Source organism: Siniperca chuatsi, linkage group LG5 (assembly GCF_020085105.1).
Source record: "Siniperca chuatsi isolate FFG_IHB_CAS linkage group LG5, ASM2008510v1, whole genome shotgun sequence".
NCBI classification, from domain to species: domain Eukaryota; kingdom Metazoa; phylum Chordata; class Actinopteri; order Centrarchiformes; family Sinipercidae; genus Siniperca; species Siniperca chuatsi.
In genome coordinates this window covers 17,352,061-17,619,443 of record NC_058046.1, presented here as the reverse complement: position 1 = coordinate 17,619,443, position 267,383 = coordinate 17,352,061, and the positions used below count along the sequence as shown (strand labels likewise).

At 40.0% G+C, this 267,383-nt stretch overlaps 19 protein-coding genes, 1 long non-coding RNA gene and 3 other non-coding genes across 61 annotated transcripts; 14 read left to right on the top strand and 9 right to left on the bottom strand.

Moving 5' to 3' along the window:
• Positions 1-8,298: 8,298 nt before the first annotated feature.
• cdk7 (cyclin-dependent kinase 7) lies at positions 8,299-14,068 on the top strand. Its single transcript, XM_044196760.1, has 12 exons — positions 8,299-8,439; positions 8,681-8,740; positions 8,824-8,857; positions 8,956-9,023; positions 9,176-9,244; positions 10,750-10,860; positions 10,945-11,063; positions 11,473-11,572; positions 11,672-11,758; positions 11,848-11,997; positions 12,721-12,859; positions 13,582-14,068. Exons 1-12 carry the CDS (start codon positions 8,374-8,376, stop codon positions 13,608-13,610), a joined length of 1,032 nt encoding a protein of 343 aa, XP_044052695.1. The 5' UTR covers positions 8,299-8,373; the 3' UTR covers positions 13,611-14,068.
• Positions 14,069-18,050: 3,982 nt separating this feature from the next.
• serinc5 (serine incorporator 5) lies at positions 18,051-39,764 on the top strand. The gene is given in 13 exon segments (XM_044196750.1): positions 18,051-18,261; positions 18,263-18,308; positions 27,028-27,195; positions 30,445-30,623; positions 31,541-31,623; positions 31,982-32,075; positions 32,748-32,959; positions 33,261-33,353; positions 34,457-34,583; positions 35,130-35,199; positions 35,410-35,446; positions 35,994-36,138; positions 37,897-39,764. Coding segments are annotated over 13 exon segments (1,584 nt in total). The 5' UTR covers positions 18,051-18,076; the 3' UTR covers positions 38,042-39,764.
• An 85-nt stretch (positions 39,765-39,849) lies between these two features.
• On the bottom strand, positions 39,850-50,931 carry thbs4a (thrombospondin 4a). Its single transcript, XM_044196744.1, has 24 exons — positions 50,802-50,931; positions 48,364-49,558; positions 47,237-47,434; positions 46,822-47,069; positions 46,559-46,661; positions 46,350-46,441; positions 45,574-45,625; positions 45,259-45,461; positions 45,014-45,151; positions 44,814-44,894; positions 44,573-44,725; positions 44,322-44,426; positions 44,129-44,236; positions 43,831-43,990; positions 42,683-42,801; positions 42,547-42,599; positions 42,368-42,452; positions 41,982-42,078; positions 41,705-41,883; positions 41,433-41,481; positions 41,092-41,288; positions 40,618-40,790; positions 40,385-40,524; positions 39,850-40,296 (listed from the first exon to the last, which is right to left on the bottom strand). Exons 2-24 carry the CDS (start codon positions 48,443-48,445, stop codon positions 40,247-40,249), a joined length of 2,865 nt encoding a protein of 954 aa, XP_044052679.1. The 5' UTR covers positions 48,446-49,558; positions 50,802-50,931; the 3' UTR covers positions 39,850-40,246.
• mtx3 (metaxin 3) lies at positions 50,837-56,448 on the top strand. Of its 6 annotated transcripts, XM_044196763.1 has the most exons (10): positions 50,837-50,958; positions 52,284-52,353; positions 52,823-52,899; positions 53,020-53,112; positions 53,201-53,383; positions 53,479-53,555; positions 54,010-54,167; positions 54,431-54,519; positions 54,694-54,814; positions 54,857-56,448. In XM_044196763.1, exons 1-9 carry the CDS (start codon positions 50,845-50,847, stop codon positions 54,787-54,789), a joined length of 957 nt encoding a protein of 318 aa, XP_044052698.1. In that variant the 5' UTR covers positions 50,837-50,844; the 3' UTR covers positions 54,790-54,814; positions 54,857-56,448. The 6 variants fall into 6 exon arrangements, with proteins under 6 accessions (XP_044052698.1, XP_044052697.1, XP_044052699.1 ...); XM_044196762.1 differs by having other exon boundaries at positions 54,694-56,448; XM_044196764.1 differs by having other exon boundaries at positions 54,431-54,574; positions 54,694-56,448.
• A 1,675-nt stretch (positions 56,449-58,123) lies between these two features.
• Positions 58,124-70,705, bottom strand: cmya5 (cardiomyopathy associated 5). 3 transcript variants are annotated; one of them, XM_044196741.1, is made up of 14 exons: positions 70,535-70,705; positions 68,946-69,591; positions 65,785-68,760; positions 62,304-62,399; positions 61,887-62,105; positions 61,762-61,784; positions 61,378-61,502; positions 61,128-61,262; positions 60,692-60,838; positions 60,307-60,454; positions 59,820-59,953; positions 59,591-59,708; positions 59,332-59,508; positions 58,124-59,238 (listed from the first exon to the last, which is right to left on the bottom strand). In XM_044196741.1, the coding sequence occupies exons 1-14, from the start codon at positions 70,648-70,650 to the stop codon at positions 58,962-58,964; spliced, it is 5,337 nt and encodes a 1,778-aa protein (XP_044052676.1). In that variant the 5' UTR covers positions 70,651-70,705; the 3' UTR covers positions 58,124-58,961. The 3 variants fall into 3 exon arrangements, with proteins under 3 accessions (XP_044052676.1, XP_044052677.1, XP_044052678.1); XM_044196742.1 differs by lacking the exon at positions 62,304-62,399; XM_044196743.1 differs by lacking the exons at positions 58,124-59,238; positions 59,332-59,508; positions 59,591-59,708; positions 59,820-59,953; positions 60,307-60,454 and having other exon boundaries at positions 60,697-60,838; positions 61,378-61,528.
• Positions 70,706-71,805: 1,100 nt separating this feature from the next.
• On the bottom strand, positions 71,806-77,993 carry tent2 (terminal nucleotidyltransferase 2). 2 transcript variants are annotated; one of them, XM_044196752.1, is made up of 15 exons: positions 77,883-77,993; positions 77,464-77,626; positions 77,255-77,362; positions 76,860-77,109; positions 76,635-76,749; positions 76,469-76,557; positions 76,284-76,341; positions 75,882-75,948; positions 75,709-75,785; positions 75,401-75,529; positions 75,258-75,301; positions 74,813-74,949; positions 73,663-73,754; positions 73,456-73,535; positions 71,806-73,335 (listed from the first exon to the last, which is right to left on the bottom strand). In XM_044196752.1, the coding sequence occupies exons 2-15, from the start codon at positions 77,580-77,582 to the stop codon at positions 73,249-73,251; spliced, it is 1,452 nt and encodes a 483-aa protein (XP_044052687.1). In that variant the 5' UTR covers positions 77,583-77,626; positions 77,883-77,993; the 3' UTR covers positions 71,806-73,248. The 2 variants fall into 2 exon arrangements, with proteins under 2 accessions (XP_044052687.1, XP_044052688.1); XM_044196753.1 differs by having other exon boundaries at positions 77,753-77,893.
• On the top strand, positions 77,409-103,185 carry homer1b (homer scaffold protein 1b). Of its 4 annotated transcripts, none has more exons than XM_044196756.1 (10): positions 77,409-77,425; positions 80,297-80,696; positions 86,141-86,297; positions 88,560-88,691; positions 91,060-91,152; positions 94,509-94,657; positions 99,636-99,792; positions 100,047-100,157; positions 100,271-100,351; positions 100,445-103,185. In XM_044196756.1, the coding sequence occupies exons 2-10, from the start codon at positions 80,677-80,679 to the stop codon at positions 100,634-100,636; spliced, it is 1,092 nt and encodes a 363-aa protein (XP_044052691.1). In that variant the 5' UTR covers positions 77,409-77,425; positions 80,297-80,676; the 3' UTR covers positions 100,637-103,185. The 4 variants fall into 4 exon arrangements, with proteins under 4 accessions (XP_044052691.1, XP_044052690.1, XP_044052692.1 ...); XM_044196755.1 differs by lacking the exon at positions 77,409-77,425 and adding an exon at positions 80,008-80,122; XM_044196754.1 differs by lacking the exons at positions 77,409-77,425; positions 80,297-80,696 and having other exon boundaries at positions 85,757-86,297.
• An 88-nt stretch (positions 103,186-103,273) lies between these two features.
• Positions 103,274-121,115, bottom strand: LOC122876416 (junction-mediating and -regulatory protein-like). The gene is made up of 10 exons (XM_044196745.1): positions 119,249-121,115; positions 114,584-114,757; positions 109,411-109,561; positions 108,635-108,804; positions 108,382-108,547; positions 107,971-108,140; positions 107,248-107,331; positions 107,070-107,159; positions 106,432-106,975; positions 103,274-106,330 (listed from the first exon to the last, which is right to left on the bottom strand). Exons 1-10 carry the CDS (start codon positions 120,080-120,082, stop codon positions 106,023-106,025), a joined length of 2,691 nt encoding a protein of 896 aa, XP_044052680.1. The 5' UTR covers positions 120,083-121,115; the 3' UTR covers positions 103,274-106,022.
• trnaq-cug lies at positions 112,197-112,268 on the top strand. Its single transcript has one exon. It is a non-coding gene; the product is annotated as a tRNA-Gln (tRNA).
• Positions 121,116-122,778: 1,663 nt separating the features above from the next.
• On the top strand, positions 122,779-122,850 carry trnaq-uug. The gene has a single exon. It is a non-coding gene; the product is annotated as a tRNA-Gln (tRNA).
• Positions 122,851-123,555: 705 nt separating this feature from the next.
• Positions 123,556-123,627, top strand: trnaq-cug. The gene has a single exon. It is a non-coding gene; the product is annotated as a tRNA-Gln (tRNA).
• Positions 123,628-124,302: 675 nt separating this feature from the next.
• On the bottom strand, positions 124,303-128,340 carry LOC122876422 (betaine--homocysteine S-methyltransferase 1-like). Of its 2 annotated transcripts, XM_044196758.1 has the most exons (8): positions 127,921-128,317; positions 126,885-127,017; positions 126,429-126,541; positions 126,109-126,300; positions 125,847-125,994; positions 125,567-125,749; positions 124,865-125,093; positions 124,303-124,684 (listed from the first exon to the last, which is right to left on the bottom strand). In XM_044196758.1, the coding sequence occupies exons 1-8, from the start codon at positions 127,939-127,941 to the stop codon at positions 124,600-124,602; spliced, it is 1,104 nt and encodes a 367-aa protein (XP_044052693.1). In that variant the 5' UTR covers positions 127,942-128,317; the 3' UTR covers positions 124,303-124,599. The 2 variants fall into 2 exon arrangements, with proteins under 2 accessions (XP_044052693.1, XP_044052694.1); XM_044196759.1 differs by lacking the exon at positions 124,303-124,684 and having other exon boundaries at positions 125,018-125,151; positions 127,921-128,340.
• Positions 128,341-130,581: 2,241 nt separating this feature from the next.
• cenph (centromere protein H) lies at positions 130,582-135,142 on the top strand. Of its 3 annotated transcripts, none has more exons than XM_044196772.1 (10): positions 130,582-130,697; positions 132,444-132,584; positions 132,795-132,850; positions 132,934-132,979; positions 133,094-133,162; positions 133,304-133,360; positions 133,461-133,524; positions 134,554-134,605; positions 134,694-134,854; positions 134,979-135,142. In XM_044196772.1, the coding sequence occupies exons 2-10, from the start codon at positions 132,463-132,465 to the stop codon at positions 135,069-135,071; spliced, it is 720 nt and encodes a 239-aa protein (XP_044052707.1). In that variant the 5' UTR covers positions 130,582-130,697; positions 132,444-132,462; the 3' UTR covers positions 135,072-135,142. The 3 variants fall into 3 exon arrangements, with proteins under 3 accessions (XP_044052707.1, XP_044052704.1, XP_044052706.1); XM_044196769.1 differs by lacking the exon at positions 130,582-130,697 and adding an exon at positions 131,071-131,383; XM_044196771.1 differs by lacking the exon at positions 130,582-130,697 and adding an exon at positions 131,402-131,552.
• A 77-nt stretch (positions 135,143-135,219) lies between these two features.
• Positions 135,220-139,046, top strand: dimt1l (DIM1 dimethyladenosine transferase 1-like (S. cerevisiae)). Its single transcript, XM_044196768.1, has 12 exons — positions 135,220-135,414; positions 136,090-136,163; positions 136,304-136,390; positions 136,942-137,003; positions 137,108-137,201; positions 137,290-137,339; positions 137,440-137,563; positions 137,687-137,779; positions 137,890-137,954; positions 138,059-138,122; positions 138,269-138,375; positions 138,486-139,046. Exons 1-12 carry the CDS (start codon positions 135,357-135,359, stop codon positions 138,526-138,528), a joined length of 921 nt encoding a protein of 306 aa, XP_044052703.1. The 5' UTR covers positions 135,220-135,356; the 3' UTR covers positions 138,529-139,046.
• Positions 139,047-141,374: 2,328 nt separating this feature from the next.
• Positions 141,375-160,377, bottom strand: kif2a (kinesin family member 2A). 4 transcript variants are annotated; one of them, XM_044196746.1, is made up of 22 exons: positions 160,158-160,377; positions 153,793-153,887; positions 151,337-151,459; positions 150,263-150,317; positions 149,297-149,413; positions 148,926-148,970; positions 147,487-147,587; positions 147,251-147,346; positions 147,099-147,153; positions 146,839-147,001; positions 146,580-146,670; positions 146,370-146,433; positions 146,161-146,252; positions 145,931-146,073; positions 145,437-145,641; positions 145,165-145,275; positions 145,009-145,076; positions 144,624-144,749; positions 143,557-143,704; positions 142,843-142,944; positions 142,416-142,551; positions 141,375-142,316 (listed from the first exon to the last, which is right to left on the bottom strand). In XM_044196746.1, exons 1-22 carry the CDS (start codon positions 160,216-160,218, stop codon positions 142,231-142,233), a joined length of 2,283 nt encoding a protein of 760 aa, XP_044052681.1. In that variant the 5' UTR covers positions 160,219-160,377; the 3' UTR covers positions 141,375-142,230. The 4 variants fall into 4 exon arrangements, with proteins under 4 accessions (XP_044052681.1, XP_044052683.1, XP_044052682.1 ...); XM_044196748.1 differs by lacking the exon at positions 144,624-144,749 and having other exon boundaries at positions 160,158-160,376; XM_044196747.1 differs by lacking the exon at positions 148,926-148,970 and having other exon boundaries at positions 160,158-160,376.
• A 3,032-nt stretch (positions 160,378-163,409) lies between these two features.
• Positions 163,410-172,142, top strand: unc45b (unc-45 myosin chaperone B). 2 transcript variants are annotated; one of them, XM_044197135.1, is made up of 20 exons: positions 163,410-163,564; positions 164,303-164,464; positions 164,576-164,612; positions 164,757-164,932; positions 165,238-165,327; positions 165,441-165,608; positions 165,826-165,991; positions 166,186-166,356; positions 166,467-166,638; positions 166,773-167,073; positions 167,338-167,432; positions 167,729-167,870; positions 167,956-168,096; positions 168,227-168,354; positions 168,710-168,776; positions 168,946-169,059; positions 169,332-169,447; positions 169,583-169,700; positions 169,824-169,979; positions 171,465-172,142. In XM_044197135.1, the coding sequence occupies exons 2-20, from the start codon at positions 164,303-164,305 to the stop codon at positions 171,735-171,737; spliced, it is 2,793 nt and encodes a 930-aa protein (XP_044053070.1). In that variant the 5' UTR covers positions 163,410-163,564; the 3' UTR covers positions 171,738-172,142. The 2 variants fall into 2 exon arrangements, with proteins under 2 accessions (XP_044053070.1, XP_044053069.1); XM_044197134.1 differs by lacking the exon at positions 163,410-163,564 and adding an exon at positions 163,692-163,837.
• A 4,695-nt stretch (positions 172,143-176,837) lies between these two features.
• LOC122876718 lies at positions 176,838-178,828 on the bottom strand. The gene is made up of 3 exons (XR_006378122.1): positions 178,609-178,828; positions 178,243-178,364; positions 176,838-177,884 (listed from the first exon to the last, which is right to left on the bottom strand). It is a non-coding gene; the product is annotated as an uncharacterized LOC122876718 (long non-coding RNA).
• Positions 178,829-179,031: 203 nt separating this feature from the next.
• Positions 179,032-183,192, top strand: LOC122876716. 8 transcript variants are annotated; one of them, XR_006378119.1, is made up of 10 exons: positions 179,032-179,653; positions 180,778-180,872; positions 180,964-181,032; positions 181,117-181,356; positions 182,202-182,231; positions 182,320-182,397; positions 182,624-182,659; positions 182,741-182,812; positions 182,921-182,978; positions 183,073-183,192. XR_006378119.1 is itself a non-coding variant. In XM_044197358.1 (9 exons), exons 2-9 carry the CDS (start codon positions 180,866-180,868, stop codon positions 183,173-183,175), a joined length of 657 nt encoding a protein of 218 aa, XP_044053293.1. In that variant the 5' UTR covers positions 179,032-179,653; positions 180,778-180,865; the 3' UTR covers positions 183,176-183,192. The 8 variants fall into 8 exon arrangements, 4 of the variants coding, with proteins under 4 accessions (XP_044053293.1, XP_044053294.1, XP_044053295.1 ...); XR_006378121.1 differs by having other exon boundaries at positions 182,320-182,489; XR_006378120.1 differs by lacking the exon at positions 181,117-181,356.
• Positions 183,193-183,540: 348 nt separating this feature from the next.
• pip5k1bb (phosphatidylinositol-4-phosphate 5-kinase, type I, beta b) lies at positions 183,541-217,848 on the top strand. 2 transcript variants are annotated; one of them, XM_044195009.1, is made up of 15 exons: positions 183,541-183,753; positions 195,368-195,471; positions 195,585-195,653; positions 196,338-196,468; positions 199,397-199,514; positions 202,328-202,480; positions 203,185-203,484; positions 209,459-209,661; positions 210,038-210,121; positions 210,955-211,003; positions 211,108-211,192; positions 212,299-212,457; positions 213,850-213,982; positions 216,213-216,336; positions 216,523-217,848. In XM_044195009.1, the coding sequence occupies exons 3-15, from the start codon at positions 195,585-195,587 to the stop codon at positions 216,523-216,525; spliced, it is 1,611 nt and encodes a 536-aa protein (XP_044050944.1). In that variant the 5' UTR covers positions 183,541-183,753; positions 195,368-195,471; the 3' UTR covers positions 216,526-217,848. The 2 variants fall into 2 exon arrangements, with proteins under 2 accessions (XP_044050944.1, XP_044050945.1); XM_044195010.1 differs by lacking the exon at positions 183,541-183,753 and adding an exon at positions 192,543-192,694.
• A 168-nt stretch (positions 217,849-218,016) lies between these two features.
• On the bottom strand, positions 218,017-237,568 carry LOC122875659 (ceramide transfer protein-like). 7 transcript variants are annotated; one of them, XR_006377872.1, is made up of 18 exons: positions 236,852-237,567; positions 236,522-236,656; positions 233,867-233,983; positions 228,247-228,354; positions 227,796-227,934; positions 227,092-227,178; positions 226,746-226,903; positions 224,499-224,591; positions 224,231-224,317; positions 223,387-223,479; positions 222,902-222,979; positions 222,036-222,131; positions 221,416-221,548; positions 221,251-221,321; positions 221,031-221,159; positions 220,526-220,655; positions 219,867-220,062; positions 219,580-219,705 (listed from the first exon to the last, which is right to left on the bottom strand). XR_006377872.1 is itself a non-coding variant. In XM_044194994.1 (18 exons), exons 1-17 carry the CDS (start codon positions 236,939-236,941, stop codon positions 219,935-219,937), a joined length of 1,872 nt encoding a protein of 623 aa, XP_044050929.1. In that variant the 5' UTR covers positions 236,942-237,567; the 3' UTR covers positions 219,580-219,697; positions 219,925-219,934. The 7 variants fall into 7 exon arrangements, 6 of the variants coding, with proteins under 6 accessions (XP_044050932.1, XP_044050929.1, XP_044050928.1 ...); XM_044194994.1 differs by having other exon boundaries at positions 219,580-219,697; positions 219,925-220,062; XM_044194993.1 differs by having other exon boundaries at positions 219,655-219,705; positions 219,925-220,062.
• A 1,006-nt stretch (positions 237,569-238,574) lies between these two features.
• On the top strand, positions 238,575-246,329 carry polk (polymerase (DNA directed) kappa). 2 transcript variants are annotated; one of them, XM_044194991.1, is made up of 15 exons: positions 238,575-238,781; positions 238,967-239,096; positions 239,446-239,565; positions 239,718-239,870; positions 240,418-240,549; positions 240,683-240,833; positions 241,026-241,247; positions 241,578-241,702; positions 241,923-242,089; positions 242,188-242,220; positions 242,349-242,445; positions 243,205-243,376; positions 243,530-244,540; positions 245,467-245,515; positions 245,677-246,329. In XM_044194991.1, coding segments are annotated over exons 1-15 (2,646 nt in total). In that variant the 5' UTR covers positions 238,575-238,779; the 3' UTR covers positions 245,759-246,329. The 2 variants fall into 2 exon arrangements, with proteins under 2 accessions (XP_044050926.1, XP_044050927.1); XM_044194992.1 differs by having other exon boundaries at positions 238,575-239,096.
• A 124-nt stretch (positions 246,330-246,453) lies between these two features.
• On the top strand, positions 246,454-252,172 carry ankdd1b (ankyrin repeat and death domain containing 1B). The gene is made up of 15 exons (XM_044195008.1): positions 246,454-247,069; positions 247,499-247,599; positions 247,716-247,814; positions 247,914-248,012; positions 248,363-248,467; positions 248,582-248,683; positions 248,856-248,954; positions 249,527-249,625; positions 249,775-249,873; positions 250,068-250,166; positions 250,297-250,395; positions 250,633-250,728; positions 251,128-251,329; positions 251,548-251,679; positions 251,771-252,172. The coding sequence occupies exons 1-15, from the start codon at positions 246,895-246,897 to the stop codon at positions 251,824-251,826; spliced, it is 1,662 nt and encodes a 553-aa protein (XP_044050943.1). The 5' UTR covers positions 246,454-246,894; the 3' UTR covers positions 251,827-252,172.
• Positions 251,724-262,061, bottom strand: poc5 (POC5 centriolar protein homolog (Chlamydomonas)). Of its 6 annotated transcripts, none has more exons than XM_044195003.1 (13): positions 261,948-262,061; positions 260,493-260,576; positions 259,615-259,768; positions 258,796-258,903; positions 258,420-258,619; positions 257,169-257,345; positions 256,770-256,874; positions 256,052-256,231; positions 255,444-255,627; positions 254,111-254,244; positions 253,619-253,720; positions 253,020-253,190; positions 251,724-252,574 (listed from the first exon to the last, which is right to left on the bottom strand). In XM_044195003.1, the coding sequence occupies exons 2-13, from the start codon at positions 260,574-260,576 to the stop codon at positions 252,440-252,442; spliced, it is 1,734 nt and encodes a 577-aa protein (XP_044050938.1). In that variant the 5' UTR covers positions 261,948-262,061; the 3' UTR covers positions 251,724-252,439. The 6 variants fall into 6 exon arrangements, with proteins under 6 accessions (XP_044050938.1, XP_044050939.1, XP_044050940.1 ...); XM_044195004.1 differs by having other exon boundaries at positions 261,926-262,058; XM_044195005.1 differs by having other exon boundaries at positions 261,828-261,966.
• Positions 262,062-267,383: the final 5,322 nt, after the last annotated feature.

Below are 267,383 nucleotides of genomic sequence, written 5' to 3'. Positions count from 1 at the left end.
AGGTTCAGATACATGCCTGCAAATAGAACTTTTATTGAGTGTGACACTGAAATAGTTATTTTAACATAGGCTAAATATTTATTGGATAAAAGTGTCATTATAAATATTTAATCTTGGTTTAAAATAAGGCGTGAAATAACGAAAATGAAATATCTGATTGCCTTACAGACATTATATTAAACTTTGTCAACAGATGTTGAGCTTGTCAACTCAGGCTTGAGCCCTGGTCAGTCTGGTTTGGGTCAGTCTCTAAGCCACTTTGCAGCCAATTTGACCAGATAATGGTCTAATACCAGAGAGTATAGCCTACCAGACTCCAAGTGAACACCCATGGCCCTTCTTATTAAAGTTCCAGGCACCTCCCAGAAAATGAGGAAAAATTCAATTTTACTGTTTTATTTAACCAGGAAAGGGCCTCACTTAATTTCGGATTATACATTCTGTTACAGATTTACAATGAATTAGATCAAATATGAATAGAATAATTAAGCTTCACAAAACAAGATCAAAAGGAGTAAGTATGATTGCTAAAATATTAATATAAATAATATTGAATCTAACAGATTCACAGTAGATTAAAATTCTTCAAAATAAATAAATAAAATGGATGAATAAAATCTAAAACAGCTTCTCTTATTGCAGATTATTCTGATAAATAGGTTATAAACACTTACAGCTATATCAGCTTTCCTCCAATTCAAAGAGAATGGATTTAAAATATAAGAAAGAAAATGATCAGTGGTTCCACTCTCCTCATCTGCAATAGACAGCCATGTAAATGTCTGCTGAGTTATAACTAAATACATAAATCTTATCAGATGTTCTTTTGCACATCCTCGAGGGAGTTATGACACGAAACATTTTGCAAAGCTGTGGGCTAACCTATAAATAAAGTTTAACACCTTTGTCTTAATAGGAAATGGTTTGCCCATAAACCACAACTTCTTGACTTGAGTTGATGTTGTTTGACAGGCACAGTATAATTAAGTCCAATTTAACGTGTGTTCAGTGAAACAAAAGTTGCCACAACACACTCCGCCAACATATTAGCTTCAAATGAAGACAAGGAGGGTGTGTGAGTGGATGAATAAAGGTGGATTAAACTGTGGATCTGTGTGTGTGTGTGTGTGTGTGTGTGTGTGTGTGTGTGTGTGCTGGTGCTTTCCCCTTAATATGTCAAATTACAGCACAGTGGAAAACCCACATCAACCAACCTTGAACAAGCCACAGTTGTTCCATTAATTCATCATTGTCAGAAGTAATGTTTATATCGTGTCTCCATGCAAACCTTGACCTTCCTTGTATGGAAAACATCCTTTAACATTAACAAGCAATGCAAATTAGGTCAGATGACCTTTCTCTCGTGGTGCCCCACTGTTACTAGCTGTTACTCATCTCTGGCGTGTGTATGTGGATGTGTGTGCGCCCACTTGGAGGTATTTCATTAGTCGGGGCGGTATTTGTGATTATGTGCTTAGTAGCATGTACACACTCAGCACAGTTTCAAACTTGTAGTTAAAGATCAGTGGCTTGGGTGTTGTTGCGTTTCTCTTCCCCTGCTGTGGCACATTGACTAGATTTACAAACGTGTTATGTTTATACGTGTGTATGTATGTGTGTTTATGCACGCGGGTATAAGTGTGTGTGTATTTTATTTAGAGTCTCTGTTTCTTCGGGAGTGTTTTCATAACAATGCCACAGCAACTCTTTATTGCCTATTTGCTCATTTCTCCACCTATGGGCATTGGGCCAGTATTGTATTACATTGCATGTGTGTGTCTGTGTGCATTTTACTTCTATCTTTATGAGGACCAAATGTCTTGACAATGATAGTAAGTTGAGAAAAAAACTTACAAAATGATAATAACGTTATTATTGGTCCTTGCTTTTAAGTTATTTCTGGGTTATTTCACTGAGGTTCAATAAAGTACTAGAGTTACAACTGGGTTTAGGGTTAAGCTGAGCTCTACATGGGCGTTAAAATTAAGCTCAGGTTTGAGGTTTTAAGTTAAGGCTACATTTAAATTTGGGTTAATTTGGGGGTTGACTTTAGGGTTTTGGTGAAGAGAAATATAATTTGACTCTAAAAGAAATTTTAAGACCCCACAACTACAGAATAACAAAATTGTGTGTGTGTGTGTTCACATTCATGTGTGTCTATTGATTTAAGATGTGTGCAAGAATACAAAGAGACCCATGAGAGTGAGAGGTCAACAGCTGCTCCCCAACAACCCATCAATTGCAGTGTATCAGTAAACATTACACACAGGCACACATGCACACACATACACACACACACACGGACACATACAGACGGCACTCTGTTCTCGAATCTGTTGCCATGGATACCAGATACAGGCAGCCAAGAGGGAGCAGTTTCCCAGCTTAAACTGTAAATATTGAATTATGATGGGGAGGAAAGAGACAGCAGTACAGGGCAACGTTCCTGCCTGAATGATCTGAATATCTAGATAATCCTTTCATCTCTATTCACCGCTACAGGAAATCTGGTGCATCATTCATGTTCATCAAGTTCAACACAAAAAGATCAATCAGCCATTTATCTAACTCTCTCTTACAGACTGAGAACTGCCCCCATTCCTTCATCTCTCCCTGCCTTTTTGTCTGGAAGATCTTCATTCCCTCAAGTGGGACGCAAAGTAAATGCTTCCCTGTGCCTGATTTGCAATACATAAAAGTGAATCTCATTCAAACCACTTTACCAAATGCTAAAGCTTTTATGTGGCAACAGTTCCTTTGTGGTTTCATCGATAGGAAGAAAAGAGATTGAGAGATTGAGATGAAGAGGTGAAGGAGAGAAAATTATTTAACAATTAATAAATGCTTTGGCAAATGTTTTAAGTGGGGCCACTGGAGGGAAAGACTGAGAGAGGAAGAAAAGACTCTGAAGGTGAATGTCAATAATTGGTTTGTTGTCTCTATGAATAATATAAGCAGTGGAGTCAGCAGAGCTAGAATAATAATGACACACTGATATTCATAACAAAGCTACAGCACTTGACTGCGCCGGGAAAGAGAGCGGTGAGAGTCAACGTGCTAACCTTGAGCTGACATTGTGAGCAGGAGAGACTCACGTTCAATCAATGAAGGGCTTTTCTCAGGGAGTCCACTAATCTCATAGGGCAGCAGAGGGTTCATCAGAGCTGAGAGACCCCTGGGACTGTCAGAGGTAATGGGGTTAGCTGAGAGAGAGTGTGTATGTGTGCGTGCAGGAGAAAAGGTCTTTGCTGTGAGTAAAACAGTGAAAGCACGCAAGGAACATGCAATTGTGTGTGTGATAACGTGCACTTGTGTGTTGCAGATACAGATGTGCGTAACAAAAGTGCATCTGTGTACATTTGTGTGTGTCGGTAGGAGCAAGGGCCATGCTGATAGAGTGAGAAGTTAATGGGACGTGTGACAAGGTTGATTACTGAGGCCTCAGTGATGGCTGGGTTAATGAAGTAAATGACTTCTTGGATAACACACCACTGGGGCTATCTCCAGCTCCTGATACACTCAGATAAACCAGAATGGCCTTCTCTTCTTCCTCATTTACCTTCCAAAGACGACTGATTTGAACACCCTGCTGCCCTTGGTTGCATAAGACACATTCAGTGTATCTGTGGCATCAGAGGGTTTGAATGGGACGCTTTTCTCACATCCTCTACTTGTAATCTCCAAATGCTTTTGTATTTCCCATACCATAGATTATGAGACAAAAAACTGAACGTATAGGCTACATACAGCAATTTACCAAAACAGAGCGGCTGAGCACACAGTGTCTTTCTGAAGTGGCCACCTGCCGTTTGCACATGCAGTCATACTTGCATATACACTCCTAGACACACACACACACACACACACACACACACACACACACACAAATAAACAAACAAAGGGAAAGAAAGAGTTATTGCAAGACTTTGTTCTCCATTTGGGGCTGAGATAGAGATTCTTCTAATGAGAGCGATAATGATGTCTGAGAGGAGATGCAAACCAGAACAAAACAACAACGCAGATGGGAGCTAAGACAACAACAAAGACAGCCCTAAATGCAGTTGACTGTGGACTCGCTGCTGGCTCTGTCTATGTGAAGAGATGACACTGCGCCCATCCCCCTGCTACTTATAGGGACATTATCATAATGTTGTCGCTGTATGAGCCGAGTTATCAAGTGAGCTCATCTTGAAGTCCTCCACAAGCCCCGCTGAATGCTGATGCCTCAGATGCTGGAGGAAGACAGTGGTGAACAAAAAAAATGATGCCCTAATATTTATTCAAACTGACAGTTCTGGCATCTAATAATGCAGCCCAGGACTGACAGCCCCAATTTGATGAATCTCTGCGTTGGTTGTAAACAAACGGCAGCAAGGAAGATAATGATTGTCCTTCTGTTTGTCCTTCTGCTTTCTTATTGTCTTTTCACCACAGACATCTGCAAAGAATAAACGTGAAATGGGCAAAGTGAATCGTGTTGTGGACTGTGAGTGGTTGATGTCTTTTAGTAACTGTCAGAAGTTTGATAAATTTGCGTTCAAATCATGGTTTATATGCTATACTAAGAAAAGAGACAAAATTAAAACAAGAAACAGATTAAGAGTGGCAACATCTATTAGACACATGAATAATTAGTTCTCAGAAACAGATATTGTTTCTCACGACTTGTGTGAACCTTCACACTTCAAACATCCACCCTACAACATCCTGTTGTGTTGTAACTGTGCATGTGGTCAGATACAGCTGCATTTGTGTGTGGGCCTATGTGAGAGAGTCAGAGACAAAGAGGAAAACTCCCTAGATGACAAAATGCTGCCACTTCCCCTGAGTAAAACGACGACAGAAACATACAGCAGGTGTATGATACAGCACTGACTACAATAGTGCTGATTCATTCTTCTCTTACACATTCAGTTAGTGTATCAAAGTTCCTTTTAAACCTCATCTTTCCAATGTATTGACCTAATAGAGGGAATATAACATGACTAAAATGTCAAATGGAGTCATACATGACCAACTAAAGCAGAAAGATAAGGTTTACTGCACAATAGCCAAAAATATAGGACATCTTTTTTGAACAAATTTTTAGATATTGTTTTCTGCATTTTAACATGATATGCATGGATTGTGGGTGGTGGTAGTGGTTTAGACAAATCTGATTGCCAGTTAGCGTATGCAACAGAATGTGTGTTAGGCAGGGAAATGCAAAGAGGAAATTAACTGTAAAAATTAAAAAAAATGTAAAAAACATCTTCATGGACCACCTGAATGGCCTCCTCTGCACTCTCTTTTAAAGACAACTGGCCAGATTATCCTAGCTTTGCAATCAGTGTACAGTGTCTCAGAGGAAGAATGAAGTTGCCACATACCACACACACACACATACACAAAAAAAGACACCTGGCCTGCATTTGTTGTTTACTGTACATTGTGTGAACACTGCCCCGTCTGAAGCAGCAGGATGTGGTGGTGCGACACATCCTCGCTCAACAACACCCACTTCCTTTGAGTTTGATAAACAGCCCTGCGGTTTCACTCTCCTCCTGCCCGTCAAACAGAGGTACACACACACACCAGCTCAACAGCATCACCATCTGCTAATGTGACATATAACCAGAGTGAGTTATCGTGCTTAATGTTACCCATGCTATCATGAGATTTACTATGACAAACTGTATAAACGCCACCAGAATCATTTATATATCCATAACTCAACTGCTGCTCTCCTCATCCACAGCCTCAGAGAGAGACTGAGGAGAATGAGCACGAGAATGCCCTCAAATCATATCAGAATTAGAGGAGGACATCAATATGTCACATTTGTTTTAGAGCGAGTGATGTAAGTGGGTCTGAGTTATGTCCGCCACTGGACAGTTATGTTCCGCATTAAGCGGTGTGTCCCTAAAGGGTGATTATACAATGCCAGTAAAGACTTAGACTGCTGCTAGTCTCTTCTCTTCTCCTCTCTTCTCTTCTCTTCTCTTCTCTTCTCTTCTCTTCTCTTCTCTTCTCTTCTCTTCTCTTCTCTTCTCTTCTCTTCTCTGCATGGTTGCATGGGCACATACGGTCCTGTCAGTCACATCTGTGAGCTGTCAGGGTATGAATGTGCATGCATCTGGGGGAAGAATGAGGGGTGTATTAGGCTTGCTGATCCTTCACACTCCTCTTGTCAAACTTAACATGAAAATGAAAGTCAGTGGAGAGAGAGAAAGTGTGTGTGTGTGTGTGTGTGTGTGTGTGTGTGTGTGTGTGTGTGTGTGTGTGTGTGTGTGTGTGTGTGTGTGTGTGCAAGGCAGGGAGGGTCAAAGGAGAGGAGCCATGCTTAATCCTGTGGGATGTGAGGGTATCTACTGTGTATGGAGATGGGATGTAGAGATGTGTTCAGCGGTGCATGGATCACAAAACCTTCCTAACTGACAGAAGAGACTCCCAAGAGACCGATGTCAAACTGCTAACTGCTAAAAAAAAACTGAAAAAAGGAAAACTGTCTCTCTCTTAACAGTATTGCATATTGCATCATAACTGTGAAATGTTACAGGAATTTGAGAACAGATTAGACCTGAGTTGAGATTTGGTTTTCTTTCATTGATTAAGAAATCATACAAAGTGCAGTATGAAAAACTGTTACTGTATTATTATTACAGTATTATTATTACTATTCTTATTATTATTATTAGTAGTAGTCATAATAGTAGAAAGAAACTCTATAAAATGTATAATATAATAGGATATAATATAATATATAAAATATATTGTAAAACAAAAGGTATAAAAACAAAGGTACGAGGTAAGAGCAAGTCCCTTTGCACCTAAAATCAAGTGAAATAAATAAAAAATAGCATCAAAATTCAGTATAAGTTGTTGTTTAAACCTGCTGAATAAGTTGATCTATTTGTTAATAATTTGATAACAGATCAGATTTGAGCTGAAATTCTTTAATCGTTTAAGAAATCATACTAAATGTAATATGTCAAATATTTCATTATAATCATCACTATTAGTAGTATTAGTGTCGTAGTTATAGTAGTATTAGAAGTAGTAGTTCCATGTAACTGTACTAAAGTGCTTAATGAGGGAAAACTGACACAAATTATATAGTAAAACAATTGTAAAAAGTAGTATAAAAACAATTCCCTCTAAACCTAAAAATAACATAAAATAAATCATATTAAGTTGTTTATATTAGCTAGACTTTACAAGTTGATTTAGACAAGATGGCACATGGACAATCACCTCAGGAATCCCATCTGTCAAACTGCTGAGGTTTCACTCCTGGCCTCATCCAGGACGGTGACAAGTCTGCATTCAGACAGGAGGTTGAACAGCTGGCCCTCTGGTGAACAACCAGGAGCTGAACCCGCTCAAGACTGTGGAGATGACAGTTGACTTCAGGAGGAGCCACCCAACACTGCCCCCCATCACCATATACAACAACACAGTGTCTGCTGTAGAAGCCTTCAGGTTTCTGAGATTCACAATCTCACATTGACCAAAAGTGGGCGTCCAACATCGACACCAACATCAAAAAGGCCCAGCAAAGGATGACCTTCCTGCACCAGCTCAGGAAGTTCAACCTGCTGCAGGAGCTGCTGATCCAGTTCTACTCTGCAATAATCCAGTCTGTTCTCTGCACATCCATCACTGTCTGGTTTGGATCAGCCACCAACCAGGACAGGAACAGACTACAACGGAAAGTCAGGACTGCAGAAAAGATCATTGGTGCCAACCTACCCTGCATTCAGGACTTTTACATCTGCAGAGTCAGGAAACGGGCAGGAAGCATCCCTGCAGATCCATCACACCCAGGACACAACCTGTTCCAACGTAGGCACTACAGAGCTCTGTACACCAAAACAACCAGCCACAAACAGTTTCTACCCACAGACCATCACTCTGAACAGTTAACGCCAGTCACATAGTGTCAGGAACAATCCCTGTGCAATAACCCTGTGACACAAACATCCACTGTACCTGTAAATTGTTACATTGTTTATGTAAGTATTATCACTTTTTAAATCTACACACGTTGTGCATACTGTATAGCCTGTACTGGGATATCCACCTCCTCATGTATATAAAGCAACCTGTTACATGAATCATGTGTATTTCAGCACCATTTGCACTAATTATCTTACTGCTTAACAATTTTATTGTTTATTGTTTTTGTACTTTTAAATATAAATTATTGGCCAGATATGTGTACATATACCTTGCCATTAAAGCTGATTCTGATTAGTGTTCTCAGTGATGGAAAAATTTAACCGGTAGGTGGCGGTGTTGGTCAATACAAAACCTCCTTTAACCCGGAAAAGGTACTTGCGGACCTTTAACAAGGCAGGAAGTGTCTCCTGATTAAACTGACAGTTAGCTAACATGGCGCTTGATGTAAAATCCAGATCTAAACGATACGAGAAACTGGATTTCCTCGGAGAGGGTCAGGTAGGTAGAGACAAATATCAGTGATTTCGGTCTTTATATTTGCCTTCGTTCTTCCCTCGCAGGTTGTGACTAGTGTGTAGAGATCATGATAGCAAGCTAACAAGCGTTAGCTGGTTGTAAATGTCAACAAAGCCTTGCTGGCTCATGCTGTTGTGCTTACAGCAGCAGTGATGGTGATTTAAAAAATATTTATATAAATTGGGCTCTTTGTTTCTTTACTTATTGATCTCTGTTTCTCCAGTTTGCCACAGTATACAAAGCCAGGGACAAAACGACGGATACCATAGTTGCCATTAAAAAGGTACAATAAATTAGCTTAATTTTGGACTTTTGTTAGCATTTGTATGCTATTCTGACACCAAACTGTTGTCTTTTTTCTGGCAGATTAAGGTTGGCCACAGAACTGAGGCTAAAGATGGTAAATGCTGACTGCCTGATAGCACACATGTTTTTACCACACAGTGCAGTCCGTTGTCATCCACCTGTTAATGACTATCATTTCATTATTATCAATAGGTATTAATAGGACTGCTCTTCGAGAGATCAAACTGCTGCAGGAACTGCATCATCCAAATATCATTGGGGTGGGTAAACATTCATTATGTCGGAATATGTTTGTATTTTTATATTCATATGTTACTGGTATTTGTCGGGGGGAAAGAATTGGCTTCCTATATTGTAAATAGTCTCCTAATTTGAACTGAGCATTAACATTTAATGTGCTTTGTGTTTTTAGCTGCTGGATGCCTTCGGACACAAATCTAACATCAGCCTGGTGTTTGACTTCATGGAAACAGATCTGGAGGTGAGAAAGTTCCTCAGTTTCTGTCTGTGTCTTTCCAGGGATTGACAAAATAACATGATGCAATATTATACAGTCCCATTCAACAGCCCATTGAGAAGCTCTAGTTTGTTCTCATTTTGATTTAACTAAATTGCCAATTATAATGTTTTTTGGTCAGTTCACATTTCCTTATTAATTTCTCTCAACAGGAATTTAATGTGTTGTTTCCTAGAACTTTCAATGTCTCAAGTAGCTTTAATTGTATTTCCTAAATGCGTCCTAAATAACTTAACAAAACTTAACTAACTAGATAATTTTTTCAGGAAAAAATATTAGCAAATTATACTTAAAATAAAGTTCTACTGGTTTGCCAATTATTTTATTCTTAACATCTTCCTATATATTGTTTTTCAATAGAACAATATTATGTAATTTAGTAGACTGATACTGTAAACTGCAGCCTCAAGGATTGAGTTGAATTAAGACCTCTTGAATTGGATCACATCATATTGTACAGATGTTTGTTATTATCATTATACATATAACTGCCTCTGTATGGGGATTCACATCACTTATTCATGGTAATCAAATGCATTGTAAAAGAACGTTACGTTGCATTTCATTAGTGGGCCACCAGATGGAAATTGTATTACTTCCCTCTTACTAGAGATCAGGGAGAGAGCATTTATAAGTTGGGTTTTATCTTAGTCATTTTTTACTATCTACTTTAGGTGTGTGGCAACTGTGGTAGTAATTTGTTTACTGTTATGTTCAGCTTCCAATACTGTGAATGGCAGAGCAGGCCAAAGAATGAGCGAATCGATGAAAACAGATGACATACAGAGTAGCACATAAAATATGAGCAGGATGACGAAGATAGCAGTGTGAGTGCTCTCATCTAACTGTTAAGTGGTTCTACAAGGTCACTAAGGCTTTTATATTTTTGCCCACCTCCTCCTCTGGTTTGTTTTAGCATACAAGGCTCTAGATGGGTGCCCACCACCAAAACATCAGACTCGAGTAGAACAATGCAAAACAAGATAAACACGCTTCAAATCAATATCACTCTGCTCTTGGCTCTCGCAATAAATTGATGCCATTAGCGGCTCACAGGCAACAGACAGACAGGACAGATGTGAGGATGAAATACGATGCTCATCTTATTACCGGTGCTGAAAGACTATTTTTAGGCCACATGCTTAGATTTGGCTGTATGAGTTTATCAACTACAGATGTTCGATGCTTTTTTTGCCAATAACATTACGTAGAAGGATACTGAAGCCAGTGTTTTTGGAGCTAGTGGAACAATGGAGGTTCTGGGTGAGAGGTTGAATTTGAACTGTGCTGTCTAGCTTGGCTCCAGCTGTGTCTACTTCTTCACAGAGATATATCCCAGTTATCTTTAATTCTCTTATCTGCTTCTGAAATGTGTAATTTCATTTTGATACAGCTGTAAGTAATGGATGAAGATTATTAGTTGGCAGATATCCGGCTTTACTTAAGCCTCTTTGTTTTGTTTTTTTAAGGTGATCATCAAAGACACCAGTCTAGTCCTGACTCCAGCCAACATCAAAGCCTACATCCTCATGACTCTACAGGGACTGGAGTATATGCACCAACACTGGGTTCTACACAGGGTAAGAGCACTTATACTCCACACACACATGCACATATGCACACACACAGTCAGTAATGTACGTTTTGCTACTTCGTATGTCCAGGATCTGAAGCCCAATAATCTGCTGTTAGACGGCAACGGAGTGTTGAAGTTGGCTGATTTTGGTTTGGCCAAATCATTTGGCAGCCCCAACAGAGTCTACACACATCAAGTTGTTACGAGGTTTGTGCTTTTTGTCCATCGTATTGTATTAATGATACAGAATTAACTTTCTGTACATTCCCCTGTGTTTTTGTTACTCATTGGAAATCTGTTTCAACAGCTTATCTAAATCCATTTAGATAAATAAATCCTCATGGGCTTAATTTTATTAAGTTAAATGTATCTCATGAGGTGATAAATTTGCCACTGGTTAAGATGTGTGACAGCACATATTATTGAAAATAAATTAGTTAGACCCATAGATAGCAGCAAATCTCGTCTTCTCTTGGTTAAAGAGTCTCAAGGCTTCCTAAGTGTTGGAGGCTCCATTCTAGTTTAACAGAATTAATCTTCTTACTAGAAGAGTAGTGTTCTGTATGTCTGTTTAAGAATTGTAAAATTTAACTGTCTCTGTGTTTATTGATCCTAGGTGGTACCGCTCCCCTGAGCTCCTGTTTGGTGCCAGGATGTACGGTGTGGGTGTTGACATGTGGGCAGTGGGATGCATCTTGGCAGAGTTACTCCTTCGGGTACACAAACCTCACTTCAAAGAGATATTCATACAGTAACAGGGGATGCTGTTATTTTTGTAACTATGCTAATGTATCTGTACGTCTCCATTGCTGTAGATACCATTCCTAGCTGGAGACTCAGATCTTGACCAGCTGACTAAGATCTTTGAGGCTCTTGGGACGCCCACAGAAGAGACATGGCCTGTTGGTATCTGTTTTTCCCCCCAGTGCTTTTTGTTTTTACTTAAATGTGAGGATCCTTGTATACATTTGTTTGTCAAATATCTTTGCAGGGAGTGAGTAGTCTACCAGACTACGTGTCCTTCAAAATATTTCCTGGCACACCTCTGGAACATATATTTAGCGCAGCTGGAGACGACTTACTAGAGCTGCTACAGGGTCTCTTCACCTTTAATCCCTTGACAAGGACCACAGCTACACAGGTAATAAACCACTAAAGCGCAGGGTAATTGTATGCAGAAATTGAAGACCACAGCTAGCCTAAAGGTCTTTGGACCATTTAACATTTTTATTTGAGAGATAAATCTGAATTGCATTTAATTTTCTAAAAACTATGTTTTACTGTTGTGTACTTGCATTTAATGATTTATATTTTTTTAAAGTCTGTTAAAATACATATTTTATATTTAAATGTACATGTTTTGAGGGATACATTTTCTATTATCAATAGCAGTTTCTAAGTGAATATGTTACAAGAAAATCATACAATCAAAAGTTAAACATTTCAATAAACCATTTCCCTAATGGTGACTTTGATCAATATGACGTTTAGGAAACATATCCAGCTGTCTTTAATCTACAAATTGTCCTCTAGAGTAATCAACATAATGTTCTTTTGTAGAGCACTTTTGAAAACAAAAGTTTCTTTACAGTATATAAGCAAAATTAAAATAAAGGAACAATAAAGAGTAAGATTAAACAATGAATCACATGTTTTAAATGTCTTGGAAACAGTTGTTTCCTACAGCCTTTTGTATTTTTGAAAACATCAGACTTGATCCACAGACTAAGGTGACAAAGATAGACATACAAGATTATACTCTATGTACACACTGTACATACAAGCAGTATAATAGTAGACAATTCTGCTTAAGGAATGATTGCCCATCCGCAGGTGATGACATGTTTATAATGTTGTTGTCCAGGCTCTGAAGATGAGGTACTTCAGTACTCGACCTGGTCCCACTCCTGGTCCACAACTCCCCCGACCCAATTGTTCAGTTGAGGCTCTGAGGGAGAAGGAAACAGTCGGGCTCAAGAGGAAAATCGAGGGCCTGGAGACAAGTAATCAGCACATATTAGCTCATAGTTGCTATATGTATCCATTATCCACAAAGTATATTTTCTATATATACCCACCAAGTACCACCTTGACCTTGATATACCCTTAGTCAAATAAAGCTGGTCAATATTATTATGGTAAAACTGTTTAAATTAGGGTTTAAACAGTTTGAGCAGCAAAAAGGGAAAGTGTCAGCAACTAAATGTTTGAGGCCAACTTTGAAAGGAAATTTTAGAACATCCCACTCAGACCAAACTTACATATAGCATGTTAGTCTAGTGAACCGTTTGGTTATGCACACTACGGTCATAAATCTAAAATACCACTTGATTGAACCTAGCAATTCAAAGGGTGTTGGCTGCACATTTAGCTGCAGTTAGAAATTTAGAATATAGTGAAGCAGAACACACACACACACACACACTAGTGGAATGTGGCAGGGTATGTTTTACTGAAGGAGGACCTTGGTGTTACTGGGAGATTCAAAGCTTTTCCAGCTCCTCCTGTGGTTTTGAAAATATCTGGGTTGACTATACGCTATGCTACAATATATTACAGAGAGAATTTCCAAATACTTACAATAGATGGAAACTTTAGTGGTTAGCAGATTGCTCATTATAGGCTTGTTTTACTTGCACGTGTAGTGTAGATACAGTATGTGGCTGTGTTGTTCTGAAGTGCTTTTTTCTAATGTTTGTAACAACTGTGTTTGTATTATTTTCAGCTGTGATGAAGAAGAAGCTAATTTTTTGACCAGATGGGACCTGGTAAATCAGATGATCACCATTTTCACATTATTGCGTGGCTCAACTTTCCCGCATTGCTCAGGATTGTCCACTGGAATACAAAAAAAAGAAGTCCAAAACCAGCAGAGGGAAAAAGACTCAGATGTGGTTGACTTTAGGACATTTTAGAGGTTGTAGCTGTTACATCAGTTGAGAATTGTGCCTAAGTTAGCTCAAAGTATCCAAGGTGCTTCTGTGTTCAGCATTCCATCGATTGTTGTAGATAAAAAATACTACCTGTGGTCAATAATGTTGGCTCTGGTCTTTCTTCATTGTAACAATGATGCCTAAGCTCTGAGAGCCTGTTGGAATATGTCTATTTATGTGACTGAAAAGGAGAAGAACCACACTAGCAAACCTGATTTATTTCATTTATGTGTATTTTTATTTTTTGTATGTAAGACCAATAAATGGTGCAAGTGCATATATGGGACTCTAAGCTGTCTACTTTAACTCACCATGAAACATTTTAATATATGATTCATTAAGAAGTATTTGTCCTCAGCGGTAGTCAGGCATGATTGTGAGAATGTTTCTGCTAGTTTACAAATTCACACCAACACCTGTACAGTGCACAGAATACAAACTGATTTCATGTTAGAAGTATTCACACAGTCTACTTTCTCACAATATGTGTGGACAGAAATGTACTTGTGGTTTATTTACTCAGCATGTTAGTGAGTCAGAGGGGAAAAGGTGGGGGGGCTAAGCCTTGTCTTCAGGGCAGACATGGTGACGCTTGGCTTGACAGTGTCATCAATGTGCCACTAGACATATCTTTCCCTCCCTGTCCTTTCTCTTCGACATTACTGTGATCCAAAGCAGTCTGACATGTCAGAGGCCTGATGTTCTGGCAGGTGTTCTGCTGCCCTTTTGGTTTTCTGTCAAACAGGATCAGATTAGAGAAGAAGATGGGAAGAGGAAGAGATTAGAGTATGCCTGCTGAAAAATTCAGCCTTCATATTTAATCAAATTTACGTTCTATTCTCAAACAAAAGCCTGTGCAGATTTGCATTTTCTGTGTAATGTTAAATACTGCTTAAACTTCCCTTACAGCAGGTAAAATAAGTATTGAACACGTCACCATTTTTCTCAGTAAATATATTTCTAAAGGTGCTATTGAAATTAAATTTTCACCAGATGTTGGTAACAACTCATGAAATCCACACATGCAGAGAAATCAAGCCATAGATGATAAGTCCATCATAAATCCATAAGATCCATAAATTAAGTTATGTGTTATAATGTTAAATGTCACAGGGGAAAAAGTATTGAACATATGAAGAAAGGGAGGTGCAAAAAGGCATGGAAAGCCAAGACAATCAGTAATTAGAAAGCAATCCTGCGCCTTGTCAGTGCAAATTAATATCAGCTGGTTCAGGCCCAACTGATGGCCTATAAAAAGGTGTCTCATGATCACGGTATCACAGAAGAAACATCTCATGTTGGGTATAGGCAAAGAGCTTGTGCAAGACCGTCGCAACCTTATTGTTGCAAAACACACCGATTGTATTGGTTACAGAAGGATTTCAAAACTTCTGAATGTTCCAGTGAGCACTGTTTGAGCCATAATCTGGCAAGTGAAAAGAACATAATTTCACCATAAACCGGCCATGACCAGGTGCTGCTTGTAAGTTTTCTGACAGTGGAGTGAAAAGAATTATCAGAAGAGTTGTTCAAGAGCCAAGGACCACTTGTGGACAGCTTCAGAAGGACCTGGAATTAGCAGGTACAATTGTTTCAAAGAAAACGATAAGTAATGCACTCATCCGCCATGGCCTGTATGCATGCTCACCATGCAAGACTCCATTACTGAAGAAAAAGCATGTTGAAGCTCGTTTAAAGTTTGCTATACAACATTTGGACAAGCCTGTGACATACTGGGAGAATATAGTCTGGTCAGATGAGACCAAAATTGAACTCTTTAGATGCCATAATACACACCAAAATGTACAGAGACATTCTTGATTTAAAAATCTGCTGACATCTACCAGGATTATGAAGATGAAACAAGGGTGTACATTTCAGCAAGACAATGATCCCAAACACACAGCCAAGGAAACTCTCAATTGGTTTCAGAGAAAGAAAATAAAGCTGCTAGAATGGCCCAGCCCATCACCTGACTTGAATCCATTTGAAAATCTATGGAAAGAACTAAAGATCAGAGTTCATAGAAGAGGTCCATGGAACGGTCAAGATTTTAAGACTGTGTGGGAGAATGGGCCAAAATCACACTTCTGCAATGCGTTTCTCTATACAGGAGGCGTCTTGAAGCAGTCAATACCAACAAAGGCATTAAATGATTCAGATACACAGTAATTAAAAGTATTAAATGAATTTCAGTAAGCGTGTTTAATACTTTTTTTTCTCTATCATCTAACATTATTATACATAACTTAATTTATGGATATCTATGGTTAAAGTTCTTTGCATGTGTGGATTGCATGGGTTGTTACCAACATGTCAATAGCACTTTTAGAAATATATTTACTGAGGAAAAATGGTGACATGTTCAATACTTATTTTACCTGCTGTAAGCTGTCTGGGTTCTAAAAAAAAATTTTTAAACAAGAAATCCCAACGATAAATGCACAAGTTTTACCATCCACTTGTTTAGTGTAACCACGTTTTGGAGCAGATAGGGTCATGGTCCCATGAGTTCAGAAAGAAGGCATCCTGTGTGATTTGTGCCTATTTATAAATGTCCACAATACAGCACTGAGAGAGGACACAATGACTTTGTGTGGCGGCGGTTAGTGACTACAGTGTGTGTGCGTGTGTGTGTGTGTTGAGTTACTGGGTCAGATGACAGTTTTGACAAATAGCAGCACGGTAGTAGCCTTAACAACTCAGGCTCATATACAGGTCATTTCGTTGGCCAGGAAAGCCACTGTTGGAACCAACACACTGTTACCCACATGCTGTTGCACAACATGAGCACAGGGTTTGTGGGAGAAAGTAAGACTTGCTCATATGTCTGAATCAGCAAAATATGCATGTGGGTTGAACTGCAGTGGGACGATTAAGACCTTAGCATGAATAATACAATACTATAGAGACTTATCTAAGGAGGAATTGAACCAAAAGTAAAAGATCTGTGTGCACAATTACTGTACATTAAGGTTAGCTATAGAAACAGGCAGGTTTACTGAGAAAATACTTTATTTGAGATTGAAGATGAAGGCCATTTCATGTTTTATGCTCATTATATTATGATTTAAGGACTACACTTTTTAGTAAAATGTTCTTCATTTCTGAATGATTATAAAAAAAAAAAAAAACTTGAGCTGTGTTTTAGTGGCAGATTGTATTTGTAGAGCCTAGGACAGAAGACAAAGTTCTTTGTTTGCAATGTAATGGAAGAAGTTATGTTCATGCCTGACTAACATTTCACCACTGCAACAGTATTTTGTGGTGTCTTACAAGTCTATGTGGGCTGCGCACGTGTATGTGCATGACACAATAACATAATATAATGCCAAACATGATATTCCTCATCAAGCTACAAAAAAAGGATTTTGGGGTAAGTTGGGTAATTTTGGTCTCACCATTTGTCTGCTTGGAAATATGACAGAATTATATCTTATAGGATAACATTACCAATTATCTTTCATAATGGCGGTTATTACAACTGTTTTACACCACTGAAAAAAATACAACTGCTCCACAAATAAGAGTGGATGACTCTAATGACAGCCAATATGAATGTAGGCTACTGTATGTTAGCCAGGATTAAAGGTGGCTATGAGAATTTTAACGCCTATTATCAATAGGTGTGAATTAATTAACATTATGTGGGGCATTAATATTATGATTTAAAGCTGATCACTACTATGTAGATCTTCTCGATGTAGCTGTTGTTTCCCCTTTCTATTGTGTCTCCTTCTCATTTCATAGACCCATGAGCCTTTATGATTGATATAAATGTATTGTTTCACATATTGTGCTGTATCTGAATATTTATTTTGCATTGATGAGCTGATGCTTTTTTTCCTTTCCCTGCTGTGTCAAATAAAATTGAGGCTACAATGAAAATGCAATAAAATATTTAAAATCACAAAAAAGGACAAACTATAACCTTTAACTGTCCTAATAATAGTGTAAAATACATCTCATAAAATTGTTCTACATTCCCTCAATATTCCTGTTATTGCATATTTATCCTGTGTATCACGCTGTGATTTTACATAACATCCTTCTAAAATTCATAATATGAATAGGATAACTATTTTTCATAAGGAAGTGCTATTTAAAGGTCTTAATTTGTGTGACATCTGGCTTTGTGAGAGGCTTTGATCTGTAATGAAAGGATACTGTAACCCAAGAGTGTGTCATAGCATTTATTTTTTTAAATAGACTTTCATAGCCTGTTTAATCATCTGGTTTCAACCACGTGTTCCATGTGGCAGCGGCAGTGTCGGTTTTTTGTTGGTGATGTGCAGTGGGAGGAGAGACAGCGGCGGCCTGGCAGGAAGGGAGGGAGGACGGACGGAGCAGTTTGAGGAGGACAGGCGCGTCGTTCACCGTGTGGTGGTGGTGGTGGTGGTGATTTCATGTGGAAGAAGAAGAAAGCGCGACAGACAGCAGCGAGCTCGTTTTACTCTGAAACGGATTTTATTTATTATCTCCCCGCAAAATGTGTAGTACTCCGTGTTGGATCACGCAGGTGAGGAACAATACTCCGACTTATTGCTGTTTTTTTATTGTTATTCAACGATGCACGGTTGTAAACGTTACAGTGAAGCGTTAAGCTAGGTCGAACGTCGACTGTTTCTGTTTTGTTTACGGTTTGTATGAATATCTGTAGCCACTCACCGTCAGCTAACGAGAGTCAGTGGGGTTTTTATGTCGTGGTGATTCCCGAGACCCCTGTCAGCTACCGTAATTCATTAACAATGTGAAAATATTCTAATCCCCTCGCTGAAATGATTGAATAACTTCACTGTAATATCGTTATAACCGTTGGAAGACAAAGAGAGACGAGGTAACTAACGTTAGCTAAAACGTCAGCCACAGCACAGCGAGTAGCCAACGTACAGTAACTTACCTGCTATCAAAAGTAAAGTCATCTTTGAAAGTCTTTACAGATGTGTTGGACGGAAACAGCAAAACATGTTGTGGTTTGGCAGTGCTCAGGCGTGCCTTGTCAGCATAACTAGGGTGTGACAAATCTTCGCTTTGGTTTTCTTGTTTTCTGTTCAGTAATGCACCGCTGCACTTTTCCAACCACTAAGGGACATCTTGCTCCTCAGCTAAAAAACATCAGGCCAATCCGATTTCTAGCTAGTGCTTCTACGAGTCACATACACCCTTGTAGAAATGTTATGGTTTAATTTTTTGGTGTTTCTGAATTGGTTGAGGACACTAAGTTATATTTTAAAGTTGCAGAATTACTTGTAAATGGCAGACTGCTAGTGGCTCACTTGAAATGAACTGCATTATACAGTATACCCCCTGTAGAAATAATATGGTTAGGCCTGCTATTTTGGTTTGTTGTTGAGGTCAGTTTTGATATCCAGTGCGTTATTTGGAAATACATGACATTATATACCTCCTATATTAATACATTTACTTATGATAAACCATGTTATATACAATTCTGATAATTGATTAAAGCGTAGGTAATTGATTGATTTATCATTTATAAATAATTGTTAAAATAAATATGCTCAAAATTCACTAGTTCCAGCTTGTCGATTACAAATATTTGCTGGTCTTCTTTGACCTCCATGATAGTAAATTTAATTTCTTTAGCTTTTGGACTGTTGATTGGATAAAAAGCTATTTGAATATGTCAACATGGACCTTTGTGATTGGTGTTTTGTTAACATTTTCTGACATTTTTTCGAAGGATTAATCAACCAGGAAAATAATCAGCAAATTAGTCAATAATGAAAATGATTAGTGGTTACAATGCTTGTGTATCTGAATTATTTGAGGGCTGTGACTAATATGAAGTTGCAGAATTACTTTGAAAAGACAGGCAGCTAGTGGTTTATATGTAAGGTTAGTTTGAGAGGGTTTTCTTCAGTGCTGAGAGTCTTTTTTTCAACTAACAGATTGTTTTTGACCGCAGTGTCACCACCGCTGAGATGGTCTGGTCAGGAATTTAATTACACAGATACATCCCTCATCTAAGGGGAGCTCACTTCTATTTCCTGTTCTTTTTAAAGACAGGAAATGATGGAAACATGGAAGGATTAAGAGAAAATGAAGGAAAAACAATAAGATCAGTTTTGTGTTGCTGTACTGGTGGTGTGCTAATCCCTGTCACAGACTCTCCATTTAGTTTTGTCGCCATCTCTATTTATGTGTATACTTGTAATTACCTTTTTTTGTGTGTTCATATACATGCCCCTCTTGAGGTTTAGAGTAGCCCAAATTGATGTGTGGTCTGTTAATTTCCTCTTTGGCTCCGAGGTGGACAATAAGGGAGGGTGGGTGTTGTTTGGATTAGATTTCGAGTGAGGAGCAGGCATGCTGTGGGAGCAGCTCACTTGTAATTTCTCAGTGGGATCAGGGATGTATGCCATGTTGTGTGATGGGATAGGGGGTAGGCTTTAGCTCAGTTTTGAGTTTTGTCCAAAGCGCTGCAAGCATTGGCTGTGAGTGTGGGACAGGACTGAAACCATGTGGGTGTTTCAAGCAGCATATGTTATGGCGCAGGCAACTTTGGCAGGGTCATGAGTCAGGAGGACCTAGAGGATACTAGAGACTGTCGTTCAGCAAGCATCCTTCCTAATAAAGTATCCTTGAGTAAGACATCAAGCATCAACTGAGCTTACACCCTGGCCTCTGTGGATGTGCAACCAAAAAGTGTGTTTTCACATTGCACAACTCTTCTCCAGTACACCATGCTCTATTCACCAAACATTTGTGGCTATCTTGCCTTCATCAGGGTGGTGCAAGATAACCAAAAGCTTTTGGTGATAAATGGGGATTTTTAGGCAGTGTATCATTATTTATTGTTTGTGGGTTTTTTGAAAATGTATTTCATGATTGACGCAGGTTAGTCTAAGTGTAATGTTGTATTTCTCATAAAAAGGTTTCTGCAATCTTAAGAATGCCAACTTACAGGAAAGTGATTTCCCATATAAACAAATATTGTGAAGTCCTGAACTATCACTAAATGTTCACCTACAGCCTGGCAACACTCACACAAACACAGCTATCACCATCAGATGGCGGTTAGACTGCTTGTTGCCGAGGTCATGGCACAGAGGCTGTTATGTCACGATGGGGCAGGTGATCCTAAAAACAGGTGTTGATGAGCTGTAAAATTACTTGACTTGTAAAAAATAGCAAAAAAGTGAATACGGCCACCAAGCATCTGTAGCAGTCCCCTCCAACATACATTTCTGGGTCAGTCATACAATTATAATTATTGGCCAACTGTGTCCATGTGAGACGTGTCTGCTATTTTCAGCTTCCCCTCAGGAATCTTGCTGTGGTCAGCAGCCGCAGGAGTTTGTTTTCCCACAGGGACATCATTGGCAATCTTTCATCTGTTTTGTCTCCCTCTGAACTGTCATATGGCAGCAATAATGTCTTCCTGAGCCTCCTTTTCACATATTCCCATGTCTTTCTTTGTAATTTATTTATTTTTTCTGCAGGTTGACGGTGCTGATGTAACCATGTGAAATGCCAGCTAGCTATCACATGATATTGTGTGCAATTCTGTTTAACTGAAGCCTCACACTAGTGAACAATACATCTTGGGAAGTGAAACAGGCCTCTAGGTAAATACAGCATGAGGTTGGATTAGCTTGTTGATCTGCTATTGCTTTGTATTTTGACCGTCTTCCGTTTGTTGTTTGGTCTGTTTCCTTTGGTTATTTTTGTGATGGACTCCTTTGTCTGTATGGGATTGTTTCACTTCTGCCCCATTTTTTAGCTCTTCACTGTACCTCAGTTCTTCTTTTGTCTTTCTTTTCTGTCCATTGGACTTAAGTTTCTCTCTATTGGTTGTAGCTAGGAGCTGTATTTGCCAAGAGAGAAGCAAAGACCTCCCTTTGTGTATGAGAAACAGCAGTGATACAGTTTTGCTGTGTATATACAGCTGCCTAGCTATATAGACAATAGTCGAGCTGTCAGTTACAACATAAGGGGAAATGGAGTAGGTCTTGGTCTGGAGTTTGGGCCAACTTAACTTGTGTGTGAGAAAGATTCTGCCTCGGATCTTATTGTTTTAAAAGGTTTTTTGTTTCGCCTTTCCCTCTTTTTTCATATTGTTCACTGCTGGTTTCTCCTCACTGCGTTCAACACTAAGCATTGTTGTAATATAAGATAAGAGGGTGTGTCTACAGTTCCGTCTGAGCCATTGGTCTGTCATGATTCATTGCGGTCAACTTTATCCACTGGTCACCATCATTAAGCTCTAACTAACAGAGAGTTCTGTCAGTTTTAAAACAACCAGCTACAGCATAGTGTAAATATGAAAGGCAGAATGTACTAAAGTAAAATAGGACAGGGAATGAAGATGAATGTATTAGAAGTAATTAATTCATGAACAACCACACTGATGGTTTGAATCAACCTGAAGTTTGTACTCGCACAGATGCAGCCTTTGAAATTGTTGCCACATTCTCCTAGTCAAGTTTTTTTGTCAGTGCTCATCTCAGTTGTGAGTCATGTCTGTCTGTGCTTCTTTTTTCCACTGAAAATGGTTTATTGTTGGGTCTGCATCTGGTGGTGTTTTCTTTTTTTCACTACTGATAAAAGATCTCAAATCAGCAGATGAAAGTTTGTCCCTATGTTCAAACAGCCACAGCAGGAACTGATTGTTTCTGTAGCCTGGTGCCAAACAATCCTGTCACAAATGCCACATGTAGTACCAATAGTACTTTAAATTTTATAGTTTTTTCTCTAGGTATTCCATACACTTCCTAACCTGCGGAAGCATTGTTGACACATCTGCTTGGCTGGTTGACTTGTTGGAAGAGAAAACCCTTAACTGACTTCGATCCATCTACCTCCTCCTGATTCTCCTTTGCTCTAGCGAGTGACCTATTTTTTGTCTGTTTGTATTGTGTAAGCAGTTGTGTCTGCGTGGCTATGTGCTCCAGAGTTTACCTCTGTGTGTTTGGTTTAGGCTACCCTTGCCATTTCCTGTTTTTTACTGCAATTATACTGCTATTCCTTTCATCGCTGCTGGGTAGAGGAAAAAAAGGCGGTAGAAATTGGAGGAAGTGAAAAACATGGTTATTATCATCAATACGATAAAAAGCTCACAGTCTAATCACAGATTTTGTCTAATAATAGATGTTGTGTTAGGATTGTCTACATGTGGAACTGTCTCACATTTGTTGATTAAGCATCCAGCTGTTGGTCAGAGTCCTTGTTGAACACTCAGGTCAACAGACTAAAGCTGTCTCTGCAGTTGCTTGCTTCATTTTGAACAGCATTTGGGTTTCATATCCTGTCCATCCTCTCTACGTAAAGCTGATTCCTATATATGTGTGTGTGTGTGTGTTTTGAGTAGTATCGTCTTTCTCCTGACCCCTAGAACAGCTGGAAGGTAGCCGAGCTTTGAGGAATGAATGATTTAGGGTAAAGGGCAGCTGAAGATAACAAAGAAAGGGTGAAGAGGAGGAAAAAAGACAAGAGATGACAACAATAAGCCTCTAAGTAACAGGGTGGGGGAGGATGGAGGAAATGAGATGTGAAACAGAGCTTCAGGCTGAGTGAGAAAGAGACAAGTCTTTGTCTCTTGAGAGTCCCACAATCACAGTGTAGTGAGGCTTGGTGCCTTCAGTGGAGGGTTGTGAGAGTCTTGGCTTATTTTTAAGTCTGGTAAAGCTAGACCAAGGTATACCTAGCAAGTGGCTAAAGTGCCACGTTTGCTGTAGCATGGGTTGATGATCTTTGGATGGCTAGAGCAATATGACAAGCTAGTGGGGGGTTGCTGTTGATATTGTAGTAGGGGTGTACACTGCAGACATGCCGACCACCTGTCGACATGCAGACGGGCAGTGGAGTAGGGGGTGGATGGCCCATTAAGTGGGTAGGGTCAGCGTTGGTTACCATGGATACTCTTTTTGTATCTGCGTATGGTGGAATTCCCCAAGACATTCCCATCTCCTGCCTCCCCCTCCCTCCATCAGTTCTGCTGCAGTTTGCTGTTGGCCCCCTCACTGTGTGCAGTCCGCTGGTGAAACACCCCCTAACTAATGAAATCTAAATACCCTCACGACTTAAATCATCCTTTTTTTCCCTGCTTACTTTCAGTCTGTTGTGGTTAATTAATCGCCCATTGAGAAAGACATGTGGGTGCAGCAAAGACAAAGGAAAAGGCTTATCCTGTTAAGCTGTGTATAATCAAATGGAGACCAGGGGCCACATACATAAAACTTGCTTTAGATTTAAGACTAGAAGTCTGTGTATGCACATACAAGAAGAAATATGCACATGCAGCCTTGGAGGCAGAATTTCAAAACACTTCATTCACACTCTTCCGTTGTATCTCAAGCATTGGTAAATTGTGTGCACGTGTATGAACTTAATGCCCACTTCCACATTTATCCATGAATGGATATTAACACACCCTTCCTCATTGGGAATAAACTGGTATCCTTCTTTGTTTGATCTGGCAACAAAGCATCAAAGAAGTCTTTGTGTTTGTTGCCCGCAACCATTAACCAACTAGCACGAGGAGGTCAAATTTATGATTTGACCTGTTTTTCTTCTGTTCTTATTTCTTCATTACAATATAGGTAAAGGAATTAAATGTGAACCTTGTATGTTGACCTATTTACTCATGCTTGAATAAACTCATGGAGGTGGGAGGGATTCACTGTCAAGGACACTACAGCAAAACAGACATACAGGCCTACTATCACAAGGGCTTGAACCCAGAGTTTCAGATGAAGGATGGATTCCTTACTTACTATGCCACCCTGGCACCCCACTCCGTTTATTTCTGATCCGAAAGGTGTATTTAGTGTTTTGTTCTTTATTTCATAAAGGTTTAATTAATGATTTTGCACTTCACAATTTCTAAAAAATCTAAATCTACCTTATGTAAGAAGAGCAACAGACAGCAATGTTTTTCTCAGCTCTTCTAGAGAACTGTGTGGAAACATAATTGAGTTTGGTTTCACATGGGGAATCTGTTTAGAGAACTATCAAACAAATGCCACACAGCTTGTATCAAAAAGGAAGGCTATTAGTAACCAATCTTCATCTTGAGGCAAAAAACAATTAAGTTTGGCCATATAGAAAATATTGGCAGGGAAACCTCTGGTCAGAGAGAGCAGAGAGGCAGAGCCATGTGGGCAGAGGAGTAGCTTGATCCTGATCATGTGCCTGTGTGGATCCACGAGCCTGCAGCATACCACACATTTCTGGCATCTGGAGCGGAACGCAACACATCAGACAATGTTGCACACTGGCTTTACTACATCAGTACACCCTGGCCATACCCCAGCTTAGACACACACTCGCAGACAAGGGCTAAGATTACTGTTATGACTGAAAGGCAAATGAAACTGATCTTGCTAGGGTGCATTAACACGTCTAGAGAGATAAAATGTATTAATCACCAGAGGAATCCCACATTGTCAGGATACATTTGAGCTACAAGGCAGGGTGTCCTGGTGGGCTTGGGGTTTATGACTCTGACAATCTAATTGCTACATCACCAGTTTGAGTGTGGCTTCATTGCATGTCATACAGGGGGTATCCTATTTAATAAAGGCAAAAAAATGCCCCAAAATATAAAAAAAAAAATGTTATGTGAGCTACAAGGTGCATGCAGGAAATATACAGTGAAGAAATGGATAGTGTATGAGTATGGCAGAGACTTGGATTAACTAAATACACCCACAGTAGAAGAACCATTTTGTTGACATATTGATGTGATACATTTAAAAAAAAAAAAAACAATTTGTTTGTGGCATACACCAGTTGGTGCTCCCTTTTATTAAAGGATGAGGTAACTTTGGCCTTTAGTCAGACGCAGATGTTATTAGACAGTACACAACTTTCATAAGATGTTTCTGTCCAGAGCCATGATACCCTCCAGCTGACGGGTCAGCAGTTGCTGGCAAGTCATTTCCCATCTGCCCATAATTTCCTACTTCTCACCTAATGCTATAATGACAGTACTTAGAGACAAATTTTGCTTGTGGCTCAGAAAGACTTATGGTCAGACTAGCCTTGGCGTGTAACCCACAGTAGCACCTTTCCCTTATCGTTAGCAAAGTCTGTGTCGCATCCCATAAGGGGAGAACATACAAAGGAAAATGGTGTGTGTAAACCCTCCAGCAGTGGAGCACCAATATAGCTTTACAGTGTACCACACCTCAGCTGTAGACCACATCAGAAGTTCACCTCTCACCACAGCAGTGTGTGTTCTGCAGGCTGAGGGGTAGAAGGCTTACACTAGCAGGGTGGGGTAGCTACAGAAAGACATTATACTGTATAATTATAGAGCCCCCTCTTTCCTAAATAGAACACGGGTTGTCTTTACGAGACTGTCCTCTGGTATGAGGGCCTGTCAGAAGAAACAGAGTAAGCCTCTGTGTGAGTATTTGTGTGTGTTTCCGGACAAGACTTCACTGTCTACATTGACCAAGAGTTGCCACTGTGAAGGAGAGGGAGGGATTTGTCCCTCGTGATAGAAACCACGAATTAGCAAAGAGACAGATGTGTGTTTTCTATTTGTCCCTAGTCCAGTAAGTTGCCATAATTTTGTCTTCTGGCTCAGACCTGCAGTAAGTAGTAACTGTTGCAAGACTGTGAAAACTGTACCTTATCTGGATAGATAACATTTTGTCTGTTTTTATTTTTTTTCCTCTTTTTTTTTTTGTTTGCCTCAACTGAAGAGAGGTTTAAGGTGGGTTGTTGTTCAGATTGTGATTTTGGGCCTGTATAGATACAATATGACTTGACTCCTGTAGGACTGTTGAACATCACACAACCCTGTGTATAATCTTCAATATTTGAGTATCTTGACTTCCAAGCTCAAACCAATTGTCTAACTACTATTCTCTTATCTTGAATTCTGACCAAAAGGACCTTTTTTCTGTCTCTGTATTTCTGTTTTTATTTTTTGTCCACTGCTTTCTTTCTCTATAATTTTACTGTTAGAAAAATGTTTGTTCAGTCTGTGACAAAATGCATTTTGGTCTTATCACTTTTGTGATCTTTGGGAATTTTTGTTTGCTGCGTTCCCTTTCCTTCCAGGAAGATAAAAGTGCAGCCTCTGTAGCTGAAAGAGATGGTTGCAAAATACACACTTAAATCCTGGTCCTCCTTTATCCAAGTGCCCCGTAAATACATTATGTCTGGATCAGATGGCTTATAATGGTGTGGAAAATTCTGAAAGTGAAATGGTAATGTTTTCCCCATCCCTCCCTCTTTTCTCCATTGTTCTCTGTGTGCAGCTGGCCTGCTGCTGTGGCTCAGCAGCCTGCTCGTGCTGCTGTAACTGCTGCCCCAAGATCAAACAGTCCACAGGGACCCGAGTCATGTATGCCCTCTACTTCCTGCTGGTCACCATCATCTGTGCCATCATGATGTCCCCCACTGTGGAGCAGGAGTTCAGAAACCATGTAAGTACATAAATCACACACAGCAAAGTATCGCTCTCCCACAATACATACATGTACAGACTTGTTTTAACTGTGTAAATTACAGGTACAGTATATACAAATATGTAATTGAAGAGTTTTGAGGTTTATATGTTTGAAAGTTAATTGTAAGAAGGTAGGAAGGAATAAACAGCACAGAGAGAAAATTAAAGCTATCATCTGTGCTCCATAACAGCTTAAATTTAAATGGAGAGTGAGTGGAGTGGTTTTGAAACTCTGTCCTAAAAGCCTCTAATAGATAAGTGCTTCCGTCGTACACTGATGATAGACTGGTGAAAAGTTATGATGAGATCTACTCAGATCAACTCAGATTAGAGGTTGTGATTTCCTGGTTGCAGTTGTGTAGGTAGCAACATGGCTGCTGACACACAGTACAGTTATTGGGCTGATTATAGTTATGATTGTTATAGTTGTCAGCTTGTTGTTCTTATCAAGATTATTTTATACATTTTTGATTTTCACAAGTGAAATCAGGCTTGTCGATGTCACAGGTGTAAGCAGGAAATATATTTTTAAATAACTGTCCAAAAACAAACAAAATAAATCTTTTGGGGTGCTGTGAATGAGAGCGTATTACTTTATAATTCAGTTCATCCAGGTGTCAGAGCAGAGCCACGGCTCAGCTGGAGTCCTCCTCGCCCTTACAAAGTACACTAATTTCCAGTGCTCCCTGAGGATTTGGCAGGCATTCAGCACATGCCCCCCACCATCCATCATTTCACCCAAATTTGGCTTTTTCATCTATGTTTTTAAAGCATTTTTTGCAAACTGATGTATATGTGAGCACGGCACATTGATTCTTGATGGATGTTAATTTCTGTTTTTGTACAGTAACGCATTATAATTTGTGCTCTATTTGGATTTGAGGAATGGGATTGCCTTGGCAGACACAACACTTGTTAAATATCTGCTGCTTTCTGATTGTCAAGACTAAAAAAATTGTGTATTTTTCTCAGAAATAAGTTATGACTGAATTGTCTAGTCTTTGTAAGTTTAAATAATTTTTTAGGTCTGCTCCCTAAAAGTCTTAATTCTGTCGTTGTTTTGTGAATAGCCTAGTTTACTAAATAGAAGAGTGGGGGTCGGCTCAGAGGTTCTAGTAACCAAGCCAACAGTAGCCTCAATACTGTGACCGTTTACATTGTTTGGCCTACCGCTACTTCTATACTTTTTCCCCAGGCTTCACTTCTCTTCTCTTCTCTTCACTTCACTTAGCAACTGTACATAAAATGAGGTCTGAATGTCATTAGACAGTAGAGTGCTGTGATAGAAACACATACTGACATGGAGCAGAACTGAAAAGGAAAGAGAAAGTATTTGTAGGTTACACACTCTGCACACATTGAGTGTTCTCTTGTCAGGTGAGACAACTTTTGTGTTTAGCTCTCTGCTGTAAACAGAATAATATTTCAGAGAATGTACTAGTATTACTAGTTTATTAAGATTTATAACATTGCTATAGGCAAACAGACATCCTTCTATTTTACCAGGAGATCTTCATAGTAGTAAGGCCATAGTCGAGGAGGCAGGAGTTCAGGCTGCTAGCTTTTTGTTTTTAACTGCCCACCTAATCTCTGAAGAAGATACACAGGAGGCCTGCTGCGGTCTCTTTTTATCTTTAAGGCTTTCGTGTGTTTTCTTCCCCTGTGTTACCTCTTTGAATCGTCATAATGCAGGATTATTATCAGACTGACTCTTTCTGTGATTGTTTCTGAGAAATTCCCACTCAACTGGACGGCTTCTGTGGGTGCTGTTACTGCTACAATATAGTTATCCTTGTCATCTGGGTGAGTCAGACTGTGGTCACAGTCAGGCACAAGGTGTCAGATATGATGTCATCTCCTTCTCAGCCTTTTGTCCACGTTAATATTGAAAGCTGAATATCTGAGCTTGAGAAGTGATTTACAGTGCGTATCAGCATACACTAGACTAGAAGACGGAGTAAACAGTGAATACTGATGTTTCTGGGAAGAATACCCTCAGCTGACTGTGTTACTATGGTAATGACCGCAAGCTTCCTCAACTGATAGCACTGTTTGAAGACCGTAATATTTTCCCCCCAATCTTCTTTTGCTGTTTTTTCTTCTCTCTTTCTTCGCCACTGTCTACTGTACAGTATTAAAACGACACCTTACAGTGTGTCTCCTTGTGAGAGAAGAACCCCGTAAAAGGCCCATCCAGGCACGAAATGGCCTCTAATGGCACCACACGGAGCCTGCTGAGTTACACGCACATATATACATGCCACACTGTCAGTCACACACTGAGCTCAGTGGGAAGTCCCAGCTAAGAGCAGCCATTGTGCATATGAGAGTGCTGGTCTTTTCTCAAGAGATTTACAGCTGTCTGAAACAGCCGGCCCCTTTCCCTCTTAATCACTACACCATGGACATGCTAATATGGCCCTCAACATGAGACAAAAGCTCTAAAATGGGCTTTTTACTCTATGTTGTGATCTGGCTCTGGACCGTGCTAAACACAGAGGTGCTGACAACTCAATCCACTGGCATCTCACCCATGTGAACTTCAAGGACCAAAATACTCTCTCAAAAATTTACTTGTGTTTGAAAAGCAGCTCTTGTATTTGACTTTGATTCACATCGCTACAGTCGTGGGGCATCAGAGAAGGGAACAGATATTTGAGCCTCCATTCAGTGGTTATCATTTCAAAGACCGTCTCTTCTTCTGTTGGCACTGAGCCACTGAAGCACTTCCAATTTCCTTTGAAGGCCACAGCAAAGTCCTAATCAACTTTACTGATTCCGGATTTACTCTCTTCTTTTTTTATGCAGCTCACTGTAGGTTGAAATACATTTTGGAAAATTATTTTAAAACGTATTTCCCAATCTTTCTCTCTTGCTCGTGCGCTCTGTGCTTTTCACTCTTCCAAATCCCTCTGACTTGCTGACAAAAGGGCGGTTAATTTATTCATCTGTGTCTTTTGTTTTTGTACACTGACAGTTAGTTGTAAGGCCCCTTTAACAGCCTGTAGAGAACATGGGATGAAAGAGGGCTTCATGAAGAGAAAGAGGGGTTGTTGTTGCTGCCTGTTCTCTCTTTCTGCTCCTTTAGAGGCGTGACGCTCAGAATAAATGCCATTGGGCCTTTTCTCTGAGGCCATTTACTAGACAAACATGAGCAGAGGTGGGGGGTTTTCAACACCATAATGATCTAATCTAAGTGTCTTCGGTTTGTGATTTTGTCAATCAGATCCCCTTCTACAGTGACTTGTGTGAGAAGATGAATGCAGGGGAGAACTGCAAAATTCTGGTTGGCTACTCTGCTGTCTACAAGGTGTGCTTCGGCATGGCCTGCTTCTTCTTATTCTTCGCTGTCTTCACCATACGAGTCAACAACAGCACAGGCTGGAGGGCGGCTGTACATAATGGGTAACAAGGCCTTGTTCCTCTTTCTGTTCACCTTTTGCCCTGTCAGTCATTAAACAGTTTACATTCATCTGTAATATCTAGCAGTAATCCTACATTTGTAGTGCTTGTCTGTATTAATTTATTACTCTAAATACTACAATTACATTACTACTATTTAAAAAAAATTCTAGGTGGTATTTGCATTGTGCCTCCCTCTCCCCCCACCCCCCTCACCCAAAATCTCTCTCTCTCTCTCTCTCTCTCTCTCTCTCTCTCTCTCTCTCTCTCTCTCTCTCTCTCTCTCTCTCTCTCAAAACCTAACGACGGATGGCCGCCCACCATTGAGTCTGGTTCTGTCCAAGGTTTCTGCCCTCTTAAAGGAAGTTTTTCCTTGCCACTGTCGCCAAATGCTTGCTCATGGTGGGATTTGTTGGGTCTCTGTAATTAATTATTAATTATAAAGAGTACGGTCTAGACCTGCTCTATAGGAAAAGTGCAATGAGACTTAACTTAGACATAACTTCTGTTATGAATTGGCGCTATATAAATAAAATTGAATATAAACAGTAAAAATCACACAATATTGTGAGCAAACAGCCATATCTTGCAATTAAGCATCTTTCATGTGCCTTAGCCATCATGACAAGTGATCTCTGAATAGTTTTCCTGAACAGAAGTATGACATAAACATAAACACCTATTATTTGAACACCAGATCTTATCCTGCCAAAATATTTTTGGATTCGTTATACTATATATTCTGTATTGACACATGTATTTCTTGCATTTCTCTTTTTAACACTATCAAAATTCTGACTGTCATGCTGAGGCTGTTCTGTCAGGAGTCATTGTTTTGTATGTTATTTCGTTTTTTGACATTTTATGTTTAACTTATTTCATGTACATCCTTTTAATGTTATCACTGCTTTGAATGTCAGGTTCTGGTTGCTGAAGTTTATTGTGCTGGTGGCGTGCTGCGCTGGAGGCTTCTTCCTCCCAGAAGAGGAAACCTTTCTGGAAGGTAAAGAGAAGACACTTAACACTAGAGCTGCAGTGCTATAATCTGAGCTGGTATTTGTAATATATTTTGCTAGATAACATATCATCAGTATCCACCTGGCAAAAAGTTGGAGACACAGCAAGTGAAAACTATGGAAGTAACAAGTATTGCAATTTTTCTTTATTAGCTGCATAATTTTCCAAGCTCACCTAAAAAAAAAAACAGCAGCCCTCCACCCCATCTTCCAAAATGGGCCTTCCATCTTTTCTGTAGTTTGAATATAATGTCTCAGCATGAAAGTGCAACATCTTGCAGTAAGTCACAGATGCCTGCTGTATGGTCTTCTCATCTGTCTCTCTCTGTCTGTTCAATTCAACAGTGTGGCGTTACGTAGGAGCCGTTTGCGGTTTCATTTTCCTGCTGATCCAGCTCATGCTGTTGGTAGAGTTTGCACACAGATGGAACACAAACTGGTGAGACAAACATGTCTTCTCTCTGCTCCTGTCTCTTTTTTGTCCCAGTAACTCTGAGTCTGGCTCACTTCTGTAAGCATGGACACCCTGTAAATAGGAAGAGTACAGTGCTTGAAAAAAAGTTTGGAAAGAGGGAGTCATGGAGCTTTGTGTTTTTGTGGGTGGAGTGGAGGCTTGGCAGCAGGCCGGCCTTGTGCAGATTCACAGGATGCATATGGTTTGTAGTATGCACTCAGTTTCCCCTTTCCTTCCCAAACAGAAACACACATACCACAGCAGATTGTTTAAATCTTTTGTAATGTTTAGGTAACCAATGCAGTAAACTTAAACCATTCAATATATATTGGTATGTGCACTTGTACTCACGTTATTTAGTTTTTTAGTAAAACCTTAAATTTTCAGACCAAGTAAAACTGATGTGAAAGCACTTATGCAGCCATAAACCCGTCTTCTTGTCTCCGCAGGGTGCAGTAATAACAAACATAACTTTCTCTTTCTTTGAATTTTTCTTTAGGCCAGTCTTTCCTGTGTCTGTTTTCTTTGCCCTTTTCCCCCCCCTGTTCACTTGATCTTTTTTTTACCCTTTTTAATTTGCTTTACCCTTGTTCATGTTGTGTTTTTCCTTTCTGCTGTCTGTTTTCTCCCTCTCCCTCTCTCTCTTTCTGTCTGCAGGAGTTCAGGAGTGAATTCTAATAGTCTGTGGTACGCGGCTTTGGCCTTTGTGACTCTGGTGCTGTTCAGTCTTGCGGTAGGAGCCGTAGTCTTCATGGGTGTGTTCTATACCGACCCTGAGGCCTGTTTACTTAACAAGATCTTCCTGGGCATCAATGGCAGCCTGTGCCTCATCGTCTCCCTGTTGGCCATCTCCCCATGCATACAGAAATGTGAGGACCTGTACTCACAAGCACATTATCTCATTTGACTGAGTAATACAAATGAAAATACAAGCATTTGCATTTAGGTGGTGTGTATAGAAAGCTACTTGGCTTACCACATCGAGGAAATACACACAAATAGCAATTCACAAATAGCAACACATTTGAGACATAATATATTGACAGATAAGTAAGACTGTTGGCTGTAATAATTACAGTATTTATTAAAATACATTTGCACCAACTCAGGAATCTCTGTCAGTATAGCCAGTTACAATTAAATCCTGTATTCACCTTTCTGTCCCTGCAGTGCAGCCCACATCAGGCCTGCTGCAGCCAGGAGTCATCAGTGTGTACGTCATGTACCTCACCTTCTCAGCCTTTTCCAGCAAACCAAAAGAAAGTGAGTATGAACAGACACCCATCTTCATCGAGTAGTCACAGCTGTTGTAGAGAAATTCTATCTAGTTTAGGTTTTTTGATATGAGATTTTTGGAGAGAGGACTCTTAAATGATAACCACAGCAAAGTGAGCAGTATATGGGTAGTCTCTGTCTAACAGGAATTTCTATTTGTCTTTTATACTGAGTAACAACTTCCATGCCTTGTGGAGTAGCTTGATTCTCACACACCAAACTCTCCCTAACTGTTTGCTGCATACACACACATAGTCTTCACTCTGTACCTAGTTCAAGATTGAAGATAACAGTACCTACTCCCTGTCTTCTCACAGCAGGGCAAACATGTTTCCCATCTGACAAGCACTCAGTAAAAGTCTACTTTTTAAAGCAAGCTGTTAGTGCTTTTGATTAACTGTTACAATATTAATCTAAGTCACAATTCATTCCCTACACAGCCATTGTTGTGTATCAGCTTGGATCAGCAGGTGTTATTTATGTTGAGTCATTGGTTAGGCTTATTAATGCTGCAGCAAACACCACCAGGGATGGCATTCACACAGTTGCTCCTCTTATAACTCTTGCAGTGGCACACTGTCAGGCTTAGGAATGGGACAATAATCAATATAAATATATATTGTGATTGAAAACTAGGGTTAGGTTTTATTGGTATTGCAACATCCAACCATGACCAGAAGGACACTGTGGACTGGACACAGTGGCATGGCACTAAACAGACACTAAGAAAAGGGGAACTCCTCTTGCTCAGAATCCACAAAAAAACCCAATATTTTGATGGTTAATTTATCATTAAATTATGTATACTTAAAAATAAAATAAGCTGATAATAATCTCACCATAAATATTTAAAATCAGCACATGCCGCCTAAGTAACGTTCAAGTATACTACATACTGTTATTGAGGCTGTCGGTGCTTTTGTTGTACTATCTCTCCATTTTCCCCTCCCCTCCTTCTCTCGCCGCTTCTAACACTGTGCCAAAATACACACACTCGCTGCATCTCCTCGCAATCTCCCTACTCCTTACAATACTCCCTCTACTTCGTCTTTCCCCTCATCCATCTCTGTCTGCACATTCTTTCTGTTTAGTGGTGGAGAGAGATGGTGTGAACACAACCGTGTGTGTGTTTCCCTTCAACTCTGGGATCGAGGGTGACAAGAAGATTGTCACTGCTCTGGGAACCGTTATCCTGTTTGGCTGCATCCTTTACTCTTGGTAAAACACACACACACACACACACACACACACACACACACACACACACACACACTCCTGCATCACCTTTTCCTAATCTCGGTGTCTATATAAACCAAGTTTCCCTGTAATATATCTGTTTTTATTGTTATATCATTGAATTTATAGAGTTGAGAGATTATGCAAAGGCTACAATCCAAATCCATTAACAGCAGTTCTGTTACAGGCAGTGTGGAATAAAAGTAATGTATTTTATGGCAGGCTGTAGAGACAGAGACAGGGTAGTTTTGATTGGCTGTGACGCGGGAGAGGCAGTGCATGATTGGCTGTGGCTAAGCTAAGGGTGTGAGAGGCGGCGAGAACTATGGCTTTTTGCGTTTGTTCACATGTGTTTTCCATCAAGTGGAGGCATCCTGTCTCTTGTGGTCGTTGCCTGAAGAACAGGGAATTAGACTGCAGCAATCTGAAACTGCAAATTATTGGAAAAATACATAGTGACGGAATTACAACCTTTCCCTCCCTCCATCTGTCTTTAAATCTCTTTCTCTATCCCCACCCTCCCTCTAGCTTGACATCCACCACCAGGCGAAGCTCTGCAGCGCTCAGAGTGTGTAGGAACAGTGAGCCAGAGACTGAGGTAAAAGCACAAATATTCAGAACCCACTAGGTGTGTGGGTTAATGAAATATACACACTGGTTAAACAGATTAACAGGACCTGAAAACCCCACTGACCAGGCACTCCCGATTAGATGTTCTTATCAAATTAAACAGATTAGACCCAAGAGACATAATGTGTGTCTATTCCAGTTATGTGGTAACCTTTTTATATCTTTCTTTTTCCTGCAGAGAGCTCGCTGCTGTTTCTGTTTTGGAAATGACACAGGTGAGGAAAGTCAAATAAGTCCCCCTCACTATCACATCTTTTTTTCTTCCTCCCCCTCTCTCCCCACTGCCTCTCCAGTCTGTTCATTGTGTACGCTTATGTCTCCAGCAGTAGTGTTTGCACACAGAGGGGCTATGCTCATTGCTATTCCTCAACCAGATTGAGGATGGTGAAAAAGTATTGGTCAGCAAACATAGATGATGTCACTGTTACTAGGAGGTTAGTATGACACAGTGAAGCAAGACCAGCGGCTAAGTGGAATTGTGGGTAGGCTGACGCTGCCCCCTGCTGGAAATACAACACTGTTATATGTTGGAAGATATAAGCATCAGAAATATATCACCAATAGTACACATCTTCTATTTGGATGTTACATGTAATTTAAATGAATCAATCCAGAATGACATTGGACTTTCTTTTTTCTCCTGGCTCACGTCTCTTGAGTGTCACGTCACCTCAACTGAAGTCAGTGTTTCAGGCATTTTTCCACATTAAAAGTGTCTCACCCACATCCTCTCCTTTGCATTATTTAATGTGTGCTTTTCAGATGACTATGATGAGGAGAATACTGGTTCAGGTCAGAACGTGGTGTATGATGAGAGAGAGGGAACCATCTACAGCTACGCCTACTTCCATTTTGTCTTCTTCCTGGGATCCCTCTACGTCATGATGACCATCACCAACTGGTTCCAGTAAGTGACACAGTGTGATGCACTTTTTTATTGTGGTACAATGCTTGGGCATATATGTGTATGCTTATACCAGGCATCCATATCCAGGCAACAGTTTGTATACAGTAAGCAATAGAAATGTCCTGTCCCCACAAAATATCCTAGGACTAAAAGTAACTCTTAACTGGCCAAGTTGAGAGTGAAACTCGTAAAAAATAAGGGGCATGTCAATAGGAGTGATTCACAAAGCATTTTGGCGCTAAAACTGGCTTCTAAGACTGAGATAAATTAGAGGCAGTCCAGAAGACTTGTAAGTCACTCACTCACCTTTTCACACATTGGTCATGTGCTGCTAGTAATGTGTCTTGTTGCATCAGTATTTGGGAAAAATATAGCAATAATGAACTTCTAAAAGTACATTTTGATGGCAGGTTGGTTAATAAGGATGCAGTCAGCTACCAAACAAGTTGAAACAATCCAATAACACTGATAATGATGGTTTGCAACTCTCCATGACTGTGACACTAGAAAAATGCAGTTTGCAGTGCTCATGAACATAGAAAATCTCAACTATCTATCAGAATTACTCATCAAAGGAAAAATGCGCTCTTCAGTGCAGGTTAAATAATTACCAACTTGAAATAAATAAATAAAGCTGATTTCATAGCCAATGCCAGATTTGTTCTGTCAACTGAAAAATATCACAGTAACAGTATCAACATGCAGGTGGTGTTTGATGCCAGATACAATATACTTGATAAGTCAATATTTCACTTTGATTTATGTATGAAATAGCTAAAATAATAGTAAATTAAATCTATTTATCCTTTCACCAATATACTTTTTTCACAGCACACATTTTGACATGTCATTGCATGACAAGCACAGGTGTAACTGATAATAATATTAATAATGACTGCTTTCCATTTTGATAAGCCTTTAGCTTATACAAGTCAAGACAAGTCGTGGCTTTCTGGAGCCACCATTAATTATATTATATATTAGTTACACCTGTGCTTTTCCTGGTATGACAACGTAAAAAGTCTGACATGAAAAATATCTGTAGGGACCTTATTCTAATTAAGATAATTAGTTTAAAGTTACAGGTCGTTAGTATTGCCTTAATTGGGTTAAAGCAGCTATAATCAATATTTTTATACTAACAATGGATCAAATGACTATTTAAAAGGCGTAACTCATAGTGAAGAACCCCACAGGGAATCAGCCGACTGCAATTCCCCTCAGGTTTATGGAGCTTTATAGCGTATTTCAGCTTATTGGTTATTTTTTATGGCCAGCAGATCTACTGTTTTGGTTCACTCTCATAACGTTGTTTTTGGCTGCAGCAGGCAACTGTTTTCAGAGGAAAAAGAAGCCATTGCTACCTGCCGAGTATCAAAAAGTAGACAGACTGAAGTTAGCATCTAGCTATACATAGTGTAGCATTTAGCTGCTAATGAGTCAGATATTTCCTTCAGGAGTTGGTGGAGAAAAAAAGAGAGCTAAAAGGAGTGTTAATATTGGACTTAGATTCATTAAGTGGCCAGAGACACAACTCTCAATGAATGCTAATGTTGCTTTATATCTTCTGGTTGTGTAAATCTCTTTGCAAACAAGTTCGATAACTGTTAGTGTTTTCAGCTTGTTTCCGCTGCCCCATGTGGTCAAAGAAGTTATTGCAGGTTTAAGATTGCTCTGTTGTTAATTGAGGTTAAGATTAAAAATCAGTCCTTCTCTGTGTCTGTGCTAAGTTCTCTTAATGTGTGCTTCCTTTTGCAGTTATGATAACCATAAGATTGAGAAACTGTTGGAGGGGAGCTGGTCTGCGTTCTGGATCAAGATGGCCTCCTGCTGGGTCTGTCTCATCCTCTACATGTGGACCCTCATTGCCCCCATGGTCTGCCCAAAGCGCTTTGAGGCCTAGGGCAATCATTACTAGAATAGAGCCTACTCTGATTCTTGGGGTGTGGCCAGGCAGAAGCTCTCACGCTGAACCAAGGGACCACCACACACACACACACCCCCTCCCCGTACTTTAAAACACAACCCTACACTACCCTCAGCGTTCAAAATGGAGGATTATCTGTTGCCTTTTGTTTTGTATGCTAGTGTTTACTTTGTTTTACAATGTTACGCTGTTAATACCTTGATGGTAATTTTTGTTATTTTTACTACCACTTACTTCTGGAGTTTTGTTACTTAGAGGTTTTAGATTACATAAAGAATCATGGGAGTTAAGTTACATTGTGAAACATGAGAAGCATCAAGCCCCCATAGATTCCTTGATCATTTCAGATTTGACAGTATATTTTGTAAGGATTTCCTGTGTGTCAGTTTTTCTTGGATTCTCGCTTTTACTCTCAGCCAGGCATTTCAGTTCTGTACAGTTGAACCATAAAGTTGCAGCAAAGTTTTGGGACGAATTTATTTCAGGTTAGAAATGTTACGAGAGAAATTGTATTTATTTAGGTATGTCTTAAGTAATGAGAAATCATTTTGTGAAGGAATGTGGTGTAAATTGAATTAGATTTGTCTCAGACTTTGTTGAAAAACTCATCTCTCAGGCTCAGATGTCAGCTGTATATGTTTATGCTTTGTTATGTTGCGCCCTTTTGTAGAATTTTTCTATGCAACGGAACAAGCTCTTTTTGATATTATAGATACTCAGTGTTGTGAAGTTTCCACTTAGATCACAAGGATAATGTTTCAGATTTTATTAATGTCAGTGCTCCCTTTGAGCCAGATCTTTTCTTAGGAAAATCCCTGTCATTTGTACAACATTTTGAGATATCATCATTGTTGTACAGGGCAAATCAACCTGCCTTATGTAACAGTGATGTTAGTGAAAAGCCACCTCTCTGGAAGAGCTGCAGTGACAGATGAGGAACGTTTGCCAAAGGTAGATGTCAAAACAACAAACTACTCTATCAGATTGTTTGGTCAGTTACAGAGAAAAATATAACTGAGAACATTATGTATTTGCATGCACACACAGACACTTAAAACAGCTGTTTTCTGTACAGTTATAAAGGCTTTTTGCCTTGTCTTTGTTACATGTCAGCTCATAATGGTGGTCAGAATAAGGTAGCAATGAGTGCTTTTATTAGTGAGTTATTCAACACTGGATGTTGAGTTTACTGCCGAATTAAGAGTCACACAAAGACCTTCACCTGTTTGTTACCTGTGTAACAGATGTGTTTTTTTTTATATTACACATTGTCAACTGCAAGTCATTTGTTTCTCATTCATCATCAATAAATCAGTATGTTCTTCGTTTGTCTGATGGTATTCCTGATATGTTTTATAATAACTTAAATGTACATTTTGGCTAAAGTTCTGTGGAAAGTTTCATTTGAATTATTCTTTACATACCTGCAAATGTCATGTGACTTTTTTGGAAACATTTCTGCATTTTAACTATTGGTACGAATGTAGAAATTAAATGGTGCTCTGCAGCTTTAATATAGTACCAAGCTACAAAAAAAGATCCTAAATCAGATAGCAGGACCCATTGTGAAGGGTGTGTACTACCATAAGATAAAAGGGGGAAAAACTTTGTCCAAGTAGTATGTTTGAAATACAGAGATGTGGGTGCCATGCAGTTCACATTGTTCAAACTCTTTCAATAAAACATCCATAGAACACCATGTGGTGTGTCTGTTTTCCTTCACATAGATAAATAACATACAATGATATCATGTAAAAATTTTAAAAAAAGATAGAACCTGTTAATTTTGTTAAATGCTCAGGATTTTATTGCACTTACAATATATTTAAAAACAGCATTACATTGTTAACAGTATTCATAAAATACTGATAAAACCGTAGGTGATATTGCATCAACATACCCAGAACCTGCTGATGATTTATACAAGAATGTACTGCCTTCAGTTACACTGAATTAAAGTTTATAATGCCCAATGTTATGCTTTCCTAAGACCCTCTCACTCGAATGACAAAGTTAAAATACCAAAAAAAACTCACATTCCCTCTCACATTCATCTTTCTTTATCTAACTTATGTCCTCTACCTCTTTGTTCTCAATAGCGTAGCTCTGCCTGCACCTTTCATCCACATCTTCAACAGGGTTCAAGTTGTGTCCTTGATGGATCATTCCCCTTCTCTGGTTTCACTGTGTGTTCTGGCCATTGAGATCCTGGTAGTCAGAAGGAATAGTGTCTGTGGGGATCAGAAAGAAAAAGAAACTCATAAGTATACTTACAGTTTATGTAGCTGACAGGACTGCCTTTAACTTGCAGACACTCACCGTTGCAACGGTACTTCAGATTGGACCAGATTATATTTTCCTGAGAGAAGCAGAACACGCCCAGTCTCCCACCTCTCATACTGGTGTCAATTATCACCCCTGTGTCCGCCACCAGTTCCGAACCCTCAAAAAAGCGCGCCCTGGTTCACACACAAGGTGAAACTAGTTAGTCAGTTCACACAGTATGAGTGTGTATGTCTCGTGTGTAAGGGTTGGTGTGTGTCTCTTTGTACCTGATATATCCAACCTGTGGTCTGTGCTGGAGGAACCAGCGGTAGGAAACCTTGTCCTTCCAGCCAACATTCCTGGGGTCCTTCCACAGGAGACGGACCTGATCGGCGGTGTCTCCTGTGTGCCAGAGGGAGTTCCTCAGATACTCACCAGGACCCGTCTTTGACTTCACAACCTAGTGGTAAAGAGCCAGATAGCATAAGAGAGGGAAAAACTAGTACTGTCAACAGATGATGAAAGTAAATACACTTCCCCCAGCTGTGGCTCAGAAGGTAGAGTGGTTCGTCCATTAATCACAGGGTGGGCGGTTTGATCCCAAAATCCTGCTGACCACCTGTCAAAGATTCCTTGGGCAAGACATTGAACCCTAAATTGCCCCTGATAGTAGCTTGCTGCCATTGGTGAGTGAGTCTGTGAATGAGCAGCAAATTGTAAAGCACTTTAGATAAAAGTGCTATATAAATGCAGCCTTTTACCTTGAGCTGTATTCCCGGCTCAGCAACGGCTCTGAAGGGCGCAGCCTGCCAGTAGGTTTGCTCTGTCTGTTTCCACATCACCACATAGAAGGAGGAGGAGTCCTGGTAGCCGAAGATGAAGCCAGCATAGTCATCATCTGTCACTGTGTTCACATGGAACGTTCCCTCAAAGTCAACTCCACTGAAAGCTTTGTAGCCTACAGATGTGGACAGAGGAGAAGAAATACACAACATATGAGGCTAAGGCTGACAAAAAACACAGAAGAAAATGGTAAATATTATTGTAAATATATTGTTCAAACAGATGGGGATGAGACAGTATGAAGGTATTCTGTACTTACCTACAGCAAGGCCAGGGTCAGAGTTCATGGTCTGAACTATCTCCATGCCCTGTCAGAACAAAAGAGAGTAGTGTCATATGCTGTTGTTGAATTTATAACTTATAATTACATTCATTTTGCACACCGTACTGCAATTTGCACACATGCATGCATCTATCTATCTGTCAACGAAAATCATTGTAGTTTTATCTTGTTGAGATGAGATGATCACATTTTGCTATCCAGTACAACAACAAAAAACTGAGAGAATATACTGTAACAGTATTGTTTACCTGATTGAGGACCATCCAGTTGGGGTCAATCTGAGAGTCCCCCTCTGGGTCCAGCACTACAGTCTGATAGGCTCTGAAGTCAGTCAGGGTGACCTCAGCATTCTCTGGGCAGTGGTCGATTACGTCAATGACATTGTCTTTGTCAAAGTCTCCTTCGCATGCATCTCCAACTCTGTTCTCTGAAATAGAAGGATACAGCTTAGGAAACCACAAAGCAGAAACACATACTGTACACATGCATGTGCACAGCCAGGAACAAACAAGAAGTAATACTCACTGTCTGTGTCCTTTTGGTCTGGGTTGGCAACTAGTCTGCAGTTGTCATCATTGTCCAGTATTCCGTCGTTATCGTCGTCATCGTCACATTCATCTCCCTATCAAGATAATCAGAATCAGAATCAGAAATACTTTATTGATCCCCGAGGGGAAACTCTTTTGTTGCAGCAGTTTGCCTTTACATCAGTGCACACAGGAATAGAAGTACTAGCAAAAAATACTTCTGTTCCTGTGTGCACTGATGTAAAGGCCAGCTGCTGTAACAAGATAAAATAGCACATTTGTAGTGTAAACACAGAGCCATCTGTATGTCAGCATACATGAGATGAATTAATGAAATATGAAGCTTTAAATAAATAAAGGATGAAGGAAGAGATAGTTTAAAACCATTCCATCCTTGTCAGTGTCCAGCTGAGAGGAGTTGATGACTGTGGGACAGTTGTCCTTTGTGTTCTGGTGGCCGTCACCATCACTGACAAAGAGGAGATAGGGCAGGTAAAATAAATGGCAAAACTTTATACATCTTTATATACATTCATACAGCAGGTCATGACAGTGGGCTCTACCTGTCTATGTTGTCGTCACAGGTATCGCCTACAAGATCATCATCTGAGTCAGACTGTGGGGTTGACAACACAAACACTGTTGGTCAAAATTATGGGAGCAGATGAATATTTTTCAGGTTGTTGTTTGGTTTGTTACCTGGTTAGGGTTGACCATATCAGGACAGCTGTCACAGACATCTCCCACCCCATCGTTGTCTCTGTCTTTCTGGTCTGGGTTGGGGACTCGCTGGCAGTTGTCCAGGATATTCTTCAAGCCTGAGAACATAAACACCTCAGCACTTTAATTTTTGCGTCATGTGTAAAAGCATTGACAGGAAAATAAAAGAGCATGACAGAACATAGCCTACAGACACAGTCTGTCAAATGCATCACCAGATGGCAGTGTTTGTTTAAGGCGAAGGTGAAATAGTTTCCAGTGGCCTTCAACGCCTGGCGGAGGCTTACCGTGGAAAAATGCTTTTAGAGAGGAGACAGACATGACCAAGTGCTTAGCAATCCAGCCTTGCGGACTGGAGTTACAGACATAACAAAATGATCAAGAGGTTGGAGCTCTGCCAAAATGAATGAACAGGGGTCACTATACAGAGTCTAAACATGCAACATGTGTAAGCATATAAAGGTAAACATGCGGGCACACACAAAGGCAAGAAGCTAAAACTGTGTTTCCAGTGGAACAAATGAGAGGTGCTCTAAAAGGGCAATCAAGTAAAGTATGTGAGAAAAGTTTGTGAGACAACACTTACGATTCCAGTTGGAACATTTTAACATATAACACTGTTTTCTACTGGGGTTTTAAAGGTTGTTTTTTTTAATGACGCTTGAGTTGTTTCCCTAAAAAACAGTGATCTAACTGGTAGAGGATGTGGGTTGGAAATAGACACAAAAACGACGAGGAGGATGTTTTGAACAGATAAAGTGCTGCATGTCCAGTGAAAGCAACAAAAATGTCCACACTTTCCACCAAACAGGATTGTAAAGGTTGTATTCTTGTCTAGACAGTCTGGTCCAGACAGTCTGTGGTTTGGATAACCCTCACAGACACGGTAGTCTTTAAATGCAATTATCAGCCATTTGGTTTCACAATGTGTACCTAAATTTATTACCTCTAATTGATGCAACAAAAGTAGTAATGGTCCAGTTACTACACCTCAAACAGTAATGACCATCCAACCTTTTCAGCCACTGTGACCATTATGTCCCTCTAATTACACCATGTGATGTTCAGCAATCACAAAACTATGCGACTATAAGAATTATTTGACTGTTAAATAATAACAGACTCACCATCCCCATCCATATCATCATCACATTCATCTCCCAGCCCGTCCTGATCGGTATCCCTCTGTGTGGGATTTTCAACTGTTCTGCAGTTGTCACAGGCGTCGCCATGGACGTCCTTATCACTGTTCCTTTGGTCCACATTAGGAACAAGCCAGCAGTTGTCCTGGGACAGACAAATGAGGTTTACTGTATAGTGCGCAGGCTCAGTGAGAGAGTTAAATTCCTGATCATAAAATGTTAGAGCCCACCAAAATGTGTGAGAGTTCATTGTATGCTGGTCCTGTGGAGCTAAGTTACCTACATCTATGTTAATAATGCCATCACTGTCTGCATCGTCATCACAGGAGTCACCCATCCCATCCCTGTCTGCATCCTCTTGGCCAGAGTTTGGCACAAACACACAGTTATCCTGGAAACAACACACAAACACCATTAATTTTTAATTCTAGTGTGAATTAAATGCAAGAGATTGTAGGGGGTGTAGACATGAGTACCTGCTTACAGTTGTTGTCCCTGCACTGAAGCTTATTGTCAGGATATGCGTCAATATCTGTGTCCTTTCCACACACGTAGCCATTACCTGCCCAACCAACGCCACACTAACACACACAAGAAGGAAAAGGCATGGCATGACATTTTATGTAAATTATGTAATGTAGAACAGCACAACAGTTAGTGATTCACATTCATGACCCAGGGGTATACATAAAGCTGAATATGACGTCAGTATTTTTTAAATTCTTACCACACAGCTAATGCTGCCGTCTCTCTCCACGACACACTCAGCATTGGTGTCACAAGGGTTGGGTTGACCATTGGGGCAAAGCCTAGTACCATGGCAGCCTCTCACCTGGTCACCTATGAAGCCAGTTTTACACTCTCCGCAGCGGAAGGAGCCCTGGTGAGGACAGTACAGAGTCAAAAACCAGGGCTTTCTGCTATAAGAGAGCATGATAATAACCAAACACCAGTTCCAGTGGTCTTACTATAGTGTTGAAGCAGTGCGAGTTGGCAGTGCAACCTCCATTCTCAGGCGGGGCCAGACACTCATCGATATCGTCACACACCTGGGAGGAACAGATTAAAGTGAGTATATAAAGAAAAAGATTCATATTCTTTCAACATGCCCAGATGAATCAAACATAAAGAATATACCTAACATAATGTATTCATTTTTTTGTTGTACCTGTTTGTGTGACTTAGCATAGGACACTCCCACTCCATTTATCTCTGGTCCGGTGTATCCCAGAGGGCATTTCCCACAGCGAAAACCAGGAGCAGTGTTCACACACTGGACACCAGGAAAACACGGGCTAAACTGGCACTAAAGTACACACAAAAAACAGAAGATGGTCAAATGCTAACTAGTGCTACTTTCACCAACTGGTTGCAGAGACACATTAGACACACTAAGAAACATATAATCCATACCTCATCCACGTCGTCACAGTGCACTCCGTCTCCTGTATATCCATCTGGACAGGGGGTACACTGGAAACCCCCTGACTCCGTACGGATACACATGTTCTGTCTGAAACAGGTCCCGGGTGAGCACTGAGTCAGAGGCTGAGGCTGCATGAAAAACTGGCCAGGACTTGGAGCTGGACCTGTGTTGGTTGGACTGCCCCCGAGACCTGTGGGCACACACAGACAGATATGAAAGCACCTTGTTGAAATGTCACTTTGTCAGTAGTGTCTAAATACTGCATAAATGAAAAGTCTGATCATTGTTTTTGTACTGCTTACCACAGGCAAGACACTCTGCGATGGTATTCCTCAGTAAAGTTGTCTCCTTAATCTTAACCAGAAAGAAACAGTGTAGAACTGTTAGTCAGGATGAACTGTGTTTCTTGGGTAATTTTGTTATCACTTTACAGCTTATATCAATAGAGGCAGATCAGAATTTTATCTTTTTGAATAACTACTGAAAATCTAAATGAGACTAAGAAGTTTTGAAAGCTATGAAATGTGTCTGCTAAGGTAAGCTCCAGTCTGTGATCTGTGTTCTTAAATAAAAGATTCTCTCAGTGTGTCTGACAAATCTGAGATGCTGAACTACATAACGAGCATTTTATTGCCTCAGGCTCCCTGTTTGATGCCCTTTCTCCGAACAAATCCTCTGCTTTAAATGATCATCTGAAATCATCCACTTCATCTGCTGCAGGTTACATAAAGTCTTGAAACAAGAGAGCTCCAGATCCTCACAGTCTGGATTCTCACTTTTCACAACAAATTTTATTGCAATCTCACCCTGAGGAAAAAAGAAATTCCAAATGGTTGTGAATCAGCCCACATTCTTCCACTTTTGAAAGTAGGTAACTCTTCTAAACAACCAGGGACCTCTCCACACTTTCTGCTACCCAAGGGTCTCCAAAAAACCTTTCTTCCATTTTATCCATTTAATTTCATCAACCTGGTTTTAAAAAGCAACCATAAAGGTGGCAAACTATGTTGAAATACTGTGGTGCTCTTTTATTGATTTTTCAAATCATTGTGAACAATTTCCATTTTCCATTTTTTACCTGCTGGTTGAGCAGCTCCTTCATCTCAGATAACATGCTCCTCAGCTCCAGCATGGTGGCCTGGTCGTGTACCGTCCTGCCTCCCTGGATACCTGAGGGAATTTCACAAATCAGAATTAGAGAATCAAATACACAACACATCTACCAGGTTGAACTTTGCATGTGTTTGTCAGGTGATGTTAGATAGTCAGCTTCAAATTTGTTCTCACCCAGCAGCTGCAGAGATTCACCCTGATCCATGCTACAGTCCTGCAGAGTGGCCACATTGTCTATGGTGTCCTCTATCACCAGCTTCAAATCTGTCAGTTCATCCTTATAAAGGAATAGAAGACAGAGAGAAATTAAACAATTATAAACAGCATGTGGCATATGACTATCACGTTAGTGCACTGCTCAAACAGTATTTGTTTCTATGCAGTATATCTCTGAAGTCAAAAGTATAATTACTCTCAACTGTAAACCTCTTATTTACCTGTCCACTCGACTGCAGGGTCCTAAGTGCCACCTTGTTGGGACCAGGTGGGAGTGACCCAAACGCAGCCGGCAGATCTTCCAAAGTGTGCGCCAGTCTGCAGTCTATATAGATGTTGAGGCGAGGTGGACCGCGCTGTAGGCCGCTGGCATGTAGCATGACATGGTGAGCTTGGCCATCTGCCAGGGAAGCGTGGTTGAAACTGGTTGTGCCAAATCTGCCGTCACTCTTCTGGTAACGAAGGGTCACTAGAGATGGAGACAAGCGAGAAAGAAAGACAGCAGAGAGGAAAGAGAAAGTGGGCAGAGAGACAGAGACAGGCAGCCAGGAGAACAGGAGTTTTTTTTAAAAAAAAGGTGATAATGTAGTCTGTTTAAGTAGTTAGTCTATTACATGTGTCAGTATAATAATTCACCCTTGCTCAGTTTGGCCTGCACGCTGAGCTCCAGGTACTTGGTGTTGTCTTTGGGGTTGATGACACTGTAGAGAGAGGTGGGGGCCTTGTTGTGGAGTCTGAAGGAAGAGAGGAGGAAAGCCTCATCTCGCCCTTTGTTCTTCAGGCTTCCTTGGAGCAAGTCTGGCAGGCAGTCTGGAGAGTCCAGCAGGTCATAGACTAACACAGGAGAGGATTGTTAAAAACCTGCATTATACTGCCATAGATGCATTGTACCATAATTGTAAAAAAAATAGTCGAGAGAAAAGGCATAGATTAACACAGACAGTATGGGATCAGTCAATAGTGTACAAGGAGCTTAGGAAATATTCACCACACCAAATGAAAGCACTCCATCTGGTACACTATAAGTGGTGATGACTTCACTATTAATGGAGAGTTTTCTCAGTTTGTGTCTTGATGAATATGTGTACTATGGATTGCTACTGCTGAGTCAGTGCACTATAGTACTTTATTATGTGTGACAGTGTAGCTGTATGTGTGTGCATGTCCGTGTGTGTGTAAGTGCAGGTTCATGTTTGTATCCTGCTGTGTTTTATAGAGTGCTAGACTGGAGCTGCAGAAAGGAGCAGCGGTAAACTCTTTCCACTGGAACAAATCCACTGCCTCACACCCACATACACGGTCACATACACACATATACACAAAAACACTTTCACACAGCCATTAGCTGCATTCAAGAATAATATGAAGTGACAGGAAATTGTATGGAAACATTTGCGTGTAGATTCCAGGCAAATCAAAGTTTTACACATACACTTTCTCAGATGGCAGTTAGTGATGATTTACCATCTAAAACTGACATTATTTAGGTCAGACTGTTACTAGATCCCAAATGTCAAATTCTATAAGCCACAAAAAAAGCCAGCTTCATGCCAACCAAATCAAGGAATTACCCTTGTTATTTGCATCTTGCTGCAGATTATAATTTGTAACATCAGACAGATTGTTAGGAATACATAAATGGAAAAGACAGTTAGTGAAACAGACTTATTTGATAGTAATGTAAAAAGGTTTGTAACATGTGCTGTTCTACAGACACATATGTGATGTTTTCCAGAAGGGCATGGATGGTGAAGAGTACTTACCAATACCTTGAGCTGTGACAGCGAGCACCAGCTGTTGCAGCAACAGAGACAGAGCCGCTGCTCTGGCCCACGCACCCATCATCAGTGCTTCAGTATGGGACACAGTTCAGGAGAAGCTATGCTCCTGAAGAAAGAACTGAGTTTCCTCTTGTGGATCAATAAGAGTATCACAGATTAATCCCCTATTTTAATGATGGACAAATCCAGATGTTGAAGCAAAATCTCAACAGAGGTGAGATGGTTTTGTGGCCACAGGCACAGCTTTTAAAGCAAAGGGGAGTGTCCTTGTACTCTTCTGTTGCGAAAGTGGCACAGTGTAGGGACTATTTTAATAGTTTGTGGGTGTGTCCCCTGGCTGCTAATACTTTGATCAAATGATAAGTTGTATATTGTCTCTGTAAAGCTGAAGTAGTACTACTACATGCTAGAAACAGTGTAAAGAAAGAAATAACTCCAACATTTAAAACAAAACAAATAAGGCATTATACAAAGCATTTCATTCTAAAAATGTAAAAAGAGCTAAATGTATTTTAAAATGTTTTTATGTATTTATGACCCTATTTTATTTAGAAGCAAGATAAAGCTTTTATTCCTTGAGTCTTTGTGTCTAATGTCTTCTGGGGATTTGTGATATAATACCATAAAAACTACTCTAAATCAGCCTGTATACAGTCAGCCAACTCTAAAAAATGTCTGAAATGGATTGTGCCTGGGTCTTAAGGGAGGAACACTTGATTCCAGCTGGCCACTGTTTTTCACAAACATCATGAACCTGTGTCATAGATGTGGATTTGATCTCCTAGCTCATCCCCAGTAAGCCAGTTGAATTGTATAACTGTATGCCAGATGTTTTTAATTTAATTTTATTTAACTTGTTCTACATGCTTCTGCTGCTTCTTTTTTTAATTCCCTCTGTTGGAGAATGTTGGAAAGTAAGGACAAAGAGGGCTGGACTTGGGATCCTGGAAACATTTCATGATAGATGTCTGGTACTCGTCTTAAAGCTTTCTCTACTTACCTCAAGTACATTTCAACATCTCAGCTGCTGGTCCAAGCCAAAGAGAGACATTTACCATCCCTCACTGCATTATCACCATGCATCCGTCTGTGTCTGGCTGTCTGGTCTCTGACCAAACACCTGGCAGTCTTTAATAGTTGGACTATCAGCCCAGGGACAGACATCATGCTATTGTTGCTGAAAATAAGTGAAATGCCACAAAAATGGAAATTACTATTTGGCATGGAAATCAAAATATGAAATGGTCAATTGTTCCAGTCTTGCTATATAGTGAGTCAGTCTCTATATACATGGACACATACAGTGTATCACTGTTCCCTACAAGAAAGGTCTTGCTGTTTACTGCTTGTTTAAAAACAAGAGCAACTGAGTTCATGTTATCATGTTATCTCTGGTCTCATGTAGCCTTTAAACAATTGGCATAATAGTGACATACAAACAACCAAATGACTTGGTTAATACAGATGAAAGAATAGTAGAGTTTAATTCTTGTAATTAAAATATGATTCACCAAGCATTTGTTTTCTTGGCAACATTTTACAATAGGTACACATATTTCTATCCGTAACCAAGGAAGGAGGTAAGGAACAAGTAAGGGACAAATCTGGACCTAACTGCTAATTAATATATAGCTACCACATGGTCCCTGAATAAGTGTTTAGAAAGATACTTAACAAGAGATTACTTGATATTAAATTTAAAGTATTTATAGGATATGTTGGGTTTTTCCTTATCCAAATGGAGGGTCTAAGGATAGAGGGTGTTGTATGTTGTACATATTGTAAAGCCCTTTGTGATTTGCCACATAGATAATATTGACTTGACTATATTAATGAGAGTTCATTCTTGACCTTGTAACCAGCACTTGGCAAAACAGTCTCACCACAAGGTCCAGTAGTAGCTGTTCTGGAGTTTTCGATCGAATCACATAGTCTTTCTCAGCAGATAGTGCTGCATAATTGTCATGGATTTGTAGATGTTCAAATTTAAATTTCTTTCAAACACTTTAAGGATTCCCACTGATGTTGTTGTGTTCTCATCCATGTTGTTGTATATTAATATTTTTGCACCCCTTCTCATAAAAGTGCATCATGCTGAGTTGTTGCTAGGATGGCTTCTTGGATGGATGGATTCCTTTATGATTACCTCACCATTACTTAACAATTTTATGACCCAGTGATGTAAAGCATCATCCGAACAGAGCTAATGAGTTTTTCCTGGAAATAAACCATTATATTTCAATGACATAATCGAGAGACTGAATTCTCAAAAAGTGGTCATATTCAAAACACATTTACATTAATATTAACGTCCATATGTCACATTATTATTCTTCCATACAGTCCAAATGTGCGTAGCACGCCATGTTAGCACTTGACACAAAACATTTGAACATTTTTCATTTGATTAATGGTCTCACCTGATTTTTTCACCTCTGCATGTTCTAATATGACAGGTACCTCATGACGTCAGCAGCTCCTTCCATGAGTCAAAACATGGCGGCTGCCATGGAGCTGAGATGCTGGGGAGGAGACTGGGGTCTGCCTTCAGTCCACACCGAGTCTCTCATAGTTCTGGTAACGTTATCGTCTGCTTGTAAAAATACGGTCATTATATCCAGCCTTACTTTTAAGACGAAAGGTTTCTTCTCCCGTTTTTTCTTTGCGTCTTCTCTGTGTATCTCTAGCTAGCTTGCATGCTAACTTACCTACTGCAGGTTTGCTTGTTAGCTGCTCATGCTCACCTCGATGTGCAGGATAGAAAATAGTATTTCCAATTGAATTTCATGTTTGCCCAGCTGCAACATAACAACTGTGTCTGCATGCTCTGTCCTTCATGTATGGCTGGTTGTCAGAAGTCACTCTCATAGCTAACAAAAATGTGTTCCTTCAAGGTCAGCTTATTGAGGCTCCGATTTGAATTTATTTGGGTATATTCCTCACTCTCTCGCTAGATAGCTATCGACGGTGGCCAAGATAGTAACAACCTTGTCAGAAAATTAACATTGAGTTGTTTGCTGGCTGCTTATCATGTCGTTGTGTCAGTGAATCCATGCAGTTACAACTCTTGCCACAAGGTGACACTTTGGCTAATAGTCTGACAAAGATGACATGTATGCCACCTTTTAAAACATTTGATACTAATGCGTGTTGTTTTGGTTTGTGTTGATTTATCGACAGCATTCTAATATATTTATTATCTAAGACGTGTCAGAGTTAGTCAGATGGTCCTGGGCTTATTTCCATCGTTGTCACTGGTGTGTTTACCATCCGAAAACAGACATTTAGTGTAAAACATTATGATTAATCGATTAGTTGATAGACTAAAATATTCAATTTATTGTTTCACTTATTTTTCATGCCAAATATTCTCTGGTTCAAATTATTCGATAATAAAAAAACTTATTTTTCATGCCAAATATTCTCTGGTTCAAATTATTCGATAATAAAAAAAAAACATTAGTTGCAGCCCTAATTGATTTAGTTATACATCTATGTTTCTTCATTGTGGTGCTTTTTTATTTTCTGGCTTGTGGTTTTGCTTGTTTTTCCTCTTTCTGTAAATGAAGCTGTTTCTGGTCAGTAGTGTAATCAAAGTGTTCCCTTGTGCCAAATCTGCATTTAGAGTCAGTGCCAAAATCCTACTGAGAGTACTTTGATTGCAGCAAGCATTCAGCTTTATTACAACATTGGTATCATACAAAACCTAGCCTTGATTGAAGTATTACAGTCCTGCATTGGGGCTGTATACAGCTCAGGAAATATTACCATGAAAGTTGTATGCTGGACTACTTTTGCATTTGGATCAATAGTTCCAGCATAACATCAATGACAGACTTTTAAATTATAAATGCGTTAACTTTTTTTCATCTGTCCTGATTCAAGTGTGGGTTTTCTTTCAGGCATATGCCAAGTTTTCTGGGGCAAAAGTCACAGTTTCTCCTATAGACTGGACATGGAAAACTCTAACAGGTGGGCTGCAGCTTCCTATAAACCAGAATTTCATCTCTCTCTCTCTCTCTCTCTCTCTCTCTCTCTCTCTCACTCTATCTATCTATCTATCTATCTATCTAGCTATCTATCTATCTATCGTATAAGTTTAATATAATATATAGTATAAGTTTGGAAAATATATCTGTATAATCCATTTGGAGATTCCTTCATGCTCTTGAAAATAAAACAACACTACAGTATGCATGCTTGACAACTCTAATACTCTTAATTGCCGCAGTCATGAAAAGGTTGAAAAATACAGATTTAAAGCATGGGCTTTTATGGGTTTTTTTATGCGTCTGATTGGGTTCCAAAATGGCGTGAATTACTTTAAATTGTAGGTACACAATACACTGTACATTACAATGTTAACATTACATGTTAATGCAGATGCAATGCCACCTTTGTCTTGAATTGTAATATCTTCTTCCTGTTGTTCAACCTGCAGCGACAGTCCCAGAGTTGCTTTGTGGAGACTCTGCAGTTCAAGGACCTACACAGATTCTCAACTTCCTGAGGAAACAGGTCAGAATGAATGCCAAGGCTGCTCACTGTCCATCACCTCGTCATTACATGTATGTCCCCAAACCCATTTAGCAGAATCAGTAGATCTATTGTAATATTTGTGATTTTTCTGTTTTTCAGAGGTTTAATGCAGACTATGAGCTGACAGCCAGACAAGGAGCAGACACCATGGCATACATCGCTCTGCTTGAAGAGAAACTACGACCAGCTCTGGTAACACCATCTCTCTTCTGCTTGTTCCCTGACAAGAACTAATCTGTGAGTACTGTTAATATTTAGAGTGATGCTTTGTGTCCTACAGTTGCACACTTTCTGGGTGGATGCAGAAAACTACGCCAATTTGACACGACCGTGGTTTGCTTCACGCTCGCCGTTCCCTCTTAACTTTCTTGTCCCTAGTTGCCATGCCAACACCGCCCTCTCCCGCATCCTTCTAACCAAAGGAGAGGCACCGCTACACAGAATCACTGAGGTGGAGGGAAAGGTAAATATGTTGTGTCATCACTGTCAACATGTCAACTCTATGTAGTTGTGAGTGCAAAGTTCTCTTTTTCATGACTTTCTCACTGTCTACCTCAGATCTACAGTGATGCTAAAGAGGGTCTGAATCTCCTCTCCTACAGACTGGGAACAGCAAACTACTTCTTTGGCAACTCGTGAGTTCTTTAATGTTTGCTGACTTTTGTTGATTTGAAGGACCATATGTGTACATCACATTTAGGTGCAAAGGTACTAGAAAACAGTGTAGATGAAAAAACTTAAAAATTGGGATAGAAATATTTTCTATTAATTGAACAGGAAAAAAATAGCATGGTAACCAAGAACTATCACAATAAGCAATAGGCCTCATTTTGATATATAGATTGGGATTCTTTTACAGTATGGAAAATCACATGTCAGGTTGTCCAGTTGAGGTTCATCACATTAGACTGTGAGGGAATTAATCATTCTGGGAGAAATCGGACTTTGCTGTGTTCATTTAGACCAAATTATTAATTGTGATTAGGATTTATAAAAGTAGTGAGTAATACTACTTTTGATGTTTCATAGCCCTATATTGCTTGTGTGTGCCTAAAATGTATTTTTGTATACATGTGTTTGTGTTTGTAGGCCAACCAGTCTGGACGCCTTTGTGTTTGGTTTTGTGGCTCCACTTTACAAAGCCAGTCTCCCCAGCAGCCCTCTGCAGAGCCACCTTAGACAGCTGGATAACCTCACACGTTTCTGTGACGACATCCTCGCAGTCTACTTCAGCTTGGACCACCCTTGTAAGATTGCTGTGCACACTGGAAATACTCACACTCTTGGGGCTTTAGGTTGGTGTAATCTACACTCAAATATGCAGGGGAAGTTTTACATTTGCAAGCACACAAAACAACTAACATCATCTGCATTTTCTTTCTTCTCACATCTTTGTTTCACTGCATGCTTGCTCTTTGTATCTTATTTTTGGGCGCTCATTGACCTAACAACTAACACTCTCTGCTATCTCCTTCTTCTGTGGGTGTCCCCTTACTTCATCTCTCTCCAGGTCCTCCTCCACCTGTTCAGGAAACAATGGATGCCAACCTCCAGAAACTAACTCAGCTTGTAAATAAAGAGTCCAACTTGATAGAGAAGGTGCTTCTGCTTTCCTTTTATCTTCTTTGCATGGGTTCATGGTTGCATTTGGCAGGTACAATCTCCGCTGTACTAAAAGTATATATATATATATTGTCTCTTAGTGAATCATTGTAATATTAGTTTCTGCTTGTGCATTTGTGCTCTAACTAAACTGGACATCCTGTACTGTAGATGGATGACAACCTTCGCAGCAGCCCTCAGCACAAACCCCACAGACCAGACCCCAAACCCAGTCTGGCCAGTGAGAAGAGCTCTACCCCTGCCTAACTCCTGACCTGTCAAACATAATCCAGCCTTATAAATGGAGGAGGAACAGCCTGTAGATGAAAGGTGCAATTCTGAATCTGACTCAACATCCTGAAATCAAAAAATTGTCATCCAGCTGAACTATGACTTGAATGGCAAATAACCTAATAATTAATGGACATATGACTAAATAATTATAAAACAGACTATTTTACAGCAATATAATTATGATAGATTTCAAAGATGTTAGTCTGAAGGAGAAGGGAAAATGCATGTGTGAGGTTTTTTAAAAAGGTTGAGTGCATTTACGTGGTTAAGGATGGAATGCTATGAAGTGGTGCTTGATGAGAAAGACACAGAAAGTTAAAAGGAAAGCCAAAATGAAATGAAAAGGCAGGGAAAAGGAGTGGCATTGTTTGACCTCTGAGTGGGCCAATACAGGACACCAAAGGAAACGGACATGTCCTCACCTGCCTCATGAGGATATTGAAATTACTGAGTTAAAGGTACATTGGTCACTAAAGTAGAACAGTGTTGGGCTAGAGCACCATATGGTAAGATTCGTTTAGTTATCCCATGTTACTCCAGTTTATAAATCCATGTTTTATCATGGAGGATCTCAGATCCTTTAGCACCCCTCTGAGCACACATCCTTACTCATATCTACTGAAAACATCTAATAACCTTTAGTACAATGTACAGTATGTATGCAGTCATGACTATAGGCATAAGTAATTACTTATTTTGCTTTGCTCTCACTCACTCTGCTTTGTATAGCTTGTATAGTTGTAAAAAGTTTCATGATTAACATCAATGCAATTTACTTGTCATTTCCTCTAATAGGGCTGATCAGCTTATTCACAATCTTTGCTAGATACACTGAGGTAATGGTAGGGCCTTACACACTGTATTAACTTATTCATGCAAAATGTGTGTGTGTGTGAGAGAGAGAGAGAGTTTTCCCAAGGACTATCATAAACCAATGTGTCTTTCATTACTGTTTTTGTTGTGCGAGATATTCTGTATCATTATTAACAATCCACTCACTTCTGTTGTTGCCATGGTTTTCCACAGCCATTTTTGTACAGCATTTATTTTGTTTAGATTTTTCTGCTTTGGTAACAATTTGCTGTGCCTATTTAACGGTCACCTTGTTAAAACTGAAGTGTCTGTCATATTTGGGAATGTCTTATTAGCTGCCTGTTTTTTTGCTTTATTTTTTCTGTCTGAATTTCTAAAAATGAAATTGGACTGTGAACTTGTTTTTACTGCCATGTTCCCTAATATCTTCACAGTTCATAAATAACGGAAATGTGTCTACTCCATATGATTTCTCTGTGTCTCAGTCTAGATACTTGGGCTCTTGCAACTTCCAAAAAATAATTTCATGGTTACATTCCCTTTAAAGCAACATATACTGAAACAAAAGCGTGCGTCTGTGCGTGTGTGTGTGTGTTTTGCTAGTTACAAAAAGTTGTTAGACAGCTTTTGAGGACCATATGGGTACAGTGTGCCTTCATGACTGCTGGTGTCTTTGTACAATTGTCAAAATGTTCAGTGTCCTTCATAATTTTAATACATAGTCATAAATTATCATTGTCTTTTCTGTTACTGTTCATTCTCTGTAGATGGTTGGTAACAACTGTCTTCATATTATTGAAATACAAATACGATAATCTACCCACGGCCACTGTCTTTTTTTCAAGCAAAATAAACATCTTAATATCATTTCAGTAAACAGTCAACTAGAGCCTAGATTAAAATTGTATGAGAGCTATTTGCCTCCTATTTTGTGCTTTAAAGAGGTTGTAGATGTTTTCTCCATCCTCTAAGCCGATGCAGCAAGGCGTGCTATTGGGTGAGGTGAGTTTTTCCAGTAATAATTGCAGAAGATTTCACCCTTGCCCACCAGGCCTCTCTGATTGTGTGATTGGTTGTTTAGATGCTGGGAGGATAGAGAGCTCTTTGTTTGGTTTTGGCTTTGGACATGGAAAGAATGAGAGTAATTAAGCTGAAAGGATATGATGCATACTTGATATCAGATATTGTCGGAGTCATCGGTCATGTGAGGGAGAGACCCCTGCTGAGGCTTCTCTTGGCTGGCTATTTAATAGGTGTGGTAAAGGGAAATAAATAGCACATTTGGATCTGTTGTCAATTTTGTGCTAAAAAAATAGCTTTTCAATTGTAGTAATTTTATGACACTACTGTCATCCTTTTATAGTTTTCTGGGTTAGAAAAATATATGTTTGTCAAATAAATCGTATCAAATAGTGCGAAAGAACTCTGGTGTTGAGATGAGGTTCAAAAATAGTCCCCAGTCTGCAGCAGTGATGCTGGGTCTTAACTTTCCACTGTAACAGAAACAGAACCTTCCTGAGTTCAGCTACAATAAAAATTGTTCCAACTTCCAGACCCAGTGTTATCCACTGCAGAAAGGCAGAGAAGAGTCAGTCCTAGTAAAATGAGGCTGACACTTTTCAAAGAACTTTCCTTCAGGTTCCAGCTGAGCAATCCAACCCAGCACATGGAAGCCAGCAGCTGTTCCCTGATGGTCTGCATGTGTTTGCCCCACACTCCTCCTCTTCCTTTCACTCTCTTCCTCTCTCCGTTTTCTCAGAAATGAGGAAAGGTGTGATGGGAAAAGGTATAAGTGCCTGGAAAAATAGTAACGTAGTAAATGTGAAATTACATGTTCTCTGGAGAACCATGTAGCTTTGTCAGTGAGTTGTTGGCTCCTAAATCTACAGTAGCTGTAAGTCATAAAAAGTAATCTGGAAGTCTGAGTGTATGCTAGAAGTTTTTAGGATTGGTAGCAGAAATGCATTTTATTGATTTCGGCCTGAAGTCCCTATCAATTGTAATAGAGGGTAACCATTCAACTCGCATTTTTGCCCACAATTAATTTGTGTATCAAAGTTTACACATCTTTATGTTTATAATCATGTACATTAAATTACATTGCAGTAAGTGTAGGGGAAATGAAAAATACATGTCAATAGTTTAATTGACATGTATTATATAGTTCGAATAGACCAATTAACAAAAATATATTTGATTACTGTTTGTCTCAGTGGTTGTTTGGTTTATCATGACTTACTGAATAGTTATAGTTCAGGATCCTGACTGCATCACTGCTTTAGAGTTGTAGAGAGTATAATGTATATCTCAGTTCAGCTGATTTCCTGAAAAAAATTTGTTGTTTGATTGTCCATATTATAGAGGACAGAGAATAAATACATTTTTGGATGATTTTGAAACAATATTACAGCTAATGGAATACTGAGGCCCTCTGTTGGTAAATGTATGTTAGAAAGAAAGCTAATGAGCTGAGTCAAAACAAACCGTCCACTTGTGCAAATAGAAAAATAAACATGTTCATTAAGCTCAGACGTGAAAATCAGTTTACAAGACAGGGAAAGGAAAACAATCAATCTCCACTTGCTATGAGTCGCACATAACAAAATATGGGAGTGATCACATCTGTTTACAAAGGTTATTTACACAAATTCACAATATGAAACACAGTTCAAGTTCTACAATATGTTTCTTGGAGCTATAAACTAAGAACTTTGTGTCGACAAAAGGCCTTAACTATTGTTTATCTCAGTAATGATACAGTGTGTGTTTGACTTCAATATGCAGTCAGACCCTTTACTCACAGTAGCTAGCAGTGAGGGCTTAAAGAGGAGAAAACTGAAAATGAGTAAATCATAGAACATTTACAAAACTATCACATCAGTGTATGTTATGGTCAAATTTACAAAATGATCCACAACATTTCACTTTCACAAAACAAAATACAAGACACTCACCTGTGACAAAAGTTCAAGGCACTAAATTTCAATCCAGTTGTATTTCACACCGTCAATCATTTTCACTTTCCCATGTTTTTTATATTTACAATTTAATTTCCGTTACCAAAAGATTAAATGTTAAATTGAACCCCTGTTCAATCAGAAAAAAACTTGCAATGAAGCAGTACATTGATTAGGTTTGATCTCACTAAAAAAACACAAACCCATCAATGAGGCCTCTTTAGAAGAATGGGAGCCAGTATGTCCTCTGTATTCCCTGTGGATATCAGTATATTTTATGTCCTTTATGTCCTGTCATATCTGCAGTTTTCTCGCAATAATGGTCATTTTAAGATCATTCAAATCAATATATGTCCAACATGAACAGTAAACTCCTCAGTGTGTGTGAGGCAGATAGAGCTTGCTGTCTTTGCTAAACTCCGGCACCTCCAGCACCATGCTGACCTCCAGGCTGCCCGGCATCTCCATGGCCAGAGCAGGGTGGCATGGCTGGGTGAAATGCTGGCAGAAAGTGCCTAACAACTGACCACTTTGGGCATTGTAGAACGATAGACGACCAAGCTGGTAATCCAGGAGAGTACCCACTCGCTCAGGTATCTCAATCACAAACACACTGGACTGAACGTCATTGTGGAGCAACTGATACCTGCAGCTGGACAGTCAGAGAAACGAGCAAAGAAAGGAGGGTTTAGACCAAAACAGTGATGGGAAGTACAGTAAATAAGGGAAAATACTTTATGCATACCCTGATGGTGTAGGGATACACTGCAAACACCATGACAGGCTATTTTCCCCCAGTGGGCTGTTTCTATTGGCTGTGCTGTATGCCACTCCAAGCCTGTAAGCTGTGCTTCCTGACACAATGGTCTCCCAGTAGTAATGTCCTTGTGCTGGCAACAACTCACCCAAGATGGATGGACACCTAAAAAACACACAAACTCTGGCTTACACATATTCCTTAAAAGTTAACAAAAGAGGGTCCAAATGAACTGATGAAAACTCACTGTTTATCTGTAGATGGTGTGTTTTCATGTGTTTCCTGAGAGTAGTGCAGGGTGGTGTGGTCCACTGACAGCTCCAGAGCTGGGTGAGCTGAGGCTTTCAGCAGGTGGAACCTTGTCCCTGAAAACAGTAAAAGGTAAGAGAAAAGAACATAAGAAACAAAAACATGTAAAGGAAACTACTACTTTGTTACATGCAAACAGAAGTACAAAGAGAGTTTAATTTTGTTACCTTTGGTGGAAATGAGTGCAGCCTCGCTTTGTTCGCTGGCTCCAGCCTCATTCACAGCTTTGATGTAAAACAGATAATTCACATTGGGCTGCAGGAGAACCCTCTGTTCACAGCTTTTGATACCTGAGATGGACCTAGGAGTATATCACACACACACACACACACACACACACACACACACACACACATATATATATATATATATATATATATATATAAATTAAGGGAATAAACTTCAGGTACCTCAAAATGTGTCAGTGTATAAAATATTTTACCCTAGATTTTTGTCAAGCTAGTTTAGGCAAGAAGTGTAATTATGTCTTTACATTTTTATGTCAGCGGCATGTACAGTTTATTATTTGTTTGTTTTGAACCAAACTGACTGGCTTTCCTAATCTGTGTCAGACATTACAAACACAGTTAAATGACATTTCTGTCATTCCCACACATCTATTCAGGTACCTATCTGGTGAAAACAAACACCCACCTGAGCCCCTCTCCCTCCAGTTCATACTGGTGGCAGTACTCCAAGGTGTAACTCTGTTCTGAAGTCTGTTTTGTTGAGCTCCACCGCAGCGTGGCTGAATCCCACATGACAGTACAGCGCTCTGTATCAATCATTGGCACTGATGGAGCTGCCAGAAAGAGAACAAGATATCAATACTAGTGTGAAGTCCGCTTTGAAGGGCAGTCTTTCTGGACCCCCCAAAAATGTAGATACTGTAATATAACAGAAATTACTATAGAACACTCACAATCAAACCAATCTAAACTCCCTTCACAATGCCAGGAGAAAATAAATTGATGCTTTCCAGTTTTATTAGACAAAGTTGTTGTGTTGTTGTAATTTTAACTCCAGTGTGTGGACTGACCAGTTCTGAAGGCGAGCCTCTCGCTGGGCAGAGAGCAGCCTGTATAGTTGACAGCCATCACCCACACCTTGTAGGTCTTGTCGGGCTCCAGCTCCTCCAGGACACAATAACTCTCCTTCACTGTCACACGGTACTCCTCTGACACAGCTGTGGACAAAAGCAGCCACAACAAATGCACTATGTTTGTATGTAGGTATTTAGTAACTCAGAAAGTCACAGTTGTACCAGAAAATTTGGGATACATAATCTCTTCTATAATCTCAAAGACAGGATTTAGATTTCATATCAACAAAATCTATACCCATTAATATAAAATGTGGATTTCTGAAAAAGGACCTATTTTAAATTAACAAAAGTAAGAATTAGTTGCATTTTCAAAAAAATAAAATGGGGGCTCTTTGGCTACCATTTTAAACACCACCCTGAAAGAATTTACCTCCTTGTGGATCCTCCATGCAGTAGACCTGGAAGCAGTCTATGATATCTCCAGGGTTGACTTTCCAGTAAACAGTGACACTGGTGCTGGTGGCTGAGCCTGGCTCCTGAGGCTGCAGCTTAGGCCTCTGAGGCACTGAGCACAGACCAGGAGACATACAAGATTGATAACTGCTACATATAGGCACATGACAAAAGACTTCTTGTAGCTGTCAGGTATGTCTGCAAAGATATGTTTATATCGGACCTACCTGGGATTCCCTTGCGCTGTGCAGGGTGAGAGCTGGAAGTGTTGCCCTTGGCATAGTCCTCGAACACCAGCAGTCCCTTGGGACCCAGCTCCAGTGACATGGCTGAGTCCAGAGCTGCTTTGAGCCTGACCACACAACCACAGCATTTAGCCTTTGGTCACAACCACAAGTCAGTGTCAAACCTTCTTTTCTGTATACTGAGCTTGAATCTACCCCTACAGTTAAATATTCAGCATATTGGCATACTACATAGGTTGTAGCTCTGCAGGTCAAGCAGCAAACTGTATTGGTTGTCACTATCTAGTAACATTTTAGTATTTAGCAGTAGTATAATCAGTTAGAAAACCACACTAGCTCACACTGCATTCACTGAAAGCACATTACCTTGCATGAATGTCTTCGGGTGACTAGTGGGAGAACAGAATGAAGAAGGATTTATCAGAAATTTGATATAAACCCAAATCATTGGCCGAACATGATACCACTTATCAATACGCCTCAGCACTCACCCGTGCTTCAGTCTCAGCCTCTCTGGCCGTGGTCTCCAGTGTGGCCTTGGTGGAGTCGATGCTCTCCTGGAAGGAGACAATCTGGTCATATAGCTGCTCCAGCTTGGTCTTCTTCTCCTCTTCCATGCTGACAGACATGTTGTTGTACTGCTCCATCACCAGAGCCATCATCTCCTCATTCTGCACCTGCATCGCTGCCTCGCTCTCCACACACTGGTCCTGGTCGAGAGGACACGGACGGAAAACAGAGATATTATATTCACAAATATTTACAAATGAAATGAAATATTATGGTGTGTATCATTTCATTTAAAGACAGTGTTATGTATGTACTGATGTGTACTAATGGCAAAAATTAAAAAGAGGTATAGTCCCATTTGTATTAAATGTGAATCACACAAAGTCAGCTTGTTTTACCTCTACAGAGTTGTAGGCTAATTCAAGCTCAGAGACCAAGTCCTCAATGTTCTCTGACCTCCCCTGAAGCTCTGAGATCCACTCACTCAGCTTCTCCTGATAAAAAAAAACACACCTATAGGTAAAATGTCACATTTATATCCCAGAGCCACTGACAGCAAGATACGACTGGAATTGAAAGGTAGGTTCACATTGTTTCAAGTCTATTTCAAAAGAATACTCACACTGCCCATATGTTTATTGAAAGAGCTATTAATTGTAATTATTCCTATTGTCCACGCTGGCCATGAAGAGATCCCTTCCAAACACGTGTCCAATGGAAGAGATGCAAACATTTACAGTCTTTTTAGTACAAAATTCCCCCTTTTTGTTTCCCCAGAGAGTGTTTCTTTGCTGAGCTGTGGCAGAAGGATCATAAAACAAAGGGGCTAACTCAGACTGCTGAAGCCTCATATTAGTTTCAGTTGAACTTTAGAATGCATTTTACACAAAATGAGGACTGTGGATTTTGTGACCCATCGCTTACATTAAAATCACATTCGAAAGGAATTTCTTCATGGCCTGTATAGCGAGGAGGAATAATTACAGTGCAGAATAACTCCTGAAATGTGCCAATGGGCATATGAGTATTGTTCTAAGAAAGAATTCAAACAATTTGAACCTATCTTTTAAGCAAAAGATGATTAATGCTTTGTGGATATGACATAATCGATAGAAAACAATGCCGCAGTGTTTTCTGCCCTGTTGCAACCACTGCTGAATTTGTATTCTAAGGACTTGTAACATTACATCCCTTCACTTTCTTCTTCTTCTTCTTTTTTATTGGTAGAAATAACAGACATTTCTACAGCGCATTTAGTCACGACAATGAATCTAACTTTTGAACTCTCTTTCTCTGAATTGAGTTCTTCACCTTCTCTAAAGACTCAATTCATCACTTGCTTGGTATCAAAAATTTCCCACCAGTGGCAATATCTGAAACATGAATTTTATTGAGGCAATCAGATGGATCTGTGGGGTCCCAGTTAACGGGAGATGGATGGTCCTTTCTGTTGTTAATATTTAGACTAATAAAACAGGTTAATCTTTAGGTAATGTAAATGTTGCCTTGTGCAGCTTTAAGGGGAATCTTCAGGGAGGATATTCCAGGAGGAAGAACTGTGGCAATCCCCTGTCACCACACAAACACTGGTAGCTCACATTTAACTAGGTCAAGCTGTGGCCACTTATCGCTCCCTGCTCCTTCTGAGGCTGACCGCCTCACCACTAAGAGTCAGAAAACAGGTGTGTGTGTGTTTGTGTGCATGTGAAGAATGTGTGAGCATACATGCACACATCCATGTCTGAAAAATGTAGGAGTGCATTGCACATTCTAGCTCAAAGAATTGGACTGGATACACTTTTGCCAAGTTGTTTTGGTAAACTTGTCAGGATCGATTTTCCGCTCTGGAGCATCTGAATAGACTACACTTCTTGGTGCTGAAGTCAGACTTGCAATATAGCTTTGATCTTTGTCTTATTTACAGTCCAGCTGTCAATGTTTCACATAAATACAATATCACACATGCACAAGACCTGGTTCAAATATCATCTGGAAATGACATTTGATCATTCTCAGTTTGTTCCAGCTTTCCTTTGATTTAGATGCCAGATACTTTACTCTGACTGTTTATCAAACGCATGGCGAAATATCTCACTTCACTCATGTTGTTTATCCTCACAGCTTACAGAAAAACAACTGAATATTGTCTCTCCTGGTGAATGAAGTGTCTTGTAGCAGAGTGAGGAGATTTCTCTAATTATTTTAATAAGGCAAGTTTGTCCATGAACTTATGGTTAAAAACTACACAGATGGCTTTTGGAAAACTGTAGGTAAAAGACATATATTACACAATATTTTTATATTGCTAGAAGGTGCTTTAACATTAACACAGATTCAATGACCCTGTGCTGACCCATAGGGACAGCGAGTGAGAACAGATCACATATCAGTCTCCACTTGATGATGTCACACTGGACCTTTCCACCGATCAAAGCGGAGCATTACATCACAACAATTTAATGTGCTTGGCTGCAGCCTGCCAGCAGCCTTAGAGCATGCAACCTGCCAGCATGAATGGAAAAGTTATAGCTGACTAATTTAGGACCAGTTTATTATATGATGACCCAAACTAATGCCAGTAAAGTGTGTGATGATCATAACTGTGTGTTGTAATAATGCTGGTAAAGTGTATGATGATGAGCTGCTATTTGATTACAGCATGCCATCAGACATGAAATGACGCAACAGCCTGCTAAAATGATCAAACATCTGTGAGACACTGTGAAGTCTCTGAGGCCCCAGGCAAAACAATAAGAAAAAACATGTTACCTGATCTGAAAAGGAATTATTCAACATTTTGGGAAATATGCTTATTTGCTCCCAGAAAGACAGAAAATAAGAGTATTTCCCAAAATGTTGAACTAGTCCTTTAAATCTATTTTTAACATTTTGCTACACCCTACAATACATGTCCATTGTGTAATATTAATTAATAATTGGACTAATACTGTGCATGTTAACTAAACTATAAATGTGTATAGTATTAATTTGCACATCATTTGTTAATGTCATATAGTGATTGTGGCACATTAACTTACTCAGCAGCACTTATTGCAAAACAATATGCAATTAGTACAGTTAATAGTTATAAAGGGTCTATTTGTTATTAACTAGTAGTAATAAATAATGTGATACATTAATTAATGTCTAATATCCCCTTTATGTACTGCATGTCATATATTTTTTATGATCATTTTGGAGGATGTAATCTGTGGTGCTGTACAGTTCGTATTGCATTATACATAGAGGTGTTTCTGTTATTTAGCCTACTCTTATTGATACAAATGGGGTGGACAAAATAATAGAAGCACCTCTCTGTATAAGGCAATACAATTCAACAGCACCACAAGCTACATCCTCTAAAATGACCGTACAGTTGAATCAACAGCTTTCTAAAGCAGTTTAACAAAAACTGAACATTATAACCTTCATGAAGGAAGGATTTATTACAGGACGGTTGTATTATACTGCATTAGTTTTAGCTAGATGTACCTAATAAATTGGAAACTGAGTGTATATTCCTTTTGTTTGTCAAAAAGTAATTCACACAGAAATGTGCAGTTATCCTACATAGTGACATTAATTATGTTTGGGGTGAATTAGACCACAGAGAGGTCTATCTCCTGTGTTCATCTCTTCTGAACAAACTGTTATAAAACTCCAATAACAGAAATCCAAACAGTCTGTCAACACAAATTACAGATATAGAGCAGATGAAAATCTGTTGTATTTAACTACTTTTTACAGCTGAGGTCTCTGAGACCACAAACAGAAGTGATAAGTAATTTTCTGTAGCGAACTTCTGAAACATATCATCAGTTGTAAACTTTATGTTAATGTATATATAGAAAACATATTTACATTCACATAGTACATTACCTTGATTTCCTTGTAGGCCTTGTCCACACCAGTCACCTCATGGCTGTGATGCTCTCCAGACACACAGTCGTCCTCCGACAGCAGACATCCACAGGTGAGACAGAACCAGTCCATCCCCTCTAGCTCAGCAGCCAGCCGGGCTTGCCTCTCCTCCTCTGCATCAATGATTTCATAATCAGCCTCAATTAGCTCTTCCTCTGGGGACAGATCAAATACTTTCTCCTCCTTCTCCATCTCCACCTCCATCTCCATTCTCTCTTCTCTCTCCTGACCAGGCTCAGGTTTTGGTTCCTCTGCATCTCTTTGTGTTTCAGGTTCCGGCATCTCTTTTGCGTCCTGTTTAGATATTACCTCATATTCAAGCTCCTCAGCAGTCACCTCTGGAGCCTCTGCAACTGCCTCATCTTGCTCCATCTTTTGTCCTACATCCTCTCTGTGCAGATTAATCTCTGGACTTGAATCCTCTTTAACAATGTTTGTTTCTGGGGAATCCTCCACCTTGTGCATCTCTTCCTTTTGTTCTACATCCGCTGCTTCTGACTGTATATCCTGTTTGTGTAGCCCGGACAAATCCTCCAGGGGAGTGAAGCTCCTCAGAGGGGAAAAGACGCGCTTGTCTTCCTCAAAGTCCCACTCCACCTTCTGCTCCTCTGTGTTGGCCACAGGTGGAGGAGGAGAGTACCTATTGTCTAACTCATTTCTGGGTAGTGCTTCTTCCTTTAGAACAACTTTTGGTTTTACTTCCAGTTGAGGCATTGTCATTGTTTCTTCTTTTGGTGCCTCAAGAGTCTCTGGGCATATTGTGGTGGTGTCAGGTGCTATGAGACGTTCACATGTGCTGTCAGGTTCAGAGAGAGCTACTGTGTCACTTGTAGTCTTTTCTGACCACTGACCGATCTCTATGTCCATCTCTACAGCTTGTCCTTTAGGGACAAGGAGGATTAAGTCATCATATACATTCACCATCTCCTGAACAACAGTCCCAGTGTCCTCTGTGGGTGTTTTATCTTTGGCTTCAGATATCAGCTTTGTTTTGTCTGACTCACTGCCAGTTACTGACTCCTCTTGTTGATGCTGCTTGGACTCAAGAATTTCATGCTGTTCCTTATCTGTCTCGACTACTTCTGGCATTACAGGCTTGGTTACTTCACTTGAAACCTCAATTTTAACCTCAGACGCCTGATCAGCTTCAGTAATACATCCAGGCAACTGGCTCTCAACTGCAGTATTCTCTGTTAGAGTTTCATGTTCTTCATCTCCTTCAGGAGCTGCTGTTTGAACATCTGTTGTTTCAACACTTGTTACCTCCTGAAGATCAATCTGAACTTGAGTTTGGATCTCTTTTTCATCCACTGCTTTTTCAATTACCTCCACTACTGCGTGTACTGCAGAATCACAGTCAGTGATGACCTCAACAGGTGCAACATCTTCAGGAACAACTTCTGCTGCTTCTTTTTCCTCACATAGCAACGTTTCAGCTGACGTCTCTATTTCAGTAGAGGTGAGCATTTCCTGTCTTTCAGTCTCAGGTTCATTCACTTCAGCTGAGGCCTCTGCCATGGCCTCAGTTACTACTTTCTCATCAGCAGCCACTTTCTTAGTCTCAGTAGCTGCCTCCTCAGACAAACTCCTCTCACTGGTTTCTGTCAGTAGTTCAGATTTAGTGATGATGTGAGGCACCTCACTGCTTACAGGTGCTATCACAGCTGTCGCCGCTGTCACATTTGCAACCACCTGAGCTGTTTTTTCTACCACTTCTTGTGTCTGACATGGCTGCTCAGTTTCACCAATGCTAGTTGTTTTTGCTGGCACTTCTCTCTGATGGTCCTCACTCTCCTCTGTTTTCTCTACTTTACTGTCCAGCTGTTGAGTTTCAGGAAATGTTTTTTCAGTGCTGCTCTCAGGATGCTCAGTCTGGTCTCTCTTTACCTCATGTTCCACTTCTTGATCCTCCATCTGATCCTCTCTCAGTTTAGAGTCCTGAATAGATTCCTCTGAGGCTTCTCTGACAGCCTGTTCCTCAGTCACCATGGATAGTTGTATTTCCTCCCTCTCCATTTCTGTTTCTGTAATTATTTCTCTTTTCTCTTCAAATGTTGCTTGTTTTAAATCTTCACTCCTATCTCCAATACTGACCTCCTGTGTCTGTGATTCCTCTGTCTTTGTCTTGTTCTCGTCTTCTTCTTTGACCACTCTTGTCAGACATCCTGTCATTTCAAACTTACTCTGTGACCACAGCCTCCTCCCCATCTTATCCTCCGCTGACTCTGGTTGAACCTCCACTGTGGGAGTTTCATCCTTCAAAATAAACTTCTCCAGGTACCCGTGCGCTTCCTCTGAATCTGATAAACGTCTCTTATAAGACTTTTCCGATGCCACGCTCTCTGCCTCAGAGTATTCCTCGTCGCTCTTCCTTCTCTCGCCTACAGCATCCTCATAAAGGTCTGAGTACATGAAGGACATGGCGGTGGGCTCCTCCAGCAGGATGGGGTCAATAATCTTAGGGGGTCCAGGGGAGATAAAGATGGGCGTGAGGATGGTCTCTTCACTCCCAAACAACACTGAACCACTCTCCTTCCCAGATCTCTGGCTTTCTCGTCTCATTCTCATCCCTGCTCCACCCTCCGCCTCATTATCATCCCTCCGCTGCAGTGCCTCAGCAGGAGCTCCTTCTCCATAGAAGACCTCATCCAGGTGTTCCTCGACTAGCTCCACATCTGTAACAAAGACAAAGGAGTCTTCTGATGCAGAGGGGCTGTCTGTGGCTTTCTCCTTATCAGGCTTTTGCTCCTCTACTTGGGGCTTTGCTACAGGATGTTCTGCCTCCTCCTGCAGCTCTGGAGCTTGTTCCCCAGGAACCACCTCATCAAGCAGGGTAAACTTCTCGAAGTAGTCTATGTCGCTGGTGCTCTCTTTCTGACTGGGCGTGTGTCTGAGCTCTGTGACCGCTGACAGCTGAGAGTCTTGCTCTGAGGGCTGAGGAAAGATCACAATCAGCAATTCAATCTATAGAGGCCGATTTAATGTTTAAAACAGCATTTTACTAGACAAATTAAAATATTAATTTCATGTGAATGGCAGAATAAACCCAAAACTAGAGTTAGAAATTAAGTACCCCATCATTAAAATCACTCAAATCAATCAGATAAATCAGTAAATACCTCTTGGTGATCCAGTATTACCCCCTCCTCTGGCAGGACATGATTCTTTTGCTGTGTCCAGTCATGGTGGTTTCGGGACCTGATCTTCGGAGTCTCGTCCAAATAAGACAAATTGTCCTGCAGCTCTGTACTCTCCTCCTCATCCACAGTGGGAAGTTTAGAGGGGACTCTGATGTTGAGAATCTCATAACCCTCTGAAATCAAACTAAACAGCTGCTGATCTTTGTTTTTGATTTCCTCCATGTCCGGCTCTGTTTCGGCTTTCTCCTGTTTGACATTAGGAAGAGAAACCTCCGCCATCTCCGGTCTCTCCACTCCCAGAGCTGAAGCCGATCTTGAACTACCAGGTCGGCTCAGCCTGTCCCCCAGCCTGCTGCTCCTTCCTCCAGACCTCGTCCTCCTGCGGACTATTTTCTCCTCATCAAAGACAATGGTGATCTTTCCTGCCGCTCCAGAGCCCTCCATACTGTAGGCTTCGGAGATGGAGCTGGTCTCAGAGGCCCAGGGGGTAGAGCAGCGGCTAGAGGCCGTCTCCCAAACAATACCACTATCCTCGCTCTGAACAGTTACCATGGAGAACGATGGATCCACCATCAGGCACTGGAGTTTGGGCTTCACAGAATGGTCCTGCACAACCTCTCGCAGACTGGAGGAGAGAGGATTGGGCAGAGTTAGGGGAAAGAGAGCAGGCTGTTTGTGCCGCTCACGAGAAGAGGAAGGGCATGACTAAACACTAACTGCAAGAAGAGATCCTTTTGGCACAGGTCATGGAAATGCAAGCAGAGAACAAACCAATGAATCAAATCAAAACATATCTGAGCAAGATGTGCCAGCATGGACACCACATTCACGTTTTGCACCTGAGGCAATTTAGCAAATCTAAGCTGAAAACACGATAACACTGATCTATTCTCAAGATGATTATTTGAGGAGTGTAGATCTCCAGCATTAGACCAGGTGTCTGGTGCCAGGCTGCCAATGTGAGTGATGAGCTGAAAAAATAATGATCAAATGTACTTTGAGCTGTCCCTCCTGCTATGAATACAGCTCAGCTAATGCAGGGTTACAGCAAGGTGACGTCCCAAAGCGTCATTGATGTAATATTAGAAAAGAGATGCCTGGCCTTCCCAGATACATTCAACATATCAGTGTCTTCTACTATTTATGACATGGCAAGGATAGCTAGAGCACCCAGTATGAAACATGATAAATGTAAAATATGGGATAGCGAATAATATCAAACATTAGAATAGAGCTGCCTGCAGTGCCACACTGACAATTTCTTGTATGAGCTGAAGAACAAATGACCATTTATTGTATTAAATGAAAGTAATGGAGTGCTGCTTTGTGTCACTTGGATACACTTGTCTAGTCACGCTCCCCAGACAGCAATAAGACACAACTTCTCTTTTCTCTCTTTAAAGCAAAATGTATCCAAGCTAAGAAGCCCAGAAACAAGTGGTTTCTCAGATTCCATTCAATAAAATTAATGGTAAAATCTCCCAGCAGAAAAGATACCACTTTACACAAAGATAAAAGTGAGCCACATTTGAGGTTATTCAGCTTGTATGATCCAATGTGTAAAGCACCTGTTTTGCAGTTCCTCCACCTCGTCTTCATCATCCTGGCTGATGGCCTCTGAAGCCTCACACTGAAACTCCTGTAGATCTGTCATCTCCGAGTCCAGGCTCTCACACTCCTCCATCTTGGTAGTATCCTCCAGCTCTTCCCTTTGCAGTTCCCCAATGTTGTTTTTCTGCGTATTTTAGAGTCCTCTTGATGTTTTCAGCCACTCTGATTTCGGAAGAATTGGTCTGCCTGTTTGTGTCATTCTAAGTTGGGAGCTGTCCATCTGACTCAGCGGGGGACAGAAATAGACTGAGTGGGGAATGAAAAGAGGGGAGTGGAGACAGAGAGGGGTGAAGCAGTGAGAGAGGATAGTTCTAACTGGGTCTTAGGTTAAGCACAGTAACAACAAACTCTAAGAAGAAGTTAGATTTTGACCCTATCATAAAAAGATTGTTATAGATTTGGGAAAATCATCATTATTTGTGCCAGTGGCTAACAGCTGAATGAGCCAGTGTGACTTTAAGATAAAAAACCCCCTTGCTAAGTTAAATATAGGCCATGTGCTGAAACAGTACCCCCATGGTCCCCCTGCTGCTGGTGGCAACACTAAACAGGGCCACGCACACACGTCTTGTAAGGTATCTACCCCCTAGCAGTACTGGCACTATGCAGAAGTCATAAACCTTGGTGTAATAAGGCGTCAAGCCACAGAACAAAAAACAATCAACACAGGAGCTGCCAGAGGAGGCTGCAGAGAACACGTGAACAAAAGGTGCAGATATCCAGGAGTCATCCTTTTCTAATCATTTTTACGGCCTATAGATCACAAGCACCTATAACGTACTACATGACATCAGATCTCATCAGCTGATAACGGTGGATAAACTGCATTACCTTAAAGAAACAAAACAACACCTGACTTCAAAATATCAGGTGGACTAGGTGGATTGGACCAGATCTATGGGATGGTATTATGGTCAATATCTGTTCCAGGTTAAACATAGTTTCTGTGGATAAAATCTCTTATCTTGATTTTTAACTGCAAGGTGATCAAGTATAATATTGTATGATGGGTTAGCAAGTGTTTAGTCAATTTTACAGAAATTACCTTAAAAACATAAAATTAAGGATGCAACCAAACCTCACCATGCAGTCAACTCATCTGAACATGAATGATAGCTGCAAAAAAAGAAGCAGAAGAACTGAATATGATTTTTGGCACTTATATTAGCATAGAGAAGAATTCAGTGGGCTTTATATAGAGCTAAAAAAATTAAAGTGAAAACAATCATACATCTTCAGAGATTTAATTTTTTTAAAAATAAACATTAAAAGTCAGTAATGTACAAAAAGAGCAGAGGGAAAATTTAAACCAAAAAGAAAATAAAAAACAGAAAGTCACACTCAAGTGTAAACAAATAACTTATGTATCAAGTGAACCAAAAATGAGTGAACAACACATCAGTTTTTGTCCAAATAAATCAAGTAAATACAGAACTAAAATGACATCACTGTTGGGAAAATAATACAGACACATCAGGAGAAATGACAAAGGAGTGGGAATATCCGTCCTGCCCTCTAGTGATCATCTCGGAGTAACATAAATTATAACACTAACCACAACATCACTTTACAGCTTTGAAACTTAAGGTGGGATATGCGATTCTGGAGAAATCTAATTCCACGACAAATACCATGATATAGAGCGAACAACACAGCAAGTAATATAACTAATGTTAGCTAAGTTGTGGGTTAGCAACAGTTGCTGCTGCAAAACTAACATGCAGAGAGGACAAGATGGTTTCCCAGAGCCAGCAAACCAGCTCCAGACAGTGATACTCACAACTCTCCTGCTACTATAGCAAACATCACAACAACAGCATATCTTGGCAAACTAGAAAGTAAGCTGAATGCCCGTTGGCAAGTAATTTAACATGACCTGACACACAAATCATGACTAACAATGTTGTGTGGCTCGGTCCGAGACACCTTTTTTGTTTTCCATTTACAGAGCCAGGGCTGTGTACATCATGAGGAGATTTTCACTGTTTGACAAAATGACGTGTATTGGATTAGAATCGCATACAACACCTTTAAAGATGGTGATGATGAAAAAAAGAGAGTGCCCTTAATGCAGCTGTATAAAAGGGTGTCTAAACCCGTAATAGCCTCACTACTGACCTAGAAAAATAGAAATAAGGCTTTTAGGTTACAAGTTGGTCCAGACGGGCTAAAGACAATATACTGTATATACTGTACATATATGTGGCAGAAACAAATTAAATTGTATATATATAATAAATAAAACTGAGATTAGAACTTGGTTGAGTCAAACCTAAACGCTGCTGCTTCCATTTAAGCTAGCTTGAGATATGAGCAGGTTGCAGGTATTATTTTGTCTTTTCATACTTTGTCAGTATGTATGTCACTATATGCACTGGAAAAGAGGGCCGTGTAGCAGCAATAACCATCTCTACTAACACTGACCATTATTATCCTGCTTCAACGCAGTGTCTCTCTATCACCAGTTTAACTGACAGAATTTTAATTTCAGAGCCCTCTGGTGTCACTAAACAAATATTGTATTTTTATTATCAGTTACAATAATTTGGCTAAGTCTGCAAAGCATTTTAAAGTGAGCGCAGTATTTTCCCAAAGGTCTCTCTTCATTTCTGGGGACAGGCCTGTCTTGAGGTAGAAGACTCCCGTCAGCTTGTCTAATTAGAGGAATCCCTTATCTCCTGGATGACTCCTTGTTAATGATGGCTCTGACTGGGAGGATCGAGTTCAGGTCCTTCCTCTGTTGTAGTATCCGATGTGACTGCGCAAACATAGAGAGATGAAAAGCAGGAGAATTACGAATAACTCATGGCTGGCCCACATCAGCTTGGAGGAAGAAAGAAAATATGAAGAGAATACAGTTATCACGACAGGCATGTACCTCCACAAACTGAGCTTTGATGGCATCAAACTTGATCTTCTCATGGACTGCCCTGGCGACGTTATTTCTTTCAAATGGCTCTGAAACACAACGAATTGCTGCCACTCACTAAATATGTAGCAATATGGGGGACATTTCTAACATTGGTGCACCAGTTATTGTTAAGTGGTGGTGGCAGCAACATGTCATGTCCACTGAAATGTTTACCTTCCACACATATGTATTTGTTTCTCCACACTTGAGAATTGTTCTTGGGCAAAGCTGTGGCCTCTCGAACAGAGATAACCTGCTTATCCCACCTGCAAGACACAGAAAAAACAAAAGGAAGGGAATTAATTAGTGCTTATTAGACTAAAAATAAACACAATGACCAAGGTCCTCAAGGGCCGCAGCAGTGGCTTTGCAGATTTTAGCTAATCAACTGCCAACAAACAAAGGGGAAGTTTTTCAGATAGATTCTGTACCTTCCAGGCATCAGTTGGTTTTAGTTTAATTTAGTGCAGTATTAAAAGAGACAATTGAAATGTGAATATGAAACATTCTTATTTTTGTACTTGTAATATACAAGACTGTCATGTGATAATGTGGGAATCAACAACAGTTTTGCAAACTCATTCTTACTGCACAATTAAAAGGTTTCTGAGACTTAAAGTGGACATATTAACCTTCACACTATTGTCATTCAACTCTAAAGTCTGAAATGTTGGAGCTTCATTGAATACATCAAATTCAAGGTACAAAGAATATTTTTTGCAACAAAAAAAAAGAAGAATGTGACTAAATATTCACTGTGATAGATTTCAGTCTTTGCAAGTTCAATTTTATAGTTTACATGAATTGGTTGAAACACACAGCTGTCAAGAAGGTAGGAAAAATGTGCTCATCACTGTAAAAACTTTTGCTTTTGAAAAGGTCAGTAGTAATGTAAAGCCCATACAATTTGTACATCAAAGGCATTAAAATGTAAAATCACTCAACATGTGTAACCTGTTTGAGTGTTTGATACTGTAAAATGTTAAAATCTGTGCATGTTTGCTTGGTGAGTTTTAGTTCAACCTTGCAACTGTGGCATGGCAATGTAACACACATACTGCAAACACAGGGATCATGGTATGTCATGTTAATGCTGTATAAGGCCAAAAGGTCCCACCTGCTCCTGCCCTTCACCCAGAAACATGAAACCAGAGAAGAGGATGCAGGATAGAGGGAGGAGAGGAGAGACAGGGGACTGGAGAGGGAGAGGAAGTTGGCCAGAGGAGCAGGAGATGAGGAATGGGAGCAGGAAAATGAGCAGGCAAAAGAACCATTGGTGCACCTTAAACACTAGACTCTGTAATGTGATGTCCTTGGGAGGTACCTGAAGTCTGTGGCATAGTATTTGAGAAAGCCCAGAAGCAGCTCTCCCAGAGAGGACTGGTTTCTTGAAATGTAGGGGGGGACGTGTTTGGGTCCCTCTGGAACCATGTCAATGTCCATGAAGGGATCAAAACACTCCTGAAAATCAAAGCACAGGACACAAAGACTTCAAACACCTTTTAATCATATAATAGATTCTTTCTCCATGATAGATTAAGCAAAGTTAAAGTTATGCAGAAAATGTCTTTTGCAAAAAGAGACTGAGGATATGAATGGAAAGAAGTGTCTGCAAGGCATTTATTTTTTGTATGTCCTATCATTTGCATACTATTCATACTATTTGACTTTCTATTTGAAGTTTCCAGTGGCACTTGTAATTAACCTGGATGAGAAGGGGGAAAAAAAAGCTAAACTGATAGTGGTTGCAAAACAATTGAGACACTTACTGGGTAGTCCCTCTGTAGAGAGGGAAGGACAGGATCATTAAGAGCTGCAAAAAAACAACACATATAAGATAAGATTAAAAAATACTTTAAAAATACAAATGGGAATGATAAAAGATTTTGTCTGCGTGTGTGATTGTACTGACTCTGGAGGTAGTGCAGCACCATCAGCACTAGTGTGTAGCTGCTTAACGTTCCTTTGCTGGCATCATTGATTTGATTGTGCCGTGCCCATTTCTTAACAACAAGGATCATGGGTCGTATCCTGAGATCAGCTGAGAGACCACACAAACACAGCGAGTCAAAACAAGAAACTTTTTCGTCTTCCTTTACAATAACAAATGCACTGCTTGCGGCTGGACAGCTCTCACAGTAAGAGCTGACTTAAAATTAGACAGAGGAATTTTGAAAGGTTACTGCCATAAAATGTTTTATTATTGACAGTCTCACCCACCATAGGCATAACTCCTCAGAAGGAATGTGTTTCTGATGCCCACTGTGTTGTTGATATTCAGATCAAACTCCAGATCACTAAAGTGGGTAGGAATAGTAAAAGGGTCATATTAACACTTCTTTCTGACTTAATAATGCTGTAAAAACAGGCTTCAACAACTGTTTTGCTCCTACCTGCCTTTCTCTCTGAACCTGAGGATCGGCACTTTGGCTCTGATCAGCTGAGTCCTTTCTACATATGCTATGAATCACAACAAACATCATGAGATTTGTGGTAGTTTTAGTTTCCTTTTCTGTAAACCAGAAACTCTTTTTCCACTGGGTAAATAGCTCCACCCGGTGGAGTCTGTGGAGAATATGAAATCTCTGGGGGGAAAAAATCCCACTCCAAGAATCTACTATTGATCCCAGTATTTTTATTTTGTTTAGTTAAAACTTGTTGGTTATATGCGGCAAAGCTAAGTAAGAAGTAAGTAAGCTAGAAAGTAGTAAGTTAAGTTTTTCCAACCATGTTAAGAAGACAATATATTATTCTAAATGCTTTAATATTCAAAAAAGTGGTTTATTATTACTCACACAGTGATCTGAACAACTTTTGGAGGACAGAGAGCACTTGAATAGGATCGTGTCTTTTCTGAAACAGAAAACAGAAAAACATGCAGGTGTTTAAGAGGAAGTGGTTTTATATATATGATTGTGTACACACACACACACACACACACACTTTGGATGACTCAAAACGCAGAGTCAGAGATACTCACATTTCCCTTGAGGACCAGACACAGATCAGCATCACTGCTCCGGCAGCCCAACCCATTCATAGAAGATCCAGTCAAGTAAAGTCGTGCCACTGTGAGAAACACACTTAGTGAATAAGGATCACAACAGGAAGTCAGAGCAGAGCATGACTGTGTATTTCATAAACACCTGCATAGACATGCTGTATGTCTTGCTGCAGCCGAGTTCGGCACGTCTCCTTCCGTGCCAAATCGGAAGATTGCTGCTGGCACGCCTCAAACAGCTCCACCATCTGACCACTCAACTGAGGGCACAAACACATGAGCACTGATTAAACCAACCATACCTGCATGCACACATAGTCAGACTTGATGTATATCAACTGCAGGTTAAGGCCATCTGTATATATAGTACCTTGTCCTTAGCGTAGGCCTGCAGGCTGTTGGAGCTTTCTGGGACAGCAGGCACCTGAGGGTGGGGATGGGAGCGTGGGCTGGGATAAGCGCGATCAAAATCAGCGAAGGATGATCTTGATGACCCTGCCACCCCACGGTCACGACGAGGAGGTGGTGGCCGAATTAATGCGGAGCTGATTACTGGGTGGGAAGAAGAATCAAGGCGTTGCCGCTTCACAACATGGGGGCTGTATTCATCAATCTGCCTCCTGGAAGCAACATAATGATAAGGAAACACGTGACAAGATATGTTAAAGTTGTGTTCATAATGTATGTTCATAAAATAGAGGTGAGTTTAAAGATTTTGAAGAATGAGAACGAGATTATTCAGTCATAAATGGTAAAATGACATACTTGCGCCCATTGGTCATAGTTGGTGTGCGAGGAGGAGGGACTGGACAGGTGGATGGTGTGGGCTTCCATTCATATGTAGGCAACCTCTCAAGCCCAGGAACATAGAAGCTACCAAGCAGACGTGCACATATTACTGTACAGGACATAAAAGCGCCCAACAAGCAACCATTTGTAAGTTTTAGTGCAGTGTGTTTCTTCGCCAGGCTCACCTGTTGACACCAGCCAGGCTTTGGTGGTTGTAATCGTAGTACCGGGGCACAGGGGCTGGTGGGTACAGGGCCTTACTGTAGGCTGACCGCCCCCTCGGTGCAGCACTGCGGGGGAACATGCTGCGGTTCTTCACAGAGCTCCAGCATCAACTCCGCTGATTTCCTGAAAGAAAAACAACAGAGCGACAATACAGCTGGTAGTGTCAGGAATTAAAGACGAACCGTGGTTGAACTCATCACCCAACAGTAATCGTAATGCCACGAAGTTATTGAGGAAACCGAAACTTACTAGTGATCGAGCAGCGAGCTAAGTAACAGTAACGTTAGCTCAGACCTCGTTAGACCTCAGACCACACAATTAAATCTGTTTCTCTGTAGATTCGTGACTGAACTCTTACCAAACACTTACAAACACTTACCAAATTGCATGTCACATGTAAACAAAACTGAAGGTGCTAGTTTCCTGAGTACATACTTCCGCTTTGATTCCATGACGTAATGGAACTCGATTTAAAGGGGACGTGGCCATGCTATTTTAAAAAAAGCTAATACATCAAGACTTGAACTGATGATATCTGTGACTGTCTGTGCATGTTCTTTAACATTTTGTTTGAGATACTGTACATCCAAATGAGTTTAATTTGAATGTCGAGCTTACCAGTAAAGTGTACATGGCTGTGGCCATGTTTGTCCATTATCCACTGTCTGTGGAGTAGCTTCAAGATTTATCTTTAGAAGACATCTTCACTACAGTCTGTCTCAACTGTTTTGTTGAGACTGAATTGTTCTAATCTACTAAACTGATAATTTCAATGTTGTAAATATAGCATTCATGTATTCTGTTTTAGGGTGGGTTTTCCCTTCAAAGTCCACTATGGTACATCAGTGATTAGATAAGAGTGATGAGAAAATAATAGGACTGACAGACGGTGTAGTCCCTCATTCGTCCAGGAGGTTTCAGTCGTGGTCATCTGGACACTGTTTTCAGAATCAAGACGTTTCGGCTCTCATCCAGAAGTCATTCTCAATTGTGAAAAAATGGGACGGGAACTAGAAATTTAAGCTACTCTGTGTTACATAAGCCCTGCCCTCAGGAAGGAGTCTACCTGAGTATCTGTTGATTAGCTAGTTTCACCTGAAACTGACCTAATTGTTTCCAAGATGGCCTAGTAATCAGTAATCAGGCCTATTGTTTTCTGGCTGCACCTACCTCATCACTGTTAAGTACCTGATTAGCATATGATTGGCGTGACCAAGGTGCTAATACACTGTGATAGACTTTGGGCAGATTGAATCTCAGACCACCATTTCTGTTCAAAGAGGGGTTCTCTTTTTTCACAAAAATGGCTTCCTTGACACCCCGTTCAAACCAACTCTTCTCTCTACTTAGAATCTTCACCTCGCTGTCTTCAAATGTGTGGTTTGTAGCTTTTAGATGCAAATGCACGGCGCTCTGCAATCCTGAGTTACAATTGAGAATGACTTCTGGATTGGAGTGTCCAGATGACTACGACTGAAACCTTTTCTACAATAGGACTGACAGTCATTACTATTACAAGCACTAAATCAACAGACACAATTAACATGACTGTTACGGTTGTATCTGTGAGTTATGTGACCCACTGTGACCCACCAGTCCATCATAATTTCATTAATTTGTTATGGAGTAACTCCAGATAGGCTGCCTGAGCTCCTAGATCATATATGAGTCTCCAGATTCCCTAGTATATAGCCTTGGGTTATTCTAGATATGACTGGCTTAAGCCATGATGTATCAACATTTTTAAATTGAGTGGTGCCCTCTTTAAAAGAGTTATTCCCTCACAACCAATTAGATATTAAAAAACAAAATTTCATAAAACAGCTCACAGAGACCTGTACAAGAGAATATGAAGAATACAAAAGAATCAGATAAGAAAGGACGACATGTAGGCCTACAATTATTACAAATATTCTTAAGGATGCATAAGTCAGTAATGTTAAAGCAAAATGCAGATTACATCAGATTTGTCCTATATTTTCAGGCTGCCAAAGACAATTGATTTATTGACAGACAATAGCCCAAATAACTCATGGAGCATGAACTGGGTTATTTATTGGGTTGATATTACTAAACTGTGTTATTAAAGACAGCAGTGACCTGTTCACTGGACTTAATAATACAATAATAATGCTGCTATATTCAGAAAACCTAGTGAGGGAAATTCCATATTACAGCCTTGGAATAACATCTTTGAGCATTTGGTGAGTAGGCCACTTACCAATAAACTTCTTATAAGACAACAAAGCATCAAATGGCATCAGTCCCTTGAGCACCGAGTGACGTCACTGCGGAGGACGGTGTCGTGACGTAGGCAGTTCAATACTGACTGAGTGATTTGAGTGGGAGGGAAGCGGATGCATCAGCCAGATGTGGACCGGTTTAGGGGACTGGGTGCACATAAGAGTCTGTGGATAGGATCAATAAAGCACACTAGAGCTACAACATAGAAACTGCAGGGTATTTTAATCCATGCAAATGACGCATTGATGCATGCATTTGTCACGTGAATCAGTAAAAAAGGCATAAATTGATGTTGCAGAAGCACAAGAGATGCTGTAGGGTTGGTCCTAGAGCCACATCAGAAATCGGCTTTATTATAGACATGCACTGGTAATGGTGAGTGTGTGGAATAGCTGTGAAATAGCTGTAGTCTGGGCGAGAGAGTCGGGGTGTAGCCTGTGAGCCTATGGTAATGAGAGAGAGAGAGAGAGAGAGAGAGAGAGAGAGAAAGAGAGACGCGGGTGGACAGTGTGCGTTATCTACTGGCTAAATGAGGGTTGTCTTTCCCAGTTCAGGCAACAGGACTTCTCCACCCTTCCAGCGAGGATCTGTAATTTACACGACAACAGCAGGGCGCCTGTCGGATCTCCATTGGACTCAGCGCTGCATCTCCCACAGCGCTTCTACTGCCGCTGCTGCTCCATCACCAAACCCTCAGCGTCAAAGGAGGAGAACAAGATCTGATTTCCGTGCCATGTGCAGAGCGACATGTATGTGTAATTTCATGCGGTGAAAGCGGTGGGGAATGGAGCAGTTGTCATCAAATTCCCGCAGACGTACTGACAGTGATACACTAAAGGCTGTCGTGTAGAGAGAAGACCTTCATACGCAGCAGTCAATCCAAGAGATTCGTTTTTATTGCCAGCGAAAAGGATCAGGTGTCGCCTTCCATGTCAACTATAACAATGGGGTAAGTGTGAATATTATCCCACAGGCTGACTGAGTCTTCTTTTCCTCCTTTCTGTATTCATATCAACTGCGGCTGCCTCACAGGGTATGAACTTCCCTGTCATGGAAATCACACCAAGCTTAACACAATAATGACCCGGGTGTATGTGTAAAAATGTATCTATCTGTATTACATGACGTCCAATAAACCTGATGGTGGATGGTTCAGGTAGGCTGTCTGACATGTGCGGTTGAGTGGTGATCTTCTGGCGGCCTTGATGTGCTGCACACTTAAACAACAAATTCTGAGACATATAATGAAGCATCTTAATCCTCTTAACCCTCTGAATATGCTCTGTTTGGTAAAACAGAAATACAGGTTAGGCCCAACATGCTGACACACAAATGCTGGTGCAGAAGTTGCCCCATCATCAAACTTTTGGGATCAAAATAGTGGGTTAATATGCAGTGATTCCTCAAGTGGGACTATCAGTAGGTTTTGGATGTTCTCACCAAAATGAGGCAAAGCTTAAATTCCCTATTATTGGACTAGAACAATGAGAGAGTGAGCAAAGCTGCTGGTTTTTCAAAGTCTCTGTGTTCCAATGTTTACTCTCCACCTACATTACAGACAGTTATGTAATTCTGAAAGAAGGCATGTGTAACAACAGCATTTCTTCTCAAATATTCTCAAACAGAGATCTGTGGTCTGATGTACTGTACATCCTGTTCCGGGTCCTGCTCTAGAGAAGGTTTGGGAACAGTAATGTCAGAAGCAGGGGAATGTCAGTAGCTTCAATGCTGCACAAGGCTCTAGTGACAGAAAGTGGCTTCCTGTCTCTGTGACAGCACAGTGACCGCTACCGTACAGATCCTCAACAGGCATCCATCAGTGAAATATCTGCCTAGTGCACAGCACTGCTCATTTGCATGTCCCCTAACCCTGAGCTTAGCGGCCCATTTCCCTCACCAAGCCTGCCGTCCATTAACAGCTGTCTCCCGCAGTTCATTGTGATTAATTGCGCAGCAGGAGGTTAACAATATGGCTCAGGCATGGTGCGATTTCAAGGCATCAGCCAAAACTCCTGCATTAACTATTTACAATACACTGGAGGCTTCCCAGACACCCACTCTGCCCTCCTACAGTGTGGGCAGCACATCATTCAGCGGTCTCACACTCAGCTTCAGCTCTCCACTGGGCTCTGCCATACTGGTGACTAAGTTACTGTTATGCAACTGACTCAGCTGATCCACAGTGGAATAAATTGTAAACTGTGTAGCGCTATGCTACATACAGTGTGTGTATTAAAGTCTGAATATGTGCAGGTGCAGATGAGATGAAAGCGTACATCTCAGCTCTGTTGCCTGGCTGCCTGTCTAGCAGTAATGGCACAGACAGATAGAGTCATATTTCACTTCCGGCCTCGTGGCTGAATACCAAGCCACTTACAGCTCTAATGGTAATGGCACAGAGGAGAACATTAGTGTTGGATGAGAACTGGAGATGCCTATCAACACTCTCCCTGGTGCGCTCTCACTTCCTTCGGCAAATACAATCAATGCACAGATGGACTTTCTCTCCCTGTCTTTGTCTTTGCTCGTTTGTGTGGGTGTGATAGAGTGTGTGTTTACAGGCACATCTCAGGTCATCCAAGCCACTCCCAGTAGATAGAGCAACAGGGAGCTCTCTCATTAATGACCTCTCTCTACTTTAAATAAGATCTACTTGCCTTCAAACTCTACTCTGTTGAATTAATGAAAAACTCTGGAAACAAGGACAATGTCTAGAGAGAGGTGGGGTGGAGGTGGAGGTGGCAAGGGGAAGTGAGATATCCTGAGATGGACCGTTTCTTTGTGCTTCTCTTTCACTGTCAGTGTTTGCAGAAAGAGGGACAGCTGCACAGTTAAAGGGGACACACTGAAGTAGAAAATAAAATGCAGCCTTTTGTGGTATAAAATGAGGTGTGTGTGTGTGTTAAACTGTTTGGTTACACACTGTGACTCAAAGACGGAGTGTTCACATCTGTGCATCAAACCCCTAAAGCACAAGATGCACTATAGGCAACACCTGTTGCCACTCCTGGAGCTGCAGCTGTGTATGTGTGTGTGTGTGTTCATGTGAAATGCCCTGTAGGCATTGTTACAGTGTTGTTCATCGATCAATACCTATGTTAACATGTGTAGAGTTGAGGTGTGTGCCATAGGTTCACCCTGATTACAACAGTGGTAACTAGTCATGCAGGAAGTTTTTGTTTAATATTTTATTTTACACCTTTTATACGATTCCACAAACATCACTGTCAACAGTTTTCATGGGGACTCTTTCTTTGGTAAAAAAATAGTTCCAATGAAAACTGTGCACAGTGAGGGCTGTGGATTATCAAATCTAAGGGGGACATTGTTTCTGGCAAGAGATGTTACTGTTGAAATTTTTTAGATAAAGTAAGTGAGAAAATATCTTTTTTGTAATTTGTATGTACTGACCCTTTTAATTCACAACACACCTCAGAGCAGCCACTCTGTCTCTATATCAGTCCACCCGTAGTGGCACTCTTCTGTTTCCCAAAATGTACCACTACTGAGTTAAAGAAATTACTGAAGGCGGCATCTCCATTTTAAAGGTTTGCTGTGAAAAATGAAACATTTCAAAATCTATTCCTTATCATAGCTGTCAAAAAACTGTCTTGCTCCACAGACAAATTAACTCCAAATAGGAGCTATTGGTTATGATGTCAACAGCAATATTTTTCAACCAACATTAACATTAGCAACAACAATAATTCAATACTCAGTTTTCCAGAACACATAATTTCACATAATAGTAAAAAATGTTATATATTATATTATACTATAACACAACATACTGTATATCTGCGTATTGCTTTTCTTGGTTTGGCTCTTACACCATCTATGCATCCATCATCATCGTCCTCCCACGGAAGTCAGCAAAAGTGTCTCAGGCACACAAGCTACTCGTGTAGCCGTTTGACACTTTGCCATGCATTCCCCTTAAAAAATCTCATTGAAAGTTCAGATTTGGGCAGCACACAGTCATAGTTCACATAATTGTTTATACCGCACTGTGTAGCAGTTTAGAGCTTCCCACTCCCTTCATCTTCTTCTCAGTGCTCTATCCTCACCTACATTCATCACCTCCTCCACGTTCTACTCATCCCTCCCTTCTTCTCACTTCATCACGCTCCCTCTCTCATTCTGCCTGCCTTCTCTCTCTGTTTTAACGTTCACATTCCATCACCTGCCCCTGTGTCACGCAGTACACTCTGCATGCTAACCACCTCTTCCTCCTCCTCTTCTGTGTTTTTCCTTCCTCCTCCACACTTTCTCCTTTACCACTCATTCCCATTCCCACTGAAATTACCCCCTCGTATACCCTGTTACTTTTTTCCTCTCCATTCTCCTCTTTTCTATTTTCCCTGACCTTATAGTGGGGTGGGCAACTTTTGTTTTCACATTCATAATCTTTTATGCACTTCTTTCAAGCACTGATGGAAGATAGACAGCATCTTAAGGCTTTCCCGGCTGCTTTTGTTGTGTCCCTGTTGCTAAATCTGTGTAGCTGCCATGCAGCCTACATGCTACTGTCGGAGTTCATCGCTAGAGTGCAAGAGGATCAACGTGTGCTGAATTAACCTCCATGCAATCCCATAACTGGTAACTCTGTCAGGCTATTGACTCAGACCAGAATCACTGTAGAAAAGACTGTATGATGTATGATGGATCTGATGCCTTTCGTGTTATGGATATGCCTGCTTTTGAGGAAGGAAAATGTATATAGAAATTATTGTTATGTATATTTTGTAAGAAAGCAGCATTCAACTTAAATCACAATCCATCATTTATCATGCTGTCTTTTAAAAGTTTGGTTGTAGGAGTAGGTATTGCTTTTTTTGACAACTGGTGGGTGTCATTTTGGAACTAAATTCTTTGGCAAAGGCATTCATGTAAAAACCAAAGCACAAGAATGTTTCTGTGTTTGGTACAAACACAATCAAGCAGCAAGAAGCGCAAAATTTGCCACAGCTCCATCAAATTATGCAATGAAAAACGATGCCAGTTGCCAAGCGGCTATTGCACAGATCATACGGACAGGCCGTGGTTGTGTGATGTGTGCTGGGAGAGAGTTGAAATGACTCACAGTTCCGCCACTTACACTGCTGTCGATGATTATGATAATTTGCGCACAGCACTCCACAAGCAGCTTTGTGGAGCGACATTAATCATGCCAGATTCACTCTCTGACTTCCTATACTCTCCCCATTCCCCATCTTTCTCTTTCTCTTCCTGTCTAACTTCCCTCTCTCTCACTGTCTCCATGTTTTTCTTTCTTTCCCAGTCTTGGCTAATCACCCACAGGAGGGGTGCTGCTGCTGAATTTTAATATTCATTTATACAGCAAGCCTTTGATGTCCCCCATCACCCCCTCAGTGCACTGTAAGCACTTCTCTATCTCCTGCTCTGCCAGTACTGCCAGCCCAGAATATCTCCCTCTGCACCCTGCGCTTTGAGTGTGTGTGTGTACTGACTGTAGATATTACCCAAGAAGCCCCAACAATGCAGGAATATATGAGGGCATCATAAGCGCAAACCGAGGAGGGAGGGATAAATGGACAAAGTGTGAAGGTGGCGCCTGAGTGACAGGTGAATGGATGGTCAAAAAACAAAGACAACTCTTATATAATCCCCAACATTTATAGTGGTGAATCGTGAGTCTGGTTTGAGTGTCACACAGAGGTCAATAAGGAATTAAGTCATCTAAAATCGAGCCCATCATGGAGTTTTGATCATCTCCTGATCTAAGCTACACAGGCATAAATCCACATATACACTCACACATAAATACAGATTTATAATTCCATCACGTCTGTGTCATAGTGTTTACATGTTTATATATGCACATGCATTATATGTGACTGTGTGGAAACTGCAGCTCTGTGGGGTGTGTCTTTGGTAGTTAACCATGGCCTACTGTCTATATTTAGCCTTAAACTGTCTCCTCTCCCCCCTGTGCTCCCCTGTGTGACCCTCGCTCAGTGCTGCAGGCATTCCCATATCAGAGCAGGGAGAGACGACGCTGCCTTACACAGAGAGAAAGCCAGAGAAAGTTTCTGTTGAGTAGCTGCATGCAGTTAGTGTGTTGCTTTACAAGTAGAGATAATGTATGAGAGGAAATTAGGTAGATTTAAGGTGTATGTGGGAACTCTGCTGTAGTTCGACGATTCAGTTAGCTTGTTATCCATGTATATGAGACAATGAGTAAATGTAGTAGTCCCTTGACAGCTTCTCTTTCTGTGGTTTAGCTATGGAGGATGGCGAGTTAGTAATTCGGTTGCCAGGGCGATCTGACTCCCCCGTGGGCAACAGGAGTTTCGGTGCTGGCGGTGGGTTTGGTGAGACGTTGGTGTTGCGGCACAAAGAGGTTCACAACTTCTTCTTCGTCCCCTTTAGGGAGCAGCCCATCTACAGCACACGGGCCCACGTCTTCCAGATTGACCCCAACACTAAGAAGAACTGGCTGCCCACCAGCAAGCATGCCGTCACCGTCTCCTACTTCTACGACAGCACGCGCAATGTCTACCGCATCATCAGCCTGGATGGCACCAAGGTGAACAGCTGATTCTGATTGTTACTGTACACCTTTCACACTCTGTCGCACACAAAACACAGATTTCATTATACCTCTACTACTGCATCCATTGTGTTATTATTAATTTCTGCCAACTGACATGGTTTTATTAAGATGTCAAACAGCCTTCCAGGAGAATTTGGTGGCACTGTGATCTACTGAGTGTTAATGGTGTTAATAAGCTCTTCACTGGAATCTAATGTGCAAACACATCTTAAAAGAGCTCAGAGTTGCAGCCTTTCCCAAGACTGACAGCTCACGTTTCATTGTGTGTATGCATGCAACTACTGTATTTGTGTCTGTGTGTGTCTGTCTGCACTTCAGAGTCTACACTTTATGTCTCAGGATATTCTTGTTAGAGAGGGATATATTTGCTGGACATGGTGTGATTGAGGCAGAGCTCGGCATGATTAAAGGCAGAGGAGAGTTCTTTATAGGGACGGACCAGTCACACACTGCCAGTTATGGAGAGAGGAGGGGTGAAGTTAAATGAGAGAAACAGATGACAGAGTGAGAAGAATGTGTGGTAGGAGAAATAACTAGAGCGGCAAAGACAGAAAAGTGTGAAGCCAGGTTAACAAGAAGGTCGGAAAAATGTGAATGACTGGAAGCAAAGCAAGATCACAGAGTTTGCGTTCAGTGATCACCACGTGTGCCTGAACCATTTCTGATGATCAATTTAGCAACCATCTCATATCATACAGAGCTCGATAGATATTTGATCACTAAATTCAACTGTTGTGTAACACAGACACTCATTGACTGCTACCCGTCCCCAACTCATCATTATGTATTGATGCCAACCAGAATGTCAACCATTACACAACACTGCTAATTGATCAGCCATTAATTTGTTCTCCATTTGTGTTATTTAACAAGTTGAGTTAAATGAGATTTAGAGGTAGCCTTCTATTTTGGCTCTTTTAAATTAAAGGATAACGCTGTAGATGTTCTATATATTTCTTACTGCCAACAAAAAAGACAAAAACCAACAATGTGTTAGTCCGTCTCTCAATACTTTCTGACTTGCACAACCCTGTCTGCATTAAACCGAGGCCCATTGGTTCCTACTGAATATGTAAATCTTTAAAAAGCAGTCATGAATATATACTTTCATTTTTACTACGATGTATACTATGTAGTGTATAGTTTATACAATGAACTGTATGAAATGAAGTGTGGCTCCCTGATGTGTTTTTGGACAACAATATAGATCTATGACACAGGGGAATAAACTATACTTTGGATACACAGACAACAAACTTGTTAGAAGGATCAATACATTGTTGGTTTTGTTCTTTTCATGGGTTTTGTTGAAAATAAGGAAAATAACAAATATTGCCAGACTTCACCATGGCCATCACCTCATTTTCTAGTTTCTCCCCATCAGATATTTCTATCTGCCACCCTGCCTCTCTGCCATCACTCTAAGTGTGTGCGTACATGTACATGTACATGCTCATGTTTTTGTATTGCTCTTCGTGTCTTACTGATGGTAGACCATTGACTCCGTGGCTGAAGGCTTTCAAAGTCAAACTCAGCAGCTCTCTGTTAGCTTTCCAAGCATGGATTTTATTGTGTTGTTGGGTGTGAGCCTGCGCTGCTGTAGACTGGAAGCTGTATACCGTTCTCTCAGGCGGCCCCTGACTCTCACACGTACATACAAACACATACACAAACAGTACTATTTGTTCAGATGAAGTATAGGGCTGCAACTATATGATTATTTTCATTATCAATTAATCTGTCGATTATTTTTTGGGATTAATTGATTAGTCATTTAGTCTATAAAGTGTCAGAAAACTGTGAAAAATGTTCATCACAATTACACAGAAGCCCCAGATGATGTATTAAAAGACATTGTTTTGTGCAACCAACAGCTAAGAAGCCAAAATATTCAGTTTACAATTATACAAAACAGAGAAAAGTGGAAAATCATTTGAGAAGCTGGAAGGAAAGAATGTTTGAGATATTTGCTTGATAAATATCTGAAATGAAATAGAGATGTTCCACGTACAAACAATATAATGTTTCATTGATGTTTTCATCTGTAGTCTGATTTGTGGTGTGAAAATCTTCATTCAGACATACAGAAAGCACATACTTGGGTTTAAAATCTCCTTGCCTCTTCATCTGACCCTCTCTCTCTTGTACACACACACACGCACACACACACACTAAACACACTGCAGTGATAAAGTTAATTTAATATGTATTAAGTAGGTTGTCTCTCTCCTGCAGGCCATAATCAACAGCACCATCAGTCCCAATATGACGTTCACAAAGACCTCACAGAAGTTTGGCCAATGGGCGGACAGTAGAGCTAACACTGTTTATGGCCTGGGATTCTCCACTGAGCATCATCTAGCCAAGGTACCACCCCCAACCAGCCACGCACCCACCCACCCACACACACACACACATTCACAAACCACATCTACTATAAACCTTTTAGCATCAATCACAGGGTGGCTTCTCTTTTCTTCTTCTCCCCCAGTCCCTGAGAGAGGATGGCATTTCGACTCTGTTTTTACTCTAGGTGCTATAGCTTCTCTCAAGTGTAGAATCTGCCCTAATGAGGCTTTTTTTCTGTCTGTGTCTGTGTGTTTATGAAAGTTATGTATATGTGTGTGTTCACTTGTGTATGTGTGTGTGTGTGTGTGTGTGTGTGTGTGTGTGTATGTGAGTAGGTGGTGGTTTCTCTCCTCTGCAGTATGATTAAGCTCTGTCGTGAACTGGGGAGTTTCACAGCTCCCCACTGTCAGAACAACACGCTCACACACACACACATTACAACCAAACTCAGCAGTTTAGCCACGTCCGCTGTGTCAGGAAGGCAAGGATAAAGAGACAATAACAATACCTGATATTAAAGACATTTCCTGTTTCATATCATATACTTGACATTAATAACATGTGGTCTTGTGACCTGAAGGTTGTACGGTCAGGTGCTCTCTCCTCCCACAACAACTATTTTTTAATATCTTAAACTCCCCTTTTCCAATCATATTCCCCTTTGTACACTTATGTTTCACAAGTGTACAATTCTGAAAAAAGATCCAGCAGCACAAAGATGAACCCAGTGGTGGGTGCTTCAGATTTTTAAAGGGGCACTCTACCAATTTTACATACTGTTTACAACGGTTTAGTTTAGTTTATTTGTCTTGAGAAGTACTATATAACCTGTGAAAACAGTAGTGTGGTTCTAAAGTCTGAGAAAGTAACCCAGACGATGTTACCAGAGTTGTCTCAGTTTTGGCTTGGTTTTTGAGACACGAGTCAAATAGGAGACAAAAGGTTTGCAAGAAGTAAAGGTGGCGTACACTTCGTCACCAACTGATCCCTGCTTAGTGGCCAGGTGCAAATTTGTTTAAATCTGTGACTGTAAGGCAGACAGTTACTATAGAACAGTATGTACACTCAGGTGTCTTTTCCCAGGTAAATAAATAAGTAACCAATAATGCATAATAATAGACTTTCCTCTTAGTATCCACCAAGTACAATATTTTCCTATCCATGAGTGTGACGATTGCAGATTGTCACTGAATATATAGTTTGTTCTCAGGTCTCTCTTGCAAAACATATCTCAATGAGACTTTGTAAATAAATAAAGCTTAATTATATATATTATATATTATGTATTTAAAGTTCAGACCATTACCAAGCTTACATCACGTAATCATTTGGTTTAACTGATTTACAGTGTCTGAGGTATATCAATAGGCAGCTTTAACAGACACCTACCAGCCAATTCATAATAATAATAATAATGATGATGATGATGATAATAATAATAATAATAATAATAATAATAATAATAATAATAACAACAATAATAATTTGTATAACACCTTTCATTCGAGAAATGCAGCTCAAAGTGCTGTACAACAAAGAAAACACATGCACCTAGTGCTTCACATAAAAAATGAGAAGTATTTTCTGTGGTTTAAAGTTGAAATAATCCGATTCACTTCTCAGATAACTGCAGTGCCAACACTCCTGAAGCACTTACATTGTGAACTACTGCATTTAGATCACTGTACCAGAACTATAATATTGCACTGAAGTGAAATGATATTAAGTCAACTCCACTAATGGCAGACACAAGACCGGCTCCAGCAGAGTTGTCAATTTGATTTCCTCACCACTCAGGCCTCTGCAGTACTGTATATACTAAATTACTTTGTAACACTATGGGAGTAGTGTCGGTGATGAACCACACCCTAAAGGGACATTGGGGATATGTGCTTGTGTCTGTTTGCCAGGTTGTTTATATTTGCTCAGAGCCCCTCTGCTGAGCTCACCTTACTGCTTGATGCTTGCTAGATGTATCTTTGCTCTTGACTAAAATAACCCCCAGAGATCAACTTCAGCCACTGCCACTACTTCTGATTAAAGGCAAAAACTCAACAACGAAACCCACAGCACAGTGCGTGTGTGTGCGTGTATGTGTATTTCTGTGATAGACAGGTTACTAATGGTGACCTAGTTAGCTCATATTTCTGCTGAGGCATTATGGTTAAGGGCTTTCTTTTCTAAGTTCAGTTGTGGGTCGTTATTAGCAACAGCTTCTTCCTATCCTTTCCCTGGCTTCACAGCTGATCTATTACACATGATTTGTGTGTATGTGTGTGTGTGTGTGTGTGTGTGTGTGTGTGTGCACATATGGCTTTACTGAACAGATTAAACTATTGTATTGTATGAATTACAGTCCTTACTGATGGCTGTCCTCTGTGTCCAGTTTGCAGAGAAGTTTGCAGAGTATAAAGAAGCAGCGCGGCTTGCTAAAGAGAAGAGTCAAGAAAAGATGGATATGGCCACGTCTCCTTCTCAGGTACGTTCAGCACACACTATCCTAACCCCCCATTTCTTAACCCTTTTGTCAGCCTACTAATGACCTCCTTTCACAGGCATGTTGTGTATAATGAACAGCTGGCTAACAGGTCAACCAAAGAGGGATTTTTCTTTACCTTTGGTGTTATTTAGTTTGATTAATTATCAGAGGAGGCATAGAGGCAAATTCAGGGAATAAGACAGAGGTTGATAGCAAATAGATACAAAAATACATTTAAGTAGAAAATGTTTTGAAAATGTTGACGCCAGTGGTGGAAGAAGTATTCAGATCCTTTACTTAAGCAAAAGTACCAATATATTCATGTAAAATTACTCCATTATGAGTAGTCCTGCATTCATAATCCAAAATGTAGCAAAATGTATTTAAAGTATCAAAAGTAAAAATACTGGTTATGCAGAAAAATGGCTCCTGTGACTGATTATCGTTAATTCTGATGCATCAATGTTAGAGCAGCATTTTATAGTTGTAGGTGGCTGAGGTGGAGCTAGCTTTAACAACTTTATATACAGTTAGTTATTTTAGTCCAGTTGTTTCCAACCTATGGGTCGGGCCCTTTTTGTATTTTTTTTTGTACACATATTTTACAAGTTAATCATATGTTTTTTATATATAAACTATTAAGTTAAAAAGTAACCAGTAATTATATCTGTCACATAAATGCAGTGGAGTAAAAAGCACAATATTTTCTTCTGAAATGTATAAAGTAGCATAAAATGCAAATACTCAAGTAAAGTACAAGTACCTCAAAATTATACTAAAGTACAGTACAGTACTAAAAATTATTTTTCACTACTGCATGACCCAATGGGAGGTCCTGACACTGAGGTTAAGAATTACAGTCCTTACATAATATACACCAGTATGGTACATTTTCACTCTATGTATCCACTCTGTACATTAAAATGAAAATACATTGTCTGTTGACTCACCATAAATTGGAGAACATAATTAGCCTGTATGTTAGGTATTTGTTTGTGTGGGATATCTAATAATAGAGTGTTTAGGGCATGTGTAACTGTGTCTTAGAGAAAATTAGCTTGTTTCAGAGGAGAATCCCCAGAGAAATCTGTTCTTTAATCTAAAGGCTGTTAACAGGCTTCATGTCCTCGCCCCCCACCGTACTGTGGTCTATTAATGCTGCGGCCCACATGGGCTGAAATGCTACAGTACCTTGTGCTTCCCATGGGAGGATGTTTTTTAGTGAAGCCAAGTGGACAGCTTCGCTCTCATCAGGGGTTGAAGGCTGCATGTGCACTGGCCACCACCACGCTATAGTGGTGAAACTGCAGGGATTGCTGTACCAGTAAAGGCTGCAGCCTTCCTGCTACAAGCCTGGTGGTCTACTGAAGCTGTCTGCTCAGTTTCACTACTGATTGTCACTGTATCACCCACATGCCTGCTGGCTTTCTTTCTAACCTCCAGATCCTCTTTTTTCTCTCAAAATAAACTAGAAAACATGAGAGAGAGAAATTATTCTGCTAAAACAAGACAAGAAAACACAGAGCTAAATGCTACAGTGGTGTGAAAAAGTGTTTGCCCCCTTCCTGATTTCTTATTTTTTTTCCCATATTTGTCACACTTAAATGTTTCAGATCATCAAACAAATTTAAATATTTGTCAAAGATAACACAAGTAAACACAAAATGCTGTTTTTAAATGAAGGTTGTTATTATTAAGGGAAAACAAAATCCAAACCTACACGGCCCTGTGTGAAAAAGTGATTGCCCCCTAAACCTAATAACTGGTTGGACCAACCTTAGCAGCAACAACTGCAATCAAGTGTTTGCGATAACTTGCAATGTGTCTTTTACAGCGCTGTGGAGGAATTTTGGCCCACTCATCTTTGCAGAATTGTTGTAATTCAGCCACATTGGAGGGTTTTCAAGCATGAACTGCCTTTTTAAGGTCATGCCACAGCATCTCAATAGGATTCAGGTCAGGACTTTGACTAGGCCACTCCAAAGTCTTCATTTTGTTCTTCAGCCATTCAGAGATCCCACAACAACATCCAAAGAACTGCAGGCCTCACTTGGCTCAGTTAAAGTCAGTGTTCCTGACTCCACCATAAGAAAGAGACTGGGCACTTTTTTACACAACTGTATATGCTGGTGCACCATGAACAAATATTAAATGGTATACAAATGAATGTAGAGCACAAAATGTAACGCCAGCCATAATCTTCTTCTTATCTCTCACTTCCTTCTTGTCCATTAGAGACGTACAGGCAGTGTCATTGTGCTGCTGCATTGTGCCCGAGCCCTGAGTCTTAATAGCTTTGTTTTATGTACGTGCAGCAGCTAAATGATTTGTCTCTCGTATAATTCTGTGGTTGTATGGGATATAAAGATAAGCATTAATCTGTAATTCTGCAATTTCCCAGTGCTATAGTAAGCTATTTATTGGCCTACAGGCATGTGGAACTGCTCACAAAGACTCTCAAATTTTTAGCACCACAGAAAGAGCTTTATGAGTGTGAGAGACCCCCAAAAAAAAACACACAAACTCACCCCCATAATTTCTCTCTATCAACTCCTTATAGGGGAAGGATGATCCAAATGAATGTATGAGATTCTTGTTTTATCTTGTTTCCCTCTCTGGTAATAAGAGGTCATTGAGATCACTCAAGTTAATTAAAATTTATTGAAAACCATTTAGATCATTTATCAATTCTTAAACACAAGGATTTTCTGCTTTTCTCTGTTTTTTTCATTGCAAATTAAGTTTCTTTGAGTTTTGGACTGTTGATCTGAAAATACAAGAAATTTGAAGACGTCACCTTGGGCTCTGGTGCTGAAATTTTATAGGGTAAACAATTGATTGATTAATTGTTAAAAAATCAATGATGAAAACAGTTGTTAGTTGCAGTTTTAAAGTGGTGCTCTTTTTTTCTTTGTCACTTCAGCCATGTGTCTATCTTTGCTCGTAATAAATACTACCCAGTTCTTTTTTTAATCTAAACAAATCACTTGTTTGGTAATGTTAAACGCACCATTTCCTTTACACCTAAGGCTGTGTCTTCGGAAAAAGCAACCAGACACCATTAAGAACTAAAAATGTAGCAGATGTAAAAGCTTTTGTGACCTCACTATAGGTTTAATCATTACTATTTTAAATTATTGACATTAGAGAGTATCATACAGATATTTATTTATAGGGAAATGTCACAAATACCTAAATGACTGGTTATTGAGCTTGATTGATTTCACACTTGTTTTCTGTCTTATCACAACTAACAGTGTGCAGAATAATAAAATGATGAAAATATTTCACTAATGTTTGATTATTTGATCTCCAACTGACAGTAACAGCTGAACAACTTTTCGTTTCACATATAGGAGTCTCCAGCAGGTGAGCTCTCGTCACCTTTGACCCCTGTGACTCCGCCCATGGAAAACATCAACGGCACAGATGAAATCTGTGACACGACTCCCAATTCAGACCCCCTTCCAGGGCCGGCGCAGAATGCACTGGCCTTCGCACACAGGTACATCCCACATCGTGATGTGTTCACTGTCCCATGTTGTCATGTTTACTACAGTACAGATGTTACAGTCTGACCATATACAGTACACTCACTGTCACAGTCATATTTCACATAGATAACACACAAACAATACAAAAATAGGTTAATTATTATTTCTCTGTTTTTCTGTTTGTCTGAGGCACAGAAGTATAGACCTTTCTTCTTCTATGTCTTTCTTTTTGTCTGCGTGCACCTATATATGTTGCATGTCAGCATGGCAGTGAACTCCCTATATTCACTGCTGCTCTCTCGTGTTTTTCCTCTCTAGGCAGCAGTTTAAGACTTGTCGGGTCTGCTCTTTCTGATAGGGATGTCTGACTGCTGCGACATCATAACTACGCAAAACAAAAAATGTTCAGGCACAAACTTTCCCAAAAATAACAGCCTGATTGCAGGTCAGCAACAGGGAGGGTCTTCTTTACAAAGATGCACTGCCTGTTTAGTAACTGATAACGAATAAGGTAACAACAGCACGCCATCACTCCATTCTGGAGGAATATGGGTGCAATGAATTATATCAGTGACATTCTTACACATACACTGTCACTTCACATGGACCAGCAAAAGATGTTACTTTAAGTGTTTCTCATGAATGAGGAATTATTCAAGTTATTATTTTGTCCAATCTGAGCATGCTTGGTAAGGAAACTCACATATATTTATAGTTTTATGTTTGCCTACTGCAATGCAATAATATCTTTTTAAATGCAAATTCAAATATTTGGACTTATGTTGTTGTTAGTATGTGACGCTGTCACCTCTATGCATGCACCACTACTGTTGTATACATTCCTGCTGTCTTTATCTTTGTAGTTCTGCAGACTGATCAATGAAATGGATAATTAATATTCCTTGTGATTGTCAGTACTGGTTCATATACAGTAGATTGTGTAAGATAAAGAGGTCAAAGTGCCATGTAAATATTTTTGTTGTGTATAATGGCTTTCTGAAGAGGTGTGGCTATGAGGTTCATCACCAAAAAGGTGTTGATGAAGCGTTTATGTAAGACTTATATAACATACTGTGGGTAGTGGGAGGCAGAAAAAAAGCAAGACAGATAGACACACACAGAGTGTGAGTGTGTGTGTCAGAAACTGGGAAGAGAGAGAGGTGCATTGTATAAAGTCTGTACATGAGTCACTGATACCTAAACATCAACCAACTGCACATACTCACTACAATAAATAAACTGAACAGGAGGGCATGGACAATCAGCTTGAGTCATTTGAGTGAGTGAAGTGTTTTTTTCTCAGGAGAGGAAATGTTCCTATTATCTACTGTCACCTGTAGTTGACTGTACAAACAGGTCTTTTCATTTGTAAAATCTCTGTAATCTTGTGCCACTCATTTCATTATTTCTCTGGCTGCGATTCTTATTAATTAAAGACATCAATCAATCGCTTAATGTATTATCATTCTTTTTTTACTTATATATGGGTGTTTGAGGGAAGACTTAAAACATTTTTTGATGTTTAATATATATTATATTGTAGAGATCTTTATAGACGGAGGTATTTTTATTAGTGTGTTAAAGTCTGTAAAGCTGTGACAAGCTGAAGTACAAATGCTTAGATATCCCTCCCGCTAAATCATGAACTCTGTAAGGCTACACAGATCTGAGTGTGCAGTGAGAGCGGGATGTAGAGAGGACACCCACTGCCTGCTGCAGCATTGCTGCTGATGTGTCTATTAATGCTGCATGCGTGGGAGACGGGGTCGACTTTCAGCATTCGCAATGGCAAGCATGGACGTAACAAGCAAACCTCAGTCTCACAGGCATATGCAAAGAGGGTAGATGCTAGGACCATCCATATATTTTACCACACAAACCTCTCTTTTTCTATCTTTTTTCTCCATGACTCAAACTTCCTCAGTTTAATATCTACTGTATGCGTCATCTCACATATTTGTCACCTTTTACAGTAGCTCCGGCAGCCTCTCATGTGCCTCAAACTGCAGTTAAAATGTATTTTCAATTTGCATAATGGTGTATAAGCTTGTTGTTGATTTAATAGCCAAAAGAAAAGAATAAAAATGTTTGTAGTATATTTTTAATATGTTTACTTAATGAGGGTTCAGACCAACACATAGAAACACACCAGAATACACAGATGTTTGCAGTCTTTTTGCACAAGACCTCTACAATGGTCTTGGTTTGTCTCTCTGGCATGTGTCTGGAATTAGATGATGTCTTATCTCCATAACATATACAGCACACTGCTACTTATTGGTGCTGTGTAGGCGGGCATGTGTGGGTGCAGAGGGCAGAAAAAGAGAAAGGAGGATGAGATACAGCTGTGTGCAGGGCTTTGAAAGGGTTTTTTATATTGCAGGATGTAGGCGTGTTTGGCAGGTCTGCAGTGGAGTCGTTTTGAATGGTTTTCTGAAGATTGGAAGACCTTTTGTTGGGACTGCCTTGGCTGTATGTGAATGGTCTTCTAGTGTTGGAGGATGTAGGTGTCTGTCGGTGGGTTTGTGGTAGGCTTGTGTGAATGGAGACGGTGGCACTGTCATACATCAGGGTGCCACGAGCGCATCCGTTCCTCCAGTGCTGCCATGGCAACTGCTCTGGCTCTCTGCTTCTTGAAGTGCTCTGAGAGGAGAAAGACCCTATCTGACAACGCACAGCGGTCAGGACACGGCAGAAACACAAGAGGGCTGTAGAAAAGCTTCAGTGTCATACAAGTTTATTTTACGTTTGGTAGCTTTATTGAAGCCTGGGAGGAGAATTATACTCAACATTGTGAAGTAAAACACAAAGAGAGTGTTGATTTTTTATTCAAGTCATGGTGTATTGGCAGTGTGTACAGGTTATGTCCAAACCACAGAAAACATTCAGAATGAAATCCAGGAAACACAAAATTAATTTAAAACCAATTAAAACCAAATGCGATAAAGAATTAACCTGACACCCCACAGAATCTGGTCCTGTGCTGTCTCCTGTCATGGCATAATCTGTTTTAGTTGGCAGGACATTGTTCACATGAAACAAAGATAAAAGTAAACCCTGTAACATTAATGCTATCGTCTGTACTAGATACAGAGTTTTAGAGTCTGTGAGTTTGAAAATTTGGATTACATTTATTCCAAAACAGTGCAAAAAAAAAATAGCACATCAATTTCAAGCTGATAGAAACAGGACATAATTGCTTCTTCAGTTCAACATTACACAATTGGCTCTTGCATGACTAGAAGTATAATTATAACAAAATTACATAATGATCAGCAACTGAAAAATATCCATAGCTAATAAAATCCTCATGACAAGACATCACATCATCTTTACAATCTGCAGTTCAGTGACACAGCAGCAGCTAACTTACCATCCATATGTCTCACACACCTTCAGCTCTGCTCTGCTGTCTTCAGCCAGAATTATGCTCAGGTGCCTCCTGAAACCTTTCAGCCAGACTTATTTAATGAAGACGAACACCAGTGTCAAAACTTGCATTCTTTTCTCTCCTCTAATTCTCCCTCCATTGCTCTCCCTTGCCTTCTCCGTCTGTCTCCATCTTCACATCTTGACGTCTCGCCTGCTCTCCTGCTCTCCGAGCTGGTGTGTGAGGTTTATACATTGGCGGGGCTGCGTGCCTTGGTGACAGCATAGCTCCATGTGTGTATGTGTGTGTGTGAGCGTTTGTGTGTCAGTTGATATGTGCATATGTAGGATGAAGTGTCGTCTCCCTTCTATGCGTCACACACACAGACACACTTGCACTCACAGAGGGGGTGGCTGTTGTGTAAGAACTGAAGGCGCCGTGGGAGTCCGGAGTGAATTAGATCTGGGCTTTCTCTCTTTTACACTTCACAGAGTGGGTGTTATGGCATAGTGGAGTACTGCTGCAGTGTGTGAGCATATATATGTGTGTGTGTGTGTCTGTGTGTGTGTGTGTCAGTGAGGGGGCGGAACAAAACTGAAAACAACATTGTTATGGGTCATACACAGACCCTCATCACTCCTTGAGCGAGCTAAGCTTCCTTTTGTGTTTTTCTGTGTATGTGTTTCCACCACTGTGAGAAATTACTGTGAAGTATGTGGGAGTAGGAGCTCCTTTTCAAAGGAACTTGACTCGATGTCCGTACTCAACAACGTTTAGGTCTCTCATACATTCTCCCGCCCAAGTCAGACATTATGTGAGAGACTGGGAGTGGGCATTATGTAAATCTTAGATGAATGCCTGCAGTGCTTAAATGTAACAGGGGAAATGCACAACGGAGGCATTTTCCCTCCAGAAAGTTGAGTTTATACATGTATCTAAAATTACACTTCAACTCTGAGCCATTGACTACCCAGCCCATATGCAAGTGTTTTTCTCCCACACATGCCTCTCCATCATCATCACATTCAATCATTTCTCCCTTATCTCTCATCTCATCTTCTTGTCTGTGAGTAGCTGGACCAGATTAGGCTCCAGCCAGTCTGAGGATATAATCTCAGATTACAACTCATGTGGCAGACAGCTGCTTTCACAGCTACTGGCCAGGAAGTGCCGACCTCCAATTTGAGTGCCCGCTTCAGCCTTTGTCAGTTTTCAGTGCTGGAGAAAAGATGGATGGATGGCCTAGTGAATGGGCCTACTGGGCACAGGCCCAGGGGCCCAAGGGGTCATGGGTCCTTGGGCTTCACCTGCAAAGGTCAATCAAAGAGACACAAATTGACTCAAAATGACCACAAAGAGACTCAAAATTCCTTAGACTGGATGTCTTTCTCTTATGTAGGAGGGGTGGGGGGCCTTTTACATCTGTGCCCAGGGACCAGTTAGTCTCATAATCCATCCATGGATGGATGGATGAACAGAACGATGAATGACTAGCTGCTTACAAAAAAAACTCACATTCACATCTTGATTTTTCAGATTTAAATCAGACTTATAATCATTTATAATCTTATGTTACTGTTGTGGTAATCTGACAGTATGTACGTCCCTGTGTTCTGCAGCCCCGTCATGACAAAACATTGGGAGGCTGAGCTGGAGGCACTAAAGGGGAACAATGCCAAGCTAACGGCAGCTCTGCTGGAGTCCACAGCCAACGTCAAACAGTGGAAACAACAACTGGCTGCTTACCAGGAGGAGGCCGAGAGACTACACAAACGGGTGAGGGAAGGGGCACAGGAATGCTTGCTTGTTTTCATGTGTGATTAATTGGAAGCGATCATTTGGAAGGCATTGTGTGAAGTCAAGATGAGAGGATGGAAGAAAAAAACAGAGAGGAAAGATGAGTGTTGGCATGATGGAGAGTAAAGAAGAGGTAGTCTGGAAATGAAACATAGGTTGAGATCAGGATTCTGTTGTTCCAGTCTCTCTTAGTGGATTTAAATCTACAGTATATCTCTATATTGTCCTTTTAGGTGACGGAGCTTGAGTGCCAGAGCAACCAAACCCCAGTGATCAAATCCCAGAAGACTGAACTCAACCAAACCATAGAGGAACTGGAGACTACGCTAAGGGATAAAGAAGAGGTGTGTGTGTGCATGTGTGTGTGTGATAGGGTGGAGTGCCTTGCTTGAAATGTACTGTCTCATGCAACTACATTCATGCTACACAGCCTTTTAATCTGTTTTATGTCCTCCAGGAAATGGAAAAGTTAAAAGAAGAATTGGAAAATATGAATGACCTGATGGAGCAGAAAGACACCCTTACCCAGAAACTTGAGGTGAGTGATGCAAAGAGGTATTAAACGTGCGTTAATCTGTCATTATTTACCTCCTAATGACACAAACCTGCCAACAATGCTGTCTCTGACCAGGAGACGGAGCTGCGCAGTCGGGTGCTGGAGGAGCAGCTGGCGGGGGCCGAGCAGCGGCTGGAGGAGAACCAGGAGGAGCAGGAGAATTTCAGAAAGAGCCTGCGGACGCTGCTGGAGCTGCTGGACGGCAAGATCTTTGAGCTGACAGAGCTCAGAGACACCTTGGCTCGGCTCATAGAGGAGGCCAGCTAGAGATGGAGCTGCCTAATCTTCACAGACAGAGCCATATGATAATTTACACCCTGACACCCCCAACTCTCCCACACCAATAATACACACCATGCCCCACCTTCTTCCTGCACCCCACACACATTAAAACTGCAACACTACACTGCCCCATTTTTTTGCTCAAAAAGGGCAGCTAACTCCCCATTTTTACCTTGCAGGAATTGAGCTCCAACCAACCCCGGGCACTCCTGTAGTTCAAAACAACACAGGGACTACCTCATCTTGCCTTCTGATTGGCTGGTGTAGGCATAACCTTGGTTGAATTGATCTCTCCAGTCGTAGAGATGCCTGCCCTGGTACACTGCAACTGCCCCCCAAACACTCACAAAGAGTTAACTTGAGAACTGTGCCTCAGTGACATCTGCTGTTTGACTGGGAGAGCTACACCACAGCTTGCAGCATCTCTCTTTCTCTCACACACACACACACACCCTTTTTCCTCTCTAAACTGCCCCCCCAAGGGGAATGTTGAAAGTCATGTGGAAATAATTGCTGTTAAGACTCAGAGAACTGCGCCAAAGCTGCCAAATCCCTCCAAAATATTGTCCTCTAACTAGCAGATGCTTTGATCCAAAGTGACTTACTGTACAGAGAAGTGCTGAACAGAGAAACAGAGTCCATGTTCGAGCTCGGGCTGCCAGCGGAGTGTCACTGGAAACATAGAATTAAAGGACGGTTCTCAACAAACCAGTCAGTCTTACCTATTGCCCTGGGGTGACATCAATGCTGCTCCCCAGCCTGGACACACAGGGCTGCTGGGAAATTAAGTTTGGTTTACTTCTCCATTGGAAATGAATGACTGCTATATATCCACAGCCTATTTAAAATATTACACGATAGATGAGTATCCAGAGGCAGTGTTCATGCCACACAGAAATTTTAGAGTGTGTGTGCCCGCATTAGATTTAACATGAGAATTCCTGTATCCAGACTGCTTCCACCATCACAGACAACTGACCTGTCTTCCTGCCAAACTCAGTGTGGTGTGTGTTCCCGAACAAGGCCTGACCTTCGATATAGCGTGTGCCTTCAAAGCACACATACGTGGACACATGTTTGTATATAATGTGTGTGTGTGTGTGTGTGTGTGTGTGTTTTGTGCTGTGAGAGAAAGACCCTGTTTTTGGACATCAAGGCCTACACACACACACACATACACACACACACACACACACACACACACACACACACACTGAGCAATACCAGACAGGCTCTATACAACACCTCTATCTAACTCTATCAGGTACTCTACTCAGTGGACTCATGCAGATAGGTCAAATGCAACTCAGCTGATCCCCCCCCCCCCCACCCCCACCCGTCCAACAGAAAGTGTACTACTGTTGACCGCGAACCTGTGTGGCAGCCCTGTCTGGACGTAGTAGTGCATCTTGAAGGGCTTATAGAGTGTCATCTACATGTTCGTAAATCTCCACCCTCAGTGAAACTGGCCACAGATTTTCCCTCCTCACAGGTGAATACAGAACTGTACTCAGTTTCTATTCTTTTTTTACACAGGATATAACACTGATGATATAATAACAGAACTGTATAAGACAACTTTCTACTCATGATGGCATTGAAAATGAATGGATGGATGCAGTAACACCCTGCAGTGGCTTATTGTTGTGTATTAACCCATGGAAAAGTATTGCATAGTTATTATAGAGTATCTAGTTTGTAGGTATAGAATGAAAACCTCTTCAATATATATTTAAAATGCGTAACAACACAATGTAAACACGTAGTGTTAAATGTTCTGTACCAAAACATACACTTATAAAGCAGCTCCTGTACCAGTAAAATCCAAAACTGCATCTTAAAATCGCTTCACTTTAAAATCAATGTATATCGTCACATGAAATGCTGCTTGTCTTACCTTTCAATTGAGCACCCTGTTTGCACTGTGTTATTACACTGTTGTAACTACTTTATATATCAAGAGATTTGCATTAAATACTAGCACAGCATAATTCTGTACTTAAAATATTGTAGTTAGTTACACAGGTTAATACACTGGAATAAGACCCATGTGAAGGGAAAAGTTACCCATTTTTTCTTCTTTCTGGTTTAACTTTGACAGTTGAATGACAGAGATGGAGTACCTTGATATTAATGATATTGTTAATGAATGCCTTTGTACAGTAGTGGATAAGAAGCTTTTCATTCTCCTGTTTTGTAACTTATGGTATTTAAATGTAGGTATTATTATTGTATTTAGAGGTATGAGAAGACTGGCAATATTTTTGACTATTTAAAGTAATTTTGAACTCATGATATTAAAGAGGTACCTCAGGCTAATGATGTTCGTAGATTGGTGAGACTTGTATGTTTGCAGGTGAAAGGATTTACCAAATACTGGTGAAAAATGATCAGGAGACACACCTGTTGGTGCTTCAGCCAAACTAAATCCTTTGTTGAATTCAAACAAAGACAGCCCTACCTACCAGGCTGAGAACACACCTCTGTGAATTGAGAAATGCTATGTTTTATATTCAAATACAGTGACCACAGAATTCAGTGTGTGCAAATGGCTTTTGTTCTGTTTTTAAAGAAAGACATTATTAACTAAATTGTTCAACAGTGAAAAAGACAATCTCAGAATTTGCTTCACAAGGTTTTATTCAAATGCAGGGGCAAGGCTGTAAATAAAAAAAGGTTTGAATAAATGAAAATGGTAGGACTAAAGGCAAAAAGGTATTCTTGCAACAGTATGTCTATACACTACTGTGTAAACACAACTGCAACATTTAATAAGTCAGTTGTTTTAGGCAATCCATCCTGAACTCATTATCACCCATTAACTTGTTTCATCCCTTTTCTTGTATTCCTCTATATTGATATATTGCACTTCTCAAGTGACTGACTGGCTTATTCAGACAGCGGGTCATATAGTCAGACTGTGCGGATAACAGGTCTACCTAGGAAATGTTCAAAAGCAAACACATCACATAACGATTTGGCTGGAAATGCTTTGGAAAAAACAGGATACAAACTAAGCATGAAATGCAATGTAAAATTACAGTTAGCTGACAAACAAGCTTAAGGTTATTCATAGATAAAGGTCAGTGTAAAACATATGACAATGTGTTTCTAAGGTCAGTCAGCAGATAAGATGAAGTTGATTCATGGCAAAGGTGTCACATTCTGAGCCCAGTTTCCCAAACCTTTTTAGCACATTGTTGGTCATTGTTTAGCGGAGCCTGGTCAGTTTTAGTGACATCAAGTCAGGTAAGGTCTGGGTTAGGTTTAAGTTAAGAGTCAGGTCAGGGTTAGATCTCTGACTCATGCAACATGATGAGGGTACCAGGGAAGAACATTGTGCTGACACTTACAGAAGACATGTCAAAGTGCCTCAGGTTTGCTCTGCCAGGAAAATAATAAACACTCTTTAGCACTGAGTTATTTTCATGCTGTATAATGTGACATAATGTTCTTTCTACATTAGTGTCTGCTTCATTATTAATCCGCTAAAGGCTCTCAACACAAGAACAAGAGACAAAGCACAAATCTTTGCATCAAAGCTGTTTAGTACAGTGCATGCCGAGGCTGTTCCAGACTCTGAGCTTAGTTTATGAATCCACATCTTTTTGCTTCATGTTAACATGTATGTTTGAGTGAATTCCTGTGCTGCTAAGCATCCCACTGGTCCTCTCATACTGTCCTTGCATCACACTTCTGTAGGTCCAATTGCACACATTGTTCAGTGCTTTTAAACTTACTCATCTACTACAGATATAATATTTCACCAGTGATTAAAAAGAACAAACAAAAAGTGGCTACTGTACAGATAAAATGATTAAGAATTTGTACTAACTATCATGAAAGTGCTGAAACAATTTCTGGAAAAAAAGAGGCTGTGGACTCGCTTTGCCACTAAATGTTTCTGCACATGTTGGCTGTGAGTTTAATGCATAAGTCCATGTGTGCATGAGCATGTTTTCACTTCCAGCACTGTGAGAAACAGACCTCCTACTGTGTGCTTCTGCCCACTGAGTGCAGAGAAAGAAATTAGAAAAGATGCAATAGAGGAGAGAATGTGAATAAGATGGCAGGAGAAACCACATCAATCACGACTGCCTGCTCCACATCCCACAGTGACTCCCTACAGCGCTGAGAGAATCTAGCCTCCCACAAACCATCCATCATTCAAACAAGCGCGACCAGTTTAACAGCTCTGCTGTGACTATCCCCCATAAGAAGTTCGGGAATCACCAACCAAGTCTGCCCACACTTTACAAAGAGTACTGAAGCTAACCATGACCTCCACCTCGCTAAAGAAACTCTGCAGTTCTGCCGGTGACCCTATATCTAATCCTCTCCTACTTTACTTTACCAGTTCTGCTCAGAGATGTTGTTAGATGTGATAAACCTATTGTTACTCTCCATATCTCCCACCAGCCTGGCTATATGCTGCGATCGAACAGATGGGTTGATACACATTTCCTCACTCAGAGCGGGGGTGAGAGTTGGGGGTAGTGAAGGCCAGAAGAGGACAGGAGTGGGGGAGGGGCATGAATCTGGTGTGAACTGGACTAAAGGATTTGCAATGTCAGATTAAACAAGCAGTGGTCCTGTCTGACACTACCACACCCACATGTGACAGGACAAAACCAGCTGTGCAGCATAGTGAGGCTCAGTTATAGTACACTGGCTGGGTAAAAATAAGAAGAGTGTCAGCAGAGGTGATGTTTGATGGTGTAATGGTTTACAATCTGGACCGTAAATCCAGTTCAAATCTCTTCTATTTGTTTCTCTATCTCCCATATGACCTCAAATTATCAACCATACCCATTACATATTTTTGTTACAGTTACAGTTTCTCATTTGAGTGGAAAAAAATCACACACCTCACAGTACTAATAGCTTTCTGTATTAGGTTTAAAGTTTCACAAATAGCTGTCAGTGCAGTGTGTTGGTGTAAAATGTGTTATGTGCTGTTTCTGAATGTTAATGTAGCCAACAAAGGGCCAGTGCAGAGCTATTCAAAAGCACAACTGAATTAAAAAAACAAACGTGGCATCATAACAATCTGATTACAGAAATAAAACCACAGACATAAAGTATCAATAAAACACAAATAATGTCCTTCATGATGGTGAATATAGTGTGAAAAACAAATGAATAAGTTGACCATAGACCTTTGGAGCATGTGGTGAGTTGATGATATTCGGTATGATTCAGGCCCTGGCATAGTCACTAGGCATGTGTGACCGGGCTGTGTGTGAATGACGTAACTGTGTGTACGTGTTTGTGAGTGTGTACAGTATAATGCAGTACAGTACAGTGTGTGCAGTGCCAGCGGGTGCAGGAATCTGTGTGTGTATTATTTGCTGCGTCTGAGCCTTGAACCCTAGCTGTCCCAGTCAGGGCCGGCCAGCCCGTCGTCATCTGAGTCAGACTCTGGTGAGGCCTCCTTGATGCGACGCAGTGCCTCATGGATGCTCCTGGTCAGGGGGTCGGTGGAGGCTGGGAGTTCTCCCTGGTCCTTTCTCTCTTTCCTGGGGACACGCCTCAGTTTGACCCCCTTGCGAATCTGAACCAGGATGCTGTTGGGGTCATCTTCACCCTTTGTAGGAGGCAAGGACTGCTGGTCGACCTTCCTCAGGTGGAAGCTGCCTCTCTTCAGGGAGGCTAGCACCTCGTCCATGGGCGAGCTCACTGCATACAGGAAGAGAAGAGAAAGATGGACTGTGATTGGCTACTGTAACTGGCTAATCTAAAAGAGTACTACCTACTATGGTACTAAATGGCTCCAGTACCTCTTCTGCTGTGGGAGGCAAACTCTGGAGTCTTCCTCAGCTTTTTCCGGGCGCTCACCAGTTGGCTGCTGTCAAAGAAGCGAGGGATAAATGGACCGAGTGGGGAAAGGGAGAGCTCTTCTGCTGCACTCTTCCCCTCAACCTTCTGCCCATGCCGACCCGGGCTCCCAGAAGGCGACAACTCCTCCTTTGTTGGCAAAGGTGGAGGGGGAGGGGGAGGAGGAGGGGAGATGGGGGATGCCAGTAGTGAGGACAGGGAGCAGGGAGAGCAGGAGGAGTCCGCAGGACTGGGCACAGGCAGCGGAGGAAGGGATGCTGTGAGGGCTGTGACAGGCTGAGTGGTGAGCGTGGAGCCAGGGCTGGGGTCTGTCTGCACACTGGTACTGAGACACAGCGGCTGGCCCTGCGTCTGGACACAGACAGAGTCAACACGCTCCTCCCTCTCACTCATGCTACTCATTTCCATGCTCCTTCCATGCTCTCTTCTTCTGGTGTGGGAAACGCGTAGTCGAGTTGACTTCAGAATCACCTGACCTGGGTACCGCTGATGAAAGACATAGAGAGAGACAGAAGTCAGTCAGTAAGAAAAAATTACATGAAAAATGTTAAGATATTTACATTAATAGGAGGGCACATACCTGCTTGAAAGTGCGTAGTCTATCCAGAGTTCTCTGTCTCTCCTGACTAACTCTGCTGTTCTTCCTCTCCTCGTCTTCTTCATTTTTCAGCTGAAAAATGTAGAGGTTTAGAGGAGGAGAGAGTTGCTGACAATGCTTTACAGGTATACAGTCAACTCATTATAAAAAAAGCATCTACCTGTAAGACCTGGTGGGATATAGAGCCCTTGTGGATGGTTTGATGTTTCTGCTGTTTCTGAATGTGGTTGGATACACAGATCTCCTGCAGAAAGGTGGGACATCAACACAGTGATCAACACTGCATACTACTAACAATAAGACAACTGCTGCAACAAAACCGTGTAGGTCAGTGTTATATACCATTTTTGAATATATATCAGTTTTGAACCATTTACTGCCATGTGCCTATATAATGTTTTTGTAGGAAATATTTATTTATTTATATTTTATTATTTAATAGTTATAATAACAGGTCATTACATCTTACTAGCTGCTATCATTTGAGTCATTTATATTTCTACTTGTGTAATCTCATGGCAAAATCCAGTATCGTCAAATATAATTACAGTACATAGTAACAAAACTAATGTCATTCTTTATACATAATAAAAACTATCCTATGATTTCTGAACAATATAATCAACAGCAAAGCAGGTCAAGAGGCAGCACACATGAGGACATTTAATTTCCAATGCTTATTTTTAGCGGTTTCTTGATTAAATATGTTTCTGATACAGCAGAAGAGCTAGACACAGTTTCAAGGGTCACTTATGCTTGAATATGAAGCCCAATCAAACAAAGTGCAAAATACACACACCATTCTACATGTTGAACAGTATGTAGAATCCAGGGTACACCTCGGAAATGAAAATAAGTGTGAATGTGAGTAAGGTATACACACCCTCTTGTTCCTCAGATAGGAGCGCTTGGCAGTGATGCGCCCCCTTCTTGCCTCCAGCTGTCGAGCGCTGACCTGAAGTCTGCGCAGCTCTTCCCTCTCTGCAGTATCATCCTCTGTTATATCATCTGCACTTTCAAAGGTGTCATAGTACACCACTTCATCCTGACGCTCTGAAAACACACGTACAAAAATATACAGATCATGTGTTTGACAGACACTACACACCGGTAACGCAATGAGTAATAATTCAGACTGTCTTGTAGCAGCTTCATGCACAGCCACCAGTATAGAATAGTGTGCGAACTGTAGTGTCTTGTCAAGACTCTCTTGAAAATGAGATAATGCATTTCAAGGGACTTATTCTGTATGCAAAATTTGCCCAAAAGTAGCTTGTAAATTTGGCCAAATTACCTGTCATCTGTCTGCGAATGCTGTCTAGTTGAGCGGTGAGGAGCAGCTCTTCACACTGTAGTATCTCAGCCTGGATGTCATACAGTTGGAGCTGGAGCTCATAGTATTGTGTCTCCATGTGGTCTAAGAGCACCATGGCATCTTCACTGCTACACAGACTCTGCATCTGAGGGGACGGGACAAAAAACTAAGTCACAAAACAACTGTATGTGTGTGTTTGTGTTTCATATGGTGTTGAGTGTTACTACCACACCTCCTCTCGAAGTGTGTGTTTCCTCTGCTCCAGACAGATCTCCCTAGCTCTCTGCAGCTGCAGAGTTTCCTTGGCGACAGAGTAGCGGATTCTCTCCATGCGCTCCACCGCCGCTGTCCATGAAGATTTACCAAACTTACGCTGATCCACCTTCATACGCTCATACACCCCTACACACACACACACACACACACACACACAGACACACACAAACAAAAGGAAATGTACTGGAGGCTGAGTGAAACTTACACACAGTTAAAAGTGATGTGTACTCACGTGAAAGTGAGTGACCAACACGATGAAGAACTTTTTTCTCTGGTACAGTGAGCTTTATTACAATAATGTAGAGGGAGACATCTATTGGCCACAGTTGGACATTACAACTTCTTTCATTCCAGTTTGCACTTAAAGCAACTCACTTATTTGATTTTTGATCTAATAAGTGTCAAATAATAAATGGACCAATCAGTAGTGGAGAAAAACTGGGATAAGCAGGGGCACTTTGTGGAGTAACTCTGCACAGAGACAATCTGGTGGCAGAGCTGTTTGATCAATAGGTTGTCCTTGTTTTCTCCTATTCCTGTCAAAGCATGGCCGTCTGCACTGCCTCATTAATACCAAATCAAATTAGCCCTGGCGTTCAAAACCACACACAGGTCAATAGCAGGCCTATGCTACCACTATGCGTGTGTGTCCCCTGTGTGTGATTATTCAATGTCATTCTTCTGCTGCTTTATTGACTTGACATTGGCAGTGACAGTGATGGCGTGCTTTACCTTTCTGGGCTCTAGCAGTGATCTCAAAGTATTTTACAGTAAACTCCTGGATGTTGAGGACTGCCTCCTGAGCTTTCTTCTGCCAGTCAAAGTCCTCCTTTTTTAGAGCTTCAATCCGCCTTGGGCCCAAGTAGTCATTCTCCATGGAAATCTGTTGAGAGAGGATGAACATATTTTTGTCAGCAAGACTAAGAACAACGACAGGCCTCAGTGAGAGAGTATGAAAAAGATTAATCATGTGAAAAATAAAGTCCAAAGAAAAGGTTAGGAGATAAATGCATTTTTCATATATTTAATAAAAACTCTTTAAACTATGTACAGCCTGGGATACAGTATGGGATACAGTATATAGTATGCTGATATCAAAAACTGGAGATCATGGGATACAAATGGTTTCTTCTGAGGTGATAAGATAGTACAGCCAATGCAGTGTCACTAATACCAGGCAGTTAGAGGCACATTCATAAAAGTCTGTACCCAGAAGATTAACACTGCTTCTTGCTTATTTTAGATTCAGAGGTGGTTAGAACCCCAAATGTCATACATTACTGCCACTTAGTGGCAAGAGTAAATGGGCTTAACAAAAAAGTGAGAAAAAGAAGTGATAGAAATGTTTTCCCTAATTGTACTTAGGAGTTGTTAGGTGGTGGTATTCATGACAGCACAGTAAATCTCTTCTACACATGTTGCAGAGAAAGATTGTCTGACTTAAATGGCTGCATGCTATGAGGAACAGGATAAATTAGAAATGTGCATTCTATCTCAATGGTTTCACCACAGAAAGCAGGCCTGGAGAGGGAGCTACACTCTCACACATGGAAGAACTGACAATATGCAGTATTTTGCCCATAGAGGTTACAATGTGCACATTCAAATACATATGCAGACACCTGCGCAAACACAATTTTTTCATACTAACCCATTTTCAACCAGCTTACAAAAGCATAATCACCATCTAGATAGAACATAGGGAATTAATATTGCGAAGAATTGAAAACTGTAAAATGCCTTCTGACATTTTTTTTATTCCTGAGGATAAAAGGAACACATGTACTTTATCTTTTAATTTGTGCATTGTAGAACCATTTGAAGAGAGTTAAAGACCATAATGGGAATATGGCATTCCTATGTCTCTTTTTACCACACATAGACAAAGTCTTCACTGGTCGACATGGACCAAAAATCTAAAAAATAACAACCAGATGTCCAAGAGTAAAACAAAAGGTGCCTATGCAGCACAAAGAAGGAAAGTGAGCAGCAAAGGTTACAGAGCTACATCCCTGTCTTACCCTAAGTAACCTCACTGCACTACTCAGCAGTGCACCAGTATCATTTACTACTGCAATTTCCTGCTGTCAAGTTGCCAACATGCATTCCTGTGATTTAAATTTTTTATTTTTGCATTCCTATACATTTATATGTGCAAATCGTAGTGGAGCGACCTTTTACATGAAAACCTACCATCTAAAAATTTACTTTAGTTAATTTTACTCTAAAAAACATATATCAACTATTTAGAGATACTGTATGACTTTGTTTTGTCCTTAAGAATGCAGATTAGAGGCTACATGAAGATTAGAGAGTATATTGAGACTTGAACAACTGGCTAGGCTGTTGCTGCTCTCTATCAACATGCTACCTCACTTATACAGTAACTGTGAGATTCATGATTGTTGTCAGTATGTTCAACATTTATCATATTTTCTTTGTTAATCTTTCAGTTTGTTATCAGCATTTCATCTTGTTGTCTAAATCGTGCCCCTGACAGAGGATAATCCTCTTTCTTCTTTCTTTGTATTAAATGACCATCTTAATTTGTCAATTGAAAATCATTAAATTTTTTAGACAGTGACTGTTTTCCAGCTCACACACGACAGCACTCTTTTCCCCTGTAGCCTTTCCTCTCTCCCCATATCTCGTCATACTTTTTCACTTAAACTATTGATTCGATTTTTATATTTCTTTGAAGAGACATTTTGATATAACACCACTGTAACCACAAGAAAAAAAAACAAAAACAAAAAAAACCCATCACACTGCATAAATACAGTGCAATGGACAGTACAATTGGTAACTCCCAATATGTGAACAACTGATGGTAGTTATATGGTGTAATGGTTAGCACTCTGGACTAAACACATCTTGAGACTGATGCTACATATTAAAAATGTGAAAACACACTCTCACTAAGGCTACTGCTGATTTCCTTTCAGTCAAACCAGACAACCCACAAGTCGTCTAGTCATATGTTTTTGTTAACTTGTTGACAAAATGAGAAACTGTTGAGAAATCTCTTTTGAAACGAACAATCTCTAAGATAATATGAGAGTAAAAGATAAACATACATTCTGTATAAATATTACATGGAGAGTGCAAATATATTATCTGCTCAACCTTGTTATTCTTGTCTGGATATTGTGGAGGACTAATGCTAACATGTGCACGCTTTACAGCTGATACAGTGTCTACAATTCTCCTGTTTAATCAATTTCCAATGTGCGACTGAGTAAGGAGGTTAATGGCAGATAGCAGAATATTGAGTTTAGGTCAAATTATTTAATCACATTGGATCATTTTAAATACACAAATAATGATGAATGATACAGAATTTGAAAGAAAAAAAAAGAAAAAGTGACCAGAAAAAGACTAATAAACCCACAAGTAAGGAATCTCAAATGAAGAGCTACAGAAAGTCATGCTGTGCCTGAGCTAGAGACACTGTAGGCTATAAATAGACCCGGAAGTGTGAGTTCAAGCTATCCTCCCCCATCCCCACACTTTTAGGCGGTTCCATGGTGTAATGGTTAGCACTCTGGACTCTGAATCCAGCGATCCGAGTTCAAATCTCGGTGGGACCTTCCCACTTTTCGTCCTCCTTCTGGCAAAGCCTCTCAGGGATCCCTTGTGCTGACATGTTTGTGAGCATCTTAACGTACTGCAGTGATAACCAAAGAGTGCAACAGAAAAGAAGAGAGTTTGCTCATGAGAAAACAATTGCGCACTAAAGAAGTGATTTGAGGTGAAAGCAAACACAGCTGACTTTGGATTATTACTAATGTAGTGGGTCAGAGTCGGTAATAGTTTCCTGATTTGTAAGAGGAAAGTGAGAGTTAAATGTACAGTATGCAGGTTTTCTCTCTGCAGCTTTCTGAACCGTGAAGTGAGTCTAGAATCTAAACACTACTAACTCCACATAACAGAAAGGATGTTTGAAGTACTGCAAGGTGGGAAATAAAGGACCAACTAGTGCATCCTTTCAGTAAATTAGCTAAGAAATAGGCAGTAACAATCAGTAGTTCTATATCTTATCATCAGCATAACAATAGATTTTGTTCAGTTACATAAGCCAAAGTCAAGGGAATTTTATCATCTATTAGGAATCTGTATTAATCAGTTTGATTATAGTTCCCAATGCAGTTTGATTGACAACACAAACTCGTAGTCCTGGAGTTCAGATGTTAATGTGTCAGAATTTTTTTAAAAGAATCCCCTTGTGGAGGTGGGTTTGGGTGGCTGGCAGCTGCAGAGGGAGAGGTGGAGGAGTGGCTCAGGTGAACAGCATCAGGAAGAGGTAATTGGCACAGCTGAAACCGGTGAATTAATTATGCTCTCCCTAAATACAGTAGCATGCTGGACCTGAGGAGGACAACAGCCAGCCAGGGAGGCTGGCTTTCTGGACACAGAAGAACAAGCAGAGGCGGTCAGAGTGATGGCTGATGCGGCAAGGAAAAATTGTGTGTGGAGAAAAAGACTAATGCCGGAAAATGTGGTCTCAGCGTGTGTCTCAGGGCCAAGGGAACTCATGATAGCACGATTCTGCTACACCCCTTTAACAAGAAATGTAATCTAGCACAGCCTTAAAACCATTTTCATTAAAAAAGAAGTGATGGAATTTGTCACAAATTATCCTATATATAATACAAGTTTGTTTCTACAAAATACCTTAAAATGTGAAATTACACTGGAAACAAATTGTATTATTTCCCTCTGTTGTTACAGGATTTCACAGCTTAATAAAGGACCTAATACCTTGCTTACATTCCTTTAGCACACACTGAGCGTTCTCACCTCCCCAGGGGAACTGGAATTGAGAACATTTACCCAGCCACAGCTAAACTGGAAAGTTCTCTTAGTTTCCTCTCCATCTTTCCATTTCTGATGCATGCCTGCTGATCCCAGTATGTCAACATCAACCTGTACATGCAGTAAACCTATAGGACCATACACAACATGACTTATTCATGGCTCTGTATGCGACTGCAGGAAATCGGAGATCCATGGGGCTCCATTCCAGCTCACAGCAGGTCACTCAACCCCCAACTGCCACATCTCACACGTGTTCAGATAATGTGGAAAAGAACAAAACTGACAGGAAAGTTTTCCCAATCCAAGGTTGGGAAAAGCTGTGTGTGTGTGTGTGTGTGTGTGTGTGTGTGTATATGTGTCTGTTTGCTTCTTTATTGATGGATGTTATGCAGTAATGTGATAGCGAAGTCTTTTTATTACTGATGTGCTGTGTGTGAGTCAGGGAGCTATATATAAATGTGCCATCATCACTGCAATAATTGAACAAAGCATTTCCATCATTCATCCATTCACCAGCCTCCATCTTCTTTTTGCAATTAGATACATCTCACCACCCTCCCATTGCTTTACTAACCATAAGGCATCTTATCAGAATATACAAGAGAATTCATTTTGCATTTGCATCTGCAAAGTAGACAGCTTCCCATGTATGCTAGTTAAGGATAGCATCTGAATAACACCCTGGAGTCAGAAAAAATGGTTCACATGGTCTATAATAATAGGGCCAAACTACCAGAAACAACACAAAAAACACAAACTTTTATATTTTATATTTGTCGTTTTCTCCTGGTTCAATGTCACCAATACTATACACGTTTTTTTCACTACAGAAATCAGCTGGCCCTCTGTGTGTGTGTGTGTGTGTGTGTGTGTGTGTATATATACTGTGTACTTGTCGATGGAGAATTGTGACTCAAAAAGTTGGCATGGTAGAATGCCAAAGAGGTTTTGGGACCAAACTCTGTAAGCACCTAGTTTTCTGGTTTTTATGAGACAAATCCCCCCAAAATATGGAAGACGCCTCACTATCTCCTGTGGAGCTGCCTACACGCTTAAACTGCAAACCTTAACTGATGCAAACTGTTACCTTGATCTGCTGTCTGCGTAGCATTGCTAGTTCCCTCATGTCTCTGAAGGGCTGCAGCAGGTACTGGTACAGCTGTGTGGAGGTCTCCAACAGGCCTCCATAGGCCTGATCTTCCTCCTCATATAGCTCCAACAGCTCCACCATACTGTCCATGGTCTTGTGCTTCTCCAGCAGCTGCATTACATGCACAGACAGTAAATAAGTTAATTTTATCATTGTCAACATACAAACAACTTTCAGAATATCAAAACAGATACATATAGATGTGTCTATATATCAAATGTAGTAGGAAAAGGCTTCCAAACAGAAAAACAAACAAACAAAAAAACATTAAGACAGTTGGAAGCACTTTGATTGAAAAAAAAAAAATGTATTCAAGTGTCTGCTACGCACAAATCAGAAAGTGCACATTGAGCAGAGGGCAACTATACTGTAAGTGGCTGTAATGTAATCTGCAGATGTAACTGTGTAAAAAAAAAAAACAATTGTTATCTGTATAACAGCTTGATAACAGTGTCAGAAAGTCAGTCACCCCATAAGCATACAAAAGTCAGAAGAACATACTTAAATACATCTTTTAGTGTCACTCTGCAATGAATAGAAACTTGCACCTCGCTGTGAGACTAAGAGGATGCTTTGTGTAACTGTAAATAATAGGAGCATATCTGAGTGCAGTCTCAGTGTACAGACCATGGCTGATTGAGCAGAGTCCTCTCTGCTGCTGGGAATAAGATCAATACACACACATTTTTGCCAGACTGAACAATCCTGTACACTACCAGCAAGCACTGAAATAACCATTAACTCAGCCCTCAAATGGAGTGGGAGGATCAATAGGCCAGTGTGTGTGTGTGTGTATAAGATCCTACGGCACAACAAACTGTGACTGTGTTTGAATGCACTACAGAGCATTTGCCTGAATAAGATCAGTAGCTCTTCCTACTTATTCAGGATGAATACACCATCAGACAAACGGGAAATCTCATAGAGTGACCGACATTTATTGAAACAATTGGAACAAATTAGCTTGGGCTGGTTAGCGCACATTCTGTGAGACTGATGGCTCTGCTGTTTGATGTTTTTTGCTCAGGAAGGACAGTAAGGCAAAGCTTCCTGTGTCTGGTTTTCTGTCTTTTTTATTCTGAGTGTGTGTGTTTCTGACCTGTGAAAATGGAAGTGGGTGTGGGACTGACTGGGTGGAATGACATGTGGGTAATTCGTCTATGTTACTCATAGCCTTTTTTCACTGCCAAAGGCAGAACAAAGAGGAAGTGCCTTGGACAGAAAATCATACAAACACATCAGTAAAAATGGATGTAGTCTCTTGACTCTTGCAAAGACAGTAAACATAAAAGCAGATATAAAATATATTACATTGTGACCTTGCTGTACTGCTTGAGTCATGAACAGTGTAAGCTCAAAATAAAGTATTTGTTTTACTTACCTTCTATTTTTTTAAATAATTATGAAAAATTAATATCAAGATAAAAATATAAACCTACCAAAAATTCTTTAATTTGTTTCTTTAATTGTTTTTAGTTTTTTTTAATTACATGAAGTGATCAGGTCATGCAGGACGTCAGAATGCAGCATTCACAATGCAATATGTGTGCATTAGAGAACTGGCTAAACTAAAATGGCATTTTCCTGGTCAATACTACATGTATTTGAAAGATATTTATTCCATAAATACTGGTAACACTCAAAGTTGATGTACCATCCAGTATAATGGTCAGGAGTAATGCTGTGATACTAATAATGGCACACTCTCCCTTTAATGCTCTCTCTCACTGGCTTTCTCAGAGGACTTCTTGCAATGTCTGGCTCCATAAGTCAAGGCTGCATTAATCTAACGCCATTGATTAGTAGAACAGTGTGAGAGCCGGTGAGTATCAGTGTAATGTCTGTTTATATTAAGAGCTGTTAATCAATCACTAGCTGCTGCTGGTGTGTAAGAGGAGCAGGCCTGGAGCGTGTATGGGGTCTGGATTATGTCTCCACTGTGTCAAGTCAAAGATACAATATTGGTGCTAGTGTTTGATTATATTATCAACATACACAGAAATGTTTATTAATATTATAGCTTCAAGACTTCGTAATAATATAACTATTTATAAAAATGCATGTAGAACTCATATTCACTACCACACATCGGCCATATCGATAACACCAAAAATCTACTTTTTTTTCGTCCATACACAAAAAACCAGAGGCTGGTTTGGAACCCTGCAAAATGTTGTATGGTATTTGACACAGTAACAAGTTTTAACCATAGACAGTCTATGGTTTTAATCAAATTTGCTGAAATATCGCAGTTTATGTTTTCACCACATATAAAATTCAGAAGTTTCTTGTTTTTACCCATCAAGACTAATGCTTTTTCACTCCCCTCTGGTGTGCACTAGAACTACAGGATGTGCTTTCTTGAATATTTGAATGCTGATATGTTGAATAAATATGCTGTTTTTAATGAAAAACATTATAGTAATAACAAATCTATTCATATTTATGAAACAATTCTTTCTTGATACATAGATTTGTCAAAAAAACAGTCTGTTTCTGCATTTTCTGCTACACGTTCTCACAACCACAGTACACTAAGAACAAAAGAGACAGAGAAATATATCTGATATACAGTGGTATGAAAAATGGTGGAGTCATGAACTCTGACCTTAACTGAGGCAAGTGAGGCCTGCAGTTCTTTGGATGTTGTTGTGGGATCTCTGAATGGCTGAAGAAGAACAAAATGAAGACTTTGGAGTGTCCTAGTCAAAGTCCTAACCTGAATCCTATTGAGATGCTGTGGCATGACCTTAAAAAGGCAGTTCATGGTTGAAAACCCTCCAATGTGACTGAATTACAACAATTCTGCAAAGATGAGTGGACCAAAATTCCTCCACAGCTGTAAAAGACTCATTGCAAGTTATCGCAAACGCTTGATTGCAGTTGTTGCTGCTAAGGGTGGCCCAACCAGTTATTAGGTTTAGGGGGCAATCACTTTTTCACACAGGGCCATGTAGGTTTGGATTTTGTTTTCCCTTAATTATAACAACCTTCATTCAAAAACTGCATTTTGGGTTTACTTGTTTTATCTTTGACTAATATTTAAATTTGTTTGATGATCTGAAACATTTAAGTGTGACAAACAACAAAAAAAAAAAGAAATCAGGAAGGGGGCAAAAACATTTGCACACCACTATATAACATCTGATATTACAGTAAGTGACTCGATATCATTAAAATTTTAAATGTAGTGAGTTACTCAAGTCTTTTCTATGGAATCATCCAGGACTCCCACGCACTGGATGAGACAGGGATAGGTAGCAACCTCTGAGCAGCAGTGATGATTTTGCACATTACAACAACAGGTTAATTCAGATAATTAAGTGCTTGAAATGTGTTTGTGTGTGGGTGTGCATTTGACTCTCTCAGCTGTGTAAGCAGCAGAAATAGCCATGCTGAGAGTAGAATATCCCACAGAGAATTTATTTACAGGTACAACCTAATTTTACAAATTCTTCGTTCGCTTAGCCAGTAAGATTGGTCTCTCCAACGTATTCTCATGATACTTCTTTCATAGGAATAAAAGAATGATGGAAACACTTTTCCTGTCAGTTGTCTCATCAGTATGCAATTGTTAAAGGACATGTCTGTACATTTTTTGTCTCGCCTGTGCTTATGGAGGTTAGATATGCCTTGTTTCATGCTGCAACTTCTGGTGGCCTCTTTTTCTCACAGACATGCTTTAGGTACTTAATGTATGTATCATAACATATCACCTTTTATTGTTTGGTTCATCTCATAACCGTACATACTTATCATCAACCGGTAAATCCACTTTGTACTTTACACTTATTTTAATTTTATACTTATATCCACTTTGTACTTAATTTATCTCACCTGTATTATAGTGTATTATATTTTGATTTGCTTAGAACTTGTATTCCTGTGTGCATTGATGTGATTGAGCAGCTGTAACAAAAGAGTTTCCCCTCTGGGATCAATAAAGTATTTCTGATTCTGATAAAGTCCATGTGCCGCTGATCCTACCTTATGGCTCACATATACAAATACAAAGAGGTTGATGTACACAAAGCCCAATGAAACATCCATGCCTGACAGGACAGCCACTGATTGTTATAATTGATTATGTGATACGCATCTACTGGATGGTCCACACATCTACACTCAGATTACCAGAGATTTTGTGTGAAGAAAAAAATACTTACCATTTTAGTCTAAGATTAATCCTGTTATTCAAATTTCCCAAATAAGAAAATATACATTTAAAATGATGCTTAAAATATACTTGTTTTTGTGGTTGTGTGACTTATAACGATCATCAACACATTATCATATTCACCCAATTTTTGGTGACCTTTTCTGTATACCACATTGTTTTGAACTTAACTGGATGCAATCTATTAAGTATGTCTATTAAATACCTGTCTACCTCCCTCAGATTAGACCATTTTGGTATGGCACAGCCTCAAGCAGTGCAGTTGGTCTGGTCAGTAGGCTACAGCAGAAAGACTGTGGCCTCACAGCTGTCCAGATGTGCAACTGTGTGAATGTGAGTTACAGAGAAAGACTATGCACAGACTATGTTAATACGAAGCAGATAGATTTATGGAGATACTGTGGGAGGATCACAAACACTCTCACCTCTTGCAGATGTTTTGTTGCACGGCTGAGCGCTTCTTCGTACCCGGACTGCCTCAGCTCACTCAGGCTCTCATAGTACTCATCTGGGTCGTCGTTTTCCGTGAACAGAACCTGCGAAAGGATCTTCCACCCACACGTATCGAGCGCATGGCCCAGGTACACTTGTAAACTGTAGCAAAGCTCATCCATTTCGGTCTCGCATACTTCCGCCGGGCCGAACAGCACCGTCCACATCCCGGCTGGTTCCTCCGGAAACACCGGGAGGCAGGGCTCCAGATCCGAGTTCACCGAGCACAGCTGCTGGTGGATTGCCCGGAGGTCCTGGAAGGAGAAGAGTCCGGCCCAGCTGCAGTCCTCCCTGCTCAGACTATCCAGTTCCTCCAGGTCCAAGCTGTCCAGTGAGGGGGACAGTTGGTCCTCTCTTAGTGATTTTAACACCTCGGTATCAGGACTAACGGGAGATGCTGCAGATTTAATCACAGTTTGAATTTTGACAGGACTTGGTTTTGTTGCTATCACAGACTTGGTTTTAGAGCTGCAGCCTTTAACCACAGCCTCCCTGGCTCCTTTGCTAGGGCTCCTAGATACTTTATCCCTGACGGGACTTTCGGGCCATTTTGTTTTGTCCCCATCCTGGCTGGTCGGCTCCACCAGAGGGTCCCTACCAAAGCTTCTCCTCTGCACCGTCCTGTTATGACACGTAATAGCAAATTTACCCTCCACTTCATTCCAGGCGACGATAAAAACGAACTTATGCCTTTCCTTCTCCTCAAACACATTCGGGCGAACAGCTACCCACCCCGACTCCAAATTATCCTCCATTGTGAAGGACATTTCTGCAAAGTGATGGAACAACAATAATAACGCTGCACGCGCCAACAAGACCTGCGTTGGCACTGTTTAACTGAGTCAGATGCAGCTAACGGTGTGTTAATATACGGTGATTAAACAACGTTTACCACACAATGTTTTCTCTCCGACGATATTTTGCCTGAAGGGCTATCCTCCTTCGCTCAAGCGGATGAATTTGGAGCAGCGCGGTGTCATTTCCCATCTCTGGCCCACCTGCTTTCAACTCGGATGTCTGACTAACCTCCTGCAACTTTGACATTAGCTTTCCGACCATACAAGACTCGACCCTGACACATAACATGCGAGCGTGTGTTTACCAGGTCCAGCGGTCGATCCGCCTGTCAGCTGGGATCCGTTATCCTCGATCTCTCGGCTCCAGACCTCCCTTCTCATCATAAAGCACCAGCGGGATCCAAAAACAGTGGCGTACATCGTTCAAATACAACAGACTGAGGCCATGAGGTAAAAACATATGAGTCCGAGGAGCATTTAAACGCAACATCAGAATCTCAACTTGACCAGGGCACGTAGGGACGTGCTGACGTCGTAGTTTGAGCAGTGTGGGATGGTTTGCTGCGGCATCGAGAACAATATGCGTGAAAAAAAGCTTTTAAAAAAAATCATATTAATTAAATGCATAAATAACTAAATCAATACGAGATTTCAACGATATCGTTGCACCACAGTCGCCTTACTGCAACCAAAGTAGTTTGTGAATGATTAGGAATCAGTTGACATAGTATCATTACTGTGATGTGATGGCAGGAGTTCATGTGCTTTCAGCTCATACAAAACGTATTCTACTGCCAGAAAGCCCTGAAATCATGCAATGTAAAACGATTTTACCAGTCATTATAAAAATCAATGCATTATTTACGATATGTAGTCCAAAAACAATTGTTGCCAAAAACCAATAAGGTAATCCTGAAATAAATTTTAGAAAAATGCTGTACAAATGTTCCATTTAAACTGTAAAGTATCCACAGAAAGATGCCTCAGGCCATCTGGCTGAGTTGCTGTGAGAGAAAGCTGTTGAGTTCTCATTGTTTACACATATTGCCTGGACTGTTTCAGACGACAGGAATGGAAAATATTATTCCCCTTTAATGGTCACAGCCTTGAGACAGATGAAAGTGAATCCCTCACCAGGGTGCATCACTTCTAATAATGCTAAAGGAAACACTTAATGGGTTCCAACAGAGTTTGCTTCTGCTTTGATGAGGCCCATTGCACCAGTGACCTATGGTGCAATGTGTTTGCATTCTTAAACAGATCCCCTGGTGTCCTTCTCAAACTCAATAGTTTTTTTTAACAAACTCATTCAAAATGTCTTTATAATATTTTATAAAATGCAGACATATGATCATCTGGCTAAGAATATTAAAGAGCAAAGAAAGAGGCTTGAGGACAGAGATAGGCCACAACAAGTTGAGGAGTCAAGAGGCAGGATACAAATAGCATACCCAAACCTAAAGCCTAAAGTACATTAAATTCCTTGTCGGTGTAGTCCCTCATTCGTCCAGGAGAGTTTCATCGTAGAGAAGGTTTCAGTCGTAGTCATCTGGACACTGTTTTCAGAATCAAGTTTCGGCTCCCATCCGGAAGTCAGAACAGCAGACACTCAGGAAACTCCTCCCAGAGGGTAGGGCCTAAACAACATAGAGTAGCTTAAATTTCTGAGTTCCCGGTCCATTTTTCACAATTGAGAATGACTTCCGGATGGGAGCCGACACGTCTTGATTCTGAAAACAGTGTCCAGATGACTACGACTGAAACCTTTTCTACGATTAAATTCCTTGAATTAGAGTCTACAAGAAGTGAAAACAGTGTCTGCTGAGATTCCTTGATCTTCATCTGTGACTAATAATAGGTTTAAAAATTCAGACCTATGAACTAATTGCCTGCTCAAACAGGCTAATAGGTGGTACTAGTAGCCTACCAGCTGCTGTGGTAGACATACTGTACGTGTCCCCAAAATGTGAAAATGTTAGAGTAAAGCTAGAGAGTATCTTGGTCAGCAATATAATAAATATCTTGTGGATGCTTAAAAACAAGAACACTATCCCATCTTCTATCTTCATGGATAGGCTTTTTAGCTATCCAGAGGCAGCAGCTCCTGTTTTATTTGTTTCTGGTCGATGTTGGCAGCTGGACATTGAGCCATGAGCCTACTGTTGGGTCAATTAGGCAATCATAAATTGATACATTTCTTCACAATTTTACCTGTCACCGAACCAAGGTTCAGCGTGCATTTCTAGAGCAGTGCACCAGAGTTTCTGCTTCTCTGAAATGGTGAGTATATGTAGCTCTGATATGGCCAGACTCAAATCCACAGCAGCCATGTCTGTCTCAAGTCCTACCCATCCTTTATCTCTAATGCTTGAAAAAGATGGATACTTCTCAGCAGCCATAAATCCATGTTGCTGTTGCTGATATATCAACAACTGGTTTACAAGTACATCTACAACACACATGGCTGGATATGAGTTTTTTTAATCTAGCACAGAATTCGTCTCATTATGCAACTAAGGATTGCATAATGATCAAATTAAGAACATATGCCTTCAGGAAAACACCTTGAAAATGAAAGTGACTGCAACAAAAGTTTTAAGCACATGATCACGTCAAGGGAAAATAATTTATTCAGTGATTTTCTTGCGCAGTCTGACGTTGTGTGTGGTTCCATGGTGTAATGGTTAGCACTCTGGACTTTGAATCCAGCGATCCGAGTTCAAATCTCGGTGGAACCTCACGGTTTTGAAAGGTGACAACAATCCTCAGTTCGAGTGAAAGCAATTAAGTACCTTGAGTGAGCAAATGAAATAAGACAATTGACATAACAATGAATAGAGTTGAGGTAGGATAACATATCACATAATCCTTAGTTTGAGTAAGTGAAGTAGTACTTGCATAAATAAATAATCACCACCATAAATCCTGATGGAATAATGTTCTTTAGCTTTTGTCTCTAGTTTTTATTTATGTATTTGATTTCTACATACATGTATCCATGTATTTTGCATCTGGAATCAAGAGCAACAAGAGTGCATGATGCAGTTTTGCATCGCTTGGTGATGAGAAAAAAAAAGTAAATTATTTGCTAATTGGCGACACTCTGAGCTGATGAAGCATGTTGAAATACACAAACTCCATCCGCCTCATGATGCGTACGTAATTAATGTTAAATCGCATTTAATTCCTAGCTATTACCAATTCAAAGAGAACGAACCATATCATATTACTGTAATTGATTGGTATTGATGTTTGTAATAAGGTTTGGTCGTTTTTTCCTTTTGGGGAGGAGGATGGGTGTGTATGCTGTCTATTGTAGTTTACCATTTGAAGAACTTCTAACTCATACTCCGTGTTGTTTATAGGGAATACAGAGTACAGGCACGCTGAAGTCCTTAGTTCAGCTTACCAACATAACAGCTGGGTGCGGAGGCAGGGCACATGGTTCCATGGTGTAATGGTTAGCACTCTGGACTCTGAATCCAGCGATCCGAGTTCAAATCTCGGTGGGACCTGCGTTTTTAAATTGTGGGGACATTCTCTTACAAAAATTGCCAACAGTAACAGATTAAATCGTGTGAAGACTACTAGATATTAAGCACGGTGGTATGCAGTCTTATTGTTTTAGGCCTTTATATGAATCTCGCAGCATTTTTCTTTCTTAAGTTATAGATTTTGGGAATTTGTTAACTCAGATGACTTAGCCTCATATATATATATGTATTTATTTGCATGCTCACTGTAACTCTCCAACATCTTCTTGGAGAAGGCTTCTGCTTTAATATGCTTCTTAGCTGATGAACACAGAGGGGAAAGAGTGAGGAAGGAGTTGCAAATGAACTAGCCTATTATGCCTACAATATACTGTGGCAAAATGTATACATTTGTACGTAATCACCACTTTTATTACCTTACTATGGCCTTAACCTTTTTCCTCACTTAACCTGACTGTTACCCTGATTCAGGTTAATAAGTGACAGACTGATTATGGTAAGGCATGAGAAATGTTGAGCCGTGTGTGAGGCACAGTTTGAAAGAAGACTTTGCCCCAATTCTTTCACATAGGCTCAAATGTTACTGTCTTGCATTCAGTCATTCCAGTTAACAACAGAAACATATTTGCTACAGCTGATGCAGTACATATACAAACACAAATCAACATTGTTATTTGTAAGAATTGGATTGGAAAATGTTTTTTTATTCAATTTTATTTGAGTTTTTTCATTAACAATTTGAAAAAATATGATAAGCTTGTGAGGATGTTTAACAACTAATAAATGTAGTGATGGGTAAGAATATGGCTTTGTTTTTATCTCAAATTTGTTATTAATTTCAGTGATAGTACACAGTTTAGAGACAAAAATATATAATCTGATCAGACATATAAGGAATACAGCATAGTGGTATTCTACTAAACAGAATATTGTTCAGTAGAGACAGGTGATGGTGTTGGTATGTTCCATTCCAGCTATTAATGATTCTCCCTCTTATTCAATAGCTGGTGTGGCCATGGAAGGACATTTGGGACGTCCAGAAGCAGGCAAAAGGTTTTCCCAGTACTCTCGATGAGCCCTAAGAAACATTTTGGTAGATTAGTTGTAAATCAACACTTCTGCAGAGCTCAAACACACACTATCCCGTTATTGTGCCACCTTCATTATATTAAATTATTCTGTACTACTGTTTGCAGTCTTTTGTCAAAATGATGCCTAATTTGAAAAGAGCCGCAACTGTGTTTCTGCTCAGTCTTACCTGGCTCTGACCCAGGGTTTAGTGTGCATCTCCAGAGCAGCTCCCCAGAGTCCGTGCTTCTCTGAAGCTGGTGGGAGGAATCCTCTCTCTGCAGCCACCTCTTCTGCTATAGCTCTGATATGGTAAGGCTCAAATCCACAGCAGCCACCAATGTAGCGAATTCCAGCATTGTAAGCCTCTCTGGCGTATTTATGGATGTCCCAGCGAGTAATTGCTCTGGTCTCCAGTGCTGAGGAGGGTCAAGTATATAAGTCTGGGCAATTTGTTATATCGATGTTCTCATCAAACTGCGTACATGGGGAGTTAAAAAAGGTAGCAATACATGACATGACCTTACGTGTTTATACTTACATTAAATATACAAAAATACAGTTTGCAAACTAAAAATCACACCGTTTCTACCAAAGGTTTGGAGTGCATGGTAGGGTTATTTGAGCAGGACCATTTAATTTCAGACCCTGTTTGGTCAACTTAGTGCAGATCCCTGCCCTTTTTGACAGTTATGTGATTATTTAATGTTGTGATCTCTTTAAACCTTAGGGAAAGTGTTGCTTTTTGTACCATCTGCATTTTTTTGTTTGCTGTGTAGTGCAAAAACAAACACAGAGTACATTACATTAATGTGCAGGAATAATAATAATGTAATTGAATATGAAACAGTTTTTTCTTTACTCTGCACAAAAGAAATATACAAATGCTGACCAAAGGGGTATTCAGGTAGGCTGGTGTATCCACTGAAGTTGCACTCAGGTGTGTGAAAGCCCAGTGGCTGGATCATGAGATGGGCTTTGAGACCAGCTTTCTCTAATCCCTCTTTCATCAACTTTACTGTACGAACACACGTCAGAGGGTCCAAGTGGCAATTTACTCCAACAATGTCAGCTCCTGCACATGAACACAGAAAACATATTCAGGTTGTGCAGCTAAAACATGATGTCAGACTACCAGACTTGAAGCACCACATCACAGAAGGTCAGTGTACCAGCTTTGACCAGCCTGACAGCACACTCTCCAGGTGGGACTCTGTGCATGTCTCCGTGAGGGGAGATGCACAGCGTTGCAGCCACTGGTTTACCGCTGGTCTTCAGCACCTCCACTGCCCACACTGCCTCTTCCACATGATCAACAAACTGCAGGAGAAAATGTGCACTGAATTATTAAACCTAAACAAGAAGCAGTAAAAAACTGAACTTATGTATATTACCATCTGTTGTACGGTTATTCCTCTTGGGTGCTGCTCATACCTCCACTATAAAGAAATCAATGTCCTTCTTGAGGAAGTCATCCATCTGTTTCTTAAAGATGGCCTTGACCTCAGTCTCACTGTGACTCTTCACATAACATGGAGTCTTAGACACGCACCCAGCGACCAATGCATCCCCCTCATTGGCTACCTCCCTGGCCAGGTCACAGGCTGCTTCATTGATCTGGGCCCCCTGGATCAGATGAGAGCAGAATGGAGTGATTCCAGACTGATGCGAGGATCATTTTCATCATGTACAGTAGGCCAAACAGGATGAGGGTGTTATTAGAATTTGTCTGATCGGGTTTTTTCCCCACTGACAGTGATGTTGGTGACATTGCCACTGATCTCCAGCTTATCCTCACTGCAGTAGAAGGTGAATGTCTGAAGCACAGTGGCTCCTGCTCTCAGGAACTCCCTGTGCAGCTGCCGCACTGACAGAGAGAAACAGAAAGAGGGGCTTTTTGCGGAAAACACAAAAAATGCATATAATATAATTATATTAGTATTATTTAAAAAGGTGCTTTATAAGAATTGACTTATGTCATGTTACTAGATTAGTAGGTAGTTTTACTTTGAGAGCACACACACAGCAAGGTGCAGATCAATGTGAGCTTCAATGCAAGTCCATTAAAATTAAAACACGTCACACAACTCACACCACCCAATGAAGGCAAGATTGACGAAAATGTTTCTGTGAATAAAGCATGGTGTACTGGCGAAGAGTTGTGTGACGTGTTTTAATTTTAATGTACTAAATGAGTAGGTAACACGTACCGGCTTCAGGATGTTCAACAGCAGCTTCAGGTGTCCAGTGTCCCGCCTTCACATAGCCACGTCGCTCTAGCTGCATCACATAACCTCCATCACCTACAACCACCTCCCCGGCATTCAGGCGCTCCAAGATACCCTGAGTGTGCGTGTACACACACACACACACAGAGGTATGTTACATACAGAGATCACATGATCACTTAATACACCAGTAGCTCAGGAATGAGATACCTCATGTCAGGTGCACTCACTTGAAATGTGGCTTTGTCAGGTTTCCTGTAAATGGCTTTATTCTCTCACAATGTTGAGCAGAATACTTAAAAAGTATTTAGTGCCTGAATTCCTCATCTCACACGTAATCAGTAATATATTTGGTTACAATAATAAAACAAGTGATGTATTTAGAAAACATTGACAACACAGGCCAACATGTAAAACACGCTCTGTTGTCAATATAATTTATTATATTGTTTAGTATTTCTTACTGCTTGTGATTTCCAGGCAAGGAATAAGCCATGTCTCTTTATTCTGTTACATAATTATGCTAAGATAAATTTAAGGTTCAAGGTTAATTTATGACAGAACAAACTGTTTTAAAAGTCTGATAAATATCCACAGCTAACATACTCTTGTCTATTATTAAACACTGTGTGTGAGGACATCCTGATTTATGTTTGATAAACAGGTCTATTAGAATGGAGAAGAGCACACACAGTATACACAACGTGCATGGTGTATACAGTAGTGCTTGTTCACTTGGAGGCAGTAAACAGTGTCTGCACTGAACTTCCACCTGCTAAGGTGTTCGTTTGGTTTTTCTCCTTGTCTTCTTGTAGGCACTTCATATGCTGGATGAACTTTAGGGTGCAAATTTCTATTGAAATCTGCTCTTATGAATGCAGCCTATAACATTCAGGTTTGGACAATTTAGTTAAAAAAGATGACAACGTTCAAAATTCAGTTAGGACAGTTAGGACAAGGCCAACATGCGCAGGCCTATACAAAACCACCAACACATGACTTGTTATGTTTCTCATACCCTTCGCTTCTTGCTCTCCATCGCTGACGACGTCTCTGCTACGTGTAAGAGGCCTTCGCAGATATGAACGGTCGGTCTGATTTTGAGTCACGTTGAAATAGCACGATAATCTCACGAGACTGAGGAAGACATATCCCTACAAACAAAATGTAGTTGGGGCAGCGTACTATTAACGTCTACTGGTATAACGTCTGCTTTACGTATCAAATTACGCAGTATTTACGTAAAAAACGTAAGACCAGCCCCCCCTCGACGTCACAAAACAACGTTGTGGTTACAATTACGTTCTAAAAACGTTACATTTGACGAGGTACTATAATAACCTAACCCCAACGTTGTGATTGCGTCGGCAGACAGTCCTCACACAACGTTGTGAATCCGTCCGTCATAACGTTATAGATTTACGTTGCTGAGACGTCGTTTACACTTCCTTATTACGTTATTTACCTTTCTACAACATTGCTGACTGGTTTATATTTTGTGTATTAAAAAATGCATATCATGATGTTGTAATTTAATCTCTATACTATCCTACCAATTAAACGTCATTGCTTTTGTAATTCATGACCTGAAAATTTATTTTCAAAGATACTCAGTGCAGCAGTAAAAATGCACATATCAAGCCCAAATGCCATTGAGATCAGGTGCAAGTTCCATTTCTCAGTAGGCAATATGTGCTGCAGTACGCATAATTATTGTACAGAAGATGAGACATAAACAAACAAAACTAGATACAGAAACAACAAAGTGCTAGTATAATATATACAGTATCTCTCATCACCATAATTGTGACCTCTACCATCATAACTGCAGCAAATTGACAGAATATCATGACTACATCCCCCCTAGTATATTTCTTATAAAATGATGTCATTCCATTTCTTGATATGTCAACAGATTAAAGTGCACCAGAACTAAATGTATACACCAAAAACTGCTTGTCAGTAAAATATACATTATCTTGCATTGTTGTAGTTCCAGGACAGAAACAACCATAGACCAATAATTTCAACATTATCAGTGTTGAGTATTTTTGTCCTTTTCAAGCAGTGAACTACATTTCAGTTAGGAACCCCACATTTTAAATAAGGACATCTGCAGGCATTAGCAAGTTCAATTTAAGGCTTTTAAAACATTTTAAATGCTTCTTAGAATAACATTTAAAACAGTTTGTCACACAAGCAAGCACATTTTTGCAATTATCTAAACAACAACGTTGTCATTTGTCCAAATCACGAGGCAGGCCTGAAGCATATATATAACTACAGCGTTATGAGCCTGAGAAAGACAGGTGTGCGTAATCAGCAGGGGAGTCAGGGAAGCAGCGCCACACCCATGCCATACATACTAGCACACATCAGGAAAGGGGAACACAAGGAAACATAAGGGGAAACTAGAGTCACCTTGATATAAAGACATGCTACTTAATTATTAATTTTCAAAAATGATTTCCATGTTTGAAATTTAATAAGGTTAGAAGAGCTCAGTTGAGTTTTATATTATTTACTATACAGTTCCAAATCACACTGCCCAAACTCACAGGCCTCCAGTGCATTGTTCAACCTGGAACACAGTCACTCTTGTCTCAGGCATGTCTTGAGTGAGGAAGGCTGGACCTCAGATGCTTCACTGGGGGAACAGTCATAAGGCCATGTGTGGGGGCTGAAAGGATATAGAATTGGACCATGCTGGTACGAAAATTAGTCCAATGAAATTATTTTATCTCTTCTACTGATTTAGATTTCATGTTTTTAACAGAATCCTGGTTTCGTCCTGGTGATCACAGTCAGTCTTGCTGAATTGTGGCCTTCAGATTATGACTGCTTTAGCAGCCCTAGGGATTGTGGTCGTGGTGGTGGCCTTGTTACTGTCTATAGGAAGCATTTAAAATGTAACTCTTAGCTTGCAATGATTTTTCCTTCTTTGAAGTGCTCATGTTTAAACTTGGTGGCCCACTCCCGGTCATATTTGCTATTATTTATCTCCCCCCTAAACCAGCTGGCTCCTTCTTGTTGGAGCTCCCTGATTTTTTTTTTTATCAAGTCTTGTTTTAAATTATGACAGAATTGTTCTTTGTGGTGATTTTAATATTCATGTTGATGAGTCTTCTAATGCCCTTGCTGCTGATTTTTAAAATATCACTAACTCTTTTAACTTTCAAACTCATTTCCGTGGCCACACTTGAATACCATCATACGTATTCTGATAATACCATCTGTGGAAATCAGGGACATGTTTGTATTTGGTCACCTATGCATTGGTTTTAACTGTGAATTACAGGCTGCTAGTATAATAGTTAATACACTTTGTTAAAAAAATCAAAGATAGTTTCATAAATTTATTATGCCAATATTTTCTTATAGGCATAATACCACTACATACAGTTTGGAAATGATCAAAATCAGTAATTTCCTGGCACTGTCTAAACAAAGTTTGGACAGTGACATTACATGATGCATAATTCATTACATCTACCTTTGGACACTGGCAACCTCGAAAACAACACAGACACAACTAATCTTGAACTCTTTATGTAGGTTGGGTAATAATTGTCAAATAAGACAAGAAGGAACTTCAGTGTATGGATCTGGCTCCATTTGGGGGGGGTTTTGCGCATAAACAAACTTTCACTTCTCACTCTTGGCCTGCAGGGGGCGCTGCATCCTTGGGAACAGAACTATGGCATGACGTCACTTCCTGGCGAGGTTTCGAAGTGAAAACAAAGCCAGTAACCGATTTAACGGTGTTAATTGGCAGTAATGCAGTGTAGTTTTCTGGTAAACACGACTTCATAAGTTATTATCAAAGTTTTAATTAACAGTCGTAGTAAGTGATTAATGTAAGTTTTTGGAATAGAGTGCTGTAGGGGTGACGTATTTTTGTAGGCCAACCCGGAAGTTAGCATTGCCATGGTTCCCTCGACAAAAAGCCAATGCAATTTTTCCATTGGATTTTATATTATTGCAGAAAATAAGATCTGTGGCAAAGACAAGTTTATGAGACTTACACGTCTTGTTAGGCACGATAATATTCACAAATGAAAACCTCGTTTATGCATTTTGAAGCGTAAATGTAATCGCCAGAAGTAAAAAGCTAACGTTAGGCTATAAACAAACTACACCACAGTCGCATGACTTCAACGTCACTTCCAACTTGTAATTTGATTTCATGCGCTTACCTCTTCTGCAAAAGCATTTTCTCTAGCGTGAGTTGCAAATAATAGTTTGCAATAGTGCGAGTATAATATAAACCTAAACACAACGAGGCTGTAAAAGCGGACTAGTGAGTAGATTAATTCCAGTGTTCGGCGTGATGACGTTTAATGTCCTCGACAACCTCTGTAGTCTTATTTAGCCACTTGTTAGCAACCGCCTTTTCTGAGATACGTAAGGGAGAATAACGTTAGTACCGTTGCCTTTATTCAAATTGGATTTATCGGCAACGTTAACTTCAATTAAACAAGGTAAAATATTTTCACCCACTTCTGTTCGCTTTAGCGTTAATGCGTAGAACCTGCCGAAAGTCCCAAGTAACGTCATATAGAAATTAAACTGCTCACAAGAGGTGGTTTGACTTAGACTCATGTGTTTGTTTACACTTGATTATCAGAGGTGGACTTTACATTAACCCAGGTATTGTACTTAAGTACATTTTTGAGTATTTCCGTTTTCTGCTACTTTATATTTCTACTCCACCAGAGGAAAATATTTTACTTTTTTACTTTCACTATTATATATTTGACAGCTATGGTTACCACCTGCTTGACCGATTAACCGATTGACTACATTCAGTTTCCTGCGCAATACCTACGTATTTCATACAGGACTTCTTCACAACTGAAACTATTCCTATATACGAGTATCAAAAGTATTACTGTAGATTAATTTACCCAACAGTTTGTAAAGTAGTTAAAATTAGCCCCACCTCGACCAGCTACAAAGTTAACATTTAATGGCTGCCTATGTGTTAATGCATTAGTAAATATAATACTATAATATAATATATAATAATATAACACTGACAGGCACCATTATTCTGCACAAACAGCACTTTTGGTGCTTTAAGTAGGCTACACTTATATAAAAAGTAACATTAGTATTAGTATATTTACATTGTTGTATGCCTACTTTTACTTAAGGACCAAGTCGGAATCCTTCTTCGACCACTATTATAATGCTATTATAAAGTACAACACTAATATAAAATGTTGTTTAATTCTACACACCCAGTGAGGTGCTGTTGTCTTTCATATAGACTAGTTCATTCGTTTCTGACAATCATATTTCCACTTGTTGTGTTTGGCATTTCAGATTAACCTTAGTATCAGATTCACCCTAAACTTTGCTTTCATTTCATAATCAATGTCATTCTCCTGCATGTTTTTTGCTTGGATTTTAGTTTAATACATTAACAAATTCAGTAGCACATGAGTAGTAATTAATTCAGCGGTTATGCTCCTCGGATCAAACCCTGGTGATCTGACGTAGACTTTCTCTTTGGTTGGGGTTGATTTGTCCCTCAAGGCACCTTCACTGTTTTGTGATGGACTCATCTGACAACGTGGGGAACCTCAACCACATGGTGGAGGCTGTGGCACTGGATGATGGTCCTGCTCCTGACAGCTCCACCGGACAGAAGGATACCTCACCTGCAGACATGCTGAGGTTCTTCCTCCACATCTGCTTTAACACTTCTATAATTATTCAGTTTACAATGGCTGAATGCTGGTTTATTTGATGAATCACACCCCAACGCCAGCGTTTAAGACTCACTTTTCATCCAATTAAATCATGCACCCATGAAAGCACATTACCTCTTGTCATAAGACAATGATTAGACTCTTTAAATAATTGCTGAAATGACTGTGTTTTCAGAATAAAACAGCAGATGTCCAACCAGTGCTTTGAGATGGCAGTACAGCTCCATGCAGGTATATAACTATGCATTATTTCCAGCATATTGTATTTTCATAAAGTACACAAACAAGCATTGATATCACGTTTCCTGTAACAGGAAAAAGTAAGAGATCATGCAGCATATCTGAAGCTGAGAGAGACTTGTGAGTATTTGAAATTAGCCTCTTGATGTGGATCCAGAATATAAACCAAATGTAAGATTAGAGTTCATTTCAAAATGTACACAGTTTACATATATTTTTCATTAAATGTTGCAGGCCAGATTATGTCGATGAGCTGGAAAGAGTCAAGACAATTAATTTTAACAGCACGTTGACACTGCACAGGTAAACGGATGCCTTATCCTTTGTGATGAGTGCTGGATTTTTTTGTTATATAATAATATACAGTATAAGTATAATATATAGTACAGAAGCAGTGAACTTTGGTTAACTTTGACAAATCATTGATTTATCCGGTGTTTTCAGAATGCAGATGTGGCATGCTATTGGAGAAAAACTGAAAGAGAATGATTCAGAGGCAGAGTACGTCAATTCACAACATACTGAAACAACTGACATTTATTTATTTATTTAGGGGATTTTGATGATTGTGTCATACACTTTTTTACTCTGTTTTTCTCAGTGTCCTGAAAGCTGTGAGCGATCGCTGCATGGCTCTTTGTTCACGCATAAAACAACTTCAACAAGTAAGAAGCCTCATCTTACATAGTGTGTATATTAAGTGTTTGTCTGCACTGATATTACCATGTTTAAAACAAAGGTATATATAAAATTGTATATATTTTATATATATATATATATATATATATATATATATATATATATATATATATATATATATATATATATATAGGCCTCTGGTAGAGGACCCGAGCTCAGTAGGGACGAGACCACCCATGGGAGGGTGAAGGACAAAGTTTATATATATATATATATATAAAACCAGGTGCTGATGGTTGGTGGCGGTGGTGGCATTTATGACCTACTAAAATTATTTTACCAAAACAAAACATTGCTTTAGAAATTTGAGTCCTGGGCCTGCAGCGGTAATTAGACACTATACACCTGCTGGACCACATATATATTATATATTCCATATATATATATATATATATTCCCATATATATATATATATATATATTCCATATATATATATATATATATATATATATATATATATATATATATATATATATATGGAATATATATATATATATATATATATATATATATATATATATATATATATATATATATATATATGGAATATATAATATATATGTGGTCCAGCAGGTGTATAGTGTCTAATTACCGCTGCAGGCCCAGGACTCAAATTTCTAAAGCAATGTTTTGTTTTGGTAAAATAATTTTAGTAGGTCATAAATGCCACCACCGCCACCAACCATCAGCGCCTGGTTTTGCTGAGAAACTCATTGACGTTACCCACTTTGAACTTGAAAAGGCACTGTAAATGTTTATATAGAATCAATATATATAATCAGTCAGTTATAGCAATACTTTGTTCTTGATGACCTGTTAATGTAGATTTCTTTACAATTGTTGATCAGATTTGAGAGGAGGAATTGATTCCTACAGCTGATGCAAGTTTGACTGTTTACCGCCACAAATCGGGACGTGTGAATTGAGACTGAAATATAGTGTTCTGTGAAATTGAGATAATTAATTCTCTACCGGATTCCCTTGTGTTTTAACAGGAGTCAAGAGATCTTCAAGATGAAATCACAGAAATACAGAAGAAGAGGCTTGGTATGTTTTACAACAAAGTCCAATTAGATTGGGATTTCGTTTTTCCACAGTTCAGTTTTTTTGACAAATTACTTTTCTGTGTGTGTAGAGATGAAGCGGCTCACACATGAGAAAATGAAAGAGACAGAAGAGTTGATGTCCAAGAAAGAGCACCCAGACACAGAGAAGTTCAAAGCCGCGTTGGTGAAAGGCCAGGCGAACATGGAGAAATATAAAAAGATGGCCATCATGACACAGAATGTCCTCAGGGTAAATTGTGCAGGAATTGTGTAAAAGAAAATACACTATCTGTCAGTACAATGTTTGGAAATGGTTAATGCATACAGCGAAATTAGCTAGCAGCTGGTGTATTAATGTAAGTGTTTCCCTTCAGGGCATCCTCTTGGCCTGTAAAGTCAACTGGCTGGATGATCCCAAACTTCGAGACCTCGCCATGACACTGGAGGAATTTCCCATCTCTGACTAGAGAATGAATCCATCATATTTATATGTTTCTATATTGTATCGTCTAATAAATAATCAACAAAACTGTTAAAACCAGTATTATTATTTATTTGTAAAAGCAATGTAGATCAGCTGCCACTAGAAGGCGACACAGGAGGCGAGGAAAGATCTTAAACCTACTGCACATCCTGTCAGTGAAGAAGAAAAGGAGTTTACACGTGTTTACTGAGCCCAGACGAGATATATTTTGAATAATTGTTTCAAATTTGGGTTTGCTGTTCTTAACGCGAAACAAAGCCAAGTAAAAATGCCGAAGGTCAAGGCGGAGAAGAAAAGCAGGCAGCACCAAGAAGTCAAAAACCAAGGTATGTTTCTCCAAGGAAGGAGTTAGCGTTAGCATGATAGCAAACATCACTGTCAGCTGCTGAAGAAAATGGGCTTTAAAGTCAAAGTCTGTCAACATGTTGCTACGACATATTTAGCAGTTTTCTACTCTGATACCGTACCAGGATCAAAAACAGCCCATTAATGAGAATTGTAGTTGTCACGTCTTTCGCCTGTGTTAACATTAAGTATTTGTTTACGTGAGTTATCTACTGTACGCAACGTTAACTCTCCTAATTAAGTTCTATGCGACAAAAGCCAAACTGAATTCAGAAAATCGTTATTTAACGTGGCTCGACTTGCCCGCAAATGCACATACATACAAAGTATTGTTTCAGATACTTGTTTAATTGTCGAGTGTCTTGTGGTTATTTCGGCATACAAAGTGTCCACCAAATTACTATTTAATGTAAAAACTATTGCCAATCAAGTGCCAGGTATCATCATGGACACGTACAAAAACAACAGTTTTGAATCCCAGGTTTCACTCCCCACATACATAAACATTTTAAGATTCTTAGTCGTGAGAATCACATTTCATTACAAAACCTTGTAATGAAATGTGGTGCCCTTGACTTAAAAAAAAGTTTGTAAAGTTTGTCACGTTTAACATCACACAAGCCCAGTACACAGTGTCCCAATCCCGTCTGTTGCAGGAATCATGTTCAACACGGGCATGGGCCAGCACATCCTGAAGAATCCATTGATTGTCAATGGGATCATTGAGAAGGTACACTGTACTAGTGCACTCTGGTACTGAGAAGTTACTGTACAGTTGAGTTTTTGACACATACATCCTATAAACAAAGACTGTACACAGACAGTCATGATGCACAGTGTTCCTGAGCCATGGTTGTGGCTGTTTTTCAGGCTGCCCTGCGGCCGACAGATGTGGTTCTGGAGGTGGGACCTGGTACTGGTAACATGACAGTGAAATTGCTGGAAAAAGCCAAGAAGGTGAGATGCACACAACAACCTCTAAGTAATCAGGTGACGATTTCAAAGTGGAAAACATCCTTTGAAATAGGTCTGAAGTCATTATATGCTTTCTGTAAGATGGACTGCACTGATTAGATTTTTTTAGTTTGTAGTCTCCCTGGTGTTACATTTATGAATGACCACTTTGGCAAGCACTTTAGTACTGCATTTAGTAATTGCCAAGATGGGGTAGTATATTGTGTTACTTAAATGTGATGTTACTTTTTAACACGATCTTGTTGTCTTTGTCCTCGGTCATTCCCATACACACAGCAAAGAGTATAAATTGCAGAGTAATGGGGATTCTTAGGTCAAAGTCCAGCTGTGTTGCCAGGTTTATTCGTCATTCAACCCATACCTCATGAAAATGTTGTTTCCCATCACTTTTGATGCAGATTTTCATCCCAGTTATGTCCAGTTTACATTTCTCATTCCCATTCTTCTGTTGTGAGCTTTGTGTTTTTTTGCAGGCAGTGATAAAATAATTGATTGTCACTGTTCAGTCTTAACAGAAATTGCTATTTTTGCAGGTGGTGGCCTGTGAGTTGGACTGCAGATTAGTGGCTGAACTTCAGAAAAGAGTGCAGTGCACGTGAGTGCAGACAGCAGCACTGTGCAACACCATATATACAGTATCTGAAATTAAATAAAAAGTGAATATGTGATCTAATAAAAGCACATTTTGTTTTCTATAAGACCCATGCAGACCAAACTTCAAATATTAGTTGGAGATGTACTAAAAACAGATCTGCCGTTCTTTGACGTCTGTGTGGCTAATTTACCTTATCAGGTAAAGACATGTTGCCTCCACACTGCACACAGTTGATTCAATGTCATCAATACATTTATCTTAAGCTTGGCTTTCCTTAATTGTGCAGATTTCGTCACCGTTTGTCTTCAAGCTCCTGCTGCATCGACCTTTCTTCAGGTAAGAAACAACCGGAGGCCCTCTGAGGGTTTTTAACTGTGTTCTTCATTTGTCCACGTTGAGCATTTAGCACCTCTTTTGTGTTTTTACTTTTTTTCAGGTGTGCCGTGTTGATGTTCCAGAGAGAGTTTGCCATGCGACTGGTTGCCAATCCTGGAGACAAGCTGTACTGCAGACTGTCCATCAACACGCAGCTACTGGCTCGTGTAGACCATCTCATGAAGGTGAGCGTGCACGCTCTGGTGTTTGCTCTCTAGACGTGGCAGCATCATGACAGTGTCTTTAGACGGTTTCTTTTCATCAAGGCTTTTCCTGTGTCTCAATGTTGATGTTTCCCCTTTAATCAGGTAGGGAAGAATAATTTCCGTCCTCCTCCAAAAGTGGAGTCAAGTGTTGTCAGGATAGAACCGAAAAATCCTCCTCCTCCAGTTAACTTCCAGGTGAGGTTCAACTCTGTGAATAGTTAATGCTGTGAGAATGCAGTTGGTCAAAACAGGAGATCAATTGTAGATGTTTAACGTTGTGTTTTATTTTATTTTCTCCTGAAAAGGAGTGGGATGGCCTGGTCAGAATAGCCTTTGTAAGGAAAAACAAAACCCTCAGTGCAGCTTTCAAGTGAGTACCTGCCTGCTGCAAACGCTGCCACCCTAATCCAAGTCTGCGCTGTCAAAAGAGCGTGTGGAAAAAACAGACGATCATTTTGATTTTTTAATTTCCAGGTCCACTGCGGTAGAACAGCTGCTGGAAAAGAACTACAGAATTCACTGCTCTGTACACAGTGTGGTGAGTTGTGGTGTAGTTTTTCAGTCATGTCAGACTCTCAGTCAGTGTTGCTCCTTGTAACCCTTGTTTTGAAACTGCAGATCTGTCACTTTTAAGATTGCTCATCAGCCAGTTTGAATCTAAGCTCTTGTGCGCCATCTTGACAGGAAGTCCCAGCAGACTTCAGCATCAGCAAGAAGATTGAGAGTGTTTTGCAGGAGGCTGATTTCTGTCAGAAGAGAGCCAGGTCCATGGACATTGATGACTTCATGGTGTAAGTTGAACATCTACTACTTATTTGTTTCTTTCACCCTTTCCCCCCAAATAATCTACAATAAATTCTTCTTTTGATGTTTTTTATTTGAGTGTTTTCTTCATCCACAGGCTGCTTCATGCATTCAACTCTGCAGGGATCCACTTTTCTTAAACGGCAGAGGAAACTGAAGCGAATGCTCCCATGACTCTTATGTTCTGCTTTTATGATGAGAGGGGAGAAGTTAGTGGTCAGATGAGTGGAAAGAAATAGATTGTCTGACTGCTTTCCTCCTCTGGAGCTTTGCTTGGAGGAACTGAATTTCAAATGTTGAAATAATTGGATGAAATGTACAAAGAATATTGGAGGATACATTTAAAGAGCTCATATTGAGTGTGCTGTTTTACCCGTATGAGTATAGACAGATAAAGTGTCCCTGGGCATGTATGGACAATGTTTAGCAGAGGGAAGCTGTATAAGCCCTCTGGGTTGTTCGAGGGACTGTCGGTGTGTGTGAGAGTTTGTCGTTCATTGAAAATAATCTGTAATGGATGATTATTCTAATCTAAAAGCAATCTACAATTTTTCTAAACTATGTCAGAATTACCTCCTCGTGGAAAAGGTAAATATTTAACAAGTGTAGATTTTTGAGTGTGTGCAGTCTCTTAAAATAAATTCAGATTGTCCACGAATTTTCTTTGTCACACTTTTCTTTTTCTGTGCTAACACCGTCTGACTGTCACTAAAGTACTATTGATTACTTTCTCATCAATTAATTAGTATTTAAATTTCCCAGAGCCCAAGGTGATGTATTCAAATTGGGTTTTAGACTGTTGGTTGGACAAAACAAGCAAAGATATTGACAAATTACTCCAAGGATTAATTGAGACAGCGATTACATCTTGGCTCAATACAATGCTGATGCTTTGAAAAGTAGTTACTGTGTCTGGTAGGCTGCTTTCAGTGTAACGTCCTTGTTCCCTTGTTACAGTACATAACTACTATTTTGGAAGTGTAATGTTAAATGTCTCCACCAAAAGTGTTTGTATGTTTTGGTCATGCAGATGAACGTCATCAATGTTTATTGCCTGCGACGGTCATAGTGCAGTAAATACATCTCTGGCTAGTTTGAAAGTTTATTTTGAAAGTCTGTACCGGAAAGTGTAGTATGAATTGGAGTATGAAGTATTTAAAAATCAGTAATGAAAAATGTAAAAATGACATAATTCTGGATAAATTATTAATAGGTGTAGCTTAAAAGTGCGTGCAGTCTCTTAAAGTAAGATAAAGTTAGATTGTACACACGTCGTTGTCTTAAAATGTCACGTGTTTTGGCTAAATATTGCTTCCATTCCTGTGCTAACGCCATCTGACTTGCCACTAAAGGTGTTTTAGACTAATTCAGGATACTGGGCCTGGCAAGTGTTGGGGGACACCAAGCTTCTTGAAGCATTGAACCACTTTGACCTTTGTGCAGTAAGTGGTTAAGTTTGGTACAGTCACAAACATGTCAAAAATAGCGAAATGCGCTGGCCAATGCTTGGTATTGGAATTGCATGGAATATATTGCAATATGCAGGACCTCATGATGAAACAGTAAGCCGAAAATAAATGTTAAATTGCTGCTGTCATGTCATGATATTTTGTTAAAACTACAGAACACAGTATGGCTTTTAAATACTCAGATTTAAAAACACGTCCTGTAATCTGTGCGACATGTTATTGAATTACTGCCCTCCAGTGGTTACAATGTGCAACTACAACGCTGTCTAACGTAACAGTATTACTACCTTATTGTGTTTGCCTTGATGCTAGTGGCGTTAACGTTGTGAGTGTATTTATGATTATGAGTGTTCATATTCCTTCTCAGTAACTACAACTGGGCATTCTCCACCAGCATCAATGCAGGAGTGTGTGCGGTTACGATTACTGACTGTGACCACTAGAGGGCAGAAAAACGCAGGATCATAAATGCACAAACAGCATCAAGGCAGAGCAGCGCGTTACCTCAGATAAAACAATAATAAAACAAGTTATAGACATAAATGTTGCACACCATGACCACTAATAATTCTGTGGACCTTCATGTGTAAAAACATCCCCAAGTTTTTATTACATTATGTGATACAGTTTCCATATCTCTTAAGCATTACCTAAAACATGACGACCGTTGGGGCCGCTGTTGTCAAGGTAGACACAAGATCCTACTAGTGCTTCCGGTGAATCCTTTCACAATAAAAACTCGAAATGGTAGAAATGACGTTTCTAATTTAAACAAAACTTGACCCGAAAATAAATAAAATAAAGCCAGGCGCCTAAACTTGCAAGTTCATCCTTTTCAGATTGTATTGTGGGTTTTCACTTTTTATTAGCAGTAGCTAACAGTAGTGATGGGTAAACAAAGCTTTAGCACTAACCATTTGATAGAGAGAGACTGGTGATATCTGCTGGCCAAACGTGGTGTTGACATTGTACGACACTGTAAGAAATAACTGGTTATATCCTTTTACAGCTATGTGCAGTGTCACCTTTTGGCCCAAACCTGTCAGCATCACTGCATGGTCACATGTGGGTCTTGTGGGGGATGGGAGGTACATCTGTCACCATGGATACTGATACACTTTGTTTTCCTAGCTGCTGTCATTATGTGGTGTTTCTCTGTAAATTTAAAACAACTCCAAAATACTGAGTGTAAAACTATATGCTCTATTTTTTTTTGTTTAAATTGATGCAGGGATATTGTAAGTCAAGTGAATTTGGGATTTAATTGTTCCCTGTTTTAATGTGGAATGAAATAAGTAGCAAATGTTGGTCAAACTATGTATTATATAAAAGGATGTAGCAAGATCAAATCTGTGTTGATGTTGTGCTTCTACTTAGCACCAAAGGAGTATGATGTGCAGCCTACTGTCAGAGGGCTTTTATAATGTAGTCCATTTCTACTCAAAGGTGGTAGAAGATGGCTCTTGATGGAAGTTATTCAGTCCATTTATTTGGATAAGTCATTGTCACAAAATACATTTAAATGAAACACATGAATCTTTATTACTTCATCCAGCATTACATCTGGTGCAAACAATGAGCGACATAACCAATGGTAGGTCAGTGGGCTTCACTATACATTTATTAATAGCAGTTTTTCTAGTTTCATTTTTATAACAAAGTGTTAATGTAAAACATGTTTTCCACTGGTTTAAGAGTTTTTAAGTCAGTTGCCACATAGAATGAATAACGTGGCACAAACTGAAGCAATCTACACGTAAAAACCCCTCAGGGGCACAAGGAAAGAAACAAAGGAAGAAGCACAATGTAGTTAAAGGCTTCTTCCAAACTGGTAAATGCTCTGAGAAGGAAGGGGAAAAACAGAAGAGGCCGCTTATGAGGTACGACTTTACAATGCCAACTGATGACCCAAAAGCATGAAAACCGAGGACAGTGGCGTACATACGCTATTACAGAGTGCACATGCAGACATGTCAGCCAGAGCAACCAGAAATCAAATACTGGTTTCGTACGGTAAACCTTAAAACATGTTCAATGAAGCGCTCTTCTGAAACCAGGGCAAAAATATTCAGTTTAAAGAAAGTACAAACAAGTATAAAAGAAAATAATTTAAGAAGAACAGAGAGGGAAGACTAAAAAATCTACTAAAAACAGAAGGAAACTATTTTCCTTCCAAAGTTTTCTAATGAGACCATAGTGAGTGAAGTTTTGTTAGGAGAGGGATCATAACAAATGCAATTCCTTGAGCCTGTTGGTACATCAGACAGTCCTTTTTATTTGTGTTTTCACAGCTGCTAGTGACAGCCCGAGTTGTGCCAAACATCTAGTGGTTATGTTTCTGTATGTGCCACTTAAACCTCTTCAGCTTCCAGTCTAAAGAGCACGTGGCCTCTTGGGATTGATCTGCTTACTGGCTTGCTCCTCCTCCTGGAGAGTAGAGCGGAAGGACTTCACTTTATCTGTTGAAGGAAGGACGGAGAGGAAAAGACATTATCGTTAGAAAAGTGAGCAGTGTTTGCCGGAGCAGGGTGTAACATGTTTCTGTGCTTCAGTCATACCTCGGAGCTCAGTGAGGATTTCTATCTTCTGGTCTAGGATCTGCTCCAGTTGAGTGGCGTACGACTCCACGTCATAGTCCACCTCCTCTGTCATCTCCAGCAGCACTTTTTCATCTTCCAGCCACCGGATAGACTCCTGCTCACAGAGGACACATACAAGTGCATATTTAGTTTTTCACAGCCCAAGATGAAATAGTTCCTTCAAACAGAGGTTATCAGTGCATGTGTTAGAAGTGTTAAGTTTTCTACAGAGAACGTGGCAAATACAGCTCCCTTGTTACAAAATGTGAGACTCTTACTGTACTTGCATACCTGCATCAATGTGTATAGAAATTACAAAAGGTCTTCATCTATGTGGACATAAAAAATTACAAGAGGTGAGCTGGAGTATTTAAAGAGTCGTGTATGTTTTATTCAGTGTTCTGACCTGGAAAACAGCTCGGTGGTCCTCCAGGACCTGCTCCTCCATCTCCACTAGCTGAGACACTGCCTCATGGAAGGTAAACAGCTGGGGAGACACTTCCTCCTCCTGGGAAACATATTTACAGTGTCAACAAGGGACACACAAAAGTTAACATGGCATCAGTAGCAACAAAAACGCAACACATGACAGACACCTTTTCTGAGATCACTGCTGAAATCTGGATGCCAGTGGACATTAATGTTAATTTATAAATAATGTCCATTCTTTAAAAGCTCAAAACACATTTCTGACTCTCACAAGCAAAAAGGTCCTTCAGGTCCTTGAAACCTGCTTCTATATTTCATGGATGAGGTCAAATGTTACTGTTCAACTATAAGTTGATGTAATATATGATGTGTCACAACTTTACAGCCCTTTAATAGCATGTTTATAATCTGTCTCCAAACCCTCCATTCTTCTGAGTGCGTGTGAATACAGCAGTTTTGGGAAAGAGAGGGGCTGTATTATGTTTTCACGGCATCTTTGCAAAACTTTTCTGTTTGAAACGGTCTATATAATTGGTGACCGGTACTTAAGACATTTTTTAAATTTTCCACTAAATTAATTATATCTCAATATATCTCAGTATATTGATATTTTGATATGAGGTTACATATGCTGTGATAGAGAATTTTATCCATATTGCCCGTTTTAAATGAACAGACCCTGTGTACTTACATTCTGCTCACAGAGCAGTTTGAGGTCGTCTCTCTGCGGCGAGATACTCAGCCAATCCTCGTCCAAAAGATCCAGCTGGTTGACAGCATGGATGTTGGGTCGACCCCCCTCCATCACTTGGTTGGGGTCCACTGTCAGCTCCTTCACCCTGCAGAGAAAAGACATTGAGCTGGTGAGAACCCACTCTGAACATGGCTGCTGTTTGAGTCGGGGTATGACGTTAACTGTGGGGTCAAAAGTGTTCACAAATAGCACAGGATAGTGGCATCATGAGAGCAGTGACATCATGCATGGGGAAAGATGACTGCGTTGGCTCTTTTAAATGTTTGAACTAATTCTTCCATCCATTTATTCTCTTACTGGGCATGCTAACTTGATTCACAGAGAGTGAAAGAGTGCAGTTTGTCTAGTTCACCTGTACAATATAATGCAATTTATAATACTAAGGGCTGGTCATAGTTCGTGTTTAATAAGGCCTCACAGAGCTTTATATATATATATATATATATATATATTTAATTAGGACTATGTGCGAGGGATTACGTGCTAAGAGTTGGCTCAAAGAAGAGCTCATCCTGAACAGCTTCATGGACTTTTTAGTGTTATTATTGGCACCAAACAGCAGCTGACACCTTATTACGTCAAGTTTTGAACCACCATGTGTTCATTCTGACTAATCACACCCAGCTTTCACAGTTGTCCCTGACATCCGGGCCTCACCACTGATGGTGTCACGCACAACAAATAAAAGACACACCCATAAGGACAGACGGATGTGTTTTTCTTCAGGAGTCAGTGAAAAGAAACAGCTATGTCTGCAGCTTAGCCAAAGATAAAAGTAAAAGCACAAGTCAAAGCGGGGGAGGAGGATGAAAATGTGTCATGCAGATGAAAAATAGGAAGGATAAGACGAGAGTAGAGGTTTTGCTCTGTGAACAGCTGATGAAGTGAATGAAAGCTGTTAAAATGGATGTATATCACAATGTGATAAATACCTGCAGGGAGTGCATGCACTGTGTGTTTTGTGTGTGTATGCGTGCAGTGCTGTGCTTTAGGGAGTGCTTGACCTGCTGGGAGAGGTAGCAGCAAAGTCATCGTACTCAAAGGTATTGGTGGGCGAGAGCTCAGGGCGACTCCCCTGACCGCCCTGGGAGAAGGGGATGTCCGACGGACTAATCCCAAACTCCTTCACTCTACACGGCGGCACCAGCCACACCAGCGCACAGAGGGCGGGAGAAAAGAGGGAAATAAAGCAGGAGAAAGAGAGGAGAGAAGGAATACAAGAGAGTCAGACAGAACTACTGAGAGTAGGCAGAGAAATTTACAACAACAACATTGGTAGAGCCAATCTATACAAAAGCCACTGGGGATTATAGTGGAATTAAAGGAGCTATAAATTCATATCACTGCATTATTTCCATTGGTTCCTGTGGCAACAAGGCATATTCCCACCTGTTGGCGTAGCGTAGTGTGTTGAGGGTATTCTCGCAGGATGTCATACCAGGAGAGATTGTTGCAATCTGTGCAGACAAACAGAAGATCATTCAAATTAATATCATCTGGAAGAGATATGAAGACATAGGATATTAATGAAGGCAATGAACTGACCATGCATGTGCGTGAATTTTCCCCAATGAAGGAGTCTCTCAGGACCTGGGTGAGCTTACTGGCTCTGAATGGAGTGTGGGGCTTGTTACGGCCAAGAGCCCTGATACACTCCTGAAACAAGAAAAGCAGAGACACATATGGTAAATAAAAAAATAGCTATTTAATATCACTGTGTATTTTGTCAGTTCATAAATAAACAGGAAAATGAACTTGTTGAAGTAGCAGGAAATACTTGGCGGTCTAAAATAGAGCTGCCATCGCTGCCCACGAACCTTTAGGGCCAGCAGGCTTTTGTTGATCTCAGCTCCCTCCAGACGAGTTTGGCGGTCGGCACTCGATGTATCAGCCCCCCTCTCATTCCCTGCAAGGTCAATGAGAGAGAACTTCCCGTGCATCTTCCCCTTCCTCCGAAGAATGATCTGGAATACGGCGTGGCTGCGAGATGAGTGGGCGTTGGCCGACGTCTGCCCTGATGTTCTGGGAGTGAGAGGAAGGAGACGTAAAGATGAGCAGTGAAGAGAGCAGGAAAAGAACAATTGTAGAAAATGCACACATTTCCTTTATTTGCCATGAACATGGTGTACAAGGAATGTAACCAGGGTGATGTCATATTCTATTATGAGATATTTGAACAACAAGTGACCAAATCTTTTAATGCAGGACAAAAGTAAGTGTTTCACAGAGTTATGATATGACTGAACAAATACAAGAATTCAAAGTTGTGGGATTGCACCACTAACAACTAGCAAAGTTTCTGTTGTTATACCTGCAGCTGTTGCCCAAGTCTATGAGTTTCAAGACGTCCTCTGTGCACTTGACCTCCTTCTCCTGAAGCCCCACAACCTGCACTTGCTGTTTCCCGTCCTCCAGCACCCTCAGTTTAGCTTTACGATTCAGCAGGTCAAACACCTAACAATACATACATGCAGACAGCATTGGTTAATGTTTTATTTAGGGGGGGAAAAACAAACAAACAAATGACTACATATCACTTGCCTTTCCACTGTAGATTTCAAAGAAGGTTGCATACACTTGTAGATCTAACTTCCTGTAGTTGGGTTTCTTCAACATGAGAAATACATCCCGAGCTGCATGAAAAGAGATGAGAGATCAAAAAATTTCAATGCAAACCAAACCCTTTATAACATAATAACCAAAATTTTATTTGAATGCCTTTACTCACTAAAAAAGGCCTGTTGACTTACCAGCTAATGCATAAATTCCTTTAGAGCAGTCTTGGTTCTTCCCAGAGAAATCTCCACCCATAGTCTATAATACAGCGCACAATACAATATAGGCGAAGAGATATTTTCAAATTATACACAAGGGTAATAAAATATAGCAAAACTCTCAATAGGAACAATTAGGTTTGATGTGGTTTTGGCTTTTTGAAGGAGTCATTGTGTGTAACTCACATGTGTTTTTCCACTGCCTGTCTGCCCATAGGCAAAGCAGGTGGCCATGCCCCTCTCAAAAATGGTCTCCACTAGAGGTCTGGCAGTGAACCTGCAGGTCAGACAGAACACACATTCATTCACTACTCCATCAGCAAAATCAAGATATAACATTTAATCATCATGTACACAAACAAAAATCCTCATAACATTTAGAGCAAACACGCAAATCAGCTTGGTCTAATGGGCTTGGGTTGTTTGCCGATGTGCTGTTACAAACCTGTAAACCATCTCGTTGGTGGTGCTGTCATCAAAGGCATAATCAAAGCGGAAGGTCTGGTTCTCCAGGTATCGGGTAAGGTCGACTTTTTGTTTAGGTTCATGAACCATCACCACGTCCTTACTGGGGATGGTGATCACATCCAAATCCTTCACAGACAACTCTGGAACACAGCAGGGACAAGACTTTCAATCACATCAATACTTTGGAGGAAGACATTTTAAATAGAATACGACATAATGTTGTTACTGAGAGAAAACCTTTCTTGTTGAGTGGACGTTTCCTCACACAAACACATATTCTGTGCTCTTCAATCTGGATGGTGCAACACAGAAGGACATTTTATTATAACGTTGCAGAGGGTTAACATCTAACAATCAGGGGAGAAGGAGAAGCCACAGTCTCTACTCACCAGATCTGCTGTGGTCAGGGGCCGGTAGTCTAGACTGGCTCGGAAATCTCGGATCATGTACATGATCTCATAGTTAGGGATGGTGGTATCCACCTCCTGAAGGAGGAGTCAAAGTGAGTGAGGTTTATTCACCAAATAGGAAAATTATTCTCATGTCAAGAACGTAAGTGGTTATCAAGATTCAATAAATATATTTTGTTACTTAGGAAGGAGACAGTTGAATAATATTGATGTACCTGAGCTCTCTTCTCCCTGAGCTCCTGTTGCTGAAGCCGACGCCTCTCTCTCTTCTCCTGCAGTTTCTCCACCTCCTTCACACAGTTTGACTTCCTCCTCGCTGCCATAAAGACAAGAGAAACAGTAATTCTACTACCTTTCACAGTATATGCCAATAGCCTTTCTTTGTGAAAAAGCTCTCTTCCTCTCTCATCCCTCTTCCAAACGGTTTCTTCTACTTCCTCAGTCTTTTCCCTTGGCTTGAGCAGTATCTTTCTCTCAGTGAGCCTTTCCTTTCTCTTGATCTTCCTTCAAACAGAAGGGAGACCTTGGGCTATTTCCAACAAAGCAGAACAGTGATAGTGCTCAAGCACAGACCAGGATACAGTGGCTGGCACACAGTGCCTCCAGTATAACACTAGCTGCTTTCTCTACATAACCAACAAAAGGCCTTTACAGTGTGTTCGAAACCTGCACTCATCTATCCCTTCTATCTGCACAACTAGACCGGTGGACTGCTAAAACTAGGATATGTGCCTTGTATTACTCCAATTACTCCAATTAAAATTAGAGGTGATTTCAAATCAAGTATGATTAGAAAATTGTTTCAATCAACCAGCAATCAACCAGAAGGTTATTCCAAATCTCCCAGCACAGCACACCCACAGATTAGTGTTGTTTCAGGTCAATCACAAAGTATTACTAACCATATTAAGAGAACACAAGTTAGCAAACATGTGAGTGCAGTCACTTGCAGAGTTCATAAAAACCAATGTTATCTGATTAGCCCTGGCTCACTGCTACAGCCCCAGCTTCCCACTGCAAAGCCTGGCCGAAGCCCTGTAATACAGTCCTGGCCTCCTGTTGGCTCCAGTCCCCGAGAACCCAGACTATCAGAGCAGAGGGATTAATAATCTACTCTAATCTGGGAGGAGAAGATGAGCTGGTCAGCACCGGGACAAGGCAGTATAAGAGGGATGCAGAGTCGTCACTACTTGGGGGTCTCACAGGCTGTCGGTGGGGGAGCTGAGGGGTGAGATGGGGGAACAAGGCGTCTCCCTCCCTCTCAGCTCATCAAATAACAGTGAGCACTTGGAAGGAATGGAGGGTAACGAAAAGGTTATTGTTACTGTCTGAGCCTTGAAAAGTAAGGCACAGTGCTACAGGCTTTTTCCATGTGTGTGCCTGTGTGTGACTCAGCAGAAATCAGAGAGGGAAAAGACAGCGCAGTCCAACAGCAGCAGCATTTTTTTTTACTCCCTGTCTAATACCCAGAAAGCCTGTCTGCTGGATGGATTGTGCTTGTGCTACTTCACCACCACACCACAATAGTATCTGGCAGACATTTTGGGTGTACAATCTTCTCATAAGACTAAAGGACTCTCAGTTTCTATTGGGAACTCTATTAGAATCACCATAAGGCATTGAGGGCAAGGGGAAACATGCAGGTGATACATACAAAGCTTTCCAAACTCCTTTCTGGATATCGGTTGATGTGAGGATTCTGTGATAAACATGTGGTCAACAAAAACATGAGATATTAAAAAGTTAGGATTATATGCCTGTATTCTGCAGATGGCCTAAATCAATTGATCAAAAATACTGTAAATATTAAAAAGTGATGGGATTTTTCATGATTCACAATGAAATGTTCTAAAAAATAAAAATAAAATAAATAAATAATATCTGGATTTTGCATTTAAACCCATAGAGAGTTTAGACCAAATGCTTACAACTGCTTCCCTAAAAATACTATTTTCTTGAGAAAGATTACAGTTAGATCACATCACAGGTTAATTTAAAAACACATTATTGTTTTGATCATGTTACCATTCTGCAGTTGCTGTTGTGTCTGAGCTTGAGTGAGCTGTGCAGGCTGCTGGGGTGGAGGCGGTGGTGCAGGCTCTGGTTGTTGAGGTTGTGGGGGTCTGGCACGGGTCGGAATCACTGAAAACACAAAACCAGAAAGATTAAGAAAGAGACCTTTTGACTTGCATGCTGCTAACACAACACTTTTGAACTTGGTATTAAAACTGAACCCGTCATTTTAAAGTTTTACATTAAACTTAACAAACTTAAAATTAAAATCTGTTTGCCCATGTGTGACCCAAAATAAGCAAATCAAGATCTAGAGTTCTAAGTTGTTGTCATTTTTAAAACATCTTTGGCATATTAGTTATGTCTAGCTAAAACTAATGCAGTCTAATGCAACAGTCCTAAAATTGGACTGCATCAGAACTTGTGCTATTGAATTGTATTGTGTCATACGGACAGGTGTTTCTACTATTTTGTCCACCCCATTTATATCAATGAAGGCAGGTTTAAGAACAGAAACTCCTCTCTGTATAATGCAATACAGTTCAACAGCACCACAAACCACATCCTGCAAAATTACCATACAGTTGAATCAACACCTCTTTGAAACAGTTTGAACAATAACAGAACATTATAACCTTCATGAAGGAAGGATTTATTGCAGGGCTATTGTGTTAGACTGCATTAGTTTTAGCTAAGTGTACTGAATAAACAGGAAACTGAGTGTATGTAAGTTTTCCATATACATCTTAAGTCAAGTAATCATTACAAATTGTGACAAAAGAGGTTTAAAATGTCTGAGATATATTAATGGCATATTTATAGAAGGCCAGGATAATCTGATAACGTTGGTCACTGATGTGTTTAACATGTATTGTCTATTGCTTTTCTTTATGATTTCTAAGTTCATTTTCAAGATGTAAGAGTACAATATGATGAGAGGATAATTAAAGAATTTTCAGAGAACTACGTGAAACAAACCTCTATTATCCCTGGACGGAGTGTCATTCTTAGTAGGTGCTATCGTCCGACGGTTCTGCAAGAAAAAACAAAAGCTACAGTAAGATATTCTAGGATAAGAGGATCAGGGTTAAGTGATACCTAATTTCACTTTTATATATATATATATATATATATATATATATATATATATATATATATATATATATATATATATATATATATATATATATATATATATATTTTCATAGCTTCTCAGGACTTGAAAAAGGAAACGCATTATTTGTTCACCATTCAGTTTTCAACCTCTTTGCCTGCCTCTGTTATGAAGAGATACAGAAATAGTCAAAGCCAGAGAATCAGATTAGTGCTGAGTACAGAGGCCTCCTTTAGTAATACTAATGTTCGTGATAACACTGCCAATGCACACATCTTAACAAATCTTTAAAAGAGAAATGAAAATAGACCATATCCAAATCACAAAAAGGTTGCAACTCCCTGTATATTTTTCTGTGTGAATGATTCCTGTACAGGTTATGGAGCTACACAATCAAAAAGTACTTCAATTATAAACTCATTACAGGCCAAAATTACAGTATCCTATTAGAGTGAGCCCTATTTCAGGCCAATTAAAATGCATGTTTTAAAGTACATTAACAATAATCCTATCCAAGCAGCATCATTTTCCTCACAGTTTTTACTTTAAATGTTTTATATGTTGAAAACTGAAAAGAAAATTATACTATATGGCAGGTTAAATCACAGCTGCAATATTCATCAAAATAATCCCAGTGTTTATGTGACAATATGGAGCAACCCTAATCTACTGTGCATCATACACACTGTACTTAACAGGACCAATTAGTTGGTTACATAGAAGGATCCAGGATCTATATTTAGGTCCAGCAAACTGCAGCCACATAACTACCTGAGCACTTTAGATGCACTCTGGCTATGATGTGAATGAAGGATGTAAAACAGAGGAAGAGAATCAAAACAAAAAGAAAGAAGTTGTGTTTTTGTTTGAACAATCCAAATCATATCACACTGATTTGTTGCAGTTGTTGTCAGAAAGGGTGGCATACCGGTACTCACCTTTGCAATTTTATTGACCTTCACACACGTGGGTGTAGGTGGGGGTGGGGTCTCTGGACTAGGGGCAATTTCCTCATCTGGAGCCACATCTGGGTTAAGTGCAAATATACTCTCCAAGTCAATCTGTCCAGAAACAGGGCAAGATAAGTGTCAGAGAAGCTGAATTACATCCACCAGATTCAAGGCTGTAAAACGTAAAAAAAAGTGGGGTAAACACTTTTTATAGGCGCTGCAAGACATTTCTATAACATAGTACAGCTCAGTATTAATTTGTGAATTTGAACAAGTCTCACTATAAGCAAAGCAGCAGAAAGACAGACTGTAGCAGAGGTTTGGACTTGAGTCATAGTCTAAAGACTTTAATGTTAACTTGACAAAATAAAATAATAGACTTGCATCAAGGCCTGTCGCGATAATTACATTATCGCCTCGCGCGTTATGTTTACATGCATGTTTGTTTACATAAGAATGTCAACATTTTAGCCAACATGACCCCAGAATAAACAGCAGGGTCTTAATTCCCATCACTATTGTGGAGTTTTACTGTGGGCGGGGCTGAGGCAGCTCCTCAACTCACTCACACACAGTGTTGCCAACTTGACTACTTTATCGCTAGATTTAGCAACCTTTCAGACCATCATAAAAGCGAGAAATATATTGTAATTCATGCTGCTCATGAGTAATCGTAGCAAATATGGAAATAGTTTGTTTGATCTTCTCCCTCCCTTTGTAGATTTTTTAAAGACGTTTTTACTTCAAATATACAATGTACCTGTAATGAGTTTGTAATTATTTGGTTAATAATTTTCTATCTACTTTATCTCTCCTTTGCTGCAACCGACAGCCCCTATGTTTTATGCAAATGAATGCGATGGAATGCGAGGCAAAGGAATGCCCTTAAAATAACAATAATATCGTTTATCGCAATTACTGCTGTGATAATATATCGTCCAACAAAAGAAGTTATCGTGACGGACCTACTTGCAACTTGCCTTTGACTTTAACACCAATGACTTGAGACTTCACTTGGACTTGAATTACCTGACACCCCCCAAAGTCCAGAGATTAAAATGATGCTTGTATTAGTAGCTCATGAGCATGTATGCTTGTCAGTGAGCAACAAACTGATGCAGTGTAAATAGCCATATTTCTATGGGCTCAAGACAGGATCCAAAGCAGCGATTTTCAACGACCACAAATGAGCTAACTAGAACTAAATGAATGAAATTAAATTAACATATTTTTAACTAACTATATCGATTTTTAAAAATCTTGACAGCATCAAATCTTGCATTTGTTTGTTCAACTTTTTGAAAATGTGATTAAGCATTTTCAAAGTCTGATCCAGACTAGTCCAACAGACCAGCTTTACTTGCTTACTTTTCCACCATGAATTTTGTGAACTGAACTGACAAGAATTCAAGATGATGACAGCCGCTGTCTGAATGAGGAAACTATGAACAAGGGCTGCACAATTCATCAAAATATTATCGAAATCACAATATGGCCAAGTGCAATATCCAAATCGCAGAAGCTGCAATTTTTTGATAAAAGGTCAAATGTGTCACAAAACAGCACAATAATGAAGTACTGTTAGTGCTGCAGAGATGCCCTGGCCTACAAATCTTGTTCTCCAAATGTAAGAAAACATGTTTGTTTGGTACAGACCCCAACAAATGTCACATCATCATGATTTTAATAGTTTTTTCAGTGAAAATGAAAATTGTGATGCAAAAATTATCATTCCCACTAATCGTGAATCATATCGCAATCGTAATATCTGTCAAGAAAATCGCAATATGATTTTTTTAACCAATTCATGCAGCCCTACTATGAACACCGTTCAGGACTACAAGAGTTAAGTCTTTGATACCAAAATGTGTAAAAGATACATCACAGTCTGGGAATGTGATTTTTGTATTCACAATTTGGTAGCCTAAATGTTGTATTGCAAATTTAATAACTGTATATCAACAATATCTAACATTAGCCACTGAGAGAGAGAGAGAGGGAGAAAGGGATAAAAGAGAGAGAAGGAGACAGACGGACAGAGAGCTTCAGATGATGGAAGATATGAATGTAACTACCATTTTACAGTGGATTGCTTATTTTACACAGTCTCAATATGCTAAGCCAATATATAAGTGGCTCTAAATATAGCAAATATATGATATATATACAATCAAATTACAACAATGAGGCTTCATTACTGAGAAGTGAAATATACTGTGTGTTGAGTGTACACTGTGTGGGACATACTGTATGACCAGAGTCACAGGCTGTGATAGCTCATGCACATCAGTGTGCAGAGGGTGATGGTGGGATTGTAATACATGCAGGCTGGTTGTCTAATCATCACAGTTCCTGAATGTCTTTGGATGCATTTTTCATTGCTGTGGAAAATAAACGCATACTGGTGTTGCAGATGCTTTGAAGGGTAACAAATGGTGGTTTACCTCTTTCCCTTTTGTGTCTCCATTTTCTATCCACTCCACTGTGACACTCTCATTGTCCTCATTCAGTGAGGTCACCATTGCCTGGTGTATACGTCCTGTGAAAGTATCATAGACAGGGGAAACACAAACATCAGTATAAGGCAGTGGTTACAAAGGCCCAAACTAGGGCCCAAACTCAAACCCTTGCAAGTTTGGTAGCAAAAACGGTGGCAATGCTTTAATTGTTTATAAGTAGAGTGATAATGGCCCTGCATGTGCTATCCACCACCTCATGTTTTAGTAATGAAAAAGATATAACAAGGATAATGAAATATATATCAATACAAATATATTTTTGTTCCCTTTCTTCTTCCCCGACACACACACACACACACACACACACACACACACACACACAGAGGTTAATATAAAACGGATTTCACTAACTTAGCTTGCACATTAGCAAGGTAAATTACAAAAGGCTTAATTACCACAGCCTCATCAGATCTGTTCCTGGTCCTGCTAAATCAGAACAGTTTTTTATTTGGAAATGCGGCAAGGTTGGAAAAAACTAAAAAGGCACCCTGATTTGCTGTGTTTTTTCAAGCAGCTGTGTCACTGTCAATAGAGGGCCTGCGTTGCGTTATCTTCTTACATTTTAGCTGTCCTGTTATTTTGTGTAAGACTATATCAACACAAATAGGGCTGGGCAATATTATTGTCCATCTGCGTAATCATTCTACAGATTTCTATATCCCAAATTAATGATTTTGTACAAGCTGTAATTCAAAACCAACAAATTTACGAATAGAACTTGTTTTACACATATGAAGTATTTGGTCACATGTAATGCAAATAGTGGGACAGTTTAAAATATATCAGTGTCTAAAATATTAATATTGTGATCATGATTCCAATCATATCATGTGGCCTTAAACACTTCACTTGGTACACAGTATAGTGTTGAATGATGCCCTTGTAAACTAAATCCTGTCTGTGCTCACATTAATACTAACCAACAGAGCATCAACACCTCAAACATCAGGAGGCAATTGGATCCTTTAAGTTTCAAATGAAAGCAAGGCAATAGGCTGAGGCTAATCTTAGTAAGATCTGACTATGAGGTTTGATAATGACCCGTTGGAGAGAATCACCAATAATAGAGAAGCACAGCTGCTGCTGCAAGCCTGTATGCTTCTCTCCGCCTCTCTGTTTGCAGCGCAATAATACCAGCTTTTAAGAGCCTGCTCAGCCCTTCCATCTTTGTTTAGGTGGACCTGACTGTATGCTGTGAATTCCCAGCACAATCCAGGGAAACACCATGTTCCTGTATCCATTATTCAGAGACACACAGGGAGCTAGCAAGCAAAGATGCTTTTAGTGTTCTCAACTGCTGAACATTTCAGTGATTTACCGTACAATGATGTTGTAGAAAGCAAATCTAGTGTCTTAAAACAGAGAGAGTTGGGAAAAATCTTCTGTGCACTCTGAAGCTCAGGAAACTCTGGCGTAGACATATTGCATATATTAAAAAAATACATTCTTTATACTTAGTAAATCAACTGCAGTTTTGATATGCATATATTGAATTCATGTAAGCCACAATGTTACAGTATGGATGACAAACGCTCATAACACAATTCTTCTCCATTCACAATGAAACACTGTGGGGTTCCTGCAGCCTTTCGAGCCTATCTACTTAAACCGGCATTACCTGGTTTGAAAACTACAAAAAAGTTCAGTTCACATCAACACTATTCTCAACACTTGAAACCAACTACAAACAGATGGGTGAAATATTGAGGGATAAACACCATTCTTCCAAAAGATATTCCCTCATTTGGTGTTGGTGGTGGAGAGCGCCTATAGGTGTTCAATCAGATGGAGATCTAGTGACTGAAGGCTTGATCATATGATTCACATCATTTTCATATTTAAACCAGTCACCCCTCGAGCCCTGTATGAAGGCATTTGTTACATTTTCCACTAATTTATTCAGGTTTGCCTTTAATTTGTCAGCTGTCTGACTGTGCATGCAACTATCTTTAGTGTACTCCAGTAACGACTATGTCGACATCTGTAAGGTCTGCATGGTGGAAAGACAGCCAGATACAAAAGAAAATCTTGGCAACAGTAAAGGCGGTTGGAACACCTCTACTTAAGGAGGGTGTTGAGAGCACGCCATGCTGCAATAGTGACTGCAGCACAGGATTTACGGCGACAACAGAGAGTCAAGGCAAGGCCCTCCAAATCACTGTTGCTTCCTGCTAATAGCCTTTTGCTGGTAATAAAATGAATAATAAAAAATAAAAAAATGTGACTGGCATCAGCTAATGCCAGTGGCCAAGTTTGAGACCACAACCTTCCTGTGGGTTCATACAGATACGACTCAATTCAACTACATGCTGCAGAAGTCAGGTAACTGCAGAGCAGAGCAACAACTTCCTCCAAACCACATGTGTGGAAAAGTGTTATTACAGCACATAACACCCAGTAAAGCTTAACTTCATTAAAAATATACAATTTAAAGAACTTTCATACCTTAAGTACACACATTTTAGTTTTGCCCGTCCCAATGGGATTCAAAGAAGAGGACTGAGCAATCAAATTACAACAGTAAACCAGCTTGACAGAAATAAATGTTACATGAAGTGATCTGTTTCTTCCCAACTTTGCTGACTTAGTAAGATGTTTGTTGTGTCAACCAGCACACTGCAGCGCCCTTACTGGATGTTGACAGCACTTCATCTCTACTGTTAACATAAGTGTGAATGCCAGCAGAGGTCGACAACACTAATGAACAGAATATGTGGGCAAAATACTGGGGTTCAAGACATGCTAAATTTCTAATGTAACAGTAAGAGCAAGACCCAAAGAAAAAGCAGTCTAAGCAAGGTCGCTGCTTGTAGAAATGTACAGTTAACAATGGCGCAGACTATTTAACCTGAGAATGGAGGCCACAGCCACAGTAACACCATACACAACAATGGGCATGTAGGGGGCCTGGCTGACCTATTGCAGCCAGACGCCTAGAGACCTAGGGACACAAAAGCTAGCTCCACACCATCACCAAGACAATGTCTTTTACAATAACAACTTTCTCCCTCCACATCTAGAGAAGGCAGAGTGACATAATGTGACAGGGCTGAAACTGAAGATTAATTTTTATTATTGATGACACTACCAATCATTTTTCTCCTAATCATTCAGTCTGTGAAATATATTAAATAATTACAGTAACCAAAGTCCAAGCTCAAATAAAAAAATATAGCTAGAGCTAAGGTAAACGTCCCTATTAAGCCCACCAAATCTGCTTTTCAGGCATTTTTAATATATTCTGCCCCAAGTGAGAACATTTTAGTTAAAATGAAAGTCTACTCTCTCATTTGAAGTGCCAATAATTCATTTACACCAATTTATAATGTTTTTACTGTTTAATTTGTCAAAATATGTCAAAAGTCTGGCATGGGCTTAATGGCTACCTAACGTACCCTTCAAGCCCATGAGTGTTCCAAATAAGCCCACCTCATGATTTGTTGATATATATATATATATATATATATATTGGATATTGTTTATTTAACAGTATAATAATATAAACTATACATGCTTTTTATGCTTTATATCATTACAATGAACCACACTATGCAGTTACTGTATTGATGAAGCATGTGGTCTGTTTGCTGGCATGCTAAAAGTCATATTTTCATTTCAAAAGTAACAATATTTCTAATCCAAGTAATATTCTAACATGTCTTATTCAAAACACTAATCACTTAAATTTGGATAACAAATAAGTACTTATCAAAAACAGGAGTAGAAATATGCACAAAAAAAGTGATCTCCTGAGGGTAGTTTTTTTTTTACAACTTCTTCTGGGATCAGCAGGCACAAGTCACACATGTAACTCAATATTGATAAATGTGATTGGCTTACAGTATACAAAGTGTCATTTATGTAACGAGCAGCTTCATTGGAAGACAAAAGACACAGCAAAAATTGTGATGTAGTTTCTTTTTTATTTGACTCAGAAGTTGTAAGTGGGCTTACATGGTATGTGGCCTTAATAGGGATGTTTACCCTATACGTTATGTGTAAAGAATTACTTTTAAAAAAAGCTGATCTTTTGTGTTTGTAATTGATAAGTGACATAAATTATTAACCAATGATCAAATTTGATTACCTTTCTGTCAATCGACTAATGATTTAATCATTAATCGTTTCAGCATAAGTAAAAAGCTCTCAGATAGGTTCAAGGGTACAGCATCTGTCCTGCGGCAGACACTGTGTACCTACAAGATCCTGACGCACTGTTGTGCAGCTATACACTCTGACCTTTCTGATGAAGGGAACATTTAATTTCCCTCTAAAAATTAGTAAAGTGTACCGGCCTGCCTACCTACCTCTTCCTCACATACACGCACTCTATTCCTGTACCTAGCTACATGAGCCGAAATGCTAATTCACATACTGGCTTGTCTTTCAGCAGTTGATATGCTTATTTTCTGTAACTGAATGCCACTGTCCACTGTGTCCCACTTTTATACTAAAACCTGGCTGGATGGATGCTGACACCTCCCAGTAGTTGAAGGGGCTTAAGAAGGGGGTGCTTCAAGCTCTGCTAAGCCTGAGGAACAAACAAACCCTTAGAAACATCAGTTTCATTACAAAACGAAAGACACCCATTGATGAAACTGTCACAGATCGAGAAAAAGTAGCAAAAAATAATTCTCTGTGAGATCTTGCTCTCATCAGGACTAATTGTGAAAGGGAAAAACGCAGAGGGAGTGAGAGAGAGTGCTGGCAGACGAGGGAGCTGGCTGCAACAGATGGGGTGGCGGCTAATGGCCTGAATCTGGCTTGAATTTGAACCAGCCCCGCCACCAACCCCCAGAGAGAGGGCAATCCCTGCTCTGGATGCAACACCAACCAGCAGGGAAATGGACAGACATAACTGCTTCCCTCTCTAGGCCTGCTAAGCATTTCTTTCACATCCCACCCCTGTTATTAGGGTACTGAGGACAGTAGAATCAAACGCCTCAGGGATGATGGAACTGAAGACATCCGCAACAACCAATACAACGGTTAAAATACACCCTTGCCACTAGCTTTGAACAGTTTATTTTCAAGCAAGGGCTTTGCACAGTATCACTGGGTGTAGCCTAATCCTGAAAGGACCAGCAGGAATCACACAAACTTTTCAGTCATCTTTAGCTGCCTGGCCCTGAAGCAATGCTCTACAGCTACACAGGGCAGGCAGAATAAAGCCGACATTCACACAGAGAAGAGTCATACAACAAGCTGCCTCTCCCTTTTTCTGTCTACTCCTGTTAGCTAACCCTTCAAAAAAAACAACAAACTGAAGCTGAAGTGAGTGTATTGTAATCCCAGCTTCTTCCTGCTGGCAGTTTACAATATGCAGTAAGTTAACTGTTACTTTCGTAATAAGTACAGAGCTGTCATAGGCGTTTCATACAATAACGTTACTGTTTGTTTATCGTCATGCTAACGTTATCTTGGCATATCGTTACATTAACTACAATTTGATTTCCTTGTTTTAAGTTGTGATCTTATCAAAGAGTTCCTTAAACCACAACTTTCTACTAAACCTATGTAGTGTTAGTTACTAAGATCTTGGGATACGTCTGTCTATGGTCTTATTATCTATACATAGCATGTCAAATTTTCAACATGTTCAAAAAAATCTTAATTCTTGATTTTGAACAATTGGAGGGTTTCCATAACAACCAACGCTAGTTAAGTTAGCTCAGTAAACATTTAGCTAATAACCTATATAAATGAATTACATACGACATAAAATACAGCCAAAGAGCAAACTACTCGTTAACTAAATGGACCAGGGTTAGATTTCACTGCAGCGTTACTGCTGTAATAAAGCCGGTAACATTAGCTAGCGTTAGCCGTTTAGCTAATCACAAGCTGGCTAATGTTGCTCTCTATCGAACTAACGTTAGCTTGGTTAGCAATTTAGCAAGCATAGCTAATGTTGAATTTTAATTCCTTGTTAGAATAAATCATTTAGGTAACGTTATACAGTCGCACTACCGTTAGTGTTTTAGCTTCGTTAACTTCCAATTGAAAGCATTTGATGTTATCTAATTATATGGATTAGCAACGGCAAATGTCTCCTAAATTCGCATAGAAGCTTACGTTAGCTAACAAAGGTGAGAGCTCATTCAATGGCTATGGCCATGTTGAAGCACTCCGCCCTGACAGCTAATATTAACGTTTTCGTGCAGCTAACGTGAACGTTACGCTCTGCAGCCAGGAACAACGGTTGCAGTATTCAACAGTACCGCAGCAACAAAGATCCTCAAACAACTTACACAGTGCGACAGGGGAAGAATAGACAGGGTGAAACTTACCATCACTGCGCTTTATCTCCACATAAGTACCAACGACAATCTTCCCAAAACACGACGCCATTCTACATTACTTAAACAATTAACAAAAACAGCACTACAGACTTATTATGAGCCGAGTAAATGCAGCTTCTTCTGTTTGGCAGTCTTTGATCTGGGTGGAAGATGCAGGCAACAGAATGAGCTAGCATTACGTAGCTACCGAGAATAGCAAAGTATTTCCGGTCCGTAATTTTTCAAAATAAAATCAGGCAAAATTTTACCAGCTCTCTTGAATCGAATCCTTGCTTGGATGAAAATACAACATAGGTCGTCTCAAATTTTGCATTCTCAAACTAATATGGTCTTGTAGCGTTATCTGGTTCTTGTTTGGAGGTATTAGATAAAGTAAATGCAGGTGGGCTTGTCACCATACATAAGTAATAATTAATGCAATAATATAATATATCTTAACATAACACTACTGTTGTTCCAATACCAATTCTGCTGCAACGAGTAATGATGATAATACTTCTACTTGAGTACATTTTTAATGCAGGGCTTTTACTTGTAAAAGAGTGTGTTTGCATTGTGGGATTGCTACATTTACTTATATTATTATTACATAATAATATGAATAGTTATTCCACCATTGTGGCACACTAATCCCACTTTAGTAGTGTACAATTGTCACTCTTACTGTAGTGGATAGATTATGCCCCCTGGTGGCACAGAGGCTCTAAAAATCCACATAGGATACAGCCCAAGCTCCAAGAACCACTCCTTCCCCCCTCCAATACACATTCAAGGGACAGACTTGGTGCAACCATTTTGCCTGCTGTCCAAATAATTGAAGGTGTTCTTTATAGTATTCCATTGACAGATAGTGCACAAGCTTATTATCATATTAACATTTGTCTGTGTGTCTATGTTTGTGTGACATCATTATAATCACACATGACAAATGAAATCATTGACAAAATATGAAAAACATTTTTTTTTATTTTGCATCAACATAACACACAAAAACTAGGAATAGTGTCATTTACTCCTGTGATGATAATTGGGTAGCAAAGAAAATGTTCCAAATTCTCTGTACTTTCCCAAATTGTCTCCTCTCCACTCCATGGCTCCTCACTTCCTGGTGAGAGAGGAGTGGTAGTGGGGAGACAGAGTGAAAAAAAAACCCTTCTGGATATAGCCCAAATTATTCCACTGAGGATGTATGCACATCATATTTGAATAAAGTTAAATTAAATATCACCCAGATAGATTATCTCAAGACATCCACTGACTGGCAATTAGCAATTTTCTGATACAGTAAAATATCAAAACACACAGTAGGCAAAGCAGAGGCTAACTGAAACCAAGTGGGCAAATGCACTTTCAGGTGCAAAGGTTTTTTTGTACCGTTGACCTGGAGATGGCTGCAGACAGACATGTACTACCTCACTGACACTTGGTGTTGCCTGCCACTTTGTTTCACCTGCCAGGAATGAGCTTCACCAGGAGGGTGTAATGCATGTGAGACTCAGAAATGTAATAGGTAGTGGCCTCTCTGGAAAACTCATGTTCTCTTTCAAGCCAACCACTAACCACACAAAGTCTGTGAAGCCAGAAAGCACCCACAGTTATGAAAAAATAACACACATCCTCAATCCTCTTCCAACCTTATTACTGGTTAATTATATTAAATATATTCTATAGTTTATATGGCATTCATTTCACCACATGTTGTGGACATTTGACATTTTTTGATTATTTCGTAGTCCCAGAGCTGTCATGTGCCATTTGGACTATTAAACTATGTAATTACAGTAATACAGTGACCTTTGGCTTCCTCTTTTCTAAGGCAGCTGTTCATTTTTATAATTTGTATGTGACATCTATGTATTTATACACATCACATACAAAACTATTTAAGAGCTTTAATCTACCATATATAGAATATTTAACATGTATAAAATGTGTATGAAATAAAACTGGCCACAGGCATGTAAGACAAAATACCAAACATTGTATGTTCAATTAATTTTCATAATTTTTTTGTGTTATCATGGAAGGAACCCTTTATACCTTTATAAATTTCCAATGACACGTATCTGTTACTGTCTTGGAACACACAAGCTGCTTTGTTTTTTAAAGTGGCACAGTTACAGGAATAACAACAAATATGTCCTCAGCTAACCATGTGTTTTTGGCTCATATTGTACATTTTTCAAAACATAACATGAGAAATAATGGCATTTAGCCAACAGAGTAGCCAGCACAACAAACAATTAAATCATTGTCAGATCATAAATATTTTTGCTTATTTGTTCACACTCATTCATGTAAGAAGATGGCTGAGCATTCAAAAACAAAAAAAGCAAACAAGCATATTTTGCCCCGTAGTGTGGGTTGATGATTCTAACCATGAGTCAAGGCAGAAAATTGTTGATGTCAATAAGACAGTGAAGAAATAGCCATAATCATGAGAATTTTAAAATATTGCAAGCGAAGAACAACGTGTTTCTGTTCAATGTGAAACCTGTGTCTGCATGTGGCAATAAACAAAACAATACATTTAATCCGTTATCTTGTCCCTATGACCTGACATCACCCAATCAATGCCTGTATATGTATTCATTAATGTCCACATGCTTATTCATAGTCACAATCACTGTGGGTCTGCAATCCCTGCAAGCACTGGGCAGAGGACAGGCAAACACCCTGAGCAGTTCATCACACTATCAGTTTGTTCTCTTGTATTATATCATATTCACACACACAAACACACACACATTTTTACTTGTATACTAATGAGGACCCTTCTAGATATAATGCATTCTCTCACCCCTGACTCTTACCCGTCACAACAAAATGCCTAATCCCAACTCATGGGGCTCAAGATCATTTTCTTTCGAGAAGCTACCAGGTACCTCTGTGGTCCAGCTGTCAGCCCCCCCGCCACCAGCTGTCTCCAAATACACACACTCTTTTAAACCCCCCTTCCACCACTTTGGCATCAGGCATTTGCTGGTGAGTTCTCAGCTGTCTGTGCCCTAAATAGACCTTATCAGGAGCAGACCATCTTTGAGGGGGTCACTCTCACAGAATGTATTGAATGGAAAATAACTGTTTTATTTATAAAGCCTTGAATAATTCAAAAACCCTGGAAGGACAACTGATGCAACACAAGTAATCATGGTTTATAATGACCTTTGGTACAAAGTTGTTCTTTGGGGTTTTAGTGTTCTTAGAGTGAACCCCTATGTGTAATGGATGGTCCACCTTGGCTCTGTCCCACCTCACTGAGATCCACTATAAATATAAATTGAGGTGTTGGTGGGGGAAGGTTACATAAGAAAGAAAAAGTTTGTAACAAGCACTACGAACTGGAGGGCCAGACCATCTACGCAGAGCAAGACACACAACTCACAATCCTAAAGGTACTGTACAGTTGTTTTTTCATTTGAGTGACATTCAGGTATGTAGAGGGTACTTAGGATAAGGACACAAAGGGGGATAGACCATGCCTATCAGGGGAACACGAGGAAATGGTGTCATTTGGGAAAGTGGCATTTGTAAGCAAGGCTCTGACTGGGGTACGAGACCATGCCCAAATAAGGCCTGAGGGGAGGCCATTTAAAGTTAGAGATAGCATGTGCATGGCCATTTGCTACAGGAGACCCAGGTCAGCAGGACACTGATTAGCAACAATGGTGAGAAAAAAAAAATTCTAATGCTACAGTAGTTTTAAATAATATCAGACAGATTATAATGACTATTCTCCAGGGTAAATGTGAAATAAGGGTCTGTACTGGGTTTGATATGCTTCTATACTTCTAATACTCTGTACATTTGAAATGACAAAAAAATGTTAAACTGTTCAGCAGATATTTATTTTTAATCTTTAGCTTATTTGAAATATTTGTTTGTATCCAGAAATCTCTTTATGTGATTGGAATGTGTGGCTTGGTATGAAGGTTTGGTGGCTTTATTACACTCATTAAAATACTACATTTACATTTGATGATGAATTTAACTGTGCTTTTGATGGTGAGCTGATACTATCAGACATAAGATGTGATTGAACACAAGTGTTGACTTTCAGGTTGAATTTTACATGAAAAAGTTATGTGATCTGTAGATTTTATGTCATAACTGATATTCCCTTTTTCTACCAGATGGGAGACCCGATCCAGTTAAAAGACGAGGGAAACAAACTCTTCCAGGCAGGAGATGTCGACAAAGCCATTGAGTGCTACACTAAAGCCATCAAGGTGTGCAAGGACAAAAAAGTGCTTGCTGTCATTCACAGGAACAGATCTGCATGCTACCTAAAAAAGGTGAGCAGTTTGGTCAAGCAGGACAAAATTAAACACATACCAAATGTATTATATTTGCAATTCCTTTGGCAAATTTAGACTTTTATATAGATGTCTCTATTTTTCTTACAGGAAAACTATGCCCATGCAGCATCTGATGCATCTAAAGGTAGAGTAATAAATACTGAAGCTTTACCAACACCAAATACAGAATCTAACCAAACAATAGCAGCAAGGACACCAAAAACAATAAAAACATAAACTTAAACAAAAGGCCACAAGCTCATTATGACTCTTTCTTCTTCTTATATAGCAATTGATATTGATGCAGCAGATATTAAAGCCTTGTACCGGCGTTGCCAAGCTCTGGAGAAGCTAGGAAAACTGGACATGGCTTTCAAGGATGTGCAGAGATGTGCCACCCTTGAACCAAAGAACAAGACATTCCTGGAGACTCTCCGCAGGCTGGGAGCAGATATCCAGGCCAAGGTCAGCATTAAACAGAACAATACACTCACACACAGAAGTTCATGCAGGACAGTGCAAGACTACACAAATCACTTAACATAAATGCATTCAGCAGCACTAACCTAACACTGTTACATGTATTCAACAGTAATCGTTTGGCTGAAACTATGATTAGACCATACTCTTTACAATATTATATACAGAGACCCAACAAATCCCACCATGAACAATTGACAGATAGACTTATACTGAACCACAAACAAAATGCATGTACATGATTGGGACATGTCAGCATCAGGAAATGTCTTCATTTTGATTCTCCACAGCTCAAGACAACATTCTCCACTGATTCGAGGGTACAGAACATGTTTGATATTCTCCTTGATGATGAAATGGAAAAGGAGAAGAGGGAAAAAGTGGGTATTTTATGTAGTGTGATGCAAAAACACTTTCCTGTATTTATTTTTTGTTATGACGTGGATGCACATAGTTGTGGTTTCACTTCTGCAACTTATCCGTTTATGCCTAGGCTGCCAACAACCTGATTGTGCTGTCCAGAGAGGATGCTGGAGCAGAGAGAATCTTCCAGAATAACGGAGTGCCTCTGCTGCTCAACATGATAGAGACAGGCAAAGCAGAGATGATTCTGGCTGCTGTTCGTACTTTGTCAGGGATGTGCACAGGACACAAAGCTCGGGTGAGCATACTCAGAAAATGAGGCAAGATATATGCAAAGTGAAAATCCAATAGTTCACGTCAAAGACAACAATGTCAACTGTGTTGCCATTTCCAAACACAACACACTTTAAAAGTAAAACCTCTACCTATATGATGCCGTTAGACATAAGTTTCATATTATTTGCATTTCATTTTTCTCACAAAATGTACTTTTTCTTTTCACTACCCCTAAACAGACCATGGCCATTGTTCATATGGTGGGCGTTGATAAGATGTGTAGCATCATGGCTATTGACAATGAGGAGATCGCACTGGCAACCTGCAACCTCTTCCAGTGCATCAACGATTCCCTCACTGGTGAAGATAAAAGGGAATACGGGAAAGAAGAAGCCTTGGTTTTGGGTGAGACAGAATCATCATCTGTATCTGTAACAAAAAGTAGATTTTATTATGGACATTCATTCAGTGCTTAATTTTTTCTTCACCAAACCCTATAGAATCACAGAAATGGCTATAGCTATGCTGCTGTTGGTATTTTTTTCATAGCACTAACTTACTGAGACATACAATCTCTTTTATAATCTGTCCCTCTGCAGATGCATCTAAAGACCTGAAAACCATTCTTCTCTCTCTGCTGGAGATGGTTGCTAGTAAGAAGGTGTCTGGCCATGGCAGAGATCAGGCGCTGAACCTCCTGTGCAAGAATGTACCTCGCAAAGACAAGAAAGATCAAGACAACTCCAAGTCCCTCTTCACTATTGACCACGGTGGGCCTGACAGCTGCATCTAGTCACTTATTTGGTTTTCAATCTTTTGCTGCATCCCAGACTCCCTGACCCGAGGTATCTATAAATGCATATATGTGTTTGTTCTCCAGGTCTGAAGAAGATCCTCAAGGTGTGTGGTCAGGTTGCCGAACTGCCAGACCAGCTGCCCTTGACAGACAACACACAGCTGATTGCCAGTGTGCTCCTCAACAAGATCTATGATGACCTCAAGTGTGACCCAGAGAGAAACAACTTCAGGGATATTTGTGATGAATATATCAAGTATGTCTATAAAATACAGATTATCCATTTACCTGTGTTGTGGCCAAGACTTTCTAAATGGAGACCTAGACAACATAACCTATGTAATCTCTTATGCTTTTTTCTTTCCCTTGTCCTCCCTTCCTTTTCCACAGATCCAAAATCGACCCCAATGACATGGACAAGACCATTCATGCTATCAACACCATCTCAGGGCTGCTTCAGGGTCCCTTTGATGTTGGTAACGCCCTGGTTGGACGGCAAGGCATAATGGAGATGATGGTTGCACTATGTGGCTCTGAACGTGAGGTGGACCAGATGGTTGCTGTGGAGGCGCTGATCCATTCCTCCTCGAAGATGAGCCGTGCCAGCTTCATCATCACCAACGGTGTGTCACTGCTCAAGGACATCTACAAGAAGACCAAGAACGAGAGGATTAAGATACGTTCGCTGGTGGTGAGTGTGCCTAGGAAAGAATGGAATAGAGTAAGACTTTATTATTCAAACACAGGTCAAAAATGAGTTTTGGCCACAGCCCATGCACAATAAAAATAACAATACAACACATTATGAAAACATCACAGTTAGATATATGAACAATAAAAGTCCTGTTATTCACTTTGATACATAGAATATAAAGAAGTTAAATTAGACTACACAACTTTTACATTTTGCCTGTGTGTGTGTATGCATATACATACTCATGTCCATGTCCTCTAGGGTCTCTGTAAACTGGGTTCAGCTGGAGGTGATGATTACAGTTTAAGGCAGTTTGCTGAGGGATCCACAGAGAAGCTAGCCAAGCAGTGCAGAAAGTGAGTACTCACACACAGACTGTTAAAGTGACTGTGTTAGAATCTAGCAGGTTATTATCCATAATAATAGATGGTAGTATGTGGAAAATCTGTGAAAAACAGATACTAGTATCAATATTTTTTTAAATATGCTAAACACCTAATTAGTTATCTAATTTTGATGCAAAAAGTTGTACAGATATAATTCCTTACAATAGGTATACAGTACCAGAATGTCATTGTACCTTGCAATCCTACCACTTCACATCATCAGTAAATACACTTACTGTTAAATGTTTCCTTTTTTGCTCTTCTAGGTGGCTCTGTAATCCCCAGATTGATACCAAAACAAGGAAGTGGGCTATCGAGGGTCTTGCTTATCTGACTAATGATGCTGATGTGAAAGATGACTTTGTTGAGGATGAGCCTGCCATGAAAGCCATGTTTGAACTGGCCAAAGTATGAAAATAAAAGACAGAAAGAAACATACAGTAGGTCTGAATCGACATTAGAAATAACCTCTCTCCTTTCTCTGTGTTTTTAGTGTAAGGATAAGACAGTCTTGTATGCAGTAGCTTGCACCCTGGTTAACTGCACCAACTGCTATGATAAGAAGGAAATCATACCTGAGCTGGTTCAATTAGCTAAGTTCTCAAAACAACACGTGCCTGAGCAACACCCCAAGGTAAAAGAAGGAAAAGAAACTGAATTATTCTCTCAGACAGCAGACCACAATACATACATTGACGTAGGTAGAGCAGGAAATGTTACACAAATGCCTGCATATACACACTTTGTATACTTTCTTTTCTCAGGACAAGAAGGACTTTATTGAGAAGAGAGTGAAAAGGCTGCTGAAGGCTGGAGTCACGTCAGCTCTTGCTGTCATGGTCAAAGCAGACAACTCCATCCTGACCGACCAGACCAAGGAGATGCTGTCAAGGTGGGAGATGAAGCATCTCAGAGCAAAGTAGTAATGAGAAAATTTGATGTTTCATCAAACATGTCATATAACTGACTGAAATCCCCCCAAAACACCTGACTCATTCATGTCATGTCATGAATTATATCATGACACCAGCTCGGTTACAGCTTAGCTGATGCCAACAAATGGCTTTTTATTTTCAGTCATTCCTTACAGACAATGGCTTTTATTTCTAAATGTTCAATCACAGAGAGGAAGGAATGCAAGCTAAACACTAATGAGTGCATCCAATTTCTTGTCCATGCCTCCTTAAATTGCAACATTGCTTAGAAATATATGATTGTTGAATCTATTTTCAATTTTTTATCTTCAGGGTTTTCTTGGCATTATCACAGGATCCCAGAGATCGTGGTACTATTGTAGCCCAAGGTGGGGGAAAGGTGAGTGATAGGTTTGGAAATCAATGTACAAATGAATCTACAACACTTCATGAAGTCACAATTAAATGAACATAAACACTTCTCCAGAAAACTAGACAAACTGGACAAACTGGCTGTGGCAAAACATCCTCACTGATGTTCACTACTGTTTTTCTGGCTCTGCCCTCAGGCTTTGATACCACTTGCTCTTGAAGGGACAGATGCTGGGAAGGTGAAGGCCGGCCACGCCCTTGCCAAGATTGCATCTGTTTCCAGTCCAGAAATTGCCTTCCCTGGTGAGAGGGTAAGGCATGCAACAGTAGTTGCTTTGTTTATTTCTATGGCCATCCCCTTTGATATGATTGTGAGGGAAGGGGAATGGAAATGTTCTTCCTAATCTCAGTTTTACGTTTCACTTTTTTCACTTTTGATATTGCCTTCCTTTACCTATTTTTCTTTGTTTCTCCATATGCTGGGAGTTATTGGCCAATTTATTTAGTGCGGGATTAGAGAGGGAGGGAGGGAGGGATTAGAGGGATTTTTAAAATGCTTTTCTCTGTCTTGCTTGGTTGACAGGTGTATGAGGTGGTGCGGCCTTTAGTTAACCTCCTTAACACAGACAGAGATGGAATGGAGAACTATGAAGCTCTGAGAAGCCTCACCAACTTGGCTGGTTACAGTGAGAAACTAAGGTAACATTTTTCACCATCACATGGTGTTATGGTCACTGTGGTGCTTAATAGCTCATTTCCTACAAGTGACTTCACTGCAGCTTTCAGGTTTTGCCTTAGTGTTGTTTTTCACCTTAACCTCCATCTGTTTTGTAGAGTGAAGATTGTGAAGGAGAAAGCTCTGCCAGAAATTGAGAACTACATGTTTGAAGAGAATGACCAGATCAGACAGGCTGCCACTGAATGCATGTGCAACCTTGTTACATGTAAAGAGGTGAGAACAGACAAGCAGCTAAAAACCTCACATAACAAAGAATGACGCATAGTGAACGTGTGCAAACCGAGTCTAAGCAAAGTTTTCCAACAGGTGTGAAAATTTCAACTCTGTATGTTTTAGGTCCAAGATCGTTACCTGGAAGATGGCAATGATAAATTGAAGCTGCTGGTGCTGCTATGTGGCGAGGATGACGACAATCTTCAGATAGCTGCAGCTGGAGCTCTGGCCATGCTCACTGCTGCTCAGAAGAAGCTCTGCACCAAACTGACCCTGGTGGTATGTATAACAGTGTTCAGTAGTGTTTTTACTGTAAAATATGAATGACCAGAGTCTGTTTTGAAAGCATGTGTGCCCCACTATGAAATATGCCTAGAACTCCCCTGGTTAGCTTTCCCTAACGAACTGATAACTTCCACAACCTGGTAGATGCCACAGGAGCAAATAACACATAAAACAACATGGCTCTGTGTAAAACACCTACAAGCCTTTGTAACTACACTGCAGCTTACTGCATTTGCTGTTTCCATATCTCTAAATGAACTTTGAATATTACATACTCACTAGCAAGGACCACACCATCAACAGATGCATTTAAATGATTTTTTAACGAAAATGAAAGATTATGAGCGAAACTTGAACTCTTGTCTGTTGCTGAGTTGTGGGGAAGCTTCGGTGCAGAATCTGCCGTAGCACCCAGGCCCGACGGAGAATCGGAAGGAGGAGAAAAATAGGAGAAGGAAAGGGGTGGGAGGGAGGGAGGTGCACAGAACACGAGAGCAAAAGAGGAGGAGATGGGTTAGGTGGGTATTTATGGAAATGCCTGCTCCTGGAACTCTGCTTAATAGCACAAGAGTCAGCACAAGAGTCAAGGTCCAGGTTGAATCTGACTTTGAATTTGATGTCATAGGGAAAAACTAAGTTATCGATGCATTATCTATGTTTGTGGCAAGAGATGCATTATGCAGACAAAATGCACCTTGGTGTGTCACATGTCACTCTTTGTGCCACTGAATGCATTTCACATTTTAGTTAATTAATTTGGAATCATAAGAGAGTTCATTTGGGATAACTGTGAGATTACAAAATCATTATGGTATTAATCTGTAAATCTGTAATACTTCAAATTGTTACATTACCATCACAGCTGTGACTTAAGGGTACTGCAATGATTTAGTTATTGCACTTCCACAAAGTTGTGGGAGGGGACACATGAGAGACACATAAAAAATGGTAAAAATGGAAGAAGCAGAGGTTGAGATATCCTGACTTTGAGTCCCTGTTGGTCAACCTCTAAAAACAATGAATCCTACACTTTCCATAATACTATCTAATAATAATAATAATAATAATAATAATAATAATAATAATAATAATAGCATACTTTCATTACCTGCCTGATAAATTCCTGTGTCTTTCAAACTCCAAGTTCCCAGTTTGTAATGTAGGCTCTCTGTTATAAATTTGCCATCTTGAAGCCCAAGCTGAGATACAGCTGATGACATCAGTATTACATTCATCAGGGGATTTTCTCACACATGACAAAGCTTCTCCAGAGCCATTGAAGACATTTTTCAGAGACACTCCCTGTGACTGTAAACTGATGGTCATGTGTAAAATCGGAGGATATCCCATTTAAAATGAAAATAAAAATATGCTGAGTTATACACACACTAACTTACTCAACCCCAGCATGTGGCATTTTTAACTCATCATTCACACTCTTTACCAGTCAGTGACTGAGTGACTGCTCTCTCCCAACAGACCACCCAGTGGCTAGAGATCCTGCAGAGGTTGTGTCTCCATACCAACCCTAAGATACAGCACCGGGGCCTTGTGATTGTCTACAACATGCTCAACTCAGACGACAGTGAGCTGACCAAGAAGCTGATTGAGAGTGAGATGCTGGAAATCCTCTCAGTGATTGGCAAGGCGGAGGACAATCCCAAGAGGCAGGAGGCCATCGATGCATCACGCATGTGCCTGGTCAAAGCTATGGATCTTGGTCTCATCAAACCCTTCACCAGCCCTTCTTAAAACGCTGGCAACAAGAAAAACAACAGCAATGGACATTATTCTTATGTCCTCTGTTAAATACAGACTTTTTTTCCAAATGATTTTTAGCATTTATCAAAGATATTATATGATACATCAACGTGGCTCCAAATCTCTATAGATAATCTCACAATATAAATCTGTTTTTTTTTTTACAGAGGCTGTTTGGGACTAGGGGAGTAGAATAAGCAAATAAGCACATAATGTATGGGGGATTTCCCACCATGAAGCATCATGAAATGTTATTTCTATTTATGATGAACTGTGAATGAATGTTTAAAGACTGATCAGTTTACCTGTGTTGTTTATACTGGATTCCACTGTTTGGAATTTGTTTGGTTAGATGACAAAATGAATGGGAAGCCAAAATATACCTTTTAAATAACACCTAAGTGCTTTAGTGTCAATTTGGAACTCATACATGCATCTATCCATCCATCCATCCATCTATCTATCTATCTATCTATCTATCTATCTATCTATCTATCTATCTATCTATCTATCTATCTATCTATCTATCTATCTATCTATCTATCTATCTATCTATCTATCTATCTATCTATCTATCTGTCTGTCTGTCTGTCTGTCTGTCTGTCTGTCTGTCTGTCTGTCTATCTATCTATCTATCTATCTATCTATCTATCTATCTATCTATCTATCTATCTATCTAATCAGTGTTCAGTGCACATGCCTACATTTAGGCCTCTTCTATGATCTTAGGTTAGGTTTTATGCATCAAGGCTGGAGTTCTGTGAAGATGATGCACATTTTGCATGTGAAAACAGTTTACTCCTTACAGTGTTGAATTATATATTCCTTTTAAAAATATTTTTATGCTGTTGCTAGTGATTATATTCATATATATTTCTCTTTGTTAGGAAAAGCTTCCATAAACTGAAATATGACTATATTCAATATGACTATATAAATCAAGCCACTTCCTTCCTTTTCAAATGTCACAAGCTGTGACAGGAAAACTAAATGCAAAACATACAGAGATTGAAACAAACTAAAACTAGGTAAACTAAGTAAAGTAATACATTAATTAAACCCTAACAATAGAAAACTCTTACTGAAATAGGGCCACTAATATTTTTGACTTACACACACTTACTTCCATAACTCGATTTGCCCTTTGATAACATTTTGTTAAACTCAAGTTTGCACCCAAATGTCTTAGACCAACCAACTGTAAATTTCATTGACATTTGATGGTGATAAAAAGACAACTCTCTGGAAAACCATTTCATTTCTTATGCACACATTATTTTAGCCAACTTTGAGTGGAGAGGGTTGTAACTCAAAAGCCAATGCAACATCTGTCCCTTCCAGGGCAAGTGGTATCACTAAAATTGTGTCATTTCATGCCATAACAGTTCTACGTGAAAAGTAAAGTAACATTGTTTTATTAAAGTAAAATGATCATTACCAGCCTCCTACTCTCTCTTTCTTTCTCTCTCTCTCTCACACACACAGTCTGCAAGGAGGTTGTAGGTGTCCTGCCAAGTGAATATCAGCTCTGTCAAGACAAAAATACAAACTAAATTAGAGGCTCTCTGATGGTTGACTTTGAACACAACAGGAAGTGAATACTTTCTCAACTTTCCAAGAAAAGCATCTAGCTGCTTTCTCTATAGCTTACTGGAACACCAACACTTCTGCCACATTTCCTGTCTGCGACACATAATCTGCATCTTTACCCATCACAGTGTTTCTTTAATTCTGTACCTTGGCCATTCTCTGTAAAGCCAGAACTTGAATGAAACGGTTCCATAAAGCATTTGCTATCACCATTAATACCATTCATATTACTATTTTCACATTTGTTAAACTTGGATTAGACCTTAATTTCTTGTACCAAATGTAAACTGCAGATGTTTGGTGTTAAAAAGGCGACTCTCTGGGAAATCGTTTCATATCTTATGCACATTATTTTAGCCAACTGCTCAGCATGGAGAGGTTTGTAACTCAAAAATGCCTGCTGGGATCTCAGGTGTTGCCTTAAAATTGCCACATGCCATGATTCATATAGAACTGTTATGTTTTAGGTTTTACAGTTTTTCTCCATTGGTTTGGCTCATTTCTTGAAACAGAAATTACATTCTCAAAACTATATGGACAAACCTCTAAACCACTTGGCAATTGTTCACAACAGAATTGAATTTTTCATTCATTTTACAAATTGCAAATGTCTAAGTACATGTCTCAATGTCTCAGTACATCTTTGCGAATGATTAAGTACAGGTAGCCTACATTTAGCACAATTTCCAAGTGAATAGATCTTGTTGATCTAAACTGATTGTTGATTCTCAGTCTAATGATTGTTTGCTCCAAAACGTGTCAGCGTCATTTCATTGTATAAGTCATCACATGCACAATAGTTTGTTCAATTGTCAAAATTACTCAAGAACATAATACCATGAATACAATATATGAATCCTTGGAACATTTGATAAATTATTACAGCAATTGACAGTCAGGTGAAACTAGAACTTGACTAATGAAGGAGGAGTTTCACACATCTCAGATGACCAATCAAACAGTATGTTTAGTTACCTGACAGGTGCTGTCCATGACTGTGAATGCTGCCAAACATGTATGTAAAGAGCTTGACCATGCAGGACCAGTACAGTTTCTGAACATGGAGGCACCTGGCCAAGTAAATGAACAAGGGCAGCTACCTGCTCGAGGAAGAGGAAGAGGAAGAGGAAGGAGAAGAGGAGGAGGAGGAGGAGTAAGGGTGCGTGGTGGTGGAATAGGGGGAAGAGGCAGCGGAGGATGAAGATACCATGCTGTCCCGGATGAAATTTGGGCCACAATTGTAGACCATGTCATCAACCATGGCCTCACAATGGCGGAGGCAGGTCGTCGAGTGCAGCCTAATGTGCCTCACTCTACAGTCTCCTCCATCATCCAAACCTTTCGCAGGGAAAACTGGTATGTTGTCAGTCAATGATGAAATTATATGTTGTATAGGACAGGACACTGTGCATAGACCAATAAATATATTTATTTAAACACATTTACCTATTCCTATTATGATACTAAAAATTACTAGAAAAACATTGGAGAAAATAAACTATGGAAGGGAGAATATACGCTGTGATGTGGATGAGAATCTGTGGCCAGACGGACAGCAGCGTGTGGATGGCCAGGAGGGTGAGGACAGCGACCAGTAAAGAACCTTTCTTTACAGCACTGTAGGCTGCATATAATTTTTATTGTTTTTTGTTTGTGTGTTTATATTACAGTATATTATGCTGTATACATTTTCTTTTTACTTTTTTCTTTTTTCTTGTGTGAATAAAAATGGTTACAATTTCCTTGGCAGTATGGATGCAATGTGTGATGTCAAACCTTGGAGGCTACTCTTACCCTAAAATCATATGTCTTTTTTTCAGTTTTATTTACACCATTGTATTCTGTTAGCTAGACAAAAAAACAGTACAGTAACCATTGTGCCATAGTGACAAAACATCTAAACATTTTGACTTGCAGTGCTTACACAGTGCCAAAGGGACGAAGCCTTTTGGGGGCACTGACTGTTTAAATGAGAAGGAAATTTAGTTTTGACACATGAGTAAAATGTTTTAGGAGAGGTATGAGCTTTTGCAGGTAAACCATGGTGTTGTGCCGAACCATCCACATTATTTTGACAAAAGCACCAAGACTGTTAAGAATGTCCGGTCTGTTTTGAGAAATGAGCCAAAGCAATTGAGAAGGATCTTTGCCATTTCTGTGGCACTGACTCTTTATATGGAAAAGGAATTTAGTTTTGAACCATGAGTGAACAGTTTTGGTAGAGATATGAGCTTTTCCAAGTGAGCTATAGCGTTGTGCTAAACTGTAAGACTGTTTTGCCAAATTATCTTAGAGTTTTGAGAATGTAACTTCTGTTTCAAAAAATGAGCCAAACCAATGGAGAAAAACTGTAACTTAGAATTGCTTTGCTGGAAATTGAACTTAATTAATAATAATAAAATATATATTTTTTAATAGCGTTAGACCCATGGCAATGATGATCATTACCTGCTAGCCGCATGCACTTACAGGTAGCTTCTGACAACGAGACGCTCGTGACTGTCGATTACTTGTCATTATTTACCTTCAAGTGAAATGACTCATATAATCACGCGAAGGACTAAGAAAGAAAACTCAACCATTAAAATGTCCTATAATTAAACAACTTAATTCGAATTTTAGACGGGACAGTAAAAGGTATTTTTCCACATTATCTTTTTTGACTTTATTTAATTACGATGTCAATCTCAGTTAATTTAAATATGGTTTGCATATCAGTGGTCACGATTGTGGATGATCCGGAAGGTTTTATTCTTCAGTAACAGCCCCAACAGATTTAAAAACAACAGCAACAAATTAAATAATAATAATAATAATAATAGATACAATCTGCGCTTAATCGATGGGGGTTGATTTACGGACCATAAATAAATTACTGTTTACATGACACACATGACCAATGTTTTTTTAGTACCTTCATGCTGGCTTACCTACATTATAATAAGCTTTTCAAAACAAAATTACAAAGTGCTTTATGGTTGAACCAGGATTAAAACATTTCAGGACTGCAATGGGGCAAATAAAATCAGGCAATTAAAATGCCAGGACTCAGGAAATGCAGGATTGGACCCAAGTACAGACAGAGGTGGTAGCAGGTTTACTACAGTGATTTATCGATGATTAATAGCAAACAGCAGGCATACAGGCAGGTAGACAATAGGACACAGTGTAGTTAAAATAACGTTGTGGATACGTTACAATTATTATTATTATTATATAACAATTGTTCTAAAAACGTTACATTTGACGAGGTACTATAATAACCTAACCCCAACGTTGTGATTGCGTCGGCAGACAGTCCTCACACAACGTTGTGAATCCGTCCGTCATAACGTTATAGATTTACGTTGCTGAGACGTCGTTTACACTTCCTTATTACGTTATTTACCTTTCTACAACATTGCTGACTGGTTTATATTTTGTGTATTAAAAAATGCATATCATGATGTTGTAATTTAATCTCTATACTATCCTACCAATTAAACGTCATTGCTTTTGTAATTCATGACCTGAAAATTTATTTTCAAAGATACTCAGTGCAGCAGTAAAAATGCACATATCAAGCCCAAATGCCATTGAGATCAGGTGCAAGTTCCATTTCTCAGTAGGCAATATGTGCTGCAGTACGCATAATTATTGTACAGAAGATGAGACATAAACAAACAAAACTAGATACAGAAACAACAAAGTGCTAGTATAATATATACAGTATCTCTCATCACCATAATTGTGACCTCTACCATCATAACTGCAGCAAATTGACAGAATATCATGACTACATCCCCCCTAGTATATTTCTTATAAAATGATGTCATTCCATTTCTTGATATGTCAACAGATTAAAGTGCACCAGAACTAAATTTATACACCAAAAACTGCTTGTCAGTAAAATATACATTATCTTGCATTGTTGTAGTTCCAGGACAGAAACAACCATAGACCAATAATTTCAACATTATAGTGTTGAGTATTTTTGTCCTTTTCAAGCAGTGAACTACATTTCAGTTAGGAACCCCACATTTTAAATAAGGACATCTGCAGGCATTAGCAAGTTCAATTTAAGGCTTTTAAAACATTTTAAATGCTTCTTAGAATAACATTTAAAACAGTTTGTCACACAAGCAAGCACATTTTTACAATTATCTAAACAACAACATTGACATTTGTCCAAATGTTTATTTTCGTCCAAGAAAAGGACACATTGCAGACTTTTATCACCATGATATATTCTGTCATGATGTATTAGACACCTGTAGGAACAAAAACAAATTTAAGACTTTTAAGGGCTTATAAACATTCAGTGTTATGATTTGCAGATTAGACCCAAATGCAGACGTAGATTAATTGAAAAGGGTATTTATTGTAAGAGAAGCGGGGACTAGAGGTGGAGTGAGCAGGGAGGCAGCTGGCTGAGGCGGAGGACAGTGAGGTATGGCTGGAGAGACAGGTGCAAGGTGGGTGAGTGAGAGGGAATGCCGTGGCTACCCTTCATGACTGGTGGATGAAGGGTTAAGAGCAGGCAGGCAGGCAGACAGGTGAGGTATGATCCTGGAACAAAAGAGAGACACAGGAAAAATCACATGAGTAAACAAATCACTAAGAACACTAGAATCACGAGGGAGGCCTGAAGCATATATATATATATATATATATATATATATATATATATATATATATATATATATATATATATATATATATGTATATATATATAACTACAGCGTTATGAGCCTGAGAAAGACAGGTGTGTCAGGGAATACTAGAGTCACCTTGACACAAAGACATGCTACTTAATTATTCATTTTCAAAAATGATTTCCATGTTTGAAATTTAATAAGGTTAGAAGAGCTCAGTTGAGTTTTATATTATTTACTATACAGTTCCAAATCACACTGCCCAAACTCACAGGCCTCCAGTGCATTGTTCAACCTGGAACACAGTCACTCTTGTCTCAGGCATGTCTTGAGTGAGGAAGGCTGGACCTCAGATGCTTCACTGGGGGAACAGTCATAAGGCCATGTGTGGGAGCTGAAAGGATATAAAATTGGACCAAGTAAGAAAAATAAATAGAGTAACACGCAGCAGGCTAAAATTGTAATTGTGTTTTGACAATGAAAGACAATACAAAACTAACTGATGCAGGGCAATCCATTGCGACAGGACACTTGGTCCATACCCAACACATAGCTCAGCATCCAATGCCACTCAATGTTAACTAAGTAGTTGTATGTTGTGGGGTTGGGGAGCATTTTGATGCTTAATGGTTTCTTACCTTCAGTCCCGCGGAGTTAGTAGAGACAGCTGAAATTTCGACATCTTTGTTGTCGTGTAGCCAACTGTAACCGTCATGGCTGCGCGCTTCTTTCAGAGAGGAGGCCGATGTAATGATCGAAAGCTAACTCAGACTCAGTACCAAGACACACGGTGCAGCCTGAGAAATGTACTTTATGCCCATTCTACTCCCAAAGTGTGTACAATTCTCCTTTGCCGTGTACCAGTTTCTAATGAAATAAGGATGTGGACTGTGATATAACGTCGTTGTGACGTTATAAATTACATCAAAATGACGCCATTCTATAAAGTTACTGAAACGTTGTAGAACAGTCTCCACGAGGACTGGTTACCATAGAGCAATGTTGTCACAACGTCACCTGTTGGTAATGTTGCAACTTACCAAATTATGACCAAAGTGCAACGTTGCCATAATTTAATGTGTTTGTAGGGCTGTCTCACTCTCTCTCTCGCTCTCTCTCTCTCAGCCTATGTGTGGGTGCGCAGGGAATGAATAATAACAATGATATTTATGTATGCAGTCTTTATGTATTTAAATATTCCTCCAGGGGATGCCGAAAAAAACGCAACGACCTGCGACCTGGCCAGTCCGATCAGACTATGATACTCTCTCAGTTTTGTCATAGCTTGTTTTATTTCGTGTACCCAGCTTCGACGTCTGTGTCTGGCTTGCAGTCTATGCTGATAAATATCGCTACAAAGACGCTTCCTTTGGTTTGTGTTCACTTGTTTGTTTGTTTGTTTGAGAGACAGGCAGCAGTGGTCGGGCGAGGAATGAATGAGGAATACCTTTACCGAGAAAGCCACTGAGTCGGAGAAATAAAAGGTTACTTTCCGATTTTTTTCACAGCGGTTAAATTTGAGCTAAAGCACAAATAAACACGACCACACCCCCACACACCCCTGCGGCTAACGCCATTTCTCCCCAGTAATAGCCTAAAATAGGAGACTCTGTTAGCGCGCGGGCTGAGAGGTGAGCCCTCGGTCTCTCAGAAAACATTGAGCGTGGATCTGGATATATTTAGGTAAGTTCATTAAGGGATTAGCAGACATATGATACATCAGTCATTACATCGAAGCACAGCTCATAACTTGCTTAGTTTACCACCTGATAAACACGCGCATCAGGGAGGCAGTCAAGGTCGTAGCCTACGCTGAAAGTACAGCAGCCAGAAGCGACTGTTAGCTATTAGCTAATTCAGATAACCTATGAGCGCACGTATGCTCTCTGTGTAGAAACTCAGATTTACACCGATGACTCTGTTTTCGTGTTTGACCCGTGAAATTGACGTGTAAGTGCCTTTATTGACACCCTTGTGAGGTGTCATGGATTGTACCGCTATCAAAGAGGCGTACAGGTCCGTGATAACATTCCACATGCGCTGTGAAACTTTTATCCAACCCATTATTACATTTAGGGTAGGCTAAAGAGAAAACAGAAACACCCCTGTGTAATGCAATACAGTTCATCAGCACCACAAACCACAGCCTCCAAAAAGACAGTACTGCTGAATCAACACCTCTCTAAAATGATTTTTAAACAAACTGAAAATGATAAACTTCATGAAGGTGGGATTTATTGCGTTAGTCTGCATTAGTTTTACCCAGGTGTACTTAATAAACTGGCAGCTATTATGGCATTTCCACGTGTACTGCGACATGTATAATTTTCTCCAGTTATTGAAGTGAATACACATGTTCACCACAGTAACAGTAAATACCACGTCTTCTCTAACTGATAGAAACTTCATTTCACAAATCTTTACAAGAAACAGGCGTGACTAACAGAGGTACCAATGCTACTGTTTAACGAAATGTAGGGAGGACAGCTGTGTTCAAGAGCAAGTAAGTCACTGGTGCGGTGAGGTGCAGGATGTAAGAAGAAAGTACATTTCTCTCAGGGTAGCTTTAGTGGTATGGATGGGGAAAGTTGTCTCAATTGTCGTGGGGATATGGAAAAAAAAAATTGAAGTGTGAAGAGCTGAGGCGAACCAACTGAGGAGGAAGTGGTATGCTGTGAGTATTTTAGCTAATGAAGCTCAAACAGACTAAGGAAGAAAAGAGTGGTTCTGAATGAGGGGTCATGACAGGAGGATGTGATGTAACTTACTGTAAAGTTTCGGATGGTAAACCATATCTCCATCAGTAGGTGTGGGGGGAACAATATTCATCTCAGTGAGCAACAGTGGCAGCAGGCTTGTGTGTTCCAGAAAGCCTTCTCAGCACTGATCTCTAACATGAATGGTAGGTTTCTGACAATTTACCAACTTTAAACTGTGTTCAGCGGCAACCATCAGAGAGCCTTCAATTAATTCTTATATTTTTGTCTTGACAGGGCTGACCATCTCTCTGCTGCTGTGTGCTCCTGTGCTCGCTCAGTGCTTTCCAGTCGCAGCAAGTCAAGGTATGTCTTCTCTTGACCACCACTGTCATGATAAAAAAAAAGTTTATGTGACATATTTCATAGATATACTGTTTAATCTTACAGGTGGAAACAGCTCTGTGCAGCTTTTTTTCTGCAAGATTCCAGGGTGTGCTGCTAATGTGACTTGCGTATATTGCAATGACAAGCTTCTCTTCACACGTCACACTCACATCACATCTTGCACAGGCCCTCCATCCCCCAATACTGTCTGCCAGCATGATGGTCGGGCATTTGTTTCCACTAATGCAGATGAGTGTGAATTTGAAGGGACATCCGGTTATATTAAGACTGAAAAATGTACAGGTATATACTTTTACTTTCTAAAGCCTTTAATATACTGTACTTTGTGATTTTCTTGCAATCATTGACAACATTCTTAAAACTTACATTTTCATTTGATGGCCCAGAAATCAACAGATTTCACAGATTTAGTGTGTTTACATGCACATTAGTATCCCTGTTCTGATGGGGTTTTTGGAGTTTTTTATGTGTAAACTTCATATATTGGGTTCAGAAACCTGGTTAACCCCTTATGCTAGTTTTGAAAAACAGAAATATTCTACTTGTGTACTCTGACTGAGATGGGGTTACTGTGTCATGTAAACTCCTTATCCAGGTTTTTGTTCACTGCAGTTCACTCCAGCTGAGGGTGCTGTTTGTTAATAATTTTGATGTTGGAGGGAAATTCCATCACTACACACTGTCAATATTCACCATCCACATTTTAGCTGTTGAATCTCTCTGCTGTCACTTTTTGCTGACTTTAAATCAGTGTACTCGTTACAAAAAGCGATAACACCCATGATGACAAACTAGATTCTAGATTTCTATTTATTCTCATTAAAATGTTTTTGTTTAATATGCACAGTAAGTTGATTGACTGAGCTGTTCATAATTACGATAAATCAGAATTTCACACCCAACACATTTTCCTAAATAAATAGTCACGGAAGTCATTCTCAATTGTGAAAGTAGTTCCCGTCCCATTTTTTTTTTTTCACAACAGGAGCCGAAACGTCTTGATTCTGAAAACAGTGTCCAGATGACTACGACTGAAACCTTTTCTACGATATCTTCTCTGATGTTTTTTTTATGATGCTATTGTGTCTAATAACACTTTCTAACACTTCTCTTGTTTTCTCAAATAGACCACAGCAAGATTTGTGATTTTATCAGTGGTAAGCTTTTCTGGCAGATACACACTTTACATCATGCTGCTCACTGTTTTGATTGACCATTGACTGGAGTTTTTCCTCTTTCCTCTAGCTATAACATCACCACCAGTCACCACAGAGGGTATGGTAAAGGACCGCGCAAAACATGGATTAATTGTTGGTGGAGTTGGTAAGTTCTAAACACCAGTAAATCTGATACTTTGTCTGCTTACACCATGTTTCTTCTGCTTCTGGATAAGCAACTGTCGACAGCAGCCAGTGGTAAATCTTTCTTTCACATTCTTTCATGTCTGCCAAGATATGTTATTTGTTAAATTCAAGAAAATAATGCTTTCTGCTGCTAATCCGACTTGTTTTTATTCTGTGCCATCCTCTGTCTTCTTGCTTTCGCTCAGGGTTGAAATGTTTGTCTTTCATATGCTGACAATCAGGTGAGATCAAAATTTTATGATGTCTTGCATTAATTTTGTATTGATACAATCATCTTAAATATCCATCTCTTGATTCCACAGGTACTTTACTACTACTAATAGTAGGCTTGTATTTCTGTAAAAAGAGAGGAGACCAAGAGCAAAGTCAACAAGGTAATGGAAATATATTATTGTTATTCACAAAGTTTCTTTATTCATATGTTTGCTATTGCGATATCATGTTACCAACATGTCCTCATGTTTAATATGATTTTGTTTCAGCGACTGATGTGATTGAACCCCTAAGTGAGATGCAAAGCCCTGGAGAAACCACTGAGGGGTTAGTGAACATTAAATAGCCAGCATGTAGCCCATAGTATGTGCAAATGTAGATGTAAATATACTAATTCTGAGATGACTTTTCACACCTCCAGAGATACTCGTGTTCATCCTGGATTGAATGATGACATCTCTCCTTCTCAATGTGACGATGGAACTTCCGTTTTTGCTTTGATTTGTTCTGAGTTTGGTAAATAAACATGTTAAGCATGAAACAGGCTACTTTTTATTTTATTGTTGTACAAGCCTCCACCACCACAAGTTACTACAGACCTTTGTTATCATCACAGTGATGCCAAAACTCTCATATCATGTAACCAGAAATGAAGATGTGAATATAAAAATTTCAAGGATTTCTAAACTACTAATACAACTGGGAGAGATAACAGAGATATTATTGCCATACTAATTTTAGGTAATGAAATTAAATACATCTCTTTATTGTTGCTGAAGAAACTGAAGTTTCCTGTGGCCTGCAGAGGGCATGCTCGAGTCTCTTGTCATTTTTGTATCCAGTGGTGCACTAAATGGCATGGTTGTATGCAAAGAGGCAGGGCAGGGACACAGGGCTTCTTGCTGCTGTCAGTGGAGGAGTGACTCTTCAGTTGTACACTGTCAGCCTGTGGTGAAAATACACACTGCGTATATTTGTCTTAACCGCATTTATTTATCTGTTGGGGTTCGACTGCTTGAGGAAAGGGCTTTCTGTGAGGACTGCAGCAGCCACTCTGAGGAAAATATTTCTGCACGACTACTCAGAAAAATACGATTGGCTGGTAAGGTTTCTGTGAGTTTGATGGATCTAGCGCGAAACTAAATATCTTGGTGAGATTTATGTACGCGGTAAAAAAAATCAATAAATATGAGAGGTTAACTGTACTGACACATAGACCTTTACCTCACATCATTACGTTTCATGTTTCAAAGTGTATCCAGGTGCTGCGACAGGTGAAGAAGTGCAGGTGCGCTTGAACTGGTTATGGTCGTATACGAAGGTGTGATGAGATTATAGGTATAAGGTTATGCTTTCTTATTTTATCATAATTTAAATGACAAAAGTTAAGTGAAGGTGTGAAAATTAAATGTGGTCTTGGGGGTGACTCATTTCAATTTCAACCTTTAACTACATAAATGAAATTGTTGTTGCTAAAGCCTGGTCGTACAACCAGTTTGCGCCAGAGTGTAGCTGCTGGACAGTCACTAGTGTTTACTGTATGAACATTTACTTTTTGCTGCTGTTTCCTATTAATGAGGAAGTTTGTTGTTTATGTGTCTGCAACTCTGTCTTGCACTTTTAGCGAGAAACTGGACGTCTGTAGTTTGATGGGAAATGAGGCAAGCATGTTGAAGATTGTGTAACACATTAGGGGGCAGAGGAAGAAAGTCACTGGCTCAAAACGTAATGGAAATCTCTCCTTAACCCCCTGGTATAAGGGCAGAAACGCTAATGTTAAGATGTCTTCATGTCTGGATATCGCTGTTAACACCTGGCCTCTGTGTGCAGCCATAAGTTACTAAACCCCTGTGGCACAATATGTGCAATAGTCCAGGTGACAGGTTTTCTTTATTCCAAATATCTTATTTGATGCTGCACTGGACCAGCCTTTAATTTACTGGTGTGAGCCTCAGTACCTATCACATTATCACTGCTCTTTACAGTGAAGTGCTACATTTCTGCTCCTGGTAGTTGGCAGTCAGGCTGTGATTGTGAAATGGCTTCGCCAGTCCTAATAGAAAAAGAGGTAACTGGTTATCTTGTATACTGTGCTGGGAGAGTGAGAGCTGCCCAGTGAGCAGGGAAGCTGCTTAGGCAAGCTCAACAACAACAGTGTCCAGTGAATGATCTGGACTTACTGGTCAGTGGCAGTTCAACTGTTGAGCTTGTGTTTTTATGACATTATATCATTGACAAAATACTGAATTTGAATAGGCAAAATTATGTTTGTGTGTCTGAGGGAGAGTTTTGCTTTGTCATAATGAAGGAAGTTTTGGCACATTATGATGTGGTTCGCTCTCTGCTGTGAGGGAGGCAGTTGCAGTATTTTGTTTCCTTCATTTGAGGATCTTGAATAACTTGAATGAGAAATGTTTCCCTTTAGAAATGACTCAGGATTTTTTTTTTTAATTCATGCAATAGAATAATTTTCTGATAGAGTACTGTGATTTTATTTGCTTTTTCTTCAGTTTAACCTCATTCTAGACCATCTAATCTCAAAACATTTGGTCACAGAGCATCCTGGTGTATCTGCTATGTCCTGGGTCCGATTCTGTGGCCCTCTTCATGGTATTGTCTGACTAATAAAGCAACATATGTTAAAAATATCTTGTGATTGTTCCTTGAAATGTTACAGACACCAGTCACTAATTTAGATCAAATTGCAACATATTAATGATTGGAGAAAATGAATTGTCATGCAAATCTGACTGGTTTCAAGTCAGGCTTTAGGACAAGGATAAGGTGTTACACAGGATTATGAGCATGTATGTGGTTTCCTTTATGAACTTCCTGCTTCTTTCTCATTTGACTGGATGGCAGTGCAAGTGGTCCAGCTTGCTGCAAAGGATGTTTGAAAGGGAAAACAGCATATGCAAATCCTCTGCTCTCTCCTTGGGACTAGCACCTGAGCTCCTGTGCTGTGCTGTCTGCCGCCCTTGCACTGATATGTTGCTTGTCAGAGTGAGCAGCATCTGTGCATTATGTAATATTTTCCATCTGAGTAGCAGCAGAAGTGCCACAGCACTGTAGAGCCAAAATCTTGTCAACACAAATCATTCTTCTTGGGCTTTTACTGTGGTGGATCAGATTCCCTCTTAAATTAGTGATTAAATTGTAACTGTAAGCATTAATCACTGATCGAAAGCAGAGGGCCACCTTTTATAAGCCAACATTAGTATTTAGTATTAGTCTTTTTCCTGCTGTATGAGCTTCCTGTGAAAGGGTAGCACAATAATTAACAGCTATAGAGTTTTGAGTGCTGTCTTGTGATTTTGGGTCAAAGAGCACTCTGTGTACTCTGCTCATACTGTACCATGGGATCCCAGTAGTGGTAGGACCAAAATAACAGGCATGAGGCTCATTAAGACAGTTACATAAGTCAGTGCTCTGAACTGTAGTTCTCAGCTCTCTCTCTCGCATTCCTGATAATGGTCTGACTGACCGAAGTGCCTTGTGTCTGCACACAGGGGTGTGGCCCCACATTGGGTCTAGTTACATTCAAGATGTTCTAATAAAAATGCCTCACTGTTATAATGAAATTCGGCACCTCGTAATGTTTGTGTGTGTTTAGTGTGACCTCTCTTCCTCCTACGCCCACTCTAATTCTTCTCTCAGAGGATCCTCTCTCACTCCCGCCTACAGTGTTATAATCTGGGTCGAACTGCTAATGTGCCACGTCCCAGTGGCAAAGAGTTGAAAGGGTGACAAGAGTGTTTGTTTTCTTTCCAGAGTTCGTCATCTCAGGTTATTCAGCACCATATCATTATTTTATTTTCTCAGCTCAGTTGTAGGAACCTTTACTCAGATCACTTTACTTTAATTTCAGTGAAGCAGCAGAGTGAGTGATGCATTTCATTGTAGAGTGAGATTCAAGATTATTTGTAGGGTGTTTCCATACAGCTTGAAAACATTATATGAAAACAAAATGCAGCATCCATCTTTGTGTGACTCTGAGGACGTGGTATTAATTCCTGTAGTGGACATTACTGGAGTTATTGTATTTCAGTTTACTGCGATTTAACTTGTTGCAGCTGTGGAATGTCCTACAATACAATGTGCGGTTGGTTTTGCAGTTTCTGATGGTTAATGAGTGTTGTGTGTTATGCTGCTTTGCTATTTCCTCAGTAAGTCAGTGCCAGGCCTTTAGGGGTTGCTACTAATGATTACTTTTTTATTGGTTAGTCTAGTACTGTTTTGATGACTAAAATAGTCATTTAGCCTAAACAATGTCAAACCAGCAACCAAAAAACCAAAAGTATTCAATTCAAACTGATGAAACAAAAAAGTAAGCAACTTTTTATTATAGTCTGACTAAACTGGATTTTTTTAGGCCTAAAACTGTCTAAAAAAATCTGAAAATGACATATTGGCCAATATTTTATTTTTAAACATAAACACAACTTTTTGATTAAAGAATTGTATTGAGCGAAAAAATTTTTAGGTTGAAAAATTAGAATGGGGTCACTGTTTCTAAATGACCTCAACTATATCTTTGGTATCTCTGTACTGCAATGTCTTCTTACTCATTGGCCGACACATACACTGATACTGATAAATCTGGGATAATATTGGCTGATATATTACCCATCTCGAGTTATCGGTCAGGATCTACATTTGTGAAGCATTAACTAGCATTTTTGTTGTTTTTAATAGATAACTAAAATGATTAATTGCTCAAAATTGGAATTTATTGCCAACTATTGTGACTAACAGATCATTGGATTAATTGAATCAGTGCTCAAAGCCTCAACTAAATATTAAAACAAAGAATCAGATGCACTTTTTTCATGGCCAGCAGTATGAATCAGAGCACTGCTGAAGAAGAAGGAGCATAAAGCCTAGACAGGTCAGTGGGCAGTTTGACCAACATACTCTATTGATTGGATGAGGTTTAGCTTCCACACCTCTGTTCAGTTGTGTTGCACCTCTACCTAAGCACATCGTGGGCTGCTCTCTCTCTGTTATCTGTTTTATTGTCCTCATTCATCAGCCAGGCTGCACTCATGTCAGCACATACCACGTACTACTGATAGCCACCAGGACTCAGTCAGGACTTCAAAATTAACAGTCTTTTTTTATCAGTACTGTGATCAATGTTCACCCTAGACGATATAAAATTTATTCGAAAATGAAAGCTCCTCCACATTATTTTTTACAGCAATGGGAACTTAAACTGTACGCCAGTTGGAACAAATGGGAAATCATCTTAACTTAAAGTCCCCCCTTTTATGTGATTTGTAGTATTTGTAAATATATAAGTAATACTTAAAGTAAAGTTGAGGGCGTTAAAGTAATTTCAAGTTCATGTAATAACTATTCACAAAATTTTCTGTAAAAATACAGCAATTAAAAAAGCTTGAACAACAAAACAGGTTCAGAGATAGATAAAACAAAGCATGCATGTTCTTTTAATTTTAAATCCTTGAAAAAGACCTGTTTATAAGCTCAGCTTTTCTTGCTAGAGTCAGTGGTTCTCCCTACAAATAGATATTACATTGCCATAATAAATCAAGTGTTTTTGGCTTTGCACATGCTGAAAGTGAAAAAACTCAAGTGAATAGTTAAAGGGGCACTCAACCAATTTTACACATGAAGATCTGTTTACTTGTCATGGAGTGCAAACTGAAAACATTTGTATAATGTCTTTTGTGGCTCTGGAGAAGCTATGTTAAGTCTGGAAAAATCAGTTATCTTGGCTTGAGCTTGGAGACTACAATATTATAACAGTCTGCATTACAAACTGGGGGTGGGACGGTTAAAAGACCTGGGCATTTACCAGGCAGGGAGGATCTAATTAAAATACACTATTGAGTTGTATTGTGTGTTCAACCCAATCCACTTTTAGGGGACTAAAAGCCAGGATATCTCAGCCTCTGTGACAGATTTTGACTATTCTTTTTTAAATCAGTCTCTCAAAAGTTCTCCAACTCTACAAAATCACTGGAATGCCCCTTTAAGAGTGAAGATACAAACTCACGACAAAGTCACAACAATCCTCATTCACAGTACCTTATGTAATTCTTGATGATGTGACCTGACAAATATTCATCATTTAAAGCTGTGTTTCTCCTACACGGACTTCCTAAATTCATGTTTGTACAGAGACACAGTATGTTAATCTTGGGAAGTCTGTCAACAAACGCCAGTGTCAGGGCCTGTTAAAAATGTCCTTCATTTACTTTGCAGCAGGTGAATCTGGAAGTAGAATTTCCCAGTATTATCGCTTTGATCTTAATGACCTCTGAAGGGGAGTCCCCCCCTCTCTGGCCTCGCATCACGTCAGTACCAGCTTTTGAGAGGACAAAAAAAATCTGCTAAAGGAGGCCTGCAGCTGTAATTGGTTCATAATTTTGCTCCTCTGTATAACGATTGGTTGCTTGGAGGGTTGCAGGCAGTGCGATAGGTTGGCAGCCCTGCAGGAATTCAGATAATTCAGAGTTTGTGGTGTTTGTTGTTGTTTCTTGATGTTGTTGTTTTGGCCCTGCTGAGCCCCCATGCCCCCCTCCTACTTTCCTGCCTTGGTAATGACAAGGCTTGCAGAGGCCCACTCAGGGGACCCTAGGGTGCTAGAGTGAGAGAGTAGGAAGGAGAGATGACTAAACGGTCCAACAGCAAGACATAGAGGGGTGGGTGAAGTGGGAGAAATGCAGAAATTTGACAGCATGAAATTCCTCCTCTTTTTCTTCAGCAGCCTCTGACCTCCGATCAATAAAGGCAGGGTGACCTAATCCCCTCTTACCCCCATGATTGACCACTACTGAGAATAATAACCAGTCAGTTGTGCCAACAGTGATATGCATAGGTAATAAACCTGCCTATCACCCTTGTGGCTTAAAGGAGAGTAAGAGGACCTTTGGACTCCAGGGCAGGGCTGAGTAAAACTAAGCTGGGCTTGCTTGGGGATAGGCAAGTCTCTCTCTTCTTCTCTTTGTCATGTGATCATGTTTTCCATGGGCTGTGACGTTAGGAGCTGAGGGTAGCTTTGTGTAGATATGACAAGGTGGTTGAATATAATAAGCCTGCTGTAATAAGTCCTTGTCTCAGAGTGTCGTGCTGTACTGTATCGCCCCACCAGGGCAGCCTGTCCCTGCCTCTGTGTCTTTAGAGAACATCATCTCTGTTTTCTCTCTCTATGTACTCATCTCTATGTTTCGCTCACTCCCCCCTCCATTCCTTCAGTTGAATCATGTGACTCTCTGGACACAGAGGGTGACCTCCTCCTCGCTGCTTTTCATTCAGAGTGGAACTAGAAGAGACACTCTCTGAATTACAAATACATAAGCCGTATCCTTTCCCTGGGTTTCTGGCATTCATGTTGTCTTAGAAAACAAAATATATTCATTGTCTTGCTCCATATCGTGTGATTATGTACTTGCATTTGCATCATTACAGTGCAGATTGTTTTTCTTTTCTGTCCTGCTGGGAAAATTGCTTTGCTTTGAATAAAATTTAACGTGTGGTTTTGTTGTACATTGTTCTACATTGTTGGAAGCGCCCAACTAAATATTATAAACTATCACACCTTTTGTTCTGTATCTCTGTTTCTCTCTCCCATTGTCTTCCTGTCTCAGGGACAGTAGCTGTTCTCATTGTAAAGAACTCCTGTTCTTTGCACTTGTCGTGTTCTTGCAGCATCATGTTAAGACATAAATCACTGTATTTTCAGCCATGCTAGTTCTGTTGGCGGGTTGATCTGTCTGTTTGCACAACAGTGTCCAACTATGGGATGGATGTCACTTTCAGGACAAGATGCATCTAAAACTTATGACCAAAGTTTCCCATCTACTCTGAGGTCAATGCCAAAATACTGTAGCACGCTAACGGGATGACGTTAGCATTCTAACATGCTATGCATGAATTATTACACTACATTAGCATGCATGTTAAGTGTACATGCTACACACTGGATGTTACATGTTAAAAATTAAGATAAACCCTTTTGATTTAGACAACAACATAATCTTTCCATTTGGTACTGCCCTTTGGCCAAACTTCCATTTTTGCCCTACGAGGAGTAATAAAGGTTGTCTCCATGTTGTTAATCCAACCAATCAAACATCCATATGGGCTGCCAGTGTGGCCAGAGGTTTTTTGTCTTGTTTAGACATATAGTGTCCCCACACACTCGCACAGCCCTGCAGTGCTGTGTAGTGCCTGCTGTAGACAGGCAGACACTACTCTGAAGCTGCAGCACAGCTTGTCCCTCAGAGGGATGATGAAAACAAACACACCTCCAGAGGATGCCCTGAAATATGGAACAGAACGCACCAAAAACAATCCAAAATAATATCTGCCTGCTGTTTTACAGCTTCATTTGGTGTGGGGATCACCAGGGAGAGGAAACAGAGAGGGTGTGTGTTTAAGATGTGTGGCTATGTTTACAGGGCCACAAAACCTGTATGTTTGTGTGCACATATGTTTGTGTTTGCATTTTCTGTTTTGCTTTGTGTGTGTTTGTATTTATATTTAGGCAGTCTGTTTGAATTGGGTGTAACTAGAGCAGAGCTCCTGAACTGGATGTGTTTTATCTCTTTTTGTGTCTTTGGGAATGATGATATTTCTGTTTGACTTAACATTTCACAAGGACGGTGTTAGTCTCTTCTCTATCCCCTCACTCTGTCTGCCCCCCACCAAGCATTTCCTACTCCTCTTCCTGTCTCAGTATTTGTCTTAAAATATCTACAACAGCCAGGGGATAAACCTGAATGTTTTTGAGGTGGTAGAGGACTACATATCATTTGTTTATTATTGTCATTCATAGCACTTCTGCTTGGCTATTGGAGGGGAGCCCACACATTACATGTTTGTTTCCCATCCGCATAATTCATAACACAACATGACACATTTCACACAAGCAACTATTTTACAGGGTTGGGGTAACTAAGCCAATTATGTAATTACACTGACACACCAAACAAGTCGTTTACGCAAGATAATGACTACTGCCCCACACCACAAACTGTATATGTTCAGCCTTGGGTTATACAGTACTTTGGAGAAAGAAATCCCAAAGAATTTTGGGATTTTATTTTATCTATTAGTTCACACATTATTTCAGTGTATTTATCATGTTGCCTGTGAATATTGCAGTTTTGGATACAGAAAAGAGATTTGATTAAAAAATACAAACAATGCATTGAACAAGTTGTCTGAGTTAAATTTTGCTTGGGTGGAGTTTCTGTGAGCTGTAGTCAAGGATCAGAGCAGTTAAGTTGATGAAGCCGATCCCCTGCAGGCGGGACTAAGCTGACTCCCCATGCATCTTCTTGATTGTATTCATCCAAATCCAGATATCTGTGCTTATCTAACATCTCACGGTCAGGGATTGTGAAGGTCATGAAAGCCCAGCAGTCCAGTGAAGCAAAGCAGAGCAAAAAGTAACCTACATGTAGTATCTGTGTCCTGGTGATAGAAACTGTGGGAGCCTCCTTAAATACCTCTCAGCCCTGATGTTATGATCAGATTGTTTGAAAATGGTTGTGCTCTACTGTGGAAATTGCTGTTCCACTTTCAACCTTATTGTAAAGAACCAGATCTCCCTATTGGAAGAGATAAACTATTTTTAAATTATGTATCATTTCTAAAACAAGTGTGTAGCATGGCTGGTGACTGGCTGATTGATCTGTCTGATTCATGCCTTCATTATTATTACCGCTACCTTTGCCTAATACCTAGGGAATATTACCACAGCTACTTTTTGACAGTTCAGATGCATTGGATCTGCATTTTCATCATACCAGACAGCCCATGTTTTCTCTCAGCAACATTTTTTTCTTGCCAAGACTGCTTGGCTTCAGAGTGGCTATTTGACTTCCACTGGGGCTGACTGGCACCCTTGGCAATATCCCTGAAACCATGGAGGAGATATGGCATAAGAGCCAGTGTTTGATCTGCACTCAAGTGTGTTGGTTTGAAGGGTGGTAGAGTTTCTGACAAGGGCGTGTGGACGAGCGGGAAGAGAGTTGTTTAGGAACAGAGAGACTGACGGAGAAAAGAGCTAAGTAAGTAAAGTTTCTTTATATAACACCTTTTAAGAGCAGTAGTCACAAAGTGCTTCACAAGTAGGAAAGATAAAGTGAATGAAAAGTACATGTGTTGACCAAGTCTGGGTTTTGACACAGTCACATGAAGAGCTGTTGTGAGTTTGCCAAGAAACTTTGCAGTTGCAAAGGTTTTGTCTTTTACATTTTTACTGGACAGTTGCCTTGTCTGTGTATCATATATTTGCTTGTGTGTTAAATCCAGGCTTGACAACTATGTGAAATGGAAATTAACCCAGATTGTATTTTCCCCCATTCCATCGAAAAGTTTCTCTGGTCTACATTGTGCAAACATAGTCTTGCACAGTTTTACCATGACGTACATTATGATGTCGTTATGATCTTGCTTGACTTTCACATAGGCTCATAAACAACCCACAATTCAACCCCTCTACACAGGCCAGTTCTAAGTGGTTTTCATTCAGATTTAGACTTTCAAGTACAGAGTTTCCTTTTTATTGATCAGTTGTATCAGTTTACGGATTTGGTCCTCATCCAGATCACAAAACATCCACTATTTGCCAGAGGTATTGATTTGACAAAGATGCATGCTTGTATTTGTAGCTTATAGTAATGTAATTGTGACTTACAACTTACAAGGTATCATTTTACATATGTGTAACAGTGTAAATGTGCTCTCTTCTTTTCCTTGTTTTACTCCTGTTTGCTAGTGGTATTTGCAATGGGAGTGCATGACAATGGTAAGACACGGCTGATTAGGATGATCCATCCATCCATTCTCATCCACATGTCCAACCATCTGTCTGCCTCTCTTTTGTTGAGGTGAACAACAAACATGCTGTTGTTCACTGCAGCTGCATGCCTCACATAGATTGTTCTGGAAACAGTCTGTTGGAGCACCGGCTGGGTTGTGGGGTCAGGTGAGAGAGAAAGAGAGGGAGAGTAAGAGGTCCAAACAATCCCTTTTAACACTGACACTCAGGCCAGGGCTGAGCAGAGAGCCAGACAGGCTGGCAGGCTCATTAACATTCCTCAGGTTCAGAGCACACAGCCAGTCATACAGTGTAATGGCTCAGGTGGATCAACACCTCGTTACACAGTGGCGAATAGATATATTCTGATTCGATACTAATGACACAGCTAAGGATTTTGTTTTGTAAAGAGCATTCCAGGCGACTTTTGCCTCAGTTCCAGTAACACAAAGTTGTGCGACAAACATCATCTTTTCATTCAGGATGAGTTAATAACTTTTATGTGACCAGATGTGCTTGCGTTCCTTCCTAAGAGGGGAACACAAAAGACTGAATATTATTTTAAAGGTGATAGAGGCATAAATGATGCATAGATGCCAAATATAGACACATAGCTGTAGTTGGGAGGTGTGCTTCCAGCCAAAATGTATCTGTATTGGTGTTGGCTCTGTGTTTATAGCAACAAAAGAGCTGGTACACAGATAAGGACCCAGTCTGGAGATAAGAGTTTAGTGTCTGCTACATTCTTTTACTATCTGAATCAGTGTGTGTATGTCAACATGTATTCATCTAAAGACACAATTCTCCTTTTGAAGACTATTTTAATACATGGCTACAACATATTTGGTGCTTTTTTTCACCAGCATTGTTCCCTTGAGTGTGTATATTCTCAGTGCAATGGATTCTGACTTGATGGGGATGTGATAGCTGGTCACAGAGCAGGTGACTGGAGGACATGGTGCTGCAAGTGCTGATGAAGCACAAAGACATTGTGCAATAGTCAAGGCTCTGAGACCTGCAGGTGCATTTATATGCAGGTGGAGTGCTGACTGCAGGCTTGCCAGAGCTTATCAGACACAGGTCCACATTTTGCCAGTGTTTCTATTAAGCCTCTACTCCTTACTCCTCGTCTGTATCCCTGTTTTCCCACTCACTCAGAAGACACACATTGAGGAACAGTTATGTCACAGTTTCATTGACTTGTGTCACTCTCTCTTATTGTCTCAGGAGAGTGAAGGAGTGAAACATGAGGAAAGCAAGCTAGAAAAAAGTAAGGAGGGAAGGAAAGAGAGTTACAGGGAGTCGTACAGTGAAAAACATGGAGAACATATGAGGAAATGAGACAGACTGGTGTTTTTGTGGCTCAGTAAGGACTTGGTTGTGCTGTAAGCTGGGCAGCACCAGCAGGTCGCTTTCAGCCCCAGAGCTACACCTCATTCATACACACTCTGCAGCTCTGCTTCTTTATGAGGTGTTATTTATCCAACACACACATGGCCTGGAATATGGAAGGAATTATGAAAATAAAGAAGTCAGAGATGAGGAGGAGGAGGAAGGTGCCAGTAAATGTCTAAGTATAGTGTGCTTTCTACATCTGCACAGTGCGATTTGTGACGCTACAGCTGAACTGACAATCAGGATTGTACTGTTCTCCAAAACAAGACTAACGAGAACAATGAGAGTTTAGAAATAGAACTAAATTGCCTCTCATATTAGGCACAGATTAATAGGAGAATGATGGCATTAAAATGGCCTCGCAGTTAATCAAGAAATCTTTGCTGGTGGACATGTTCTCTCCCATCTTCAGCTTGTCACATCTTAACTTTGGAGCAGCTTCACTTAATGGCGAGGCTGTGAGCGTTTCTTTGCCCTGGTTTCATATTGTTTAATAATAACTCTTTGCATGTCTGTTCTCCTACAGAGGGTCCCCTGACAGATCCAAACCTCCTGATGTTTGCTAAAGCTGACAATCAAGAGATGTCGCCCTGATCACTGTTTGTTGTGCACAGCTTTTCATTAAGCAAGGTAAGTTTATGCTGTTGACCATATTAATGATGAAAACAGTAATTTTAAGAGATCACATTAGTACCAGTAATTTTACTTCATGGTTATATTTCAGTTCTTTATGTCTCTTTCAGATGTCAACCACAACAGAAAATGGGATGAGCGGGCTGTGGAGCACAAGCAGAGAGAAAACATATAAGAAGGTAAAAAGTGTGACTATTCATACAAGAGCCTCACTGTGTTTGGTTTTATTTGCCTCTTAAGACGAATGTGAACCTGCATCCACAACATTTATTTTGGAATGCCGCTGTTTAGAGGCAACAAGTCCAAATGATCTTTACTTCTGAGCCTGTGAGTCACATGAGTCCTTATAAATGTTCTTGTACAGCACATAATGTCCTGACCCCTGCCAGTGCTGGCAGGGGTCAGACTTGTTTTCTTTCACTTGTTTTCTTTCTTTTTTTTTTTTACTTTAGACATCACTGCTTATGGCAGCATTTCTTAAGATGTCACCATTACAAGGCTCTCCACAGTGAGAGTCCCATTGTTCAGGTTGGAACAAAAAAACTGGTCAATGTTTTTTTTGTAGTGGCTACCCACTCAACAAGAGTACTAGTATGTTTATATCCCAGCCTTTTTTGGCCTTGGGGTTTATTGTGTTTGTATTGAAATTATACTATATTTTAGTACAAATTGTACTATACAAAATATACAAATACAAAAATGGCTCAAACAGAAGTAATATCACTCTCAGGCTTGCAAATTTTTTTTTTCAATCGTTCACATTTACACCCAATGTGTAACAGTGTATGTAATGGGGATAGCAGTGACAGTATGCTATAACAGCCTGACTGATGTGATGTTTTTTCTTCTACTTTCCTATCTAGACCACATCATCGGCCTTGAAGGGGGCCATTCAGCTTGGTATTGGCTATACAGTGGGAAACCTCACCTCCAAGCCTGACAGAGACGTGCTTATGCAAGACTTCTATGTGGTGGAGAGTGTCTTTCTGCCCAGGTCAGTGTTACGTAGCGCCAACCCATTCAGACATGCGTTCATACTCGCACACAGCTTCCATACACAGCACGACATGTTCTATAATGTATCCATTTTCGGAAGCACTCGTTTAACATACAGTATACAGTATACAGTTATTTGTGTAGTAATAGTTTGCACATTGTCATCAAAATAACAGCCAGACTTTTGCATAAGCTCAATGTTATTGGTCTAGTGAATCAGAGAGCTGCTTCATGAAACAGATTATGTGTAGGTGGTAACAGGCTGCTCTTGGGTTGTGACAGTTTCCTGACTCTGCAATGCGAATAAATGGAAAGCGACTAAAACTAAACTTTGCCTGTCTGCCCACTCACATATTATATGTCTGGGTCTTGTACTAAAAACATTTAAAACTATTATTAATCATGTTGAATGGAAACTGCAGGCGCTGGACATCCAGTCCAAAGAAATTATGCTGCTACCACAAACTTCCACCATCATCATTTATCAACAAAGTGAATTTTGCTAGTCGAAGTCATGATGCAGGAATAAAACTATTCTAGTGGATAATCCTGCCAAGAACTGTAAAATCAGCTTACTGTGTGCCTCTTAGTGCCACAGTGCAAAACATATGTCAGTGTGTGGCTGCTCCGTCATCTCAGGCTGGCTTTAGCTTTAAAGAAACATTTTATATAATCCAAAACAGACCCAAGAATTCTTTGAAAGTGTGACTCATGTATTCACACATACATTAACACACAGTTGATGCTCAGGTATATACGGTATCTATTTTTACAATTAATCAGTACGACAATGTCACTTACTAGCACTTACAGTCTCACAGTAGATAATAGTCAGTTTTAGAGGATCTCATCATTTGATGTTAGCTGTCTGAATGGATTGATTATGTTCTATTTTCTATTTAAAAATGTGCTTTGTATGTCCTATCCTGAAAAACATGCAAAGATTACAAAAGGAAATAGATGACAAAAAAGGTGTTCACTAGTTGTTTTATTTTTTATTTTTACATGTATCATCACTGTATTTACCTCTGAAGCTTCAGGAAGAGAATTGGAGTCCTACTAGGAAATACTTTGTGGTTTACATTTGAGATCCTGCACCAGGATATGCAAACTCATGGTATGGTTTATGCAAACCTGGTCTTGGCACGCACATTTACTGCCCTGCTCCTCAGCAACAGCCAGACGTTACTCTTGGTTTCGGTATTGGCCCTACAGTGATGAATGTTTAAAAACCTGCTGTAGCTTTGCTGAGATAGTGAAGTACAACATATGAAAGCAAGCATGTTACATCATCCTCAGTCTGCACCCAATGTCAAGGCTTTTCACATAATGGTGAAATAAAACGGAAGTTTTAGTCTTATCTTCAGAGCCAGCTTTTCACTGGAAAAGCCAACTGAAATAAAAAAAATCAAGGCTACATGGTTAGGAGAAAAAAGAAAATTACACAAGAAACAACAAACAAAACTTAATCAGTGGGGAGGGAAAATGTAAGTATTATGTACAGCATCTGACATAATCATTTTCCTCTTTATTCTCCATACTTTCTCTGTATTTCTTTTCTGTTCTGTAACAGCACACAAACACAAACTCCTCTTTTTCAATTCACTGACAGAGTATCCTGTGAGAGCGGCTGAGTGATTGGGAGGGCTCTCAGATGCTTTTATTGCCTCCCTCCCTCTCACCACTTCTCTCCCACTCTTCCTCCTCTTGTTGTTGCTCCTCTCTGGAGGTTTTTCCACCTTTTTTGTCCCATCAGTCTAGTTTTGGATGCCTAGAGATGTTGCAGATCATTTTGACTCACACACACACAGTTTTTTGTTTCCCAGTGCATGTATCTCTGACAACCAGCCCACGTCTTTCACCAGGCAGAGGCACACACACAGATGGCTTTCTGATTAGACTGAATGAAACATTTCCAGGTGCTGTGTGTTGCTCAATGGTTTCCATGCGAGGCGTGCGTTACCATAATGGACTGTCAGTCACTGATGATAGATAATTGTTGCTGCCCTCACGCACTAAACAGACCAGTTAGATTTCACTGTAACGTAATCACAGGTATATGCAGCAAGGCCTGACTGTTGCCTGTATCCCATTACCGAATATGGCACCAGCACAAAACAACAACACAGTAGCCTCTTTACCCAGAAAACCATCCCAGTCCTCAGAATTTTAACCAGATTTAGAGATGCCCTGGAAAACAAAAGCCTTTATTAACTTACTTCTTGTAGATTTAGGGTCAGTGTGATTGATTTCAATGAGAGTTTATTTGAAGAAAGACTTGATGGCTGATTTGTGCTAAGCTTATCAGACGTGCTTACTCCTGTGTCGTGGTGTTCCCCGCGGACACAGGTTACAAAACAGGGTTGGTCTTTGTTGAAGCCCGTCTGAGAATGTCAGGTCTCACTGTCCAGTCAAGACAACAAAAAAATGTAGGTTATATTGTGTGTTTGCTGTTTTTATTTGCTATTCCCTTTCTCCCCCTCAGAGTCAAGGCTCATATGTTGTGTGGTATTGTTAAGATTCAGTAATCAGAGCCACCTTCAGTCTCCAGACGAAGCGCTCTATACAGGCCAGTTTGTCACCACAATACTGGTAAATCTGGGTTCCCATAGATAACTTTACTGAAGCCTGTTCATGCATGGGTGGAGCACATTACAAGGGCCCACTGATACACTTACTGGGAGTCAATGGCCTAGATACCCAGGCACAAAGACTGGGTGTTTGGCTTCACTTTCCCCCTGGTGCTGCCTGCATGGGATCCTTGGTTGGAGAATGACTGTGTTAATGACAGTGGCATGTTTCACTTATATAATGTGAAAGGGTTTCTTTACACCCCTTATTTGAGTTAGTGTTGGAATAATGTATCTAATATATCATTATATGTTTTTGTTTCCTGGCATGCTTGGTTATTCATTGCACATCCCAGTGAGGGAAGCAACTTGACCCCAGCACATCATTATCCTGACTTCCGCTTCAAGACCTACGCCCCGCTGGCCTTCCGCTACTTCAGGGATCTGTTTGGCATCAAACCAGACGACTACCTGGTAAGACTAAAACCTGGCTGAGACCCAGCTGGTCATTATTTGTTCAACCTTCACACGATTATGCACACTCATAATCCAGTCCTCAAGTTCAATCCTTTTGCTTCTTACCAACTCATTTTCAAAATATCATGCAGGTGTGGGTGTGGGGATGAAGCGTCAAATCAAATCAAGCATAAACATTGTATACCTAAGTAAGACACTATGAAACATGAGATCAAATTCACCTACTGTATGTTAGAGTTTTACCCAGAAAAAAAGACAGGAAGTCACTGCTCCTGGCCAAGAAATAGTCCTGCACATAACCCCACATAAAACCACAAATTGTTGTTTTTAGACTTCAGTTTTTGTATGGATTAAACCAACAAAATACGTGTTAGTTAGTGAGCTTTAGAGATGCCGGTAGCCAGATTTTGTTGCCTTCAGACAAAGCCAGGCTAGCTGTAGCTGTAGTCTTTATGCTAAGCTAAGCTAACTGCCAGCTGGCTGTAGCTTTGTATTTAGCGGACAGACATGAGAGTGGTATCAATCTTCTTATATAACTCTTGGCAAGAAAGCGAATAAACGTATTTCCCCAAATTTTGAACTATTGCTTTAGTCAGTGTGTCTCAAACAACGCATTTAACATTTTTTTAAATCTCTCTGGTGTAAGCATACTCTATGTTGAACCACACACTTTATTTCTGCTCAGTAGTTCATTTATTTGTCCTCATGAATACTTTGTTCCATTGTTTCTATATATACATATGTCAAAAATACTAATAGAAAAACGACCATTGCTCCTATAAACAAGAGACAATGGCCTGCTGGTTGTCTTTGTCCTGAATTACTTCCCACTGACTGAACGCTAATTTTCCACCTCAGTGCTTACTAAATTGTCACAGAATTCAACGTGTATTTGAGTAGTGGGCGGGTAATGCCACACACCATCTGTGCAGGGGAAAGACAGGATAGGAGGATGAAGTCGAGGCAAAACATTGGGGTGGTGGAGATAGTGGAGGTAATGACTGAGCTAACGGAGTGTGCCCTCATTACGACGGCTTTAACCAGCTCCCAGTGCTGAATAAAAGCAGCAGATGATTCAGTGATTTCCTAGCAGAATCAATGACAAACACTGAATGAGAACTAGAAAGAGAGAGTAATGTTTTTAAAGAGATTCTGAGAAGAGATTCACTTGTGTTTCTGTCTGTGAAAATGTTCTCTGACTGAAGCCTTGGGTATCTAATATCACTCACAAGGCATGTTCAAACACCCCTGTCAAAGCCTTTATTTATGTACCCTACATGCCATCCTGTATGTTAATTTAATTTGCTGCTCACGAGTATACCTTGTTGCCATATTTATTATTATTATTTATTATTTACACGTATGCTTCTTGCTTGGAACAAAATTAGATTTTGTGTAATCTTGTTTGGGCTTCATCATGATGTGATGCCATCTTCCTGTTTTCTGTCTGCCTCCAAGCCTCTCAAAACCCCACCAGCTGCATTCTTGTTTTTAAATGCCAAATTTGTTTCTGCAGAGTGAAAGACAAAAGGCTATGGAGCAGACACAGAGACGAAATTTAACTTCAAGGCAATAGAGGGAGGATGGCATAAGAAACTGCAGCTTAGAGGATGTACTCTGATGATTGATGTCCTTGAGGTGATGATGAATTCATTCAGACAGAAGCCACACAGCAGAGTCTAATTAAAAGAGAGAACACACACACACAGTATCCTGAATGCAAATGCAATAGACTGTGGATGTGTTTGTGCTGGTAACTCAATGTGACTGCAGACGGTGGAAAAGTCCCTCGAGAGGGAGAGTGGATGCCTCCAGTGTTTCTAATCTCCTCTGAACATGTTGCACTCATAATGCACTGATTAACATCTAACCCTTCTCTTCAGTCGGCCGCTCTCACAGCTCTCCCTCACACGTTGGCATGAAGACTCTCGATCCGTTCTGGTGTTTTTTTGAGATGCAGCGCAAGCAGTAATTGCTCCTTATTACCCTCGGCTGAGGAGCATATGTTTCTGTCCATGTTCCCTCCTGTTTGTCAGGAGGAACGGTCAAATGTCTGTAGATTTCATTGAAGTTGAAGCAGACAGATTTTGCTTTGGAGTCATGTGATCCAGATCTGGTATTTCTGCAATTAACTGATTAGTGTTTTTTTGAACAATGAAAATAATGTAGACAGAGACCTGCATTCCTTGACATGCTGCATACAATGAGATTTTAGACAACAGTGTTCTTCCAACTTTGTGACAACAGTTTGAGGAAGGCCCTTTCCTGTTTCAACATCACAGTGCCTCTATGCACAGAGCCAGATCCATAAAGAAATGGTTTTCTGACTTTGATGTGTAAGAACGTGGCTGGCCTGCACAGAGCCTTGACCTCAACCCCATCCCACACCTTGGGGGTGAATTTTAAGGAGCCAGGCCATATTGCCTAACATCAGTGTCTTACCCCATTGATGCTCTTGTGGCTGAATGGGAGCAAATCCCTGCAGCCAGGTTCCAAAATGTGTGGAACGCCTTCCCAGCGGAGTGGATGCTGTATGGAGCCACTAAAACAAGTAATTGAATAGAAACCTGGTGCTTTTGTATGAGAAGACTTACTGTAAATACCCAGCACTTCCAGCACTAAATAAACAAAAGATGTCTGTGGTGTAGCATCTTTGTTTAATGGTGTTTTCCATATAAACTTTAAATAGTGAAAATGTTTTTTTCTGTGTATTAGTTTATGTGTTTAGAGCTGTTTATGTGTGGATATCTTCCAAGTGAAGCTGTTTTCTAGAAGTCTGACCTCTGTTTTTTTATGTTTTCCTTCCTCAGTACTCCCTGGTAAATGAGCCTCTGATTGAGCTGACCAACCCGGGGGCCAGCGGTTCTCTCTTCTACCTAACCAGCGATGACGAGTTCATCATTAAAACCGTCCAGCACAAAGAGGCCAAGTTTCTCCAGAGATTGCTGCCTGGGTACTACATGGTGAGACACCATAATATTATATTATTATATATTACACATAATATATATTGCTTCATGAGGTCTCCAGCACATGGTGAGGTGGCAAAACTACACTTCTGAGTGTTGAATGGGTGTCTAAAACCCTCTTAGTGTTAAATCTGAACAGACCACTCATCAGATGTGGCATTAATGATATGCAGTAAATGTTCTCAATAGCTCCAGCAGTAGGGCACCATCAGACTGAAAAGTGTCTCAGTCAAGGGGATGGAGGACACATTGGTTGCATGTACAGAAGTCAAACATTTGATCCTTTGCTCCCTTTTTCATACTTGCAACCTAAATGTTTGACCCTCTGCACCCATTTAAACTTGTGATAAAACATGATTGTAATAAAAACAGAAAATGTATGGTCCACAATATTTATTTAGTTTTTAAACAGTACCAAATAATGAAATTATATTTTTTATAAAGTAAAGCACTCCACAAACAGTAACAAAGTCGCATGTATGGGGTTTTCTGCAGCCACATAGCTAAAAACCTATTATATTTATCAGGTAATTTGCAACACAATATAGCCATTCAGAAATCAGAACCCAAACTCAAAGTTTCCAAAAACATAGCCCAATTACATTAATGTAAAAGTGTAATCCAAATCGATGAAATTGTTTCTGTGTATTTTGATCCTGGTCACTGCATTATGACTTAAGCTGCCTTTCACTTCACAGAACCTGAATCAGAATCCACGCACCCTGCTGCCCAAGTTCTACGGACTGTACTGCATCCAGTCTGGTGGCATCAACATCCGCCTGGTGGTGATGAACAACGTGCTGCCGCGGTCCGTCAAAATGCACTACAAATACGACCTGAAGGGATCCACCTACAAGAGACGAGCGTCCCGTAAAGAGAGAGAGAAGGCTTGTCCGACCTACAAAGATCTGGACTTCCAGGACATGCATGAAGAAGGGCTTTACTTTGACGCAGAAACGTACAACAACCTAATGAAGACCCTGCAGAGAGACTGTCGGGTAGGTGGTTTTAGCACTGTGTGGAGTAAGGGATTTTGTGTGCTCATTCTTGTCTCTGTCTGTTCATTAGACTGGCTTTGAAATGGCAAAGTCATACCACAACAGGAAGGTCACTATTATTCCATAAAAGGAAGCCCCACATGGACATTATGTCATGTGCCATATCAGAGCTTAGAGCAGATTACTTTGAACCTGGGAATTCACTGGAGTGAAGGGACATACAGTAGCTGTTGAAGGGATGTCACTGACCTCTCATTCTTGTAACCGATTATGGATGCTTAAACACATAATAAGCACAAGTTAACCACATCGTGTACAAGTTCAGGAGAGTGACAGAATGTTTTGAAAAGAGAATTTTCCATGTGTTTGCCAGTGGGACCTCAGTGGGTTTTCACTGTGTGTTCAGTCTAAGCTTGTTTGCCCCGGGCTCTGTTCTCCTGTCTCTGTGCTGCTATGTTTCAGTACATGACAGCTCTCCAAACACTGAATGTGATTAAGACATGATCCTGGTAGCGTGAGAGACTCAGAGCTCGATCCAAAGATAGTCCTCCAATCTAAAGGCTTGCATTCTTCTCTATTTTAACGCAGAGGCCAGTATTTCCCTGCTTTTAGAAGCACGAAAACAGACAACAGCATACAAAATCAGTTATCTGAAATACCTCACACTTCAGAATTTCATATCCTTTTTGTCTATCTACGTTACATCAGTGTCGGAGAACGTGTTTGTGAAAACAGCCTACTGTAGTAGTGGAGACTGAAGAACCATGTACAATATATTTTCAGATTTTGCTGACATGTTTGCGGACTATAATTGTGGGCAAGGAACAAGCCTCCAGGCTTTAAAAAGCAAAAGAAGCAGAACAGAAGAGCTGAATTGCTGATTTGCTTATCCTCTGTCTCTAAAATAACAACAATTGAGATACTGTGGCTACTAGACCACAGAGTTATGTGCTGGAAATGTAACAAAAACAGGATTGATTAACAGTAAAACACTGGATTGTGAAACTGTACAATAATTCTTTTGAGTTGGTTCCTCAGCAAACTAAATATATATAGTGCAGTGACATTCCTCCTCCATAGAATCCTCTGATATTACAACCTGAAATCTGACCAGGATGTTACTGTAAGTGTGGATCGGTGTATCAGATGAGGCCCAGAGACCAGGAAGAAAGACTTCCTGCCAGACTTCCTGCTGGGTCCAGCCAACCTGCCAGACCTGGCAACCATGCATGGCACCATTCAGCAAACAACTTAATGACTTCCATTACACCAGCCTCAGCTGTAATATTTCAGTTTTTAGTGTGTGGGAATAGAAGAAACTTCATTGATTTATTGCCAAACGGTGATTGATGGCGCATGGAAAGGAGTTAGCAGTAATGAACAGTGTGATGCTGTGGGTATATTTGGTTTAGCCTAAGTAACAGAGCACTCTTCTATTCTCTCCTCTGCTCTCCTTTGTGTGCGATCGAAAAGCAAATTTTATGCTACACATGAAATGCAGTGGTGAAATGTACAGTACATTTAAAAAAAAGTACATTTACTCAAGTACTTTTTACTCCACTACAATTATTTGACAGCTTTAGTTACTTTACAATTTAAGATTTTTTTTTTATTGCACACAAAACATGAAAATGTACAAGTACAGCTGAAACGATTAGTTGATTAATCGACTGAAAGAAAAATTAATTGGCAACTATTTTGATAATCATTTCACATTTTTAATTTTTCAAGTCATGTTTCATGCAAGAACATTTCCTGGTTCCCGCTTCTCAAATGCGAGGATTAGCCAAAAGTTGCTCTGGTATCGGGTCTCTCACTCTCGTGGTCGTGCACAGTGGTTCAGTGCCAGAATCACACCTGGACGCTGCTAGCCAGAATCCTTATCGCACCTGGGTCACTTGGTTAATTGATAAGCCCCACCCACTACCAGCCAGTCAAAAAGAAAGAAGAAACTACTAATATGATTACTAAAGAGCATACTGCTAAACCTAACAAATAATAATATAACAGTCATAAGGTTCACTTTTCTACATTGAGTACTTGTACTTTTAATACTTTAAGTACATTTTCCTGATTATACTTACATATTTTTACCTAGGTAACATTTTCAATGCAGGACTTTTACTTGAGTCTTTTTACAGCGTGGTATTAGTGCTTTTACTTAAGTAAAGGATCTGAATATATCCTCCACCACTTATGAAATTACTTTGACTTTCATTTAAATGAAAGAATTTTCTGGTTCTGCCAGTGGTTTAGTGTTGCTCTTTTGGGAAAGGGGAGTATCCATCGAGGAAAGGTGTGTAAACAGGTGTAAACAACTGTTGCTTTCCCACCTTTTAAGTCAAACAGTATCTGGATCACAAGCTTTTTGACCTGGGTCTTGTAATGTTGGGTTAGAGTAATAATCAGAAATTCAGAGGAACTTCACGTGATCTTCTCCGGTTATGGCCCTGCTCTTCATTAACCAATATGCTGACTTTGTTGATGTCCTCTATTTTCTTTTTAATGTTTTCTTAAGCAGATTGCAGCCAGAATGACATTCACCCTTTTTGCTATGTCAGTGTTTCCTTAACCTGGCAGCACACTCACATTTACAACCTTACCCAAACGTACCGTCGACATGCACTGTCTACCCGCTATGTGTGCAAGTATAGGCCTCTGTGTCCCATATATTGTATGTATAAAGTATATGGTGTGGTGTGTGTGTCTGCATATATGTATGTGAGACTGTTGAGCAGGAGCTGTACAGTTTGTTATTGTCATGGTTTCCTGCGCTCTCCTCCTGAGCGGGAGGAAAAGTGCCCTCTAAGCAGAATCGCTGTCCATTTCCATGAGTAAGCAGCTAACCCTGTCACCCCAGGAGAGGCTGCAGACCAAAACACAGAGGAGGGGTCGGCAGAAGCCAAGCAACAGGGGGTGAGGGGTGTGGAGGGAATGAGGAAGGTGAAGGGGATTGTTGTCCTATGAAAGTACATGTGGTGAGGCCTCTGAAAAATACATTTTATCTATTTTTCCAGTGCATGCAGTATTGTGATTTGTTTCATAGGAATGTGGGAGGAGTTGAGTTGAAGCAGAACTATGAGACAGAGGAGGATGAGCAGTGTGTTTGAGAGGATCAGATATTTCTGCTATGTGGGACACTCCTAGGGAAATGCAGGGTATGTTTTCTTCCTTTTAAGTCTACTCTCTCCATTACTCTGCAGCTCCCCTGATACTAGCCAAATGCCAAAACAACACAAGGCCTTAATAATTCTGTGTGCTGTGTGTGTGTGTGTGTGTGTGTGTGTGTGTGTGTGTGTGTGAATCTCTTTGAATCAGAGAATCATGTCCCTGTTGCATTACACTGACTGTGCTGCAGCCGTCTTTGAGACAGACACAATGATGATAGTGATGCTGATGATGATGTCAAGTTGTTAAGACAGTTTTGTTCATAGCAAATGTTTGACAGTTGAGGCCTCGTCATGTTGGGGATAACCCAGGCTAAATGACATCTACGTACTCTTAATTCTGTTTGAGAATTTGTGAAATAGGAGTCCCTTAATCTCCCATACAAACGAGTGCAGAAATAATGATTCAGACAATGTAGGCATGCATTCTTGGAAGTTGGACAATGGGTTTCATAGCAGCCTATGTAACCAATCATAAACAACCATTTAGTGTATGGTTCCCCCTCCTCTCAGCCATGTGATCCTGCGACAACAATGGCTTCTCTCACTCTCAGCTGCAAAAGACCAAGGTCTTGACCTTGCAACTACTTGGCTGCAACTAATGATTATCGATTAATCTATTGATCTATCTATTTTCTACTAATTGCTTGGTCTATAAAATGTCAGCAAATAGTGAAAAATGCCTAAGTTCCCAGAGCCCATGGTGACATGTTCAGATGTCTTATAATGTTCCGTTTATGTTCACAGTATCAGAGAACAGAGACAGAAACAAGTGATTTTTAAATTGTTTTAAAATTACATTATTACAGTTGTTACAAGACAAGAGGTTTTATTTTTGGAACACGTTTTATCAGGAACAGAAGAAGAAAAAAAAGACAGTGCCAAAATATAGAAATTTTGTGGAACTGTTCTGCTGAATTTAAGGTAAAGACAGGTAAATATAAGTTAAAAGCCACATGTCCCTAATCTGATATGTTGTGTCATGGGTAGCAGGTTGTACAATATGTTGTATTACAGATGCATACTTTAGCAGATACATTTCTGTGATTGTACCTGGACTCAGAGTCAGCGTATGCCAAGGATGAGAGACCTAGCAGACAGACTCATACTTAAGAGCTTGCAGTATATTAGTGTCACTGCAAAGTGGGGCACGCCAGTGAGCACTATGGGGAGCTTTATCGCCCTACTGGCACAGAGATAGATGGGTGGAGGAGTGCTTCAGGGTGGAATATACTGACAAACAACTGAGATTTGTTAAGGATCAGGGGATGCTGTGACAAAGCTCACTTCCTACAGGAGTATTAGGATTATACTTTCCCATTCACTGTGAGAAAACTGAGCTGTGTTTGACCCAAACACTTGGCTGTTATGCCTCTATTACACTCCTCTAGCTGATATTTTTCTGTGCCTGTACATATAAACAGTATTTTTCAGAATCCAAAGAAAATCTTTTCCACAAACAACCATAGAAATGCAGCTGTTTTCTTTCTGCTGTGACGGTTTGATTGTTTGTCTGGGAAAGCTGGGGCCAGGACACACAGTAATGGCCTTCTGTAGGCAGCCTGGTGTGTGTGGCTCTATTCAAAATGGCTGCTGTTTGAATATGCTGGGGGAGTTCTAGTGATGGGATGCAAATCATTGATATGGAAAAGGAAAAGCTCAGACAAAAGCCCCAGTGTTTGTTTGAGTCAGTCATTAAGTCTATTTTGTGTGTGTGTGTGTGTGTGTTTGAGTATGAATGTGTGTGACTATGACTTTACACATCACTCAGCAGTTTCTATTACAGATGCAAATTGGATTTACAACTAATACTAATCACGTCTTCTTTGACTATGCATTGAAAATGGCTTATCTAGTGAAAGATGAGACGAAGTTGTAGGTCAACTTCAAAACACTATTGGTCTCACATTCTTCACAAAAACAGGCCAGTTTTCTCTGGATTCTGGGTCACAGCTCTCTTTGATTATATCAGAAGTTTTTTTTAGTGCTTCCAATCCTATTAGGTTTAGGAATGTGTTATTTCTGGAGTGTAAGTAAGAATGCCTAAGACAATAATGATAAACTTTTCATCAGACTTAGTCACAATGTTGTGTTTTTGGCAATTTCTTCTTTCAGGGAGTTTTCTGACACAGGATTTATTGAGAGTTTTTGATTCTTGTTCTCTGACTGAAGGGAACTGAAGGGACTGAATGGAAAGCATAAGTATATTCACCTCTCCCTTTCTGACAACTCTCTCTCTTTTTCTCTTTCTCTGCCACCCCCTTTTAAACACTTACTTATTCAAGTCAAGAATTATAAACCAGTACAGTAACTTTCTTTTCCAGTGTAGGTCATAAGATAGGCCTGGCTACCTGACAGTGACTCTGGTCCCATTCCCAGATCAAGCTCCTGCCTTTCTCTCTGCCCTTGTCTTGCCATGACTGCTTTACTCGAGCACTCAGAGACATGAAGTCGCAGAGTCTCTGGGAAACTGGGCGAAAGGCTCCTCGGACGGGTCAGTGTGTAAACACTTGGCTCACTGTGGAGAAACACCTTGTTTATTTAGCTCAAAACTGGTTTAAACAGATATTTTCTTTTGCTAGGTCTGCAGCGTATTGGGTGATAAAAGTGTTCTGGGAGGAAAAAAACTGTGTTTTTCAAAGCATTTCATAATGTCACAATATTTACTGTCGGGGAGCTGAAGGTGAAGCATTCAGTCCAGGAGAATAATCTTTTCAGTGTTCAAACAGGTCATTACAATGCGTCTTGTGTCAATGGACTCATCATGCATTTCCTGCATTTACTGCATGTCCTGTAACTTTCTACAGGTGCTGGAGAGCTTTAAGATCATGGATTACAGCCTGCTGCTGGGTGTGCACGTCCTGGACCAGAGCCAGAGAGAGGGGGGTGAGCCGGGGCAGGCAGGGGGCGACGGGAGGAGACCTGTGGGTCAGAGGGTGCTGTACTCCACTGCCATGGAGTCCATCCAAGGAGACGGCAAGGCTGCTGAAGCCCTCACCACAGACGACACGTGAGTCAGCTCAGCTGAGGGAAAACACACATATTATGCGCACATATTTGGGCATTCACACTCTGCCTTTGTCTGTCTCTTAATATCCACCTTTTCTCTCACAGGCACAGTTATACAACCATGCTCATACCTCGCACAGGACACTAAGTGTACACACAGTCAGGCTTTCATATAACCATAGCTACACAAATACAAACACAGCCACTGATCTGCGTATTTACAGCAATACACATGAATGTAAATACTGTAAGTGCCTCTTTTACAAACATTTGTAAAAGTACGTGGGCACATTGCCTTTATTTGAACAGTGTCATGCATTGCAGAAGAAGCACAGTAGATATTCTCTGACTGCTGCTATGTTTTTACTCTGTTTTAGGATGGGTGGCATCCCTGCCAAAACACACAAAGAAGAAAAGCTGCTCATCTTCCTGGGTATCATAGATATTCTACAGTCATACAGGTACTGATCTTTATGACATTATAAACCTGCTGTCATTTTATTTCTAATTCTGGTGTTTTCTTATTAATACTGATCAGAAAATTCATTTATCTGTTGAGGCCACTAAACCCATTTAGAACTGAGTGTATTATATGCAGAAATGTCTCAATTTCTGAAATGTTAAATGTCTCATTAATAGCTAATGAAGACATTCCCTCAATTAAAAGGGAATGTGCATGAATAGTTAAGGACTCAGTATGACAACATGTCATAATTCTCAAAGTAACTGCTTCGATTGATGCTTGCCCTACAACAAGACCTCTTAATATTGAATTATCACCCTGCATTGATGGAAAGAGCTACAAGCCACTTCATCAAACCCCTAAAAGGCCTCAAGACTTTTTCTCTATCCAACACAATTTAAATGGACACAGCAGCCTATCAGTCTTCTTTATTTACACATTGATTTTTTTGTCCGGAGAGCAAAATCGTCGGGTAACAGAGGAGGAAGCCTTTTGGCTCAGTGGCTTTTCAGACTTGTGGAAATTTAAAAGCATCACATAAATCTGTGTCAGCCTGATTGGTCGAGGCATCAAATGCACACAAAGTGGGTGAGGCGAGGTCGGGTCAGGGAGGAAGGATGAATAAGCCCAACTTGTCTCCACTTACCTGCCTTATTTCTGGTAGCTTGCTTCACTCAAAGATGTGTGATGATGTATTTTCTGCTAAAATGATGAAAAATTTGTGTTGCACCAAGGGGGAAGAGTCTCAGGTTTGAACAAGCATAAAGGGGAAGTTCTGGTGTAAGTGGATACATTTGTGACAAGGCTTCTTCTTGTTTTGTTTCTCCCCAGGTTCATTAAAAAGTTGGAACACTCGTGGAAAGCCCTTGTGTACGATGGCGTAAGTTGATACCCTACTCAAATCTGACACTGCTACTTTTATGAATGAGCCTTTTATTTGGTCACATACTCTAAAAGCCTGGTATTTTTTCTGCCTGTCCTCAGGACTCCGTCTCTGTGCACCGGCCCGGGTTTTATGCCAGCCGCTTCCTCAAGTTCATGAGCACACGGGTCTTCAGGAAGACTCAACGTAAGTTTGCAGTTTGATCATCGTCACACACAGGAAAGCAGCCCACATGCACAAAAAACAAAGAGAGGGGCAGCAATTGGAAGTAGGAAATCCTGGCCTGATAAGAAGAGTCGATCTGTAGGCAGTTTTTATTGTCTATTGCTGGGCACTTGTGAGTCACTGTAACATTATAAGATATTAGATTAGTGGTAATTCACTTGTTACATTAACTGGAATATTGTCCTCCCGATCACACAGAGCATTTTATTTTCTTTTCTTTTGCCTCAGTCAAAACAGACTGAGTTTGTTGTTTGGCAATCCAGAAACAAAAGTACACAGTTACAAACCACTGATGTGGATAAAAAAACGTCAATAAACTCCTTCAGTCCAGGAAGTAAGGATGACGTTGATTCTCCTTTTAATCGCCTGCCTTTTAACACATTAATAGATCCCATTTCTCAGCATGCACATATTTTTTACATATTTCTTATTTTCTTATTTTATATTTTCTTATAATTTCTCTATGCTTATTTATAGTATATTTCTATTCTAGAATAGGAGCAACTGTAAGGTGACCAATTTCTCCTCGGGGATCAATAAAGTATTTCTGATTCTGATTCTAACTCCACAGAAATCAGGCATGCAGAGCTGATCGATATATGACAGATTGATTGATCCTCTGTCGTATTTACGACCGAAACATTCAAACCATTTATGAAATATAGTAACAATGTTATGCAACCATGCAGGACCCCCCTTTTGGAAATTAACATGGCTGAGGCAACGATCTGAGGATTTAGCCGTGCTATTAACCATCAGCAAGTCCCGTCAGAGGGAGATGACAGGAAAGGATTTAATTTCATGCCCTGCTTGGGAGGCAGAATAAGGATGGCGTAGGGGACACTTGTGTAATCATCACTGTGCATTTTAACAGTTTAATGACTTGACTGCTAATTTTGGAGGCAGAGCATTGCCGTTTTATTGTGTGCGAACATTGCATCAATCAGGATAATCGTCTCTTTCCACTATCTCCTCCAATTATCCTCTCCTCTTACTCTTTCTGCTTCTGCTTCCTTGACTCTTTATCTCTCTCTTGTCTTCCCCACACTCTCCTTTTTGCTCTGCAGTAATTCGATTCTCCCCTTCAAAGAGGACTCGTACTTCCATCCCGGCTCTGAAGTCGTCCTCACAGGAGATCCTTTCATCGCACGCTGATAAGAGGAACGAGGAGGACAGGAGGGACAGGCTGGGAGGAGCTTGCAGTCTGGCCAGTCTGGACGGACGAGGTATGCAAAACAACAACTTTTTAGGAAAACCTCACTCTCAAGCTATTTTTTTCCATATAGTTTGAAAGACCTAAATGATTTGATCATAAATGCACTTGCCATGTTACAATTATCCTCACCATGTCTCTCTCTAAACTGCCTCCTAATCTGCCATTTCAGTCATTTTCTAGTTTTTGTAGCTTATTAGAGCTTTTTAGAAACACTTGAGGCCCGTAAACAGCCACTTGCATTTGGCCATAAAAAATGTTACCCCGGGGGGATGGTGTCACTGGTTGATATAGTGTTGGGCCTTGATGGAAAGAAAACAGATACAGAATGTGTGCATGTGTTTGTCCATAGGGCATGTGTAAAAAAAGAGATGTGTAGTTTTAGCTGTGCTATCCTCACCTCCCCTCTCACTCTCTCTCATGATCATAATCTGACCCCAGTATATGAATCAGGTGTTTGAGAAAGGGTGAGAGTGTCTGCAATGATGCACACACTCAGCAGCAGTTTCTGACCTTTGTGTTTGATATGAAGAAGGAGTGTTAGCCAACGCCACACTGGGAGAAACAAGTGCGTGGGTGTGAGTGTGGGTGTGGAGTGAAAGAGAAGTCACGGGTTCATGTGTCGTCTTTCTCTTTACAACCGAGCGCTCTCCCACCAGTGTCTCCAGCTGTGACGAAACATACTATAAAGCAATTTGGATTGTTAGACTTCCTGACTCTGTCTTTACAGTTACTAAATTCGTCTGAAAGAGGATAGAGAAAATCAGTTTTACTCTTTATCTGATACAGATAGATATGTGACAGTTTTATTGGAACCATTTAATCAATTAACTTGAATCAAATTGTCATGCCCTTGTCTCAGTCATTAGGCTTGTTTAAACTTGAAGTCCACAGTGGAAAGCACAACAAAATTACAATAACTCTTTTTCCTGTCTTCCTGTGGGTGATCCAGTGTCAGCTTTACATTTGGATATAACAATATGATCAATACTGCTATAAAAAGCTGTATTGATCATATTGTTTGCTTGCTAGGGCAATTTTGGTCACCCAAGAAATTATGACAGTGTGTGTCAGTGTTGGTCGATGTGTGTTCTCTCAATTAGAGGGGAACTCCATTGATTTACAAAGTTTACTCATCATGGGTAGTACTACACGGCCTGTGGAAAAAATTGTAGAATGTCTCTGTGGATCTGGAGCTTTCAAAATTCTGAGAAGTCTCGTCTCGGCTTGGGCTTTGAAACTACAAATTTAGGAAAAAAAACATGCTTAACAAACTGGGAGCATGGAGTTTGAAAGATGTTGGCATTTAAGGGTCAGACAGAAAGATAGGAAATGGAAAATGTAGGAAAGTGTGCACTTGTTCTCCTTTACTGTTATCACATGCATGTGAATGTTTTCTCCCCAGCTGTGTTCAGTGGTGGTTCATGCCTGCATCCTGATCTGGTCCCTACCAACCCGTCCTTCTACGAAGGCTCCTCCATGGGAACCATCTCCACCTCCTCCATCTTTGTCAACGTAGACAACCAAACAGAGGATGGGTATGATGTCTTTTTACTCTTTCTGGTTGCTTTCATTATATCATGACACTCTGTGTTGATTTAGCGGTGGAACGTGTAGTTTAACACATTAAAACCATGATGCAAGGTTACTGTACACAGTAATGGCCTTGAGGATGAGAGGGAAGGCCACGCCCAACACACAGACACACTCCTACGTTATTGTCACCTGTGCTTTTACATCACATGGTCTTACTGGTGCTATGCGTCATGGAGCAGGTGACTCAGCTGGCTTGGCAACCTGCATCCAATACACATACACATACTTCCTACACAACATACGGACAGTACAGTCCAAGGATGAGTGGTGTGATGGTGGGTACTTCTCTTTCATGTACAAGACAGGGGAAGAAGAAATACTCCGGAAGTACTACACAAATCTTTCCATGAAAGCATGTTTTTGCTTGGTTGGCTTGACTTTATTTCATTAACCAGCAATTCTTACGACATAATTCATAGAATGTTTTAATGGTAGTGTTGACTTATAGTGGAAGTTATTTATTACATCATATTATACTGCAAAATCTGATGACAAGTTACTGTACATTATGAAATAATAATCAACATATTACATCAACAGATTTTATTACACCTTTAACCCACTTTTTTCTCATTTCACTACATCGTCTGGCTGTTAGTGAAGGACAGATTCATTCTGCTTCTCGCTAGAAGCTTCTGAACACTGTGTCCTCTGCCCTCTATGTGTCACCTCTCCAGTTTCAGGTTCAGCTTGGTTTTTGAGGTTCCATTGTGTGACTTGCCCGGTCTTGTCCCCTCATCAGTCACCTGCTGCTGCGCTGACATTGTTCTGTCAACTGTTTTCATAAATATTTAAACAGCGGCTTTGACACAGTCTTACTTAGTGCCATTATGCTGCAGAAAAGACTGTGACAAAAGAGGACAAGCGGTGCAGTGGCGACTGTATATCCACCAACAATAATCCCTGTCTGACAGCTGGTCTGCCTGTTGCAGTAGTAACACCTTATGTTGTGTGATGTGTCAGGGTAGGACTGTTTTAAAACAAAGCTGTTGTTTATCTCTCTCCTTATCCATCCATCTATCTCTACATCTGTACTTCTCTGCTACTCTCTCTACTTGGCTTTCATTTTGACTTTGAACACAAAAAATAGTCACATGTCATAAAAGGTTAAAAACACATTCCTTATTTTATCAGGGAGTCATTTGACTTACATAAAAGGAAAACAGCTCTCAAGTTGCCCCCTGGTGGTTGAACCAGAACTATGAAAGAAAGGGAGGATGAACAGTATTCAACTCTGTCTCGTGATGGTCAAGCTACTTTTAAAGCCATGTATTTGATTCATGTACTGATGCAGTCTCAATATTTCATTATTGAAGTGCATTTATATGTTGCTAGTTTTATGATTGTCATTTAGTTTAATTTAAAGGTTTTCTTTTCCAGGTCCCCCCCAGGAATTTCTAAGAGAAGTTAACATGCATTTGTAATAAAGGGATAAAAGCATAGTTTTGGTTTTGTGCCTTGGAGGTCTCCTTTGTGCACTTGCAGAAGCAGGTGATGGCTCTGTAGGCTGCTCTTTAGCGAGACTTCACTCTCTCGTACATATGTGACATCTTTTTATGCATATGTGACACTTCCTGGTCATCATTTAGAACACATTCTCTGCCACATAATATATTATTCATGTTACAGTTTTTGTTAATATCCTGGTTAAGATCTTGAGACAGAAACATTTATGTCATTCCTTTCCCCCCAAAAAATTGGCCTATGAGCTTGTGACGCATGTCTTCCCCCTAGTTGAAACTTAAATTTAAGGTGTGCAATTTTCTATAATAATAATTCATTCTTATCTTTTATGCAATATGTGACCATTTGTGGTACATACTCTCCCAGCAAGAGTCTCATTTTGACTTGGTCATTGTGGTCAAATCTGGCCAATCTTGAGGAGATTTTGTTCATTTCCTGTGAGACATTTCTGAGGCTATGAGCCTCTCAGCTGAGGCCTCCACTGGCCCGACACCAGACAGGTTTCTCATCCTGCTCACAGTCGGATAATCTCCTTTGATGTCAGAGCCTCTGCATAGTGTGTGATTTGTTTCTGGAGAGAATGTATTTCATCAGTTTTCAAGGATTGTTTATACAGCTGCTTTACTTTAACTGCCTTTGACCCAGACAATAAACACTCAGGGCTGTCTACTACGTAGGTTAATATGAAAATATCTTTTTCTGTTTCAGAGATGATGCTGCATCCAGCTCCACGTTTACCCTGGAGGACAGTGCTATCTGCCTCACTTCAGAGCAGAGCACCATGGATGTGGACATAGACCGTGATGACGGATCTGTTCTCGATGTCTACTTGGTGAGTTGTTTCTCCATTTGTTAGTTCCGGTCACATTGGGATCATTCTTGGGAATTCATGACTTGTTTTGTCCTCTTAAGGTTCAGATATTGGTTATCTGTGCTTATGCATGTTTAGCTTGTTCACATTATCAAAACAGGCCTAAACTACTTTAACAATCATCCTTTTCTCTCTTCTCCCCTACAGTGAAGAGCAGCTTTACAACCGTCATTTCCTCCTGCCAATCATAAGACAATCATCATACTCCATTGGACCGGTCAGGTTGGCCTCCACTTCCAGTGCTGCTAGATTCATGTTGCCACTTGTATTGCCAACACATAAAAAGACTGAGATTCTCCACAGGTTGATGGACTAAAAGAAGACACCAACAGAGTCACAGCGATGTACATCTGCAGGAACCATGTGACATATTATGTAATGTGATGAACATAAGGCTGAACTGAGTGTCGCTTTTTAGAGCATGCGTCAATGCAGTGCCATTAAGTTTTATATACGTATGTATACTGTTTTCATGGCCTACACAAAGATCTAAACATTTTTATATATACATATGAGGAGAGGGTAGATACATTTCTTTAAATGTTTTTTCCTGCTGACCAGAAAGAAATGAAAGAGACTTTCAAAGTGTGCAACTGCATTAGTTGCTGATCAGAAGAGAAATGTTTACAGTGAATTTATGATGGCGTCTTTGTCCCTGATCAACAGGGATGTGACGATGTCACAGAAAGGACACAAGCTTGTAACCACAGCCAACCCGGATGAGAAAAGATTCACATGAACAGACTTGATGGATTCTGAAGCTCCCGAGGCTAAACACAGACTGTGACATGGTTAAAGTGGCCACCGTATCCTAGCTGGGCTGTTATTTGTGCTGCCCTGACAGTAACCTGAAGCCCTGGCAAAGGGTTGCTGTAAAGTGAGAAAAGACAGTTACTGGATCTTGGATGAAGCACAGAGTGGAGGGATGAAGCACTTGCTCTTGAGAAAAAGTCACTTTTGACATTGGTTATGATTAGAAATATTTTTCTCTGAAGAAGTTGCTTAGGTGGATGGGCTACCTGACACAAGCACAGATTTGGATATGTGAATATGCACTTTTTTTCCTCTTTTTACTCTTTACAAATGCACACCTCTGTAAGTCATTGATACTACATGTACAGAGACAGTGAAGGAATATTGTACATAATTTCTGATGTGGAGTTACTAGTTTTGTGAGGTTTGCGTCATGACTGAAATGCTTTTACTCAGGATATCCTTTGATACGGAATAAGTGTGTCCTCTTCAAGAAGTTATGAGACATGCATCCAACACTTAGAAGCTGTCCGATACCTCTTCAAGACCATATCCAACTATAAATGTTGAAATCCATGATCACGTTGGTTGAGACCATAATTTATTATGTAAATCTCAATATTTTACCATTTGCTGAAAAAATACTTTAATCACTGAATGTAAAGACAATGCATATTTATATATAGAAGAGACTCCTATAAATAAACCGCTAAAATTCAATGTCTACTGTTCAGCTACTGAAGAAGTATTTCTGTGATCCCAATATTCAAGAACTTCATCTATTTGCATATCACTGCTGTGTATGTATGCATAATATGGGAGTTGAGTTTTTTTTAAAGAAATTACCCTCACCTTCACAGTAGTGCCACTCAAAACAGTACACTGCACTTATTTCTGTTGTGTAACAATTTTAATTTACATAACATTGTCAAATTGCATTACATGTAGTGCAAATGATAACACTTCTGATGTACAACTTAGAAATATACAAAGTGTGTAGATTACTGACAAAATATCAAAATTAAAAACACTAAATGAATTCTTCAGCTGACATTGCTTGCAGATCTAGATCTTGTAATCATCAGCAAAACAATTATCCAGATCCTTCGTAACCTCTGACCCCTTAGACCAAAAATCTGATGGTGAATTTTCAACCATTGCAGATCTGATTGCAAAACTCCCAACTTTTGATGGCATTATACACAATCTAGAGTAAATTTAAATCGTGAGGTAAGACGATGTGAAATGCTGACCCTAAACACCCCGCTTCATTTCAGTGTTGATAAATGCACATCTGGTAGCTGTACAGTAGCGATAACCAGGATTTTTAGGGTTCATCCTGGTGTCTAAGGCATTCTGGGGGTAGTTTATCAGTCAAAGGGCAGGAGGCCACTGGACTGTAGTGTGGCATGTGAAATGTAATGTTAGAGTAAGACAGAGTGTAGGGTGGAGGTGATATCTTACTCAACATTTTACAATTTTACCTGCACAATAGCAGCAGTACTAATTTACAAACATGACACTTGTGAATGGACAGACAGATTTTTTTTGTTGCCTCATCAGGGGCTGAAAATGGTGAAAAACAACCTAGGGTATACAAAATGTATCCACTCATCTCTCAGTGAAAGAGAGGAATCTTTATATTAGACACTATGGCTGGCCATTTGCAAAGATCTGTCAGAAACCTTGTCTTATATGGAGGTTAAAGGCAGATACACACCGACAACAGACCACAACTTAGCATCTATAGACCATATCCAATTAATGATTATCAGTTCAATTGTGTCAAAAATATTGTCCAACATGAGTCAATTAGTTAAATGCTGTTTAACTCCCACTTCAGGTTTTCTTGGCCGTGTCATCAAATTCAAGCGTTTAACAGTCAAATCACATTTCTCACATTGGTAAACTAACTGAAAACTTGTTTGTTTTCTCTGTACAATACATTGTGTCCATGGTGCTCTCCAAAAGCTACTTTATAACAATCTAGAAATATAAAGATTTCAAAGCTTAGACTCTGACCCCCCATCAAACTGCAGAGAGTCATCACTAGAGGGACTGGAGAAGGCAAGAAAGAGGAGATACAGTACCACACCTCATCAATGCTTTTCCTGTCAATATCTATTTTCCTCCCTCATGGTAGTTACTTTAGCAGCAGCAAAACAAGTAGCTGTAATACTAGCGATTAAAGCAAACCCCAAAAAGTCAAGAAGTATGGAATCATAAGAAATGTACAATGTAACAATTTACAAAAAAAGCAAATAATCGGTAATAATAATTCAAAAACCACTTAGGAAACTTTTGAATTTACATACAAATGTACCCATGACCAACAGATGGTGTTTTGCCATTATAATATAGCTGGGATGACAACTACTGATGGATTGATGCCGTAAAAACCAGTCTCTTCTACAAGCAGGTGTCCTGTGGGGCATCCTGGATGATATGGTGTCCTGCGTGTAGTAAGTTTGAAAACACATTCTATTTGACAGGTGAATGGTTCATGTAGTTATTGAGGGCCTTTTCAATGCTGAACAATGTAGTCTCTCCAGTAGCCAACCTTGGTCATCTGCAAGCCTGAAAAACAAAGGAAGATTAAAAGTCAATATCCCAGAAATGAACAAAACTGAAATAATAACTGACTCTGTACATCTGCTGGCTTTTTCATGGTTCAAAATTACAGATAAAGCATCAGCCAGGAGATATCCCATCCATTAACAGTTTAATGAATGTTCTACCTATCAGTTTAGTTGCTTTCTCAATTGGAAAGCAAGATGTGTTTGGGTTCCTGGCTACCTCTTTGTGTTCAGAAGAGGATGGGCTTCCCAGCAGTTTTCTCCTGGACATAGGAGGTGAAGCGTTTGAGGAACTTGGGATATTCTCTCTTGGCCACGGCTCTGAGGACTGAGGCGGGAGCCCAGCCTCCTGGGTTTACTGCAGCCAAACAGAGGAAAATTATCAGGAAACTGTGTTTATGTGCTAACTTATGATAAAATTATTAGTCATAAACCAACAGTGTACAGATTCAATACACAGACAGTGGTCTAGGGTGCCCTCTAGTGAGAGGCGAGGATGTAATGCTTATTTCTTTAAATTAACTCCCATGACCTGCCTGGTTTCTCTAACAATAAATTGGTTCAGGATTCCTTCTGCAGTGCTGCTTTATGTCACAATCACCTCATCTACAGGAAGTCAGGGGAGGGGGAGAAGCTGTGCAAGTCTGGATCGACATTTCAAAGACACAAGCAGACTGTCTAGCTCTTGTGTTAGCTACCAGCTGGACAAAGACCAACTAGAAGAAATATTGGCTGATATTGGCTTTGTTCTGATGGCTGCTGATCTTGCCTAGGGCACATACAGTGAGATCAAAACATTATCAGGTTGGAGAGGCACTTACCATTGGCAACGTAGGTGATCTTACAAAGGATGTTGTCTCGGCTGATCTCTTTATCACCCTCTGGTGGGCTGACCAGCGTTTGGCAGATCATAGCGACATTGATTTTGGCACGAACACACCGGTTTGTGGGCTGAAAATAAAACAAAAATTTGAATGCAAACAATCCACAAGCTGCCACAAATCTCACTGTAGCTAATTTGACAGAGTGACTGAGGTTAAGAGGTCTAAAACTATTCTTTCTTCCATTTTCCATGAAACAGGCCCTACAACGAAGCCATATTCTATTAAGGGATATTTGTAATTATATGCTGTAATGAATCAAATGCATTTTTAATCCAATCACAGTACTTGGATGCCTGACACATCGGGAAAATGTCACTAAAATGAATAAATAAAAAATGTATAAAAATAGGCCAAGCAGTATGTTCACTAAATAGTTTTCAGCTCACTAGTCGCTCACTCGCAATATTGCATGATAGTAATATGTGTAATGTGGTAACCTTACAAGAGCATTGTCGTGGTCCACAGAGAAGTTGCAGACCAGCCATGTGTCGGGATCGTTTTCGTTTGTTGCTAAGATCTTCCTGATGGCTGATAGATAGAGCACGTCTCTCTGAGAGGCAGGCCACACTCTCTGAAACACAACAGGCATTCAGCTGGCAATCAAATAGGCTGCAGAATATCACTGATCAAACATGCCTAAAGCCATGATGAAGTCAATTTACCTTGTGCGTCTGGTAAACAATGACGGCATTATCAGAGAGCGTTTCCACAACGTTGAAATTTTCAATGGTGGCTGAGGGAGAAAGCGTTCAGTCAGGTCATGCCATTAAAACAGGGAAAGTCAAACAGTGTCGATATGATGGTGACTTCTGAAATATTGAACTTACTCTCCCAGTCCAATCGGACCGCTGTGTCCCAGAAGTAGTGGCAGACCTCGTGTCCTGTTACCCCCTTCACAGCATGTGTAGCTTTGAGAGGATCCAGCACAATACCATTCTCCTCTACTTCTCTCCTGTACACCTGTTACACAAAGTGCAGAGCATCAGACAAAACAAATGGAAAGTAATATCAGAACTATAAACATATTCACAACCTCACTACAAGACGTATCTTGAAGGATCCTCTTAATTCTACCAGACTGATATCTTGAGCTGATTTTTCCAGTTTGAAAACTGAAATAAATTCATCTTTGAATGCGTGGAGGAGACAGTGGTGTAAGGTAACTAGGTGGACTTACTCAGGTACTTCATTTAAGTAACATATTACAGTATTGGTAACTTATTTTATGGATTTAATGGATTATCTTTCCATTGTGGCATGGATACTTCTACTTTAAGTATTTGAATAGGTCTTCCATCTCTGCTAGCTGATACATTTCCCCTGCTTCCGATCTATATATGTTTCTACTGAAACCACAGTACCTTTTAAAAAGTGACTGAGATTTAAATATTCATAGCTAGCAATCTAGGGAAATGATTCATAAGCAGCTTCTCTCCTCTGTACTCACCTTCATCTCTCCTTCTTCTATTACCAGCTGCCAGTTGGCATCTCCGCCCACATCCTGAAGAGAGTAAGTCATATGATTCTGCACCATCTCCTCCACCTAAGAGAAGGACAGATATTGATTCAAATCTTGTGTGAGAGAATCTTTTACTGTTCTTTACTTACCTATTTAAGGACTTATTTGACTTTCATACTTTATTTAAACAGCACACAGTTTGGGGAGAAGAAGAATACAATATATTAGGGATGTTAAACTCAAGTTTAATGATTCATAGTCTTGAGCAACACACCTAGCACCTGTGCTGGTATTTTATTACAAAAGGTTTTGATAACATCATAGGAGGCAAACAGAATAACTATTTCCCTCTCAGAATCTTAGGTATTCCTTAAGCAAATAACTTTAGCCACTGAGCAGTAACCAAATAAATATTAAAGACTTGATCCTGCTCACGGGTGTTATTCAACATCCCAAAAATGTATTAAGAACACAGTGCATAGCCAGTCTGGATTCATGCTTGCTCATGCTGTGGAAGACAGTGATGTGAGGAAAGGGGAGGCAGAAATGAAGAGGTTTCACTAGATTCCAGTCATGCAGCATTAGACTAACTTTATTCTTATCAGTGGTATGATGACAACTGTTATGTGATGAAGACAACCTGTCAGTCACTCCAGGAATTTAAATACACATAATACTATAAAGACTTTTGTGTAAAACCCTCCTATAAACATGCAACTCAAAACACAGTAAACGTTTGTGAAATCCTGGAGAGACTGGTTATCTGCTCATGCTCTTTCTGCCTGTGGTGGAAAGCAGTAGGCGTTTGCAGCCCACTGCAGATACAGGTGCTTGCTGCTGACCAAATACAGTACCTGAGTGCTGAATCTGTGAATGTCATCTGAAGCACTGACTAGCTCAACGGAGGACAGGGAAGAAGAATGGCTATGGGGCTGTACAGCAGAGAGGAAGATCGAAAGAGAAAGGAATAAGGAACAAAACAGAAAGAGGCGCCACCGCAGCAGTCCAGACCACACAATCACAACCTGTTTATGAAGCATTTAATATGAAAAGGTTATGTATATGCTCTCAAATTATTGCAGTAAGCACAAACATGATTCTCTGTTTGAACAGATTAAGGTGAAGCATGGACACATTATGAGAACATGCTATTCAATTGTCAGCACACAAATTGCAGTTGCAGAGCTTTATAGGCAGGTCGCGCTGGTTATGAGCTGACTGGACTTCAGACAGGAATGATGAGACATTGCAAACAGCAGCAACCGGTAGCCTTCAATTAGAACAAACTAGGATGGAAATAAGATGCGCATTAAAGAGAAAATAAGAAATGTATTGAGACCTTGGTGGCAAATTGGTGTGTACCGATGGTGGAATAGATGTCTCCAGGAGGAACCGGAGTTAGTCGAGGTATCCTGATCTTCTCTGACTGGCACTGAGGGACAGAGAGTAGGAGTTTGGTAAGAGAGAGAAGATTAAGAAGATACCACAGGGAGAGGAAACATCTCTGTGTGTAATGTATGTAACTAGAGCTGGGTATCGCCACCGATTTCCCAAATCAATTTGATTTCCGTTTCGATTAGGGATATTTCAGTTAAAATTAGGGCTGGGTTTAAAAAAAAAAAAATCAAAAAAATATTGATTTTCCAATTCAAACTGATCTTCATTTGAATTATCCGACATCGATTCATAAAATCAGAGATCGATCTTTGGGTCCATAGGCTATAGCGTTTTTTTACTGGCAGAGAAGAACTAGAGTGAAGTGCTTGTGCGGTGAGAGAGAAAAACGCTGCGTGTGGGTTTTGTTTCTATGACAAGCAGATTGACATTAGCTAAGTAGCTAAAAAGTGCTTTGTGGACACAGGCCTCTAACGGGGTAAAAGCTTCACACATCCACGGGAAAAGGCATGTTTAAAGATCGAGCTCAGGATTTTATGAATCGATATTGAATCATTCAAATGAAGATTGATTTCAATCGGAAAATCGATCTTTTAAACCCAGCCCTACATGTAACTGTGGTTTAGTTCACCTTGCTTTGTTTAAATGTGTTTCAAAGAGAGATAGAGGCAGAGAGAGAACGACGAGGAAGGGAGGAACAAGAGAGAATGTGTAAATGTTTTATACATCCCAACTGGACAGCACATTTTGATTGTGCCAAATAGAGCAAGTTTAGATCTTCATCACACCTGCTCCTCTATCTTGTCCTGTCTGTCCAATGCAGCTTCCACTGCATCGAAGAACTCGTCCTCATTGATCAGACTGTTGGGCCCCTCCTGTGGAAAGCAAATGTTATCAGCAATAAGAATAATAAGACTCCTGTGAGAGAAGGCCTGAAAAACATGCAGAATGATAAAAATGCATATGCTGGGAAACATGGGACAAAGTCAAGAAATCATTCTGCTGTGGTGTATCTAGCCGTTTCTAATCCATTTAGTTGATCTAATTTCAACGTGCCTCGTAGTCTGGACCTCCGTAGTGTGACTTTTTCTTCAGTTCAATTATAGCAGACTTGTAGGCATCTTCTACTCTCCTCCTCTTCTCTAGCTCCTGAACACACAGAGAGAGCAGTGTAGTGTTGTTAGTGCAACTGTATTCAATACGAAATAATAGTGACAGCATGTAAATAGAAACACCCATTAAAACATCTGTGTTGCATTTAAAAGAGATGTGCTAATACTTTACATTTAGACAGTAAACAGGAATTTAGTGAGTTAGAAAACATCTCCGCCCCAGTGACAATGCTCCTTTCATCAGATTGCAGCTGATAAAAAGTTGCAAAAAAGGGAGGAAGAAAAGAGAGGCCTGGATGTCACAAACAAACAATCAGGCAAACCCACCACATCATTCAGCTGTGTGCACACTCAAACAGGTTTTTCCCAATGTCTCATTCCCTGCCAGAAGCAAATAAGCACACTTCACACAACTGAAATGGAGACAGCAAACTGCTGCTATACAATGGAGAACTGAAGAGATTGAATATATTTTTCACCATCTACTACTTAAAAGCACAGAAACCTAGCAAACTATGAATCGTAATACAATAAAATTTACTCTGTAGACTGAAACCACTCAACAACTGAAAGAAACAGTTTATATTTCAGACACAGTTTATCCACACCGCAATAAGAGAAAGCAAGCAAACTACTGTAATATAAACAATAGCTCTCTCGAAAATACTTAAATGGAGGGAAACCAGACTGAAAATAGATACTGAAACCAAACAAAGTGTAGGAAGGAAGGTGTGGACATAACACTTGGCAGAAAATAAACAGGAGGTGATTCTGTTGTGTGTAACCACTAGACAGACCGACAGAGACCTACTGTAAAGAAGAGGCTGCAGCTCTGTAGAGGTATCCATCTCTGTGTCTGGTATTTGAGCAGCTCTGTCCTCCTTTGTAGTGAAGGCTTCCACAAACTGCACCATGAAGTCTGAGTAGTCATTTTATAATTCACTCTCTGTCTGAGCGGGTGTATCTTGTTCCTTTGAGTGTGTGTTCTGTAATTATTTCTATTTCCCTACTCCACATCGGCAGCTAAACTTCACACACATAACACAGATAAGATTGAGGTAGTTTCACTCAAGTAGTCAAACTGAAAGCACTTCCCGGCTATAGTAGGTTTTAGGGTTGGGTAGCACACCTTTACAGACAGAAAAAAAAAAGAAAAAAAGAAAAAAGAAAACTGGTTTGACAACATCAGTTGAGCTGATCAGGATGTAAGCATGAGGAGTTCTGAAGAGCATACCTTTTCAGGCACAGCCCGCTCTATAGATAAAGCAAAAATCAATGAATGATAAAGTGTTATGGGAACTCCAAAAACTGATAAAAAACAAAATGATCAAATAACAAAAGGGTTAAAGTTGATTATGGGCAACAGGGGCATTTGTGCTTCTGGTAAGCAAGTCTGACTATTTTGAAACTGATATGTTCATTGACCTATAGCCATTAATGTTACATTTGATATAGCTGGTTTACATTAACCAACTGTAAACCAGCTATATCCAATAGAAATGATTGCTTTTCAGTTATCAGGACTATGGAATTTGAGGACTCTTGAACAGTTTTGTTCACTGTTTTTAACGTTGACTAAGCACACATTCTCTTTTTTTAATCATCATATCTTGCTCTTGCTAAAGGCAAGACACTTGTAATTAAGGCACACTTCTATTAAGGCACCTTAACATTTCCCACAAAAAACATATTGAGAGAGCACTTAATCAAAAACGGAGTAACACATTGCTTTACAAGATACAGTTTAAGTTACCAAATACATACAAATATGAACACACATATCAGGAACAAATAAAGACTTAAATACATACCTATATCAAATCTTCCATAACCAAGGGAGAGTTTAAGAATAATGACGAGTGAAAGGAGATCTGAACTACATCCTAAGGAATCGAGGCTTGTCTAACCTGTTCATTCACATAGCTATTTATTTAATACAGCTAGTGTATTTTACATGTAGAGTGTTGCACCACAAACTCTTCACCTGAAGGACAGAGCCCAAAAACACCAAACTCTTGGTCATAATAACCAACTCCTTAAAAAGACAATACAAGGCAACAATTAGCTCCTCAGTCTGCGACTTCCACACTGGGACACACCCACTCAGGTAACTGCCTATTATTCACATGACACGTCACACACTGTGAGTGACATTTATTTTAATCACTGTGTGTACAGTGCAAGACTATACCTTGTCCAGTCTCTTCTGCCAGCTGTCCTCTCGTTTGACCATCAGTTCGATGCAGTGGGACAAGGTAGAGAGAATGCCTGCTGTGGTGGCCTTGAAGGTGATTGCCTCACCCTTGAAGTCTATCCCGTTCATACCTTTGGGACTGGCAGGGGGAAACACTGGCACAGACAGAAACAAAGAAATGACTGAGTATGACAGCTGCCTCATGACTTGATTAAAAATGGACATTCTAGCTTTTCACATTTAAAGTGAAGCAGTTATTACAAGGCCAAGCAACCAAAATGTATTTTTACACAGATATTTTTAAATGAAGAAATGATCGGACAGCATCTGCAGGGAAACTCACATTTCTCTTTGCTGCCATTGTTGTTGTGATTATATTCACCGTCGGGTCTTGTAGTGTTAAGAAAGTCATCTTCGTCCTCCTCTACTGCTGGTAAGAAAACAACAGCAATCTTAAATCTATCTATTATCTATCCAGTTAACCAAATTTTAATATGGCACAAATACCTTAACCTGGACATATAGCGAATAGAGTACAGTTTTCATTTTCGAACCTATTCAACAGGAATACTAAGCATTTATACCTTCAGAGTTACTGGAGCCAGTTACTACTTTTTCTTAATTGGACAATTGGTGATGAAAAGCATAATTTAGATTAAACTACATGTTCATGTAACATACATAAGAGAGCAAGTTCAATATGAAAGTGATTTTGAAGACTACAGAAAGGTTCTGCCTCAGAGATTAAACAACCCACAAAGTGCCCTGTAAGTGGATATTGATTTTTGTTGCCTTTCTCACTGAGTCTTACCAATCACTCTCCTTCATACTGTATGAGTCTTACCAACCATTCTCCTTCATATTGTATGAACCAAACACCAACTATAAATCATTTCCTTTGCCAGTGAACATCAAGACTAATTCCTCCTTGCCATGTCCACACTGCTCTAAATATCAGAAACAGAATAAATTTAGCCCAATATAAATTTAAACTAAATCTTGGACACTATACAGGCTCCATAATAGTGTATTTAAGCCACAGGTTACCTCTGTCTCTCTGAAATTCATCTTTGGAGACAGCATCAGCACAGGAGTCAAAGTATTTCTGCAGGGTGTCCACTTGTCTGCACAGAATGTCCCGGAAGGTTTCCATTTCTGCTAGCTTCTCGCGCAACCTGTGCCCCTTCTGAGCAGAGAGAAACAAAAGTAAAGAGATGCAATCAAAGGCTGTCAGGGGAAAGATTTAAAGAAACAAAAGTTCTATTGTTTTAACCCCAAGGCAAGGTCATAATAAAAAAGTACAAAACGCTTGACAATTCTTAAAAAAGTAATTACACCATATCTAGCCTTTAGCTGGTATTTTCACGAGGTGCTTTTATATAAAACGTTTAAATGTATATTGATGGAAATACTTCAGCGAGGGCAGCAAGGGACTAAGAATTTGACATGATCTGCTGGTGCCCAATATCTCCAAACTCTCTGGTGATCATGTTTTTACCTTGAAGGAGGATGTGGATGTAGCAGACAAGGCACTGGCTGCGGAGGTGAGAGACAACATGGAACCATGACGCCTGAGACTTGTTTCTGAACCATAACCAGACTCAGCCTAAAAATCCAGAGGGAGGGATCAAAGGAAAAAGAGAGAGAATGAGGGAAGGAGAGGGTATGATATGGATGATAAGAAAGGAGAAGGAAAACAGAGGATACATGAAAAAAGGAGAAGCAAAGAGGAGGGAACAGAAGATCAGTAAGTGCAAAAAACACATTAAACTAATCTGCAATATAATAAGAAAGTCTGTTTCTGTCTAGTTTATATGAGCTGCTGAAGGAGGGGCAAATCAATTCTAGCAGTCAGCAGCACTCAGTAATGCTAAGCTCGACCATAACAGGACCTACACCTACACAAGACATACAGTCTGTGAAATGGACTGGGGCTGAAAAACAGACACATGCATCAACCCAGCCAGTAGACCTAATACTAGGTACTAGGATACTAGGAACAGCGTATCCCAGAGTGGAGAGATCTAGGCTTGATTGCGACTTTCTGGAGGAAAATACTGTATACCTATTAGGCCGTGCAGTGTACTGTCGCACATGGCATTAGGGAGTGGCAGTGACTGCATTTGTTCCATTAAACAGCCAACTTATGACTGGGCGATGCCTGGGACTGCCAACTCAGCAAAGTGACAATTTTATTATACACAGTGTATGTTTATGTACACCCAGCCAAGCCCACTAAAGCAAAAATATTCTTGTGCGTCCCCTACATTAGAGGGAGAAAGCAAATTCATGACCCAACATTAGTCCCACACTTGAATTCATACCTTTACTCAACCAGTAGAAATAGTAATGAGGAGCGAGTGTGATAGGCTAACTGGTATGCAGCGGTGTTTCTTAAAAACAGTGAGAAAACTGAAGAGGAAGTCAGGTGACAAACTTGAGAGAACACATGTACATTCCCCTGCTAGAGGATCTTAAAACACTTACAACAGGATGGCAGACTGAGAGAGAGGTCTGTTCAAAACCATGCCAACAGAAAACAGTCTCAATGTTTGCTGCTAAAGGGTACAGTATGTTTAAATTCATACAATGCAGTGATTGCTGTGATATTAAGATTAAAGTGATACATTTAAGCGTTTACATAGTTCAAAGTAACACATTTTCCTTCAATTACGCAGGTTTACATACAGTAGATTTAGTTGATAACTGGGAAATTTATTTCTAAGTAATAAATGTGTGTCATCATCATGTTTAGAAAAAACAAGTAGCGATTTTGTACAGTACCACAACCAGGTACATATAAAACCAACTACTATAAAGTAAAATCCCTATCAGATGATGTATGAATTGCAATCAAAATCTTTACAAACATTTGGCATATTCATACAAAACACATGTAAAGCACTGAACATTGAATAATACAATGAAATTCAATAATAGTACAAGAAAACTTCAGCCATAAAAATGACCTGTTATTATTAAAGTCTCGCTATGGTTCAATAAAAAAAAAAATAATAAAAAAATCTGTCTGTAGAAAAGTGCTGCTCATCGTGATAAACTTTGAATATGTAGAACTGACTGACTATACTTGTAGATATTTGCATCTGAAACACACTGAAAGTCTTAAGTCAACAAATAATAATGTTTTGATACAGACAGTGAAATTTTATTTCTTGTCAGCTTTTTTAATGCATTTACATCATCCTACATCATCCTCAGTGTTACTATATTTTACTGTAATTTACTCCTTAAAACAAACACACGAAATGCATTACTGTTTACTTCATGTTGACCTTTTGACACAGCCTACATTTCAAACATCTGAGAATGACAGTTGGGTAGTTACATGGGTTAAAAAAAAAAAAAAAAACATTTGGCAAAAAGTGCTATGGACTAAAAGCTGTCCTTACAACACTATCACTAAAGGATCTGATTTGCTGTAGTTTCTTTCTTTGATCAGACTTGGATATTGCACAGGTTGCTGAAATCATTATTACTGTATTGCTAGTTTGGGCAGAGACCAATAGGCAAAACAATGCACTGATGAAACATGAAGACCAATCTGTGACAAGACTGCCATCTTTATGGCACAGTCATGCAAACTAAACACCCACTCATACACAACACACAAAATGGCATTGTGTGCCCACGGCTTTGTGATGGTAATGAGATGAGTGTACAGTAACTGACCATAGCAACCACTGAGTACTTCTACATATCTGAGCATATTGCTGTTGGGGAAAATACTTCTCATTAAAAATACTGGTGGTCAAGCATACAGCCATGCAGCATAAGCTTCATTTCTAAAAAATAGTGAATGATTTCTTACTGACATACAGTGGAGTCCAATGCTCAAGCTAGCCCATCAGTGCTACTAATGTGAAAAACTGCACACATCCCTACAAATAATAATTTATGCAATGTATGGACCAGAGCAAAGATGGGTATGTTTATTAATCATTCATGTCACAACACTGGCATTCTAATTAAAGACTTCAGTGATGAGTGATAATGAGCAAGCAGCATGCCAACATGCTATACGCCCACCATTCGGCCATTCCAACACCCAAGGCAGAGCAGGACACTGCTGCAGTCCCGGCGGTTTGCTGGCCCCAACATGGCCCAGATGCTCCCCCACCACTCCCACTGTTCTGACAATTCAAAGGCTTAAATCCAGTATTCCCGTTTCCCTGGACACACCTCACTGAGGAACAAAAGGGAAGAGGAGAAGGTGGAGAAGAAAAGCCACACAGGATCAGCTTAGCTTATCAAGTAAAAGAAAGCAGCTATAAAAGAGAGGGTAAGGAGGAAGAGGAAACAGTCATTTGCTCTCCGTAGCAATCAGAGTAGAGGCAGACACTAGCAGCTCCATGAAGCAGAAGAGACCGAGTGAGCCAAAAAGATGAGTCTCGTAATTCCTCGGCAGAGCGAAGCAGGTCTGCTTTCAGTCAGATCTTCCGCAGGCACACACATGGACTCAAAGACACACACGTACATGCACTCCACTCTTGCTGAGTACATATATCAACAGACTGCACACACCCTGACATGTGAAACCTTTTCATCTTGTCCATCTTTATGTCCAGCATCCATCACTGAGCAAGCAACCGGAACTGTGTGTGTTTGCATGTAAGAGACAGAGCGAGAGAGGGATTAAAATGAAGGGTGCTTGCATGTATGAATTAGAGAGAGATGAGGGCTGTCCGGAGCTGTTTGTGTGATAAACCACTAAAGTACCAAATGGGTGGGCGCGTGAAGCAGCCCACTGTACATTATGGCGCGCGCGCACACACAAAGACAGAGAGAGAGAGAGATTATTTGTCTGAATCTTCTGCTTTACTTCTATCTACTTGACTCTGCTTTTATCTGTTCTTATTCTGATTTGCTGATATCCCCTTGCGAAGCCTGATCCGGGCCAACAGTGTTCAGACTGTGCCAACAACCAGCCTGAAGAGGTGGTGGAAAAACTCTAAACACAGGGGTTTTTCCCCATTCCCTCCCATATCACCCCTCTGAATCGGACAGAATGGAACAGTCTTCTCAGTATGATCGAGTTTTATGTGTCCCTCTTGATTTTTGTTGCTGTGAGAACAGGCGATTAAAAGATGTATTATTCATCAAGAGCTGCACTTAACGTCCCTACATTTCGCACTACTATTTCCACCACCAACACAAACACACCCACACATAAAAACACAAATGTGCATGCACAAAATCAGCTTTTTTTCAAAACTAATTTGGTAATATGGATATGCAAGTGATGGTTGTTTGCCTTTGCAAAGTGGCTTATAAAAGGCATTTAAAAGCTGTAATCATGACATGTTCGACCCATATTAAAGCATAAGTATAGTTGTTAGATACTGACATGAACCCAGCTCTAGCAAAGTAGGAGTGTATGAAATTGGCACAAATTTTTTTTAACCCTACAGCACCTCAAAAAGTAGTGTTAAAAAGTTTAATGTTACACAATTTGTATCTGAAGTAACTGTCCACAGCTTCACCAGTAGATGTCAACATTACGCTAAATGCTTAATGCTTTAAGGAGGAAGTTTCAGATTTAAATTACTAGGTACAAACATGGATTAGATTTTGAAAGTCTGAAAGATTTGAAAAAGGGCTTAGTGTGTATGCATTTGTGTGCGCTATACTAGTTTTTGCGATGAGATTATTTTCAGAGTTGGGAATGGAAAACAAAACTACAAATTAATAATATTTACAGAACAAGTAGTGAGTATGTTTAAACAAAGTAACAGAGAAGTGAGGCTATCCTAAGGTAGGCTACACTGGTTCATCCCCTATTGAGTCCTGACAGAAAGATTAAAATCAGAACGCAAGTGGTGAACATTGCATGATGCAAGTCCTTCTTTGTCCAGTTGGGAGCAGTGCAATGCTGCAGGTAGTGCTGCATTAAGCTTACAGAGGTTATTGTAGGTCACAGTCCAGACATAACCCCAAAATACTCTCATGCCGTTGTTAATGGACTAGAGACCTGCGGTCATTCACACTCAATTGACATGCGAACACCCAGTAGCACTAACAAAACCATCCACAGCACCATTTTAGTGGAGAAGCAGGTCTAATGAGAATTCACAGGATAGTGATTATTTTTTCAAGGGTGGTACATTTACAATGGTCTCTCAACTACAGTGTTTTTATGTGGCAAATGCAAGCAAGAAAAATTACATAATAGCACAATTAAGATCACTCGTGCACTGGCAATGTACATTTGTTTGTTCACTCTCACACAGACATTTCACCAGAAGACCCAGATAACACACAGTACACACACAGAATTGTAATTCAACCAATGTCAGAGTACAAACACACTGATTGATATTACCCAAGTTTATGTACAGTCTGTAGAGTAGTTTGAATACAGTATAAGCAAATCAATAAAAACAAAATAAAACTAAACAGATGGTTAACTAGTTTAATATTTAGGGCATATTAATACTAAACTATAAATTCAGTAAAGTATAGCTAGCTGTATCAACTAGTTTTGGACAGACTGCGACATTATGTGTTGCACAGCACTTCTATCTAACATATATAATGTGCTTTACAAACTTTGCTGAGAAACCATGCATTATTAACTAGATGTCGTTGCAGCTGCCTGGTATCTGATGACAGGGGATACCCCCACATCATCACCTCACTACTCAGATACCCTGCTCTGTGTGTGTGTGTGTGTGTGTGTGTGTGTGTGTGTGTGTATGTGTCCGAAACCCTGTCCTGCCACACCCAGCTCAGTGAACAAAACAGATAACTCCCTGTCTGTTCTAAAAAACACCCTGACCCAAAATTGAACCTAAATACATGAAAAAAACATTTTCAATGAGTGATTGGGCAAGTAAAATTATATAAATAAATCAACTGTTTATTATGGCTTAAGGAAGTGACACAATATGGCATAAGACAATTTGTTCTGATTCGTGACACACACCAAGCAAGTAAAAAAATCCCTGAACACAGCATGGACTGGATTTAGGCACACTGAGCCTCTGTAGTATTAATTAATCTATCAGGGTAATGCATCTGACTTGCTTGCAGGTAGGAAAAATGCCCATGAATTACTTTATCAGAATGATGTTAAAGAACGAGAAACTCGTTCCACTCACCTTGTGCAGCTCTATCGACTCAATCCACTGGAGTCTGTGCTCTGGATCTTCAGCTCTGAGGTACCAAACACTGTCGTTCACGCTGATGTCAAAACGACACTCGTCAAACTCATGAGGCTACACAGAGAGAGGAGAGGGCTCATGAATAGTTATAAGGCAGAGTGCATGAATCATGTCAAGAAATACTGTCATGATCTGTATTTGAATACCAAAATACAAAAACTGAATGTAAAATTTTCCCCTAGTTCATCAGAACGAATATCTCGCCATAACGCCTCTAAAGTAATCTGTCTGTTTATGACTAGTGATGACATTCTGGAAACACATGGATTCCATCACACAGAAAAGCCTCTGCCACACAATAAACAGGAATTTTAATTAGAAACTTATGTCTGCAGGCGTAACCCTAAACGACCGCAAAAGAGCGGTGCAAAACACCCCCCCCCCCAAAAAAAAAAAAATTCTTTCAGCATGCCTTCGCCTGAACCTGGGTCATCATAACCCTTCCTTCTACTATTGAGCCAAATCTTTCAACTATTTCACTCCCCCGTTCTACAACGCACCCCACCCTGCTTCAACCACTGACTGTCTTAGGCACCTAAACACGTGCACCAAAGAATTTCCCTGTTTCCTCTGAGATTGGAATTTGACCACTGCACTCTGAGGAGAGCTCTGCTCTGCAAAGGTTCCTAATAAGAAAGAATACACAGTTGACTTCAATCTCCTTCTCATTTTTCTCTTCAGCAGCACCAAGACTACAGCCGCTCTGTCAGCTGACATAACCTCATGTTGCACAAGTTTAAGTAGATTTGCTGAATGATGCTCATGTGTTTTATTTGCTGCCACTGACAACAGCAACATACACTCCAACTCTGAACACGAACTGTCAGCCTGCATAACTTGATTCAACATTGGCTTTACACTTTAACACTTGTATTACATTTCACAATTTGCATATCTGCGATGCTGACGGGGTGAGTGGTTTTCTCTGACCCTTTAATGCTTTCTATTACAGTCACAGATAACCTCAGAGCAAAAGTTTCCCCTCAGAGACAGGTGTAACATCAAAAGTTTCAAAATTTCACTATAAAAGGTGGGGCGTGCAATGGTAACCTCAAGTGCATCCAGCCATGTTACCATTACTGGTTAGAGAAATCCAGTCTATCTTGCTGTGCTGTATCAGACACAGCCCATAAACCTCAGCTTTACAATCCAGTTTATACCCCTTTCATTCTGCCTGGAACAATCTCCTTTCCCCTTGCGTAAGCATTACTGAACATCCTTGCTGCACTGGCTTTTTTCTGTGTATAGGGCTGTGACATCTTCAGTGTTAAGAAAGAGGACGTTATCAGTCAAACACTGATAGTCGTAGTTCACAAAAGAGACATCTAAGACTTCTTCTTTTTTCTGTGAGCCGTCTTTAAATTAGTGTGAGTGCGTACATGTTTGTATTTTAATTAAAATAATATTCAACACAATAAATATAAATATCTACTATTAGTCATACAATTTAGCCCATTACAAAATTATATAACTCACAGGAAAACACCAATGCATAGACAAGAGCTTGAACTGATGTGAGCTTTTGATAATGGACCTTTGCCTACGATAGGAATTTTCAGACAGTAACATTTCCTGCACATTTTGCTTCCGTACGGGAACAGTCTGGTGTGTGTCTGCAGCTACACAGTGTGTTACAGACTGCAGTTAGGCAAGAAGAGAAGCAGAGGCTTGTTTCTGCATTCCTGAGTCCTCATACCACCGTCTCCTTAGACAGCACTGGCATTAAATTTTTCAGAAGAAGGGGGCGGCAGTAAGAAGTGGCTGTGGGGGGTCATATTACTCTAATTATTAGTGAGCATGTGTAATAAAACTGTGTACACTCTTAGTTTGCTACTATAACAAAATTACAAAACACAATGAATGTCTTGGGGAGTTCCATTCAAGTCTGCACAAACACAGGAATTGGCATAATGCTCACTCAAATGATCACTCTCACTAGAGGAAACTAACTGTAACCTTTCATGTTGTGGTTTTAATCCAGTTTTGAGTCATATAATCCTATTGCACACAGTAAAACCATTTGTTTGGCCTCTGTACTGGGTAGTGGTATGCTCAGATAGAACTGTGAATATTTAACCAGGGTGAGTGATTTCAACTTTCCTCACCAACAGGAGGCCTGAATAAGGAGAATACAGGTCCAATCTTTACAGTATGTGGTCAAAGCTTACATTTTAACCATAGGAAACAGCAATTTCAAGTAGCCTGTGCCGTAACTGCCATGGAGGACGAGGCACGAGAGTGTTCCCAAATAACTGCTAGGTCTGCTAAAATACAGGTCACTACCCTACCTGTGATCTTAATAACAGCCTCATTACTAGTTAATGCTTACCTTTGTGGAACATGGATTGAAGGAAATACAGTTAAACTCCATGCTAAGGACAGGAAAGACAGGATCAAAACATTGAGACCTGCTAGAGAGGTAACCCCACTCCAAGAGCACTGATGCAGAAAATGAGGCCTTTCATGGTCACCCATCTTATGAGCCCTGACTCACTGAAATGTTGAACAGGTGCTAAGCTCACTCTTCTTTCTACTTGTGCAATAGACAGCAGCAGAGTTATGTTCCTTCCTCATACCATGGTAATTACTTACTGTGATGACAGCCTTGCTGAGGCACAGAGACCCCCTGCAGCCGTACTCCCGTTCATCCTCCGACTTGTAGTAGCTCAAAGTATTGTTTTTCAACACGACCCATCGGTCCTGCCATCCGTGTATGTAATTTGTCCACTGTAAACACACAAGAGGTACAAGATAAACGGTTAGCTGCACTATGCAGTCAACAGATCCTCTGCCTAAATGATGTGTATGCATGAATTAATTCAACTTTTGCAGGTAACGTTAGTGTGTAATTAAGACACCAAAGCTAGACGTTATTTCTGCAGCATAAAACATTGTAATTCAAACTGGTTCACCTAACATTACCTTGCTTAAAACGCCTCCAAGCTCCACGGGCTGTCCGGATTCCGGGTCCACATCCTCATCCGAACCGGACGATAAACTCTTTTCGGACATTTAAATCCAAGCTTCAAAGAAAACTTGAACCTGATGTTATCGACAGAACCACTTAGCTTAACGCTAGCTGCTGGATTAGTTATTAAGTTCAAACGCGTCACAGCCAAACCTGCTGACAGCTTCTTTAACTTAGCCTTGCCGTCAGCGAAATAACGTTAATTAGACATTAACTGGGTGTATGAAACATCAGCTGAATAGCGTAATTTATCTTCGGTCAGTTGACAGACTTAAACCTAGCTAGCTTGTCTTGTAGCGAGCTATTTTGGAGATGACAGCAGAGTCTCAACTTCTTGGTTTTGCGGGCTTTGTTTTGAAACTGACGTCGAATACCAATGAGACTAGCTAGTTAGCCTTAGCTGTCAAACGACGCAACTAGCTAACATTAACTTAACTAGAAACTTGTGACGGTTCTCGTTAGCTCTCTTAACTGCAGTCGATAAGCTATATAAAGGAGTGATCAATGCAGAAGGCCTCCCTGTTAACGGTGTACCTCAACTTCAAGCTACAAATGCCGAGCAACTGACTATATCACTGCTGTAGTTCCGCAGTTTAGTTAGCAACAGCGAAGGACTGACTAGCCTGTCTTCATTCAGGTCGGGGGGAGGAGCTGCAGCCACGCTTTACTGTGTACCTTATAGAGAGCGGCGTCAAGCTAAAGAAATCACTGGAAGTCATATATTTTTGTCTTGAAATTAAAATAATTAAATTTTTCATATTGGGGCTGGAATGCAACAGAAACCGTACCAAAGTCAATAAGACAGTGGAGGCAATTTTTTTTATTGGCGACAGATTCCGCCCTTATATACTTACTTAAAGATATTTTGTATCTTAAGTGACATCAAACATGCGACTGCACACGCGTTTAAGGATTGAACTTCGAAAAAAATACCGGAAATAAAGGTTATATTTTGGCTAACTTAACTTGGATTTTGCCGTATACTGCAGTCTGTTTTGCAAAGAGAAGGGGACAGGGCTAAAATGCAGTAAAGATGGTTTTGGAGTTAATTACATTTTCATCCGTTATGGGTCTGAGTGAATGTATCAACGGGTCTAGTTTTATTATTTTAGATTTTCTGTATTATCTGACTGTGTGGCTGCTGTAGATCCTTCAGATCGACATGCTTCAAACTAAACTATGCCAAAGGTTATTTTTACCAGTAAGTTTTGTGCTTAGTGTTCTTCTGTAGATCACTTTCTATATTCCGTGTACTTTAGATACAATGATAACGCCCCAGTCTAAGGTCCACGAGGTCCGCTACATGTCAGAGAGAGAAAACCATAATTTCAAGCCATAAAGTCTAAATGGAAACTTTCCCAGGTCCGGGTAAAATAAAATAAATAAACGTTACCATCATCTGCAGCTTTAAAGGACACATATTATGGTACTTGTATTTTTTCAAATAACTCCTGTAAAATAATGTCTGATAACAAGAATATGCTGTGACACTTTGTAACCACGTAGGGCCGCTGTAGGACAGCTGAACAGTTGTCTGGAGACACTATGTTAACTTAGTAGCTGAACATTTGCACGTTGGTTTAAAATTATTTGACGTCTTGAAATGGGTAAATCAGTGATCACGTAAAGCTTCTCTCAATGGCGCAATGTGATCTCAAATACCTATTCAGTGATACAAAACGTCCTTTATTGAATGTATTTATTTAAAGAGATAGACAAGGCAAGTCCCGCCCTTTCCGGTGATGACGCATGTATGCGGAAGTGCCGCCCCAACCGTCATGGCGGCACTGACAGTCACTGTTTTCAAACATGACCGTTAGATATGAACGTTAGACGGCTGAGCGGTTTTGATTCCGCATGATTGTTTCTGTTCAGATTCAAAATGTAAGTTTCTGAATTACGGTTGGTTATCTGGTCTATCTAGAAAAGGCGGACACATAATGGGATACATAGCTACGATATCGTACAGGTTTATCAACTAACTTTAGAACAGAGTGGCGATCGTTATAAATTGGACCATATTGCCAAAAAACAAACGACTACTCTCCCATCAAGTGTCCATTCTTCAGGATGGAGAGTGGGGCTGCATCCACTAAATCAGAGGGCTTCCTCTCCAGAATGGCCCTTAATGACAACAAGGCTGGTATGGAGGGTCTTGACAGGGACAAGATCAACAAGATCATCATGGAGTCATCCAAGGTAGATACTAACTACTCAAATAGACTTGTTTCGTTAGATCTTTATGAAATACCAAGAATCTTCCATTCATACATCCTTACTGCAGTCATCTGCAAAATGTTCTCTCCTGTGTCTGAAGAATCTTAACAAAGATAAGTAATGTGTTTGGAAGGACAAGGCTCTATAGTGCGCTGTGGACAATATCAAATGTGAGGTCCACTTTTACTGGCTGTGTCCAGCCTTGTGTGAAAGTCCTATATCCCCAGTGTAATGGCATACAGTCCTAAAAATAGATGTGCTATTGTAGCTTTTCATTATAGTTGTGCTACAGAGTCTGTAAGTCTTTATTGTCCTTGTCGTTTCCCTGCAGGGATCCAGGTTTTATGAGAATGAGTTGAAGAGAGAGCAGCAGGTGAACCAGCGCATTGAGAAAATGATGCTACAGAAGGCACAGATCACAGAACAACAGTTAAAGAAAGCACAAGCTCAGGTGAGACATGTTATGGATTTAACTGGGTAAGGTTGGCATCGATTTCTTTTTGGCGGTCACTTAAAAACACACATGCAGACAAATATGATTAAATGAAAAAGCTACATTTCCAAATGCTACTTAAGTGTTTTTAATCAAATCTCTCTTTATAGGTGGAGAGGATGGCCTCCGAGCTAGAGAAGAGTCGTGATCTAAGCCGTGTGATAGTACATGTGGACATGGATGCTTTCTACGCTGCTGTGGAGATGAGAGACTGTCCTGAGCTGAAGGACAAGCCCATGGCTGTAGGATCCATGAGCATGTTGGTGGGTTAAAATGTTATCTGGGAAATGGACACAATTATGACAGTAATTTCTTACATAATTTATTGATTTGCTAGTTGTGTACGTGCATCAGATACTGTACAGATAAGATACTGGCAGACAGTGATAGATAGGGTAGAAATAGTAATAGAAAAACTATGCATTAGGTGATACAGTTCATCACAAACCCTGTAATCACAGCGTTGCAAATTATCAAAAAATTACGGTATGTTTTGAAATATTATTATTATATCACACACTACATAATTATAAATCACCTAACCATGATTCTCACAGTATAATGCAGCAATACTACAAATTACAGTGTAGGAATAAGTCTTCATGTGCATGTAATATATATATATATATATATATATATATACATACTAAATACTTAAAATGAAAAATCAATTGCACAGTACGTTACTGTAATATTAGACATCATGGATACTAGTGCCAACATTATATGAATGACAAATTTAGCATTCAAATGAGAATTTTGTATCTGAAATCCAGATTGTTTATTTAGAGCTCACCCTTTCTTTTTCAGTCAACATCTAACTACCATGCCAGGAAGTACGGGGTCCGAGCCGCCATGCCTGGCTTCATTGCAAAGAAACTCTGCCCCAACTTAGTTATTGTTCCACCCAACTTTGATAAATACAGAGCTGTGAGTAATGAGGTAAGAGTGATGGCAACACAGACAAAGAGATGAATGCATCTTGAAACTTACATTAAAAAAAAAAGCTATGCAGCCCTTTTGTGGTTTCTTGCTTAAACTAACAGGTGCTGATGAATTTGTATCTCCCTTTTAGATCCGGGAGATTTTTTCAGACTATGACCCTCACTTCCAGCCAGTGAGCCTGGATGAAGCCTATCTGGATTTTACAGACCACCTGGAACAGAGGCAGAGCTGGCCAGATTCCTCCCGTACACATCGCTTCCGCGTCAGCAGCACCGTTACAGGCAGGAATTCTTTATACAGAAATGTAGAATGATTATATGTTGTGGTGTGTTGTTTTATTTGTAACTGCAACATTTGCCACATTTACTGTATACATGACACCATGACAGGAGACATTTCTGTTAAATTGCTAAGTTTCATACACACTAGAAATCCATCTGATTTTTGTGTGAAAAAATACATTTTCTGTAAAGGTGAAGAGCAGATTGAGCTTCCTAAGGAGACAGTGCCAGAGATGAAAGACCTCTCTCCGGTCCTGTTTGAGGACAGCCTGAGCACCTCTCCCTGCTTGCCGGGCTCTGAAGCTGTTGGTGCTGCTGGTGGTGCGTTTGAGGTGTTTGGGAAGTCTGTTGAGGAGGCTGTGAGAGAGATGCGCTGTCGCATTGAACAGAAAACCATGCTGACTGCCAGTGCAGGTGAGAGGAAAACCAGTTCAGTGTTTCTCTCTTCTGGCTCGTGAACCATGTGTGACTGCATCCTACCAGATATTTCTTCTTTGTTTTCCTCCCTCTCCCTCCTCGCTACTTTCTGAATAAAAGCAACATTTTAAAAATATGAGGGGACAGGCAACTCTACTTTATGTATAATTCATTCTTTACAATAACAAAACTGCTCAGAAATAATAATAAAAGTGTGCAAAGTCTTTCCTGCGCATTTAGTTTAGAATTATGATCAACATTATGTGTATGTTTTACCAGCTGTTCATTTACAAACACACTTTTCAATTATGCTATTCACTTTTCTAGGAATTGCTTCAAACACGATGCTTGCCAAGGTGTGCAGTGACAAGAACAAGCCCAACGGTCAGTACAGACTCCCCTCCAGCAGAGAGGCAGTTATGGACTTCGTCCAGAATCTCCCAGTTCGCAAAGTACAGTACACATTGCTCAGACTAAAACATAAACAGTGGTGTAGTTGGTGAATAATTATGGAAAGATGTTAGAATGTAATCATGAGTTTTTGTATTATTAAAGGCTGAGAAATGTGGTGTAAAGTGACTAATGATGTGCTGCAGACGGGGGAAAGATGGCTGAAAGAAAATCTATATCAATATTTAAATACAGTTAAAATGTGTTTGTGTATCCTTATAGGTTTCTGGCATAGGGAAGGTGTGTGAGAAGATGCTCAACGCTCTGGGCATCAGTAGCTGTTCTCATCTTGGCCAGCAGATGGCATTGCTGTCGTTGTTGTTCTCGGAGACAGCCTGGCATCATTTCATGCAGATTTCTCTGGGTCTGGGCTCTACATATATACCAAGGTACTTCACTAATAAAACTCAACACAACACAACTGATTGGAAAAAAAAACCCAGTTCAGAGAGAGGAGATAATACTCACTGTCTGTGCTTTCATACAGGCATGAAGAAAGAAAAAGCATGAGCACAGAAAGGTATGGTTTTAATGAGGCATAAAAAGACACTGACATAGTTGAATTGATTTTTTTTTTTTTTTTAGTGTTCATCCTCTTAACTCTCCCTCATTTCCTCTCTTCCATTCTCTGACACTTAATCTTTACAGGACATTTAAAGAACTGAGTAAAGCTGAGGAGCAGTTGTCTTTATGCAGGGAGCTGTGTGAAGACTTAGCAGAAGACATGAAGAAAGAAGGTCTGAAGGTAGTGAATGAGAGTTGCTTCATTTATCTTTCAACATGAACATAACTCTGTGCATATCTTATGAACAAGTAGGTTGTCTTAAAACACATTTTTGGTTACCTGTCCTGGTTACATCAGCCATACATGAGGTTCATTTGATAGCTGCTGTGAAATTGCTTGGATTAATATTGCCTTAACACTCTAGCAAAGAGAAGCAAAATAAAGCAAGCACTGGGGATATTTGAACAGAAATGGACAAAACCACAAAAATGGATTGTGAGAAAAGGGTTACATTGGTTAAAAAAAAGAAAAAGAAATACCATCTTTTTCTTGGCCTACCTAAAATCACCCTGACTCCAAACCAAATCTCATATAATTACCTCAACCTGTTCATTCCTTTTCGAATCGATAGAGAAAGGACTGGATGGCTTGGCACGACCATCACCCCCCTGCCTGCGTCCCGATGTGGCCTTGATAGCTGGAGGAAATGGAGGGCCATTAAGGAGACAGCAGGGGCTACTATCAGCCTTGGAAATGTCTCCCTGGGGGATGATCACATTACTGTAAAAGCGCTTTGTGGTGCATTTCTCACAAAATGTATTCTGACAAATCAGTCAGTGATGACAGATTACACAGATTTCCATCTCTCTTCTATTTATGGCCCTTCCATACAGTATCATTGAATATGCTTATAATTAAGAGGTTGTTAGCAAAAAGAAATGACCGTAACTGTTTTTCCTAATATGAATTCAACTGTGTATTTTTTTCATTTTCCTGAAGGGTAAAACAGTAACACTGAAGCTTAAGAACGTGAACTTTGAGGTGAAAACCAGGGCGCTGACGCTGCCGTATGCTGTTGCTACAGTGGATGAGATCTTTGCTGTTGCTAAGGACCTACTGAAAACGGAAAGAGACAATGAAAGCCCCCAGCCACTCAGACTGAGGCTCCTGGGTAATTAGATATAGCAATGTAACTGACATACCAATTAATATAACTAACTTGAAATAAATCTAAATGATCTGTGACACACTGCATGTGGAAATAATAACACAGTTGTCATTCATTTTGAAGTTTTCGCCAGCTAATTTGTTTTTGTGCTCGTAGGTATAAGAATCTCTGCTTTTGTCAGTTCGGATGATAAAAAGCCCCTGCAGAAGAGCATCATTGGCTTTCTTCAGCCAGGCAAGACGGATTCTAGTGGCTCTTCCCAAGGAATGCATGAAAAGCTTGAGAAAGAGCATCTCTCGAATCACTCCTTTCAATCCTGGCCACTTGCTTGTCTTCCCCTGGCCCAGAGACAAGAAGAAGGTCCCTGGCTAAGTAAGCAGAGGAGGTTAGAGGGGAGCCAGACTGGTGAGTCTTTCTTCCAAAGGGCTTATGCCAAAAGACTGCAACTCCAGGCAGCGAATGCAAGCACACCAGAGGAAGGACATGGGGAGAATGCTTCTGTGATTACTTCCGCAGGCACTCAAAATGGTGTAGAATCATCAACAAAAGCACACAAGAGTAACTGTACAGCCTCAGATCTCTCAGAAAATTACTTTGTTTCCCCCGTAGAGGCCCATACGTCCACATCAGGCGGTGGTGGCACAGTGCCAGAGAGCCTCACCTGTCCGGTGTGTTTCAGGCAGGTGGAGACGACTGATTTGAAGGTCTTCAACAGACATATAGATCAGTGTCTCAGTGATGCCTCTAGAAAGCCAAACCAATGCAAAATTTCTGACACAGAGTTAGATTTGGGCCTAGAGATTGACCATAAAGAATGTGAAGTGGTGAACAGATGGAGGGGGGAGTGTGGGGTTGAAGAGGAGAAGGCAAAGAACAGTGAAGAGTTGGAGTCGAACAGAGTTGATCCTCAGGGAGACCAATGCAGCTTGAAAAACGATTCTATTCCAACGGCTTTGTTGATCAATGATGTTGACAAAACCGTGACCTCGCAACAGCCTCAGTCATGTAACGATAAAGGCCCCGTCCTCATCTGCCCAGTATGTCAGCTGACCCAGGACAGTGATGACCTCATTATCTTCAACCACCATGTAGACCTCTGCCTGAACCAGGCGGTCCTACATGAGCTAGGGGGACAGACATCACCTCCCATTAATCCATGGGCCATAGGTGAGTGTGTGTTAAAATATTAATAAATGAGGTTGTGCAATACTTCCTCGCATAACCCCATTCTGTGCTCTTTGTTCGTTGTATTTTATCATTAAACCTGCCTTAACTGCTTTTTTTGGCCACTTGGGGGCAGCAGAAACAAGTTGGTGCTAAGCAGGTAGTGTACAGTGGGTTTTTAGAGCGTTTTCGCTGAAAACAGCTGCCTGCTGACGCTATAAGAAAATGACGCTATGAGAGCGGTGAGAGTGAACCAAAACAGTCGAAACTAGCTATAAAGCTCCATAAAGCTAATGAGAACTATAGATTCCGGCAATAATTCTCCGTAGGTTCATCACTATGAGAAACCCCTTTCACATTCATTTGAGACATTGCTATTATTAAAAATATCGATTATAGCTGCTTTAATTATTCATTTTGTTCGTTGTGTACTTTGGGGTTCCAAGTATGTCAGTGTTTCCTGCATGGATCTAAAGTCTGAATATCTATCTCTGCTGATAACAGATCCTGTCAGTAACGTCTATAAACTGTGGCTCTATGACATCTTTAGAGTTAACAGAAGGAATGTCTATTTGGGAGGATGCTGGTGGCCTATGACCTTGTTATTTACAGACAGTTACATTGTGTGAGAAGTTTGTATCGATTCCTACAGAGAAAAGACATCTCATTTCAGTCCATGGGGTTTCCATTGCCCTGGTCTTGGAAATGGCTAAATGACTTTCTCACCTATTCATTTCCTACAATGAACTGCAACCTGGTTTCCTCTTAAACAAGCCTGCCTCAGAAATTGCACTCTTTATATCCCTCAAGAGGTGCTGCAATTGTGTGCCTCCTCAGTGGATGTCTTTTTTTTTTTTTGTCAGAGAAGAGATAACGATGGAGTTATTTTTTTTCTATCCATGTTCACAAGTGTCTGTTTCTATTCACAGACAGAGGCCGTCTCCTGCCAGTGCAAGCAAGTAAAGGCAAAACCAAAAGGTGAGACTGCTTGATCAGTGATTGTTGCACAAAAGGTGACATGTGGTCTCTGCATATTCCATCTACTGTAGGTAAATTAGTATGAATTTACAGTTATGTCAACAGGTTTTAATTTATAAAAATTTTATGTTTTTTGTTTGTGTTGATTTCATGACTTTTAGACGGGACTCACCTTCCTCTCCTCCTTCTAAAAAGGCTAAAGGCCTTGGTCCTCACAACACCATCGACAAGTTTTTCAGGTGACAGTCATGCACGCAGAACATCCTTCCTCATCTGGAGGAACTGAGAGTTTTCTACAGGAAATGAAGAACATCATCAGGTTTTAGTCATGCTATGGACTCAATGGCTCCAACTGTCTTCACAATCATTGCAATCAAAGCCATACTCGACTGTTTTTCTTCAAAAATCTGTAATCAAGATAGTGGACATAAGAAGCTACATATGTGCACTAATGCGTCTTATTTGTTTTTTATAAGCCATGCACTAAACAAGACATTAATGACGACAGGGACATTTTCTGTTGGTTTTAATTCTGGCAAATTAATGTAAATCTTTATGACCCTGTTGTTTTTCATTGCTCGTTTCTGTTACTGAAGATGTTTTTATTTTAGTGTATGCTAAATGGATCATGAGGTTATTTATTAAATGCTCAGGTGCCAGTGTTTTTTTTAATTTATCTTCATTATTTTATTCAGATATTTTCAGTAATTTCCAGTTGTATTTTTTGTAAACACTGTATATGTTTAATAATGAAGATAAGAGAATCCTTCTATTGTGTAAATCGAATTTGAAATAAATTACTATTCCACTGAAATTTCACTTTAGGTGATGACATTAATCAGACTTAACCAAAAGGGTTTGGCTCACTGAAGAAACACACAGAATTAGACCGGTTTAAAGTAAGTTTGCGACTGGAGTGTTGCTGGTTTAAGTCCTGAATCAGATAAGAAAAACACATGTTCCAGGTGAAACTGCACAGTTGCCAGGAGCAAAAGACTCTTGTATAAGGTTGTGTGAAAATGAAACATTGCTGAAAAAGAGTATGTGTAAATAGTCAAACTTCCCTGTACAAACAAGTTAAACTACTATCAGATCCTTATGTTCACCAGTCTCTCAAGGGTGTGAGCTGGTAAAGTAAACACAGACCAGCCCTCCAGCATTAAGAAAACAGTAGGAGTACACTTCCATTTCAAGGCTTGCTGTTCACTTTTTGAAGTCATGAAACTGGGCAAAACAGGGTTTTTTAAATCTTCTGTGTGATCTGTGTCCTCAGGTATTTGTTTTTGTTTTGCTTTCAGTGCAAACATTAGACTCTTTATTAAATTACACCAAGCCCACGTGGTTACACAAAGAGATCGTTTACAGTATAGAGCTTCCCAATGGACAGAAGAGCTTTGGCTTTGAAGGCGATGATCAAGAAGCATCGTCCTAAGAAGGAAGATTTGGACACTCGAAAGTGGATGAGACAGGAGACTGTGAGGGGGTTTGCTGATTTCATACTGAACAAACACTCGGACAACGATACAGACAACAGCTATGACAACAAAGAGATGTGTGAGTATGCAAGGACAAGGAGAACATAATGAGAACAGGTGGAAAATAAATAGAGACTGTGGCTTTACAGTACATAAAAATGATAGAACATGGAGCAGTATTTTAAAGCAAGATTCTCTGTTTCAGGACTGAGCCCTTGAGCCCTTTATACTGTTAGAGCTGAAGTTAATCATTAGTTATTCATTGTGGTGTACTGACTGTATACTCATAGCATGACAGTTTCTTTCCAAGAAACACACTATATTTGCACAAGGCTGAAACCTAAAACAGATACATACTCATCTCGGTTTACCTTACAGTATGTTCTTGTTGAGGTTTTGATTCAAATGCCATTGTAAATGCCTAGTACATGCTGTTATGTATATTAAATAATATAGTATATATATAAATAACCATATGTAAAACCTTCCTGTCTGCTGTGTTGTGCAGTGCTTGAAGCAGAGAAGCAGTTTATGGAAGCAGCTAAGAGTAATGATGTGGAGACCATGAAGACTCTTGGAAAAGGGCTGAATGCCAATGCAAAGAATGTGGTGGGTCTAAGTAGACAAACCCTCTATCTGCATCTCACTATACTGCATTGTATAATATCACACAAACAGACTCAAAGGCTAATTGGATAATATACTGATTAAGTTGTTTGCCTCAGAATAATAGGACTGCCCTTCACTATGCGGTAGCTGGCAAAAACAAGGAAGCTGTGCAGCTTCTTCTACAGCGCAGGGTCAAGGTTGACCAAAAGGATAAGGTGAGAGGGTCTGAAATGCGTGCATCTGAAAACTTGAGCCAAAGACTTAAAGTACTTAAAGTAATCACAACCTTCCATTTTGTGTTCTGTGTCTGACAGTATGGCGTGACACCCATTCATTTGGCTGCCTGGTTTGGCAGTTTGGAGATCCTGAAATTATTAGTGCAGGCTGGGGCTGAACAGAAGGTTGAGAATGAGGTGAAGAAGCAGAAAGAGTTTTGTTTTTCAGTAACAAAGAAAAATGACGAGAAATTGTGCCATTTGTCTTTTTATTATTTTGTGCAACAGTTCTAAAAAAAACATCAATAACACATGCCTCCTCCTGAGTCCTGATTTATTTTCATTATCCTGGATTTTGAACCTAACATTAAGCTTGTCTCATTACAAGCCTCAGAGCAGATCCTCTTGTTCTTGTAACATATCCTTTTGTTTCCTTATGCAACTCAAGTTAAATTTCTTTGACAATGGCAGATACTTAAACTTCACACTGCTTGATTAAACAGAAAATATTTAAAAAAAAATTATAACTCGCTTTTTTTCCACCTCAGGAAGGACTGAACATCATGCATTGTGCTGCTATCAACAACCACACTGAAATTGTAGAGTATATTGTTAATGACCTGCAGATGAAAGAACTAGACAAAGATGACCAGGTATCTACTTGACACTCATTTTTCATAAATCAACTGTATAATTCACTTTTACAAATTATTTAGGACTACCAAACAGTAAATGTGGTTGTTCGTACCTCACTTCTGATATTTCAGTCAGGACACCGGGCATTTGCATTGGCGGCAGAGCATGGGTGTGTTGAAATGTTAGATATGCTGATGGAGCCACACAACATGGCCACCATGAAGCCCAACAAGGTGTGTGTGGACTTGTTCATGTGTTTTTGGTTTGCGTGCATCTATTTACAATATACTGCTATTTATGCTCACGTGTGTCTGAGTGCACATTGTTTTGTGTGTCACACCTGCAAGAAAGCTCAAAGTCAAACTTTCTTTGATGCGAGTTGTTTCCCTCCCTCCCTTCTGCCAGAGAGGGGACACGCCCCTGCACTTGGCTGCCAGGAACGGCCACTTGGATGCCGTCCAACTGCTGCTGCAGAGCTTTGATACTCGGGATGAAGTCAATATGGTAGACAATCAGTGTAAACATCCTCTCTATCACGGTTTGGTTTGTGACAGTGTGTGCTCAGTGGCTAATCCACTGCTGGATGGTGGCTCCACTTTGGATTCATTAAGATGTATCAAACATGTACTGGTTACTATTACTGTATCTAACAAGGCAAACTGTGTTCTGGCTTGGACTTCAGCTCTGACTGGTAAATTATACTTGATAAGATTTACTTGGTGCTTCTGGTCAAAGATTCTTCTAACTGGGATTGGAGCCTAATGATGGACATCATCTGAATTATGATGACAGTCATTACCTGTTCTTAATTAAAAATGTTAAAAAGACTCCCCAGAAATATCTGCATATACCCTTATCAAATAATGTTTTGGCTATTAAGTTACTGATGCCCGTCCAAGTTCCTTCAATGTAAGGTGGGCTGAATTCTACTTGGGTATAGGCCTAAAAACATTGTTATAATTTGCGAGCATAGTAAGTCATTTTTAATTGTGGTCCACCAGAGAAGAATTTTGTGCTTCTGTTATGGTTATCTAGCACCACTACTATATTTTTTTGATGGATTTTCTGTGCTGCAGGATGGTGAGACAGCACTGTACCAGGCTGCAGACAATGGCCAGGAAGGATGTGTCCTGACCCTGCTGGAGGCTGGCTGTGACCCCAACATCCTCACAACGGTACAATAGAGCACTAGGTGCCCTGTTAATAATGCATTACTGTAAAATATTTGAATGTGGTTAATCCTTTAGGTAGTAGCAAATTTTATGTGGTGAATAATGTTTTTGTACTGGCAGTAGGCCTACAGCTAAACCTCCCTCACTTGTAGGCCAAATGCACTGCTCTCCATCCAGTTTCAGAAAGAGGAGACACAGCTCTTGTCCAACTCCTATTAGAGTACAAAGCCCATATGGACTTTAAGAATCAGGTAAGCAAACATAAGGTAGGTGGCAGTAGTACACTCTTTCAGTAAAGATCTTTGATAACACAGATCACACACACATCAGCTGTGTTGCTGACACTCTGCCTGGATGCATATCATTGTAGTTTTACATATTTTCTCCTAAACTAACAGTTTGTTTTTTGGGCTCATGTTGTGTAACAGGATATTTTTGCTCTCAGCACCTAGAGGCTCCTCTCCACCTGGCAGTGAAGAACAGTCACATCCCTGTCATCCATTCTCTACTGACGGCTGGCTGCAACATTAATGTCACCAATAAGGTATGATCTCCCTAGTAACAGTAAAATAAGACAAAGTATATATAAGAAAATAAATACATTTAGAAAATGCTTTCTTGTATGTTTCATTGTATTGTTGTATTTCATATATTATTGAACCATGAACTGTTAGAGGTCCCAGACTGCTATGCATCTTGCTGCAGAGCTGGCCAGAACAGAAATCGTGGAAATGCTTCTTAAAGCTGGGCTGGATCTGACACTCCGAGACAGGGTAAGAATTCTCAAAAACACAATTTCTAGAGCTTACATAGTGTAGCTGCCATACAAGTTAAATTATGCTCTTGTACTTTTTTCAGGACTTAAAGGCAAAACACTTTGTATGATTCATTTAAGCCATAACAGCAGCAGGATACATTGAAACTGTAAGAAAAATCAAATTCTAAATTTGATACCTTACAGTTCTAATTGAAGTTTGTGTATTTTGTTGTACATGTTGGATTCGGAGTAGCAGGGGAAGACGGCTCTGGGTGTGGCAGTCAGAGCTGACGAGGTGATTATAGTGGACATGATCATCAAAGCAGAAAGATATTACGCTTGGAGGGAGGTGAGAGATAGTGGAATAATACTAATATAATAAAACTTTTTCTGTTTTCACGTGTGCCATAATCCATTCTTGAGGCCTCAAAATCAATAATTACATTCATCACAAATGATTCATTTCCTAACGTCACACTCTAGATTAGTTGAATCCCCTATAATACTATTAAAACATCTACGGTAAAAAAAATGACTCACAACCCAGAAACATTTGACAGCCAATTTACCATCAATTTAATTAAAGGTATGCCTGATTCCCTTCCCTTCTTGATTTTCAAAATGTTTAACTCTGGCATTCATATTGCTAATCGTGTGTGTCTTTCCAATAATGTCTTCCCATGCCCCTGCGCTCTCTGAGGCTTGTGACCTTTATCAATCTGCTGATGTGATTTAATTGCCCTTTCAGGCCAACCCTGAGCTTAATGAGAGTGTTCACAGCGAGTATCCGCTAACGTTTAAACTCGACCATCGCTATGAGACCAAGCAGCTCCGTTCGATGGCCTGGCGCCTGGCGTATGAGCTCCTGAAACCAGGAGACTGGAAAAGACTAGCAGAAAACTGGGGCTTCACCAAGGAGCAAGTGTCGGCCATCGAGGAGCAGTGGACAGGTGCCACAACTCAGATTATGTTACAGATTCAAATCCCTAAATTTATGGGGAAAATTTGGCAATAAAAGAAATATTCTTGGATAACTGTATTTTTTCAAACAGACGCCATTTAAATTTTTCTATTTTATCTTCTAATGCACAGAGGCAAACTTGAGGCTATTCTTACTAGTTGAATTGTTTTCCTGACTGTACAGTGCTGTGTGCACGTTTGTTTACAGGTCAGCACAGTTATCAAGAGCATGGGAACAGGATGCTGCTGATCTGGCTCCACGGGGAGGAGTTGGCTCAGAAGAGCCCTGCTAAAGAACTCTACCAGGGCCTCATCCTCACAGGGAACAGGAAGGCTGCAGGTACATTCAGTTAACAACTTTTTCAAAACAAATATACTGAGGAATCTATAAACAAAAATTTTATTACAGAAAATGTTAATTTGTTTTACAGATAAGATTCGGATGGAGGCAGAGAGTGCCAGCAGTAAGAGCTGCAGCATTTCATGAGGATTAACACTGCAACATATGGACTGACAAAATGAACTCCATGTACATCATTTTCAGATACTGATCTGTACAGGAAGTTAGTAGTAAAATAATTTATTTTAAAAATAAAATTCTGATCATTAACATATGGCTTTGGTTAAGTAAACAACCTGTGGTGTTGCAAGGTCTGTCTCAATTGAAAACATCAATAATAACAAATATTTTAAATGTGATGTTATACATTACAGTACAGTCTCGCCTGTGCTTAATTTAAAGTAAAACGTTTTCATAGACATAAATGTCCATTTTGTAATTCTAAACTCTGTCCAGCTGGTAATAAATAAACATTTACATTTGCAGTTCTAAACACCTGTGTCTATGTAGTACTTTCCTGAGAAATATCCTATTGTTCAGGAAATTGCGCCTTTCACATTCATGAAAGGAAGCTGAAAAATGGCAATCAAATGTTCACTTCAAATGTAGTGAGCAAGGGCAAATTCATTCCAAGATATCAAAATAAAAATGGACTTGAAACTAATGCCAAGGTAACTATTTCTAGGATTGTTGCATAGCATGCATTAAGTTTTAAATCTAGACTAGGGAGCAACCCTTTCTGGGAGATATGTGTGTGCGGTCAGTCAACTACTTTGATGGAGTGTACATGGCACGTGCTGGTGTGTGTTCTAGAGGAGCTTCTGCCTCCAGTGGAGCTGTGGCCCTGTTGGGAGGAGCGAGGAAACTTAGCAGCTGTGGCCTGTCCGACAGTGAGCTGAAAGAATTAAAAGAGAGACAAAAGAACATTTTCATGTTATTTTTCAGCTTCACAACGCATAATGAAATTCGTTCTCTGCATTTAACCCATCCTAAGTATTAGGAGCAGTGGGCAGCCACTGTGCAGTGCCCAGGGACCAACTCCAGTTCTAAGCCACTGCCTTGGTCAAGGGCACTGACAGGAGAATTAACCTAACGGACATGTTTTTTTGATGGTGTGGGATACCGGAGAACCAGGAGGAATCCCACGCAAACATAGGGAGAACATGCAAACTCTACACAGAAAGGCCCTGCCCCACCTGGGAATCAAACCCAGGACCTTCTTGCTGTGACAGTGAGACAGTGCTAACCACTGAGCCACCGTGCTATATATAAATGTATACACATGACACATGGATAGTAATACTTCAGAGTAACACTAGTCATGCACACGGGTCCCATACCTGTGTAACAGGATGATGGCGTTCAACTATCACAGAACTCATGGGCGGAGCCACGCCCATCACCTGGAGGTTGCTGCGTGCAGCCTTACCAACATCAGTACGTGCAGTGATGCGAGCTGTTACAGTCTTTGAGGGTTTTTGTTGACTGGCTGTGATGATACGACCACTGACCTGAAACAACATTATTGCATCATGTATAAATGTGATTACTATATTAGAGACTTTTAAAAATGTTTTTATTTATTTATTTATTTTTTTACTAAACTTGAGTAATTTTGTGTTGTTGGTCACCAGTTTGATAACCATTTATTCAATGGTATAATTACCATCATAATTACACATAGCTGTGTGTATTATTAATTTATTAATATTAACACTACAATTACTATTAAACTACTACTAATTAAAAAAACAAAAACAAATTCTAGGTGGTATTTGCATTGTGCCTGCCTAGACTTGCTCTATAGGAAAAGTGCAATGAGATAACTTCTGTTATGAATTGGTGCTATATAAATAAAAATGAATGAATTGAACTGTTGTGAAGGTGGACATTGCCCCCTTGTACCAGAGTCAATAGATCGATATGTCCATCTGCTAACCTGTTTGTGGGAACTTGCCGTGCCCCCAAGTGGGACTGAGCTGTGCACCATTGTAGTGGGAGGGAGTACTTCTGCCCTGGACAAGGGGGCACCAGAGCCCATCTGAGGAAAAGAGAATCAGGAACAGGAGGGGGATTGAGAGGAAGTGAGTCATAGTGCAGCAAATAAAAACAGAAGGAATTACAAAAGCAAATGTAACACTACTGAACTAATACTTCGGTTATAGTGGCATCTACATGAGAACACTTGAGTATGAAGCAAGAATTTGCAGCAATATAAAAAAGGTAAGAACAAATAAAAATTTTAAATTAAAGAAAAAGAAAATTATGCAAATACAACAGCATATTCAAAATTCTAATTCAGAGACTTTTTTTTATGAGACTGATGGATTGATAGATCAAATGAGAGATTTGAGAAGAAATTGAACTATGGCACAGAAGAACTATGGTGTGTAAATAAATGTGTTTTCATTAGAAATTGTCAGTGTCTCACCATATCTTCTACTTCGCTGTGGGAAGGGTCCGGGCGGTCAAAGTGGACTGGGCTGAACCGTGTGGAAGAGATGGGATATGGTTGAAGTTGAGCCAATGTAGTAGAGCCAGGCTCATCCTGGGGAGGCAGAACATCTACAGAAAGAAAAACATATGAACTGTATCAGACTCACAATATATTCTTGATACAAGTTTGTATGGTTACAGAAAATAACACATTTTAAAGCTGAATGTTGTACTGGAGTTCTGAATCTTTCCTAATCAATTGATTAGGAACTCTTGATGATCCTGTGAATGAAAAGCCTACCCATCTGATGTTTCCTTTTGATTGAACAAATCAACTTTCTAGGTCTCAATACAAATGATTAAATATATATATATATATATATATATATATTTAATCATCATTTATCAAATTAAAAAGGTGGCTGATCATTAATTATGCATAACTCCTATCAAGTATGTGTACTTAAAAAGGCTAAATATCACTTCATATCAATTGATTTTTAATGAGAGAGATTATAAAGACAAAATCAACTCTTGTTCAAAGCAACAGAAAAGAGTACACACTTAACAGCCCAGTTTGACTGTAACATAATGAAATGCATTTCAGGTTACAAGACTCATTAAACCTGAAAGCAGATGGATGAGCAGAAGACCATGATATAGTTAATTTGTACAAGCTAAAAACAGTGAGATCCAGCTTCAGCAGCCATGTGCTCACCAAAAATAGCAGACTAAGAACTGTTGCCTGATCTGACAAATCCTGGCTTTTGGTGCAATTTGGTTTGATTATGATTATGATTAAAACCATAGATCTATCCTGGCTGGTGTCAATGGGATTGTGTGGTGATAATGGTGTAATGTAACATACCACTTAATAACAGTAATTATATGAGTTAAAGGGATATTGAGCTTTTCCAGCCCAACTTTCATTGTCACATCAAGGTTATAACCTGTGCAAAGTACCCCTCAGTCAGCACTCAGAACACGCACTGACTCATCACTCCATTAGATGAGCCAGTGAATGACTTCAAGAAAAGAACAAAGACCCCATCCACTTTACTCATTCATAAATCGACACAATTGTCAAAAGCACATGGTTGCACTCTATTGGAGAAATGGTGTTTCTGTCTTTTCTGTCTTGATAGCTGCATTGAATCAATACAGCACAGGGGCAAGGGTAACAATGCCTGTATGCTTTGTTGTATAGAGCAGGGGTCTATTTATGCAGTTATGGGGCTTGTGATGAGGATAACAGTGCAAGTTTTAATGCACAAGTTGTTTATGGATATTCTCTTAAAATAGGCTTGTGTGGTCATTCTGTTACAGACCATGCTGATCATGAACAGGAGGTTGCTCTGGTCGTCCCTCCGTAGTATGGAACATGCCGAGAGCCTCCATGTTGAGAGCACACACGCCCCTCATAAAGGCTTTCTTCATAGATTCCTCATAGCGCTCTCTCTCTAGTCGTAGTCTCTGAATCTCTGCCTGGGCCTTCTCTATAGCCTGACAGTGCTGCGGAGACAGGAAGCAGAATACAGAAAGAATCAGTCATTTAACAGTTTATACAGTACTGACTATTTGTTCATTTTCTTGCTTTCAATCTTAGGACTTTGTGTTGCACCCTTGCTATACATATATCCCCAAATTAATCTGTATTTCGTTGCCACTTCCTGTCACACCGTCTCAATCGCACATACCTGCTCTGCAGTGATTTCACTGCAATCTATTAATCAAGTTTAGTGTGGCTGTTATTCACTGAGATGTTCAAGTTATCTAACAATTCACTGATGAGACCTTGTACAGTGTATCCTTTTGACTACAGTGTGCTGTGATTCCTGTGGTAAAACAAATTATGTAGAGCCGAGTATGAATTCAGCAATGGAGCATCACCATACACATACTGTTTCATATGCAGGTCCTTCACCCGCTTATTTACCTCTGACAGCTTGGCCTCATACTCTGTAGACAGACGGGTGCAGACCTCTTCAGCCCTTGCACGGCAAGCCCGCTCCACCTTGACCCTCCAGTGTTTCTGGATCAGAGAGTGCCAGCCTAGCCAAACCTTCTTCTTCAGCTGCAAATTGTAATGCTGCTGCGCTGCTTGAGCAGCATGAGCCTGGCAGGGAACCACAAGACCATGAAAATATTCACAAGGAAATAATTATACCCATAATTCATTTTTGTGCAGGTGCAGTACATTTTCTCTTGTGGTGCACTTTCTGCATCATGCTTTAGACAAAAATATGAGTCATCCACTAAATTTTCCATTTTAAAGAAATGGCATGAACAGGTATTTTGTAAATGTAAAAAAATAAATAAATGAGTTTAGTAGTGTATATATATATATATATATATATATATATATATATATATATATATATATATATATATATATATATATATATATATATATATATATATATATATATATATATATATATATATATATATATATATATATATATATTTTTTTTTTTTTTTGTAAAAATGTGTAAATATGTGCATGTTCAGTGACATAGTGATGTATGGGTCGGTTATTCATGCAGAGACTGATAATTTGTATAAACCATTAAACTGCACTAACAGTAATCTAGCTAATCTAACAAATAGGTTTTCAACCTGTTGGGAAACACCACAATGTTGCATTAGTGTACCTCTTCTTTGGCCTCACTGTGCTGAAGTCTCCAGTGGGTGAAAGTCCTCATCTTTTCAAGCTTTTCTTTTTGTCTGTCCAACACCTGGCTCAGGTTCACAATCACCTGAGGGAGGACACATCACACAATAAGCTGTCAGTCTATAAAGCAGACGCAGATGCTAATATTTTTCTTTCGATTGCTAAATGTACATAAGAATGAGAGACAATGTACCAGTGAGCAAAAGATAGAGATATGGGGCTGATAGCTTAGACATGGATTAAGCCCACCCAGTCTTACACTAAAACTTCACAACAATGGAAATTACTGGAAATTAAATCTCAGTCTGGTACTTAATCCATGTCCAACCAACCAGCACATTATGTACTAAAGAAAGAAAATAAATACACATGTAGTTACCTCATCTTTTCTCTGGTTGGAAGTCTCGTAGGTGTGTAGCAGCCCCTTTAGGCTGTCTAGCTCTGACTTCAGGCCAGCTGTCTGGGCTGCATACCTTTCCCTCTCCTTCCTCATCGCCAGCTTGTGTTGCTCCTTGAATGCCACCTTCCACTTCCTAAGCTCAGTCAGTACATTTGACTAATTAGGGAAAAGAGGGTGGGACAGTCACAGTGTGCTCATTACACTACTTTCGTAAATATGGACATATGTACACATATCTTCAGTTGTTTTTAAATTAGATAAAAACAGGTGTGCCGGAGGTTTTGTCACTGACAGCAACTGCTAAATAAACCTGGCAGATTTCATCTCTAGTCTTGTTTTGTTGGATTGCAGATTTGATTTACAGTTCTGACGTGCAGTTACATTTTAAGGAGGTACACCTCTAGCAGATTCAGAGGTCTAGAACAGGCTACCACATGCAGCCTCCACAACACCCTAATGCAGAAGTATAGCGTAAATTTGGCTTTAGAAGTAAAAGGTTAAAATTGTGACCTCAGCTAAATTTCTACAGGGTGAAACATAACCAACACCCACAATGTGAACATGTCTGGCTTATTTGGAAGGTTAACACTAGATTTTCTTCCTGCAACATCAGGCTCACAAGCAATCAATTCTATCAGTCAAGAGAACTGAAAGAGTCTCAACATCCTCTACAGTTCATGGTTCTTCACTGCCTTTTCCTAGGTCAAACTCTACTCTTTTATCAGCACCGCTTAGCAGGTGATGGGTTGTCATCTGCCCTCCATGAATGAGCTGTACAACATCAGAAGAAAAGGGCAGGAAGGACACCAACATCCAGGCACTCACCTCCTCCAAAATCAGAGATACAATTAAAAGGTCACTGGTGCCATGAGGAGCAGAGCTGTCATCCTATTCAACGAGCCTTCCTGAGACTCCAACACTTTATATTCCCTTCATAATCTCTGACATCTTCATATATATATATATATATATATATATATATATATATATATATATATATATATATATATATATATATATATATATATATATATATATATATATATATATATACACATACACACACACACACACATATATATATATATATATATATATATATATATATATATAATAGTATATAGCCATACAACATTATCTATGGTCAGCTCTCAAGCAGACAGCAAATAAGAGCCATTAAACTGATTGATTGAGGAAGGAGCGTTCTACTGTATGAAGAAGCAGACTAACCTTCAGGTTGTTACTCCACGTGTCCAGAATGTTCTCCATCTTGCTTATGTTCTCCTCTGAGATAAACATTTCTGTCACAGCAGATTCAAGGGGGTCTGGGCTGTTTGGCCTAGACCTATCAGCTGCCATCTGTAACCTGTCTGAGGGAGTGTTTGAGAGCCCTGACGCCCTGCTAGAGGACTGATGACCTATCTCCTCTGCTGGAAGGGGAACAAAAAAGAAACACAGACAGACTGAGTAAAATGAGACAATATTGCAACTGGATGGTCTCTGTATTTCTAATTACTATCTATTTGGTAGTAAAAGACATTAATATACAATTATATAGATATCAGACCTAACCATTTTGTTTCTTTTTATTTTTAATTCAATTTACCAGGAGAGGCTCTTAAATGTGTGGAGGGCTCAACAATCAAGGGGGAGGCCTGTGATAATCTCACACTCCTGCTAGAATGCCTCCCATCTTTAGCTTCAGTGGTAGTATCTGACAGAAGACAGGAGAGACGAGGGAAGGAAGTCAGAGAGAGAGGCACAATGGAAAATAGATAAAAAGGAAATGTTGCTAAAATAAAATGTTGGCCTGGAATAAGTGAGTAAAATTAAAAAGGTAAAAGTAAAATGTAAAAGTCAGAAAACAAAAGAAAGTTTAAGAACAGAAAAGGTGATAGCTAGAATGCTGAATAAGACGAGCATGGCTCCTCAACCAGGAATGCATTTATGTCAATATCTTAATTAAATTCTGCATGGGGAAGAGAAAGCCTGCACTCTAAAGAGCAGTACTGGCAGAGTGCCAGGAGATCATTACCAATCGGCCATCTGCTTTCTACATCCCTGTGCACTACTCCATGACAGTTAAAGCACTAAACCTCCAGTGAGAGCTGCAGATGGAGCTGGAGTTGGGGGGGGTGGACTGATCGACTGTTTAAGATGTGGGTATCGTAGGGGAAAGAGATAGGGGGTACAATCTGACAGACTGATATCATATGCATTTTGACTAGACTGGTTTACAAGCTGAAAATATGAGGCTGATAAACACACACTGCATTTGTTTCCATGTTGTGATGCCAAATCCTTTTTGACAGCTGATCATTTGATGGGGGCAGTGTCTGGAAGGACTCAAGTTGTGTTTCTGTCAGAAAGGCTTAGTGAAATGTGTGTATGAAAGTGTCCTGCATACAAGAGGAACCCAAGATACCTGCTGGGCGCTGTGATTTTGTGTCATCTTTTCTCTGGGAAGTCTGACCCTCTGCAGACAGATGTGAGGTGCTCAGCCGCTGCAAGTGAGCACTGGTGAGTTTTTCAAGCTTAGGGGTGACCACAGCATAGCGGAGCAGCTCCTCATACTCATCCTGATGATCCATAAACAGTAAAAAAAAAAAACAAAAACAAAAAAAAAAAAAACAAAACAGACCAGACCAGTGGGCTCAAGTGTCTATCGATTCCCTGATTCATCATCACCTTTTAATTTTTTTTTTGCTGTATCTTATTTTCATAGTTGCTTATTTTAATAGCAATTTTTTCTATTGGTTATGATAACATTAGTCATCATCGTCAATTTCGAGACCCTAATACAGCTTTACAGTGAGTCCATTAGGGCAAGCAACTCAAGCAACTAAATAGGTATTTTAACAAAATCCCAGTTTAACAATATTATCTAAATCACTTCCTGAGAAGTAAAACCTATGGTGAATGTTAAAGTTACTATTCAAACTGCCTGTTGCAAACATCCATTCAATTTGTCAGAGCTACCTCTGGCTTCAACTTAAATTGACTTACCTTACTTAAAATAGTTGTACATGCATTTAGTTTTGCAATGCAATGGGCAATTCTAATAGACATTTGGGGTGTGTTTACCTTTCTTTTCAATTCCAAATAAGTGGTTTGGATTATTGATTGAAACAGAGTGTATGTTTAAAACTAGCTTGATTTTTTGATTGCATGTGTTGCTTGCCCTAACCGACTTCACGCTGAAGATGTGCCACACAACTTTGGTGTGTCCCCTGATCTGAGCAATGTGATTAATGCATAAATTGTGAATGTTAATGTTATTTATTTATTTTTTTTTTAAATCACCTGAAGGTCAGAGGAGACAGAGCTGCCCGGATCAGAGTCCTTGGGCAGAACAGGACTGGTTGGTTCCTCTTCGTCTGAGGACATCTAGACAAAGATATATATAGTTGGAATGGTGTTAGTTTAAGGAAACACTATCAATAGCACAAGTTAGCAATGTCAAGCCACATATATGCCTCCCATGTAAGTCATATGTTGTATAATGTGGTTTATACTGAATACTTAATATATTAACATAAAATGCTTGTGTCTTTTTTTAAATCATTGGGACAAATGATAATGCTTATCAAGATTTCATACAACATACTTCTACACACTGTCTTTTGCACATGGTGGTTTAGTACCAATTGTTGTAATTTCTACATTTTGTTTAATGATGTAGCTACAAGTTACTGTATATCCAGGACAGGATGAACTAAAATAAATTATAGAACATAGGGTATAAAGGAGAAGCTGTATGAAAGTGGTCATGTACAAAAAACTATTTTCAAATTTGTGTCTTTTGTATAAAATTTTAAATGTTTTGGCCCCTCCTCTACTACATGTTTACCTCCATTCGGAGAACTCTATCAAATCCACAAGAATATCTTCTATAAGAGATTGTACTGTTCCCTTTCGTTGCACTGCCACTGGCCAGTCAGCTTTATCTGTGAAAGCCACAACTCAGTGTAACGTCCTACCAGATGACATAAAAAGTTATAATTCTAACAGTAGCTTTAAAGTCAAATCGAGAAATCTGCTAAAAAGCTACTCAACTCTGTGTACCATTGACTTTGCACGTTATTTATTTGTTTTGTATACAAATATTCTTGTTTTTAATTTGTCTAACATATACTTGTTGCTGACATGGTGTGTGTGTATGTGTGCGTGTGTGTGATGTACTACTCTGTGTAACTTTTTATTATGTGCCTTGTCTTGTTTGTCTTTAGTGCTATTCTATCACTGTGTGGATGTTTTAATTGTAACCTGCCAAGGGCCGGCAGATGAAAATTAGCTTTAGGCTAACTCTGGTAAAATACATCAAATGGTAACATTAATGTTTAATATTGTACATGTTCCCTTTCCAGATACATTACATAAATAAAATAAAGACCAAAACATATCTGTTCAAATAGCGTTAACGTCACAAAACATGCAAAATGTAGCTAGCTACATTTCACAACATACACTGGTTCATTGGTAGGCAAAATGTAAATTCGTAACGTTACCTGTAAAACACCGTACAAAATCTTTAAAACAACCTAACTTACAAAATAGGACGATAATATATGCAAGTGTAACTTTCTCTAGGCTACAGTTACGTTACTGTTAACGTTACATAAAAACAGAGACGCTTACTTTTTGGCTGCAAAGCTGAAAAACACACTCTTGAAGCAAGTAACGTTAGTGCGGTTTTACAGTCTCTAGGAGTAAATTATAACTATGGGATAACGTACCTATGCTTTCGAAAATGTTTACCTGGTTTATATTTCTATGCAGGCTACCACACTTCTCCGTTTCCCGAGTTATTCCGTCAGTTGGGAAATGCTAATACTTGCTTGGCCGTTTCAAACCGAGTGACTCTTAAATAACAGAATCTATGATTGGCTACTGTTTCCACAGCACCCTGCTAAATCGTCTCTGATTGGGTACAACGTTTCCGTGGTAACGGTAAACGGAACAACGCAAAGCTCACCAGCGGTGTCCACTACTGTACAAATAAAAAGCTATACTCAAGTTGTTTTCTGTAATTTTGACAATGCAGCTTATTCCTTTTTACATTTATCCCGACAGCCAGCTGCAGCACAGCACAGTGTAGTGAGTATCATGGTACTTCTCAGGCTCTAGGAGTCGTATTACGAGGACTTATTACGAGTGGCTTGACCACACACGATAAGCCGACTACTGTCCACATAACCTAGATATTCAACCTGTATTTCAACGTCATATCACTTCACACGTTAAGAATTATTGCTTGAAAGATCCTAGGTTTACATATCGATGTCTAAATGGTTAGGCTACGTTGTTAGTTTACGGTTTGATAATCCCATGAAAATTACAATAAGGGACGTTTGAAAGAAATTATTTCAGGTAAATCTTCAGTTGGCAGTTGTGCCCATTCAAGGAGCAAACATGGTTTCCAAACTGTGTTTCATCAGTAGTCTTACATGCTGCATAGAGATTAGCTGATTAAAAGTGCCACAAGGAAGCAAACGTAGGCCTACCTGTCTAAAGAAGGTGTAAGTCCTTGGGGAAGACCACTGCCCTGTGGACCTCCCCGTGGCCATTTCTCTGTTGTTCACTTAGGCAAAAACAAACTGAATTACAGCAATGTCTTAACCTCCTGAAGACCTGGTGCTTAACAGTATTATGACACATATGTGGGATAGGCCTAACGGCTTGGCAGTCCTGGGCTGGGGCAGACTCTAGAGGGCAGAGACATATGGTCCCTCTCAGCTGTGGCAGAGCTGCAAGCAGTACTGTTGGACTGGAGCCTCCTCACCACCTGGCTGAGTGCTGAGAGTACTTCACTGTCCAAAGGTGTCCCGTCAGCACTGTCATAAGACCTGCAGTTTGACTTTGAAAAGGGGGAATGAGTGATTGTAACATTGGGGACAGTGCAATCTCCCCCAATACAGCAGTTTGACAGCTGATCAGATGATCATTAATTGTTGAAATCTGACTGTTGAATCAAGGATTCAGTGTGATACATTTCAAATCAAACATATATTATAAATAAACAGAATGGTTACTTAGTATGGGGTGCTTGGCACAGACACAGCACACACACAGCACACACACACAGCACACACATACACACATTTTATTATTACATGTCTTGACAGTTGATGCAGGCTATGCATTTGTGCCAGAATTGTGAGGCACAGAGGATAATCCTTGCTGCTCCGTGGGGAGGAGGTTTCCCGTTGAATGACAGGAAGCTGTAGCTCCCACAGATTACTTATTTCCATTTCAGAGCAGACGATTCGCATGTTTTGGTGATGTGTTCATCACAGTTTCTCTTTTACTGTGATTTTTTTGTCATCCCAACTTGGCTTGTTAGTGTTACTGCTTTTTTATCGTGCCATTGCTTGTCTGCTTTTGTTAAGCCATAACAACAAGGACTGGTTAGGCACAGACAACTGCAGGGTTTGTGTATGCTTTGTAGAAGGCCTGGCATTTTAGACCATATGTATTGTATCACTTTAGTAGCACAATACATAATAACCAACTGTTAATCTGGTGTGGTGCCCGGTCAGTTCTTGTGTGATATGTGATATATGATTCTGTTTGCACTGTTAATTGCATCCTGTTAATTTCCCCATGTGCGACTAAAAAAGTCACATTAAATTGAATTATTATCTCTCAAGTATATGAAATCCATATACTCTTAATTAAAACAAATCCATTACGATCAAAGGATTGTATCAGCTATTACACTGGTCTTTTGGCCCACACGAGTACATCCATAGATAAAATAAACAATAGCTTAGAACTGAGTTTAAGATACAGACTGATGATAGAGACAGACCTCCATTTTGTACCCACTCTGTATAATGTTTTCCTTTTGTTGCAGACAAAAGTAATAAACTACTGTTGATAGTGGTCGGATTAAAGCCAGTATTACTGCCGCAAACCCTTCTTTAGATCCCTTTTGTAATTTTCACCTTCCTTTCAGCAAAAGAAATGCACCTGGGCTTGTGTGTTGAAATGGGATTCAGCTCACATTCTTCTTTCATAGCCTGTTCAATCTGTTCCAGGACAATAATCACAATCCATTTGACTTTCTTCCCCCTGGTATTTTAGCGCAGGTACGTTAGACTATTCAGGACCTTGCAATGGTAGACAGAACAGAAATTAGGAAGCAATGTTCTGTGCTGATACGAGTTGACTTTGTTAAGGAACTTTTTCTTACAGTACATATTTTTACACTGTATTTTGAATTGAACATATTACAAAAAAATGGCATTAAGTCCCATTCTATTGTTTTGTGTACGTGTAATTTCACCTTTGGCATTCAAATTGTGAAACTAGATTACAAACTTGGTGTAAAATTGTTTCTGTCCTTGATCGATTTTTAGTCAGACATATTTACAGACAGCCATAACTCCTGAAGGCAACAGCTAATGTGCTATCATCAATCATAATGTTATCAAGCCATTTTTCTCTCATATGAGACAATGATGACCTCTCATTGAACACAATGTTACCAGAACTCATCTCAGAGTTATTCATAGCTGCCTGCTGTTTTCAAATTAGTTTTCATTACATTTTGATGGACCAGGACTTCCCCCTTGGGCCACTATAATCCATCACATCTCTCTATCAGTGACACCAGTGTCCTTTTGTTTTGCTTTCAAAATGCTTGGGTACCAAAATTGCCAGCACTTGTAAATACATCATGGCTGCATTGTTCACACTCAAGGTGGTTGTCAAGATAGTATTGACAACCAGGTAACAGACATCAAGGCTTCCTCATTTCTGTCATTATTATGTAACATATCCATATAGTATAATAAATGCTGACTCCTGCATACAGTGGTCAGCCATATGAGTGCAGATGAGCAGTGGAGGCTGAGAGAGACGATGGAGACTAAATCAGATAGCTTGAACTGATCTATCTCCATAAGCCAGACACAATTACCATCAGCGTCCACATCCGTTTGTTATTATCTGGATGATGATAAGCAGCAGACAGTTGTTCCAGTCTACCTCCACCTCTGGTCATTTCTTAGGGAAAGCTGGCAGTGCAGGTGCCCTACAATTGATATGTTTGTGTGTGTGTATTCAAACATTTCACAATGGTCATGCAACACAAGTCCAATGGTTTTGTATTTGGTAAATTAGAACCACAAACTTATACATTATGTTTTGTATATCATAGTTAAGTATGCCTTCTGTGTTATTTAATGTGTTACACAAAACTTCAATTTCATATAGCATACATCGAGTATTAATCTAAGTATATAAAACTGTGTGAAAAGACGCACTTAACATTGTTTGTATTAATGTGAAAATGCAATATTGCATGTTCTTATACATAATCTACAAGTTGTACAGATCACAATACTTTCAGTTCATATGTGGAAGATGAGAGGGATACCTAGCGGGGCTCGGCCAGCAGGGCTGTATGGGATTCCAACACTGTCACTGTCACTGTCACTTGCCTACCACCAATAATTTCAGGCTGTAAGCTCTGGGAAATATGAGATATATGATCATATTTATTGTATTTGTGCTGTAATAAAAAGTCACTAAAATTCATGAGCATCTTTCTTGCTTGTGTACATGTTTATGTTACAACAAAGAGAAGAGTCTTCCAAGGAAAGAGAGAGAGTGTTGGCATGCGCAGTGGACTGTGTGTGTGTGTGTGTTTGTGTGTGAGGGTCATTCTACTGTCCCGTACATTAAGCTAAGTGCTCCTCAGCTCTCCAGCAGTAGTAAATGGAGTCTTATGGCTTGAGGAGGGTTTGTCTCCCAATTCTGAACCAAAAGCAGAGAGCGTCCCAAGCCCTGGGTCACTGCTTCTGTGAATCATCAAATTCAGAGGATAAAGATAGATGCCTTTCCTTTTGTTTACGTGTGTGTGTGTGTGCCCTTACACGCTTTTGTGTTATGTGTGTATTTGTGCACAGTGTATGCATCATTTACAATCCTATTCAGTATCTTTTGCGATGAACATGATGCACAACCAGTGTCAAAACCATGTCTCGGTGTTTAAACGCAGTAATCAAATGCACAGCCAGGCTGCACTATTCACTGAATTTCCTACATGTTAAACATTTTAACATGGAGCTATTGAGATTTGTTTTTTCTAAAAATGAGAATAAGGAATCTGATGAACAGGGTGTAATACATCAAAGAGCTTGCTGGTAGTCATTTCTGCGGTAGACCGAGTCTCACTGGTAGTGCTGTTATAGTTTGCGGGCTTTAAATATGTGAATACTGAAAGGCTGAATGTCCCTGTGCTTGCATCAGTCCGTCATCTCTTTTTTCCCCTCCCTCACTTTCTCTAGGAACCACTCGTAGGTTTCAGAGGCGTTAGGATCTGACATAGCAGGCACACAGGCAGTCACTGTCTCACACTTCATCTAAAGAGCCTACTTATTTCTAAGAGCCTGTGTTAGGTTATGCAATTATTTTAACAGGATTGTATAATCTTTGTGGTGTTCGTCATTTGTATTACTGCCTCTGTGGTCATTATTTGTGGGCATAAAAAGAATGAAAGTGGTTCGCTGTGCTAAAACTGCATCTGAAAATCAAGGGCTTTACGCACAGGCTACTTTATGTTGTCACGTTAAGCTCAGTGGAGTGTAAACGAAAAACAAAATACTACACATGAGCAACAATAATTCTGTAAACACAATAGCGGAACCATAAATGTGAACCACAAGCTGTAATAGCATTTTACCAACAAAGTCACCTGGGGCCTGGGATGATCTGAGGTCCATAATACCCCAGCATAACACCTTTCTGTCATTGTGTTCCTTCTCATTAGGGTGTGAGTGACAGAGTGTCATCTAGATTCATAGAACCAAAGTTATGTTCATAACTCTCATTCTGTGTCAGAGCTGCCGTCCTCTGCAGGTGCCTCAGAGACTTCAGCTGAGCGACTTGGAGGCTACTAGATAGAAGTATGTGACTTTCCTTGCTGGACTTTGTGTTCTGTCAGCAGAATCAGGGTGATCATCAGAAACACATAGAGAAGGTGGTCACATCATACACTGGAATTCTTGTATTGCCATGTTGCTTCTCAGTGGAGACCATTTATCCAGATGTGAATAACACGCAAGGTGAGCAGCACCTAAGCCGCTTAGTGACTGACATGGTAAAGGGCCACGAGCCCCATTTTCACACATTAAAGCCAAGCCATGTGACTGCCCCTTTGGTTACAACATTGTCTCTTGTTTACAG

Coding starts and splice junctions, on each gene's coding strand:
- kif2a (XM_044196746.1), bottom strand. CDS start 160,218: ATGGCGTCGTGTTTTGGGAAGATTGTCGTTGGTACTTATGTGGAGATA. Junction 143,705..144,623: donor GCTGCTACCTCTCCCAGCAG/GTCAAGCACTCC, acceptor TTTTCTCTGCAG/GGTGAAGGAGCTGACAGTGG. Junction 142,552..142,842: donor ACCACCGAGCTGTTTTCCAG/GTCAGAACACTG, acceptor CTCTGTGAGCAG/GAGTCTATCCGGTGGCTGGA.
- thbs4a (XM_044196744.1), bottom strand. CDS start 48,445: ATGATGGGTGCGTGGGCCAGAGCAGCGGCTCTGTCTCTGTTGCTGCAA. Junction 44,237..44,321: donor GGGACAACAACTGTAAGCAG/GTACTCATGTCT, acceptor TGTTGTTTCCAG/GATAACTGTGTGTTTGTGCC. Junction 42,453..42,546: donor TGTGACGACAACATAGACAG/GTAGAGCCCACT, acceptor CCTCTTTGTCAG/TGATGGTGACGGCCACCAGA.
- mtx3 (XM_044196763.1), top strand. CDS start 50,845: ATGACGTCAGCAGCTCCTTCCATGAGTCAAAACATGGCGGCTGCCATG. Junction 53,113..53,200: donor AGAAACTACGACCAGCTCTG/GTAACACCATCT, acceptor TGTGTCCTACAG/TTGCACACTTTCTGGGTGGA. Junction 53,556..54,009: donor AACTACTTCTTTGGCAACTC/GTGAGTTCTTTA, acceptor TTGTGTTTGTAG/GCCAACCAGTCTGGACGCCT.
- LOC122875659 (XM_044194994.1), bottom strand. CDS start 236,941: ATGTCCGAAAAGAGTTTATCGTCCGGTTCGGATGAGGATGTGGACCCG. Junction 221,322..221,415: donor GGTCCGATTGGACTGGGAGA/GTAAGTTCAATA, acceptor TTTCTCCCTCAG/CCACCATTGAAAATTTCAAC. Junction 220,656..221,030: donor TGGACCACGACAATGCTCTT/GTAAGGTTACCA, acceptor TTTTATTTTCAG/CCCACAAACCGGTGTGTTCG.
- LOC122876422 (XM_044196758.1), bottom strand. CDS start 127,941: ATGGAGAGCAAGAAGCGAAGG. Junction 126,542..126,884: donor TGTTGAACATCCTGAAGCCG/GTACGTGTTACC, acceptor TCTCTCTGTCAG/TGCGGCAGCTGCACAGGGAG. Junction 125,750..125,846: donor TGTCAGGCTGGTCAAAGCTG/GTACACTGACCT, acceptor GTTCATGTGCAG/GAGCTGACATTGTTGGAGTA.
- homer1b (XM_044196754.1), top strand. CDS start 85,995: ATGGAGGATGGCGAGTTAGTAATTCGGTTGCCAGGGCGATCTGACTCC. Junction 91,153..94,508: donor TGGCCACGTCTCCTTCTCAG/GTACGTTCAGCA, acceptor TTTCACATATAG/GAGTCTCCAGCAGGTGAGCT. Junction 99,793..100,046: donor CCGAGAGACTACACAAACGG/GTGAGGGAAGGG, acceptor TTGTCCTTTTAG/GTGACGGAGCTTGAGTGCCA.
- cmya5 (XM_044196741.1), bottom strand. CDS start 70,650: ATGGAGGAGTGTGAGAGCCTGGACTCGGAGATGACAGATCTACAGGAG. Junction 61,785..61,886: donor AGGCTGAGACTGAAGCACGG/GTGAGTGCTGAG, acceptor TTCTCCCACTAG/TCACCCGAAGACATTCATGC. Junction 59,954..60,306: donor CTGGAGGGAGAGGGGCTCAG/GTGGGTGTTTGT, acceptor ATATACTCCTAG/GTCCATCTCAGGTATCAAAA.
- dimt1l (XM_044196768.1), top strand. CDS start 135,357: ATGCCGAAGGTCAAGGCGGAGAAGAAAAGCAGGCAGCACCAAGAAGTC. Junction 136,391..136,941: donor TGCTGGAAAAAGCCAAGAAG/GTGAGATGCACA, acceptor CTATTTTTGCAG/GTGGTGGCCTGTGAGTTGGA. Junction 137,564..137,686: donor GTGTAGACCATCTCATGAAG/GTGAGCGTGCAC, acceptor CCCTTTAATCAG/GTAGGGAAGAATAATTTCCG.
- unc45b (XM_044197134.1), top strand. Junction 164,613..164,756: donor AGCATCTGATGCATCTAAAG/GTAGAGTAATAA, acceptor CTTCTTATATAG/CAATTGATATTGATGCAGCA. Junction 164,933..165,237: donor GAGCAGATATCCAGGCCAAG/GTCAGCATTAAA, acceptor GATTCTCCACAG/CTCAAGACAACATTCTCCAC.
- LOC122876416 (XM_044196745.1), bottom strand. CDS start 120,082: ATGTCCTTCACAATGGAGGATAATTTGGAGTCGGGGTGGGTAGCTGTT. Junction 109,562..114,583: donor TACGCAGACAGCAGATCAAG/GTAACAGTTTGC, acceptor CTCTCTCAACAG/ATTTCCATGGAGAATGACTA. Junction 106,331..106,431: donor TGCCTCCCACAGCAGAAGAG/GTACTGGAGCCA, acceptor TCCTGTATGCAG/TGAGCTCGCCCATGGACGAG.
- tent2 (XM_044196752.1), bottom strand. CDS start 77,582: ATGTTCCCCCGCAGTGCTGCACCGAGGGGGCGGTCAGCCTACAGTAAG. Junction 76,558..76,634: donor CATACAGCATGTCTATGCAG/GTGTTTATGAAA, acceptor TGTTTCTCACAG/TGGCACGACTTTACTTGACT. Junction 75,302..75,400: donor GGTGCTGCACTACCTCCAGA/GTCAGTACAATC, acceptor GTTTTTTTGCAG/CTCTTAATGATCCTGTCCTT.
- cdk7 (XM_044196760.1), top strand. CDS start 8,374: ATGGCGCTTGATGTAAAATCCAGATCTAAACGATACGAGAAACTGGAT. Junction 8,741..8,823: donor CCATAGTTGCCATTAAAAAG/GTACAATAAATT, acceptor TTTTTCTGGCAG/ATTAAGGTTGGCCACAGAAC. Junction 8,858..8,955: donor CAGAACTGAGGCTAAAGATG/GTAAATGCTGAC, acceptor TATTATCAATAG/GTATTAATAGGACTGCTCTT.
- ankdd1b (XM_044195008.1), top strand. CDS start 246,895: ATGGACAGAAGAGCTTTGGCTTTGAAGGCGATGATCAAGAAGCATCGT. Junction 247,600..247,715: donor ATGCCAATGCAAAGAATGTG/GTGGGTCTAAGT, acceptor TGTTTGCCTCAG/AATAATAGGACTGCCCTTCA. Junction 249,626..249,774: donor ACCCCAACATCCTCACAACG/GTACAATAGAGC, acceptor CCTCACTTGTAG/GCCAAATGCACTGCTCTCCA.
- LOC122876716 (XM_044197357.1), top strand. Junction 181,357..182,201: donor TAAGACTGAAAAATGTACAG/GTATATACTTTT, acceptor TTTCTCAAATAG/ACCACAGCAAGATTTGTGAT. Junction 182,813..182,920: donor CCAAGAGCAAAGTCAACAAG/GTAATGGAAATA, acceptor ATTTTGTTTCAG/CGACTGATGTGATTGAACCC.
- poc5 (XM_044195000.1), bottom strand. Junction 257,346..258,419: donor CGTGGAGTAACAACCTGAAG/GTTAGTCTGCTT, acceptor TTCCCTAATTAG/TCAAATGTACTGACTGAGCT. Junction 256,875..257,168: donor CCAACCAGAGAAAAGATGAG/GTAACTACATGT, acceptor GTCCTCCCTCAG/GTGATTGTGAACCTGAGCCA.
- pip5k1bb (XM_044195009.1), top strand. CDS start 195,585: ATGTCAACCACAACAGAAAATGGGATGAGCGGGCTGTGGAGCACAAGC. Junction 209,662..210,037: donor GCCCTCACCACAGACGACAC/GTGAGTCAGCTC, acceptor ACTCTGTTTTAG/GATGGGTGGCATCCCTGCCA. Junction 213,983..216,212: donor GACAACCAAACAGAGGATGG/GTATGATGTCTT, acceptor TTTCTGTTTCAG/AGATGATGCTGCATCCAGCT.
- polk (XM_044194991.1), top strand. Junction 242,446..243,204: donor TGAAGAAAGAAGGTCTGAAG/GTAGTGAATGAG, acceptor ATTTTCCTGAAG/GGTAAAACAGTAACACTGAA. Junction 244,541..245,466: donor CATTAATCCATGGGCCATAG/GTGAGTGTGTGT, acceptor TTCTATTCACAG/ACAGAGGCCGTCTCCTGCCA.
- cenph (XM_044196772.1), top strand. CDS start 132,463: ATGGACTCATCTGACAACGTGGGGAACCTCAACCACATGGTGGAGGCT. Junction 133,525..134,553: donor GCATAAAACAACTTCAACAA/GTAAGAAGCCTC, acceptor GTGTTTTAACAG/GAGTCAAGAGATCTTCAAGA. Junction 134,606..134,693: donor AATACAGAAGAAGAGGCTTG/GTATGTTTTACA, acceptor CTGTGTGTGTAG/AGATGAAGCGGCTCACACAT.